The 288,358-nt window shown below is 40.8% G+C and overlaps 2 protein-coding genes across 5 annotated transcripts; both read left to right on the forward strand.

Moving 5' to 3' along the window:
• The first annotated feature begins 23,703 nt into the window (after positions 1-23,703).
• Positions 23,704-191,804, forward strand: arnt2 (aryl-hydrocarbon receptor nuclear translocator 2). 4 transcript variants are annotated; one of them, XM_062029809.1, is made up of 19 exons: positions 23,704-23,982; positions 73,483-73,594; positions 96,459-96,506; positions 103,428-103,641; positions 107,812-108,025; positions 112,816-112,918; positions 120,465-120,530; positions 123,231-123,316; positions 153,567-153,643; positions 154,529-154,663; positions 159,883-159,957; positions 161,424-161,575; positions 174,120-174,192; positions 174,285-174,408; positions 174,632-174,734; positions 177,001-177,139; positions 180,649-180,799; positions 186,584-186,729; positions 186,840-191,804. In XM_062029809.1, the coding sequence occupies exons 1-19, from the start codon at positions 23,952-23,954 to the stop codon at positions 186,936-186,938; spliced, it is 2,148 nt and encodes a 715-aa protein (XP_061885793.1). In that variant the 5' UTR covers positions 23,704-23,951; the 3' UTR covers positions 186,939-191,804. The 4 variants fall into 4 exon arrangements, with proteins under 4 accessions (XP_061885793.1, XP_061885812.1, XP_061885802.1 ...); XM_062029818.1 differs by lacking the exons at positions 23,704-23,982; positions 73,483-73,594 and adding exons at positions 92,813-92,976; positions 93,069-93,225; XM_062029828.1 differs by lacking the exons at positions 23,704-23,982; positions 73,483-73,594 and adding an exon at positions 84,712-85,578.
• Positions 191,805-216,846: 25,042 nt separating this feature from the next.
• On the forward strand, positions 216,847-228,326 carry abhd17c (abhydrolase domain containing 17C, depalmitoylase). The gene is made up of 3 exons (XM_062029849.1): positions 216,847-217,682; positions 222,044-222,223; positions 225,480-228,326. The coding sequence occupies exons 1-3, from the start codon at positions 217,198-217,200 to the stop codon at positions 225,697-225,699; spliced, it is 885 nt and encodes a 294-aa protein (XP_061885833.1). The 5' UTR covers positions 216,847-217,197; the 3' UTR covers positions 225,700-228,326.
• Positions 228,327-288,358: the final 60,032 nt, after the last annotated feature.

The raw sequence follows: 288,358 nt of genomic DNA on the forward strand, positions 1-288,358 counted from the left end.
GAGACACCGAACCAAACCCTGGACCTGTAACCACACGGTTAATGCTGTCCAGCCTGGCGAAGCCTAGCAATGCTGTTGCTAACGACGCCATTGAAGCTAACTTAGCTACGGGACCTCGACAGAGCTATGCTAAAAACATTAGCGCTCCACCTACGCCAGCCCTCATCTGCTCATCACGACCCATGCTCACCTGCGTTCCAGCGATCGACGGCGCGACGAAGGACTTCAGCTGATCATTGGTGCGGTCGGCGGCTAGCGTCGGATAGCGCGTCTGCTATCCAACTCAAAGGCCTCCTGGTTGTGTTGCTGTAGCCAGCCGCTAATACACCGATTCCACCTACAGCTTTCTTCTTTGCTGTCTCCATTGTTCATTAAACAAATTGCAAAAGATTCACCAACACAGATGTCCAGAATACTGTGGAATTTTTCGATGAAAACAGACGCTGTTTGTATTGGGATACAATGGTGTCCCAATACTTCCGTTCAATCCGTGACGTCACGCGCAAACGTCATCATACCGAGACGTTTTCAGCCGGATATTTCCCGGGAAATTTAAAATTGCACTTTATAAGTTAACCCGGCCGTATTGGCATGTGTTGCAATGTTAAAGGCCTACTAAAATGAATTTTTTTTATTTAAACGGGGATAGCAGATCCATTCTATGTGTCATACTTGATCATTTTGCGATATTGCCATATTTTTGCTGAAAGGATTTAGTAGAGAACAACGTTGATAAAGTTCGCAACTTTTGGTCTCTGATAATAAAAAAACCTTGCCCCTACCGGAAGTAGCGTGACGTTGTCAGTTGTTACCCCATTAATTTGAGCGAGGATGAAAGATTCGTGGACGAGGAACGTTAGAGTGACGGACTACAATGCAGTGAAATACTTTTTTTTTTTTCGCTCTGACCGTAAGTTAGGTACAAGCTGGCTCATTGGATTCCACACTCTCTCCTTTTTCTATTGTGGATCACGGATTTGTATTTTAAACCACCTCGGATACTATATCCTCTTGAAAATGAGAGTCGAGAACGCGAAATGGACATTCAGTGCCTTTTATCTCCACGACAATACATCGGCGAAACGCTTTAGCTACAGCTAACGTGATAGCATCGTGCTTTAACTGCATATAGAAACAAAAAAAATAAACCCCTGACTGGAAGGATAGATAGAAAATCAACAATACTATTAAACCGTTGACATGTAAATACACGGTTAATGCTTTCCAGGCTGGCGAAGGTTAACAATGCTGTGCTAACGACGCCATTGAAGCCTACTTAGCAACCGGACCTCACAGAACTATGCTAAAAACATTAGCTCTCCACCTACGCCAGCCAGCCTTCATCTGCTCATCAACACCCGTGCTGACCTGCGTTCCAGCGATCGACGGAAGGACGAAGGACTTCACCCGATGTCTTTGGCGGCCCGGAGACGTAGGAAGTCAAGGTGAGGTCGCCGGCTAGCGCGTCTGCTCTCCAACAAAGTCCTCCGGTTGTGTTGCTGTAGTCCGCTGCTAATACACCGATCCCACCTACAACTTTCTTCTTTGCAGTCTTCATTGTTCATTAAACAAATTGCAAAAGATGTCCAGAATACGGTGGAATTATGAAATGAAAACAGAGCTTTCGTCATTTATGCACTTATTTTATTTTTTATTATTGGATTCATCACTTAAGGTCCTGAGTAGTCGTGAGTTCAATCCCGGCCTCGGGATCTTTCTGTGTGGAGTTTGCATGTCCTCCCCGTGACTGCGTGGGTTCCCTCCGGGTACTCCGGCTTCCTCCGACCTCCAAAGACATGCACCTGGGGATAGGTTGATTGGCAACACTAAATTGGCCCTAGTGTGTGAATGTGAGTGTGAATGTTGTCTGTCTATCTGTGTTGGCCCTGCGATGAGGTGGCGACTTGTCCAGGGTGTACCCCGCCTTCCGCCCGATTGTAGCTGAGATAGGCTCCAGCGCCCCCCGCGACCCCGAAGGGAATAAGCGGTAGAAAATGGATGGATGGATGGATGGATTCATCACTTAGTTAACATTTAATTTATGTAACTGGAGTATTTACATTACTAGTCCGTCCTTCTCACAACATTCCTTAAAATGGCATTTATTTTAAAAAAATTTCACAAAAATGTGCATGTTTTCTATTTTACAAGTATTGGTTCAGGCACTGTTTAAGCATAAGAACTGTTTTTAAAGTACTGATTTGGTATCAATCTATTAAAATGTAAACGGTACCATCCCTAATTGTAAATCAATCAATCAATCAATGTTTATTTATATAGCCCTAAATCACAAGTGTCTCAAAGGGCTGCACAAGCCACAACGACATCCTCGGTACAGAGCCCACATACGGGCAAGGAAAAACTCACCCCAGTGGGACGTCGATGTGAATGACTATGAGAAACCTTGGAGAGGACCGCATATGTGGGTAACCACCCCCCCCTCTAGGGGAGACCGAAAGCAATGGATGTCGAGTGGGTCTGACATAATATTGTGAAAGTCCAGTCCACAGTGGATCCAACACATCAGCGAGAGTCCAGTCCATAGTGGGGCCAGCAGGAAACTGTCCCGAGCGGAGACGGGTCAGCAGCCCAGAGATGTCCCCAACCGATGCACAGGCTAGCGGTCCACCCCGGGTCCCGACTCTGGACAGCCAGCACTTCATCCATGGCCACCGGACCTGTGCAACTCCCCCTCCACAAGGGAGAGGGGAGCAGAGGAGAGAAGAAATGAAACGGCAGATCAACTGGTCTAAAAAAGGGGTCTATTTAAAGGCTAGAGTATACAAATGAGTTTTAAGATGGGACTTAAATGCTTCTACTGAGGTAGCATCTCTAACTGTTACCGGGAGGGCATTCCAGAGTACTGGAGCCCGAATAGAAAACACTCTACAGCTCGCTTTTTTTTGGCTCTGGGAATCACTAATAAGCCGGAGTTCTTTGAACTCAGATTTCTTGTCGGGACATATGGTACAATACAATCAGCAAGATAGGATGGAGCTAGACCGTGTAGTATTTTATACGTAAGTAGTAAAACTTTAAAGTCACATCTTAAGTGCACAGGAAGCCAGTGCAGGTGAGCCTGTATAGGCGTAATATGATCAAACTTTCTTGTTTTTGTCAAAAGTCTAGCAGCCGCATTTTGTACCAACTGTAATCTTTTAATGCTAGACATAGGGAGACCCGAAAATAATACGTTACAGTAATCGAGACGAGACGTAACAAACGCATGAATAATGATCTCAGAGTCGCTAGTGGACAAAATGGAATGAATTTTTGCGATATTACGGAGATGAAAGAAGGCCGTTTTAGTAACACTCTTAATGTGTGACTCAAACGAGAGAGTTGGGTCGAAGATAATACCCAGATTCTTTACCGAGTCGCCTTGTGTAATTGTTTGGTTGTCAAATTTTAAGGTGGTATTATTAAATAGATGTCGGTGTCTAGCAGGACCGATAATCAGCATTTCCGTTTTCTTAGCGTTGAGTTGCAAAAAGTTAGCGGACATCCATTGTTTAATTTCATTAAGACACGCCTCCAGCTGACTACAATCCGGTGTGTTGGTCAGCTTTAGGGGCATGTAGAGTTGAGTGTCATCAGCATAACAGTGAAAGCTAACACCGTATTTGCGTATGATGTCACCTAGCGGCAGCATGTAAATACTAAAGAATGCAGGGCCAAGAACCGAACCCTGGGGAACTCCGCACGTTATCTTGACATAGTCCTGAGGTCACATTGTTATGGGAGACGCACTGCATCCTGTCAGTAAGATAAGAGTTAAACCAAGACAAGGCTAAGTCTGACATACCAACACGTGTTTTGATACGCTCTAATAAAATATTATGATCGACGGTATCGAAAGCGGCGCTAAGATCAAGAAGCAGCAACATAGATGACGCATCAGAATCCATCGTTAGCAATATAACATTAGTCATTTTTGCGAGGGCTGTCTCCGTAGAGTGATTTGCCCTGAAACTGGATTGAAAGGGTTCACAGAGATTGTTAGACACTAAGTGTTCATTTAGCTGCTGTGCAACAATTTTTTCGAGAATTTTCGAAATAAATGGAAGGTGGGAGACCGGTCGGTAGTTTACCATGAGGTCAGGATTGAGGTTAGGTCTTTTGAGCAGAGGATGAATAACCGCTTTTTTGAATGGTAGGGGAACAGTGCCGGAGGAAAGTGATAAGTTTATAATATTTAACACTGATGGACCTAATAATACAAACAGTTCCTTGATAAGTTTCCCAGGAAGTGGGTCAAGTAAACATGTTGTTTGTTTTATCCCACTTACACGCCGTAATAATTCCTCTAATGTTATTTCATCAAAAATAGAGAGACTATTTTGGAGGGCGGTATCCGTCGTATATACAGTCATATTTGTGTTAATAGAACCCAGTTGTAGCTGGGATGCGTTGTCTTTAATCTCCTTTCTAATTACTTCAATTTTCTTATTAAAGAAATTCATAAAGTAATCTGCTGAGTGGGTGGAGCTACTGGGAGGAGTCCCTTGTTGGGTTAGCGATGCTACTGTACTAAACAGAAATTTAGGATCGTTTTTGTTGAGGCGGATGAGATTTGAGTAATATTTAGCTTTAGCTAAGGTAAGCGTGCGTTTATAAGTTATTAAACTATCACTCCATGCTTGATGGAAAACCTCAAGTTTAGTCGCGCGCCATTTGCGTTCCAGCTTTCTACATGATAGTTTATGAGCTCTAATTTCTTCTGTAAACCATCGGGTGCGCCTTTTAGGGGGCCTTTTTTGCTTTAGCGGTGCTATACTATCAATGGTTTCGCGCAGGTCATCGTCAAAGTTGTTAATGAGGTTATCAATAGAGCCGACATAATTTGGGAATGGTGCCATTACCGAAGGCAGTAGGTCAGCAAGAGTCATCGTTGTGGCAGCATTAATGATGCGGCCGCTATAGCAGTTATTATTATTATTAGCTTGTTGACAATGAGTCAAAACTTCAAATTTTATAAGGTAATGATCGGACAGTACTTTAGAATATGGAAGTATCATAATTTTGGCCAATACATGAATCATGTATTGGCCAATCATCAGCATATGTTTTAAGTTGGCTTCTGGTTTATTCTTCATATTTAGAAGTTGTTCTCCTGCTTGTGTTTTGTTCTTCTCAAATGTCAGTGTGTCCGAATAAGAATGATCTTGTGTAGAAAAGGTCTGAAGCATACAGTGGAGTTGAGGTTAAAGAAAGCAAGCAGTCAAAGTTTAACAATCAAGGCAAATTATATCAGTTTTACATTCTGCCAATGTAGCAACAATATCCTTATTACCATAAAATGTTGTATCTGCCTTCCTCATTACCATAATACAATATGTTGTATGTACCTTGAACGTGATTTTCAAAACCCTGTAGATTCTTCACCCTCGACTAGAGGTTTCCATCTCAGTACAATTAAGTCGAGTGTGTGAGACTGAACGTTCATGAAATGAGTCTTGGGGCTGATGAATTTTTCCCAGTGGATAAACGCTGAAAGAAATCGGGCTTTTGGTGTGACCTAATTAACTGTGCAAATGGAAACGAGTTTAGCTGCCACTTTCTACTGCTGTTCAATTATCAAGGTACGGAAGAACGCAATGTATGTATTTTCCGTTATTCTTTATTGTCAACTCACTGAAAAAGCTGAGCTTGAAAAATGCCAGTGAAAGAGGTCATAGTATTATTTTTTTCCTACATTTGAAGGAGCCATATGTAATAATTTCATGTCAAGTCATCATTAAATGGCCCTGATATGTCAAAAGGCATTAATAAATCATGTTCTTTTCGAATACATTTATAGCTGATAACGACATGCTCATTTCAAAATTCGATTTAACGCCCCGAAATATTGTTATTGTTTTCATTTCGATGTCCTGCCCTCCACCGTTTGACCAATTAAAAAGTCTGTGAGTGTGTCACATCGAGGTTGCCAGTTACACACCGCCACCTTCGTCTGGCTACTGCCACTGGTAAAGTTACTAAACATGTCAGACCTTAATAAATCTAAAAGGCATCGTTACGATTCTCAACTTGTTCATGACAAAGCCCGGAGCAAAATGAGGATTTGTATCGGGGATGCCTTTGAAAGATGGAGACGATTGAAGGCGGAGAATATTTTTTCATCTGACGCCAAACTTGCTAATTTCCTCCTTGATAGGTATGTAAGGCATTTACGGTTTCTTATTACTTGTAATAAATGGAAATTAAAATTTTGTATGTAAACTATATTGTCCAATACAGTCTATGACCTTGTCTAACAAAGCTAGTATGTTTGCGCAACGATTGCTTATAGTGTGATGCTCAGCTCCTAGTGTAAAGCTTAGCAATGGGAGCATACACATCGACATATAGCAGACCTGGGCATTGTACGGCCCGCGGGCCGCATCCGGCCCTTTGCGCATCCCTGTCCGGGCCGCGTGAGGCCAATCATAAATTACAAAATAAATTTCAAAAAGTATCTATGTCGAGTGTGCAATACAACGGTGCTGCTTTTGTTTTGAAAAGCGTTATTTGTATTACTTCCGTGTGGACGTATGCGCATGTGCGATTGTGAGTGAATTGAACGGCGCAATCAAAAATTACAAAATAAAGTTTAAAAAACATCTATGTCGTGCGCGCAATACAACTGTGCTGCTTTTATTTTGAAATGTGTTATTTATGCCGTATGTCCGGGGGGAACCTGTGAGTGAAGGTGCATAGAGACAAGTGATGAGACGCTAAAAAAAGAAAAGTTGATGACGAATGGCGTGTTTTCAACAAGACATGGACTGCCAAGTATTTCTTTACATAAATTAATGGTAAAGCCGTGTGCTTAATGCAGCGTTTCTCAAAGTGTGGGGCGCGCCCCACTGGTGGGGAATAGAGACATGACAGGTGGGGCGCGAGGAACGGGAGGAAATTTCACTTTAATTTTTTTTAATTTTTTTTTATTATATTCTTAGATATTTTTTTTTACTATGCTTTCATTTTTTATACACACTGTAAATCACTTTGTGATTCTGTCTGTGAAATCCGCTATATAAATAAATGTAAATTACTTATTTTTCCTGTAGGCTTTACATTTCTAGGTAGAGCGCAAGTTTAACAGACATAGCAACAGTAACTAATGGGGGCGGGGCTAAGCGGAAGCTTTGTGAATGGCGAGTCACTGTGCGAGGATTTGCTGTTTTGCAAATACATAAAAAATAGAGCCACTGCTGATGAGCTGTTCAAGATAATGGGCAGTTTCCTCAAAGAACACAACCTTAAATGGGAAAACTGTGTGGGCTTTTGCTCTGATGGCGCACAGACCATGGCAGGGTCAAGAAACGGGCTGCAGGCTCTAATAAAGAGGGTTGCGCCAAATGCGCATTGGACACACTGTGTGTCATTCACCGGGAAGCACTCGCGTCAAGGCAGCTCAGCCCCAAACTCAATGAGGTTTTAACAGTGGCAGTGTCAAGCCTGCAACCCCGATTTGAAAAGCTGTGCAGTGCAAAACAGACTCATTGCAGCCACTAATGCTGGAGTACTGTAAAACTCATATTCACTCGCCCTGTCTTGCCAAATGCATATACGCCTCCTTTTTTTTTTGCAAAGATTGCAAAGTGGCACTTTTATTTTTATTTATTATTGAATATGATGCAAGTTATTTGATTTATTATTGAACTTGATGCAAGTTATAACACTTTTTTGTATTTATTATTGAACTTGATGCAAGTTATAACACTTTTATTATTGAACTTGATGCAAGTTATTTGATTTATTATTGAACTTGATGCAAGTTATAACACTTTTATTTGATTTATTATTGAACTTGATGCAAGTTATAACACTTTTATTTGATTTATTATTGAACTTGATGCAAGTTATAACACTTTTTTTGATTTATTATTAAACTTGATGCAAGTTCCAGTGGCACGAGAAAAACTTGAGACGACCTTCAGGTGAGTGCAGTTGCAGGGGACTGCCAGAGATCCGGTCTGCTGGAAACCTGCCCATGTGTGTGTCCCCGGAGCACAGATTTTTCATTTGGGGTTTACTCCCGTAGCCATACTGCCTCCCGGTTTTACCCACATGGCTGTGGGGTGCCTTCAGCACATTGCTTTTCTGTCAGGGTGTGCTCCCTTAGCCTTTGGCTAAATAAGCTGACCCACAAGGCAATGGGGCTATTTACCCATAGTTGGGGCAGGGTTGACGGGCGTCAGGGCGTGTTCCACACAATGGTGGGCCTATACGCCACGTCTCTGGGGCCCACTGCTGCTCCGAGATCCCCTTCAGTTTAGTTCGGGGTCTGCAAATACCCTTATCCGTGTGTGGCCACGAGGAGGCACTGAAGGAGTCTTGGTGGTGGAGAGGCTTTGTACCAGCAGGAGGAGACTTACACACTCGGCTCCTCTTTTCACCCCCCGAAGGGGGCTAGCTGGCGGCGGTAGCTGTAAGCAGAGAGTAGAAAGCAGAAAGCAACATGCACTATCTACAGACATCTCTCTACTTCTACTGCACTAGACACGTCACACACACCCTGTGTAGATACATACACACACACACACACACACACACACACACACACACACACACACACACACACACACACACACACACACACACACACACACACACACACACACACACACACACACACACACACACAAACTTCTGCTCAGGCAGATTTATTGTAAATGTCACACACCAACATGACTCCTACAGTACTAAGACCACAGGCCAGTTATTTTCAACAATTAACATTGTGTGCACTATCTCACACACAAAGTCTCAGTTCAACCAAGTCCACAAACAAAAATATAATATTTTTTCTGTTACTATACATGTTGCTTAGTGGGACTTCTGGCATTCCTTGTGACTAGGGATGATACTCGAAACCGGTTTTCCCGGTTGTTTGATAAGAAAAGAACCGAGTCCTCGGACTCGAATCCCTTTTTGAGAACCGGTACCCGTTATTGAGACCACTATAGTAAAGGAAAAGAGTTGATTCTTTATTCGAATCCCGTCCCGACCAGAAATGCTCCGTGGGACATCACAATAAATGACGTCACGTAGCTCAGTCATTAGGCGCAGATAGCGAAAGCAGGAAAACAATGGACGGGAAAAAGCGCTCCAAGGTGTAATAAAGTTCAAAACAAAAGCTATAATCCATCGAATAACTTTACTGAGAGATTTTAGCAGGGTAAAACACATGACGAACACTTTTACGACCAACCGGAAACATAGCAACGCACCTCCTTTACGGCAGCTGTCGCAACGTTCTTAAAACAACCGCAGCACATACATATATATACAACATATCTCCCTTTTTTAACTTTTGTTTTTCTTTCCTTATAAACAAAACAAAATCACACTGTATATGTGTTGTCTGTCTAATTATAAATAATGCAGACGAGGCGTGTTGGCTGAGTTCTTGACGTTTACTTTCACAGCGTGGCAACATGCAACACTTTTCGGGGCTACCGCGCATGCTCGTCACTCCCGTTGCATGCTGGGTAGTGTAGTTGTTATATTCTCTAGCTCATAACATTTTTCCCCCATAAAGAAATAATGTTAACTCAATAAAGTGTATTTCTTTTTTAGCTTTAACTTTTCATTTAGTAGCATTGTAACCACATTTGCAAATAACTTTTCTCTTCATAGAATGTTCTTTCAATAAAGAAATAAAGTGCAAAAATGTCAAAGCATCATAACAAACAGTTATGTCAAATAGCAGCAGAAGTGCACTTTTTGGAGAGCTGTATTATTTTCAGTTTTGTGCCCAAGGGACTGATTTTATTTAACACTATATTATTATTTATACACCTATAGTGATCACAGAGACAGGATGTTTTTGTGTTACTGTATATATTTGTTTCTCTGAAAAATCCCACTTAATATACTTTGGGTAACAACAGTCAATATTTATTTATTTTATTTTATTTTTTTAGGTGGGTAACAGTCAATGTTTATTTATTTATTAGATTTTATTTTTTTATTATATAATAAAAGTGAGCTTTTGTTAAACCAAATATTGTGTGTTTTTTTTCCATATACAACAGCCTATCTGGACTCGATAAGAGAATCGATAAGGAATCGGTTCGATAAGAGGATTCGATAATAGGCTCGAACTCGATAATTCCTTATCAAACATCATCCCTACTTGTGACGCTGAAGATTTTAATCTTTGAAATGCGCTAATGACGCCTGACATATAAGGCAGAATGGCTTGCCATTACGTTCAACAAAAAATATAAACTCTCCCACTCTGTTAAAAATGTTCTGTGTTCTTCTTCATATTTTCGTTTGGCTGTGCTTTTTTTCCCTGCCATTTTGAGAGTGAACTTGTCACAAATTGTTTACTACTGTGATCTCAAGCACATGCACGTTTGATGTCACTCAAACCGGCTTCGGCTTCTTCTTCTTATGTTAGACTGACCATACGTCCTCTTTTCCCCGGACATGTCCTCTTTTGCGGGGCTGTCCGGGCGGGGTTTCTTAAATGCCTCAAATGTCCGGCATTTTGAGTTAGGGTTGCGTGTATTTTCAATGTTCGTTCAGGGTTAAGAACGGGTTAAAAACAAAACAAATTGTGGAGGCGAGCGCACACAGCAGCATTCGTGAGGGAAGGGCAGAGACAGAGAGCGAGAGAGCGAGCGAGTATGCCGAAACGTAAATGCAACTTCACGGATGATTTGCGGAAAAGGTATCCGTGTTTTCGTCCTGGCCGTGACACATGGGAAGCAGAATGCACGGTGCGCAAAGCAGGAAGTTATATGTCTGTGGTAAATAAAGATCTACAAGCCCATATCGACACTGGGCGAGAGCTCGTCTGCTGTGTTTTGTTGAAATATAATTAACTTGTTTTGAGGCATTATTTATGTTTACATTGTATACAAGAGGTTATTTGGAATATTTCTACCTCTGCACTTTTTCTAAAACTGTAAATGTTACAGAATATAAGTGTGACTTATTTTGTTATACTGTCAAGCAGTGTTGGCGTTACCGCACTTTGTGTGTCTTTTTACGCATTGAAATCAGAAAGGACGCACAATTCCAGAAGCCTGCGTGTCACCCGGACGCAGATTTTTTTTTTTTACCTACCGCCCGGTTTGCTTGTTTTGTTTATTGTATCGATTATTGCTTTTCGCCAGTGTTTTCTTTTGTTTATATTTGCCGGGTCAAATTTCCTTCCCCGTTTATTGCGTTTTTATTGGTCATAAATTTTGATTCGCAGAAAGTTTTATCAATGACAAATACTGCCTCAGTTTGCACTCAGACAAGTTTACCGCGAGGGGCTGTCAAAATAAAGACTTCATGGTAAACACTAAGGCACTAATAGAGTTGTTACACCTTTCCTGCTTCCGGTTTCCAGACCGTAGCCGAGGAGCGCGGGGAGACGTTCCTCCATGGCCGATGTACTTCGGGGGTAACACCCTTCACTTTACCCGGCAGTGGGTCTTTACAGCTCCGGACTCGAGGGTGAATGACGAGGCCGGCGGTTTGTTGCAACTTTGTGACTTTATTGGTGTCTTGCATGCAGCCATCCACCAAGCTACTAGCACCTGCACCACTCACTGTTACCGCTCCCTCACCTCTCTCGCCCACCTACTCCCTGACGTCACTCACCTCACATGCTGTCATATCTTAAAGGGCCACACGCACACATACGCTACTCTCATAACAGAGTTAAGAGCCGCACGAAACCAGCCAAAGAGCCGCATGAGGCTCACGAGCCGTGGGTTGGCCAAGTCTGGTCTATGACCTAAACACATTTTTAATGCAGCAGGTACCCTTAGGGTGCTGTTGAAATTATCTGTATTTTTACATTGTATCACCTTTTACCCTTTTTGGTAATATACATAATTAATTCTCAAATTTTGGTCCGCGTACCACTTGTGGTATGCTAAAGAATCACTTGATTAAAGTACAGTTTTGTTTACATTATTTTTTTAAATTTATTTCCTATATTTAAACACAGTGAAACTGTGTGTCATGTTAAAGTGGCCAAAATAATAAATACACTTGTAAAATGGAACTTCTGCCTTGTTTTAAAAGGCCTACTGAAATAATTTTTTTTTTATTTAAACGGGGATAGCAGATCCATTCTATGTGTCATACTTGATCATTTCGCGATATTGCCATATTTTTGCTGAAAGGATTTAGTAGAGAACATCGACGATAAAGTTCGCAACTTTTGGTCGCTGTTAAAAAAAGCCTTGCCTGTACCGGAAGTAGTGTGACGTCGCAGGTTGAAAGGCTCCTCACATTTCCCCATTGTTTACACCAGCAGCGAGAGCGATTTGGACCGAGAAAGCGACGATTACCCCATTAATTTGAGCGAGGATGAAAGATTCGTGGATGAGGAACGTGAGAGTGAAGGACTAGAGTGCAGTGCAGGACGTATCTTTTTTCGCTCTGACCGTAACTTAGGTACAAGGACTCATTGGATTCCACACTTTCTCCTTTTTCTATTGTGGATCACGGATTTGTATTTTAAACCACCTCAGATACTATATCCTCTTGAAAATGAGAGTCGAGAACGCGAAATGGACATTCACAGTGACTTTTATCTCCACGACAATACATCGGCGAAGCACTTTAGCTACGGAGCTAACGTGATAGCATCGGGCTTAACTGCAGATAGAAACAAAAGAAAGAAATTGGGTGGTGGTGGCTGTCTGGGGGTTTTGCGGCTGCTGTTTCTGCTGCCGTTTGTTTGTGGTGTGGGCGCCCGTGGCTGCTGGGTCTGGTGCAGGGGGGTGGCTGATGTTGTGACTGGTGGCAGCGCGCGCTGACAAACTGTGTATATGTATGTATATGTGTGTGTATGTGTATGTATGTATGTATGTATGTATGTATATTTATGTGTATGTGTATATATGTGTATGTATGTGTATGTATACAGTATGTATATATGTGTATGTGTGTGTACGTGTACATGTGCATGTGTATGTGTATGTATATAGATATGTATGTATATTTCTGGGGGTACGTTCTGGGCCTGCCTGTCAGGTGGGGGTCGGCACCTCAGGCTACTGCATCCGGACTGCGTGTCTGGAGCTCCTGGGTCCCACCGTCCATCCCTTCCGGGTGCCCGTCTTGGTTGGGGCCTGCTGGGTCTAGTCCCTGCGTCTACTGTGGTACCTTGGTGCTGCAAGGTTTTCCGAGGTGCTGCGAGTCGGCCAGTTGTTAGGGTAGTGACCTTGTGTGTCAGCATGTCTGTGATCTTCTTTTAATTCTTTAAAAAAAATATATATTTAATTATTTTTATTTTTTTAATATATTTTATTAATACTATTATTTATTTTTTAATTTTTTCCCCCCTACCTCGGGGGGGGGGGGGGTGAATTGGCGGGGCGGTTGCTGGTTGTTCCATCTCCATCATTGGGGTCCCTGCGGGTGAGGTGGGTGGTTCCCGTGGCCCCGTGCTGGGTGGTCCTGTGGTGGCCGACTTGGGTGGGGTGGCCGGGGGGTGGGCTCATGGGGGCCCGGTTGCCGGTGGGGCGGGGGCGGTCCTTCCGTCCGGTTGCGGGGGGTCTCCGGGCTCCTCGGGCGGGGCGTCCCGCCTTTCTGCCCGTGTGGGGTGTGGTCTCTCGCTGGCTTGGGGTCTGGCTGTCCCTTGCTTTTCTCGTGCCTTGTCCTCTGCCGGGTGCGTCTGTCTGCGGCCTGCTGCTGGCCCTTGTGGGCGGCGTGGTGGGACGGGCTCTGGGGTTCCTGTCGCTGTCCGGCTTGGCTGCGTGGGGGCGGGGGTCCCTGGTTACCACACCTACTGTTTGTGGGTTGGGCTCTCGGGGAGGCTGGGGCCGTACTCTGGCTCCCACACACACTGGGAGTCAAATGTATTGTGCATACAAATTCACATATACTCACATACATACATACACACATACATAGGTACCTACGCTCCCACATACATATACAAATACAGTACATATTTACACACTCAAAGTTCGTACATCCATACGCACATTCACTATACAAACATACACATACACATACTGTACATATACATTCACTGTACAAATATACATATACACATACTGTACATATACACTCACTGTACAAACACATATACACATACTGTACATATACATTCACTGTACAAACACACATTCTGTATACACATACTGTACATATACATTCACTGTACTAACACACACATACACATACTATACATATACATTCACTGTACATACACAAATATACACATACTGTACATATACAAGTACATATGCACACATACACTCATGCACATAATCACGTTTCATCAAACATATATTAATGTTGTTGCCCTAGGGTAAACTGGGTATAACACATGGCACACTGACAAAGCTTAACCTATTGATACTATAACAATCTACAAGGTTAATGTAGGTTGCTTCTCTTTCTTCCCCTCCATTTTTCTGCATTCTTTCGTATCTCAAGTTATCATTACTTATATGTATTGTTGCATTTGAACAACTGTATTGTTGATAATAAAGGTAAAGTATTGGTATTGTTCATTATCAATAGCGCTATTTCTATTGGTATTTGTATTGCTCCATTTTTAGTGTAATAATGCTCATTGTCATTTCTGTATTATTTTTTTATTTTCGCTTACTGCTTATTTGCTATTACTTTTACCATCATATTTGTACATGTCGTATTTGCTGATGTTGCTCTATTGTTGTTGTTGTTGTGTTTACTGTTGTTGTTTTTGTCTCTCTATCTAATCCCCTTCTTGTCCCCACAATTCTCTGTCTTCCTTTTTTTCTCTTTCTATCAATCAATCAATCAATGTTTATTTATATAGCCCTAAATCACAAGTGTCTCAAAGGGCTGCACAAGCCACAACGACATCCTCGGTACAGAGCCCACATACGGGCAAGGAAAAACTCACCCCAGTGGGACGTCGGTGAATGACTATGAGAAACCTTGGAGAGGACCGCATATGTGGGTAACCCCCCCCCCCCCCTCTAGGGGAGACCGAAAGCAATGGATGTCGAGTGGGTCTGACATAATATTGTGAAAGTCCAGTCCACAGTAGATCCAGCACATCAGCGAGAGTCCAGTCCATAGTGGGGCCAGCAGGAAACCGTCCCGAGCGGAGACGGGTCAGCAGCGCAGAGATGTCCCCAACCGATGCACAGGCTAGTGGTCCACCCGGGGTCCCGACTCTGGACAGCCAGCACTTCATCCATGGCCACCGGACCTGTGCAACTCCCCCTCCCAAGGGACAGGGGAGAAGAGGAGAGAAGAAAAGAAAAGGCAGATCAACTGGTCTAAAAAGGGGTCTATTTAAAGGCTAGAGTATACAAATGAGTTTTAAGATGGGACTTAAATGCTTCTACTGAGGTAGCACCTCTAACTGTTACCGGGAGGGCATTCCAGAGTACTGGAGCCCGAATAGAAAACGCTCTATAGCCCGCAGACTTTTTTTGGCTCTGGGAATCACTAATAAGCCGGAGTTCTTTGAACGCAGATTTCTTGTCGGGACATATGGTACAATACAATCGGCGAGATAGGCTGGAGCTAAACCGTGTAGTATTTTATACGTAAGTAATAAAACCTTAAAGTCGCATCTTAAGTGCACAGGAAGCCAGTGCAGGTGAGCCAGTATAGGCGTAATATGTTCAAACTTTCTTGTTTTTGTCAAAAGTCTAGCAGCCGCATTTTGTACCAACTGTAATCTTTTAATGCTAGACATAGGGAGACCCGAAAATAATACTTTACAGTAATCGAGACGAGACATTACGAACGCATGAATAATGATCTCAGCGTCGCTAGTGGACAAGATGGAACGAATTTTAGCAATATTACGGAGATGAAAGAAGGCCGTTTTAGTGACATTCTTAATGTGTGACTCAAACGAGAGAGTTGGGTCGAAGATAATGCCCAGATTCTTTACCGAGTCGCCTTGTGTAATTGTTTGGTTGTCAAATGTTAAGGTGGTATTATTAAATAGATGTCGGTGTCTAGCAGGACCGATAATCAGCATTTCCGTTTTCTTAGCGTTGAGTTGCAAAAAAGTTAGCGGACATCCATTGTTTAATTTCATTAAGACACGCCTCCAGCTGACTACAATCCGGCGTGTTGGTCAGCTTTAGGGGCATATAGAGCTGGGTGTCATCAGCATAACAGTGAAAGCTAACACCGTATTTGCGTATGATGTCACCCAGCGGCAGCATGTAAATACTAAAGAGTGCAGGGCCAAGAACCGAACCCTGGGGAACTCCGCACGTTACCTTGACATAGTCCGAGGTCACATTGTTATGGGAGACACACTGCATCCTGTCGGTAAGATAAGAGTTAAACCAAGACAAGGCTAAGTCTGACATACCAATACGTGTTTTGATACGCTCTAATAAAATATTATGATCGACGGTATCGAAAGCGGCGCTAAGATCAAGAAGCAGCAACATAGATGACGCATCAGAATCCATCGTTAGCAATAGATCATTAGTCATTTTTGCGAGGGCTGTCCCAGTAGAGTGATTTGCCCTGAAACCGGATTGAAAAGGTTCACAGAGATTATTAGTCACTAAGTGTTCATTTAGCTGCTGTGCAACAATTTTTTCGAGAATTTTGGAAATAAACGGAAGGTGAGAGACCGGTCGGTAGTTTACCATGTGGTCAGGATCGAGGTTAGGTCTTTTGAGCAGAGGATGAATAACCGCTTTTTTGAATGCTAGGGGAACAGTGCCGGAGGAAAGTGATAAGTTTATAATATTTAACACTGATGGACCTAATAATACAAACAGTTCCTAGATAAGTTTCCCAGGAAGTGGGTCAAGTAAACATGTTGTGTGTTTTATCCCACTTACACGCTGTAATGAATTCCTGTAATGTTATTTCATCAAAAATAGAGAGACTATTTTGGAGGGCGGTATCCGTCGTATATACAGTCGTATTTGTGTTAATAGAACCCAGTTGTAGCTGGGATGCGTTGTCTTTAATCTCCTTTCTAATGAGTTCAATTTTCTTATTAAAGAAATTCATAAAGTCATCTGCCGAGTGGGTGGAGCTACTGGGAGGAGTCCCTTGTTGGGTTAGCGATGCTACTGTACTAAACAGAAATTTAGGATCGTTTTTGTTGAGGCGGATGAGATTTGAGTAGTATTTAGCTTTAGCTAAGGTAAACATGCGTTTATAAGTTATTAAACTATCACTCCATGCATGATGGAAAACCTCAAGTTTAGTCGCGCGCCATTTGCGTTCCAGCTTTCTACATGATAATTTATGAGCTCTAATTTCTTCTGTAAACCATAGGGTGCGCCTTTTAGGGTCCCTTTTTTGCTTTAGCGGTGCTATACTATCAATAATTTCGCGCAGGGCATCGTCAAAGTTGTTAGTGAGGTTATCAATAGAGCCGACATAATTTGGGAATGGTGCCATTACCGAAGGCAGTAGGTCAGTAAGAGTCGTCGTTGTGGCAGCATTAATGTTGCGGCCGCTATAGCAGTTATTATTATTATTAGCTTGTTGACAATGAGTCAAAACTTCAAATTTTATAAGGTAATGATCGGACATTACTTTAGTATATGGAAGTATCATAACTTTGGAGGTGGTGACACCCCTGACAAGCACTAGATCTATTGTATTACTGTTGCGATGCGTGGGTTCATGTATTATTTGTGTAAGACCACAGCTATCAATTATGGTTTGGAGCGCCACGCACTGAGGGTCCGATGGGGTATTCATATGGATATTAAAGTCCCCCATTATGATTATATTGTCGGCGTGCATCACTAGATCAGCAACGAACTCTGAGAATTCACTGATAAAGTCCGAATAGGGCCCAGGGGGGCGGTAGATAACAGCCAGGTCGAGAGGTCGGTGTGACAGACCTCATAGTAAGCACCTCAAACGATTTATATTTATTATTTAGGTTAGGGGTAAGGTTGAAATTTTCATTGTATATTAGTGCGACACCCCCCCCCCCCCTTTTAAGAGGACGGGCAACATGCGCATTCGTATAGTTAGGAGGAGATGCCTCATTGAGCGCAAAAAATTCGTCTGGTTTGAGCCAGGTTTCGCTAAGACCAATGACGTTAAGATTGTTGTCTCTAATGACCTCATTAACTAATAACGCCTTGGGAGACAATGATCTTATGTTTAAAAAGCCCATATTATAGGTATTGGGCTGTTTTTGTTAAGATTATCCGTAGTAGCAATATTAACAATGTTGCGTTTATTATGCGTAGTGCACTTTAAATAGTTTCGACCATATCTAGGAATTGATATGACGGGAATTTTCCGATTGTTTGCTTGGTGCTGCAATAGACTGGACATATCATAATTTGCCACCTCAGTAGAATGCATGTCCACCTCTGACACAGCCACAACAGAAAAAAAATTATGTGAATTGTGTATTATTCTAAGAGAATTGCTATGCGTACATGGATTATCCAGCCTGGCGCTGGCTAGTTCTAGCTTAACTGACTCCTCACCCGGACTAACAGACATTGTAATTGCCTGTGACCGGGCTTGCTCTAGTATAGTCAGTCAAGTGAGACTTAAACAGTAGTCTATGTTTCTAGTCAGGATGATGGCGCCTTCCTGGTTAGGGTGAAGGCCATCTCTCATCAGCAAGCCTGGTTTGCCCCAGAAAGAGGGCCAGTTATCAATAAACGTTAGTTCCTGTTGCCTACAGAAGATAGACAGCCACTTGTTAAGCGAGACTAATCTGCTATATCTCTCATCATTGCCTCTCGCAGGCAGGGGGCCAGAGACAATTACTCGATGCCTGGACATCTTTCTGGCGAGATCACAAGTCCTGGCTATGTTTCTCTTTGTAATCTCTGACTGTCTCATTCTAGTGTCACTGGAGCCAACATGTACAACTATATTCGCATAATTAGTGGTGCGATTAGCCTGTTGTACGTGTTTACTAGGCCTGTTGCGAGTTAGCTCCCTAAGATTAGCTTCAATGTCAGGTGCTCTGGCCCCGGGGATACACTTTATTGTGGCTGGTTTGCTAAGCTTTATGTTTCGGGTGATGGAGTCCCCTATGACTAAGGTGTGGTGCCCGGTAGACTGGGGTGTAGGACTAGCTAAAGAGCTAAATCTATTATGCGTCTCAACCGGTAAACCGTAGCTTGTAGGCCGCTTAGGACTGCTACAAGCTGGGCTAGTTAGCTCGCTACAGCTAACGCTAGCAGATGTGTCCGCAACATCTAAAGTTACGACATTACTCTGCTCTAACTGGCGGACACGGCCCTCTAGCAGAGCCAACCTCTCTGTGAGTATGGTGCAAGACGCGCAGGAAGCCATTACTTACGGTGTTTTCTGTCACCGAGTGAAGTTCCTGCTGTCCTCAGGGAAGTGGTTGCGGTGTGTGAGAGTAGCTTCTTACTTACCTTCTGACCGGCGCTGCCTTTCTCCGCGCTAGCTTAGCAGCTAGCTAGACAGATAGAGCGATACTTAGCCTTTTTCGCAACAGCGAACAGACGGCGAGCAGTCACGCACGGTGAACCGGAATCGGAAGTCCCCTCCTGCTCCGGCCCGGCTGCAGCAAATGATAATATAAATACATTTAATAAAGTCAAATACAAATAAGGCAACAAGAGAAATATCCTACACTTCTCTTTTGTAAAGTAAATCTGAACAGCCGATATGGGCATCTACATCAACTATATGATTTGCCTGAGCTGGACAGGACAAAATAAATAAAAAAATAAAATAAAAGAAACAAAAGAAACAAACCCCTGACTGGAAGGATAGACAGAAACCTCACAGAGCTATGCTAAAAACATTAGCTATCCACCTACGTCAGCCAGCCCTCATCTGCTCATCAACACCCGTGCTCACCTGCGTTCCAGCGATCGACGGAGCGACGAAGGACTTCACCCGATCATCGATGCGGTCGGCGGCTAGCGTCGGATAGCGCGTCTGCTATCCAAGTCAAAGTCCTCCTGGTTGTGTTGCTGCAGCCAGCCGCTAATACACCGATCCCACCTACAGCTTTCTTCTTTGCAGTCTTCATTGTTCATTAAACAAATTGCAAAAGATTCACCAACACAGATGTCCAGAATACTGTGGAATTTTGCGATGAAAACAGAGCTTTTTGAATTGGATACAATGGTGTCCGAATACTTCCGTTTCAACCATTGACGTCACGCGCATACGTCATCATACATAGACGTTTTCAACCGGAAGTTTCGCGGGAAATTTAAAATTGCACTTTATAAGTTAACCCGGCCGTATTGGCATGTGTTGCAATGTTAAGATTTCATCATTGATATATAAACTATCAAACTACGTGGTCGGTAGTAGTGGGTTTCAGTAGGCCTTTAATGAATACATACACTACTGTATTTTAATGTTGGTGATATGGTGGTACTTAGGGAGGTGTTTGAGAACCATTGGTTTAAATCAGGGGTGTCAAACAAAAGATCGGGGGCCACATGGAGAAAAATCTACTCCCAAGTTGGCCGGACTGGTAAAATCACGGCACGATAACTTAAAAATAAAGACAACTTCAGATTGTTTTCTTTGTTTAACAATAGAACAAGCACATTCTGAAATTGTACAAATCATAATGTTATTGGGTTATTTTTCTGAAATCTGAAAATATCCGTCATATGAATTCCTAGATATGGTCGAAACTATTTAAAGTGCACTACGCATAATAAACGCAACATTATTAATATTGCTACTACGGAAAATTTCAACAAAAACTCATCAAAACAGCCCAATACCTATAATATGGGCTTTTTAAACATAAGATAATTGTCTCCCAAAACGTTATTAGTTAATGAGGTCATTAGAGACAACAATCTTAACGTCATTGGTCTTAGCGAAACCTGGCTCAAACCAGACGATTTTTTTTGCGCTAAATGAGGCATCTCCTCCTAACTATACAAATGCACATGTTGCCCGTCCTCTTAAAAGGGGTGGGGGGTCGCACTAATATACAATGAAAACTTTAACCTTACCCCTAACCTAAATAATAAATATAAATCGTTTGAGGTGCTTATTATGAGGTCTGTCACACCGCTGCCTCTCTACCTGGCTGTTATCTACCGCCCCCCAGGGCCCTATTCGGACTTTATCAGTGAATTCTCAGAGTTCGTTGCTGATCTAGTGACGCACGCCGACAATATAATCATAATGGGGGACTTTAATATCCATATGAATACCCCATCGGACCCTCAGTGCGTGGCGCTCCAGACCATAATTGATAGCTGTGGTCTTACACAAATAATACATGAACCCACGCAACCGTAATACGATAGATCTAGTGCTTGTCAGGGGTGTCACCACCTCCACATATACGGTCCTCTCCAAGGTTTCTCATAGTCATTCACATCGACGTCCCACTAGGGTGAGTTTTTCCTTGCCCTTACGTGGGCTCTGTACCGAGGACGTCGTTGTGGCTTGTGCAGCCCTTTGAGACACTTGTGATTTAGGGCTTTATAAATAAACATTGATTGATTGATTGATTGATTGATTTTTACAATTACATGTTGCAGTTAATAGTATATATGCTTTATTTGTCATTATTTATATTTTCTGAATAAATTATGTGATAATGTCATTGGTGTTAATTTTTAATCCATCAAGATAAAAAAATTATATCAAAATAAAATTACAGTATGTTATTTATGTAGATTGATAATTTTCCTCGACTGATGTACTAACAGCATGTAGTTTATTTTGTACATAAGTAGCATCATCTTGTCATGTTCTGTGGTCTGGATTATGTTTTGTTATTTTCTGCTAGTTTTGGACTCCATAGTTCCTGTTTTTGTGCATCCTTGTTTGTTTTAGTTTCCATGACGACTCCACGAGTTCCTGTTTTTGCGCTCCCTTGTTTGGTCACCATGGCAACTCATTAGTTTCACCTGCCTCATTTGTTTGGACTCATGCACCTGTTTTAATCAGGAGAGACTATTTAAGCCTGTGAATTTCAGTTAGTCTGCCTGGCGACATTGATATTCTGCTCATGCTCTGTTGATGTGCTTTTCATGAGCGATTCATACCATAGTTCATGCTTCATGCCATGCCACGTAAGTTTTTGTTTAGTCAAACCACAGTCTAGTGAGACGACGCGCGCAGCTTCCACGCCTGCCACGACGACGACGCACGCAGCTTCCACGCCTGCCACGACGACGACACGCGCAGCTTCCATGCCTGCCACGACGAGGACGCGCGCAGCTTCCACGCCTGCCTGGACGACGACGCGCCCACCTCCTCGTCGGCCAATCCGTGGCCGTTCCCTGGTCGTCCGCCACGCCAAGTGCGCCCACCCCCTCGTCGGCCACGGATGTGGCCGTTCCCTGGTCGTCCGCCACGCCAAGTGCACCCACCTCCTCGTCGACCACGAATGTGGCTGTTCCCGGGTCACCCGCCTCATCAGGTAAAGCGGCGTTCTACGCGTTGCCGCCACCTGACTCTCCCTCGGTGGATTCGGGGACACTTGGTCTGGCGACCCACCGCCAAGTCCCCTTCCCGCCCTCCCATGACTCTTGATCTTGCTTTGTTTTTTGTTTTTTTTGGACATCTGGTATCTGTCCTTAAGGGGGGACCATCTGTCATGTTCTATGGTCTGGATTATGTTTTGTTATTTTCTGCTAGTTTTGGACTCCATAGTTCTTGTTTTTGCGCACCCATGTTTGTTTTAGTTTCCATGACGACTCCACGAGTTCCTGTTTTTGCGCTCCCTTGTTTGGTCACCGTGGCAACTCATTAGTTTCACCTGCCTCATTTGTTTGGACTCACGCACCTGTTTTAATCAGGAGAGACTATTTAAGCCTGTGAATTTCAGTTAGTCTGCCTGGCGACATTGATATTCTGCTCATGCTCTGTTGATGTGCTTTTCATGAGCGATGCATACCATAGTTCATGCTTCATGCCATGCCACGTAAGTTTTTGTTTAGTCAAGCCACAGTCTAGTGAGTTTTTTAGTTTCACGTTTCATGTCACAGTTAGCGAGTTTTTCATGTCCTAAGTTTTTTTGCCTTTGCTTTCACGTGCGTTAGGCACGCTCGCCTTCGGGTTGTTTTTTGTTTTTGTAGTACTTATAGTCAAGAATAAATCTTGTTCCAACCTTCTACCGATGTCCGGTCAAGTCCGTTTGCATCACGGGAAAATAATCCTCTCAGTAATAGCATACATAATAATCCACGTCTTAACACATCTACAAAGATACAAAGAATTGCTATTGCGACATCCAGTGGACACATTTAGAACAGCAGTTCCTTTCATTCAAAAATGCCAGGTTAATTCTTATACTTAGCGGGCCTGATACGGCCCCATAGGCGTACGTTTGACACCCCTGGTTTAAATCTATACTTCTGGCCTCTTAAAGACCAATATTGTACTTTCGAGAGAAAATTCTTAAAAAATCTACCTTGTTCTTGTCTCTTACCTCCATTTTTGAGATTATATTTTGGGTCTGTTTTTGAACAAAACTTGATTACAATATTTCAGTATTAGTTTTAGTACTTTTTGAGCACAATCAACAATACTGTGACGATAAAGACAACCGTGATCATTTTGGGCAATGTAACAGGTGCGTTTAATAATCATTTATTCAGGTCGAACATCTCGTGGTGTGTATTCTTACTTATTGTTTAGTGTCAGACATATTTTATTCTCACATATTGTTTACTGTCAGACATATTGTATTCTTACATATTGTTTAGTGTCAGACACATTTTATTGTCATATTGTTTACTGTCAGACATATTGTATTCTTACATATTGTTTAATGTCAGACATATTTTATTCTCACATATTGTTTACTGTCAGACATATTGTATTCTGATCATATTGTTTAGTGTCAGACATATTGCATTGTGTGAAATGCGCTTTTTTCCGACGTATTCGATCAGTATTCGAGGGATCATCACCAGAGGGCTTTGTGCTTGCTCGCGGATGAGAGGCGGATCTAGCGAGGCTAGCGTGCCAAGCCTGCGGTGTTTGGAGGCAGTGTGGCCGGGCAGTGTACTCCTTCTTCTGCGTCATCTCACCGCTGACACTGCTTCTTCTCGCCGACCATCATGGCGACTCCCGCCGCCGTTAACCCGTCGGGTAAGTTAGCACAGCGTTGTTTGATTTCTTGTATGTTTGACTATGTTGTATTGCGTTTTGTAGTGCACTTTATTGTGTTTTGAGACAATAGTTGAATAATTACCGTGTTACGGAGAGTATGGAGGATGAAGGAGGGTTGAAGCCGCCGCCAGGCCGCCGAAGCCTGGCTGCAGCATCCATCCCTTCCCCCACCAAAACAATCATTTTCTTTAGCTTTCAACAAACACTTCGATGGCTGTCGGTCAGTAGACATGTTAAAGGTGTAATTACGCGTATTTCTTTGTCGTGGCATAGCTTTGTGTTCGTTATAGCAAGCTATGCTCATCCGTCAGTGACACAAAGATTACTTTGCATATTCTACTTGTTAGCATTTATTTGCCTTTGTTGTATTTTCTACTATGCACTAGTACATTCATACCTTTTATAATACACATTTGTAACATACCCGCCTGTTGATTACAAAATGGACGAAGAGATGTTTCATGGTTAAAACCTTTTACATCCCATGGACACTACATAAACCAAACCACTGCTGTTCAAATTGTGGCCACAAGGCCATCATTTGCCCCAACTATATTAACAAATATAAATCAAACCAGACCTGTGTCAAAACATTACCAGGGATTAGTTTCTCAATAAAAATACAATTTAACCCAGGGGTGTTCAAAGTGTGGCCCTGGAGCCTTTGCAGCCTGCAGTTCGAGTTTTGTTGGCCCTCAGCGTATTGTTGAAAAAAAATAATCTTAACAAAACAAATAATGCAAGAAAAAGTAGTAAAAATACATAATGTAGTTGAAAACAGCTTACATTACTAATAATACTAATAATTTGGGGTGTCCCGATATGATATTGATATCAGATATCAATCTGATACAAGCAAAATAACAAGTATTGGATTAGCGCAAGCGAGACATACATAAATGTCCATAATTGAGAACAGCTAAGCACACATTAGCACACTAACTATACCAACGTAATAAGTGTCCCCAATTGAACAATATTGCAGTCTAAAACACATCTGTCAATATAAACCAGTGCCTCTCAAATATTTTCTGTTACGCCCCCCCAAACCCCCTCCCCCCTCAACTTTACTGCTGCCGATATTTTTTTCTATATCTTTATTTAATAAGTTGTAGCTGTATTTATTTCAGTATAAAAGTGTAGAAAGTTTTTTGCTTTGGTCATGAAATGATGATAATTGTGTGCCAGGGCATAGATGCGTATGACAAATTTAATTGAGATGTAGATCATCAGTCGTTTAAAAAACGGCAATTAATGGCAACAAACTTAGAATTTTGCAAGTTAGTTTCAATGTCATTTAATACAGTGGCACTCTAGCATTTCACCTCTGGCTCCGTGATGGCCATAAGCTGTGTGTTCCCCTTTAAAGGCCTACTGAAACCCACTACTACATACCATGCAGTCTGATAGTTTATATATCAATGATGAAATCTTAACATTGCAACACATGCCAATACGGCCAGGTTAACTTATGAAGTGCAATTTTAAATTTTCCGCTAAACTTCCGGTTGGAAACGTCTATGTATGATGACGTATGCGCGTGACGTCACGACGGCAACGGAAGTATTCGTACCCAATGTGTCACCATACAAACTGCTCTGTTTTCATCGAACAATTCCACAGTATTCTGGACATCTGTGTTGGTGAATCTTTTGCAATTTGTTTAATGGACAATGGAGACTGCAAATAAGAAAGTTGTAGGTGCGATCGGTGTATTAGTGGCGGACTACAGCAACACAATCAGGAGGTTGTGTTGTGTTTGAGCTGGATAGCAGACGCACTACCGTGAGTACAGCTTTGGCTTCCAAACATTTGATCGCTTGCCCGTACGTGCGTGTCGCTATGTGCATGTCACGTACGTAACTTTGGGGAAATATAGGTTTCTTGCCGACTGATGGCGGCCGGGATGTCGTCGAAAGCTACAACGCCCGCCGCCGCTCCGTAGTTAGTTTCAATTGTTAAGCTTCGCCAAGCTGGAAATTATTAACCGTGTATTTACATGTTCATGGTTTAATAGTATCGTTGATCTTCTGTCTATCCTTCCAGTCAGGGTTTTTTTAAATTTTGTTTCTATCTGCATTTGAGCCTGATGCTATCACGTTAGCTCCGTAGCTAAGTTAGCTTCAATTGTTAAGCTTCGCCAAGCTGGAAATTATTAACCGTGTATTTACATGTTCATGGTTTAATAGTATTGTTGATCTTCTGTCCATCCTTCCAGTCAGGGTTTTTTTAAATTTTGTTTCTATCTGCATTTGAGCCCGATGCTATCACGTTAGCTCCGTAGCTAAAGTGCGTCAACGATGTACTGTCGTGGAGATAAAAGTCACTGTGAATGTCCATTTTGTGTTCTCGACTCATTTTCAAGAGGATATAGTATCCGAGGTGGTTTAAAATACAAATCCGTGATCCACAATAGAAAAAGGAGAGTGTGTGGAATCCAATGAGACCTTGTACCTAAGTTACGGTCAGAGCGAAAAAAGATACACCCTGCACTGCCTCTCTAGTCCTTCACTCTAACGTTCCTCATCCACGAATCTTTCATCCTCGCTCAAATTAATGGGGTAATCGTCGCTTTCTCGGTCCGAATCTCTCTCGCTCCATTGTAAACAACGGGGAATTGTGAGGAATCCTTACTCCTGTGATGTCACGCTATTTCCGGTATAGGCAAGGCTTTTTTTTATCAGCGACCAAAAGTTGCGAACTTTATCGTCGTTGTTCTATACTAAATCCTTTCAGCAAAAATATGGCAATATCGCGAAATGATCAAGTATGACACATAGAATGGATCTGCTATCCCCGTTTAAATAAAAAAATGTCATTTCAGTAGGCCTTTAAGAAGGCGCTATGTAGGGTGAGTGACGTGTGTAAGTTTTAGGAGAGGGAGCGCTAGCATGTTCAGGAGTGTTAATAGCATGGTGGATGTCCGGTTGGCTTTGTGGAAAACATAAATAAAGCGTTGTAAGAAATCGACGGCCTCGTCATTCCGACGAAAGAGCGGAACTGTAGGGACTCAAGTTGGAGGGTGTTTCTTGGTGCCTGGTGAGGCTGGATCTTTGAAAATCAGTGCACCCGGTTGTAAAGCTGTTATTTTTCTTAGCCTGTTTAAATGGCGTGCAAAACATCTTTCCATCGTCATAAGTGAGCCATTTGCTGAAAAGTGGCTCCTGGAAAAAAAAAAAAAATGTTTGCATCATGGTGACAAATTCCGGAATTTGCCGTCCTTTCTGATTTCAATGCGTAAAAAGACACACAAAGTGCGTTAACGCCAACACTGTTAAAAAATATCTCCAAAAACAAAACAAAAAAAGTCTCCAATCAGAAGAGATTATGCGTACTATGCTGTAACTGGGTTTGAGTGAGCCGATCAAGCGCTCCTTTTCTCCTACGTACAGTGCTGTAAACCTGTCAAAAACTTTTCCTGAGCTCATTGTTTGTAAACAAACCTGGCGTCGATCATGTGCCAATACACTGTTTAAGAGGAAGACTTTTCGTGTGCTATTTGCACCAGATGTTGTCCAAACATTCCACAAGTAGGGAAAAATATTTAGCGTCAACACATCAAACCATATCAGCCATCTGAAACCCCAGCATTTGCTTTGACTGTGTTTTAAAAGCTTATGAAGACACATGTTTTAGAAGCTTCCCCAAAGCCAGCCGCATAGAAAGGCTAGGGGCTTTTTCCTATTGTTATGGATAGGCCTGGGCTTATTATAAGTCAACTAATCAAACAATAGATGAAAATGAACTTGATGATTTTGCCTGCATCGATAAATTAGCATGTTTGTGTGTTTTGTTCATCTCTTGCCTTCAAAAAGGGTGAAATAGGTTTCACTCTGTGCATTGCTCATACTACATGAGCATGTTCATTCAATAGCAGAATTAAATAAACAAAGTGAACTCTTTTGTCAGTCATTCACAATCTTTGTCTCTGTGAGTGAAGGTGGGACTGCTAGCTTTAGACAGCGACAGAGCCTTGCTAGTCTCGACTCGCTTGTAGGAGCACCGCAAGTTAACAAAAATTAAGAGGGAAAAAAAGATGATTGCAATTGTCGTAATATTTCGGCTTCAAAACAAATGAGCAAGATTAGCCAGTCAACATGGACGAATGAGCCATTATGCCAAATTTGTTGGAAAGTGATAACAAAAACACCTGACGCAGGTTTTTCAACTGGTGAAAAAAACTGCCCTTCAAGATGTTCAATATTTATTAAGGGTGTAACGGTACACAAAAATTTCGGTTCGGTACGTACCTCGGTTTAGAGGTCACGGTTCGGTTCATTTTCGGTACAGTAAGAAAACAACAAATGGTTATTTATGGTTATTTATGGTTGGTTATTTATTTACCAAATTTGTAAACAGTGGCTTTATCCTTTTAACATTGGGAACACTATAATAATTCTGCCCATGTTAATCAACATTAAACTGCCTCAAGTTGTTGCTCAGATTAAATAAAATGACAAAACTTTTCTTCTACATATAAAAAGTGCAACATTAAACAGTTTCATGTCAACTCATCATGCTTAATTTATTACAGCATTTGGGAAGCCTGTAGTTGATTTTTATTATGTAAATGTCATATTTTTATCAAAATGTGATGGCAGGGACCCTGCCATTCAAAACTAGGCTGCTACATTACTAATGATTAATTGTAATGTATTAAATGTAACTATAGCTGAAAAAATAGTACAATAGCAATAGGAGAGACTATTCATCCCTGAACACCACAGAGTTAATGTAGGCTTAATGATGCACTTACATTACACACACACACACACCGCAAAATGAGCTAACGTTATGCTAAAAGCTAATTAGCCTTCACCTCAAGCCAGGACTACGAGCGAGCTGAGCTGCAGTTTGTTTCTAGAACGTCAACGGGCTCATAGTGATGTTACTTGTAGTTGACTGGGAGGTGTTTATTTTAATTTGGGGAGAGTCCGCTGCCTGATGCTCACCTGCTAAACACCTATCTGCTAACCCCACCGCAGAAGCACTGACTCCATGCGCTCTGAATAGGCACTGCTGATTGGCTGTTACCGCTCTGAATACGCACTGCTGATTGGCTGTTACCGTTATGGTTGTAACCAATCAGATGGTTGTGTGGGTGGGACAATGCTGGGTGCTGTGTAGGGATGATGTTTGATAAGAAATTGTCGAGTTCGAGCCTATTATCGAATCTTCTTATCGAACCGATTCCTTATCGATTCTCTTATCGAGTCCAGATAGGTTGTTGTATATGGAAAAAAACACACAATATTTGGTTTAAGAAAAGCTCACTTTTATTATATAAGAAAAAAATAAAATCTAATAAATAAATAAATATTGACTGTTGTTACCCAAAGTTATTAAGTGGGATTTTTCAGAAAAACTAATATATACAGTAACACAAAAACAACCTGTCTCTGTGATCACTATAGGTGTATAAATAATAATCTAGTGTTAAATAAAATCAGTCCCTTGGGCACAAAACTTAAAATAATACAGCTCTCCAAAAAGTGCACTTCTGCTGCTATTTGACATAACTGTTTGTTATGATGCTTTGACATTTTTGCACTTTATTTCTTTATTGAAAGAAAATTCTATGAAGAGAAAAGTTGTTTGAAAATGTGGTTACAATGCTAAAAAATTAAAAGTTAAAGCTAAAAAAAGAAATACACTTTATTGAGTTAACATTATTTATTTATAGGGGGAAAAATGTGATGTTATGAGCTAGGCTAGGGAATATAACAACTACACTACCCAGCATGCAACGGGAGTGACGAGCATGCGCGGTAGCCCCGAAAAGTGTTGTTGCATGTCGTCACCCGGCAGCTAAGAATGAGGTTATGAGCACGCTGTGAAAGTAAACGTCAAGAACTCAGCCAACACGCCTCGTCTGCATTATTTATAATTAGACAGACAACACATATACAGTGTGATTTTGTTTTGTTTACAAGGAAAGAGTTAAAGTTAAAAAAGAGAGATATATGTTGTATATATATGTATGTGCTGCGGTTGCTTTAAGTACGTTGCGACAGCTGCCGTAAAGGAGGTGCGTTGCTAGCCTGGCTGCTATGTTTCCGGTTGGTCGTAAAAGTGTTCGTCATGTGTTTGTACCCTGCTCAAATCTCTCAGTAAAGTTATTCATTTGATTATACCTTTTGTTTTGAACTTTATTACACCTTGGAGCGCTTTTCCCGGTACATTGTTTTTCCTGCTTTCCCTATCTGCGCCTTGTGGGCGGTATAGCTCGGTTGGTAGAGCGGCCGTGCCAGCAACTTGAGGGTTCCAGGTTCGATCCCCGCTTCCGCCATCCTAGTTACTGCCGTTGTGTCCTTGGGCAAGGCACTTTACCCACCTGCTCCCAGTGCCACCCACACTGGTTTAAATGTAACTTAGATATTGGGTTTCACTATGTAAAGCGCTTTGAGTCACTAGAGAAAAGCGCTATATAAATATAATTCACTTCACTTCACTTCACTAATGACTAAGCTACGTGACGTCATTTCTTGTGATGTCTCACGGGGCATTTCTGGTCGGGACGGGATTCGTTCCGAGGGATTCGAATAAAGAACCAACTCTTTTTCTTTACTATAGTGGTCTCGATAACGGGTACCGGTTCTCAAAAAGGGATTCGAGTCCGAGGACTCGGTTCTTTTCTTATCGAACAACCGGGAAAACCGGTTTCGAGTATCATCCCTAGTGCTGTGTAGAGTACTGACAGAGACAGAGGCAGAAAGCAGAGCAGCTTGTTAAGACTTTAGCTTAGGCGGCTACTTCATATGTTCGTGTGAAAACTCGTTCGGTAAACCTCCGAACCGAACCGGAACCCCCGTACCGAAACGTTTCAATACAAATACACGTACCGTTACACCCCTAATATTTATTGAAGTGAAATTTTTGCTAACATAGATTGAGAGTCAATTTTACTTAGGATAAAAGTAAAACTTAGGATAATTAAATGTTCTTATTCTTCCAATTACATTGGTAAAAATACCCCCCAAAAATAAATGTATTGCATTTCAAAGCGTTACTTACATTAGTAATATTATATTTCGAATACATTAGTGCTCAAATTGGTCTCAACATAATACTGACAACAATACTGTTTATTAGCAACAATTTTTGGGACTATATATCTAAAAATGTGTTATCAGCACAGGCCTTATAGCTGTGGCGGTTGAAAAGGGCAAAATGTTTGCCAGAAACGACTTGAGGGCTGAAGCGATCTGTGAATTCATCATGGAAATGATGAATACGACGAGAACATTATTCGGTGAGTGATTACAGTGGATTTCCCCAAAATAAGAATACAAATCTCGCATTAGTGGTGGGAATCTTGGAGGACCTCACACCTCGATTACGATTCAGGGGCTACGATTAGATTATAAATCGATTAATTATGCATATTTGATTATTATATAGTATATTATTTTCATTATTAGTATTTTATCAAACATTTATTATTTATTTAATAATTAACAAGTAAGTATCAGGGCTGTACGCTTAGCTTTTTCATTAGTAGCACCAGTGCAACTAATTGAAAAACATTAGTAACAAAGAATCATTTTAGTAGTACAGAAACAGTTTAGGAGCAATATTAAATGTGCTAAATATCACAATATCATTATTAATATTCAAACAACATACACTCAAAGAACATCCCTAAACTACTGTTGCTAAGAGCTAGGTGCATGGCAGTGTACAACGTATTTAGTGTACAGTGCGTCCACTTCTATTAAGATAATTGTATTTATTTAACAAGAAATAATGTAAATGAAACATATGTATTTGACGTTTGATCTTAAAGAGGAACTGCACTTTGTTTTGGAATTTTGCCTATCGTTCACAATCCTTATTGAGAGACAAGAAAACAAAAGTTTAGTTTTTTTCCCGCAGTCAAACGGGTGAAAATCGGCTCGTTCTAGGTGACTAACAATGCAGCTAATGGAAGCAATCAATTCTACCTCAGTTTGGTAACCTGTATAACAGGGCTATTCAACTACATCATGAAGAGGGCCGTAATTTCAAGAGCCCAATTGCTCAGGGGCTGGACATCAAAATGTGGATGTTTCGCAAGTTATATTCCTTTAAGACAGCGTTTACTTAATTACAAAGTAAACAAATCGGCCTTCACACTGTTTATAAATTCATTATTCTGCCCTCGCTGCTCGTTTCTAGCGTGTGCAACTAGACAGATAGTTAACAGCATCAAGAAACAGAAGCTCCCGAAGTTGTGTTGAAGATAAATGTTCCTTCTTTTTAATTATTTGATTTTATTATTATTTTCCTCCAATTGTGTATTTTACATAAATAATGTCCATTGTGTATTTTACATGAAAAAAATACAAGGTTTTGTGTTAATACATTCACACAACTACTTATGTTTACGCATATAGAAATTAAACATCCACATCAAACATTGGACACAATGTATGTGTCTGTGATTCATCGCAACTCAACCTAAGATGTAGCGCCCTCTACTGGTCATATTTAGCACTACATGTATTAAGCAAGCTTTGATCGCCAGGGTTGCTCTCAGACAATAAACAATAAGTCCACTAATACAAAAGACAACAAGAAGTCAGCAATTTTAATACAAAACAACTAAATATCTTTGTGCACAATATCTACTTACAAAGGTTTTTACCAAGTTTTGTTATAAAGCTTACACATGTGGATTTCTGCCATTGTTGCTGCTTGTTTAGGTCAGACAGAAAACAATGACTCGAGCACTTGCTCGGGGGCAGAATATTCATACTTTGTTGATTAGTTGTTGTTAAACGTCCGATTAAAGGTCCGATTTTTGCAATTTATTTTGATTTTTTTCAGTGTTGAATGAGTAGTCTTCTTCTACTCACCACACTGCTGATTCATTGTGACACATGTGCCTCGCTGTTGCCCCATGTGGGGTGGCAGGAGTACTGCATACATGAGCAACCCTAGTTTTAATGGTTTCATCAAGGCTATTTGGGTGATGTTCGGCGGGCCAAATGAAACGCTTTGGCACGCCGGGTATGGCCCACAAGCCTCCAGTTGTATAGGCCTGCTGTATAATAACCAAACTGCAGCGACATTGTTATTGTAAGAGCGAACACTAAGGAACTATTTTTCTAGTGGAGTAACACATCGGCATGCTTCGGTATTAGCCGTAAGCTAGCTACGGCAAGAGATAAGATAGCTTCTGCATCAGCACCCAAATCACGTTTGAGATTGTAATGCACAACACAATGCAATAGGAGACCAATCTTTACTGACTGAAAAACATGAACACCCATATTACAGTAGCTGTAAAGTATTAGCCCACATTTCATGTTTTGTTTATACACAGCTAGCTTGACAGCCTATGTATTTGTAATAACACGCATGACGTGCTGCATGTATCATGACCAATATTATAGTGACTTAATCGATGGAGAGTTGTGCGTTTGTTCCAGCTGGCCGGGGAAGTTTTTTCCGGTTTATTTTGGGTAAGCTGTCCATTTATGTTGAAAAAGCTTGGCCACAAGTTCCACATTTACACCGTCAAAGACACGCCAACTTCACTCTCTCGGCTCCAACGTTTCACCCTTCCTTTGTGCTCACTTCTAGAAGCAGTAGTTCATCCTCCGTATATTCAGCTTCAAAAAGAAAAGGTTGTGACTCTTCATTTGTTCGAAAAAAATAATAATCTTTGTTTGTCTGTTACCAAATCTGCCATGATTAGAAAACACTCGCGTTTGTTTCCGGAAGTAGGAACACACATTCGTTGCTAGAAAACGGAAATAAATGCGCTGAGGAAATCAGTTTTGGCAATCCTTAAAATGACCAAAATAAGGTAAATATTGTTCATATTGTTATGAACATGTGTGTTACTACATTATATATATATATGTTCAGTGTGTATTTAAAACGTTGATGGAGCGTTTTGAAGTTGTTTTGGAGGGATTTCAAAGCTACAAATATATATACAGCCCGGCCAAACTTTTTTTAACCTAATGCGGCCCCTGAGTCAAAAAGTTTGGGGACCCCTGCATTAGTTAATAGTGCGCAAATAATAATCTATATATAGCCATTCATACTGTAACTTCCTGCTGGTAGTTTTCCCCATGGTCCTTGAACACACAGTGTCGGCGGAGAATGAACATATGTTATGTATCTTGAAGTGAAGTCGGAGGCAGCTGTGCGTGCACGGAGGAAATACTTGTTGGAATTGGGCCTGTTGTTATCATAAAATTGGTAATAAAAGCTAAAAATAAAGTCAGACTTTGTTTTCTTCTGGACGCTACAATACACTATATTACTTTATTTTGTTAGCTGTGGCGGCTCATATGAAGCCATACATTAAGGAGAAACCCTAAATGTAGTTAAACCGAACGCTTTTATTTTTATTTTTGAGAAAGTGTCTTGACATGTTTTAATGTTGGATCGACTGTTTGCACTAAAAAAGTCTCCTTTCGACATCCTGCCGACCGTCTTTCATTTCTGTTGGGCTTTAAGTCATCTTACTTACTAAATCAGTCACAGTAAGAATCTAAATGTTATGTTATCACTGCACCTTAATCGTAATCTGAACACACAAGTGAAGCACCACCCACCTCTTTCGACACACGCAGCAGGCGTTTGCTGCAAGGAATTTTTCTCACGGCGAAAAACAGTCCTTTCTTGTCGGGAGAACAACTTGCCATAAGGCAGACGTTCTTTTGTCCATTTCTGCTCGCTTGTGACTCATCAGTAGCAAGTGAACTGCAGCTAATTTTTGGGCCTTTTTAAAAAAATATTAAAATAATATATCATCATAGCAAATTATGCAAATTATTCGACAACATCATGGTGACCACGCCAATAACCACACCCCTAACGACACTCCCACCGCCACGGGTATCTTGGGAGTCTCGTGGAAACCCTGCATATACGGTAAAAGCCAGTAAATTAGAATATTTTGAAAAACTTGATTTATTTCAGTAATTGCATTCAAAAGGTGTAACTTGTACATTATATTTATTCATTGCACACAGACTGATGCATTCAAATGTTTATTTCATTTAATTTTGATGATTTGAAGTGGCAACAAATGAAAATCCAAAATTCCGTGTGTCACAAAATTAGAATATTACTTAAGGCTAATACAAAAAAGGGATTTTTAGAAATGTTGGCCAACTGAAAAGTATGAAAATGAAAAATATGAGCATGTACAATACTCAATACTTGGTTGGAGCTCCTTTTGCCTCAATTACTGCGTTAATGCGGCGTGGCATGGAGTCGATGAGTTTCTGGCACTGCTCAGGTGTTATGAGAGCCCAGGTTGCTCTGATAGTGGCCTTCAACTCTTCTGCGTTTTTGGGTCTGGCATTCTGCATCTTCCTTTTCACAATACCCCACAGATTTTCTATGGGGCTAAGGTCAGGGGAGTTGGCGGGCCAATTTAGAACAGAAATACCATGGTCCGTAAACCAGGCACGGGTAGATTTTGCGCTGTGTGCAGGCGCCAAGTCCTGTTGGAACTTGAAATCTCCATCTCCATAGAGCAAGTCAGCAGCAGGAAGCATGAAGTGCTCTAAAGCTGACTAGTTTGTGGCACCAGGTGTCTTCAAAATTGAACCCTTACACAATATTCTAATTTTGTGACACACGGAATTTTGGATTTTCATTATATCTAGCAAAAATGGTCATTTTCTGCAGTACAAACCAGACCAAAACCAACTTTGTTATATCAACAGCAGCCGCTCGCTCTTTCTCACTTGCGCCAACACAAGCACATATGGCACTTAGCCAGTGATGCGTTTACAGCCACACAAAAAGTCGGACAACTCCAACACCACACATAAAGTGTAATTCCAGGTCGTTTCACTATGATTTACCAATCAAATGTGTGCTTACTCTAGTGTCATTTATTAGGAATCTTAATTTATAAATATTAATCATGAAATGCTGTTAGTATATTAGATAAATACTAATAAAAATATATTTTTTACAAACAGGAAGTTGCAGGAATGTACACATGATCCCCTGCTTACATCTCATTGTGCAACATGTGAATGTTTTAATGGGAACTAAATGCAATGTCTGAAAGGGGTACAAATTATTTCCAAAGCAGGACCTCCACCCAAACAAACAATACAAGTATACAGTTCATGAAAAACAATATTTTTTGTTATTGTCATTGTAAGTGGGCCTAAACATTTATATTAGAAATGGAAATGACTGCTGTCATTTGATTATAATAATAAGAGAATGTTGTCTGTCTATCTGTGTTGGCCCTGCGATGAGGTGGGGACTTGTCCAGGGTGTACCCCGCCTTCCGCCCGAATGCAGCTGAGATAGGCTCCAGCACCCCCCGCAACCCCGAAAGAGACAAGCGGTAGAAAAATGGATGGATGGATGGAGATGTAAGTTGTTATTTAGTCAGGTTTGGGACAGGTGTGCTGCTGGTGTAGCCACAGTGTGCACGTCTGATGTTGCTCACATGGGCTCCACTGAATGCTCAGGGAGTTTTTGCGTTTGCTCACACATGAACAATTAGAGGGAACATTGATTGACAGAGTGTGTACCTTCAGTGCTGAATGATGAGCAGAGTTAATCCTTAAGTGGTGGTAGTGGAGGGAAGGTGTCATTGGAGTCTCTGTCTCTCTTTACTAGCTACGTCGAAGCATGTTGCTTATGTAGCTTGTTTCAGCAGATTTGAATTGCTGTTTTGGGCAGTAGATGGGATCTTTGATCCAAAGCACAATTTACATTTAACTAAAATGTTATTTTCTTTGTGCTCGACAAAAGAAGAGTAGTGAAAATATCTCCATGTTAACAAACTCGACTTTTGGCTCCGCCATGATCAGACATGGCCCCCCCCCTCCCTCCCCACACTCACACACACACACACACAGCGGCGAGAGTGCACGTCTCTGTCTTGTGACACAAGAAGAATCACAACTACGACACTGCAGCGCTCCGATAAAACACTTTATACTACATAAAAAGTAACGTAAAATAACGCAGTAACGCATCATGTAGTAACGGTAACTGAGTTACTGAGTATAAAAAATAACGCGTTAGATTACTAGTTACCGCCGAAACTAACGGCGTTACAGTAACACGTTACTTTGTAACGCGTTAGTCCCAACACTGTCCATAGCTGACTACCAAGACATTTTTTTAAGGATGAGGGCACCAAGTCAGTCCCAGCCGCCCCTAAAGACTCAAGCTCCGCCCCCAATTACTCAAGCTTGGCCCCTAAAGTAACAAGCTCCGCCCACTTCAGAGACCTTTCCCTTGTCTCCACAACAACCCTCTGTTAGGTTTTTGCATGGACATTGTGGGGAACCTACAAAGGAGGAACATACAACCCACCTCCTAACCCCCCCCCTTCCCACCCTTGGCGTCTGTTCCTGCAATCTCGGGAAGCGTCTGGTATCCGCTTCCTGAGGGGGGGCTAGGAGTGGCACGCACGAGCTCTTCCTTTTGCTAAGGGGATGCCTGCCTCTTCACCAGCAGGGGTGTCATCGGCTCAAGCTCTGGCTTCACTTCCAGCTCCAGCGCAGCAATCTAGACCCTCAGAGAAGTACGCCGCGACGTGGATGGACGACTGGTACCAGAAGGTGCTGAGGAGTAGTGAAAATATCTCCATGTTAACAAACTCGACTTTTGGCTCCGCCATGATCAGACATGGCCCCCCCCTCCCTCCCCACACTCACACACACACACACACAGCGGCGAGAGTGCACGTCTCTGTCTTGTGACACAAGAAGAATCACAACTACGACACTGCAGCGCTCCGATAAAACACTTTATACTACATAAAAAGTAACGTAAAATAACGCAGTAACGCATCATGTAGTAACGGTAACTGAGTTACTGAGTATAAAAAATAACGCGTTAGATTACTAGTTACCGCCGAAACTAACGGCGTTACAGTAACACGTTACTTTGTAACGCGTTAGTCCCAACACTGTCCATAGCTGACTACCAAGACATTTTTTTAAGGATGAGGGCACCAAGTCAGTCCCAGCCGCCCCTAAAGACTCAAGCTCCGCCCCCAATTACTCAAGCTTGGCCCCTAAAGTAACAAGCTCCGCCCACTTCAGAGACCTTTCCCTTGTCTCCACAACAACCCTCTGTTAGGTTTTTGCATGGACATTGTGGGGAACCTACAAAGGAGGAACATACAACCCACCTCCTAACCCCCCCCCTTCCCACCCTTGGCGTCTGTTCCTGCAATCTCGGGAAGCGTCTGGTATCCGCTTCCTGAGGGGGGGCTAGGAGTGGCACGCACGAGCTCTTCCTTTTGCTAAGGGGATGCCTGCCTCTTCACCAGCAGGGGTGTCATCGGCTCAAGCTCTGGCTTCACTTCCAGCTCCAGCGCAGCAATCTAGACCCTCAGAGAAGTACGCCGCGACGTGGATGGACGACTGGTACCAGAAGGTGCTGAGGAGTAGTGAAAATATCTCCATGTTAACAAACTCGACTTTTGGCTCCGCCATGATCAGACATGGCCCCCCCCTCCCTCCCCACACTCACACACACACACACACAGCGGCGAGAGTGCACGTCTCTGTCTTGTGACACAAGAAGAATCACAACTACGACACTGCAGCGCTCCGATAAAACACTTTATACTACATAAAAAGTAACGTAAAATAACGCAGTAACGCATCATGTAGTAACGGTAACTGAGTTACTGAGTATAAAAAATAACGCGTTAGATTACTAGTTACCGCCGAAACTAACGGCGTTACAGTAACACGTTACTTTGTAACGCGTTAGTCCCAACACTGTCCATAGCTGACTACCAAGACATTTTTTTAAGGATGAGGGCACCAAGTCAGTCCCAGCCGCCCCTAAAGACTCAAGCTCCGCCCCCAATTACTCAAGCTTGGCCCCTAAAGTAACAAGCTCCGCCCACTTCAGAGACCTTTCCCTTGTCTCCACAACAACCCTCTGTTAGGTTTTTGCATGGACATTGTGGGGAACCTACAAAGGAGGAACATACAACCCACCTCCTAACCCCCCCCCTTCCCACCCTTGGCGTCTGTTCCTGCAATCTCGGGAAGCGTCTGGTATCCGCTTCCTGAGGGGGGGCTAGGAGTGGCACGCACGAGCTCTTCCTTTTGCTAAGGGGATGCCTGCCTCTTCACCAGCAGGGGTGTCATCGGCTCAAGCTCTGGCTTCACTTCCAGCTCCAGCGCAGCAATCTAGACCCTCAGAGAAGTACGCCGCGACGTGGATGGACGACTGGTACCAGAAGGTGCTGAGGGCGCTGGAGATGGAGGAACAGTCTTGTTCGGTAGTGGGCCTGCAGATGCCACCAGCAACCCCAGGGGGCCTGCAGAACCCACCAGCAACCCCAGTGGACCTACAGACTCTGCCTGCTGCTCCAGCTCTGGACACGCCGACAGCCCAGCCGCCTGCTGCTCCAGCTCTGGATTCGTCTTCAGCGGGTCCTTCCACGAGGCCACCTTCTTCGTCTTCATTGAGTCCTACCACGACGCCGCCATCTTTGTCTTCAGCGGGTCCTCCCACGACGCCGCCGTCTTCATTTTCAGCGGGTTCTCCCTCGACGTCGCCATCTTCGTCTTCAGCGGGTCTTCCCACAACGCCACCATCTTCGTCTCCAGCCGTTTTTTTGTTTTGTGGTCTGTCAAAACACAAAACGTTAACTCTGCTCCAAAAATTCAGATCTTGATCCTAATCGGTAGAAATGACGATGACACCCTGAAGTGCCCTACTCGTAGTGGGTTGAGCCTAGCGGCGAAAACTGTCCCATACCTTCACCGATAAAACTGTAATTTCTACACTTTAGGTGATCCGAGACGGATACTAAACTGATGGATGATGATAAATTGCCAAATTTTTTTTTTTGCAAATGACAGGATGTGGGCGTGGCATGGTGCCAAACTTTGATCTGATGGTTCACCACAAAACATGAAACGTTAAAAACTCGGTTCTACACGTTAAGATCTAGTTCAATTCAGTTCAGATCCTAACTGCTACAAATGATGATGACAGTCGGAAGTGGCTTTATTTCAATCCATCCATTTTCTGCCGCTTGTCCCTCTCGGGGTCGTGGGGGTTGCTGGAGGCTATCCCAGTTGCATTCGGGCAATAGGCGGGGTACACCCTGGACAAGTCGCCACCTCTTCGCAGGGCCAACACAGATAGGCAACATTCACACTCACATTCACACACTAGGGCCAATTTAGTGTTGCCAATCAACCTATCCTCAGGTGCATGTCTTTGGAGGTGGGAGGAAGCCGGAGTACCCACGCAGTCACGGGGAGAACATGCAAACTCCACACGGAATTTAGTTTTGGTTTATTTTATTTTGGTTTATTTTGTTATACTTCATTTTATTAGGGCCCGAGCAGAGGAGCAATCCCTGCAGAAGGGATGCAGAGCACTGCAAAAGCCGTATTGAAATTGTTGTCTTTTCTTTTCTACATTTGGACGCCTCTTTGAAGGCCTTAGCATGAACGAAAAGTCCCCATATTTTGCAGAGACGTCAGGTATGGTGACAAATTTTATATTTAGGGATCCCGAAAGTTTTGGAAGCAGGTTAGGGTATCGGGATGGACGTGACCACAAGCGTCATACATGCTGGCCGACTCGCATAAATCTCGCGGTGCAGTGGGGGCGAGGGCTTGCAGCTTTAATTGATATTGATGCTTTCTTTGGAAAAGTGCAATTTTAATGTTATGTTCATTTTTAAGAAGCAATAATAAAGTTAATTAGAAAAACTCTTATTTAAACTATTTCCCCTAAAAATAGCATTAAGGCGAAGTGTGTTTTATTCGATTACTCGATTAATCGGACAAATGAATAGATTACTCGATTACTAAAATAGATTACTTGATTACTAAAATAATCGATAGCTGCAGCTCTAATTGAATTGTTACACCCCAAGTTCACGCTGACACGAACAAAATAGATACATGTCATGTATAGGCAAACAAATCTGAATTGACCTGCAGTGTGAACACAGCCTTAGAGTGGCCATTTGAAAACAGGTCAACCGTATCCTCCCTCATGGTCTTTGTTACGTAATTGTGGATGCAAATAAAACAGCAATATAAAATAAAAGGGTGGTTGTTTGTATGCTAGCTGTGTATAATTGTTGCGATGCGTTGTGAACAAGATTATTGCATTGCCCCGTCACATAATAGAAGGGAAATAAAAGAAAAGTCTCCTCTATGTCAAATATGAAAGTTAGAAATTATATGGCATAGACCTGGGTAGTGAAGATGATCCATGTTGTGTTATGATGTCATTTCCAATTCAGATGCGTCTAGTGAAAGCTACATGCAGCTTTCTATCAGGTGGTGACACCCACTTAGAACTAAGTAACAGTTAATGCTGCTGCTACTGTTGCTGATGTCGCCACAGCAGGATAAAGTTAGCCTGCTGATCCAAGGTCAGCTGTGCATAGAAGCATAGTGAGGTGCAGTGACTTCAGACCAGGAACGCTTTGTCACTGCAGGATTATCTCCATCTGGCCATCACCCAGATCTAATTGGTGTAAGAGCATGTGACACGTGACATGACAAATTATCTAATGAACGTTGCATGCTTCGCTGGGACAAAGAAAAGTCAAGAATAAAAAAATGACAAATATATACATATATATGTACTGTATATTTCAAATAAGGTTTAGGGCCGATCGTAACTCCACACCGGCGCTCCAGCTAAGTGTTGCTGTACTGCAGGCCTGTGCTATTATTTTGACTGTAGGGCCACATTGGTAAAAAAAAAATGTGTCTGAGGGCTGGTGTGTGTTTGTGTATAATTTATGTGTTTATATATAGGGCTGTCAAATTATAATTTTGTTTAAATGAAATTATTCACATTTTAAAACTTGGATTAATCATTTTAATCACAGGTTATTATATAATTCAAATTTGCCTAAGAAAAGACTCCAGTTTTTGTACACAAACGCAATTTTATTGTCAGAGTGTCATCCAGGGAGGTTTTGAAAAGTTTTACTTAAATGCATGTCATTTATTTGCACAAAACCTGGTAATAGTTTTATTTGAAGATTTTTCAGGCTGTACTTTGGAGTGAAATTTTCATTTTTTTACTGACATACGCATTGGTCTGATCACTGACCCTATAACGGTTAAAAGGGAACTGCACTTTTTTTTTTTTTTGCCTATCTTTCACAATCATTATGAAAGACATGATGATGGATGTATTTTTTTTCATGCATTCTAACTTGTAAAATAAACCTAAATTAAAGTCTGCTTACAGTGGAGCCTATGTGAGGTCCTCTATTCAGTCTATAAAACCCAATAAAACAAACATCCAAAAACGTTCAACAATACTCGATTTACATTACATTACAATATTAACCAAGTATTAGTGATATTGCTATTATAAGTGATAACGCAGACAAGCTAATTATAGCGGTGCCGTGATCACGAGTTTGTGTGCCAATGTTGACATAATCGACTGATGAACTGCTTCCTCGTTTCCTTGCTCGTCAAACTTTATTCTAGATCATTAATCATGCCTCTCACCTAGATAGTAGAAGAACGAGGACGATTACCGACAAGTGGGTGCATTTTGACAGCCAATTTAGAGCCGAAAATGGTGAGAACGACACGAAAAGACGCTTGGTCCTATCCCTTAGCAAGGATTATAAGTAATTGTTCATCTAAATGGGAATATAACTATATTCTATCAGTCAACTTCCTAATGACAGCAGACCATATATAGTAAGTGATGCTTTTAAAATGTTTGTTGTCTGGAATTGGATTGGATGTACAATGTGTGTATGAAGCATATATATATATATATATATATATATATATATATATATATATATATATATATATATATATATATATATATATATATATATATATATATATATATATATATATATATATATATGTATATATATATATATATATATATATATATATATATATATATATATATATATATATATATATATATATATATATATATATATATATATATATATATATATATATATGTATGTATGTATGTATGTATGTATATATATGTATGTATGTGTATCTCAATCAATCAATCAAAGTTTACTTATATAGCCCTAAACAGTGTTTCCCCCAGAAAATGTATTTGTTAGTTAAGGTGGTGTCTCTCCAGGGTACAGGCGGACGGACGGGGTGGGTGGGTGTAAGGAACAGTGTAACTCGGCCTGTCGCCATCACCATCACGTCTCCACCTCATCGCTGCCACCACAGCCTGGGGGGGGCAATAGACTACAGACTGTGGTGAAGTAGTTGTGTGAAGACGCCTACAGTTTTTAGTTGTGTTTTCCGCTCCATTTGCTGAATGTCGATATATATATATATATATATATCGATATTTTTTCCTTTAAGTAAAAACAAAACACAAATCAGTCCTACTTACCTGAGATACTAAGTGTAGAGGCAGGGATTTGTTTCTCACTTGTTACCTGGGATAGTGGGTGTGGCTACGTGTGTGTGTGTGTGTGGGGGGGGGGGGAACTGAATGATTGCTAAATGAATAACACCTGCACCTGCCTGTGAATCCTTTTGTCTTGTATAGAGAGAGAATGAGGTAGGGTGCCGTTACTTCTGTTGACCACAACAGGCTATCTTTTTCCATCATAGTCTGGTCCATATAGTCCTGCAAATCCATCTGCATGTAATGTATTGTTTTTTACTCAAGGGGAAAATAAATCACCCTCAAAACTGCGGTAATAACTTCATGTTGCATCCTTGGACCCAGTGTGTCAGACAGAGCCCTGCTTTCTACTCTCATTGACTACTTTGTTTCTGATAGTCACACAACACTAAGTATGTCATTATTATGACTTAGTAAGTCAATATTTTGACTTAGTAATTTACTAAGTCAAAATAATGACAAAATAATGACTTACTAAGTCAAAATAATGACAAAATAATGACTTACTAAGTCAAATTAATAAGCGTTTGCAATAAGCGTTTGAAAAAAAGAGTTAAAAGTGGGGCCATATGCTGACATATGCTCAACTCATCATGCTTAATTTATTACAGCATTTGGGAAGCCTGTAGTTGATTTGTGTTATGTAAATGTTATATTTTTATTAATATGTGATAGCAGGGACCCTGCCATTCAAAACTAGGCAGCTACATTACTAATGATTAATGTAACTATAGCTGAAAAAATAGTACAATAGCAATAGGAGCGACTATTCATCCCTGAACACCATCGAGTTCATGTAGGCTTTATGATGCAGTTACATTATTATATCAACTATCAGAGACAGCTTCAGGAAACTCTTCATTTAACATATTGTCCTTTTTTTCTGCTTCAACACAGAAAAAGGTAAAGTGAAACTGTAGGTCAATAATGCTTGTCTTTCTCTCAGACAGACAGGACTTTGCTGTCCGTAACACACACGCACGCACGCACGCACGCGCGCACGCACGCAAGCACACACACTGCACAGTAAGCTAACGTTACGCTAAAAGCTAATTAGCCTTCACCTCAAGGACTGCGAGTAAGCTGAGCTGCCGCTTATGTTTCTAGAACGTCAAAGGGCGCATAGTGATGTTACTAGTAGTTGACTGTGAGGTGTTTATTATAATTTGGTGGGAGTCCGCTGCCTTATGCTTACCTGCTAAACTCGGCTGACCATATTCTGAAATCCCCATCAAGTCATAAAAATAGGGTCCCACTGTAAATTTTTGGGGTCCCACTTTTTAGTAAGCGTTTTGAAAACAAATGATAAATGGATGCATTATCCTGTTATATCTCACATTCTATATTGTATTTTGGAAAAAGGTTGTCATAAACGTTACTTCATTCATTAAAAAAAATAATAAAAAAAGAAAACACATTTTAAAAAGTATGTTTTTGGAGTGGAGGTGTCTGGTCGGGTGCTGGTTAGCTTGAAACTGCTAGCCTGTCTCCATCCTGGAACGATGTGGATACAGCAGGAGAACTCACAAAGTCTAAAACAAGTCATTTACTGGAGCATTGGCACAGGATGAAGTTAAAAAGGTTGACTTTACACTCACCTTAGTGTTTACCATCAAGTCTTTCTTTTGACAGCCCCTCGCGCTAAACTTGTCCCAGTGCAAACTGAGGCAGTATTTGTCATTGATAAGACTTTCGGCGAATCAAAATTTACGACCAATAAAAACGCAATAAACGGTGACGGAAATTTGACCCGGCAAATATAAACAAAACAAAACACTGGCGGAAAGCGATAATCGAGACAATAATAAAACAAGCAAACCGGGCGGTAGAGTAAAAAAAAAAAAAAATCCACGTCCTTTCTCATTTCAATGCTTAAAAAGACACAAAAAGTGTGTTAACGCCAACACTGGTTGACAGTATAAAAGAAGAAGTCACACTTATATTCTGTAACATTCACAGTTTTGGAAAAAGTGCAGAGGTAGAAGAATTTAAAATAACCTCTGTATATAATGTAAACATAAATAATGCCTCAAAACAGGTTAATTACATTTCAACAAAAAACAGCAGCTGTGCTTTGTAGTGTCGATATGGGCTTGTAGATCTTTATTTGCCACAGATATATACGTTCCTGCTTTGCACACAGTGCATTCTGCTTCCCATGTGTCACGGCCAGGACAAAAACACGGACACCTTTTCCGCAAATCATCCGTGAAGTTGCATTTACGTTTCGGCATCTCTCTCTTGTGTCCTGTCTGTCTCTCCACATCTCTCTCTTGTGTCGTGTCTGTCTCTCGACTCTCTCGCTCTCTGTCTCTGCCCCTCCCTCACGAATGCTGCTGCGTGCGCTCGCCTCCACAGATTTTGTTTTCAACCCGTTCTTAACCCTGAACGAACATTGAAAATACACGCAACCCTAACTCAAAATGCCGGACATTTGAGGCATTTAAGAAACCCCGCCCGGACAGCCCCGCAAAAGAGGACATGTCCGGGGAAAAGAGGACGTATGGTCAGTCTAGCTCAGGGGTCACCAACATGGTGCCCGCGGGCACCAGGTAGCCCGTAAGGACCAGATGAGTAGCCCCCTGGCCTGTTCTAAAAATAGCTCAAATAGCAGCACTTACCAGTGAGCTGCCTCTATTTTTTAAATTGTATTTATTTACTAGCAAGCTGGTCTCGCTTTGCCCGACATTTTTAATTCTAAGAGAGACAAAACTTAAATAGAATTTAATAATCCAAGAAAATATTTTAAAGACTTGGTCTTCACTTGTTTGAATAAACTCATACATTTTTTTACTTTGCTTCTTATAACTTTCAGAAAGACAATTTTAGAGAAAAAATATAACCTTAAAAATGATTTTAGGAATTTTAAACACATATACCTTTTTACCTTTTAAATTCCTTCCTCTTCTTTCCTGACAATTTAAATCAATGTTCAAGTACATTTTTTTTTTATTGTAAAGAATAATAAATACATTTTAATTTAATTCTTCATTTTAGCTTCTGTTTTTTCGACGAAGAATATTTGTGAAATATTTATTCACACTTATTATGATTAAAATTGAAAAAAATTATTCTGGCAAATCTAGAAAATCTGTAAAATCAAATTTAAATCTTATTTCAAAGTCTTTTGAATTTCTTTTAAAAATTTTGTTCTGGAAAATGTAGAAGAAATAATGATTTGTCTTTGTTAGAAATATAGCTTGGTCCAATTTGTTATATATTCTAACAAAGTGCAGATTGGATTTTAACCTATTTAAAACATGTCATCAAAATTCTAAAATTAATTTTTATCAGGAAAAATCACTAATGAGGTTCCATAAATTATTTTTTTTATTTTTTCAAAAAGATTCGAATTAGCTAGTTTTTTATTTTCTTTTTTTCGGTTGAATTTTGAATTTTAAAGAGTTGAAATTGAAGATAAACTATGTTTCAAAATTTAATTGTCATTTTTTTTGTGTTTTCTCCTCTTTTATAAAAATCTTAGTGGCTAGCTAGTTAAAATGGGATATTGTGATTTCACAAGAAGTGATCATTTGAAAATGGTCAATTTGAAAAATGTGCACTTAGGGAAAATATAAAAATAAAGTGTTGCATATTGATATTTATCTGTTTCTATATATATTTATTGTGAGAAATCATTAAGATGATCAGTGTTTCCACAAAGATAAATATAATTAATTATTAATAATAACAGAGTTAAAGGTAAATTGAGCAAATTGGCTATTTCTGGCAATTTATTTAAGTGTGTATCAAACTGGTAGCCCTACGCATTAATCAGTACCCAAGAAGTAGCTCTCTGTTTCAAAAAGGTTGGTGACCCCTGGTCTAGCTAAACACCTTTCTGCTCACCACACTGCAGGAGCACTGACTCCATGCGCTCTGAATACGCACTGTTGATTGGCTGTTACATGCGCTCTGAATATGCACTACTGATTGGCTGTTACCGCTCTGCGTGTAATCAATCAGATGATTCTGTGGGTGGGACAATGCTGGGTGCTGCAGAGATGTACTGACAGAGGCAGAGGCAGAACTAAGCGGAGCAGCTTTTTAAGGCTTTAGTTTAGGCGGTGGCTCTTTGTTGTTAACAACAAAGCGCTGCGGGAAACCCTGTTAAATCACGAGTGTCTCAAAGGGCTGCACAAGCCACAACGACATCCTCGGCTCAGATCCCACATCAGGGCAAGAACAAAACTCAACCCAATGGGATGACAATGAGAAACCTTGGAGGGGACCGCAGATGTGGGGACCCCCCCTGGGCGACCGGTGCAATGGACGTCGAGTGGATCTAGCATAATATTGTGAGAGTCTAGTCCATAGTGGATCTAACATAGTAGTGAGAGTCCAGTCCATAGTGGAGACAGGTCAGCAGCGCAGAGACGTCCCCAACTGATGCACAGATTAGTGGTCCACCCTGGGTCCTGACTTTGGACAGCTAGCGGCCTCATCTGTGGTCACCGAATCTGTGCCCCCCCTCTCCACTAAAGAGAGGGGAGCAGAGCAGAAAAGAAACGGGAGATCAACTGGTCTAAAAGGGGGTTCTATTTAAAGGCTAGAGTATACAAATTAGTTTTAAGATGGGAGTTAAATGCTTCTACTGAGGTAGCATCTCTAACTGTTACCGGGAGGGCATTCCAGAGTACCCGAGCCCAAATAGAAAACGCTCTATAGCCTGCAGACTTTTTTTGGGTTCTGGGAATCACTTATAAGCCGGAGTTTTTTGAACGCAGATTTCTTACCGGGACATATGGTACAATACAATCAGCAAGATAGGATGGAGCTAGACCGTGTAGTATTTTATACGTAAGTAGTAAAACCTTAAAGGCCTACTGAAACCCACTACTACTGACCACGCAGTCTGATAGTTTATATATCAATGATGAAATCTTAACATTGCAACACATGCCAATATGGCCGGGTTAAAGTGCAATTTTAAATTTCCCGGGGAACTTCCGGTTGAAAACGTCTATGTATGATGACGTTTGCGCGTGATGTCAATTGTTGAAACGGAAGTATTCGGACACATTGGATCCCAATACAAACAGCTCTGTTTTCATCGCACAATTCCACAGTATTCTGGACATCTGTGTTGGTGAATCTTTTGCAATTTGTTTAATGAACAATGGGGACTGCAAAGAAGAAAGCTGTAGGTGGGATCGGTGTATTAGCGGCTGGCTGCAGCAACACAACCAGGAGGACTTTGAGTTGGATAGCAGACGCGCTATCCGACGCTAGCCGCTGACCGCATCGATGATCGTCCTTTGTCGCGCCGTTGATCGCTGGAAAGCAGGTGAGCACGGGTGTTGATGAGCAGATGAGGGCGGCGTAGGTGGAGCGCTAATGTTTTTATCATAGCTCTGACGAGGTCCCGTAGCTAAGTTAGCTTCAATGGCGTCGTTAGCAACAGCATTGCTAGGCTTTGCCAGGCGGCACAGCATTAACCGTGTGGTTACAGGTCCAGTGTTTGGTTGGGTGTCTCCTGATAGTAGTATTGTTAATCTGCTGTCTATCCTTCCAGTCAGGGGCTTATTTCTTTTGTTTCTATCTGCATTTAAGCACGACGGTATCACGTTAGCTCCGTAGCTAAAGTGCTTCACCGATGTATTGTCGTGGAGATAAAAGTCACTGTGAATGTCCATTTCTCGTTCTCGACTCTCATTTTCAAGAGGATATAGTATCCGATGTGGTTTAAAATACAAATCCGTGATCCACAATAGAAAAAGGATAAAGTGTGGAATCCAATGAGCCCTTTTACCTAAGTTACGGTCAGAGCGAAAAAAAATACGTCCTGCACTGCACTCTAGTTCTTCACGCTCACGTTCCTCATCCACAAATCTTTCATCCTCGCTCAAATTAATGGGGTAATCGTCGCTTTCTCGGTCCGAATCGCTCTCGCTGCTGGTGTAAACAATGGAGAAATGTGAGGAGCCCTTCAACCTGCGACGTCACGCTACTTCCGGTACAGGCAAGGCTTTTTTTTATCAGCGACCAAAAGTTGCGAACTTTATCGTCGATGTTTTCTACTAAATCCTTTCAGCAAAAATACGGCAATATCGCGAAATGTTTAAGTATGACACATAGAATGGATCTGCTATCCCCGTTTAAATAAAAAAAATTCATTTCAGTAGGCCTTTAAAGTCACATCTTAAGTGCACAGGAAGCCAGTGCGGTTGAGGTGTAATATGATCAAACTTTCTTGTTCTTGTCAAAAGTCTAGCAGCTGCATTTTGTACCAACTGTAATCTTTTAATGCTAGACATAGGGCGACCCGAAAATAATACGTTACATTAATCGAGACAAGACGTAACGAACGCATGAACAATGATCTCAGCGTCGCTAGTGGACAAAATGGAACGGATTTTAGCAATATTACAGAGATGAATGAAGGCCGTTTTAGTAGACTGACCATATGTCCTCTTTTCCCCGGACATGTCCTCGTTTGCCAGGCTGTCCGGGCGGAGTTTGTTAAATGCCTCAAATGTCCGGCATTTTGAGTTAGGGTTGCGTGTATTTTCAATGTACGTTCAGGGTTAAGAAGGGGTTAAAAACAAAACAAATTGTGAAGGTGTGCGCACGCAGCAACGTTCGTGAGGGAGGGGCAGAGACAGAGAGAGCGAGGGAGTGGAGAGACAGACAAGACACCCGGTTTGCTTGTTTTTTTTTTATTGTATCGATTATCGCTTTCCGCCAGTGTTTTGTTTTGTTTATATTTGCCGGGTCAAATTTCCGTCCCCGTTTATTGCGTTTTTATTTTGATTCGCCAAAAGTTTTATCAATGACAAATACTGCCTCAGTTTGCACTCGGACAAGTTTACCGCGAGGGGCTGTCAAAATAAAGACTTCATGGTAAACACTAAGGTGAGTGTAAAGTCAACATTTTTAACTCTAGTAAATGAGTTATTTTAGTCTTTGTGAGTCCATGGAAACTTCACTTTTATCTCCCGCTGGATCCACATCATTCCAGGATGGAGACAGGTTAGCTGTTAGCTTCAAGCTAACCAACACCCGAGCAGACTCCTCCACCCCAAAAACATACTTTGCAGGTCAAAAAACGGGGCAATTGTTTGCCTTTTGAAGTGTTAATGTGGGAGGGGTGTTCAAAAGGAGTCTCTTGGAGAAGTGGCTGACAAGTTAGCATCGCTGACAGTTACGTCATCACAATCATTGTTTACTGAAGCAGAGATGGTGACTGTGCGTTATGATAAACGCGCATGCGTCGCCAGGCTCTGCTTTTTATCGATAGACTTATCAGATTACATTTTTTATTATCTATAGCAGGGGTGTCAAAAGTGTGCCCCTGAGGCCATTCGCGGCCCGCAGCTAATGTTTTAAAGGCCCACGGCACATTCTAAAAATACTATTAAAATAAACAAAAACATAACAAAAGTGAAATAAAAAAGCTTAAAGGTGAAATGTAATTTAGAAAAAGTTGCAATGTTGACTAATAAAACAAAGCTGTTTTTTTCTTTCAAATTGTCATAGCTCAAAACATAATATTGAATCAAAATCAATGTTATTATGAATTATTGACCTATCCAAGGTTCCGATTACATCACATCAAATATTCCACTTTGAAAAATATTTTTGGTGGAAGATTTTGCATATTTTGTGTGTTTGCCATTAAAAACATAGTTTTGTTCGACAAAAAAGGGCGGAAAACAAACAAAGAAAAAAACAACATAAAAAAAACTAAAACATTTTGAAATGAGGGATAGATCTGAAGTTGATGTAGACTCCAGAGATTTAAGCGTTAAATATAAAATGTATGTATGCCCTGGCACACCATTATCACAATTTCATGACCCAAGCAAAACACTTTTTACACTTTTATACGGAAATAAATACACCTACAACTTATTAATTCAAAACATAGAAAAAACTACCAGCAGCGGTAAAGTTTAGATCCATGAAGGAAAGAAGAAAGTGAATGAATGTTTATAACTGAATACATTTACATATGTATACCAATTTATTTTATTTTTTTATTATTTTTTTTAATGAATGAAGTAACGTTTATGACAACCTTTTTCCAAAACACAATATAGAATGTGAGATATAACAGGATAAAGTTTTTTTTTTTTTTCAAAACGCTTACAAAAAAGTGGGACCCCAAAAATTTACTGTGGGACCCCATTGTTATGACTTGATGGGGTCCCTGGGACCCCATTTTTAAAATTCCTAGCGCCAACACTGCTGTCAACAGAGGAGAAAAAATGTTTTATTTAAATAAATATATTATTTATAAAGCAAGTTCGAGTATCATTGGCAAATTTTCACCTAGTCCCGGCCTTGGCGTGCTGCCCGCCTTGGCACACATATACAGTATGTGTCCTCTTTTTGGGATTTCAGAATATGGTCAGCTTAGTTTTAGTAACACTCTTAATGTGTAACTCAAACTGTCAGTAAGGTAGTAGTTAAACCAAGACAAGGCTAAGTCAGTTGAGGACTTGAGTGAGCTCATAGACAGAAATCCCAATTCCATGTTTCTTAAAAGTGTAACAAAAGAAGAAATAATCAAAATTGTAAAAAATTGTAAATACAAGACTTCAACTGACTGTCATGGAATAGATATGGTAACGATAAAAAAGGTTATAGAAGACATTTCAGAACCTCTGACATATATCACCAATGTATCATTTTTAACCGGAAAATTCCCAGACAAAATGAAAATTGCAAAAGTCGTACCAATCTATAAGAATGGAGACGTACACCAGTTTACTAACTACAGACCAGTTTCATTACTTCCACAATTCTCCAAAATCATGGAAAAATTATTCAATAGTCGATTAGATTTATTTATTAACAAAAGTGGGACGCTCGTGGAGAACCAATATGGATTTCGAGCAAATATCTCAACATCAATACCATTAATTAAAATAACAGAGGAAATTACCAATGCAATAGATGGTAAAGAATGTGCGGCAGCAGTATTCATGGACTTAACAAAAGCATTTGATACAATTAATCATGATATTTTAATACAAAAATTAGAACGATATGGCATCAGAGGTTTGGTATTGAACTGGGTAAGAAGCTATTTAACCAACAGGAAGCAATATGTGAAGATGGGTGAAAATATGTCAACACGGCTAGATATATCCTGTGGTGTGCCGCAGGGATCAATACTGGGACCAAAATTGTTTAATCTTTATATAAACGACATTTGTAAAGTTACAAAGGACTTAAAGTTAGTTTTATTTGCAGATGATACAACTGCTTTCTGTTCAGGAGAGAACACACAGAAGATAATACAAATAATAACAGAAGAAATGAACAAATTAAAAAGATGGTTTGACAAAAACAGACTATCTTTGAATCTCAGTAAAACTAAAATAATCCTATTTGGTAATAGTAGGAAAGAGCATCATACGCAAATACAAATAGACGGAGTAGACATTGAAAGGGTAAAAGAAACCAGATTTTTGGGAGTATTAATAGATGATAAAATGAACTGGAAATCTCATATACAAAACATACAACATAAGGTAGCAAAAAACATTTCAATAATGAATTAAACAAAACACGTCCTGGGCCAAAAATCACTTCATATTCTCTACTGCTCACTAGTGTTACCATATCTGACTTATTGTGCAGAAATATGGGGAACTAACTACAAATGTGCTCTACATTCGTTAACCATGTTACAAAAAAGATCAGTTAGAATAATACATAATGTTGGATATAGAGAACATACAAACCCTTTATTTATTAAGTCAAAAATATTAAAGTTTGGTGATTTGGTAAAATTGCAAACAGCTAAAATGATGTACAAAGCAATCTATAACCTGCTACCAAAGAATGTACAACATTTCTTCTCAACTAAAGAGGAGAAATATAACCTTAGAGGAAAAAATAATTTAAAACATTTATATGCACGTACAACACTTAAAACTTTTAGCATAACAGTATGTGGAATTAAATTATGGAATGGATTAAGTAAAGAAGTTAAAATTTGTACTGACATGATCCAGTTTAAGAGGTTGTTTAAATTACTAGTGCTAACAAAGTACAAAGAAGAAGAATTATGAGAAAAACTTCCAACCTTATTGAAAATATTCTTCATCTCAGTATGTTAATAATGACTGAATTAATTAATTACATATTACAAACTGTTGTATATACTAATTCATAGATGTTATTTTATTATATAAAAAGGTCAGTAAATGATTTTATATAATTGTAAATGCTTTGAAGTGGGAAAGGGGTAGGATTAAATAAGCTTTGCTTCTTCCTACTCCTTTTCGGGCATGATGTAAATGAAATGATATGAAATTGTGTGATGTATTATGATGTAAATGTGTTCATGTTCGAAATAAACTAAAAGAAAGAAAGAAAAGAAAGAAAAGTCTGACATACCAATACGTGTTTTGATACGCTGTAATAAAATAGTATGATCAACGGTATCGAAATATATATATATTTATATATATATATATATATATATATATATATATATATATATATATATATATATATATATATATATATATATATATAAAACAAAACTATATATACATGTTTGTGTGTGTATAAATGTATATATTATTAGATTTGTATTATCAGTATTAATATTATTAGTTCTGTCAACTTATATATAATATAAATATAAAATATATATTTGTTTTGATATTTATATATATATATATATATATATATATATATATATATATATATATATATATATATATATATATATATATATGCGTTTGTGTGTGTTATAAATATATGTTATTAGTTTTATATTATCAGTATTAGTAGTATTAATGCTGTGAAATGATTATTTACTTTTGAATTTGGATTAATCATGATTAATCACAGTAAATACATTTAAAACAGAGCCCATTATTTGGACACAAATGCAATTTTATTCTCAGAATGGCATACAGGAACATTTGTTGAATATTCTACTTAAATGCATTTCATACATTTGCTTAAAACAGCGTAACAATTTTATTTTAAATCCCATCTGGGTTTTATTTGGAAGTGAATTTTGTTAGCAAACAACAGTCTGTGAATAATGGTCGGATGCCCGACCATTACTTTTTTATTTCAGCCTGGCTGGTTATTGCAACACACAGCATTTTCAGCATTTTAACCCGCTGTCGTTTGCTCCAAGCACGAGAAATAAGATCTTCTGACTGACTCGTGATTGGAAAGAGCGCAAAGTTCTCAGTCATATTGCTACTTTAAAATGATTTGCGTATTTATAAGGGCACGGGGCCTGGGCATGACAAGCCAAGCAACCTCCTGCGGCCGATATAGAGTTGTTGCCATGTAACAGAAATGTGCTTGAAAAAAAAAGGGAAAACACTTTATTGCATCTAAAATTTTACTTGTGTACGCCTGTGTTTAACAGTTTATATTTAGTAGGAAAGCCATGCAACTGTTATTACATGGCCTCTGGCCTTGTGTCCCCGAAGCTGGTAAGGAAGAGTCAGGTGGCGGCGGAAAGTGGAACGCTACTGCAGCTGGCGAAGAGGAGGACCTACGGCTAGGCCTTGGTCGATATTCGAAGAGTCAATTAACTGACGGAAAATACAAATTAAGTCGGTAAGTTTTCCAGCATCGATTAATCGCCATGTAGATGCATGTTTACGGACTTCAACAGCATTCATGCTTTTCGGCGGTTTCAGCAGCTGCGCGTGTTTGTGCCATAGTGGAATGAAAAGAAGGGGTGAATTTTATAGTTATCATTCAGTGTCTCTTTGTGTGGCGAGTCGGGGGCGCGAGCCTGCTAAAATCACACTGTGCAACAATTTAGCATGTAGCAAACATGGACAAAATGATCATATAACCAAATGCCGCCGCACTATTGTGGGGAATATTTCAGATAAAACCTTTGCAACAAGATGAGACTATCAACACATAGGAGCCGGTTTGCCGAATTTGTTCAAATACAACAAACCTGCACGCCCACTTGAAACACAATCATCCGACAGTCTACACTCACTGAGGCATTTGGTGAAGGTCAGTGCAAAATGGTGTGCGTCCCGCAGAAAGTGTGGTTAAGTACATCGTCAAAGACATGCTGTATATCATCAATATAGTGTCTAGCAAAATGTATTATCAGTCCAGGCTTACCCGGGGCCTCATGTAAAGAGAGTTGCGTGGCTTTCCTAATAAAAATGGACGTACGTTAAAAGCTAGAGAACGGCATACACAAGTAAAAATTCAGATGTATTAAACTGTTTGCATGCACAAATCCAAACACGCTTCTTTGTTACGTCGCAATCAACTTGAAATCGGCCACAGACGTGTGCGTGGCTTGGCATGCCCACACAACACTCCCTTTTAAATATGCAAATTATATTGGAAGTAGCCATGTGCTTGAGCTCGGCATGGTCTGACCAATCACAAGTCAGTAGGAGATGCTTCTTTCTCATGCTTGGAGAAAACCACAGAGCGATTGTCCGCCTGTCATTTCCGTGTCTCCGAGAAATCTGAACGCAGGCTGAAATAAAAAAGTAAATGGTTGTGTCAGGAAGAAAGTGAAGATAAAGATAGATGTGAGTGACCAAAACTGACTTGATGAAATTAGTGTTGCACCCCTTTTGAAAAGACAGTCGCTGAAATGATTTGTAAACTTTAGAAGAGGTGGGTAACTGATTACCCCCAATCTAAGGTAATTTTTGTAACTCACAACAAAATGTTTTTAGAGAGTAGCCCGCTCACAAAATCAGAAGAAATGTGTTCATAAATGTTAATATTTACTAGTGAAAGTAATTAATGCTTTACATTAAAAAAAAAACTAACTTCAAATATCTGGCTTATGCAGCTAAGAGACGTTATATTAGAACAGAGTGTGCGCGCGTGTGAGTGCCTTTAAAAAGTGGTGTCTGTTGCCAAATGACGTGTGACGTCAGTGCCCAGACCGAGCGTCATTAGCTCAGTTGTGTCTGTTAGCTTAGCAGTGACAGTTTGTCTGCACTTACAGAAGCAATGTTGAAAGTTTTCACTGGATTGTGTTACTTCTGGTTAATAAATAGATTTAATGTGCTTCCATGGCTGTCATGTCTTCTGGTCCACAAAAGGGGCTATTGTTTGGATTGCAAGCTGATGGTTGTCACTTCAATCATTGATTAGTTCCATTGTAGATAGTAGTAGCGTGTATGTGTGCACGTGTTTGTTGTCTGCTGTGTGTGATGTTGCCTCTTTCTATTTAATATCAAGGTATTTTTTGTGTTATTGCTGGTTGTTGCTTTATTTAGTAAAATAATATTTTCTGCATTGGACTTGCTGTGCTTCTGACACTGTTACGTTTTCATAAAACCACATCAAAAGTAGCATGCCATGTTAACATCAGAACACTGATCATCATACATACCTAGTGTAAATGGTTCCACCACAATACACTGCTTTTTAGCCAGAGTTTGTTTGTTGTTGCGTTCTTGTTCGCCTTATAAAGTAGTTGTATTTCCCGGGACACACTCACCGCAGGCTTCAAGTTCAGATGCAGGAACACATTTGTTGTGCTGCTGCTTTTTTAAACACCTTGCTGTGTACAGTCATTTGTTTCATGCTTGTAACCGCAAAACCAAAGTACTGACAACACTTTTATTTTCATTGGAATAAACGTCTTATTCTCGTCAGCGTTAGCATTAGCCATATTTTGCTAGTCCGCTAAGGAAGTGGGAGGACGACGGAAGGTCCTGAGGGCAACAAGGATGCCGGAGAAAAAGGAGAAACATTTTTTATTTATTATTTTTTAAACCGTCTGCAACAAGAAACTCGAATATATTGATATATCGTGCGATATGTACGTGCGACAGCTATGGACTTGCAGTGAGGCAGCGCACATTTCCACGTCAACATCAGTCTTGATACGCCTTGATACGTACGGCAGGTTTTTGTGCGTACGCAGGCTTGTTACATGAGGGCCTTGGAGCGCATACTAAACACTCCAATAATTTTAGGTTTCAGCCCCCCTAAAATAGGCCTAGCGATGCCAATGTGTCTCACTACATCAAGCATTCACAAGCATAAAAATAAATCCATCATTAACTAATAATCATGCATAACAGCTTTAGAACGCTTGTCAACATGTGACACATCTTAATGACAACCATCTCCAATGACCAGTCGACTCTAACCGCAGGAAAATCTTAGCTGCTTCTTCTTAAATAAGGTAAAGGACCAAGACAACACAAAGAACGATTGAACATTCTTCTCTTAAGTTTGTCATTATTCAACCTCTTGCGACTGAGCAGCAGCTATGTGACGTAAACGTAAGGGCGGGGACAACAGATGTAACCAAGAAGTGTCCCGTGGGTTAGACCGTCCCAATTCATATCGTTCCAGCCGCAGCTGGAGAACTCTCGCCAGGACCCACACTTTGTCGACCGCATGGGCTGGGTCCTTGGAAGGATGCACCCCACCCCCTCCCCCCCGAATTGAGACACAGCTACAGTGTTTTGTGCCTGTTCTTGCCAGGATGAATACACTCCTTAGGCGATGCCAGTGGAGAGCCTAGTGACACTTAACTTATGAAAGAAGAAATGATCGCTCATTGCATGGCCCTTACTCATGTGTTTATTTGTTTAAAATGTGTGATTCTATGTTTCCTTGTAATAAAAGATAGCAAGGGAAAATGATAGATAAAACATTACCTGTGTTACTTAGGCTAAATATAACCCTCTTGTATGCTCTATCTATTGCACTAGGTGAGGGCTATTCAACCGAATTGTTATTGGGGGCAACACATACAAAAAGTTAAGGACCGTGGGGTCCGGACTTCTTTCTTCACTATTCATATTTTGTATTTTCCAGAGAACCAGTATCCTCTGCAATGAACATTTGATCGTTGGCTAATTATTTTGTCAGTTAAAATAATTGCCCTGTCTATGCAACTGCTGTCATTGATGACCTATTGCAAAAAAGTTAGTCAAAGATTATCTTATCTAGTTTATGACAGAGCATTAGTGTTTTTAAGAATCTGCCACAATATTGGAAAGCCATACCCACATGAACACTGATACATATCCGTCCACACAAGTGTAGTTTCAAAACACATTTACCCGCTCTCATAAACATTTTGTCCAATCAGAAGCCTGGAAAAGCAGCCACAGCTGAATTGATGGCATTACACCACTGTTAGTATGATAATGTTTATTGTTACGTACTAGATGCACAATGTAATGTACATTATCTTTCAAATCATCCCACTGTTACACAGAACTAAGTAAACATGATTAACCTCTTTTTAAGTGCCTAAACCATGCATTCGCGCATGTGCTGCCATCTGTTCATCAATGTAGCGTGAAAGTCGCAGTATGTTTACATACGTACAAACATACAATACGTCCTCTTAGTGTTTTTAAAGCCAGCAAGCTAGTGTTGTTTATTATTGTATTGTGGAAATAACAGCGCACAACCGTGACATCATCAGATGAGTACAAGTCATAAGTCTCCCTTTGAAGCCTTCCACATGTTGTCCACTGCTGTCTTCACGCTGGCCAGCATTTTTAAAATTGTGCATTTTTAAGAGACAACAGTATGCGTTTGCGTGTGGACAACAGGCCAAAATGCATAGAAAAGTATGAGTTTTTAAAGTATCGATGTTAGTGTGGACATGGCTTCCTCTAAGTTTTGTTAACTGCACTGGCTGGTCCAGCGTCATTCGTCAGCCGCCTGGGTTGCGGGTTGCCAGTAAATAGCCCTGCACTAGGCAGAATCCATCCATCTATTTTCTACCGCTTGTCCCTAGGCAGAATGAGTTATTTTATTATTGATAGTAGAGCTGCAGCTATCGAATATTTTAGTAATCGAGTATTCTATCGAATATTCAAATAGAATAGAATAGAATATATCTTTATTGTCATTGTACATTGTACAACGAAATTGCAAGCAAACTAATTTAGTGCAAATTCATAACATAAAAACATAAGAACATAGATAAATAGATACAAATACATAAAATACATAAAAATACCAAGCACACAGCTCACATGCACAGTCATTATTGTCGTCTTGTGTTCAGCGACAGTATTGCTCTCGGGTAAAAAGTATTCTTAAAGACCTACTGAAACCCACTACTACCGACCACGCAGTCTGATAGTTTATACATCAATGATGAAATCTTAACATTGCAACACATGCCAATACGGCCGGGTTAACTTATAAAGTGACATTTAAAACTTCCCGGGAAATATCCGGCTGAAACGTCGCGGTATGATGACGTATGCGTGTGACGAAGTCAGTATAACGGAAGTTATGGTATCCCATAGAATCCTATACAAAAAGCTCTGTTTTCATTTCATAATTCCACAGTATTCTGGACATCTTTTGCAATTTGTGTAATGAACAATGAAGGCTGCAAAGAAGACAGTTGTAGGTGGGATCGGTGTATTAGCAGCGGACTACAGCAACACAACCAGGAGGACTTTGTTGGAGCGCTAGCCGCGCTAGCCGCGCTAGCCGCGCTAGCCGCGCTAGCCGCCGACCTCACCTTGACTTCCTACGTCTCCGGGCCGCCAAACGCATCGGGTGAAGTCCTTCGTCCTTCTGCCGATCGCTGGAACGCAGGTGAGCACGGGTGTTGATGAGTAGATGAGGGCTGGCTGGCGTAGGTGGAGAGCTAATGTTTTTAGCATAGCTCTGTGAGGTCCCGTTGGTAAGTTGCTAAGTTAGCTTCAATGGCGTCGTTAGCACAGCATTGTTAACCTTCGGCAGCCTGGAAAGCATTAACCGTGTATTTACATGTCCACAGTTTAATAGTATTGTTGATTTTCTATCTATCCTTCCAGTCAGGGGTTTATTTTTTTGTTTCTATATGCAGTTAAAGCACGATGCTATCACGTTAGCTCGTAGCTAAAGCATTTCGCCGATGTATTGTCGTGGAGATAAAAGGCATTGAATGTCCATTTCGCGTTCTTCAAGAGGATATAGTATCTGAGGTGGTTTAAAATACAAATCCGTGATCCACAATAAAAAAAGGAGAGTGTGGAATCCAATGAGCCAGCTTGTACCTAACTTACGGTCAGAGCGAAAAAAGATATGTCCATCACTGTCTCTCAAGTCCTTCACTGTAACGTTCCTCATCTACGAATCTTTCATCCTCGCTCAAATTAATGGGGTAATCATCACTTTCTCGGTCCGAATCTCTCTCGCTCCATTGTAAACAATGGGGAATTGTGAGGAATACTAGCTTCTGTGACGTCACGCTACTTCCGGTACAGGCAAGGCTTTTTTTTTATCAGCGAGCAAAAGTTGCGAACTTTATCGTCGATTTTCTCTACTAAATCCTTTCAGCAAAAATATGGCAATATCGCGAAATGATCAAGTATGACACATAGAATGGATCTGCTATCCCCGTTTAAATAAAAAAAAATCATTTCAGTAGGCCTTTAAGTCTCTTTGTCCGGCATTTTATTGTCCTGTATCTCCTTCCCGAGGGCAGCAGTTCAAAAAGTTTATGTCCAGGGTGAGATGGGTCCCTTATGATGTTTTGGGCCTTTTTGAGGCACCTGGCACTGTACAGTTCATCTAGGGAGGGGAGAGAGCAGCCAGTGATCTTCATGGCAGTTTTTATGACCCTCTAAAGTGCATTTTTCTCTGCCGCCGTGCAGCTGGCATACCATACACACATGCAGTATGTCAGCACACTCTCTATTGAGCAGCGATAGAAGGACACAAGCAGTTTTTGTGACTGGTTGATCTTTTTGAGGAGTCTCAGAAAGTAAAGTCTCTGCTGTGCCTTTTTGATGGTACCTGAGGTGTTCATACTCCACGACAGGTCTTCCTCGATCTGGATCCCCAGGAACCTGAAGTTAGAGACCCTTTCCACATAGTCTCCATTGATGTACAGTGGTTGGATGTTTATTGTTTTTTTCTTCCGGAAATCCATGATCAGCTCCTTCGTCTTGGTGGTGTTAAGGACCAGGTTGTTTTCCCTGCACCACCCAGTCAGCCGCTCCACTTCATTTCTGTAGGCAGACTCATCCTTCCCAGAAATGAGTCCCACTACTGTGGTGTCATCTGCAAACTTAATAGTGGTATTGCTGGCATGAGCAGGGGTGTAGTCATGAGTGTAGAGGGTGTAGAGTAGGGGGCTTAGCACGCAGCCCTGGGGGGAGCCGGTGCTGATGCTGATGGATGTTGAGAGGTGGGAGCCTACTCTCACCCTCTGAGAGCGATTTGTCAGGAAGTCCAGGATCCAGTGGCAGATGGAGGAAGACAGTCCCAGCCCCGTCAGTTTGGGCACCAGTCTGTGGGGGAGGATAGTATTGAATGCAGAGCTGAAATCAACAAAAAGTAGCCTTGCATAGCTCCCCTGCTGCTCTAGGTGGCTCAGAGCAGTGTGGAGGGCTGTTGTGATAGCATCCTCTGTAGATCTGTTGGCCCTGTACGCAAACTGGTGAGAGTCCAATGCAGGTGGCAGATTTGGGGTGATGTGCCCCCGAACCAGAGTCTCAAAGCACTTCATAACGATTGGTGTAAATGCCACTGGACGGTAATCATTCAGGCTGTTTCTGCAGATTTTTTAGGCAGTGGGACAATAACAGAGTCCTTTAGACAGGGTGGGACGATGTACTGGGACAAGGACTGGTTGAAAATCCTGCTAAAAACAACAGCCAGCTGGTCTGCACAGGTCTTTAGTACACGTCCAGGTACGCTATTCGGTCCAGCAGCTTTCCTTGGGTTCACTCTCCTTAGTGTGCGCTGCACCTCATGTTCCTCCAACATGAGGACGTTGTCACGGGTTGAGGGTTGTGATGTGACTGCATGTGGTTGCTCCACCTCGAAGCGAGCGAAGAAGATGTTCAGTTCCTCCGCCAGCGAGGCGTCTCCGTCAGCCACAGCGAGGTTGTTGGATTTGTAGCCGGTGATGTGCTTCACCCCCTGCCACACCTGCCTTGTGTTGTTGCTGCTGAGGTGTCCCTCTATTTTCTTCCGATATGCTGTCTTGGCCTCTATGATGCCTCTCCTCAGGCTGGCTCTGGCAGCACTGTACTGTGCCCCATCACCACACCTGAAGGCCTTGTTCCTCTCCTTCAGCAGGGTCCTGACCTCACCAGTCATCCAGGGCTTTTGGTTTGGATAGACCCGGATGCGCTTCTCGGTCATAGCAATATCCGTGCAGAACTTGATATAGCTCAGCACAGATAAAGTGTAGTCCTCCAGGTCCTGCTGTTCAAAGATGCCCCAGTTTGTTCTTTCAAAGCAATCCTGGAGCTGCTGAGAGGCGCCCTCAGGCCAGATTTTAACAGTTTTAGTTGTCGGGGGAACACTTTTCCTGAGGGGGGTGTATGCTGGGATTAACAACACTGACAGGTGGTCGGACTGGCCCAAGTTTGGTAGTGACTTAGCCCTGTAGCTACTCTTGATATTAGAGTATGCCTTGTCCTTGTTTTTCCCCTAGTTGCACATTTAATGTGCTGATGGAATTTAGGGAGCACAGTTTTCAATTCTGCATGATTAAAGTCCCCAGCAATGATGTGCAGGGTACGCGCTTTGCTGACTGCTAATGGAGTCATGTAACACCCTGAGGGCCGTACTAGCATTAGTTGCCGGTGGTATGTAAACAGCCGTTAGCATGACAACATTAAACTCCCGTGGAAGGTAGATGGGTCTGCATTTCACAGTAACATACTCCAAATCAGATGAGCAGCGACTGGTAACAGTCTTGGTGTTGGTGTTGGTGCACCAGCTGTTGTTGACGTAGATGCACAGCCCCCCTCCTCTGCTCTTACCGGAGTCCTTGGTTCTGTCATGCCGATGTGTTGTGCGACCCGCTAGCTCGATAGCTGTGTCCGGGATGAGCGGGTGAAGCCACGTCTCCGTGATGAGCAGAATGCAGCTGTCCCCGACCATCTTATTTGTCGCAATCTGCAGCTTCAGCTCGTCCAGCTTGTTGGCGAGGGATCTTGCATTCGATAAAAAAATGCTGGGAAGTGATGGTTTGAATGGCAGCTTGCGGAGCCTAGCTAGCGTGCCAGCTCTGCAGCCCCGCTTTTGCTTCCTGTCCCATCCGCCTCCTTCTCCTGGGAAATGTAATCCACGGAGAGCCCGGTGTCCTGGCTATGTTCGCCGGTATCTCGTGTAAGCGGAGAAACTCAGCTGTGACGTCTTTCTCACTCCGTAGTCCCAATTTAAGAAGTTCGGGTCGACTGTATATGTTAGTCGCCTGGCATAATGTGGACAGACACACACACCATTAGGGATGATGTTTGATAAGAAATTATCGAGTTCAAGCCCATTATCGAATCCTCTTATCGAACCGATTCCTTATCGATTCTCTTATCGAATTCAGATAGGTTGTTGTATATGGAAAAAACCACACAATATTTGGTTTAACAAAAGCTCACTTTTATTATATAAGAAAAAAATAAAATCTAATAAATAAATAAATATTGACTGTTACCCCCCTAAAAAATAAAATAAAATAAATAAATATTGACTGTTGTTACTGAAAGTATATTAAGTGGGATTTTTCAGAAAAACAAATATATACAGTAACACAAAAACAACCTGTCTCTGTGAACACTATAGGTGTATAAATAATAATATAGTGTTATATAAAATCAGTCCCTTGGGCACATAACTGAAAATAATAAAGCTCTCCAAAAAGTGCACTTCTGCTGCTATTGGAACATACTAACTACAGCTATTGGAACATACTAACTACACACACTATGACACTAAGAACGCAACAGTCATCAATCAACAAATCTTCTTCAAAAAAATTAGCATGTCGGCTTTTTCTGGATCAAGTCTGACCCTCTCTTCGCTAATCGTGTCACCAGCAGTCGAAAAAACACGTTCACTTGGCGTGGAACTAGCTTGGACACACAGATATGTTTGAGCAAGATCATATAGGAGGGGCAGTGTCTCTCTAAACAAACCACCAAATGGCAGTGTTGGCCTGCATGTTGGTGTGAGGAAGGCCTCTGTACACCTGTATTTCCTGGTCTACTCTGTCTGGGATGCTCCTCTGTTTCATTGGCTGCAGTTCACTATCGTCCTCCGCTGGAAACAGGTCATCCAAGCAGGGAGTCCTCTTCTTCTTCACAGCAGGTGAACTCTGGCTGTCATCATCTGAAAAAGGATAAGTGGATAACTTTAACATTATCTTAATTCACATCTTCATTTCAATAATGAATAAAGCAAAATACGTCTTGGGTCAAAAATCACTTCACATTCTCTACTGCTCGCTAGTATTACCATATCTAAGTTATTGTGCAGAAATGTGGGGAAATAACTACAAATGTGTGCTACATTCGTTAACCGTGTTACAAAAAAGATCAATTAGACTAATACATAATGTTGGATATAGAGAACATACAAACACTTTATTTATTGAGTCAAAAATATTAAAGTTTGATGATTTCGTAAAATTGCAAACAGCTAAAATTATGTACAAAGCAAAATATAACCTGCTACCAAAGAATGTACAACAATTCTTCTCAACTGAAGAGGAGAAATATAACCTTAGAGGAAAATGTAATTTAAAACATTTGTATACACGTACAACACTTAAAACCTTTAGCATATCTGTATGTGGAATTAAATGATGGAATGGATTAAGTAATGATGTTAAACATTGTACTGATATGATCCAGTTCAAGAGGTTGTTCAAATGAATAGTGCTTACAAAATGCAAAGAAGAAGAATTATGAGAAATACTTTCAACCTTATTGAAAATAAGATATTTTTCATCTCAGTATATTAATAATGACTGAATTAATTAATGACATATTACAAAACTGTTGTATATACTAATTCCCAGATATTTTTTTATAAAAAGGTCAGTAAATGATGTATATATTTGTAAACGCTATGAAGTGGGATAGGGGTAGGATTAAATAAGCTTTACTTCTTCCTACTCCTGTAAAGTGAAATTATATGAAACTGTGATGTATTATACTGTAAGTGTGTTCATGTTCCAAATAAACTAAAGAAATAAAGAAAGCACTAGTTTATTAGACAGACTTGCAAACTCTGTAGTGGTGTAGGCTACAAGATACCGTTAACATTATCAGACACATACAAAAAGGCTAACGTTAACGTTACCGTTAGCCACTGACTATGCTTAGGTAAAGTTAGTCTAGCTAACATTACTGCAGTCCTGGTTGACATAAGAGGTAACGTTACTACAAGTGAGCAGATATGGAAATTAACCGGCAACAGTTAACGTTAGTTACTCACCGGCGTCACCGCCACTGTAACTGGGACTGGGGCAGCTGGCAGAAGAAGAGGGGCGTTCTTCGTTGTCTCTGTCGCTGCTTCTCCACGTGTCGAAGACGCGACACGGTTCTCAAACTTTCAGGTTATGCGCAGCCTGAACATGTTTCAACATGCTTGTTGTGCTTCCCCCCTTACACGAGAGCGAAGCCTGGCAATAATTGCATATTGCCGTTTCCTCGTTGTATTTTTTTGTGAAATGAAGCCATGCCTTGGAGCGCTTTTTCCGGTCCATTGTTTTTCCTGCTTTCCTTATCTGCGCCTAATGACTGAGCTACGTGACGCCATTTCTTGTGATGTCCCACGGGGCATTTCTTGTGGGACGGGATTCGTTCCCAGGGATTGGAATAAAGAACCAACTCTTTTTCTTTACTATAGTGGCCTCAAAAAGGGATTTGAGTCCATGGAATCGGTTCTTTTCTTATCAAACAACCGGGAAAACCGGTTTCGAACATCATTCCTACACACCATACAAGCAAAAATAACAAAAAGTTGCACCAAAAAAGAGAGCTCTGAACCGCTGCGTCTATGCGCGCCGCCATCTTGGATAATCTGATCGATTAATCGAGTAATCGAATAAATCATATTTTTGCTTAATTTGATCTATTTTATTTTTTTTGTCCTGTCCAGCTTCTCAGGCAAATAATATTGTTGATGTAGATGCCCATATCGGCTGTACAAATTTACTGTACAAAAGAGAAGTGTGGCACACTTCTCTTGTTGCCTTATTTGTATTTTGACTTTATTAAATTGATTTATATTATTATTTGGTGCAGCCGGGCCGTAGCAATATTTTTGCTTAATTAAGGTTTAATCATACATGTTAAGATGTGCCCTCAATTATTGCATTTAGCCTAATTGTATTTTATTTCCTAAACGCTTGTTTTCATTATTGAAGGCTGACACGCACAGCTGAAATGCATCCGTGGTTGATTGTGCCAATTTGTGTATGCTAATAAAAACAGGTGCACTCACAGCCCTATGTGCTGTGTGGTGTGACCGCATAAACTAAGTTCTTGTCTCTCGTGCGTTTTTGATGATTTTTATAGGGTGCCGTTTAAATGTTGGTTTCTCGACGCAAATCCGCTGAGCTGTTTTCAACCTGCCAACAATACATAAACAATATAAAAAGACAAACCACTTAATAATGACGGCAACAGTTTTACATTTTAAGAATTCAATACAGTTCATTGCATTCTTTGTGTCACATTGAGTTGTTAATAAACCCCAAGATGCAGAGATGGCGGCCGGCATTGTGCGGAAAAACATTATTTAATGTTCAAAAGTAAAAATAAAGAAAAGACACAAACCAGGAACGCCAAACTGGAAAACAGGATTCAGCAAACAGGAACTAGGAACAAAAAGACAGAAAGCAGTCCACAGCATGCAGGAACAGAGACAAGTAACAGGTAGGAGCTACAAGTATTCATGACAATAATCCAGCACTGACTAGAGGGGAAGGCAGGTTCAAATAGCATCTGGCTGATTGACACCAGGTGTGGCCCGGTGCCAATCAGCCACAGCTGAGGGGAAAAAGCACTCAGGGATACAAGCAGGAAATGAAGACAAAATAAAAGCACTGACAGGAAACTAAGACAAACGCAACCAAACTGTCAGGGGCAACCCTGACAGTAGCCCCCCTTCCCACCGGAGAGGATGGCGCCGTCTGCTTCAGACCCACCGGAGAGGATGGCGCCGTCTGTTTCAGACCCACCGGAGAGGATGGCGCCGTCTGTTTCAGACCCACCGGAGATGATGGCGCCGTCTGTTTCAGGCCCACTTGTGTGAGGATAGCCCCCCCCCTCAAGGGACGGATCCCAGACGTCCCCAGATAGGCCCACAGACGACAGGGGTGGGTGGGAGAGGGCTTGAAAAGCAGCCGAACTTCTCTTCAATTTAGCCATCATTGTCAGAATCCTGTCAAGCCTCTCTGCCATGGAAATCTCCGCGGGGTTCGTATTAGGTTGGATTATTCTGTCATGTTGAGTTGTTGACGAACCCCAAGATGCAGAGATGGCGGCAGGCATTGTGCGGAAAAACATTATTTAATGTTCAAAAGTAAAAATAAAGAAAAGACACAAACCAGGAACGCCAAACTGGAAAACGGGAAACAGGATCCAGCAAACAGGAACTAGGAACAAAAAGACAGAAAGCAGTCCATAGCATACAGGAACAGAGACAAGTAACAGGTAGGAGCTACAAGTATTCATGACAATAATCCAGCACTGACAGGAGGGGAAGGCAGGTTCAAATAGCATCTGGCTGATTGACACTAGGTGTGGCCCGGTGCCAATCAGCCACAGCTGAGGGGAAAAAGCACTCAGGGATACAAGCAGGAAATGAAGACAAAATAAAAGCACTGACAGGAAACTAAGACAAACGCAACCAAACTGTCAGGGGCAACCCTGACACTTTGCATGCAAAATAGTAATCAATGTTTCATTTTGCCATCATAACATGTTTGAGATGAAAACACATGTATATAAAATTATTTCAAAATTAGAATTCTCTGAGAAAGTTAAAATAAAACTATATTCTTAGTATCAAAAATAAAACAATAAGAACAGTTTTTATTATATCAAACATAAAAAGTGGATTAGGTGCTGTGTCGCTACCAAGCAAAAACCGCGCATGCTCAGAAAAGTAGCGTCTGATTTACCGCCCGTTCGAGCACCCACTGGCAGAATGCTATAGAGACTATAGTGGGTGCAAGTGCAAGCTATCCAAGTAGCATGTGATTGCATGACTTGAATAACCCGAATACATTTGCATGACTAATTTCCCATGGTTACTAATGAAAGGCTAATTGAACACGACAGCTCTGCCTTTTGGCGGCATTTGATGACATCGCGGGAGTGAGAGAACACAACTTGGTTATCATAATGAATAACATTTATTTTACTAACACAACTTTTGCGTTTACATTTGATAATAAATGACTTACCTCGCCTCCGGATGCCCCTCAAATCGGATGCTTTCTCGACAGGTGCTGCAGCATCAAACTTGTGCTATTGTGGTATGCGAGCTCCACATTGCATTGTTTGCATACTACTGCGTTTTCCTTCGATTTTAGTGTAAAGTGTTCCCACACCTTAGACAACTTTTGTCGCTTCTTAATTCCCTCGTTTTGCAATGGCCCTGCTTTCTGCGGATCTTTGCCATTGCGAGTTATGTCGGCGAAAAGGTTTTCTAAACTCAAGCGTATTTAAAAGAGCGGTGTCGTGCAGTGCAGGGGGCGTATGATCTGTGACGTGAGCTTTGACTACTGTTTACTAAACGAAGCAACATGCCGTAAAAAAAACTTGACGACGCCTCGAATCAGCGATAGTTCCCCAAATATATTTTGTAATCAAGTTACTCGAGGAATCGTTTCAGCTATAATTGATAGGTGATAGATGGAGGGGAAACAGTAAGGGAACTATTTTATATTTGTGGATGAGTGAATGGAACTAATCAGAGTAAGAGACAAGGATGGATATTTGGCATATTGAACAATTCTACTCATATTTGCCAATGTCCCACAGCACTGTAGCACTAGTGGTCTTGTTGCTTGCCTGCAGTACTGAATGAATATGAGCTCACAAAAGGCTCTGTTTAGTAATGTGTGCATTTCTCAGTTAATCATGTATACAATACTGCTGTACTGTGATGCTTCATGCAAGTGTGTGTACTGTGTACTGTCGGCCTGTGTAAATTAGTTAATAGAGTGTTTTACCAAAGACAACCTAATTTGTGAAATTACAATTTCGGGGCCATGAATTATTACAAAATGTGTCAGTAATGGCAGTAGTGGAAAGCTGTGCGGACTTTGCTCGCATTTTCACTCTTTTCATGTATTTACTTGGATGGTACTTTTTTAAATAATTAAACATTTTTTGTGTTGCAGTTTGTGTTGTACATATCATGTACCGTAATTTCCGGACTATAAGCCGCACCTGACTATAAGCCGCACCAGCTAAATTTAGGGGAAAATACAGATGGCTCCATATATAAGCCGCACCCGACTATAAGCCGCAGGGTTTTGATGTGTAATTACCGTAGTATATAGGGGTTCCTGCTACCACGGAGGGGATTGTCGGGACAGAGATGACTGTTTGGGAACGCAAAGCGTCCCATTTATTAACAATAAATCTTTCAATCATTCAATCAAACTTTCACATCTTTGACATGGCGAACAGCATTCGTGCAGAGTACAAATAATACAACGGTGCAAAGTAATACAAAGTGCTCGCCTGTACGTTATCAAAATAACCAGCCTACCGGTATATGAAAAGTCAGTCTTTAATCATTGTGTCATCGTCTTCCTCCTGCGTACTAAAACCACCGAAATCCTCTTCGTCGGTGTCGGAGAAGAACAGGCCGTAAATAAGCCGCACCCTTGTATAAGCCGCAGGGACCAAAACGAGGGGAAAAAGTAGCGGCTTATAGTCCGGAAATTACGGTACATCTTCTTGATTTGCCCCACATTACTTTGACAACCCAAACCACCAACACACAATTGATGAGTTAGCTTTTTTCTTAACAATAGACTCGTCTTCGGAGGATAACTCCAAGTCACCGCCGACATTTATTTCGCTCCCCTCGGATGCGTGTTTAGCTCCAAGTTTGGTCATGCTGTTTACTTCTGCTGTACCATACATACACTCGGAAATGGAGTAAAAAAAGGCCGACTCGGTTTGGTTACTGTCACAGACATTTTCACCATGTTTGATCGCGGTAGTATGCTGACAACTAATCGCTCACGATTGTAAATTTTCCCAGACCTCCATCACTTCCTTTTGTAGACCTGTCCGTGTATGGAGGTTCACATCTACTTTATCACTCGGTTCTAAGAGAGCACAGCCTGTAGGTCCAATGTGCACAATTTAATATCTTAGTGACTTAGGCCATGTTCTTATACAGTGGCTCTCCCATTGTCTCCCACTCGGCTGCCTTTTGTTGCAATGGACTCTTGACAAACTTTGCAGTGTGCAGTCACTTATTCCACATCTGTTTTTGTAAACCCAAACCAGTTCCAAACCACTGACAATACTATTCCTATCTTGGGAGCCATCGTCTTTCTCTCTGTAGTGATAGCCATGTTGTTCCTGTGTATGCATAAGGGCTGCAACGGTTATTTGACTACATTGATTATATTTGTTTAGAAAAATAGTTTGATTTAGATTTTTTTGGTTTGATTAATAATTTAATGAGATTAACTTGTATACAACTTCCTGCGGTTGGCAGTCAATCACCTGACTACTTGTGACATCATCACCAAGAATGAAAAGACATACACCGACAGTGAAGTGTGTAGCTGACACGTGTCCTCGTGAAAGTCATGCCCGAATATTATTTTCCACCATCTTTGCCTCCTCCTTTTGTTGGTGGACATTGTGTGCATTCATGATGATTTAAGTTGCCGTGTGATTGCTATACTGTAATGTAGCGACCAGGAAATGTTATACGGTACTTGTAAAGCAGCTAAACGTTCAGGTTTATATGGTTTAGCATTCCTGTAATTGTCATAACTGTACAAATGTTAAACAAGCCTTGTTATCTGTTGCACAATCAACCTAGCGTATATTCTTTATCTTCATTTGGTCAGTGCTTATGATCACCCTCACTACAAGATGATATAATGAAGTAGTAGTTAATTACACACTTAAAATTGCCGTGTTTAACGGTTAGAGCAGGGGTGGGCAATTAATTTTTACCGGGGGCCGCATGAGCTACCCGAGCACTGCTGGAGGGCCACATCGACAATATTTCAATTAAATTTTGCTCAATATTATTTTTGATATATACCGTAAGATAAATAATAATAATAATAATAATAATAATAGTAATACTTCAACATAGTGTGTGTAACAGCATTCCATGACTAATATATATCAATTAACATTAATAATAAATGACAGTAAAATAAGCACACGTATGACTGAGGAGTCATAGTGTAACTTTGTGTGGTGTTTGAGTTGTCTGACTTTTTGTGTGGCCTTAAACGCACCAGTGGTTTAGTGCTATGCGTGTTGGTGACAGATGACAAGTTGGTTTTGGCCTGGTTTGTACGGCAGAAAATGACTAGTTTTTCGAGATATAATTGTTTTACTCATGTTTTTGGTGTGGTTATGTCCGAATATAAACAGTTTTGTTCAATAAAGTGATCGATATAATTCCTGTCCTCGAAGCATCTCGATAGACGTTACAATAATTGAACGGTGTTCAATTGAACGGTGTTGACGAACACCATTAGGGCCGCTTGTTGTCACTGTCACTCAAAGTTGCATTGCAAAATTCCATAGAATAAATATGTTTATTTTGTTTATAATTCAGATGGGATTTGATTTGGTGCGCGGCATATACTTGCTGCGCACAGCAGACGCTTGAGCAGTGCGCAAATGCGCAGGCACGCACCTTAGGTGAGGGGACGTTGCTTTGCAGTTCATGTGTTGTTGAAAACACGGCATTCCTCATCAACTTTTCTCTTTTTGGCGTCTCGGGTGTAAACCGTGCATCACTTGTCGCTGCATGTGCACCTTCACTCGCAGGTTACACACGGACACACGCCCATAAATAATACTTTTCAAAATAAAAGCAGCACAGTTGTATTGCGCGCAGCACATAGATGTTTTTTCAACTTTATTTTGTAATTGCAGTTGTTCACATTCACTCACAATCACGCATACGTCCACACGGAAGTAATACAAATAACGATTTTCAAAACAAAAGCAGCACCGTTGTATTGCACACTCGACATAGATACTTTTTTAAATGTATTTTGTAATTTATAATTGGCCTCACGCGGGCCGGACAGGGACGCACAAAGGGCCGGATGCCCAGGTCTGGGTTAGAGGGTGCTGTGTTAGAGGGTGCTGTGACTATAATCAGCAACACACACACACACACACACACACACACACACACACACACACACACACACACACATTTGGATAATAAAATACATGTTAATTTGCACTATTTGGTTAGAATAAATACAGTTTGGAAAGACAAGTTGGACATTTTCTTCATTAGATTATTTTCCAAGGCCTTCTGACAGAGGCAAGGAATATCGGGCTGTAGCACAACAGATATTGCTCACCGTGTCCTCAACATAACTAATAAAAAAATATAAAATCCAGATTACATGGAGTGCCCCAGACTTTAAAATGTCGACAAAGCACAGCCGCTGCAATAGAGCGCACATGAGAGCAGTGGTGTAAGGCTGCCGTTATCACACGTTAAAATTGCAATTTCAGTGTTGATGATGATGTGCATTTATTAGAAAAAAAGAATGAAGGTTATTGCAAGCAGAAACATTGTTGATTATTTCAACTATTTTCCTGAGAATACACATTGATGCTATAAAGTGTATTAGATCCGATTATTCGATAGATTACATGATTACTAAAATATTTGATAGATGCAGCTGTGGAAATCTTTTAAGCAAATGATGGTGAGGGACAAAGGTACAGAAGTGCCAGAGGGGAAAAGGTGTGCTGTAGAAAGCAGAGAAAATATCTCAGATTTTTTTATTACTTAAATCGTTCGCAACAAAATACTAAAATTATTTCATAAAATCGGTATTTCGCCCATGCCTACTGCGGACACAGAGCTAAAGAACGGTGTTGATTGCGAGGTACAGTGACCTGTTCCCTTGCTCCGCCCCAGTCACCAGACCAAGCAAATAGGAACTGACCAAAATAAATAAATGTTTGTTGTTTTTTATCACCATACATTTTCTATGATTGACCATTTTGGCCATCTTAAGTATTATTTGTACTGAAGTATGACATATAACTAACCAAAATAATCTGTTTATAGAACAAGAACATTTGACTTATTCTGTATTAGTATTTAGCTATAATTGAAAAACAATTTACCGGTAAAGTGTAGGTTAAGGGATGAATGACAAATGTTTGTGTTAACTTTTATCTTGTATGGTGTTTGTGTGTTGACCTCCAGAAATGGGCAATGAGCTGCCTGGGACTGTAGCAATGCCTGGGGCAGTTGGGTCCGGCCCGGTAAGAATGGGAGGTGCTGTGCCAGGCCGAGGAGGCAAGAGAAGATCAGGAGGGTGAGTGCCTCTTGTCACGAAATAACACTTCGCCATCCTCAGATCCTGTTTAAAGCAATGTATGAGCAAACTGACTGTGTAAGGACTTCCGTCAGCTTTATTGTCTAAAAACCAAACAAAAACTTTATTTTTAGTTGATGGTTCTTTGTTAAATAAGGTTTTTAAAATATAATTAGTACTTAAGTGGAGATGGTATTATATGATATTTTTCAATTCTAGCACTTACGCAGTTTTTTTGTGCAATAGAGACTGAAAAATGGTACAGTGGTTGGCCCCCAACCCGATTCTTACGAGTTCCATCCCCTGTGACCATGTCAAAGTATCCTTGAGCAAGATACTGATTTGAACCCCTAGTTGCTCCTAATGCTGTATCATCAATAGTTTAATGTGATAATAGTGTTAAAGCGCTTTCAGTACCTTGAAGGTGGGACGAGCTACACAAGTATAATCCATTTACCATGAATAATGGTTGTGAAAATATACTTGCCAGATGTGACAGGACATATTTGGGCTTTTATCACAAAAGATGAACTATGAACCTGTATATGTGCTTTCATTCCTTTTCTCAGGACTATTTATTACCACTGCCAGGAGGTTGTAGTACAATCACTGATTATGTTTGTTCATTAATTATTAACAAATGTATTAACTTAACTCAAACAGTTATGAACGGATATGGATGAAACTTTCATAAAATGTCACAAAAGGGGTACTGAATAATTGATTAGATTTTAACTTACGTACTTTCCGGGTTCTCCAGCGCACCAGTATTTAAGCCGCACCCACCAAATGTTATAAGAAATAAATAGACCATAAGCTGCAGATACAAACCAGTATGAAAGATTTTTTTAATTTTGATTTACATCCCTCAATTGTTTTCCAAAAGGTGCCAGGCGGCAGTAAAACGGTTAATCAAACAAAACAGAAGTCATTGTCATGGACCCACAAGCTGCGAAAGCTCACTCTCCAATCAGCTAAACAGACTCAATAACCCCTCGGTGATGTTTTGGTGGATTGCCATTGTAAATTAATCATACTAGCTCGTAAACTTGTTAGCATATACGCTAATGCTAACGACGCTAGCTTGATTACATTACATAGCACGTACAAATATACATGAAAACATTGACAGACATCACACATAGAACGGTTTCGTAAGTATAAATTGAGTTATATTGTAAAATTTACAAACTGTTGTGATCCGCTGCGGGGATCGTGTTCTGTTTGGGTTTTCGGGTCACTTGTGTCTTTCTGTTAGTCTTGGTCTCCTTCTAGTTCCTGTTTATGCACCTCTGAGTTTGTTACCATAGCAACTGATTACTTTCACCTGCCGCGTGTGTTCCCGACACGCACCTGTTTGTCATCACTGACATTATTATTTAAAGCCTGCCTTCCCAGTCAGTCGGTCTTGCTTCGTAGTTTGTTTCCTTACAACAGATGACGACTTTTGTTCCTGCTCTGAAACCTTCTCGCTCCCACGCTAAAGGCTCTGTTTACCTTCTAGCTCCCACGCTAGCTCCTTTTGTTTCTTCCTTAGGTGCTATGAGCACGTTTTTGTTTGTTCAGTATTATTTATTTCTTAAATAAATCATTCTTTACCTGCAAGCTGTGTCCGAAGCCCGATCTGCATCCCTGGGAGAACGAACATTCGCATCACTATGCGACCCGGTCGTCACGGTACGAAGCAAGCTCGACTGACTGGGAAGGCAGGCTTTAAATAATAATGTCAGTGATGACAAACGGGTGCGTGTCGGGAACACACGCGGCAGGTGAAAGTAATCAGTTGCTATGGTAACAAACTGAGAGGTGCATAAACAGGAACTAGAAGGAGACCAAGACTAACAGAAAGACACAAGTGACCCGAAAACCCAAACAGAACACGATCCGCGCAGCGGATCACAACACAAACGTTGCATGGAGTAATAAATTAATAATTATTTCGAGCAGAAACACTATGGACTGTTTTACTTCTGGTTAAAGGCATTAAAACAGGAAGTACATTTTCAACCTACAACACCTGCAGTGTGCAAACTCGTCCTAAAGATGGCGCCATAGCACAAACAATGACACATCTTTTCAGTAGGGATTGTTCCGATGCCTTTATCGGGTTAAGTGCAGATACAGCACTTTTTTGAGGTATTGGTATCGGCGAATGCTTGTAAATCATCTCAGATACCATAAAAATAGGTATTTTTTTAAAAGAATCTCGGGTCTACGACCTAAATAGAGCGCACACAAGCCTAGAGGTCCGCTAGCATGCTAATGTTGCTGCACGGAAATGACTTCTTCTTTGTCTGTTTTTCACCGGAAACGGAAGACCAAAGTAGCCAGCGCAACCAAAGCAAGCATGTCAGCGGTGTGGCAATATTACACACTCAAGCAGCCAACAAATCGCACGGCAACATGCAAACTTTGCAATATCTCTGTTTTGAGGGATGGGAAACATGTAGGATGTTTCAATACAAGCAACTTAATGAAGCACTTGAAATCCCACCATGCGGTTAAAGCTAACGAGGCTGGACAAAAACAACAAACCCTGACAGATTTATTCCAACGGAAAGAAAAGTTTTTGCGAGAATCCCAACGTGCTGTCGACATTTGCGGTAAACTAATCAAATACATTGTATTGGATGATCAGCCACCCAGAATGTAGGGTTTCGACCCTTAATGGAGTATATGAAGCTGCGTTACTGCTTGCCTTTGTCGTAAATACATGACTGAAACAGCCCTTCCGGACCTGTGTAAGACTTTTACACAAAATTATTAGGCGCTGACTTTGTCAGCTTCACGACATATATTTGGAGCGTTGATGTCACGTCTTTATCAATGATTAGCTTAACAGCACTTGGGTCAGCCAGAAGGCTTAATCTTTCAGTCGTTTAGATGCTGTTTTGCATCCCAGTAAATTCCGTGGGTCGCACACTGCCCTGTCTATTGCTGCGAAACTCGCCATTATGCTTGACAAATGAAATATAGTTGTGCCTGGACGTAATTTGAGGAACTGTTTACCTTTGAATGTTGAACTTTAGTTATTTGCCCTACTTTTGATACTGATACTTTACTGTCAAATTGATCAGTGTTACAGAAATAAAAGTAATATCATTTGTACTTTTTTGTTTTCGTAAGATTTCAAATTAGCTGTAAAAATGTGTCACCTTGCAATGGAATCGGTACTCGGTGTGCAGAAATTTCCTTAATTCATGGGAGTAATAGTATCAGACAGGTACTTGGTATCGGCAGCTCCCTCAATCCAAAATATCTTCCGTGCCTTGTCCTCTGCCAGGCACGTCTGTCTATGGCCTGCGTGGGCCCGGTGGTCCATTGTTCCCTTGGCAACGCATCTGCTGTTTTGGGTTGGGCTCTCTGGGTAGCTGGGGCCATACTTTGGCTCCCGCACACACTGGGGAAACAAATATATTGTACATACAAATGCACATACATGCTCACATACACACTGTTATACACACACACATACGTATATTAATTCATTAATACATACATACGCGCACACATTGGCACTTACCCACATTCATAGGTACCTACTCTCCCACATACATACACAAATACAGTACATACATACACACTCACGGTACATACATCCACATGCATATTCACTGTACAAACATACATATACACATACTGTACATATAGAAGCACAAATGCATACATACAGTCATGCATATAATCACGTTTCATCAAACATATATTAACGTTGTTCCCATAAGGGAAACTGGGTAACACACGGTACACTGACAAAGCTTAACCTATAGTTACTATAATAATCTACAAGGTTAATATAGTGCGCATGCATCGATCTAGACGGCCGCTGCTGCAGTTCGCTCCGTCCTTGTCTTTTGTCTTTGTTCGTTTTGTACTTTTTTATACTTTTACATTTAGTCTACATTTACTTTTTATCAAGTCGTGCCCTTCTAAAAATGCAGTTTAGAAGTGTTTTGTTCGTCCTACTGACGGTGGGGACGCTACTAAAGAGCTCAAACGGACAACAAGAGGGGAGAGCCTCTTTCATCTACACCAGGGAACAGTTGTTAGCGGCACCAGTTATTAGCATCCAGCTAACGGACCCGGCGCTAACTAACCAGATCCCGGAGGAGCTAAAAAGGACTTATTGAGGTGTTCGTGGCTGTCGAGGGAGAGGGAGACGCTCGAGACAGAAGAGGGCTGAAGGGAGGAGGTAGGGAGAAGATATAAACTATATCTTCCTTCCGTCGTCATGGGTAACGTGCGGTCTCTAGCAAATAAAATGGATGAGTTGTCGGTGCTTGCCGCTAGTCAGAAAGAATATCGTGAATGTAGCCTAATGTGTTTTACTGAGACGTGGCTGCATGACGATGTTCCGGATAGTAACGTCTCTATAAACGGGTTTCAAACGGTGCGCGCTGACCGGGACCGAACCAATGGCAAGCAGAAAGGAGGGGGGCTTGCTTTGTTTATTAATAAGAAATATTGTCATCCCGGTCATATCACAATAAAAGCACGCCACTGTGACCCGAATATAGAGATGTAGGACTCAGACCATATTATTTGCCCAGGGAGATTCCGCATGTTATCATGATGGCAGTATATATCCCCCCCTCTGCTAACGCTGCAGCTGCTAGTGACGTCATCCACAGCTCGATAGCCAGACTCCAAACCAAGCACCCGAAATCACTACCCAACTTCACTCAGTATGTCAGCTGCCAAACCAGAGGAAATAAGATCTTGACCTGATGTACGCAAACATCAAGGATGCGTATAGCTCCATACCGCTGAGCTGGGCCGGTCAGACCACAACCTTGTTTACCTCAACCCCTGTTATGTGCCTCTGATCAAAAGACAGCCTGTGACCAAAAAAACAGTGAGAAGGTGGTCAGAACGGGTCCAAGAGACACAACAGGGCTGTTTTGAGGTAACTGACTGGCAGGTGCTCATGGAGCCTCATGGAGAGGACATTGACGGGCTCACAGAGTGCATCACAGACTATATCAACTTCTGTGTTGACTCAAATGTCCCATCAAGGACGGTCACCTGCTACCCAAACAACAAGCCATGGGTGACCAAGGACATCAAAGCCCTATTGAATGAGAAGAAGAAGGCATTCAATGCTGGTAACAGGGAGGATGTGAAAAGAGTTCAGGGGCTGCTGAAGACCAAACTCAGGGAGGCCAAGGAGAACTGCAGGAGGAAGCTGGAAGGGAAGCTGAAGGACAACAACATGAAGGCGGTTTGGAGAGGTATGTAGACCATCACCGGCCTCAAACCGTCGGGGGGTAGGGGGGTGGACGGAGACAAAGAGAGGGCCAATGAACTAAACCAGTTCTTTAACAGGTTTGACACAGTGGCTCTGACAAGCTCCTGCCCCCCTCCCCCAAGACATGCCAGCCGGCCCCCTAACAACTTCAGCGAACCAATCCATCCCCCCCTCCCGTCCTCACAGCCCCCCAACTCCAATGACTACCTCCCCCCACTTAACACCTCACCCTCAGCTTGATGACCACCCCTCCCCCAACAACCTGAGACCCCCCCAGTGTGTCTGTCTGCAGAACAGGTGAATGCACAGCTAAATAAGCTACAAACAGGCAAGGCCGCGGGTCCTGACGGTGTGAGCCCCAGGGTGCTCAAAGCCTGCGCCCCACAGCTGTGTGGTGTGCTACAGCACATCTTCAACATGAGCCTTAGGCTGCAGAAAGTCCCCACACTGTGGAAAACCTCATGCGTGGTCACTATCCCCAAGTGCACGCGACCCAGCACGTCGAAGGACTACAGGCCGGTGGCTCTAACCTCCCATATCATGAAGACCATGGAGAGGTTGGTCCTGGAACAACTCCGCCCTACAGTCAAGCCCCACCTGGACCCACTCCAATTCGCCTACCAGCCCCGACTGGGAGTGGAGGACGCAGTCATCTACCTGCTGAACCGAGCCCACACCCACCTAGACAAGCCTGCGAGCAGTGTGAGGGTCATGTTTTTTGACTTCTCCTGTGCTTTTAATACCATACGGCCTGGACTACTGGGTGTGAAGTTGGAGACGATGCAGGTGGAGGCCCCCTTGGTGTCCTGGATTGTTGATTACCTGACTGACAGACCACAGTAAGTGCGACTGCAGGACTGTGTGTCTGACAGGCTGGTCAGCAACACTGGGGCCCCGCAGGGCACAGTCCTCTCCCCCTTCCTCTTCACCATCTACACCACCGATTTACATTATCACTCAGAGTCCTGCCACCTTCAGAAGTTTTCTGATGACTCTGCGATAGTGGGGTGTATTGAGGATGGTGATGATGAGGAATACAGGGCACTGGTGGAGAACTTTGTCACATGGTGTGGAAAGAACAACCTCCAGCTTAATGTGACGAAGACCAAGGAGCTGGTTGTGGACCTGGGAAGGAGGAGGAGTACTCCGGCGACCCCTGTTTCCATCAGGGGGGTCGATGTGGACATGGTTGAGGATTATAAATACCTTGGTGTACACATGGACAACAAGCTGAATGGGTCAAAACACGCTGAGGCACTCTACAAGAAGGGACAGAGCCCGCTCGCCTCTACTTTCTCAGGAGACTAGGATCCTTCAACGTCTGCACAAAGATGTTGAAGATGTTCTACGAGTCGGTGGTGGCGGGCGCCTTCTTGTACGCCGTGGCCTGCTGGGGCAGCGGGCTGAGAGCGAGGGACGCAAACAGACTGGACAAGTTGGTAGAGAAGGCCAGTAACGTGGTGGGAGTGGAGCTAGACTCTCTGGCGTTGGTGTCAGAGAGGAGAAGTCTAGCAAAACTCCTAGCCATTATGGACAACACCTCCCACTCACTACACTCAGAGAGAATGAGCACGTTCAGTGGAAGGCTCAGACTCCCAAAATGCAACACGGAACGACACAGGAGGTCCTTCATACCGACAGCCATCAGACTGTATAATGCATATGTTCCTTGACTGCACTTAAATGTAGAGTATATGTAGAATATATTTATGTTATTTATATATATATTATATATTATAAAAATTATATTATATTATATTATTTATTTATATTTATTATTGTCTATTGTGAGCGAACTGTGGTGCTGAATTTCCCCCAGGGATCAATAAAGTACTTTCTTTTCTATGTTGTTCTATTCTAATACGGTTCGCTTCTCTTTCTTCACCTCCATTTATCTGTTTCTTTTGTATTTCAAGTTATCATTATTTATTGTTGCAGTTATTGTTGCATTTGAAACAATTGTATTGTTGATAATAGAGGTAATTATAATTATTATTTATTAATAGTGCTATTTCTATTGGTATTTGTATTGCTCCAATTGTAATGTAATAATATTCATTGTAATTTCTGTGTTAATAATATTTACTTCAGTAACTGCTTTTTTGCTATCACTTTTTGTATCATATTTGTACATATCATATTTGCTGATGCTGTTTTGTTTTTTATTGTTATTGTTGTGTTTTTTGTTGTTGTTGTTGTCTCTCTGTCCTATCACCCTCTTCTCCCCGCAATTTCCCCCTCTGTCTTCCTTTTTTTCTCTTTCTATCCCCTCCTGCTACGGTCCGGCTGTGCCAAACAAAGATATACCTCCATTTAATAAAGTCAGATACAAATAATGTAACAAGAGAAGTATCCCACACTTCCATCCATCAACAAGAGAAGTATCCCACACTTCCATCCATCCATTCATTTTCTACCGCTTTCGGGGTCACGGAGTATCCCACACTTCTCTTTTGTAAATCTGTACAGCAAATATGGGCATCTACATCAACAGTATGATGTACCTGGGAAGCTGGACAAGACAAAAAAAAACAAAGAAAAAAACAACAATAACAAAAAAAGTATCGGGTCAGAATGAAAAAAAAAACTTTTCAGTGTTTGTTGAAAACTATTTGTTGACTACAAAACATTATGGCCGTTAGCGAAGAAAAATTCATAAATTAGCCGCACCCTTTTTTAAGCTGCAGGTTTCAAGGCGTTGGAAAAAAGTAGCGGCTTATAGTCCTTAAAATACAGTACATGTGTATGTTAGGAAATGTCAGAAATGAGATAAAGAAAAGTGATTACATTTTGGGGGTGAACGGGCTCACTATCTGGATTTAGGACTTATTTGCTATTGGGAGTTAAGGTCAGGCAGAGGTCTGCGATCTCCGGGTGTTTTTTAGTATTACATGTGTCAGTTGTTTAGTTTTACTGCATGCTTTCAGTGTCGTAACAGAATATTATGAAAGACCAACTCAGAAAATGTGATTTAAATTTTACAGTTTCTAATGAACACGACAGCATGTTCACGAATAAAGAAATATGGTTTTACAATTAAAACCATGAAATGTAATACATTGTACGTCAAAGAGTAATTAACTTTGGGCCAGTATTGCCTACTACTTAATGAGATTCAGATGATTTCCTCCTTCTTGAATCAGCTGTGTATCCACCTCCTCCACATGTTTGCAATCAAACAAAAACACGGAAAAAAATGCAGCAAACAAGATGAATCACAAAAAACAACTGTAGGAAACCCCCAAATGTCGGGAAAAGGTTTGCTTCTTCGTCTGTCTTCATCACACAGGGTTATTCGTTCCAAAGCCTAGTCATCTGGGAGCTGCCATGATGCAGTCCCTTGGGTTACGGCAATGAGATGTATATCAATGCAAAGCACATAACCTGTTGTTTCACAAACAAATGATTTCAAAAAGCGCAAATGTTTTAAGATTTGAAAATCATTGCAAATCCTGTCACCAACAAAAGCTTCTGCATTCAGAAGTCCAGCTATGCATTTTCTACCGCTTGTCCCTCTTGGGGTCGCGGGGGGTGCTGGAGCCTATCCCAGCTGCATTCAGGCGGAAGGCGGGGTACACCCTGGACAAGTTAGCGCAGAAGTGCGTGCATATAATACAATCTGCATGTGCGTATCTGAGGTGTGCCTACATTTAACCAACCACGGAAGACACCACGCAATTTAAACTAATCAGAAACAACGTACAGCTGAGGTTCATGAAAGAGTGACACCCAGATTCGCCTTACGTTGTTTTTGATTGGTTTGAATTGTCTAGTGTCTTCCGTGGTTGGTTAAATGTAGACACAGTGGATTGATGGCTTGGTCTGGGATTGGTTATTTTGATCAATCTATCAAAGTTACTCGAACTACGGCAAGCTGCCAAAACCAAAGTGTATTATTATGAAAAAAGCAGAGTAGTGAATGGGGAATTTAAAGCGTGAGAAATGTTAAGTGCGGCGTGTCTCGTGAGAAAGGGTTAAATTGCGTGACTGTCACGTGCAAAGCCTGGAGCTTTGCAGCTATGAGCAAGTGTTAAAAGTGTGGTCCATCATTGTTGATTCAACTGAGAATAACGTGATTAGTGGCTGCAAGGCCACTAATCACGTAAGTATAAGGAAAAGCAAGGGGGTGTTACAGACAGACACAATTTAAACCAATCACAAACAACGTAAGGCGGGTCTTGGCGTCTTTCTTTCACACACCTCAGGTGTACGTTGTTTCTGATTGGTTTAAATTTTGTGGTGTCTTCCGTGGTTGGTTAAATGTAGGTACACCTCAAATACGCACACACAGATTGTATTATACGTACGCACTTTTGAATGCGCGCACAAGTTGTATTCCACGCTCAGGAATCTAGTTGCGCTCGCTCAAATTGTTGACAGCAGAAGTGTCGCAAAAGAGTTCCTGCTTCTCGCAGATCATAGATATGCACACGCAGATTGTATTACACGCAATCACTTCTCAATGCGCGCGCAAAAGTTGTATTAGACGCTAATGGATCTGGATGTGCTCGCTCAAATATTACACGGCAGAAGTGTCGCAAAGGTCACGTGTAAGTAGACAGCCTATAGAGGGTTAGTTTTGATTAGGGACAGACAGACAACTTAAAACGTGGATCTAAAACACACGTACACGGATCTAAAACACACATGCTCGAATCTAAATACACACACTCGGATTGATATACAGACACACAAATTAGTACACACACGCAAATTGGATTACACACGCACAGATGGAGATACATGTTTGCAAATCATTTTGCTATAATAATACTTCCATAGAGGGAATGCTCTGCAACAATGTGTATTCACTCACAGGGCTGCACTGATAAAACGATGTTAATATATATTGTGATAGACACATAATACATATAAATAAAAATATGCTTTTTTTATTTGATGTACTGCATACTGTGTATATATATATTTTTTTGGTACACAAAAAAATGGAAAGAATGATGCATGGTTGGTTGCATGAACAAGGGCACTAGTGGTCGCGAGTAAACAGGAAGTGAGTGGTCAGTCAGCAATGGGATGGACTCGCTAAACATCTTGCTGTCTCGGAGTTGATCCTCTGCATGGAGTGGGAAGAGAAAGTAAAAATTAGTGCAGTAGAGAGCAATTAAATTGTGGATATAACAGGAAAAGTCACTTTGCATTTTTTGGGAGTTTTTCAAATAGATTGTAGTTCTTCGTCCCACTCATCTTTTCTTTTCAACCCTTGTCCCTTCCCTATTCGGATCACTGAAGCAACAAGTAGGAAATAAATTGCAGGACTGTATGAATAAAATAATTAACAAAATATATCGAACGTGCTACTTTAAAATAATAACTCGGTCCAATAACATTTTATTAATAGTTACTGCATAACATAAATTAATTTCTATACTTAAATAAGATTAACAGACCAAATTAAATGTTACACAGCATTAAGTTCCCAGCAGTAAACCTGCTAAAAAAGTTCTCAGGTTTCTTGACGTTTACATTTTCACACTTTGCACTATTTTGTTACACTTTATTAAGAATTTCTTACATATCCATTATTTTTGCACCTTAATTTAAAGAGGCTATTGTTAAGTGTTTATTGTGATTTTAGAGTTCAGTTTACATTGTTTGAGTGTTTTCTATGGTTGTGCTGACATTTAATTTATTTTCTGCCGTATAATCAGAGAAAGGTTTAATTTGAAACAAAATTGTCAATATTAAATATATTTTTCTCCTGGTCCATGTTTTTCATAGGTCATAATAATATCAATAATTATTGATAAGGTCACATTTTCAGTAGACCCATAATAAATTCATAAAAGAACCAAACTTCATGAATGTTTTTTGTGACAAACAAGTATGTGCTCCAATCACTCACAAAAAAATAAGAGTTGTAGAAATTATTAGAAACTCGAGACAGCCATGACATTATGTTCTTTACAAGTCAGGGTTTCCCGCAGTGTTTTGTTGTTAAGGCTGCCGCCTTAACAACAAAGAGCCACCGCCTAAACTAACGTCTTAACAAGATCTCCAGCCACACGTGCGCATTTCAAAAACGATCTCTGTCCCCAAGCAAACGCATACACTGAGTGTCATACACATGCCAACATACTGGGGGCGCTGTATGCTAGGACTTAAGACCATTTTTAGCCAATCAGAAACATCCAAAACGTCATTTCCGGAGGCGGCATATAGCAAAAATGGCGGGTCACGGCAAGACATAATTATGTATGTGGACTGACAGAGAAGTAGAGCTACTTTTAAGCATTGTTTTGGAGTTTAAAGTTAACAAAACTCAACAAAGTGTTGACTGGGAAACTTGCCAGTCCAAGTCTGGTGACATTCTTACCCTATTTTGGAACGGTACGGACTTGGAGGGACATCTGAGGAATTTCCTCATCGGAAAGAGGACACCACAAAAAAAACTATCGGCACTAAACTGAAAGAGATTCGTGGAAAGTACAGACAATCAGTTGACGCAGGTGGAAGAATTGGTTATGATAGAGTTGTTTTGCTGTACTTCGAACTATGCGAGCAGATCTGGGGTGGTTCTCCATCAACTACATCCATTTAATTTGGAATAGAAACATCAGATATTGACACAAGCTCTCACAGGAGTTGGGATTCTCCATTCACCCTTGACAGCCTGGTCACAGACAAAGATATGCCGAATGATGTACAAGAGCAGCAAGATTCCAATGGGAGCAATCCACAATCTTCTGTGGTGAAAGAGAGAAGAGCTCTACTTCAGGTATGTGGGCGCTAACTTCATTGCTAGGAAGTAATATTGTTAAAAGGCAGATACTGTAGATGTTTATATCTGGGGCATCAAAACATTTTATATTAACTGCACTGCAATTACAAATGCTCTCAGATGACCACTTTCAACAATGTGGAATCATATTTTGCCCATTTGTTTTAATATTATCATTGTTTGACAACAGTGTGACAAAAATACTTGCTTTGGAATCAAAAGTCAAGATGGCAAGCATATATTAAAGTTCAGCTGTTTTGGATGTATTTAAATAGGGTTGTATTAAAAATGCTTTGAGTAGTTTCTTGTAATAAATAATATTAAGTTAAGTAACACTGCAGTTGCATTAAATATATATTTTTTCTGTCAAAATTGAAATACCTCGAAGTGCTTTATTGACACACATTGTTTCCCGACGATGTTGAGGGCCGTTTGACATGTTGTAAATAACATGTCACTATCTTACACCTGTGCTAAAGTGGGTTTATCCCAAATAATGTATTCATGATTATTGAATGTAATTTTGTAAAAATCCTTATAAAAATGTTTTTTTTTTAACTAGGCAAAACTCAACAGCCACAAGCACTACATACTAAAACGAAAACTTCCAATCGAGACAAAGTTGCTGAACGCAGTAGAAGAAGACGTCCAGATAAAGAAGAGACTTCTGGACATAATGGAGACATCAGAGAAGCGATCGTCTGACAATTTAGACAAACTAACATTAAATTACTAAGTCAAAATATTGACTTACTAAGTCATAATAATGACATACTTAGTATCTCAGGTAACTAGGACTGTTTTGTGTTTTGTTTATACTTTAAAGAAAAAATATCGAGATATCGTATATCGCCATTCTGCAAATGGAGCGGAAAACACAACCGATAATTGTAGGCTTCTTTATTTCTTTAATATTTTTATTTATTATAATATATTGTTATTTGGTTATTTTTTAATAAACAATGTGTTCAATGTAATCAGAGTCTGTAGTTTATTGCCCCCCCAGGCTGTGGTGGCAGCGATGAGGTGGAGACGTGATGGCGACAGGCCGAGTTACACTGTTCCTTCCACCCACCCACCCCCTTCGCGTCCTGCTGCCTATCCCGGGCAACACCCCCTCCCACCACCTTAACTAACACATTTTCTTGGGGAAACACTGCAAGTGTATGTAAACTTTTGACTAAGACTGTATGCAATGCTCTGGAGCTCTTTGAAGCAAATAGGCAAAGCTTCTACAATAACTTTGTCATGGCTGACTCCATATATTTAAAAAGCAAGCCGGGTGTATTATAGGAGTCGTTATGCTTAGCCTCTTAAGTTTTGTGTTGAATCGTTCAATGTGTGCTTAAAATGTGCAGTAAACTGTAAAAGCTTATGTAGCGGTCTGCGTTGTGTTTGAGATCTTCCCATACTGTCACCCCACCGTGCGGGGCGTAAAACCCATAACTGTCCGATTGAGAGCAACGTGTGCTGGCCACTAGGCTAAAAGCCCAAGCTGCACCCTATTTGAAGCTGTCAGGGGATTAAGTTTACCAACGTACATCTGGCGCAACAACTCTTACTGGCCCCTGTTACACTTAGAGCTGACGCTGGTAAAATAATTTTGCCAAACTAGTCACGTGACTCTTCAAAATAGCTTTTACAAACAGGAACATATTCCTTTTACTAAAGAGAAACCACAGTCAGTTTTTTATGTGCTTTTTTCTCCAAATAGTGCTTATAGTGCATAGAGGAAGTTTTTTGAGACCATAAGCAGATTTGACATGTAAAAGGCATTTTCTCATCATGCCTTAACATAGTGAAGCCATTAATAAAAGACTGAGATAAAACCAAAGGAGTGCTTTAAAACTTGTTGTGTGTTTGTACACGTACAGATCAGTACTTATAGTAGTAGTATAATCCTGAGGGGCCGAAGCAACTCATTAAACCGAGGTCAACATAAACATGAAAAAACAATCTAAACGTAGATCCTGGCAAAATGGAAAAATAAACATGACATCTGGGCATCAGGGACTTTTCCTGCCAAAGCTGTTTTTGTTTTATTTTCAGTTAAGTGCATGTGTAATGCAGTTTCCGAGATAACCATACACTGTCATTATCATTCTCTCAGTGCGCTGTAGCATAAAGCTGTCTGGTAGATCATGCATACAAACGTGGTTGTGTCGGGGGTGCCTCAAACTGAGGGAGTGGAAAGTTAGCTATGGCTGCCCCATAGTTACAACACAATCTTTCACAATAGAAAGACTCCAAAATAATCCACAAAGTCAACATTAAAGGTGTCATTTATTCAATGAATGTATCCGCTCCGCCACACGTGATACATAGAACAGATGATAAATTGTAAATCTGAACATGATGAGACAGAAATGACATGCTGTCATATGAATAAGAATACTTTTCAGTTTGTTTAATAAAATAACTGTCATGACGCGGAGTCGAACCCGCGTTTCCTCTGCAGCTGGAGCTGCAGGCACCTCTGCTAACACCTCTGCTAACCTCTCTGGTGGCAGCATGCTCAGACACGCCTCTGCTCGCGCTGAGCACAACACACCCACACAGCAACAAGCCTGCAAACAATCACTTATCAGCACAGCTGGACTTGACGAGGGGGAGCGGCATAAAGACCAGCGGACCCGAGGAACCTTTGCCATAATGACGCTAATCTTCCCAGTAAGCATCACGTCTGGCATTCCCTCCCCTGTGCTTTGCTATTTGCTCTCTCTCCGTGTCTCCCTTGTTCATGTCCCTTGTGTCTTCCGCAGTGACTGACTTCCTCGATCCACGACCTCCCTGCTCGGACCCAGACCACGCTGCCTCGCTCCTGCCCTCGACCTCTTGCCTGTTCACGAACTGCCTCTTTGCCTTGCCCCTCTGGACTCGACGAAAGATACAACAAACACTCACAGACAACAACCCCTGGTAACATTTACACTATTAATATTACACATAGTCTACACTCATTCACTTTAAGTAGCATACACACGCCACGTAATCATCAAAGGTTTGAATAAACCTTGTGAACCGCAGTTGTGCCCTGGTTGTCGCCTCCTTCCCTTCTCTGTACATAACTACGTTCTGGCCACAAAATGTCGGAACCAGGCGACAACGGCAAGCCCCAGGCCCGGCCATCCAGAACTTCTGACCTGGCTATCCTTAGCTCCGTCGTGAGCGAGCATCAGGTTCGTTTTTCTGCCCTTGAGGACAGTCTGGATAGAGCGTTTTCCCGACTGTATACTAGGCTGGACAGCCTATGCCCTGGGGCCAGTCCCGGGCCCGTGATACCCCCACATGCGTCCCAAGTCCGGAGACCTGAACACTGCAGTCTGGAACAGGAACCCAGGATTGCCAGTCCGAGGCCCTTTGAGGGAGACTTTAAGCTATGTGGGGGTTTTCTGGTACAATGTGACCTCATTTTTTGTCATCAGCCCTCCCGCTATTCCACCGATGGCGCCAAGATTGCATTCATTTTTGCTTTACTTTCCGGACCGGCACTTAAGTGGGCTACGGCCGCCGTCGACAGGACCGTGGGTCTCAACTCTGACTACTGTGCTTTCCGTGCTGAATTTCGGGCCGTCTTCGATCACCCCAAGGATGGGGGGATGCGGCCGGACGTCTGCACTCCATCTCGCAGGGCTCACGCTCCGTGGCAGCCTACACCCTGGAATTCCGGACCCTGGCGGCAGACAGCGGTTGGGAGGACCGGGCGCTCCAAAGCGCGTTCCGTCGCGGCCTCTCTGAGGAGATTAAGGACGGTCTGCTGAGAGACAGACCTACTTCCTGCAAAGACCTCATCAAGTTGGCCCTCCAATTTGATCTAAGACTTTGTGAACGTGCAGGTGAGCGAGGCCAGAGAGCAGCTTCTAGAAACCAACCTTTTCCCTCTTTCAAGGCGGAGGGAATCCTGGTGAGCCATACTTTATTTCCCCGTAAGGAAGAAAACCCAGACATTCTGCTACCCGCTACTCTGGCCTGGGACAAGAGGAGCGTACAAGTGGAGGCATTTGTGGACTCTGGAGCAGACGAGTCTTTTGGACTACGAGTTCGCCCGGCAGATGGGCATTCCCCTGATCTCCCTGGACAAGACACTGCCTGCACAAGCCCTGGATGGACGGCCGTTGGGCCCCATCAAGTACCGCACGGAGCCCCTCTCAATGACCATTTCCGGTAACCACAGGGAGACCATCAGCCTTTGGGTGCTGGAAGCTCCAGTAGCCCCACTGGTTCTTGGAAGATCTTGGCTTCGTCTCCACAACCCCCATATCTCTTGGACTTCCGGAAAAATCCTGGCTTGGAGCACACCCTGCATGGCTAACTGTCTCAGGTCAGCGTCCCTTCCGGTCCACCACTCCACTACCACGACTCCCCCGGCCGATTTATGCCTGGTCCCTGCTTACTACCATGACTTAGCCGAGGTCTTCAGCAAGGTACGTGCACAGGGACTACCCCCTCATAGACCCTATGACTGTACCATTGAGTTACTCCCTGACGCTACTCTGCCTTCTAGCCGCCTTTACAATCTGTCTCTTCCAGAGAAGGAGGCTATGAGGGAATACATTACGGAGGGCCTTGCCTCGGGCATCATTACCCCGTCCAAGTCTCCATTGGCCGCAGGATTCTTTTTCGTGGCCAAAAAGGACGGGTCCCTTCGGCCCTGCATACCGTCACCTAAACAACATCACCATCAAGAACAAGTACCCTCTTCCGCTACTCAACTCTTCTTTTGAGTCCTTGGCACCTGCTACCGTCTTCACCAAACTGGATCTCCGTAACGCCTATCACCTGGTACGGATCAGAGAGGGGGACGAGTGGAAAACGGCCTTCAACACCCATATGGGGCATTATGAGTACCGGGTAATGCCTTTTGGTCTTACCAACGCACCTGCAGTTTTCCAAACACTTGTCAACGACATCCTCCGGGACATGTTGGACCAATTTGTGGTATATACCTGGACGACATTCTGATTTTCTCCCGTAACCTCTCTGACCACCAGCAACATGTCCGGCGTGTCCTGCAACGTCTCCTGAAGAATCGTCTATTCGTGAAGGCAGAGAAATGCAGCTTCCAATCCTCTTCAGTGGAGTTCCTGGGATTTGTGGTCGAAAAGGGGCACATAAGACCCAACCCGAAGAAGGTTAAGGCCGTAGTAGAGTGGCCTCAACCTACTACTAGGACGGAACTTCGGAGGTTCCTCGGCTTCGCCGGCTTCTACCGGCGATTCATTCGGGACTTCAGTAGGGTTGCTGCACCGCTCCACTCCCTCACGTCAACTAACGTGCCCTTTGTGTGGACACTTTTGGCTAGAAAGGCCTTTGAGGACTTAGAGCGTTTCGTTTCAGCCCCCATTCTCGTCCACCCCGACTTAGACACTGCTTTCCTGGTGGAGGTGGACGCCTCAGACTCTGGGATTGGTGCTATTCTCTCACAACGGTTCAGAAGTGACAATTTGATTCACCCTGTGGCTTTTTTCTCTAGGCGCCTGACCCAGGCCGAGCTAAACTACGACGCTTGGAATAGGGAATTATTGGCGGTCCACGAGGCCCTGGTTGAATGGAGACATTGGCTGGAAGGAGCTAGACACCAGTTCCAGATCCTGACCGATCACAGCAACCTTCTGCACATCCGAGCTGCCAAAAGACTCAACAATCGCCAGGCAAGGTGGCAGCAGTTTTTCTCCCGCTTCAATTACGTGCTCTCTTTCAGGCCTGGGTCTAAGAACACTAAGGCTGACGCACTATCCCGGTTATTCGTGAAAGAGACCACCTGTCCGTCAGTGGCGGAGCCCATCCTCCCTCCCACTCGCATTGTTGGAATGGTGACTTGGAAGGTGGAGGACCTGGTCAAGTCTGCGCTGCGCGCCAATCCAGGACCGGGAGGTGGACCACCCAACAAGCTTTATGTCCACCGGGAGCTACGATCCAGGGTCCTGGATTGGGGGCACTCCAGTCTGTTCTCTTGCCATCCAGGCTTTCAACGATCCCTATCGCTGCTGCGAAGACGTTTTTGGTGGCCATCCAGGGCCAAGGATACATGTGAGTTCATCGCTGCTTGTCCTACTTGTGCCCGTAGTAAGACGTCACACAGGCCTCCTGCTGGTCTCCTTCACCCTCTCTCCATTCCTGCCCGTCCCTGGTCACACAGCCTCCAGAGCTAACACCACCATTCTTACTATTGTTGACCGTTTCTCCAAGGCAGCCCACTTCATTCCTCTGCGCAAGTTACCTTCTGCCTCAGAGACGTCTGATCTTCTCACACTACACGTCGTCAAGCAACAAGGTATCCCGGTGGACATCGTCTCTGACCGAGGGCCTCAGTTTACGTCACAAATATGGAGAGCCTTCTGCAAGGGAATCGGGGCCTCGGTCAGCCTCACATCAGGATACCATCCCCAGAGCAACGGGCAGGCTGAGAGGGCAAACCAAAGCTTGGAGACCATGCTACGCTGTGTCGCCAGTCGTCAACCCACGTCCTGGAGCAAGTTTTTGCCTTGGGTGGAATTTTCCTACAACTCCTTGAAGAGCTCCGCTACCGGTATGTCCCCATTTGAGTGCTCGTTGGGCTATCAACCCCCCTTGTTTCCCCAACAGGAACTGGAAATCGCTGTGCCCTCGACTAGGGCTCATATTAGGCGGTGTCAGAGGGTGTGGAGAGCCGCTCATGCGGCCTTAGAGAGGGCCTCCGAGAGGATGTGCCGCAACGCCAACCGTCATCGCATTCCGGCCCCGTCCTATCGGCCAGGACAACAAGTTATGCTACTCACAAAGGACCTCAGCCTCCAGGTACCATCTAGAAAATTGGCACCACGTTACGTTGGTCCTTTTGCCATCTTGTCCATCATAAACCCTGTATCTGTCAAATTGGCTCTTCCACCCTCCCAGATTAAACCGGTAGCGGAGAGCGCTCTGTCCCCTCCTGCCCCTGCCCCCCCACCCTCGAGGTTCTTGGCGAACAGAGATCAGGTTTGGACGTTCAAGGAAATCCTCAGGGTCCGTCGACAAGGTAGGGGGCTCGTTTATCTGGTCGACTGGGAGGGATATGGGCCAGAAGACAGATCTTGGGTTCCTGCCTCCTATCTTGCCGATCCCTCTCTTCTGGAGGATTTCTACCGTGCCAATCCTGATGCTCCCCGGCACTCGTCGGGGGCCTCGCATAAGGGGGGGGGGGTACTGTCATGACGCGGAGTCGAACCCGCGTTTCCTCTGCAGCTGGAGCTGCAGGCACCTCTGCTAACCCCTCTGCTGGCAGCATGCTCAGACACGCCTCTGCTCGCGCTGAGCACAACACAGCAACAAGCCTGCAAACAATCACTTATCAGCACAGCTGGACTTGACGAGGGGGAGCGGCATAAAGACCAGCGGACCCGAGGAACCTTTGCCAGAATGACGCTAATCTTCCCAGTAAGCATCACGTCTGGCATTCCCTCCCCTGTGCTTTGCTATTTGCTCTCTCTCCGTGTCTCCCTTGTTCATGTCCCTTGTGTCTTCCGCAGTGACTGACTTCCTCGATCCACGACCTCCCTGCTCGGACCCAGACCACGCTGCCTCGCTCCTGCCCTCGACCTCTTGCCTGTTCACGAACTGCCTCTTTGCCTTGCCCCTCTGGACTCGACGAAAGATACAACAAACACTCACAGACAACAACCCCTGGTAACATTTACACTATTAATATTACACATAGTCTACACTCATTCACTTTAAGTAGCATACACACGCCACGTAATCATCCAAGGTTTGAATAAACCTTGTGAACCGCAGTTGTGCCCTGGTTGTCGCCTCCTTCCCTTCTCTGTACATAACAATAACAATGTATAGTCATGTTCTATATGAAAATAAATATTTAATTTTGTTGTGCTCTCTGAGGCAACTATTTGTATAAATACATGTACAGTTATACCCCTAACATCCTAACAGCTATTGTGGAACATAGTAGGGGAGTAATGATACTGTATATGTATTCAGATTTTTGGTTAGGAGCATTTGGTACGGTACAGAGGTGTTGCGATTTCTCACACCGTAATCATTAAGTGTGGGACAGGAAGTGTTTATTGTATTGCGTGTCTCCTTGGTGAATTGTAGATCTTTGGTTAGTAGGGGTTAAGGCTAATGATAGTTCCAAGGAGAATCTTGACCTTGAATAGCCTCTTCCACACTTAGCCTTCTTAGTGAAATATGTAAAAGGCAAACAGATACGATGAAAGTAGTGTGCTATTGTTACAAGCTGGAATTATTAATACTGGAAATATTAAACTTTGCTAAAAGTAGAAAAATAATTAACACTCTTTAAACGCTTACTGTTACAAACAATGAGGATGGTTAACCATGACAATCCCTGGCACATATGTTTTAATACAATACCTTAAACAAATGGAAGATTCCTGGACTGGTGGGATACTATGTGGGGGTCTGTTGGCCTGCATTTCCTGATAGATTTCTTGTCCAGACTCGTTAATGTCATTAACACAAAATAATTCATAGGTTTGAATGTGTATTGTCATTTCATCGATACCGATGTTCATTGGTGCTCTTATAGGTACTATACATAATTTGGTGTAAATAAATACGTGAAAAGATGTTAAAAGATAATTTCTTATTTCAATTTTATTACCACAAGAGGGGCTAACACCAGCAACATCAGTTAACATCCAACAACAGGTAAGTCTTTTCTCAACATCTGTCTTTTAAAGGGGAACTGCAATTTTCGTTCACAATCATTTTGAGAGACAAGAAAACAAAAGTTTTTTTTTTTCTTTTGCATTCTAACATGTAAAAATCGTATCGTTCTAGGTGGCTAGCAATGCAGCTAATAGGAGCAACAAATTCTACCTGTAAATTATTTTAATAATGTATTCAAAAACCGTCAGTACTTCATTTACGTTCTGTAACCTCTATAATAATCAAACTGTAACGACATTGTTATTGTAAGAGCAAACACTGGGGAACTCTTTTCTATCGTAGTAACACATCGCCATGCTACATTATTAGCCGTAAGGATAACTACGGCGAGAGATAAGCTAGCTTCTCCTTCAGCACGAAACGCGTTTGAGTTTGTAATGCACAACACAATGCGATAGAACACCAATTTGTACTGACTGTAACACATAAACAATTATATTACAGTATCTGTAAAGTATTAGCCCACACTTAATTTTTTGTTGCGAAACAACTGAGATAGCCAGAGAGTGTATGTACAGTAGTTGTAATGACACGCATAGCGTGCTGCGTGTATCTTGATTAATATTAAAGTGACTCACTCGATGGACAGTTATTCATTTGGTCCAGCTGTCCCGGACGTTTCCTGTTGATTTTGGGTAAGCACGCCATTTATGTCAAAAATAGCATGGCTTTCATATTCCACATTTGCAGCTTCGAGTCGATTTCACCTGACTCTATCGGTTTCTGTCTGCGCCAACGTTTCACCCTGTTCTTCATGCTCGCTACTATAAGCAGTAGTCCGTCCTCCATATATTTAGCTTCAACTAGGTAAGGTTTTGAATCCTCATTTGTCCAAAAGTTTCTCAGAAGTTTAAATCGTTAAAAAATAACAGAGACAGATATAATTTGCCCTCATTTGGCAATGGGTAATGAGGATTCCTGTATTATGTTGTCTTGTTGTCTTATTTTGTTTCCTTGTACTTCTGAGTCTTGTTTGCAAGTATGTATTCAATTCAGTTTGTCCCAGGAGTGTTCCCGTAGTCAGAACTAGTATATTGAGCCTTGCAAAGAGTTTTCTTGTAAGTATTGTACTTATTACACATCATATGTTTGATTGTAAAGTGCACCTTAGTAGTGTATTTGATTGTCCTATTTGGAGGTGTTCAAATCGCCCTATGAGCACTGAGCACACATCTTTAAACACTTAGGGCCTGATCTACTAAAGGTTTGCGTGTATTAAAACAAGTGCAAACTTGATAGCACACGCAGAGCGGATCTACTAAACTTGTGGGCAGAGTATTGCGTCTCAAAACAGAGAGTGCAATCCATTTAGCTTGTCTGTCTTCATAAATATGCAGAATATATAACAATCGTCAGAACGGCCACAATACTGGTAGGGGGTAAGCTGAATAAGAAATACCGATAGCCATATTTGTTTGCAGGAATCTCAACAGTCCTCCTGTACTGATCAAGTCGGAATAGATACCAAAAAAAACGGTTCTCGGTATATATCACTAATTATGTGACGTTCTGCAACACAAGCATTTACTCACAGTGGCGGAAACTACAGAATGCAAGAACAACTCAGTCCAAAACCCGAGCCTTCTCGCTCAGACGTACTAAACACAGTCTCCACTTGCTGCCTCAGCTCATCAACTCACAAGTTGATGAATGTTGTCACAGACATCTTAATGATGTCAAATGAACGTTGGTGCTCAAGCAACAACACGGAACATTTTGTGTATGTTGACAGTCAGCAATGAAAATAGGTGTCTCCATCTTCCAACCTTTTATATATCTCTGATTTCATTGTTTGATAAATTGTGTGTGCCTCCTAAACACTAGGGGGTGATGGTGGTCATTTAGCTTGTTTAGCTGTGTGAGGAAAATAATACTAAATGCTAATTATTCATGATTAACCAATTATATGTCAATGACGATGTGTAAATAGTAAATCGACTTTCCATTCTTACTTGACTATATAAAGTTTGATCAATCAGACCATTGTACCTCTTGTGTTCCTCTCACTCATAAAAACATGTTTCTTGGTAATATTTCTATAAAAGTCATTTATATTTTTTAAGTTATTTACCGCAGTTATTTTTGTTGTTGTTACCTATCACTGTCTAACCAAATACACATTTATTATGTTCACTTTATTTTCATTCTATTCAAATACAGAAATTATGTTTTGATGTTAACATATGTTTCTTGTGGTTGCTTCTCAGAATGGACTTTGATGACGAGGACGGAGAGGGACCAAGCAAATTTTCAAGGTGCCAAAAATGAAAACCAAAGATTTGACACTTCCTGTTTAAGGGTATCTGTGGGTACTGTTGGATCATGGCTACAAAGTAGCTGCTCAGCTGCATATATCATTACTACCATTAGGCCTGGGCAGATGTCACATTTTGTTTGACGATATATTGACATACAAATTATTGCCGATAAACAATATATTTGCCATAATTTTTTTGAGACCAGTCATGTAATGATAATACATAATAATAACGCATTTATTTCCTTTGAAACTTGTATTTCTCATATATTTTAACATTGTAATTGGAATGTAAGCTTTTAATTATCCGAGTTAAGTAAACTAAAGAAATAATAAAATATACTTTGTTTGCAAAATTTTGCAATTTAATTAAAATCACAACAAAAAGTATTAAAATATGTTAAGAAGGTAGTGAAAAAGTACAGAACCAAAAAGATAAATAAAAAGGCTAAATAAAGTATTGACGAATAAAGTAGCACTTCAATATTTAATTTGTAGGCAGAAGTAGCGCATATTACATTACTTAACTGACAATCAAGTTAGGACCTTTTTAAACAAAATTGCAGAGTGACAATATAAACACTACACTATAAGCAGATGTATTAACAGGTCATGCAAAAAAAAAATTAAGTCTGGCACAATCCAACCGAGGAAATCAACATGACACGACAACATGACAAGTATAATTTGCAGCGTTTTTAGAAATGCTAGTTTTTCAACAGTATTAATTGGCAGCAAATCTTTAGCGATGTATTTAACAACATTTTCTGTGAACGCTCACTATTTTTGCCGTTTTGTTTACACTGACCTGGCTTGTTCACCGAACGCTTCAGTAAGTGTGGATTGTCAAGTGGGTGAGCAGGTTTGTTGTATTTGCGCACATTCGGCAAAGTGACTCCTCGGTGTTGATACGCTCATTTTGTTCCAAAGGTTTAAACTGAAATATTCCCACACAAGTGCAGTGGCATTTGGTTTTGTGATCATTTTGTCCATGCTACCTGCTACATGCTAACTAGTTGCACTGTGTGATGCTAGCGGGCCGGAGTCCCCCCCTCGCCGCACAAAGACTCAAAAACACTTAATGAGGACAAGATAATTCCCCCCCTTTTCTTTTCGTTAGGGCAGAAACACGCGTAGCTGCTGAACACGACGAAAAGTGTGAATGCTCTTGAAGCATGCACATGGCGATTTATCGACACCGGAAAACTTGCCGACTTAATTTTCATTCATCGTTGGTTAATTGACTTATCGAATATATATTTGTAGGTATACGTTGTTGTCAACGTGTACCTATAAAGTTTTGTCAATCACATCTGGGTTTTCTTTTATTTTTAGTGAATTAATATCAGCATTTTTAAGTCTTTGTTTGCCTGTAAAAAAAAACTACAGATACCCTGAAGTTTGGAAAATGACTTATGATCACTTCATAAATCACTTTTATTTGATTTCATTAAGAACACAGACAACCTTTTTCATTTTTGCTTCAAACAGACATCTTTGCAGCATCTTTCTGTTAGGCTTTTATAGTTTTTATTTGATTGTTATCCTATAAATCTACAGGATGTCAGTGCTGAAGTATTTGAACTCTGTGGTAGTTCCCCTTAAAGCTACTTTCAAACCTGTGTTAGCAACCAACCAGCTGCATGAAGAGCAGTTCTGGCCCCACCAGACAGGAGGAGTATCTTCTCTGTGAAGTAGCCTGCATTTGCATGAGACAATTGGTATGTTATGTTTGTTGCTTGTTTCAATATCGCAATAACTTTTTGATTACTTACTGGGGTGGGACATTAGCTGCTAGCTGGCTAGCATGGACGCTACATTGCATTGAGGACAACTTTTGTTATCTTGTCGCTGTCAAATCTAGCGGGACACAGCTAGAATGTGCCATCAACATGCATTATTCTGATATGGCGATAGTATTAAAATCTCTATCTTAGGCCAAATTTATACAGCCTATATTGTCTATATCACATAACCCTAGTGACCACATGTCTATTATGGCCACTTTTGCTGTTTCCCTTGATTGGTGGCCTCAGACAGTTTCGACTGCATGTCCACACCAGCAGGGATATTTTATCCATATTTTTTGTCGACACACAAACACAAGTTTTTGTCCTTGAAACACAGCTTTTGTAAAACTCTGGTCAGCGTAAAGATTTTTAAAGAAGTGCTGCTTCAGCATTTACCTATAGACAGGTATAACACGACATTATGTAATGCATGTAAACCTTATTTAACAACAGGACATCACTGAAGTGCAATGCAACTGTGTCGTGCGTGTGGTGGAGTTGTGGGGTTATGTCATAATAAATGTGCAATATACAATACCATACCAACTTAATTTTGTTATCTCTTGATTTTTAAACCTTATTTAAACATGACTTCCCTTATGTCTCTCTGTTGGAACAAGCAAGCATAACCCGCCTTCTTCTGAGTTACACTAGATTAGCTATACCTGTATGCCCCACTATTACACACACACACACACACACACACACACACACACACACACACACACACACACACATAAAAGTACGGTAAATATTTCATGTTGTTTGGAAAAGCGTATACCAGTAATTTCACCCACTGCTTCAACAGAAATTGAAAAAAACATCTATTTCTAAGTTCTTTCCTTCTTGAATATTTAGTTTGAATTTTTTTTTTTTTTTTGTGTAGTACTTTTTTGCTGGATGCTGGATGCTTTTTCTTGTCCACACAAACTAAGCTATTTTCAGAAGTGCCTGTCCAATGTTAAAACAATCTCCATTCCATGCGATACATTTAGACTTTCATTTGTGTTGTTTTAATCCACTATTGTTAACATATGCTAGCCATTGGTGTTCTTGTATTTTTTGCTTTAAAAAACTGTAATCTTGAGCGGGTGACATACAACTCCTTGAACAACACAACATTAAGTGATTGACTTACGGGTGTTGGTTTCACTTTGCACACAAGTGTGTGAGTGCGATTAAAAAAACAATGTATCCTGTCCATTGTACTGTATATCTAAACTATGAAAATACAGTTGTACATTGGGATATGAGTTAAAATAGTTATTTGACACAGTTCTTACCGTTTGAAGCTTGTATTGCAACACGTCGTCGATTCTTCAATTTAATAAAATAAATGTAATCATTGTTTTGTCCCCCAAAACAGCACCATTTTTGACATGCAACATGCCTTTTTGTAAGAAAAATCTTTACATAGGAATTATTGTACGAAAGACCGTCCTTGACAATAACATTCTTCCTTTCCATGGTTGGAAAAACAAAAGATATGTTGATCAATAGCTATTAGCTAGTCCTATAGTTTAACAATTAGCGTGCAAATGCCCGTACCTTTTTTTTGGACTACAGTTTCAGTTTATCGTTTAAATTGTGGATAAAAACAATTTTTTTTTGACAAAACACAAACTTACAAGGTTTTTAGCACATTTTATATCTGAGGACATGAATCAGAGCTGACACATCAATAAAAAGTGTGATTAAAAAATATTCAAACATACAAATTTGTTTTTTCTTTTGATAAACCCATTAGGTAAATTTAATCTCCTAGTCTGGATAGTTCAGTCACACAGTATTACCTGCAAGTATGTACTGTGGGCAGAATTCATTCAGGTAACAATGTGAGCTGCAGTGGTTAGATGTTTTTTCTCGCGAGGAGCGTTCCATAGAATTGAATCAAGCCAGTGTTTCTTTAAATTGTTGTATTTCAACTTCCCTGTTCGGGCTGTCCATGATTTTTTATTTATTTCTTCTGTATGTGATGTGAAAACATGGGTTGAATCCAAACGATGCTTGGACGTTACATCGCATGGAGGGCTTTTTTCTACCTGCATAAGCATATACATGCTGCAAAATTAAATATAAAAGCGAAAAACCGCAGTCCATAAGGGCCGATTGTCCCGTGCAGGACAGACTGAACGTTCTGGTATTTTACCGTGTATCGTTACATCCGTATTAGAAATACAAATTAACTTTTAATGTTGCTTCTTTTTGTGTTGTTTTTTTTAAAGTCGCAAGCAAATAGGGGCAGCCTGTAGGTCATTTTAGAACAAGGGATGGGAGGCATAGCAGCACCTGCTTCTTGTGAGAAAAGCGATAGGTTCTGTTGTTTCACAGTTTCCAAAGATCTTCACAAGATTTATTATTAGTTGCTTTTTTTTCGAAAATATTATTCGGAGGAGTCTGAATACATGCTCAATACAGTGACAAAGTTGCTAATTTGACAACAATAACTCATCCTGCTAAATCCTCTTGTTTTCATGCAGACCAGGTGTGTTATATTATATTTATGAGCGAACGCTAACACATAGTCACAGATCTACCTGTGTTTCTAGCGGTCCAAATTTATTTATGACGGGCTGCCACAAATGTATGCGAAACACTTTTATTTAGTTAAAAAACCTACATATAGACATGTGCTATATGAAAGGGTTTATTAGGGTTAATTGGGTTTTGTTATCCTCTGGTGCTGAATAAAAAAGATAATGTAACTTGATCTTTTCAAGTCAACTTTTAATATGATGGTAGGATACACTGCCCTCCCTGATGGTTTTATTACCTTTAAGATGCAATTAAGTTGAGTTGAGGTTGAGTTGTGGTTGATAAGAACAACACAATTCTGGAAAAAAGAATCATGCTGTAAGAAAAACAGCACTTACACCTGTTAACATAATTTAGCTTGCTTTGTTGCACCCATTGCACCATCATCTTTGTTTAAACTACTGCTAATTCCACCAATTATATTCTCATATCACTTTTTTCTCCCATGCACAAAAACACCTCAAAGCTTTTTTTTAATGTAAATGTGTATCGATTGCACACACTGAAAGTCATGTGATTATTTTTTTTCTGTTTTTTATAGGTATGATGATGATCAGATACCTGGTAGGGATAAGGAGCGATATGCCAGGTAGGCCAAGCCTGCTGAAGCCAAAAAGGATAGTCGGGATGTACACCATGCACTTTAAACCCGACCTCAAGTCAAACCAAACACCCAACAAATCATGAGAACTTCATGCTCGTGGAATTGCATGAAGACAACCTGATCTTGTTCTTATTGGTTTGAAAAAAGGTTCTTCAATAAAATAAAGTGATGACATTACAATAAACACGAGGCAATGAAACAAAGCAACGTATATGAAGATTAACAAGAGGAAGAAAACTAACAACAAACCAACACACCAGGAAGAATTAATGTGCAGCTGCTGACCATGCAGAACATGTAATGTGCAACAAACAGGTGATCCTATACATATAAGGAATCACTTTTACACTCATGTAACTAAGACACATGTTAAGCCAGAGTCTGGAAAAATATATTTACTCAGTAGTTTTTTTTAGTTTTTCCTTGGGTTTAGATCAGGAGATGTCGTGGTTTTGTGAAGCCCTTTGAGTCACTCTTGATTAAGGGCTATATAAATAAAATGTGGTTGATTGACTGATTGATTGATTGAAATAAAGTGGTACCTCGGCTTACTAGTTTAATTGGTTTTGTGACGGAGCTCAAGACCCAAAATACTCGTATCTCATATCAATGTTCTCCATTGAATTGAATTGGAACTCAATTAATCCGATCTGGGCCCCCCAAAACACCAAACTTTTATCATGTAACACCTGCATACACCCCTCTCAGAAGGACCATCTTTCTGACTAAGATCATCACCACTCCTCTATGCAGCAGTCGGTGACGTCTCGGCAGTCTGACCTGTCTACATACAAGAGGATCCCCCTGCTCACCTCCCTATTGACTGGACTCTCACATTATTACCCGTATCCACTTGGCATCCATTGCACTGGTCACCCGGGAAAGGGGGAACATCTGCGGTCCCTTCCAAGGTTTTTCATTGTTCTCATTGGGTTGAGTTTTTTTCTTGCCCTGATGTGGGATCAGAGCCGAGGATGTCGTTGTGGTTTGTGCAGCCCTTTTAGGCATTTGTGATCAAGGGCTATATAAATCAACTTTGATTGATTGATTGATCCCCACATGGCCTGAAGATACACTTCTCTCGCTAAAGATACTGTTTTGTTGAATAGACTAAATTTAAACATCAGTACTTGGCTGTACACACAGAGGCGGTGCTATCCTTCATCAAGTTCTGCATGGGGAATGTTACAGTGGATTAACGCATCTGGATTTCCCCCAACCAGAAGCCCTGGATGACCAACCAGGTCAGGATGCTTCTCAATGATGGCAAAGCCATCTTCAGGGGAGGCAACAAAGACCTTTATGGTGCTGCTAGAGCCAAGCTGAAAGGAGGGATTAAAAAAGTCAAATTTGATTACAAGAACAAAATATAGGGTTAACTCTGCAACAACATCCCACAGCAGGTGTGGAATGGCATTCAGGTGATCACCAACTTTTGGGGCCAGAATATTAAGGCTAAGAACTGGAGCATCTCACTTGCGGAGGAACTGAAAACTTTCGTACGTTCTGATAACACTCAACAGGGATGTGTGCTGAGCCCCCACCTCTACAACTTCTACACCTCCGATTGCAGACCACCCCACAACAGCAACACCATAGTAAAGTTTGCAGATGATACAGCAGTGGGGGGTTGATCTCAGTAGGAGATGAGTCGGCCTATAGAAACGAGGTCCTACGGCTGTCTGCGTGGTGCACAGCAAACAACTTGGCTCTGAACACCGCAAAGACAAAAGCGATCATCCTTGACAACAATACTTTCTACACTTGCTATACTACGTTCAACCACTTTCCGACTTGTGATCAAATGCTTATTTAGCACATTCTAATACACATTGTATAATTAACATATTAACTGGCAAACATCAATTTAAAGTATGTTGAAGACATTGGAGGGAACTTTTCATCTTCTTGGTTTATTTTTTTCCCCAAACATTTGAAAGCAGAGTCAAGCCTTTGTCTCCTTTTTATAACAGTTTTTTGTCTATTTTAGAGAAAACCACAGTGAGATTGAACGACGCCGACGCAATAAAATGACACAGTACATCACGGAGCTGTCAGACATGGTCCCTACCTGCAGTGCACTGGCCCGTAAACCTGACAAGTTAACCATTCTGCGCATGGCAGTCTCTCACATGAAATCAATGCGGGGCACTGGAAACACGTCTACTGATGGAGCTTATAAGCCCTCCTTTCTCACTGAACAGGTACCTTACTACACACTTAAATATGTGCAATTAGTTTTTTCTTTACTGTGCGTATGTATATGATGTTATGTTGGTGTTTTTTCATGTTAAGGTTATACAAGCTTATTTAGCTTGTTAAACTGAGTGGATTCCATTGAGTTATTGAATATGAATCGAACATAGTTTTAATATTTGAATTAGTCACTTTAATCATGATAAGTGGGGAGTTAAGAACCCCTGCTTTCTACTATACACACTGCATTTGCCTTGACTACATCTGTGCATGGGATATTCTAATCGGTGCCATTTGCTTGTAGTAACACTCTCAAAATAAACTGTAAATCTATACTAGTCAATACTGGTCAAAACATGTCTTGGCCCATCTCAGTTCAGTATCAGTTCAGTTTATTAAATACAACCCCAGTTGGCCAAAGTGCTGGACAGACATAAGAAACCATTTGAAACAAAAAAAGGGACACAGTGTCACATTTACATGGTAACACAGAAGGATGAATACTAGGGATGTCCAATAATGGCTTTTTGCCGTTATCCGATATTCCGATATTGTCCAACTCTTTATTTACCGATACCGATATCAACCGATACCGATATATACAGTCATGGAATTAACACATTATTATGCCTAATTTGGACAACCAGGTATGGTGAAGATAAGGTCCTTTTTTTAAAAATTAATAAAATAAAATAAGATAAATAAATTAAAAACATTTTCTTGAATAAAAAAGAAAGTAAAACAAAATAAAAACAGTTACATAGAAACTAGTAATTAATGAAAATGAGTCAAATTAACTGTTAAAGGTTAGTACTATTAGTGGACCAGCAGCACGCACAATCATGTGTGCTTACGGACTGTATCCCTTACAGACTGTATTGATATATATTGATATATAATGTAGCAACCAGAATATTAATAACAGAAAGAAACAACCCTTTTGTGTGAATGAGTGTAAATGGGGGAGAGAGGTTTTTTGGGTTGGTGCACTAATTGTAAGCGTATCTTGTGTTTTTTATGTTGATTTAATTAAAAAAAACAAAAAAAAAACAGATACCGATATTTTCCGATATTACATTTTAAAGCATTTATTGGCCGATAATATCGGACATCTCTAATGAATACAATACAATAGTTAAAATATACCTTAAAAGAAGTGCAGAATAAACACCTAAAATACTAAAATGTAATAAATAAATAAAACAAGAAATAAAAACAACCAAGATATCCAGCCTAACTGGATTTGAACGCCAGGGAGTAAAAATATGTTTTTAACCTACTGTATATTTAAATAGGCTCAGATACTGGGAGGATCTAATGGATAGTGGAAGGTTGTTCCACAGCCTGGGCCCTGCAACTAAGAAGGCTCTATCTCCTATGGTTTTGAGTCTGGTTTTTGGGACAGCCAGGAGGAGCTTGTCTGAAGACCTCAGGGTCCTGCTAGAAGAATAAGGCTGCAGCAGCTCAATAAGATAGGGTGGGGCTACTTGGTGCAAGCATTCAAAACAATAAGTACAATTTTAAAATGAACTCTATAAGTAACTGGGAGGCCAGTTCAGGTGTAATGTGCTCACGTCGTTTGGTTTTGGTTAAAAGACGAGCAGCTGAATTCTGTAAGTGCTGCAGCCGCTGGAGAGAGCCCTGATCCAGACCTAAGTACAACAAATTACAGTAATCCAGGCATAACGACACAAATGCATAGATGGCTCTTTCAAAGTCAGTCTGTGGAAGACACTGTTTTATTTTTTCAAGGAGTCTTAGCTGAAAGAAGCTAGATTTAATGACGGAGCAAATTTGTCTGTTTAGTTTAAACAAGCTGTCAAAAGTAACTCCGAGGACCAATAGCACTGTCATTACCTTGCAGCGGGTTTGTTTGACCAAATACGACGATTTTTGTTTTCTTTTTGGTTAAGTATAAAGAATTGGCCCCCAGCCATTCTTGTACATCATGCAAACAGTTATGCAGAGTAGTCATGACAACCTGGTTATTGCTTACTGTTACAGGAAAATATATTTGAATATCACCTGCGAAACAGTGAAAAGAGACATTGTGCTTTTTAAAAACGGCACCCAGTGGAAGCATGTATAAAGAAAAGAGGACAGGTGCCAAAATTGAACCTTGGGTAAACATACTTAAGGGCATACTCAGAGGAGGAGTATTGGCCTAGGTTTATAGAAAAACTCCTGCTGGTCAAAAATGACTGGAACCATTTTAGAGCTGTATCCCACAAAAGACTCAAGGCGAGTTAATATAATGCTGTGATTTACCGTATCAAAAGCAGCAGTCAAATCCAAAAGCACAAAAACTGCAGATTGACCTGAGTCCACAGCTAAAACCAGGCCATCAAAAACTCTCTCTTTTTGTACAAGGTTCCGAAGCTGAAGATGAGTCCTATGAGTAACATGACTGAAAGTAAAATAAATGTGTTTTTTGCATAAAGTTGGCTATACTCAACATTGAATGAGTATACCAAATTATACTGCTTCATCCAAAAATCAACATTTTAAAAATAAATAATTAAAAAATAATAATGTAGGTAACAGGACTATGCTGTGATTCTAACCCCCAGTCATAGTTGGAATATATACAGAAAGCATAAATTAGTGAATTTACTTTTGTTCTTCCCATGGCCTGCAGGTGATGTAAATGATGCAACTTCCTATGGACCATGTGACCATTTGAATATTCCACTTTCGAGTGACATTGACACACTAGGGCCAATTTTGTGTTGCCAATCAATCTATCCCCAGGTCCACCTAAACATGAAATTACATACTGTCACCTTAACACAGGCTTTGCTGCCTGTGGAGTTGTTGTTGTTTTTTTTTAACTTAAATTAATATGCTTTAATCACCGTTGTTACAGGTTGCTCAACACAATTAAGGGAGTCTTTAATTTTAAAATGTTATCAAATTCCTTTCTGGTCACATTGATTTGCTTTGATGAAATAAAAAAACAACCTTTTGGGGTCTTTTTTGCCTTTTACTGTATTTATATGTGAAGCACCTGCACTCTCCTCCATGAAAACGTACTTTGTAAGATCACCTTTGTTATGTCTAAAAGTTCAGTTCAGACAAGTATTTGATCTTGGATATACGTATAATCCTCCATATTGGTAGCCACATTCATTCATTCATTCAGCAGTGTCATGACCCATTGCAGCATGTCATGTCTTTGTTTGTGTGTTTAGTATTATTCTTCCCTGCGTTTGATGTTTAGTTATTGTGACAGAGTGGATAGCTTGGTACTCATCACTGGTCTCAATAGATCTAATTCACGTCATTATGTTATTGGTTTGCGAGCATTTATAGGAGTACTGGTTTCATTTTGTATCAGTTAAATGTATTAAGTTAACTGTTGCAAGATACTTACATGTAGGGGCAGCTTATCTTCCGAAGTGTTTGGGGCGGAGCCTGCAGGTATTTCCTGGTTTTGTGAGGTTGACCAAAACAAACCCCAACACAAATGCTGATAAGACACTATAGCAACAAGCAATTGCTAGCTCATGATTGCACCCACTTCTTACAGTGTGATAAGTCAGAGTACTACAGGAGGCACTCTAATACACTGCCTACAGCTGTATTTATAACCTGATTATCAAGAATAATGATGTCACACTTAAATTGAAAAAAACAGCCTTTAGATTCTACAGTGTACCAACTAGAAATTCCAGGTGTTAAAAATGTCTCTGCAAATAATACTTTGGCGACATTGTGACAAGCAAACCAGCCAGTAAGCCATGCCCTCACCCTAAAGGCAAGAATGAAAAGTGGCACAAGACCACTTTAAAATTTAAATCAGCAATGTACTGAAGCTGCAATGATTGAAGCGCAATGAGACAACTGTATTAAATATGCAATCAGATTAATTTGCAAGGCACTTTGCTTGGTAAACATGTAATTAATTGGAAATATTAACGTAGCCTCCTAAGACCCGAACTCTTGGATGGCATGCATTTTTATTAAGTATAAAAACTAAAAAAAGTTAAATGTTGCTGTCTGATCTTTTGGATGTGTTTTTAGCCATCTTGAAAATAATATGTGATGTTGTATACTCTTCCTCCACCTATAATTGGCAGTATATGTCTTTGTAAGTGGAAAGCAGGGTCATGTAGAGAAAAATGTTGCTCCAATTCTGTGGAATGGCTCACATTTATTTGCTTTGTCTTTTGGTATAGGAATTGAAGCATTTGATCCTGGAGGCTGCGGATGGTTTCCTGTTTGTTGTGGCTGCAGAGACGGGACGCGTAATCTATGTTTCTGACTCGGTGACACCCGTGCTGAACCATCCCCAGGCTGAGTGGTTTGGTAGTACCCTCTATGAACAGGTCCACCCAGATGATGTGGACAAGCTAAGGGAACAGCTCAGTACTTCTGAAAACTCCATGACAGGTAGATAAACAATTGTTCAAATTAACTTATTTAAAAAAACAATATTCCCACAAATTATAGATTTTCCTGGATTATTTTCTAGTTTTATGTTTTTTAATTATTTGAGATCTCAAGATGAGCCCAAAAATGAATCTCTTCAATTTGATGAATTGATGAATTTTGTTTTCTTTGATTTTTTGACTCAGGAGATCTGGGTTTGAATATATTTTGTGGCATTTGCATGTTCTCCTTGGAGGTGTAAATGTTCTATTATACTTTTATACTCGTGATGCTGAAATTATGTATGTTTAAATATACTTGACATGATGCTAAGACTCACAGGGCTTGATCTACAAAGAAGTTGTGTATTAAACATGTGCAAATTGATAGCACGCAAAACTGATCTACTAAAATTGTGTGCCGAGGATTCCGTCTGTTTAATGAACACAATAGCAAGCACAATCTATGTCTTCATGTAAATGAAGATTATGTGCATATTATCAAAACCCCCATAATATTGGAGGAGGAGATGCAAATGTAATCATTTAGTGCCCACAATGTGATAAATCAAGCCTGAAACTGTTTTGTGGCTATTGTTTTTGCGTCTACATTTAGCACTTTTACAGGTACGTGCAAACTAGCGCAGTTTTGCATTAGTGGTTGCGGCCGTTGAGGCAAAAAGGAAGACTTAAATCAAAGTGTGGCCAAAGCGATCAACGGCGGTGTAAAAGTTATCAGCACATGCACACACATGCTCTCATGAGAGAGCACATTGAATTGTGTTCAATAATAAAAAATATACAGAACTTTTGTCTTTAAATCATAACTACAGGTTACTGAAACTTTCTTTATACAGCTGTATTGTTTTATATATTGTAGTGATTTAGTTATTACATTTATTTATATGCTTTATCTAATTACCGGTACATGATTAGCCCAACGTGGCCCATGAGTCAAAAATGTTGCCCATCCCTGATTTAGCATGTGTTATTTGGAATCTTAGTAGATCAAATTTGCCTGTGCTATCACATTTAACAAACATTTTAATGTTTGCAAACCTTTGGTAGATATGACCCTTATAGCCGTAAAAAGCTTTGAGAGTAATATTGAGTCTGTGTGCTCACTAGAGGGCATCGTTGTGTTATTTATTTTCTTTAACAAGGAATCTTCTCTGGGAGAGATAGAGCATCCCACTTTCTGTGTCAGTCGTTTGATCTGACAGCAAACTCAAAAATCAAAGAAACAAAATCACTATAACAGAATCATACAGAACTATACTTATTAATAACTTAGGAACTAATATATACATTTGACCTCTACCATCATATTAGGGGCCACCCCTCCAAAAAGGTCAAGTTCATTTTATTGAATAGTTTTTTTGGTTAAATACCAAATCGCGATAGAAGTTAAGTTAAGATACAATTCATAGAAAACATTTCTATACATTGTTCTTTTATGAAACAAAGTAAACTCTTATTTAATTGACAAACTATTTCTACATTTCTTATACAATAGAATTGCATAATTACCAGCACGCTTACACAAAAAGATTTGTAGCAGGTGTAAAGTCACATGCAAAGGCACTATGACCAGTACTGTACATGTAATACTGTCAATACAGTAAGTCTGATTTTTCAATGTCTTAAAAGCAACATAAACTGTCGGTAATGTCTGTTATATGTAGACTAGGGTTGTCCCGATACTAATATCTTGGTACCGGTAACAGTACCAAACTGTATTTCAATACTTTTCAAAATAAAGGGAACCACAAAAAAAAAATCATTATTGGCTTAATTTTAACAGAAACTATTATGATACATTACGTATTTGTTTCTTATTGCACTCAAAGAACAAATTTACATATTTTATTTTACATATAGCCTGCCATAATCTAGTATTAGGTTAGAATAGAATAGAAAGCGTTATTGACATTGTATGAAATGCTTTATGATTTATGGTAGCCACTCTTGTTCTGTGCTTTAAGACAAATACAAAAAATAGTAAATATTATAAACACTACTATGGCTAAAACTACATAGATAAAACACAAACACAAATTCTAGGAATTTGTTTCAAAATTCAGTCATTTCACTTGTATTTGTTTATGCTACGTGGATGGTTTTGAATGTGCTAATAATTGGCAACAAGCCAACCAGCTGTATGTGTGTCTACATATGTGCACAGGGAGAAGCTAGTTAACTACATTATCTGTCGCTCTTTAAACACCTTGTGCAGGCACAAATGCTTGTTATTTAAATGTTTACCTAAGTTTGAAGAAAAGGTAGTAATACTGTCTTGTCACCTTTGACAAGGCATGTTTTGAAGCACCTCTTGCAGTGTGTAAAGCTTCATCTTTATCGTTAGTTTTGAAGCCCAAGTACCTCCATATTGTGCTTCACGCACCATTTTTATTAACCAGTAGAATCGCTGTTTTTTGCAATTATTCCTCTCTACACTGTTTCTGCTTGTATGCGCTCTGTGTGTGCGTGTTGACACACTCAACATGCACCTCGGCTCAGCATGTCACCACCGCACGGCAGTATTTGGTTGAAAAAAGGTACCAATATTTTTCAAAGGCAGTATAGGCAGTAATTAATGATTACTGAAGGACTTTATTAGTACCAATATACTGTACAACCCTTGTATAGACACAAAAAAATATCACCACTGTCATACAAAACATGCATTAAGTTTATACTTGCAAAGGTACAAATTCCTTTTACGATCTGGAGGAGATCAGTGCTGTCCCAAACACAATGATACTTGATACACTCTGCCTTTATGTATATATCATGCCATGTATCATACAAATACATTTAACGTGGGCACAAGCAGACAAGGTGATGACATACGGTTTAATGCAGGGTAAATTAGGTAGAAAAGTACAACAGTGTACTGGAAGAAACTGGAGGAAGACAAGAACAAGATACAATAAGAATGGGATACATAGTTTTTGGCATGGTAACTAAAAGCGTGAAAGATGATTAAGAGGAACAATTTTGTTCCTGCTGTTGCCGCCGTGCTAAGGAACACCACTAATTGGGAATCAGCAGCAGGTGGGTCTCGTTGCTCAAACTTGCATAAGCACAAACAGAAACAAGTAGAGGAAAACAATACTAAATAAAAGACATGGCGGAAAAGCGGAACCGGACAGTTTATGAGTGGAGATTCAGGTTTTTCCCCACCATGCCAATATACATGTGACAGTGTATATGTAGCTTGGGCATGGTCAATGTGATATCATCATCTAATTTGCATACGTGTTGATGATGCATATATATACATTTTTGAATGCTAAATATAGTTTGCATACATTTAAAAACAAATCTGTCATTAGTAATTAATACTAATATATTTTTGTTATATTATATATACCGTAATTTCCGGACTATAAGCCGCTACTTTTTCCCCTCGTTTTGGTCCCTGCGGCTTATACAAGGGTGCGGCTTATTTACGGCCTGTTCTTCTCCGACACCGACGAAGAGGATTTCGGTGGTTTTAGTACGCAGGAGGAAGACGATGACACAATGATTAAAGACTGACTTTTCATATACCGGTAGGCTGGTTATTTTGATAACGTACAGGCGAGCACTTTGTATTACTTTGCACCGTTGTATTATTTGTACTCTGCACGAATGCTGTTCGCCATGTCAAAGATGTGAAAGTTAGATTGAATGATTGAAAGATTTATTGTTAATAAATGGGACGCTTTGCGTTCCCAAACAGTCATCTCTGTCCCGACAATCCCCTCCGTGGTAGCAGGAACCCCTATATACTATGGTAATTACACATCAAAACCCTGCGGCTTATAGTCGGGTGCGGCTTATATATGGAGCAATCTGTATTTTCCCCTAAATTTAGCTGGTGCGGCTTATAGTCAGGTGCGGCTTATAGTCCGGAAATTACGGTAGTTTTGCTCTATTTTCATCATTGTTATTACTGTACAATGTAAAACAGGCTATATACCAGTGGCAGCTGCTGGTCTTTTAAGTAGGGGAGACTATTTTTTTACTCTATTATTGCTAGGCTATTTTTGTACTCTTTAAACATTAGTGCTTCTCCAATAACAGATAACAGATGTATTCATATATCATCATGCAGAAGCCCTACGCCCTCCTTTCAATCACTCTTATTTATTTGCTCATTGTCCGCGGGCGGGAGAAAGTCAAGCATTTGTCCAATGATTGTCTAGTTTGGTTGCAGCACTGTGACGTTATGACATCAATGAAAAAAAGTCGCACCAGCTGTCGCCAACATAGCTGAATTTAAACAAAAGTTGAACGCAACCTAACGCGTTTAGTAAATTTACTGCAAACGCAAAAGAACATATTTGACCACTTTTTTATATTTGAGGGGAAACTGAACTTCCCTTGCAGTCTTTAGCAATCGCCACAGGTGTATTCCTGGCATATTAGACTGCTGTATACCTGGCATGTTAGAACAAGGCGGATAAGAGAAGTCAGCAAGTCAGATCCGTAACTTCAGGACAAGGATTTGCTCTAAGGGTTGGGTGGATCTTGCTGGAGTGCTAAGTTGGGCTGTGCGCGCGTCGTGTTTAGAGGAGCCGCAGGGGGCGCCTAGTCTTACCGCCGAGGATCCAGACACCAACGTGCGTCTTGCGCCATGCCACGAACAGATACATATAGGGGAAACCCTGAGATATCTTTAGCTGAATACCTATCTCTATTTATCCATCATCCCATTCTGTCATATTAGTGTGTGTACACTGTAGAAAGTAACACACATTAGGAACAACCACTCGTGTGTCTGTGTACTTGTGTTTTTAAATAAAGAACTGTTTGTGTTAATAGGGCGGATTCTCGACCTAAAGACAGGAACCGTGAAAAAGGAGGGGCAGCAGTCCTCCATGAGAATGTGCATGGGCTCCCGGCGCTCCTTCATTTGTCGCATGAGGTTTGTGTTTAACATCTTTGACAAGATAGCATACATGAGTAGAAAATCCACTCAGTCATACTTATTTTTGGGGACTTTTGTTTTTCATTTTGGAACAAGAACGGTACATTTGTTTGAGAAAAGAAACATTTTTAACTGAATATTAAAAATATTATTTTTAAACATTAAAAAGAAATACTCGAAGTCGCAGAATTTCTGCCTAAGATTGTAACAAACGTACCCAGGTTCTCCGGGTGTCGCTGTTACTAACACTAATCAAGGAGTCACGGGTAGGACCTGATATTCAGCTGGGAACGTGTTAAACAATAAATAATCAAAAGACATGCAGTATGACCATTAGTCACAACACCATCAGGCTTATTTTTAATACTACACAAATTAATCCCGCATAACAAATATCTCCCCCCTCCTGTCCATGTAAATCACCAATACAATACCAACACCTGCACAACACACTCAACCCCACTGCCTTAAGTGCAGTTTACCACGCAAAGTTTATACAGAAAAGATATTACCCAAAGTCCCCAAAGATACGTACGCGACATGCACGAGCGGCATGCACATGCGGGCAAGCGATAAAACATTGGAAGCCGCAGCGTACTTACGGTACCGCTCATTCAACTCAAGTCCTCTTGGTAATTGTGTCTTTTAGTCCCAGTTCTCCACAGGCCAATGGTAAATCTACAAAAAAAGTCAAAAGTGAGGATATAATCCAAGTAGTGGCTCCGCAACAAAATGATCTGGCTAACAGGTGGTCCAGGTGGCATCTGACGTCAGTTTCCGCTTCCGCCCCATGCGATAGCACCTGATGCCTTTTATATTCCCACATTACATTTATTTACATTTTTGATATTACCATTATTATTGGATATGCCTGTAACAGTTCATAACGATTCATAAATGAATAATTATAATATGTATATATACTTTTATTCCCAGCTGAGCACAAGCTAATTGTGATTCCCTCATGTTTCCAACTCTGCTTAATACAAATATACTCAAAACTGTGTTACGGCCATCTGTCTATGGCGGCAACTCGCCGATAGCAGTTATAAACCTTGTCGATGGCGACCACATGTTTAATGCAGCCAGCAGCTACTTATTTTGTATCCCAGAATATTTTTCTGGAATGAAGCATGATATTGATAGATTGAGTGATACTCCTAAATTTCAGCTTGTGAATTTTCGTTGCGGCACGCAAGTTTTCTCCATGCAATACTCTTCAGCTGACTTCACCAACAAGCAGGGGCGTCACTAGCTTTTAAGGACAGGGGGGGCTTAGCCCCCAGGAGATGTACAGGATGCAAGCGAACGTAGCGCACAAGCACAAAACTTCACAAACGGCTAACAAAGACTTAGAAATTATTCATTATTATTATTATTATTTAAAAAAAATGCACGGGACGAAATGAAATGCTCCCCGGGACGATGGCTTTTAACCATTTTTTTATTTTTTATTTGTATGTATTTATTCATTTTACATTTTATATTAAATGTCTTGGTTTTTCCTCCCTCTGAAAATTCTATGAAATGTTTAACAAGCCATGCTATAATAATACAACAGCTATTAATGTAACAATACAATAAAACAAATATATTTGATTATGTTTTTTTCATTATTTTAACAATAGGCTAATGTATATTACTTTATATAGATTCTAACTCAGAAACTAAATTATTTACAATTGCAGACACAAGGTTTCGTGCAGCTTCACTCATTGTAAAGGAAGACGAAAGTCCACGCAGGAGAAAAATGACTACAAAGATGGTGTCTGGGTTTTTGTTATATATATATATATATATATATACATATTAAGTCTTTCATACATATATACATATATATATATATATATATATATATATATATATATATATATATATATATATATATATATATATATATATATATATATATATATATATATATATATATATATATATATATGAAAGACTTAAAGGTATACTAGAGGATGTTGTGGATCATGTTGACTATTGGTCCTCCTAATTGTCAATCATTCTGGTGATGTTACGTAAGGACATATATATATATATATATATATATATATATATATATATATATATATATATATATATATATATATATATATATATATATATATATATATATATATATATATATATATATGAAATAAAACAAATGGCCATTATTTATTTATTTATTTATTACAATGCCAAAATAGGCCTAACAACGCCAATGGTTGTAATTCTGTAGCACTTTGAGATTTGGAATCAAATGTAAAGTAGATTACAAATACCATCTATTATTTAAATGTTATATATATATATATATATATATATATATATATATATATATATATATATATATATATATATATGTCCTTACGTAACATCACCAGAATGATTGACAATTAGGAGGACCAATAGTCAACATGATCCACCCAGAAATAAATTTAAAAAATGGGACGGCGTGGCGAAGTTGGTAGAGTGGCCCTGCCAGCAATCGGAGGGTTGCTGGGTACTGGGGTTCAATCCCCACCTTCTACCATCTTAGTCACGTCCGTTGTGTCCTTGAGCAAGACACTTCACCCTTGCTCCTGAGGGTGCTGGTTAGCGCCTTGCATGGCAGCACCCGCCATCAGTGTGTGAATGTGTGTGTGAAAGGGTGAATGTGGAAATACTGTCAAAGCGCTTTGAGTACCTTGAAGGTAGAAAAGCGCTATACAAGTATAACCCATTTATCATTTATTATCGATAAGCCATTTAAAAAAAAAAAAAGTTTAATATTTATTTATATGTATCATTATTCTCCTACTCACCTTTCCAGTAGAGGCCTCTCCCCTCTCACTTTCTGTGCTCCTCTACCCTGACTCCTACAGGTCAATAGGGGTTGTGGAGTGATTATTATTATCATCTACTGATGATAGTCATACGTGAATGAGCTCAGCTCCTGTTCTCCTCCATGTGTAAAGTGAGAAACACAGCTGATGCTCCAGAAGGAAGTAACCCCAAAGATAGAAAATGGTAAAAAAAGAGTGAACATTTAACTTTATAAATAACCAGGACCTTCATGATGCATTTCAGGCTAACTAGCTAACTAAGTAGCAGCATTGTTTTAGAGCGGGAATGTAACTTTTGCCTGCAAAACAACAAATGTACAACGTGCACAGAAGTTGTCTATAGTTTATAGTTTTTTTCCATATACAACAACCTATCTGGACTCGATAAGAGAATCGATAAGGAATCGGTTCGATAAGAGGATTCGATAATAGGCTCGAACTCGATAATTTCTTATCAAACATCATCCCTATCGGTGTCTAGCAGGACCGATAATCAGCATTTCTGTTTTCTTAGCGTTGAGTTGCAAAAATTTAGCGGACATCCATTGTTTAATTTCATTAAGACACGCCTCCAGCTGACTACAATCCGGCGTGTTGGTCAGCTTTAGGGGCATGTAGAGTTGGGTGTCATCAGCATAACAGTGAAAGCTAACATCGTATATGCGTATGATGTCACCTAGCGGCAGCATGTAGATGCTGAAGAGTGCCAAGAACCGAACCCTGGGGAACTCCGCACGTTACCTTAACATCCTCCGAGGTCACATTGTTATGGAAGACGCACTGCATCCTGTCAGTAAGATAGGAGTTAAACCAAGACAAGGCTAAGTCTGACATACCAATAAGTGTTTTGATGCGCACTAATAAAATATTATGATCGACGGTATTGAAAGCAGCACTAAGATCAAGAAGCAGCAACATAGATGATGCATCAGCATCCATCGTTAGCAATAGATCATTAGTCATTTTTGCGACGGTTGTCTCCGTAGAGTGATTTGCCCTGAAACCGGATTGAAAGGGTTCACAGAGATTGTTAGACGCTAAGTGTTCATTTAGCTGCTGTGCAACAATTTTTTCGAGGATTTTCGAAATAAACGGAAGGTGGGACCGGTAGTTTAAGGGCCGGTAGTTTACCATGAGGTCAAGATCGAGGTTAGGTCTTTTAAGCAGAGGATGAACGCTTTTTTGAATGCTAGGGGAACAGTGCCAGAGGAAAGTGATACGTTTATAATATTTAGCACTGATGGTCCTAATATTACAAACAGTTCCTTGATAAGTTTCCCAGGAAGTGGGAAGTGTCTATCGTGCCATTTCTATTTTTATCGTTTCAAGCGATAGGCTATATTTTATGCCATCAGATGATTGATAGTATCAACAACAATAATTGCACATTCAGTAAGTGTATTTGGTGTCAAACGGGAGAGAAAACAATATTTTCTTATAAAGAAAAGGATGCATTGACATGTAGGCTCGCATTTCTGCGTGTTTTGTTGCTATTGTTGTTTGCTATACCAAATGTACGTTTGTATTTGTTTATTTCACTTGCAAATAAAGGGAGAAAAAAGATAAGTTATGTATGTTGTTAAATTTTTCATAGAACTGAAAGCGTACCATAGCTATATCGTGGTATATCGTTATCGTGATATAAAATGATCCATATCGTGATATACATTTTTTTCCATATCGCCCAGCACTACAATTGACTTACAGCAGCTTTAAAGGCCTACTGAAACCCACTACTACCGACCACGCAGTCTGATAGTTTATATATCAATGATGAAATCTTAACATTGCAACACATGCCAATACGGCCGGGTTAACTTATAAAGTGACATTTTAAATTTCCCGGGAAATATCCGGCTGAAACGTCGCGGTATGATGACGTATGCGCGTGTCGTAGTCAGTTAAACGGAAGTTATGGTACCCCGTAGAATCCTATACAAAAAGCTCTGTGTTCATTTCATAATTCCACAGTATTCTGGACATCTTTTGCAATTTGTTTAATGAACAATGAAGGCTGCAAAGAAGAAAGTTGTAGGTGGGATCGGTGTATTAGCAGCGGACTACAGCAACACAACCAGGAGGACTTTGTTGGAGAGCAGACGTGCTAGCCGGCGACCTCACCTTGACTTCCTACGTCTCCGGGCCGCCAAACGCATCGGGTGAAGTCCTACGTCCTTCCGTCGATCGCTGGAACGCAGGTGAGCACGGGTGTTGATTAGCAGATGAAGGCTGGCTGGCGTAGGTGGAGAGCTAATGTTTTTAGCATAGCTCTGTGAGGTCCGGTTGCTAAGTAGGCTTCAATGGCGTCGTTAGCACAGCATTGTTAACCTTCGCCAGCCTGGAAAGCATTAACCGTGTATTTACATGTCCACGGTTTAATAGTATTGTTGATTTTCTATCTATCCTTCCAGTCAGGGGTTTATTTTTTTTGTTTCTATATGCAGTTAAAGCATGATGCTATCACGTTAGCTTGTAGCTAAAGCGTTTCGCCGATGTATTGTCGTGGAGATAAAAGGCACTGAATGTCCATTTCGCGTTCTCGACTCTCATTTTCAAGAGGATATAGTATCCGAGGTGGTTTAAAATACAAATCCGTGATCCACAATAGAAAAAGGAGAGAGTGTGGAATCCAATGAGCCAGCTTGTACTTAAGTTACGGTCAGAGCGAAAAAAAATATGTATTTCACTGCATTCTAGTCCGTCACTCTAACGTACCTTGTCCACGAATCTTTCATCCTCGCTCAAATTAATGGGGTAATGGTCCAAATAGCTCTAGCTGCGTTGAAAACAATAGGAAAATATGAGGGAGTGAACAACTGACAACGTCACGCTACTTCCGGTAGGGGCAAGGTTTTTTTTTATCAGAGACCAAAAGTTGCAAACTTTATCGACGTTGTTCTATACTAAATCCTTTCAGCAAAAATATGGCAATATCGCAAAATGATCAAGTATGACACATAGAATGGATCTGCTATTCCCGTTTAAATTAAAAAAAATTAATTTCAGTAGGCCTTTAATCTATTCTGCTTTTACGAACCTCCTTTCCTGTAAAATACCTCTCCTTCCATCCAGATGTTGCTACCAAACTATGTCAAAACAGGTTTGCATGAACACAAACATTTTATAAACAGAAGCGTATGGTGTTTTGTAGTTCAGTTAGTGTCTGGAATCATCAGAGGCCACTTTGTTTTGTCTTATATCTGTCATAACGTTTTGCAGGTTGCATGACATCGGCAGTGTGTTAAGTTGTCAGGAATTCATTGGATTGGCATGTTTCTCTTCTGTTTCTATTCCCGGCTCTCCATAATTCAAACAGCATGCCGCCGAGATTGTCTGCGACTGACTGCAAGTAAACAGTGGAACACTTCTGGAACACATACAGAAACATGGCTGAGAAGATCACACATTGATCTGCAAACAGCATTTCAGGGAAACCATTATTGAACCCAGACCGGCTTATGTAGTGCTGTGCCAGAAGTCTGTTATTTTTAGTGATAGACCAGGAAGCTCAATTTAGCCTGTTGGAACATTTTAACTCTCAAAACTCTACATATCCTCAGCATCATACACAGTGCAGAGCAAAATGCTTTAAAATTAGTAGTCACACGTGACAATAAGAGGTGTAACATTACTGCTGTATAGAGTATTTGTAATCAAATTTTTCTGTACAAAACTTTAAGCTTGCTACATATTGAGTGAGGGACAGCAAGTGTTAATGGGGTCACTCTTCTCAGGAAACAAATACAGTCCAGCTTTTGGCTAGCAGCATTCATGGCTAGTGACAGAGCCAGCAGCATGAAAAAAACTCTTCTGTGGTTAAAGCCTTTTTGTTTTGGAACAGAACAAAGCCAAGTGGACACGATGAAAACAATGTGCCACCATAGTTCATTAGAGACGGAGAACGGGACTACAAACCAGAACTATGAATACTCTACTTAACCAATAATATATTTTTCTAAAATACTCATGCATACTTTTCAAACTCTTCAAACTCCTGTTGGAGGACAGATTCTCGACCTAAAGACAGAAACTGTTTATTTGGCTTACATTACCTGTTTTTTGGTTTGATTTTATGTTACGAACAACAAAACTCGAGTTGCGGGGCACAAATGGCCCCCCTGGCCACGCTTTGGACACCCCTGAATTAGATAATCCAGAAAACACAGAATTCTTAAGGGGAGAATCAAAATAGAATTGGAATCGGAAAAATGTTATCATTTTACTAGATAAAAGTAATTATATTTTGGTAAAGAGTAAAAATTTTACAAGGACAAAGTTGTAATTTTTACATAATGAATATGGTAATATTATGTTAAGTTGTAATTTTACAATATTTTATTGACATACCAGAACTTATTTGTCATGTTTAATGTTTGTAATTATTATAGCTGTTTACACAAAAGCTAAGAAGATTAGTCTTTAGCATTTTGTTTCCTTATTACCATATACCCAAAATGAACTCAACAATGATGATGGCGTACCGTTACACACCTAATGACAGTTCAAACTTATTTTTCATTTAAAGCCTGAACACACACATTGTGCATTTGCATATGGGCACTGTACATCTAACTATTAAGGAGCAATTACATTAATATGTGTTAGTGTGGATATTGTATTGTATAGTCCCAAAAGTGCAAGGGGAAACATTTGCTACAGTGTACGATAAGCTCAGCTGGTGGTGAAAAGTCTTGCTGATGTGTAACAGAGTTGTTCTTTGTGTGCAGGTGCGGAAGTGCTCCTCTGGATCACATCTCACTAAACCGTCTGTCCAATATGAGGAAGAGATACAGGTAATAGTCAAGATTGTTTTCCCAAATAATGTCTGATACAAGAACATCCTTGTTTTGATCTAAACTTTACCTAAAGACATGTTGTTTTGCTCTGTACTTAATATGAAACATACATACATTTAGGTTCTGACGTTAACACCCGTGGCTGTGAATTCATTTTGGGCTTTTAAATAATTTATTCAAAACCATCGTTTTTGCAGGGTGGACTTATACAATGTACAACCTCAAGGATTTTTAAAAACAAGTTGCACAAGTTTGAATTTGTTGATAATGTCCTCTAAAACAGGCTCTGCTCCAGTACATACTGAAGTCACCTACAGTAAATATTCTAAGAAGTGGTTCTGAAAGTTTTAAAAGTTATTTTAAATTGAAAAAGACAAGCCTTATTTCATCTTGTTTGTAGGACTGTATACCAAGTATTGATATTTTTTGGTACCAGTGCCTAATTGTGTCGGTACATGACGACCGTTAAGGTTCTGGACAAATGATATGGCTATCAGTCTTTTTAATCCAGCTAACCGTAATTATAACACCGCTGTTGAAAGCAGACCAATGCACTTAAGGTAACGAAGCTATGCATAATAAGGAACACGGACAAGTGCAACCTGATAATCTGCTGGAAATAATCAAAAATAAGGACAAACAAGGTGTTTTTAGCCACAATATTGTCTTAATTTAATACATATAAATGAATCCCGTACAATATACAATTGTAGTCAAAAGTTTACATACACTTGTAAAGAACATAATGTCATGGCTGTCTTGAGTTTCCAATCATTTCTACAACTCTTATTTTTTGTGATAGAGTGATTGGAGCACATACTTGTTTGTCACAAAAAACATTCATGAAGTTTGGTTCTTTTATGAATTTATTATGGGTCTACTGAAAATGTGACCAAATCTGCTGGGTCAAAAGTATACATACAGCAATGTTAATATTTGGTTACATGTCCCTTGGCAAGTTTCAGTGCAATAAGATGCTTTTGGTAGCCATCCACAAGCTTCTGGCAAGCTTCTGGTTGAATTTTTGACCACTCCTCTTGACAAAATTGGTGCAGTTCAGCTAAATGTGTTGGTTTTCTGACATGGACTTGTTTCTTCATTGTCCACATGTTCTCAATGGGGTTTAAGTCAAGACTTTGGGAAGGCCATTCTGAAACCTTAATTCTGGCCTGATATAGCCATTCCTTTACCACTTTTGACCTGTGTTTGGGGTCATTGTCCTGTTGGAACACCCAACTGCACCCAAGACCCAACCTCTGGGCTGATGATTTTAGGTTGTCCTGAAGAATTTGGAGGTAATCCTCCTTTTTCATTGTCCGATTTACTCTCTGTAAAGCACCAGTTCCATTGGCAGCAAAACAGGCCCAGAGCATATTACTACCACCACCATGTTTGACGGTATGGATGGTGTTCCTGGGATTAAAGGCCTCACCTTTTCTCCTCCTAACATATTGCTGGGTATTGTGGCCAAACAGCTAAATTTTTGTTTCATCTGACCACAGAACTTTCCTCCAGAAGGTCTTATCTTTGTCCATGTGATCAGCAGCAAACTTTAGACGAGCCTTCAGGTGTCGTTTCTAGAGCAAGGCCTTCCTTCTTGCATGGTAGCCTCTCAGTCCATGGCGATGCAAAACACGCTTGACTGTAGAAACTGACACCTGTGTTCCAGCAGCTTCCTGCTTGTTGGTGGTTTTCGGTTGACTCTTGATCATCCTGACCGATTTTCTCTTAGCAGCAGGTGATAGCTTGTGTTTTCTTCCTGATTGTGGCAGTAACAAAACTGTGCCATGCACAGCCACTCTCCCAACTGCGCCACGCCGTCCCAAAGAACCAAACTTTATGAATGTTTTTTGTGACAAACAAGTATGTACTCCAATCACTCTATCACAAAAAAATAAGAGTTGTAGAAATTATTGGAAACAACTACACTCAACCATATAACACACAATATAAATTAACCCGCAGAAGTTTAAAACAATAATCCCTCCTCAAAAGTCGATTAGCAAGGCAATGAAGTGAAAGACTTAAGAGTTCAGTGTCAGTTTGAAGTGGATCCCACAAATGAATGAAGGATGCGTAAAGCTGTGGGTACTCAGACTTTTGTGATTTTGGACTGAATTGCAAACTGGATAACATCTTGAAAGGTTTAAAAAAAAAATGTGCTCGCTTAAACACAAACATTCTAATCTGCATTGTTTCCCCTGGCTCCAAATTCCTTCCCTGTCTTTCTTGTTGTTGTTTTTTACATTTGTTGGACTGAGTGGCTGTGTTATCGTGATAACACTCTGCAAGAGCACCAAGGTCACAGAATAAAGCCACTCTGCCGGCTTTCACACACACACACACACACACACACACACACACACACACACACACACACACACACACACACACACACACACACACACACACACACACACACACACACACACACATACACACACACACACAGAAGACATCGCGTCACCCCTTGGTAATAATATGAAGTTCCATTCATCCACCCATCCAATGTTTGAACGTACAATAACCAAGATGGTACAGTATATTAAAACCAGGGCAAATTTATGGCGAAAATTTAATCGAAAAGTGCATGATACGAAAAGCTCGGTGCATGAAAACCTCTCTACTTTATAATTCCAGAGGTGTGATGTGTTGTAGTGTCAGTGCTCAATGTTAGTGTTTGTGTTTTATTGACAGAAACGGCCTTGGACCGTCGAAGGAAGGAGAGGCTCAGTACTCTGTGGTTCATTGCACTGGCTATATCAAAGCATGGCCCCCTGCAGGTAAACAAATACTTGTGAACACACACTTATGTCCATGCTGCAGTCTGTGCTCCGTTTTGGCTCATGTTCACCACAAACCCTAAGAGATTGAGATTCCCTTTAATGAAAAGCAGGCTATGCACAGCTCATTGATCAGCATGCAGATTGAAGCAAAGATTCGTAACAACCTGGTCCCTAAATTCAATTGGGAGTGTGTGAGCTTATTTTAGTATATTTTCAAAGTATAGTCCTAATAGGTTGTGCTCTGAAGAAGTAAAAAACAACAATCCAATCTCATTGTTTTCATGTAGACCCCCTTGCTGGTACATTTATGAGATGACATAATCAATATTTGCTTTAATATGTACTGTAGCTCTTGGGCACAGGGTAAGATTTTCAGCTTTTGCTTACAAATGAGGCCACATGCTGCCTCCTCACATATTTTTTTCTAAAATAGGCTATGTTCTTATTACGACAAGTTTGTATACTGTTCGGATTTTATACTGATACAAATACCAACATTATTTTCCGATACCTCTATTTATCGGTACTCGTGTCGGTCATTCCATCCATTTTCTACCGCTTGACTAAATGTAATTTGGAGTAAATAACGATGTTCAAAGATGAGTTTTTATGACAGTTTTTATTAACACAAGGGAAGCTAACACCAGCAACATCATGTACATGATTTCACTGCATGAAAACACCTGCCATTTAAGCTTTAGGCTAGTATGTTAAGTCTCAGCTCACTCAGTCAACTCTTTAATTATTCCTCAATGTATTTATTTATATTTGTCATTACCAGCTCTATCACAAAACTTTTTTAATGTTTATGAGCGGAGGGTCTGGGATTTTGTCTGGGACGGCAAGCCAGAAAAGATCAAAAGAAACGTTTTGTACAATGAATATGAATATGGGGGTCTGAAACTTCTTAACCTTCAAGCTATGTGTCTGTTTTTAAAAGCATCAATTGTTCCAAAGATGTATCTAAACACTGAGTGGTACATAAGTGTCCTGTTGGACAAAAAACATGTACTGTATCATAAGAAATGATATCCGTTTTTACAAGTGATGCCCTCGCATTTTCCTAATGTAGAGAGTCTGCTGGGAAACATTGAGGGGTTCATAAAGGAAACTCATGGTGGTGTTTTCAATTTTATGTGCCAGAAAAAAAGAGATGACATTTTGCAGCAGATAATATGGATGAACTCTAATATTGTAATAGATGGAAAGCCTTTCTTTTGGAAAAATATGTTTGAAAGAGGAATCATTTTTGTCAATGAGAATGGTAAGATTATGGAGTATGATGAATTTAGAACTATGTATGGTGATGCTTGTTCAAGCTTTTCATTTAATCAACTAACTGGAGTCATTGGGAAAAGATGGAAACAAATAATTTATTATTGAACTACTAAATTATTAGTTTGTAAACCTCCAATTAGAAATTCTAGTTGGCAAAAAGGAACTAAACTAAATATAAAAATATAAAAATTTTATTTAATAAAGAAATCTCTGAAGGCTGCCCCATATAACACATATGGGAAATGGGAACACTTTTTTGACTGCCCGTTGCCGTGGGATGCAATATTCAAATTAATCTACAAAACTACTATCGATGTGCAAAATCATTATTTTCAAATTAAAATTATTTATAACTTGTTACCCCACAGGAAAAAATTTAAAACTATGGAATATGACAGAGTCAGATGATTGCCAATTTTGTTGTCAGGATTCTGAATCCACCCTGCATTTGTTTTGGTATTGTCATATTGTGTCTTCGTTTTGGGTGGAAGTTGAAAAAATGTGTTTAAGGATTGGTTTGTTTATGAAGCTTGATGTGGTTTCTGTTATTTTAGGAGAGTTTATTGACAGTCATGATTTAGTCCATTTAATTATAGTACTCGGTAATAGGTTTATTTTTATGGCCAAAAACAGATATTCACTTAGTATTACTTTCTTTAAAACATCAATTCAGTATTTTTTAACTTTAGAAAGTCATATGGTTGAAATCGATAATGATGCCAAAAACAGAAAAAAAGATGGGAAGTCCTCAGATGCTTATTTTGAAAATGTAATTTTGTTTACAGATTATATGCAATCTGTTGTAGTGTTCCCTAATTTGAGTATACAAATATGAAGGTGTGTGTTGCTGAGTCCGACCTGGACATAATCTGGACTGTACATAAATGTTTATTTTGAAAATGTAAATTTGTTTATAGATTATATGCAATCTGTTGTTGTGTTTCCTAATTTTGAGTGTACGTGAATGAAGGTGTGTGTTGCTGAGCCCGACCTGGACATAATCTGGACTGGACCTGGTTTTTAGGACCCTTTAAACAATCTAATTTTATTGACAACCTGATCTGGTGAAGATAATGTCTTTTATTAAAAAATAAATAAAAATAAAAATAAATGAAAAACATTTTCTTGAACAAAAAAGAAACTAAAATAAAATAAAAACTGTTGCGTAGAAACTTGTAATTAATGAAAATGATTAAAATTAACTGTTTATGGTTAGTACTATTAGTGGACCAGCAGCACACACAATCACAATCATGTGTGCTTCACGGACTGTATCCCTTGCAGACTGTATTGATATCAGAATCAGAATCAGAATCCGAATAGTTTTATTGCCATTGTTTGAGAACGGGTTCACAAACTAGGAATTTTTCTTGGTGCAAACGTGCGACATAAAACACATATAACACATATTTGGTAATAAAAAGAGCTGTAACTGAGCTATCAGATAGACTTAGAAGGAATTCAAGGACTTCAAGGAGCTGCTCTTAGGAGTTATTGTTCATTTGCCTGATGGCCGAGGGGAAAAAACTGTTCAGGTGGCGGGAGGTGTGGGTCTGGATGGAGCGTAGTCTCCTGCCTGAGGGGAGAGGGGAGAATAGTGTGTGTCCAGGGTGAGAAGAGTCAGCTGTGATCCGACCCACACGCCTCCTGGTCCTGGAGGAGAACAAGTCCTGGAGGGATGGGAGCTTGCAGCCAATCACCTTCTCAGCAGCACGTACGATGCGCTGCAGTCTATTCTTATCCTGGACTGTGGCGCCGGGGAACCACACTGTGATGGAGGAGGTCAGGATGGACTCTATGATGGCTGAGTAAAACTGCACCAGCATCTCGGTCGGCACCTTAAGTTTCCTCAGCTGCCGCAGGAAGTACATCCTCTGCTGGGCCTTCTTGATGAGGGAGCTGATGGTCAGCTCCCACTTGAGGTCCTGGGTGATGGTGGTGCCCAAGAAATGGAAGGAGTCCACAATGGGGACAGGGGTGGGAGAGTCAATCAGGGTGAGGGGGTATGGTGGGGCTGTGACTTTCCTGAAGTCCATGATCATCTCCACTGTTTTCTGGGCGTTCAGCTCCAGGTTGTTGAGGCTGCACCAGGACGTCAGCCGGTCCACCTCTCTCTTGTAGGCGGACTCATCGCCATTCGAGATGAGCCCGATGAGGGTGGTGTCATCCGCAAACTTGAGCAGTTTTACGGATTGGTGACTGGAGGTGCAGCAGTTTGTATACAGGTAGAAGAGCCAGGGGGAGAGTACACAGCCCTGAGGAGTACCAGTGTTTGTGGTTCGACTGTCTGAGACAATCTTCCCCAGCCGTACGTGCTGTCTTCGGTCTGTCAGGAAGTCATTAATCCAACTGCAGAGGGAGTCAGGCACGCTGAGCTGGTAGAGCTTGTCTCGTAGCAGTCCAGGGAGGATGGTGTTGAAGGCAGAGCTGAAGTCCACAAACAGGATCCTAGCGTAGGTTCCTGGGGAGTCCAGATGCTCCAGGATGAAGTGGAGGGCCAGATTCACTGCATCATCCACAGACCTGTTGGCTCTGTAGGCGAACTGCAGTGGGTCCAGGAAGGGGGCGGTGATGTCCTTGAGGTGGGGCAGGACCAAGCGCTCAAAGGACTTCATGACCACAGACGTCAGCGCGACCGGCCTGTAGTCATTTAGTCCTGTGATCCGTGCTTTCTTGGGGACAGGGACAATGGTAGAGGTCTTAAAGCAGGACGGCACGCGGCATAGCTCCAGAGAGGTGTTAAAAATGTCAGTGAAGACAGGAGCCAGCTGGTCCACACAGTGTCTGAGAGTGGAGGGGGAGACACCATCCGGCCCGGGGGCCTTCCGCGTATTCAGCTTCAAGAACTGCCGGCGTACATCCTCTTCTTTGATGGAGAGGGTCTTTACAGTCTTATGATGTTTTTGGAGTCCTGTGATGTCATTGGAGTCATTTAACTCCTTTAATGAAGTGCTGGCATTGGTGGGGAGGGTGATGGTGGTGGGAGCATGGCTTTGATGAGCTGAAGGCCGTTCATGACGACAGTAATGTGTGTTGAGGCCCTGAGCGAGAGTCCGGTCATTCAGGGCCTGGGGGGTTTTGGGCTTATAGTTCGTAAGGGCCCTTAGACCTCTCCAAACTGCCGCAGAATCATTGGAGCGGAACTGTTCCTGTAGACGGTTAGAGTACACAGATTTAGTTTTCTCCACTTCCCTGGTGAAGTGGTACTTCGCGTCTCTGTATGTACTTCTCCACGCAGCCTCCTTCTTCTTGCGCAGCTGTCGGAGCTTGGGTGTGAACCAGGGCTTGTCGTTATAACAAACCCTGGTGCGCGTTGGAATGATGCACGCCTCATTGAACTGTATTTATGAGATCACAGTGTCCGTGTACTCGTCCAGATTGTTCGTGGCCGCTCCAAATGCCTCCCAGTCTGTCGTTTCCCAACAAGCACGCAACTCGTCCACAGACTCGGCGGTGAAACACTTAATGTTCCTCATAACAGGTTTAGCCAGTTTCAGTCTCTGTCTGTATGAAGGGATTAAGTGCACCATCACGTGATCTGATAGTCCAAGAGCAGCGCGCGGGACTGCATGAAAAGCCTTGCTCAATGTAGTGTAGCAGTGATCCAGCGTGTTCTCCTCTCTGGTCGGGCATTTAATAAACTGTCTATACTTTGGTAATTCCTGGCTCAAATTTCCCTTGTTAAAGTCACCAAGCACGATAACAAGAGAGTCAGGAAAAGACCGTTCCACATGTAAGATCTGTCTTGCGAGCGCGCGCTGAGTATCACGCACGTCCGCGCCGGGCGGGATGTAAACAGCCACGAGAATTAATGAAACAATCTCACGCGGTGAGTAAAAGGGCTTACAGTGGATGAAGAAATATTCCAGAGAAGAAGAACAGTGTCTGGAAATCACTGTCACGTCTGTACACCAGCTGTTGTTGATAAAGAAGCAGAGTCCACCGCCTCTTTTTTTGCCAGAGAGCGCCGCGTCTCGGTCCGCGCGGAGAAGATGAAAGCCCTCCAGTTGAAGCGCGCTGTCCGGGACACTTGCGCTCAGCCAAGTCTCCGTGAAACACAACACACAGGATGAGGAGAAGTCCTTGTTCCTTCTCATCAGCAACGCTAGCTCGTCCATCTTGTTGGCAAGTGAGCGGACGTTGGAGAGAAAGATGCCTGGTAGAGGCGTGCGTAATCCCTGTCCGCGAAGACGGACAAGTGCGCCTGCTCTCTTTCCTCTTCGATGCGGTTTCCCTCTTTTGATCACAGAATGGATCAAATCCGCAGCTGACGCTAAAATGACTGGTAACAAGTCCATAGGGATGATGGATCTGATGTTCAGTAGCTCTTCACGGGTGTAAGAGCACCCGGAAACACAATGTATGTACAAAAACAAACAAAACAGAGCACACGAGAGCACCGAGGCAGCCTTCATCGGCGCCATGATGATGACGTATATATTGTAGCAACCAGAATACAAACAACAGAAAGAAACAACCTTTTTGTTTGAATTAGTGTGAATGAGTGAGAAAGGGTGAGGGAGGGTTTTTGGGTTGCTGCACCAATTGTAAGTGTATCTTGTGTTTTTTTTTAATGTTGATTTAATTAAACAAATAAAATAAAATAAAAAGTCCCAGCTCACATCCTCTGAACTTAATTTGACTCTTGGCTATAAGCTATGTGCCTCTTGTATGTATTGTCTTTTATTTTGGTCATTTCAGCTCATTTAGCTATGTTGAATAGTAGTTGAAGCAAGAGCATACTTGCCAACCTTGAGACCTCCAATATCGGGAGGTGGTCGGGGGGGTTTGGGGCGTGGCTAAGAGCGTGGTTAAGAGGAGAGTATATTTACAGCTAGAATTCACCAAATCAAGTATTTCATATATATATATATAATATATATATGTATGAAATACTTGACTTTCAGTGAATTCTAGCTATATATTTTTTTTTATTTATTATTTTTTTTAATTATACATATAAATAAAAGACATCCTTCAATTTCAGTGTTCTGCAGGCTATCCAGTAGGTGGCAGTATTGTCCTGTTTAAGAGTGTCACAACATTGCTGTTTACGGCAGACGAACTGCTTTACGGTAGACTAAATGTGACTGCTGTTGTTGTGTGTTGTTACCGCACTGGGAGGACGTTAATGAAACTGCCTAACAATAAACCCACATAAGAAACCAAGAACTCTCTCTCCTTGTTGTGCACTCTACTCTCTAAAAGCCGTAGATGTTATGACGTCATTGGGCAGACAAGCTGCTGGGAAAGCGGACGTGAGAACAGCTGTCCCCACTCAGGTCCGCATTGAGCTGGAGGGGGTGTGGCCTCCAGCTCCGGCTGAATACCGGGAGTTTGTCGGGAGAAAATCTCTGCCGGGAGGTTGTCGGGAGAGGCGCTGAATACCGGGCGGGATTCTCCCGCTAAAAACGGGAGGGTTGGCAAGTATGAGCAAGAGAATGCTACATGCTAACAACATGGAGCTATTAGCTGTGATTAGCAGAAGCTCTAAATCTCACAGACAGTTATAACTTTCCATTGCTATTTGGTGCTGCTGGTAATGTTTTAATGTGTGTAAGTGACATCTGCTTTGGTTCTTGTAGTTTTGTTTATCATCAGAGACATAGAAAAGATCATATATTGCGGTGGATTGCTTTGATTGTTCAGTACTGTAGTGTCTATGAAGGTTCTCATTCATCCTGCAAAACCAGGAGGGTTTGGAGTATAAATATCTAAGTCTATGAGCATGAACTGATGAAGCCTATTCGGATGAGTGGCGAAACGTCTTCCAAGACAAACCAAGCAGTCTAGTTGCGATTGATTGAATGCCCTGAAACGTCATAAGGAATTTAACTGCTGGTTTACCTGTCAATGTCGTTATGTAATGACTAAATAGTTGTATACGGATATTTAATTCTTACATCACTAAACAAAGGAGGCAAATTTTTATGTCTAGAAGACTTAACAGTCTTTCTGTACTGATCCAATTAGGAACATGTACCAAAAAATACCAGTTTTCATGTCACTGTTTAAAGTTAGCTCTGAACCTCGACAGCTGTTCAAATGGAAGAAAGCAATGACTTTCCTTGAGTGCAGAGGTTAGACTGCAGCCTTTATTTTGAAGAGTCCCAATCTTCTGGACAAATTTGGAAACTGCCATTTAATCAATAAAAAACAGATTGTGACATGTATGTTTTGACAGCCCACTTGCAGTTCATGACGAATCTGGGGTTTTAAGTCACCCCTTTTTGTGTGCTTCGGTGTGTTGTATACATCACTGAAAAGCTTAGTTTGTTGAAATTGGACTGATATTCCCCATTCTAAGATACAGTTGCAGGCTCGGTAAACGCTAATGTTAGACCAGTTGCATACATACACTAGAATAAAACTCAACTTTGAGCCCCGTACAATTGCCAATGAAATTCTGTGTGTATAAAAGTACCAACCCCCTTTCTAACATACATAACTCAGATCAATTGCATCCAATCTTAATGATGTTTTATAGCCAACTAAATTGTAAAAAAAAAAAAAAAAAAAAAGATTTCTTTGATGAGTGGATTTTTGTCAGAAAAGCATTTGTCAGTCACTACGTTCAATGCACTAAATTAGTCTGATTTCTCAAATAGTTAGTTTTTATGTTGTGGAGGTCTTGCTCCTCCGGGTTCTCTGGACCGCCAATGATGGACATGACAGCCGTGTTCATCTTTGTGAACAATGATTTATTTTTCAATGAATTGTGCTTTTCAGCCATGTTAAAGTCTCTCGCTCGTTCTCTACCATCAACCACCTCCTCTCCTTCCCGACTGCTGCCTTTAACAGAGCGACAGGTGATCAGACAAACACTTACAGCTGTGTCATCTACGCACCTGTCACTAATCTCGAAGCCGATCCTGACACACCCCGCTTCGCTGCAGGGCCGCAGGCCACGCCCCCCCACATACCTCCACCGCCAGACTCGGGCCGGGACGCCGTCCGCCCGCGCCCGCTCGTGAGGGAGCGGGAAAGGAAGTCAGCCACGGCCATCTGTGAATCACTCTGAAGTAGGGTTGCAAAGCTAGATACCAACGGGTGATCCGCGCGTTGGCATCTTTCATGCGATGGAGCCACTGGAGGGGTTTGTGGTCCGAGCAGAGGCTGAATGAGCGCCCTAGGAGGTAGTATCGGAGGGCCCCGACCGCCCACCTGATGGCGAGGCACTCCCTCTCCACTGTGCTGTACCTGGCCTCCCTTTCAGATAGCTTCCGGCTGATGTAGAGGATGGGTCTGTCGACACCCTCTACCTGCTGGGACAAAACCGCACCCAGTCCTCTGCCCGACGCGTCAGCCTGCAGACAAAATGGGAGAGAAAAATCAGGCATGTCCATGACCGGCTCCTTGCAGACGGCCTTCTTAACCTTCTCAAACGCCTGCTGGCACTGCTCCGTCCACTGGACCAGATCTGGAGCACCCTTTCGGGTGAGGTCAGTTATTGGGCTGGTCAGGTCCGCAAACCGGGGGATAAACCTCCGGTAGTAACCCGCCAGACCCAAAAACTGCCTCACCTCTTTTTTCGTCTTGGGGGTTGGGCAGGCCGCAATTGCCGCTGTTTTATCTACCTGCGGCCGCACCTGCCCTCCTCCCAAGTGGTATCCCAGATACTGTACTTCCCTACAGCCAAATGCACACTTCGCCAGGTTGGCGGTGAGCCCTGCCTGTCTCAGGGACTCGAGCAGTGCCCCCACCCGCCGCATGTGTTCTTCCCAGCCGCTACTCTGGATGATGACGTCATCCAGGTAGGCAGCCGCGTATGCAGCGTGGGGTCGCAGTACCCGGTCCATGAGGAGCTGGAACGTGGCGGGCGCACCGAACAAGCCAAACGGAAGTGTCACAAACTGGTACAAACCTTCCGGAGTGGAAAGGGCCGTTTTTTCCTTGGACTCTGGTGACAAGGGAAGCTGCCAGTAGCCCTTGGTTAAATCCAGTGTCGTGAAAAAACGAGCAGTGCCCAGCCGATCCAGGAGCTCGTCGACCCGAGGCATTGGGTATGCGTCAAAACGTGATATTTCGTTCACCTTGCGGTAATCCACACAGAACTGCACAGACCCATCCTTCTTGCCTACCAGAAAAATGGGGCTGCACCACACACTGTGGGATTCTTCTATTACCCCCAATTCCAGCATGGATTTTAATTCCTCCCGAACTACTTTGCGTTTTTGTGTTCGGGGAGCCTATAGGGCCAAGAGCGCATCGTAACGCCTGGGCTGGTCTCAATATGATGTTGGATGAGGTTTGTGCGCCCGGGCCGAGGGGAGAACACATCAGAGAAGCGCTGCTGCAGCTTAACCACATCCGCTCTCTGCGCTAACGTGAGCTGATCGTCACAGGGGAGGGGAAAGGGCAGACCAGAGCGCGGGACCTCTGGCCCGAACTCCTCCTACTCCTCAACACAGTCACCATGGAAACAGGCTCCGCCTCCTTCCATGCTTTCAGGAGGTTTATATGATAAATTTGGGTGGCTCCGCCCCGGTCCGAGCACCGGACCTCGTAGTCCACATCACCCACTTGCCGTGTGACCTCAAAGGGTCCTTGCCACCGGATGTTGAGCTGGATGTTGGAAGTAACACAAGCACTTTTTCTCCCGGTGAAAATTTTCTTAGCCAAGGCCCCCTGTTATACGTGCACTGCTGACGTTCCTGGGCACGGAACAAATTCTCGCGTGACAAGTGCCCCACCGTGTGGAGTTTTGCTCGAATGTCCATGACGTATTGAATTTTGTTTTTGCTGGAGCTTGGACCCTCCTCCCAGCTTTCCTTAATTACGGCCAAAACTCCACGCGGCTTCCAGCCATATAATAATTCAAAAGGCGCAAAGCCTGTGGAGGCCTGAGGTACCTCCCGCATTGCAATAAGTAGGGGATCCAGCCATTTATCCCAATTTGGTTTGTCCTTGTGCGTAAACTTACGGATCATGGTTTTCAACGTCTTATTTAGCCGCTCACCCAGGCCGTCTGTTTGTGGGTAGTATACGCTTTAATTCCCAATAATCCGTACAGTTCTTTTATCGTGCGTGACATAAAGGACATTCCCTGGTCAGTCAGAATCTCTTTCGGGATTCCAACTCGGGAGATGACCTGAAACAAGGCCTGCGCTACACTCTTTGCAGAGATGGAGCGCAGTGGCACTGCTTCGGGATAGCGCGTTGCGTAATCCACCAGGACTAGCACAAAGCGATATCCCCGTGTGCTCGGGTGCAATGGTCCGATGAGGTCCATACCCAATCTTTCGAAGGGGACCTCCATGAGCGCAAGGGCGCCTTTGGGGTGGCCGCCGGGTTCACTAGCTGACAGTCCGGGCAGGCAGCACACCAGCGGCGCACGTCTGCCCGGATGCCCGGCCAATAGAATCAGACCATGACCCGATTGAGTGTTTTATTACACCCCATGTGGCCAGCCATGGGACTGTAGTGCGCAGCCTGGAAAACCATTTCCCGGCGGCGTTTCGGGACCAACAACTGGGTGATTTCCTCTCCTGTTTGAGTGTCACGGCTCACTCGGTATAATCTATCTCTAATAACTGAGAAGTGAGGGAATACCCACGCTGTTCCCAGGCGCACCAGCTGACCGTCGATGTAATCCACCTGGCCGCAAGCAAAGTTTCATCACGGGACTGCTCGAGGGGAAAATCCTCCGTAGGGTGCCATTGGGCGACCGGGGGGTCCGGAGGGGCCTCCCGCGAAACCCCCGCCAGTTATCGCTCGGCAGTGACGGAGGGACCCGCGTCGCCACTGACAACTGCGCGGATATGCCCCTTTCCTACGCACCCCCACGTATTGTGTCAGTAAACGGTTAAACCCCGGCCAATCTATGCCCAAAATTACGGGGTGCGAGAGGTGCGTACTTACAGCTACCTCGACCCTATGCTTTTGTCCCTCATACCAAATTTCTACTGGCACCATAGAGTACTCGTGCACATCCCCATGAACAACCTGATTTTTAGCCGTGTTGCCAGCCTCAAAGCCCCGGGTTGAACCAGGTTCTGGTGGATCATGGTCTGCCAGCAGCCCGAATCCACCATCGCCTGGTATGTACTCCCTTGTATCGTTACCTTGATACCGTACGTCTCACCCGGGCCGGGGGAGGGCACTAAAGGGCCGACCACCCGGGTCACTCGCCCCACCTCCACCTGCTGAGGTCCCTGACGCGCGTGACCGGGCCGCCCACGCCTCCAGCACGCCTGCCCAAGCGTTTGAGGGGCCGTCTGCGCGGGAGATGTTCTGAAGGCAGCAGCCGGGACCTGCAGAGAAAGAGCAGAAGAATGGTCACGCAGGTCATGATGCTGTGGAATGTGCTCTACTCTCCCCTCCTCCTGTCGCGCGCTCGGTCCATGCGCCTTGGGTGCCGGTTGCGCCGCTCTGTCCGCACATTGTGGGTGCCGGTTGCGCCGCTCTGTCCGCACATTGTGGGTGTCGGTTGCGCGCTTTGTCCGCGCGTTGTGGGTGTCGGTTGCGCGCTTTGTCCATGCGTTGTGGGTGTCGATTTGCGCTTTGTCCTCGCGTTATGGGTGTCGGTTGCGCTTTGTCCGCGCGTTGTGGATGTCGGTTGCGCCTCAGGGTGGGCGGCCAGGTGGTCCTCGGCAAGGGTCACCACCACTGCCATGCCCCGGGGCCGGTGGTACAAGATCCAGTCGGCCGTCTGCTTCGGGATCGCGTCCAGGAACTGCTCCCGGATGATGTGATCCAGCGCATCGCCGCGTCCTGGAGCCGCTGGCCAAAGGTGAATGGCCGGTCCTCCTCCCCCAGATGCATGGACCGGAATCAGCGCTGGTACTCTTAGCAGTGCCTCCCGTCCGGTCCAGCACCGCCTTCCTCAGGTCCGCGAAGCGCATTCTGGAGGTCGCCGGCAGGCTGAGCGCCGCATGCTGCGCTTCCCCGTCAGGAGCGGCAAGAGCCGACCCCCCCACTCTTCCTCCGGCCACGCACAAGCTCTCGCCGTGGCCGCAAAAATGTCCAAAAGTCATGTGGGTCCTCTTCCTCCCCCATGCGGTGTATGGTGACGGCCGTCGGTGTTGGCCGTGCCCCGCCCATTTGGTCCGCCAACGCCCGTAGGACCTGGCACTGTTGGCGGCTGCTTTCTGCCACCTCTGCGAGCACGCCTGCGAGAGCCGTCACGGGGTCGTCTTCCCCCGCCTCCAGTGGTCCAGCCAGATTGGGCGCCAAATTGTGGAGGTCTTGCTCCTCCTGGTTCTCTGAACCGCCAATGACAGACATGACAGCCGTGTTCATCGTTGTGAACAATGATTTATTTTTCAATGAGTTGTGCTTTTCAGCCATGTTAAAGTCTCTCGCTCGTTCTCCACCATCAACCACCTCCTCTCCTTCCCGACTGCTGCCTTTAACAGAGCGACAGGTGATCAGACAAACACTCACAGCTGTGTCATCTACGCACCTGTCATTAATCTCGAAGCCAATCCCGCTTCGCTGCAGGTCCGCAGGCCACGCCCCCCCACATATGTATTTCCACACCTACATGTGAAGTCCAAGTTTCCATGCACACTCTCTAATGTGACTATTGGTCATACGGTGCATGCCTCCCGTACACTGGGGGGCGCTTATTTCCTTTTAGCGCAGATAAATGTATTGCTTTTCCAGTTGACTTATGACATCACAACAAAACAGAATATCTTTACCGCTAAAGCCCAGTTCCTGTTGTGCTTGATGTCCACTATAATATTGCCACAGATGACAATTATTACATCTCTAATGGCTATGCTGATGATGCTACATAGCAGACTGCATCAACAAATAATCTTAGATTGTGCTATGAATAATGTCTCGGGTTGCTGGATTAGAGGATGCTGGTAAGAAGCAGACTGGTGGGAGAGATTTAGAGTGGTTTTTCGAAAAAAAATTTTGGACAGAGAGTGGAAAGAAAACTTTGGAATGTCTCAAAGTTTATTCAATAAGCTCTGTAGATTAATGGAAGGAGTTTTGAATTCAAAAGAAAAGACTGTTCGTGCCCGCTTAAGATGGAGGTTGCGAACTTCAACTTGCTATTTGTTGTGTACAGAGATATTGCTAACCAGTTTGGAGTACACAGATGCAGCGTGAAAAGGTTTGTTTCCGTTTTTTTTCTTTGCCCTATAATATTCCTTCTTCATTATCTTTTGTCTCACTCGTCGGGAGTCCAAAAGAAACCGCCAAAGTACATTTCCTTCGCTACCTTTTAAAATAAATCTTGGTTTCTTTATTTCTCCCATCGATGCACTTCAAAATGTTACGTTCTTTTACAAAACCCAAAACCAGTGAAGTTGGCACGTTGTGTAGTTCGTAAATAAAAACAGAATACAATGATTTGCAAATCCTTTTCAACTTATATTCAATTGAATAGACTGCAAAGAAAAGATATTTAATGTTCGAACTGAGAAACACATTTTTTTTTTCAAATAATCATTCATTTAGAATTTAATGGAAGCAACACATTGCAAAAAAGTTGGCACAGGGACATTTTTACCACTGTGTTACTTGGCCTTTCCTTTTAACAAAACTCATTAAACGTTTGGGAACTGAGGAGACCAATTTTTTAGGCTTTTCAGGTGGAATTCTTTGCCATTCTTGCTTGATGTACAGCGAAAGTTGTTCAACAGTCCGGGGTCTCCGTTGTCGTATTATAGGCTTTATATTGCACCACACATTTTCAATGGGAAACAGGTCTGGACTACAGGCAGGCCAGTCTAGTACCTGCACTCTTTTACTATGAAGCCATGCTGTTGTAACACGTGGCTTGGCATTGTCTTTCTGAAATAAGCGTCCATGATAACGTTGCTTGTATGGCAACATATGTTGCTCCAAAACCTGTATGTACCTTTCAGCATTAATGGTGCCTTCTCAGATGTGTAAGTTACTCATGCCTTGGGCACTAATAGTCCCTCTGGCTCTTTGTTCCGGACGACACAGTGTCCACAGTTTCCGAAAACAATTTGAAATGTGGACTCGTCAGACCACAGAACACTTTTCCACTTTGCATCAGTCCATCTTAGATGAGCTCGGGTCCAGCGAAGCCGGCGGCGTTTCTGGATGTTGTTGATGAATGGCTTTTACTTCGTGGAGTAGAGTTTTAACTTGCATTTACAGATGTAGCGACGAACTGTAGTTACTGACAGTGGTTTTCTGAAGTGTTCCTGAGCCCATGTGGTGATAGCCTTTACACACTGATGTCAGTTTTTGATGCAGTACCGCCTGAGGGATCAAAGGTCTGTAATATCATCGCTTACGTGCAGTGATTTCTCCAGATTCTCTGAACCTTGTGATGATATTACGGAGCGTAGATGGTGAAATCTCTAAATTCCTTACAATAGCTCGTTGAGAAATGTTGTTCTTCAACTGTTCTACAATTTCTCCTCTTATTTGTTCACAAAGTTGTGACCCTCGCCCCGTCCCTGTTTGTGAATGACTAAGCATTTCATGAAAGCTGCTTTTATACCCAATTATGGCACCCATCTGTTCCTATTTAGCCTGGTCACCTGTGGGATGTTCCAAATAAGTGTTTGATGAGCATTCCTCAACTTTATCAGTCTTTTTTGCCACTTGTGCCAGCTTTTATGAAACATGTTGCAGGCATCAAATTCCAAATGAGCTAATATTTGCAAAAAATAACAACGTTTTCCAGTTCGAACCTTAAGTATCTTGTCTTTGCAGTCTATTCAATTGAATATCGATTGAAAAGGATTTGCAAATCATTGTATTCTGTTTTTATTTACCATCTACACAGCATGCCAACTTCACTGGTTTTGGGTTTTGTAATTTGTGACGTAAATAAATAGTCTCCTCTTCATTCCAATTTTTGCCTTTGTTTTTATTGAACGGAATCTGCTTTTGGGTTATATCCCACGCATTGAGACTGGCACATGCGGGATACAAAGGGTCCCCTGTGGCGGCACACACCCACTCAAGAGATCTGGTTTTCAATCCAGGTGTGTTAGTCTGACTTTTCAAAAACTGAACACAATCAGATTAAGCTGTTTCCATTGGTTCGCAAATGCCTTTTTAGAGCTAAACTATTTGAGAAATTGGAATAATTTAGTGCATGGACATGTAAGTGTCAGTAGCACATGGCTGATGGGGTGCTATTTTGTTGAATCCCGCAGCGCAAGTCAGATGATCCATGGAGGAAATACAAAAAAGAGCAAGTGAAAGGCACCTAACAGCAGGCTAGTGCAGAGTACGTAGCGGCAGCAAGACAATACAGCATAACAGAAAACTTTGACACTTTACAACAGGAGTCTCAAACTTGTGGCCCGCGGACCAATTGTGGCCCCTGGAGACGATATTTTGAGAGTTTTATAAAATTGACACTTTACAGTGTTGTGTGCGGAGCTGAACAAACCTACCAATCACGGTGGGATATATGGCTCTTGGGGGCGGGACATCGACTGGGCACGATGCAAGCAGAGAAACATTTCTCATTGAATAAATGTTACAGCAGCGTGCCTGGCTGGCTGCCTCGTTTTTAGGCACATGTGGACATTCGTCCCAGTACGATTCCAAAATAAGTTTTTAAAGTTGCTACCCAGCGGGACATTATACGTATATGTTGTCACTTACTGTGGAGGATCCCAAAAAGTGCAGAGGACAAGAGCGGTGAGTGCGATAAGTCCTTTATTGTCCACACTGTCAATGATTAAAAAAACAAAAACTATGGTGCCATTAGAACAAAAACGCACCAGGAGAAAAGATTCAGGCACAAAATCACAAAACACGATGAGCAGGCAAACGGACAGGAAGGCGCATAGTGTCCGTCGGCAATAACTGTCCCCAATAACCTGGACCAATTATAGGCTCACACTGTTGTTTGTGGGTCATTATTTTTTATTTGCATCGCGCTGTTTGCATTGTATTTGCATCGCCTCACACGATGAACTCTACATATATTTCTGATTTAATTTTTATTTTATTACTACATTTACAACAACATTAGTACTTTGTCATTTCTTTTTCTTTTTCAAGTAACAGCATGGCGGATAACACTCCAGGAGCAGTCGCCTTTTTGCACTTGCTATCTCAGTACTTTGTACCATCGACAAATGCCATGGTGTCATCATGAAAGACATGAACATTGAGCACAAAAACAAAGGAGACTGCTACCTGGCGATTATCCTCCGCCGTGCTGCTGAACAGGAAAAAGCAGAAATGACGCACATTGCGGACTCTGTGCATCGAGACGTTCTCCGTACATTGGTTAAACACAACCGTGGCACCAAGTGGGATTAAAATATATTCCACATCGCCAAACATGTATTTACTTATTTTCTTATTAATACTTGAATTATTATTATTGAATTTTTAATTTTTAATTTTTAATTTTGTGTTAAATAAATAAATAAAAAGACATTTGAGAAGATTGGAATTTTTTCAACAAAGCTTTTCTTGGGGAATACCTGATGCGGGCCAGTCCCACCTAGACTCTGCCTCTAGCAGCCCTCAGGTAAATTGAGTCTGAGACCCCTGATTTACTATAATCCAGCGCTGGCAAGGAGCAACAGGTGAACCTAAATGGACTTTATTAACCAGTAGAAAAAAGGTGCGCTCGCAGGAAACTTACCAGAAAATGAAGGTGCAGCAAAACAAGGAGTCCAACAGGAAGTACAACTAAAACAAGAGTACCAGGACATGAAATGATACCAAACACAGGAAAATAAAGAACAAAATCCAAACGGTCACGTGGGATCATGACAACAGGCACAGAAAATGCAAGTTACCTCACTTTTTTTTTTCTTTCATTACATGTTCTTAAGATTAGATACTTAAATAATATCTTGATAATATTACAATTTCTCATTTATTGTCCAGGCTGTTCCCCGCCTTCCGCCAGAATGCAGCTGAGATAGGCTCCAGCACCCCCCAATACCCCAAAAGGGACAAGCGGTAGAAAATGAATGGTTGGATAATATTTAAAAAATGTACACACATTCATAGATTTATTGACAAATTTGTTATCAGAATGAAAATATCTCTTCTTGTTACATTGTATTTTTTTGCTCGATTTTCAAATTTTTTCTACGTATTTTATTACTACAATGTAACACAGGCTGCACTTTCTACAGACCTGGTTTATGTTTTTATATTATTCTGCCCTCCCTGAATTTAAGTAAGCAGTCCTTCAAATTAGAGATGACAACTTGAGGTTGTCTATTGATTGTTTCCACAATGAAATTACTGTACTATAAGCACTAAGTATGTACTTTTTTGGTACACGTTCCTAATTGGGTCGGTATAGGAAGACCCTTAAGATTTTGAAAAAATTATTTGACTATCTGTATTTTTCATCCAGCAAACCGTTACGTAATTATGACACATCTGTTGACAGCACACGTATTCACTTAATTTGCCGCGGCTATGCATGATATGGGATACGGACAAGTACAACCTGATAATCAGTTGGAAATAATAAAAAACAAGGAAACAAAATGTGTTGTTTTTTGCCACAATACAAGATTAATTTAATATAATTAAATTAATCCTTAGCAATGAATGTTCCCACCCAACACTTGAGCGCACCCCTCCCTCTAACGTAACAATGAGGACGAAACACCAACACCAAACCTTGAACCACACAAAATAAAGCCAAGTAACGCCACCCAAAAACTTGTAACAAAACTTGTAAAGTCACACATGATTAGCAAGTTATGGCAATGCTAAAGAGTTCAGTGTCACTTTGAAATGGAACCAATTGCTTTACTCACGGGCCACGGCTACTGTGCATCCTCCTGGCATTAAGTGTCAAGCATACGGCAGTGCATTAATTTCACAGAGGCATCACATTCAACAACAACAACTACTAATCATGGCAGGCTTCATGGATACAACTGCTATGGGACAAATGATGATGCAGAACCTTGTATTTTTGAGCCTGAATATACAGAGGATGAGCTACAAGTTTTAGAAGCTGAGTGATAAGCAGATCCAGCAAGTAGCACTGTTGTGAAGTGCTAAACAAGAAATACAAACTACGAACATAATAAAACAATCACTTACTGTACAATATCTGCTCTCACTGGTATTTCAACTGATTATGTGTTTATAGCTTCCAGTTTAGATAAATTATTAAAGGCCTACTGAAATGAATTTTTTTTATTTAAACGGGGATAGCAGATCTATTCTATGTGTCATACTTGATCATTTCGCGATATTGCCATATTTTTGCTGAAAGGATTTAGTATAGAACAACGACGATAAAGATCGCAACTTTTGGTATCTGATAAAAAAAGGCTTGCCCCTACCGGAAGTAGCGTGACGTAGTCAATTGAACATATACGCAAAGTTCCCTATTGTTTACAATGATGGCCGCATGAAGTGAGAGAGATTCGGACCGAGAAAGCGACGATTTCCCCATTAATTTGAGCGAGGATGAAATATTTTTAAATGAGGAAAGTGCAAGTGAAGGACTAGTGGGGAGTGGAAGATGCTGTGAGAGCCGGGGGTGACCTGATATTCAGCTGGAAATGACTACAACAGTAAATAAACACAAGACATATATATACTCTACTAGCCACAACACAACCAGGCTTATATTTAATATGCCACAAATTAATCCCGCATAAAAACTCCTAGCTAGCTCCTAGCTACTAGCCCGAGCTAGTTATAGCTCGAGCGGGTAATATGGACGGGATCCTGTATATATAACCCGCCAATACAATTCAAACACCTGCACAACACACACACTCACTCAGCCCAAACAACCGTTCACCTAACCCAAGGTTCATAAAGCTTATATATTTAATCAAAGTTACGTACATGACACGCACGTACTGGCAAGCAATCAAATGTTTGGAAGCGCGCGGGTGGGACCTGATATTCAGCTGGGAATGACTACAACAGTAAATAAACACAAGACATATATATACTCTATTAGCCACAACACAACCAGGCTTATATTTAATATGCCACAAATTAATCCCGCATAAAAACACCTAGGTGTTTGTTATGCTAGCTCCTAGCTCCTAGCTACTAGCTACTAGCTCGAGCTAGTTATAGCTCGAGCGGGTAATATGGACGGGATCCCGTATATATAACCCGCCAATACAATTCAAACACCTGCATAACACACACACTCACTCAGCCCAAACAACCGTTCACCTAACCCAAGGTTCATAAAGCTTATATATTTAATCAAAGTTACGTACATGACACGCACGTACGGGCAAGCAATCAAATGTTTGGAAGCGCGCGGGTGGGACCTGATATTCAGCTGGGAATGACTACAACAATAAATAAACACAAGACATATATATACTCTATTAGCCACAACACAACCAGGCTTATATTTAATATGCCACGAATTAATCCTAATGCTAGCTCCTAGCTCCTAGTTACTAGCTCGAGCTAGTTATAGCAAGCGATCAAATGTTTGGAAGCGCAGCTGTGTACTCACATTATCGCAACTGTATCCAAATCAAAGTCCTCCTGGTAAGAGTCTCTGTTGTCCGAGTTCTTCCATCTTGACTGCATCTTTCGGGAATGTAAACAAAGAAGCGCCGGCTGTGTACGTGTTGTTGCTGACTTCCCTCGCAAAATAGACACTTCGCACCGACAACTTTCTTCTTTGCTTGCTCAGCTTCTTTCTCCATAATGCAATGAACAAATTGCAACAGATTCACCAACACAGATGTCCAGAATACTGTGGAATAATGAGATGAAAACAGAGCTATTTCGTATTGACTTCAATGGTGTCCGAATACTTCCGTTTCAATGATTGACGTCACGCGCATACGTCAACCCTCAGAGGCGTTTCGAACCGGAAGTTTAGCGGGAAATTTAAAATTGCACTTTATAAGTTAACCCGGCCGTATTGGCATGTGTTGCAATGTTAAGATTTCATCATTGATATATAAACTATCAGACTGCGTGGTCGGTAGTAGTGGCTTTCAGTAGGCCTTTAATCATAATCCTCATGCAGGTTAAAAAAAGAAAATAAATAAGCAAGACGCTTTTTGGCCATTTTCGGGTCTAAGTTGAATGTTAAAGTCGACCAACTTCTCGGTTTATGGCCACAACCTTCTACTATACAACTGAAAGGCATGAATTATAATATATAATTAATGAGTTGTGAATGATTGGCTAAATTCACAAAAAGTCCAGTTCCTCTTTAAATACACGCCCATCCAACATTGAATGTATTGTATTTGTTCAATTCAGAGTACATTTTTACTACACTAAAACTTTATTTTTACATAAGGAATACCTTCAACATGAACAATATTAAATATATGTATTATTACACATTTTTCACATCAGTTAGTAGTGTTTTATAAACATATCACTAATGCGTTAATAATATAGTGCACATCTAAGACCCTTACTTACATAGGTGTACACACAGTCTTCACTTTATTTATTTTCTTATAAGGATAAATAAACTTGTTTCATTGTTTTGTTTATAGGAAGAAAATAGAATACCCTCGGAATATTTGAAATATGTGGATTATACTTGTGTTGTGTAATCAAACGGCATCCATCAAACTGATTTAAACCCTCTGAACTTTTGAATGTCTCTAGATTAAGTCAAGCTGAGCTCACATACCACATGTGTGTTCAGAAGATGGACACATATTCCTTACGCCAACAATATTGCCTTGGAATGTCCTGGGCACATTACTGCTGGCAAATAGTTGTCATCTGCACACGCAGTCATAAAGTTTATGTGATGCCGCAAACAATGTTGCACATATTGAAGAATGTTCGTGAAAAAAGAGATGATGATTCATGGGTCCATTTGGAGACGATCTGATGAAGGCAAATTGATGTAAAATATATTTTGTTTACTAGTAAGAAGACAATATAATAAAACGGCTCCCACGCATCTGAACATAATTACCCTAGCACTTAAATGTCTTAAATGCTATACCACCTACATTGAAAGAGTTTTAGGCCATCAGTTCAAAAAACATTGTATTATACGTTTTTTACAGCATTTAATCGTATACTGTACATGGAACCACAAAATTACACCTCTACAAAAATGTTTAGATTGGTGGCATGCGGACCAAATAATATTCTTGTTTTGGTAAGCATCTGGATAAAAGGGGGATAAGACAGGTAATGTAATATTTCTAGGGGTGTTACAGTACATGCATTTGTTTTGAGTTTTCTATAAAGTACAGAGCTGTACTGATTTCCCAATTCGTACACATTAAAAAAGTGAGGGACAGGAAGTGTTTATGGTGTCACACGTCTACTTGGTAAACGCTAACAAGGATGAGGAGACTCCCTACAGTGGGACAATTTTGCTTCAAAATACACCCTTATGCGACTTTAGATAAGACCAAGGCAATTTGCATACATTGCAGCGACTAAATGTCTTATTCAAGCACAAGTTTGAAATAACATCGAAAAGCAAAATACATTTTTGTGGCAGTCACCAGCAAGAACGCATGGATTAGTCTTTCAAAGTTTGCTTTGGACAATATTTCTCTGATTTTGGCAATGTTTTTAAGTGGTGAAAAGCTGCTGATGTTATTTACTAAATGTAGTTTTTAAGTTCAAGTCTGAGTCCATTATTACCACTAGATTTTTAACATAATTATTAGGTTTTAGGGAGAAGGTATCAAGGAGACTAATCATAGTTGTATATTGTTTCTGCGGGCCAAAGACAATGATTTCGGTTTTGTCTGAGTTTGAATAAAGAAAATTGTTTTGCATCCACATACTGCTCTGTTCGATGCAGTGACAAAGTAAATCTACAGGCCGACATTCACCTGCCGTCAGTGACACATAGATATGTCATCTGCATAGTTGTGGTAGGGCACATTGTAGCTGCGTATTAGCTGGCCTAGTGGCAGCATGTACAAGTTGAACAATAGGGGTCCCAAAATTGAGCCCTGAGGAACCCGACAGGCCATAGCCATTTGGTCAGAGACACAATTACCAATTTTCAACAAAGTATGTCCTCTGATCCAGTTACTGTAAGAGCAGAACCGGATATTTACACACAGATTTTTAACCTCTCTAATAAAATAGTATGGTCAACGAAAGGCAGTTCCGAGGTACAGCAGAATCAAGACTTGAGAATTGTCCTGCGCCTGTGTTCAGAAAGATATCATCTGTTACCTTGATCAGCGCTGTTTAAATGCTGTGGTCGGGCCTAAAATCTAATTTGAAAGATTCAAAAACTTTGTTATACAAGAGAAAGTAACTAAGCTGTTGGTTTACAACTTCTTCCAGGACTTTGCTCAAAAATAGCAAGTTTGATATAGGCCGATAGTTGTTTAGTACTGTGGCATCTAGACTACTCTTCTTTAAAGGCCTACTGAAATGAGATTTTCTTATTTAAACGGGGATAGCAGGTCCATTCTATGTGTCATACTTGATCATTTTGCGATATTGCCATATTTTTGCTGAAAGGATTTAGTAGAGAACATCGACGATAAAGTTCGCAACTTTTGGTCGCTGATAAAAAAGCCTTGCCTGTACCGTAGGTAGCGTGACGTCACAGGTTGTGGAGCTCCTCACATCTGCACATTGTTTACAATCATGGCCACCAGCAGCGAGAGCGATTCGGACCGAGAAAGCGACAATTACCCCATTAATTTGAGCGAGGATGAAAGATTCGTGGATGAGGAAAGTGAGAGTGAAGGACTAGAGGGCAGTGGAAGCGATTCAGATAGGGAAGATGCTGTGAGAGGCGGGTGGGACCTGATATTCAGCTGGGAATGACTAAAACAGTAAATAAACACAAGACATATATATACTCTATTAGCCACAACACAACCAGGCTTATATTTAATATGCCACAAATTAATCCCGCATAACAAACACCTCCCCCCTCCCGTCCATATAACCCGCCAATACAAATCAAACACCCACACAACACTCAATCCCACAGCCCAAAGTACCGTTCACCTCCCCAAAGTTCATACAGCACATATATTTCCCCAAAGTCACGTACGTGACATGCACATGGCGGCACGCACGTACGGGCAAGCGATCAAATGTTTGGAAGCCGCAGCTGCGTAGTCACGGTAGCGTGTATCCAACTCAAAGTCCTCCTGGTAAGAGTCTCTGTTGTCCCAGTTCTCTACGTGTTTGTGTTGCTGCAGCCGGCCGCTAATACACCGCTTCCCACCTACAGCTTTCTTCTTTGCTGTCTTCATTGTTCATTAAACAAATTGCAAAAGATTCACCGACACAGATGTCCAGGATACTGTGGAATTTTGCGATGAAAACAGACGACTGGCCACAATGGTGTCCCAAAATGTCCGCTACAATCCGTGACGTCACGCGCAAACGTCATCATAGCGAGACGTTTTCAGCAGGATATTTCGCGGGAAATTTAAAATTGCACTTTACTAATCTAACCCGGCCGTATTGGCATGTGTTGCAATGTTAAGATTTCATCATTGATATATAAACTATCAGACTGCGTGGTCGGTAGTAGTGGGTTTCAGTAGGCCTTTAAGAGGGTGTGACGCGACCTCTGTATCGGGTTCTTCTGGGACCACAGGAAAGGGAACAACACTCTGCTGCAGCGGGTTACAATCGTTTTAATTATATTGCACACACGTGTCCGGTGGCTTTTCAGCTCCTCCTTGGTCCTCGTCTCTGCTTTTCAGCACCGCTCTCGTGGTGTCGCTCTCGTGCTCTCCAGCCCCCCCCCCCCCCCCCCCCCCCCCCCCTCATGGTCTCCGACACTGCTAATAAAGGAACAGGTGATTAGATAACTCGTTCCAGCTGAGATATCCACTCACCTGTCTGCCGCTTCATGGCCGGCCCCTGCACACACCCCGCCCGCAGGGAACACGTGCACCACGCCCCTCTCCACATGCCTCCACCGTTAGACTCAGGCCGGGCAGCCGTCCGGCCGTGCCCACTCCCCCCCACACCCCCCCATAGCGGGGCGAGAGAGGAAGTCCGCCAAGGCCGTCTGCGCACCCGGCCTGTGGACCACCCGGAAGTTGTAGGGCTGTAATGCCAGATAACACCGGGTGATCCGCGCGTTGGCGTCCTTCATGCGGTGGAGCCACTGGAGCGGTTTGTGGTCCGAGCAGAGACTGAAGGCACGCCCCAACAGGTAGTAGCGGAGGGCCCCGACCGCCCACCGGCTGGCAAGGCACTCCCTCTCCACCGTGCTGTACCTTGCCTCCCGGTCCGAGAGTTTCCGGCTGATGTACAGCACGGGGCGGTCGACGTCCCCCACCCGCTGCGACAGCACCGCCCCTAGCCCCCGGCCCGACGCGTCCGCCTGCAGACAGAAAGGGATGTCAAAGTTAGGCATGTGCAGCACCGGCTCCTCGCAGAGTGCTGTTTTTACCTGCTCCGTCCACTGGACCAGTTCTGGAGCACCCTTTCGGGTGAGGTCAGTCAGTGGGCCGGTCAAGTCCGCAAACCGGGGAATGAACCGGCGGTAGTAGCCCGCCAGTCCCAAAAACTGCCTCACCTCTTTTTTTGTCTTGGGGGGTGGACAGGCCGCGATTGCCGCTGTTTTGTCTACCTGGGGCCGCACCTACCCCCCTCCAAGGGGTACCCCAGATACTGTACCTCCCTCCGGCCAACTGCGCACTTCGCCGGGTTGGCGGTGAGCCCCGCCCGCCTCAGGGACTCGAGCACCGCCCCCACCCGCCGCATGTGTTCTTCCCAGCTGCCACTCTGGATGATGACATCATCCAGGTATGCAGCCGCGTATGCAGCCGCGGTCCATGAGACGCTGGAACGTGGCAGGCGTACCGAACAAGCCAAACGGAAGTGTCACAAATTGGTACAAACCTTCCGGAGTGGAGAAGGCCGTTTTTTCTCGGGACTCTGGTGACAAGGGAATCTGCCAGTAGCCCTGGTCAAATCCAGTGTCGTGAAAAAACAAGCAGTGCCCAGCCGATCTAGGAGCTCGTCGACCCGAGGCATTGGGTACGCGTCAAAACGTGATATTTCATTCACCCTGCGGTAATCCACACAGAACCGCACAGTCCCATCCTTCTTCCCAACCAGAACAACGGGACTGCACCACGCGCTGTGGGATTCTTCTATTACACCCAACTCAAGCATGGTTTTTAATTCCTCCCGAACCACTTTGCGCTTGTGTTCGGGAAGCCGATATGGCCGAGACCGCACCGTAACCCCCGGGCTGGTCTCAATATGATGTCGGATGAGATCCGTGCGACCGGGCCGCGAGGAGAACACATCCGAGTAGCGCCGCTGTAACTCAGCAACCTCCGCTCTCTGCGCCAATGTGAGCTGGTCATCACAGGACAACCGAGGGGCCGGGCCAGAGCGCGGGATCTCCGGCCCCAACTCCTCCTCCTCCCTCACCACTGTCACCATGGAAAGAGGCGGTTCAGATGATAGATCTGAGTGTCTCCGCGTCGGTCCGAACGCCGAACCTCGTAATCGACATCACCTACTTGCCGTGTGACCTCAAAGGGCCCCTGCCACTTTGCAAGTAATTTGGAGCTTGAGGTTGGAAGCAATACAAGTACCTTTTCTCCCGGTGTGAATTTGCGTAGTTGGGTCCCCCTGTTATACGTGCGCCGCTGACGCTCTTGGGCACAGAGCAAATTCTCACGTGACAAGTGCCCCACCTTGTGGAGTTTTGCTCGCATGTCCATGACGTACTGAATTTCTTTTTTGCTGGAGCTTGGACCCTCCTCCCAGCTTTCTTTAATGACGTCCAGCACTCCGCGAGGCCTCCGGCCGTACAATAACTCGAACGGTGCAAAACCAACTGAGGCCTGAGGTACCTCCCGCATCGCAAACATTAGGGGGTCCAACCATTTATCCCAATTCTGTTTGTCCTCGTGCATAAATTTACGGATCATGGTTTTCAGCGTTTTATTTAATCTCTCCACCAGCCCATCCGTTTGCGGATGGTACACGCTGGTGCGGATCGCTTTAATTCCCAGTAACCCGTAAAGTTCCTTTATCGTGCGTGACATAAAGGACGTGCCCTGGTCAGTCAGAATCTCTTTCGGGATTCCAACTCGGGAGATGACCTGAAACAGCGCTTGCGCAACACTCTTGGCCGAGATAGAGCGCAAGGGCACTGCTTCGGGATAACGCGTTGCGTAATCCACCAGGACTAACACAAAGCGGTATCCCCGTGTGCTCGGGTGAAATGGTCCGATGAGGTCCATCCCAATTCTCTCGAACGGGACCTCCATGATTTGGTAATGGGCGCAATGGCGCCTTTGGGGTGGCCGCTGGGTTCACCAGCTGGCAGTCCGGGCAAGCAGTGCACCAACGGCGCACATCTGCAAGGAGGCCCGGCCAATAGAAACGGACCATGACCCGATTAAGTGTTTTATCATACCCTAAGTGGCCAGACATGGGATTAAAATGCGCCGCCTGGAAAACCATTTCCCGGCGGCGTTTCGGCACCAACAACTGGGTGCGTTCCTCCCCGGTTTGAGTGTCACGGCTCACTCGGTATAATCTATCCCGAATAATTGAAAAATGGGGGAATACCCGCGCTTTCCCCGGGCGCACCAGCTGACCGTCAATGTAATCCACCTGGTCCCAGGCCTCGTGCAAGGTTTCATCACGGGACTGCTCGAGGGGAAAGTCTTCAGTAGGTTGCCACCGGGGTGCCGAGGGGGCCTCCCGTGAAGCCCCCACCGGTTCCCGCTCGGCAGTACCCGATGAAGCCGCGTTGCCGCTGAGAACCGCGCGGATAGCCCCCTCGCCGACTGCCCGTGAACGCACCCCCATACATTGTGTCACCAAATGGTTAAATCCAGGCCAATTTGTCCTTAAAATTACGGGGTGCGTAAGGTGCGCGCTTACGGCAACCTTGACTTTATGCTTTTGTCCCTCATATAAAATTTGCACTGGCACAGTAGGGTACTCGTGCACATCCCCATGAATACACCTAATTTTCACCCGTGTCGCCCGCTTCAACGCCCCGGGTCGAACCAGGTTTTGGTGGACCATGGACTGTTTTCAGCCCGAATCCACCATTGCCCGATATGTACCCCCTTGTACCCTTACACAGTACGTCTCCCCTAGATCGGGGGAGTGTGCTGGAGGCCCGACAACCCGCATCACCTGCCCCACCTCCATCATGGAGCACTCCCGGCGCACGTGCCCGGGCTGTCCGCACCTCCAGCACACCGGCCCTGGTGTTTGAGGTGCCATCTGCGAGGGAAGCCCTCTCCCCGCAGCGCCGGTATCCTGGAATGCACAAATTGTAGAGTTATTATCACCCCGTGCCCCCCCCCCCCCCCCCCCCTTGTCGTGTGTCTCTGGGTGCGTGTGGGTGCGTGTTCTTTTTTTATGTCCATGTGGGGAACCTGTTCGCTGGCTCCGGGTGGCTCAGGCTGGCATGGTCGTCGCTGCGGAGGTTCCCCTTCCAACCCCCCCCATCGCGGGGCGAGTTGCCGCCGGGGTCTTGGGGTGGGCCTCTCGGCCTTCTTGGTTGCCATCTCCCGCTGGACCGCCAGGTGTTCTTCCGCCAGTTTCACAGCAGCTTTGACGTCTGTGGGGCTGTGGTAGCGTACCCACGCGGATGTCCTGGCCGGGATGGCCTCCACGAATCGCTCCAGCACGATTGCCTCCAGCATTTTTGGATCCAGCCCGTTGGGCTGGAGCCAACGGGTTGCTGCGTCTCGTAGCTGGAACGCCAGCACGAAGGGCCGGTCCCCTAGCCCCAACATCATGGCCCGGAACTTCCGGCGATGGACTTCGGGGCTGCTGCCGACCCGGTCCAGTATTGCGCAGCGCAAATTTGCATACTGCATGCGGGTGGTCGCCGGGAGACTCACCGCCGCCCGCTGCGCCTCCCCCACCAGGAGCGGCAGCAGCTTCGCGCCCCATTCCTCCTCCGGCCACCTGCACGATGTTGCCGTGGCCTCGAAGACATCGAGGAATGTCTGGGGGTCCTCCCCCTCCACCATGCGCTTCATGGAGGACATTCCTCCCGCCGCCTCTGCTCTGTCCATCAGTGCCTGCAGCACCTGTGTCTGCTGCCGGCTTGCCGTTGACACCTCGGCCAGTACTTGGCCCAGCGCCTCCAGCGGGGATGTTGTCGACAACTCTGTGGTCCGCCTTGTTGGGTGCCACTGTGACGCGACCTCTGTATCGGGTTCTTCTGGGACCACAGGAAAGGGAACAACACTCTGCTGCAGCGGGTTACAATCGTTTTAATTATGTTGCACACACGTGTCCGGTGGCTTTTCAGCTCCTCCTTGGTCCTCGTCTCTGCTTTTCAGCACCGCTCTCGTGGTGTCGCTCTCGTGCTCTCCAGCCCACACCCCCCCCTCATGGTCTCCGACGCTGCTAATAAAGGAACAGGTGATTAGATAACTTGTTCCAGCTGAGATATCCACTCACCTGTCTGCCGCTTCATGGCCGGCCCCTGCACACACCCCGCCCGCAGGGAACGTGTGCACCACGCCCCTCTCCACAGAGGGGCTTAATGACAGCAGTTTTTAAGGCCTTTGGAAATGTTCCAGTCTGAATTAAAATGTTAACTCCATGAGAAAATTGTGGTAACAAACTGCTCAGCAGAGAATTTAGAAATCTAGTGGGTAACTCATCAAGGCAGCATGTTGATGGACTCAGACTTTGGATGATCTTTTCAACTGTTTAGTCAGTGACAGGAGTAAGATGTGCCAGCTCTAGATGACTAACTGGCTACAGAGTAGCTATTTGTTTTCCAGGAATTATTGCATTTTTAATGTCTTGAACTTTATCATGAAAGAATATTTCAAACTCATTGCATTTACATGTAGAAATGAGTTCTAAGGGAAGTGAAACTAGGGGTTTGTTAATCGGTTTACTGTAGCAAACAGGGTACAATAGTTAAATTTGACTTTCCTACACAAAGTCTGGTTGAACACGTTCAACTTTTATTTGTAAATCACATTATGAGCTTGGAGCTTTGACTTGCGCCATTTCAGTCTGGCTCTGCGGCACTCCCTTTTCTGTGCTCAGACCATATCTTTGTTTCTCTATGGCACCTTTTGCCTACTTTTAACCTTTCTAACCTTGACAGGATCAATGGTATCCAAAACATTTACCACACCTAATGTTCAACAGATCATCAACATTAGCATATGGGGTGTTTTCAAACCTAATTATTTACACAAACTGTGTACTTACTGTCATTTATGAGTGTTCCTCGAACAACTGCAGACCCAACTGGTGGTTTGGGTCTAACAGACAAGTCGAACAAAACACAAAAATTATCTGATAAAGCAGCATCGACAACACTCATGTTTGAAATAGCCAGATCCTTAGTAATGATTAAATCAAGAATGTGGCCTCCGCTCTGGGTGGGCCGTTTACATGCTGTGTAAGACCAAACCTTTTTAGGGACATCACTAAGATATCTACAAACGTAGCATGCCTGTCATTAGTTACATCTACATACACATTCAAGTCCACTGTAATGACCAAACACTCAAAATCAATGTACATACCTGAAAGTAATTCTATAAAATCATTAATAAATGAATGAGTTTTGTGGTGGTTTGTAAATAGTGATATAAAGTATGGAAAATCGTTTTATCTCCATTTTAATGACATACTCAAATGATGAAAAAAAAAACATAAAATTGTTTGACAGCACTACTTTTTACACATAAGCTAAGCGGTTTTATGTTTTTCACTTTGTTCCCTTGCTGTAAAAATCAACTGAAGCGTAACTTTAAAACCGAGCTACCGACACACCATATTTTTTTTTTTAATAAAACACATAAAGCAGAGTGAAAAGGCTATTACAAATTATACATCAACAAATTTGTGTAGTCTAAAAATAAATGTTTTTTGAAATGTTGTAGAAGTAACATTTGGACAGTGTGCTTGAATATACCAGTTGAACATCAGCGTATTTTCAATGTTGAAAATGCATATGAAAATTTGCATTTATGTATGAACTATGAAATGATTGTTTTTCCACAGTCTGATACTAGCATGGAGGTGTAAAGTTAAACATGTAACTAATACATTATTTCAGAAGAATATTGGTTGTTTCAAATTTTAAATGTTTGTAATGATGGCTTATTTCACGCCAGACTGTCTCTTCCTTCAGGTATGACAGTTCCAGATGAAGACACAGAATCAGGGCAGACTGGGAAGTACTGCCTCGTGGCAATTGGAAGACTGCAGGTGCGTGCAGCTATTTGTATCATTCCTCTCAGAAAATTTACTTATCATTTTAGTGAGTTTTCATGTTTTTTTAGTCCAGAATTTATCATTAAAGAAGCAAATGTAGTATACTTTACAGTGCATGAGGAAACTATTCACAGCGCTTTACTTTGTCCACATTTTGTTATGTTACAGCCTTATTCCAAAATTGAATAAATAAAATGTTGCACTTCAAATTCTACAGACATGCCCCATAATGACAATGTGAAACACTTTTGGTTATTTTTAATTTGCAAATAAATTAAAACTAAACAAATAATTTTTACATACTGTATGTATTCACAGCCTTTCCTCAATACTTTGTTGATGCTCTTTTGGCAACAATTACAGCCTCAAGTGTTTTTGAATACGATACCACAAGCTTGGCACACCTATCTTTGGGCAGTTTCACCCATTCCTCTTTGCAGCACCTCTCAAGCTCCATCAAGTTGGATGGGAAGCGTTGGTTTTCATAGAAGACGTCTCTGTACATTGCTACATTCATATGCATGCCATGCCAGTGAGCATGTGCAAAAACAACTTCATATTCAGACATTTATGTCTTTAGAACATAAAAAATATAAAATCATAATACTGGGCTTGTAGGTACAGTATATGACAGCGGTCCCAAGCACCTTTTTAATACATCAATTATACAATAAAAATTAGGTTTTCCATGTCTCAAACATGTTAGAATGTTAATGAAGTTTTGTTAATATTGTGTGCTTGGAAACGTGGTGACTGATTATTACTTACGCAGGTTCAAATGGATGGATTCTAAATACCATTGTATGACAAGTCTTCTTCAGATTAATGTTTGAAAAAGGTTGTGATAAATACTAATGCAAATGCTCTAACCTTCATCAGGTGACAAGCTCTCCAGTCTCCATGGACATGAATGGTCTCTCTGTACCCACTGAGTTCTTGTCGCGCCACAATTCAGATGGTGTTGTCACATTTGTCGACCCACGATGCATAAACGTCATTGGCTATCAGCCTCAGGTAGGATGGAAAAGTTATGCAAATGTTCATGGTTTTAGGATAAGCCTCAAATGATTACATTTTGTAGCTGATCCGGATTATTTCTACTACGTTACCTTACGTATACATTTATGTGCTCGTCTGTATGCAAGCAGCGCTGCAGAAACACAGATAGTGGAGACATGCAAGACTGTTTACTCTGTTTCTTTCATTCTGCTATACATAGCTCAAAAAGTTATTCACACATTTTGAATAAACATTCAGAAAATGTCAGAAATGTGATCGCTTGTGTAACGATGGAGTCTCGGAAAGCAGAGTGGCAGCAGGCATGCAGCAAAAAGTCTTACTGAAGCGGTCATATAAAAAAGGCTATGTAAAAGTCTCATGTAAATGTTTCTTCACTGTAAGCATGTTGATATGGTATGGCTTGCATTGTACAATCAACATATGTTATTTAAGTCAGTTGTGTTTCTAAATCAATTCTATTTTCCATTTTTCTGACCTTCACTAGTGCCATATAATTTCAAGTGACATTCTCAACAAGTTAACTGGTCAACTTCTCATGATTCTCAGACGTTCATTGTCGTGATCAATTTCAAATAGAATTTAATGGGCTGTCTAAAGTCAAGCATTATTACAGTTATATTTGTTGCAGATGTTATGCACTGTTCTTCACAAAAAAATAAATACATTCGCAAATTCTGCAGCTAAAATTTAAAAAAAAAAACCTAAGCCGTTTTCAGAAACACATTCTTAATCCTCTTCATCTTACTTTGCAATACAAATGCAGGGTATGATACCTATTTTGGATTTCTTGTTGAATCAGATCTTTTTATGCAGTCGGTTATATTACAAAAAAAGAAAAAATTGTGATGGAACGTCTCCGTGAAGTGATAAAACAAGGGCTTTAGGGTTGTTCGGTATACCGGTACTAATAATGTACCGCAATACTAATTGATTGAAATCGGTAATATACTGCCTTTGAAAAGTACTGATACCGTTCTTTCATCTGAGTGCCGCTGTGTGGTAGTGACTACAGAGCCGAGGCGCATGATGTTGAGTGTGTCAAAATGCACACACAGAGTGCATACAAGCAATAACATCTTGGAGAGGAGGAATGGCAAAAAAAACCTGCAATTTTACTGGTTAATAAAGAGGGTGCGTGAAGTGCAATATGGAGGTATTTAGACTTAAAAACTAACGGTAAGGTGACGCTTTAAACAAGGAAGCTCGCTCGGTGCTTCAAATGCTGCTTTAAAACACGCCTCGTCAAATGTGACGATTAGTATTACCACCTTTGCTTCAAACTTAGGCAAACATTTAAAAAATAAGCATTCAGATCTGCACAAGGAGTTTAAAGAGTGACAGGTAATAATGTAGTTGTTAAACCTGTCCTGCTGTTCTGCTCCGGTGCAGACCGTAGTAGAGGAGCCTGGGGTAGCCCGGGGGAGCCCTTCCCCCCAGGGTCGATGTTTTCGTCGGGGGTAACACACTTCACTTTACCCGTCAATCGATCTGCTCAGGTCCGCTTTCAGGTCAGAATGACGAGGCCACCGATTTGTGACAATCTGGTTGCTTTATTGTTAGTTTTGCATGACACAACCAGACCCGTTCATCACTCTACTGCGCAGTGCAGCGCTACCGCTCTTTCTCTTTACTCGCCCACTCACTTACTGACGTCACTCAGACAACACATTGCCATTCTCTTAAACACGCATACACTACATTTATAAGTTAACCTCTGCTGTGTACATGTAGATACGTAGACACGTACACAGCTGCTTGGATTGATGCCAAATATTAGTGGAGTTAAAACTGCCCAATTAGCAGTCAACTAATGCAAGTGAAATGACTACATTTTGTTACACATTGCTACAATTTATGTTTTATCTTTAACACATGTGTGTTTTACCTGCTACATGGCTTATCTGTGTACATGTATCCATAGTTTTGTAATAATTGTATTTTTCTTAAAGCACAGACCAGAAGTGGCAACCATAAATCATGAAGCATTTAATATAATGTAAATAAAGCTTTTTATTATATTCTAACCTAATCATTGATTATGGCAGACTATATGTAATATGGAAAATTGTAAATTGTTCTTTCAGTGCAACAAGAAAAACACAATATGTTTAATGCCCTTTAATTTATATTGTAACCTTCTAAAATTGTTCTGTGTGCAATAGGAAACTTGTAGGATGTTCTGTTAAAATTAAGCCAATATTGACATTTTTTGTAGTTCCCTTTATTTTGAAAAGTATCAATATACATTTTGGTACCAGTACCAAATTATTGGTATCGGGACAACCCTAGGGCAGCACGGTGGAACAGGGGTTAGTGCATGTGCCTCACAATACGAAGGTCCTGAGTAGTCCTGGGTTCGACCCTGCGCTCAGGATATTTCTGTGTGGAGTTTGCATGTTCTCCCCGTGACTGCGTGGGTTCCCTCCGGGTACTACGGCTTCCTCTCACCTCCAAAGACATGCACCTGGGGATAGGTTGATTGGTAACACTAAAATTGACCCTAGTGTGTGAATGTGAGTGTGAATGTTGTCTGTCTAACTGTGTTGGCCCTGTGATGAGGTGGCGACTTGTTCAGGGTGTACCTTGCCTTCCGCCCAAATGCAGCTGAGATAGGCTCCAGCACCCCCCGCGACCCCAAAAGGGACAAGCAGTAGAAAATGGATGGGACAACCCTAACGTGCATAAAACATGACATCACGCACGCTGCACTGTGTTTACGGAAGTAATCATGTATCCGATTCATGTAGGTCTTAGTCCAAGCGCAGTTGTGGCAATTTTAAGGATTTTGTCAACATTTTCTTAACCAAATTATTTCCCTTAGGAGATTAAAGGCATACTGCACTTTTTGGGGAATTTTGCCTGTCGTTCACAATCATTATGAAAGACAACACGACGGTTGTATTTTTTTTAATGCATTCTAAATATTAAATAAATATAATCAAAAGTCCACTTACAATGGAGCCTATGGGAGCCGCTCTATACTGCCTATAAAAAACCCGTAATAAAACATTCTGCTTTGATGTTCATATATTCCCATTTAAAAGAAGAATGACTCATAATCCTCACAAAGAAAACAGGGGTGGAACCAAGCGTCTTTTCGTGTCGTTCTCGCCATCCCCTTGTCGGAATACGTCCTCGTCCCTCTACTATCCAAGTGAGAGGCGTGAGTTATGATCTACAATAAAGTATGACACGCAAAGGAAACGAGGAAGTAGCTTACTACTCGATAATGACAACATGGGCACGCGAGCTTGGGATCATGGTGCCGCTATAAATAGTTTGTCTGTGTTAGCGCTTATAATAACAATATCACAAATACTTGGTGAATATTCAAGTCACAAAATGTAAATTGAGTTTTTTAATTGGGTTTTATGGGCGAAATAGAGCTCCACTGTAAGCAGACTTTTATTTATGTTTATTTACGAGTAAGAATGCATTTAAAAAATAAAATATATATATATATATATATTAGGGGTGTGGGAAAAAATCGATTCGAATTCGAATCACGATTCTCACGTTGTGCGATTCAGAATGGATTCTCATTTTTAAAAAATCGATTTTTTTTAAATGTATTTATTTTTGTATTATTTTTTTTTAATTATTTTATTTTTTAATCAATCAATCCAACAAAACAATACACAGCAATACCATAACAATGCAATCCAATTCCAAAACCAAACCTGACCCCGCAACACTCAGAACTGCAATAAACAGAGCAATTGAGAGGAGACACAAACACGACACAGAACAAACCAAAAGTAGTGAAACAAAAATTAATATTATCAACAACAGTATCAATATTAGTTACAATTTCAACATAGCAGTGATTAAAAATCCCTCATTGACATTATGATTAGACATTTATAAAAAATTTTTTTTTTAAAAGAACAGTGTCACAGTGGCTTACACTTGCATCGCATCTCATAAGCTTGACAACACACCGTGTCCAATATTTTCACAAAGATAAAATAAGTCATATTTTTGGTTCATTTAATAGTTAAAACAAATGTACATTATTGCAATCAGTTGATAAAACATTGTCCTTTACAATTATAAAAGCTTTTTACAAAAATCTACTACTCTGCTTGCATGTCAGCAGACTGGGGTAGATCCTGCTGAAATCCTATGTATTGAATGAATAGAGAATCGTTTTGAATCGGGAAAAACGTGTTTAATTGAAAAAAAAAAATAGATTTTGAATCGAATCATGACCTCAAGAATCGATTTTGAATCGAATCGTGACCCCAAGAATCGATATTGAATCGAATCGTGGGACACCCAAAGATTCACAACCCTAATATATATATACTGTATATATATATATATATGTATATATATATATATATATATATATATATACATATATATATATATATATATATATATATATATATATATATATATATATATATATATATATATATATATATATATATATATATGCGTGTATATATATATATATATATATGCGTGTATATATATATATATATATATATATATATATATATATATATATATATATATATATATCCGTCGTCAGGAAAGTGTAGTTCCCCTTTGAGAAGGAAGAGGGCAAGAATTTGGGCTCTTGCACTTTGTGGGGCAGTTGCTCCCATGACTATTCAAGGAGCGTGCAGGTGAGAAGTCGTTAAAATGCAGTACACCATCGGTACCCCAATGTTGCCAAAGTTGAGAGTGTGCAATGAATAACACTTACCAATCTCAATAGTTGCTATTTTGGCTATGTAGTGGAAAGGAGGGACTAACTTGATCATAGTGGAAATTTGCAGTGATGGAAAGAGAAGAATAAGCAAGTAAACACCATCATTTTCGGTTTGTGTGCAACAACTGTACTGACTTTGAGACAGCACAATACGGTCAATATTTACACAGTCTGTAACTATGCACGTATTACATATTATATATTTGAGATGTAGCCTAATTTTAGTGGTGTCGTCTACTACCTGAATTTCTTTGGCTCAGTTTAGACATTTTCACTTTGCTGAATCTTCATGTGGGTACCAATGCACCATGGTGTTGTTGCACCGAAATACGACAGGGCATGTGTAATAAGCACTCCCTCTTAAGACAAACCATAGCCTTTCTGCTTTGAATAGGAGTTGGATTACTTCACCTGATAACTTAACGTCAATCTCTTCTTACTTAATTTTGAATTTGTAATGTATTAAATGTACAATTGTGTTGTTCCAAAGGACCTGTTGGGGAAAGATATTCTGGAGTTTTGTCATCCTGAGGACCAGAGTCACCTTAGAGAAAGTTTTCAACAGGTAATTTATGTATAACTCCTGGCAAAACATTTGGAATCATCAGACTATGTTCATTTAGTTGTTAATTTAGTAGAAAAAAATCAGATAAGGCATGACACAAAACTATGGTAATTTAAAATGGCATCTTTCTGGCTTTAAGAAACCCTAAAATAAATAAAGAAAATAAATTGTGGTAGTCAGTAATACAATTAGCATATGCAATTTATGTTAACACAGAAGAATGGTCTTTCTTCTTTCAAATGAAGATGACATCAAGATAGTGCAAAGAAGTATTGAGAATAATCGATCTATAAACTTAAACTAGTGCAATAAGGAGTCAAATACTGTCATTTACGCAATGGCGATAAATTGGGCAAATTAGAAACAATGAGGGTGAAATATAGTTATGGGGAAATTGGACTACAATTGTATTATGTTTAAAAACACACATTAAACACTCTAATCACGCAACAACTAATCAATCAAAGTTTATTTATATTTTATGTGTTTATATAGCCCTTAATCACAGCATTAACACTGGGAAAAATATATGAACCAATAAAAAGTATATGAAAGGTCCCAATTGGGTCCTCGTAAGGTTAAATCATCAACATCGACTCAATTTCTGGAACTCCTCTCTTCACATGTGGGTTCAATGGGTTATGGTCTTAGAACTTGGGAGTTGGCAGAGGATAATTATGTTATGTCTGTCTTGGCTTAGTATGACATTTTCTTTGTCACACGCAGCTCATCTGGGTAAAGTCTAGATGAGTTCAAGGGTGCAATTCCTTATGTGAAAAGGGCTTATGCGGAGTGAATTGATGGCCCGAACTCCATCTGTATTTTATTTCAAAGTACTTTTAGGTTAGATTGAATTCTTCAGTGATTTATTTTATTGACAGTGCAAAGCAATAACATGCTGGCTAGAGACAGTCACCCAGTCACACTCACATTTACATGGATGGACAATTAAACATCTTTCTACCATGATTTATACTTCTGCTGAGGAATGAAGCTTTACCTGAAAAGAACCATGCAACACGAGAACAAGATATACATAGTTGGTCAAATAAGTATTTCACTCCCTGCTGATTTTGTAAGTGTGGCCCCTTCGCAAAATATGAACATTCCATTGTTTTTATGTAAAGCTTTGTTTTAACAGTGAGACAGAATGTTTAAAAAATACATCCAGAATGTATAACATCAAATATAGTGTATACATTTGTATTTGATTGAGTGAAATAAGTATTTAATTCCTTACTATTAAGCAAGCATTCTAGCCCCAAAGAGCGCTTATGTGTCCATGAAAAACATAACTGACCTCAGGGACAAGATTGTAGACCTGCACCTCTTAAACACGTTGCTGAGGTTGAACAAAATGGCTGTTTTCTTTCACATGAGCATGCTGCCCACTGTGTACGTGAATGAAATTGTGCATTCAGGATGCAAAATATCCATATTGATATGTGGCTTTCGGTATTCTTCAGGTGGTGAAGTTAAAGGGTCAAGTTCTGTCCGTGATGTACCGTTTCCGCATGAAAAATAGGGAGTGGATGCTGATCCGAACCAGCAGTTTTACCTTCCAGAACCCCTACTCTGATGAGATTGAATATATTATCTGCACCAACACAAATGTCAAGTAAGTTACTCACATCATCAAGTGTCAATTAATGGTCCCATTAGAACCGTATGCATTTGTTGTGAGACAAGCAAATGTTTGTACTGTCTGTGAATATTCTCATTTATCTAGATCAAAGTAGTCTCAGAACATTGCATTGATTGCAAGTAGACTATTCAGATTGTCTTTGAAGATATTTCACCTCCATGCCCACAGATTTATATAGGACAGCTCTAGTCTAAGGGCCTGATGTAGGATCCAACGTATTTATCTTCTGCAAGAAGGGACATTTGTATTTAGTCCCAGCGCCTCTATGGGGCTTGGTGACGACATCGCAGCCTTTCTTCTTTCACGTTGGGTGCCAGATGTAGAGGTCGTTCCCTACCCGTTCCCCTGATATTATGTCAGGAGTCAGTCGTGCCGTTTCACCAAGCCTTTTAATCACCATGTGTTACAAGTTTATCATTTTCAGTACAATCTTTTCAGACGTGTCTCTCTCTCTCCTCTCCTCCTCCGCTGGCCGCTCACTGTTAAAGACAACAGATGATCAGATTAACACGTACCACCTTCGAAATCTAATCACCTGCCAGCTGCGTCTTTGTAGTCGACTGCGCTCCGCCCTCAACACCGTCGACTGAGGCGGTGACCTTTTGCTCCTGCAGTGCGCTAATCACAACCTCCCCCCACATACCTCCACCGCCAGACTTAGGCCGGGACATCATCCGGCCGCGCCAACTCTCCCCCACCGGGGGGTGAACCTCCGGTAGTAGCCCACCAACCCTAAAAACTGCCTCACCTTCTTTTTCGTCTTAGGGGTCGGGCAGGCCGCAACTGCTGCGGTTTTTTCTACCTGAGGCCGCACCTGACCTTCCCCCAAGTGGTACCCCAGATACTGTACCTCCCTCCGGCCAACCGCGCACTTCGCCGGGTTGGCGGTGAGCCCCGCCCGCCTCAGGGACTCGAGCACCGCCCCCACCCTCTGCACATGCTCCGCCCAGCTGTTCCCCTGGACGATGACATCATCCAAATAGGCGGCAGCATATGCAGCGTGGGGCCGCAGCACCCGGTCCATGAGTCTCTGAAATGTAGCGGGCGCACCGAACAAGCCGAACGGAAGGGTCACGAATTGGTATAAACCTTCCGGAGTGGAGAATGACGTTTTTCCTTAGACTCTGGAGACAAGGGAATCTGCCAGTAGCCCTTAGTCAAATCCAGTGTCGTAAAAAACCGAGCAGTGCCCAACCGGTCCAGGAGCTCGTCGACCCGGGGCATTGGATAGGCGTCAAAACGTGACACATCATTTACCTTGCGGTAGTCCACACAGAACCGCACAGACCCATCTTTCTTCCCCACCAGAACTATGGGGCTGCACCACGCACTGTGTGACTCTTCTATCACTCCCAATTCCAGCATGGCTTTTAATTCTTCCCGAACTACTTTGCGCTTGTGTTCGGGCAGCCTATAGGGCCGAGACCTCACCGTCACGCCTGGGCTGGTCTCTATGTGATGCTGGGTGAGAGTCGTGCGGCCTGGCAGGGGGGAGAACACGTCAGCAAAATGCTGCTGCAATTTGGCCACGTCTGCTTTCTGTGACGGCGTCAGATGATTATCACAGCGGAGAGGAAAGGGCCAGGGGGAGGGGGAACCTCCGGCCCCAGCTCCTCGCCCTCCGCTATCGCCGTCACCATGGAGACAGGCTCCGCTTCCCTCCAACCTTTTAGTAGGTTGAGGTGGTATATTTGTGTTGCCCCACCCCGGTCAGACCGCCTGACCTCGTAATCCACGTCACCTACTCGTCGTGTGACCACAAAGGGTCCCTGCCACCTGGCGAGTAATTTGGAGCTGGATGTTGGGAGTAATACAAGTACTTTCTCTCCCGGTGAAAATTGTCTGAGTTTCGTCCCCTTGTTATACAGGCGCTGCTGACGTTCTTGGGCTTGGAGCAAATTCTCACGTGACAAGTGCCCCAAAGTGTGGAGTTTTGCTCTCAAGTCCATGACGTACTGAATTTCATTTTTACTGGGGCTTGGACCTTCCTCCCAGCTTTCTTTAACTAGGTCCAGTACCCCGCACGGCTTCCTGCCGAACAACAGTTCAAATGGAGAAAATCCTGTTGAGGCCTGAGGAACCTCCCGCACTGCAAATAACAGGGGATCCAACCATTTATGCCAATTTGGTTTGTCCTCGTGTACGAACTTCCGGATCATGGATTTCAAGGTTCTATTCAACCGCTCTACCAGCCCATCCGTCTGCGGGTGGTAAACGCTGGTCCGAATAGATTTGATCCCCAATAATCCGTACAGCTCCTTTAACGTGCGTGACATAAAGGACGTGCCCTGGTCAGTTAGAATCTCTTTCGGGATTCCAACTCGGGAGATAACTTGAAATAGTGCCTGCGCGACACTCTTTGCAGAAATGGAGCGCAGCGGCACTGCTTCGGGATAGCGCGTTGTATAATCCACCAGGACTAGTGCAAAGCGATATCCCTGGGTGCTCGGGTGAAATGGTCCGACGAGGTCCATGCCAATTCGCTCAAACGGGACCTCTATGAGTGGTAATGGCCGCAAAGGTGCTCTAGGGGTGGCTGCGGGGTTGACTAGTTGACAGTCCGGGCAGGCCGCGCACCAGCGGCGCACGTCTGCCCGAATGCCTGGCCAATAGAACCGGACCATTATCCGATTAAGTGTTTTATCATAACCCATGTGACCAGCCATCGGGTTAAAATGCGCCGCCTGGAAAATCATTTCCCGACGGCTTTTTGGCACCAACAATTGGGTGATTTCCTCCCCTGTCTGAGTGTCACGACTCACTCTGTATAATCTATCCCTAATCAATGCAAAGTGAGGGAAATCCTGCGCTATACCCGGGCGAACCCGCTGCCCATCAATTGAAATCACTTGGTCTCAGGTCGCGCGCAGAGTGTCATCTCGAGACTCCTCGAGTGGAAAATCATCCATGGGGCGCCATTGGGGAACCGGGGAAACCTCCTGCAAAGCCCCCGCCGGCTTCCCTTCCCCCTCCCCCCGGCAGCGTCGGATAATCTCGCGTCGCCGATGAGAACAACGCGGACATTCCCTTTTCCTACCGGTCGTGAACGCACCCCTGCGCACTGCTTTATTAACCCGTTAAAGCCCAATTTGTTCCCAAGATTAAGGGGTGCGCCAGGCGCGAATTTACAGCCACCTTAACACTATGTTTTTCCCCTTTAAAAAAAATGTCCACCGGCACGATAGGGTACTCGTGAATATCCCCATGCACACATTTAACCCGCACCCGTGTAGCTTTTCTCAACGCCCCGGGTCGAACCAGGTTTTGGTGAATCATGGACTGCTCGCAGCCCGAATCCACCATCGCCCGGTGTATACTCCCTTGTATCCTTACCGGTACATAGTATGTCTCTCCTGGCCCGGGGGAGGGTGCTGGAGGGTCGCCAACCCGGATCACCTGCCCCGCTTCCATCGCTGGACACTCCCGCTGCAGGTGTCCTAGCCGCCCACACCTCCAGCACACCTGCCCCGGCATTCGAGGCGCCGTTTGCGGGGGAAACGCAGTGTCCGCAGCGGCCTGGCCCTGAGGAGGAGAAAGCAGACTTGGGTTGTGTCGTGGCCGTGACCACGGCTGGGCTCCTTCTGCTGGCAGCGCCCGCATCCTGCGCGGCGCCGGGACTGGCCGCTCCGCTCCTCCTGCAGCCTTCTCCTCCTTCCCCTTCTCCCGGTGTACGGCCAGGTGGTCCTCCGCCAAGGCTACCACCGCTGCTACGCCTTGTGGCCGATGGTAGCGGACCCACGCTCCAGGAATTGTTCCAGGATGATCTGCTCGATCACCTCCTCTATTCCTCCGGGTTGTAGCCATCTGGTCACCGCGTCTCTCAGCTGTTGGCCCAGGGCAAAAGGCCGCTCCTCTTGTCCGAGTCTCATGGTCCGGAACCGGCGTCTGTGGTCCATTTTGGACCCTCCTGTCCGGTCCAACACCGCCCTCCTCATGTCCCGGTAGCTCACGCGGGACGCTGGTGGCAGGCTGAGCGCCGCTCGCTGCGCCTCTCCCACCAGCAACGGTAGCAGCCGCACCGCCCACTCTTCCTCCGGCCATGCGCATGCCTTCGCTGTCGCCTCAAACATGTCCATGAAACTTTGCGCGTCTTCTGTCTCTGCCATCCTGTGCCTCCCCACCGTCGTCAATGTCGGCCTTGCTGCTGGGGTTGTTCCCGCTCCGGACCTTTCCGTGAGCGCTCGCAGGATCTGGCTCTGCTGTGCAATTTGGGCCTGCATCGCCTCATTCTGCTGGTGGTTCGCCGTCGACACCTCCGCCAAGAGCTGTCCCAGCGCCTCTATGGGGCTTGGTGACGACATCGCAGCCTTTCTTCTTTCACGTTGGGTGCCAGATGTAGAGGTCGTTCCCTACCCGTTCCCCTGATATTACGTCAGGAGTCTGTCGTGCCGTTTCACCAAGCCTTTTAATCACCATGTGTTACAAGTTTATCATTTTCAGTACAATCTTTTCAGACGTGTCTCTCTCTCTCCTCTCCTCCTCCGCTGGCCGCTCACTGTTAAAGACAACAGATGATCAGATTAACACGTACCACCTGCGAAATCTAATCACCTGCCAGCTGCGTCTCGCCGTCCCGCACATGCCCCGCCCCTAGTCGACGGCGCTCCGCCCTCAACACCATCGACTGAGGCGGTGACCTTTTGCTCCTGCAGTGCGCTAATCACAACCTCCCCCCACAACTCTTATTAGCATTACATATACTGTATATAAATCAAGTACCTACTGTACTGTTTACTTGTAGAAATACCCTTTTTGGAGCAAATATCTACCCATATAATTTATATGTGTATATATAATATAATATACATATAGTTTCTCGTGCGCACGAGATACATATCTAAAAAAAAAAATTCCACCATGTCCCTTTAGGGGCTCCATACTTTTCCCTGATTCAATAAACACGTAAAAAACTGTGATACTGTTACGGTAAATCAAACGTTAGTGCAATCACAATATAGTAACACTCGAAATAGTGCAGAGCAATAATAATATATCAATAACTCAACGTTGCTCAAACGTTAATGTCACACAACACAACACACAAAATAAACATGTAAAGCTCACTTTATGAAGTTATTCCTCATCCACGAATTCTTCGAATTCTTCTTCTTCAGTGTCCGAATTAAACAGTTGGGCGGATACGGCATCCAACATGCGAAGTCGTCATTAATCGAGTCAGTGTCGCTACTGCTCTATTTCCGTGTTCTACTGGGTGACTGATCGTCTTAAGTTTAAACTCTGCATCGTAAACGTGTCTCTTAATAGGAGCCATTTTGGGGTCTTTACATAAACAAACAAATGGAAATCAAAACGGCACGCCTCGCGCAGTAATATATCCCAGCATGCACCGCGCGCTTCTTCTTCTTCTACGCGGGTGGCTGCGGGGGAAAATGAAGTTGGCGGCTGCTTACCGTAGAAGAAGAAGCGCTTCTTTTTCTACGGGGGAAAAAGAAGTTGGCGGCTGTTTACCGTAGTTGCGAGACCTAAACTTTATGAAAATGAAGTTTAGGTTTGTTGTGGCTCAATATTGGTCCATATATAAGGCGCACCGGATTACAAGGCGCACTGTCAGCTTTTGAGAAAATTGGAGGTTTTTAGGTGCGCCTTATAGTGCGGAAAATACGGTACTTAGTAATCACTCTTTATTTTTTTATAAGAGCAGATCCTTTCACATGTTCAAAGATACCATCTGTGTGCTTCATGATGGTAGCTACGTTTAAGCAACTTGGACCAAACATGCAACCAATGTCAACACTTTTTCAACATTTAACGATGTCTACTTTCACTTTCCACAACACACTGCTATCAGAAGAGTCTGCCTCATGCTTAAGAGACATCATGAAGGGAAGAAAATCAACGAAAGTGCCGTTGTCTTTCCTCTGTGTAGCGATGCATATTCTTCCGCACCTAACTAGTTCTCGTAGTCTTTTTTTACAGTATTAATCATTTTTGGAGTATAGACCAAACACCGTAAAACTAGGACAGTAATCTGATGTTTCAGTACAAAACCGTTATTATAAGGAACATTGGAGTGGCTACTGCTTGACAAAATAATATCAATCCCTCAATTACTTGTGTTTTGTTTCTGTTTAAATGCATGATAATGTGGCACATTTCTTATGACACAAGACAAAATGCCATGCATACAAAAAAACGCTGTGTCCGAAGATTTCCAAAAGGTCAGTTTTTAAGGACAATAAATATCTGTGTTGATATTGTAGATGTTATTATAGATATCATTCAACTATTATTCCATTGCTTTGATTACTGCCAGAATTGTGGAAAAATTAAATTTAAATGAGCAAATAAAAAGTTGGAAAGATTGTGAAGATGGCGCCACCTGGATCCAAGAGTGAGGTTTTTTTTCTCGATTGGCCATGGTGTCACTGTGGCTTCACATCTGTCACATTCTTATGAACGTAATCTTCCAGGAATGACAGAAATGACTTGTACAGCATCTGGTATGATTTTAGACATGGTAATGAAGTGATGAGGTAATGGGCGCTCGGTGATCACTAACTGGAACTTCTTGAGCTCGAACTCAGACGTCATGCTCTGAAGTTCTTTGCTGGCTTATATTACACCAGGATGCCCCAACAAAATGAAACGCGCAACATCATCAGTTAGAGGGAATGGTTATATACTATGGGCCTGATTTAAAGATCCAAATACCACGGGCTAAACATCAAGTGCAAAAAATAAAATAGCGTGTACTATGAGTGGGTATGTTGCGTGTGATCGACTAACACTGCATGTGCAATTGAAAAGTGGTCCAGACCGCCTTATTTAAATGAGGATGTTGCATGCATACAGGGCTTTTACAAATGAGATCATCATTTTCTGCACATTTATGTTATCATGCTTGTACCTGTGTGCGATGTCTTGAACATCAATAATCCGTAACACCTTTTCTGAATCGCAATCCTGAAAACAGAAATATATGCACACTGACAGTTAATTTGCGTCACCGGTGCATCTAGAATGACTCAAACACAAGAAAATGCACAATGAAAGACGTATTTTAATGTAGGAGATATCCATCCATTTTCTACCGCGTATTCCCTTCGGGGTTGCGGGGGGCGCTGTAGGAGATATATTAGAGTAAAATACTGTAGTTCCTAAATAAAATAAAAAACGTCAGCAGACACCAAAACGCATCAATTGAATACATTTTAATCAGCCCAATAAGTCATCCAGCAGCAATAAAATTATAAAAGAAAATTGCTGGATAGACGATATGTCTAATATTTTTTTATTTCGAACCGTACAAAATGTTGACACACACACTTAGGACAAGGATTCTCGTCTGTACATCGTCTGTCTGTGTAGCGCAAACACTGATCCTGCAGCCGTATTTGGAACTGTAAGTTTGCACGTCCTTCTGACACGTGTTAAAGAAAACACTAAATAGTGCTCGCAAAATGGTGATGAGTGTTGATAAATCACATTGCGAGTGCTAAATTATTAGATGTTAATTTTCTCCTCCCATAGGTGTTTTGATGATGAACATACATTTTACAAATTAATGAAGACAGAGACGCACAATGGATTGCACACCTTATTCTGCTCACTTAACAGACGCAATCTAATTTGCACACGTTTAGTAGATCAAGGTTTGTGTGTGCTATCAGGTTTGCATGTGTTTTAGTACACACAAACCTTTAGTAAATAAGGCGCTATGTGATGCTATACATTCTGCATACAAGATGCTTTATTTGTCATTGCAGTAAAAAATAAGCAAGATTTGTGAGTTTGAATGTTGTCTATCTGTGTTGGCCCTGCAATGAGGTGGCAACTTATCCAGGGTGTACTCCGCATTCTGCCCGAATGCAGCTGGGATAGGCTCCAGCACCCCCCGCGTCCCGGAAAGGAACAAGCGATAGAAAAGGGATGGATGGATGTTTAGAATCAAACTGTCCAAAAATCCCTGGAAGCTGATGGGTTGCCAAAATTACATACACATATAGCAGGGGTCGGCAACCCAAAATGTTGAATGAGCCATAAATAGACCCACAAAACAAACTGTCTGGAGATGCAGAAATATAAAAGCATAATATAAGCCATATAATGAAGATAACACATGCTGTAAGTGTCTATGTTAGCCTATACTATCAAAATGACTATGAAAGCTACAAATACATGAGCATTCATGATTAAATGTTTATTTTCCCTGCAGCGCATCCTGGAGAGAATGATGCACTACGTGACTACTCTGCTGTACGTTGGTGCTTTAGGTTTAACTTTCATTACAATATTAAAGGCCTACTGAAACCCACTACTACTGACCACGCAGTCAGATAGTTTATATATCAATGATGAAATCTTAACATTGCAACACATGCCAATATGGCCGGGTTAACTTATAAAGTGCAATTTTAAATTTCCCGCTAAACTTCCGGTTGAAAACGTCTATATATGATGACGTATGCGCGTGACGTCAATCGTTGAACCGGAAGTATTGGTACCCCATTTATTCCAATACAAAAAAGCTCTGTTTTCATCTCAAAATTATACAGTATTCTAGACATCTGTGTTGGTGAATCTTTTGCAATTTGTTTAATGAACAATGAAGACTGCAAAGAAGAAAGTTGTAGGTGGGATCGGTGTATTAGCAGCTGGCTGTAGCAACACAACCAGGAGGACTTACTTGGATAGCAGACGCGCTAGCCGACACTAGCCGCCAACCGCACGTATGATCGGGTGAAGTCCTTCGTCCTTCCGTCGATCGCTGGAACGCAGGTGAGCACAGGTGTTGATGAGCAGATGAGGGCTGGCGTAGGTGGAGCGCTAATGTTTTTATCATAGCTCTGTGAGGTCCCGTTGCTAAGTTAGCTTCAATGGCGTCGTTAGCAACAGCATTGTTAAGCTTTGCCAGGCTGGGAATTATTAACCGGGTAGTTACATGTACATGGTTTAATAGTATTGTTGATCTTCTGTCTATCCTTCCAGTCAGGGATTTATTTATTTTGTTTCTATCTGCATTTGAGCCCGATGATATCACGTTAGCTCAGTAGCTAAAGAGCTTCGTCGATGTATTGTCGTGAAGATAAAAGTCACTGTAAATGTCCATTTCGCGTTCTCGACTCTCATTTTCAAGAGGATATAGTATCCGAGGTGGTTTAAAATACAAATCCGTGATCCACAATAGAAAAAGGAGAAAGTGTGGAATCCAATGAACCTAAGTTACGGTCAGAGTGAAAAAATATATGTCCTGCACTGCCTCTCTAGTCCTTCACTCTCACTTTCCTCATACACAAATCTTTCATCCTCGCTCAAATTAATGGGGTAATCGTCGCTTTCTCGGTCCGAATCTCTCTCGCTGCATTGTAAACAATAGGGAAATGTGAGGAGTCCTTCCTCCGGTGACGTCACGCTACTTCCGGTATAGGCAAGGCTTTTTTTATCAGCGACCAAAAGTTGCGACCTTTATCGTCGTTGTTCTGTACTAAATCCTTTCATCAAAAATATGGCAATATCGCGAAATGATCAAGTATGACACATAGAATGGATCTGCTATCCCCGTTTAAATAAATAAAAATCATTTCAGTAAGCCTTTAATGTATTATGTTTAATTGCAATGATGAAATTATTGAAATACAAAATCAGATTTTTTATGTAATTTTTATTTCGAGGATTTGAAGAAAAAAAAATTGATAGTGCATAATATGTCTCCAATAATTTCAGACTTCCCCATGGAAATAAAATGCAGTCCTCTTCAATTCTCAATAATACAATACAATATTCTCTTTTCCAAGAGTGCAATAAAACACAGTCTGCAGTTAAAAGGCAGCCTGCAATTATAGAAATAAAACAGCAGCCTTTTGAAAAGGTAAAGTATATCAAATTAAATAATATAGTTTAAGTTAGATTTCTGTGCATTATCCTCTTCTATGTAGTTTTCTGCAATTGCCAAGTAAGTAAGTGCAAGAGTAAATGCAGCAGCATCCTCTTTTCTTGACACGCACAATACAACGCAGCCGATCGGACCTGAGCAACAAAACACAATAATATCCCTATGTGTCATTCCAAATATATATTGAAAAAATTCAATAATCACTTTATAAAAACAGCCACTTTGTTACTAAATATGTGCCTATGACAGGATTGTATTCTTACCCATTTAATGTGACTTCTGTTTTTGGACATCACTGGATAGCTTCTCAACAGTAAGATGTAACTTTAATCTTCACGCAGGACTAGTAGCTCTTATCTGTGAGGAGGGTGCCGTAATTGGATTTGATGTAGTTTGAGTTTAAACTTTAAAATTCTTAAGAATATCTGCTTGCGCATATATTTGTTTTGTCTCCAACAGCCACCTACCTGGCACCATGCTGAGCTGAAAGGAACGTGTGTCGCAAGCTGACACAAATCTTTGTTGAAAGAAATGCTGAAATTTAATTTTTATTCAACACATTTTTACAGCGTTGGAAAATATTAAGAATGTTTGTGTTATGTTTGTCCTCCTACAGAAACCATATTAAAACAAAACAACCTTTTTCCCCCATCTTTTTCCATTTATATACATTTTTGAAAAAGCTCTAGGGAGCCACTAGGAAAGCGCTAAAGAGCCACATTCTTCAGCCGCGGGTAGCTGACCACCATCCGATGGCAATAACAAAGTGCAAGTAAAGCAAATTTAAGAAACTAATAGATAAACTCATATTATCCAGGGTCAGTCCAAGAAGATGTTTGAGAAAAGGGAGTTAAAAAAAACAAAACACTGGGAGGATGTTATTCTTATTATATAATGAAATATAGTATGTGTAAATATTGGCATTAGAAATGGCAGCAAATATTCTTGCATTTTTTTAAGTATAATTTTCAACTGTAACCGTAAAAAGCAGCTGTTTTCCTGATTTAAAAAAGTTGAGGGATTCATTAATTATGGCCTGGAATTAATTGATCTGATCAACCTATTTTAACCTCACCAAAGAACATTTTGAGAAATGCCTTCTACTTGTAGTGTTTTCATTTTAATACATTACATTACTGTTACATATCCAAAGATTTACATATAACCAAAAACAAGTGGCTTTATAAAGTAATTTATCAAATACTGTCAAAGCGCTTTGAGTACCTTGAAGGTAGAAAAGCGCTGTACAAGTATAACCCATTTATCATTTATTTATAATGTCAATAGGCTTGAACAGATGCAGCCTTAGCCATTTTCTAAAATAAAACACCAGGTCCATATACAATGCTGAAGTTCACACATCAAAAAACAATAAGAATACTTTTCTGAGCAATACCATGTTTTGAACGTTCAACGAACGTGTTGCTTTTGGTCTGCTTCAGATAGTATAAAATAAATAATACATTCCAATCAATCAAAGTGTTGTAAGTTAGAACATCAAAAATATAATTCAGGAGCATTGTTTATCATCATAAAATGAAATAATGAATAAAATACATCAAACAACCCCTTTAGGTAGGCTACAGAGGACATTGCAGTTGTGCTGACTTCATGCTTCCTTATTCTTAGTAAGAGAGGCCAAGTACTCTGTGCTCGGGCTGACAGCTTTTCATACTCTCCAAAATGCTGTTCTCTTTCAGTTTAATTTGGTGAAGAGCTAATGCTTTGGCTTGCTAAATAGCTGAAAGACCTCTCATATCTCAAAATGTTTTGAAAGTTTAGGTACTCATAAGTTGATGGAGCACTGTATATATTTAAAGATATATGAGATAGGCTTCAGCACCCCCCGCGACCCCTAAAGGGACAAGCGGTAGAAAATGGATGGATGGATGGATGGATATTAATTCTGAGACTTTTGGAGAGAATGGGGCATGGAGTGTTTCATTTGCATCTAAAGGGACTGTTTGCATACTGTACTATAAATCTGAATGGAGCAAAATTACACTAAAGGAGTGTGTTAAATGTTGATTAAAATCAGCATAGTTACCCTTTAAACATAAATAACATCTTCCTATTTTTAAATATTTTTAGTCGTTTTTGCAAAATTTAAAAAATAAGTCGCATCTTTTGAATTTTCAATACAAAAAATTTGAAAGATTTGGTCAAGGGATTAATCACCTTATTGCTCTCTTAATTTCATTGGGAAATAAATATAGTGAAGAACAAAAATAATACAAAGTCTAATCCCACCACCTTTGAACATCTGTTACGTACATCAATCAATCAATCAATCAATGTTTATTTATATAGCCCTAAATCACAAGTGTCTCAAAGGGCTGTACAAGCCACAACGACATCCTCGGTACAGAGCCCACATACGGGCAAGGAAAACTCACCCCAGTGGGACGTCAATGTGAATGACTATGAGAAACCTTGGAGAGGACCGCATATGTGGGTAACCCTCCCCCTCTAGGGGAGACATGGGAGAAAGCATTTGACTGATCCTCTGTGTCCTGATTTTACTCTGCCAAAGTGATGAACAGTACATACATTTTGGCAGTGAGAACAAATGTGAGGTGACAAGGTAAATGTGATAATGAGGATGATGCCAATAAATTGACCACCTCTTTGTTGATGATGCATATTTTGTGTTGTTCCTTGCAGACAGCTTCAGCAGCAGCAGGCAGAATTAGAGGTTCACCAGAGAGATGGACTGACTGCCTACGATCTTTCCCAGGTAAACTCAGTTATGACATTACATGAGAAATGCCTGAAAGTGAGACATATAGTACTTGATCTGCTTTGTGACTGAGCTCGTTCAAACCGCAGGTTCCCGTGCCCAATGTGAGCAGTGGTGTGCTTGAGGCAGGGAAGAACATTGAAAAGCCAGAAGCTCTTTTCTCTCAGGAGAGAGACCCACGCTTTGCTGAGATGTACACCAACATCTCTGGCTGTATGTTGAATTTTGATATCTTGTTCATGAATCATAATAGGTCTTCTTCCTTTTAACGGATATATAATGATCATTCATTTGTCCAACTTATTCAGAGTATTTGCATGGTTTTTAGGTCAATTTAAATAAGCTAAATGCTGATTTTAGTTTAATTTCCTCCCTTTGTTTGTCTTTTTCCTGTTACAAACTATAATTTGACTTTGTTTTATGTGTTTGCGCATAGCGGGAGACAAGAAGATGATGGTTCCTTCCTCTACAGCAGGAGGACAGCAGCTCTACTCTCAGAGCTCTCCATTCCAGCAGGGACACACTGGCAAGAGCTTTAGGTACTTTAACCATTCCAGCAGGGACACACTAGCAAGAGCTTCAGGTACTTAAAGCTATAAGAAGCATATCATCAACACTTTAAAAGTCTTCCAAGGTGTCCTATACAGCTTTTTTCTTGACTTGAAATCAAGTGCCCAATTGACATATGGGGTTTTGGCCAAAACGGCCTGATTTCGCAGCAGCTCTTTCACAAAGTTGTGGCAGAAGTTTTGAAGCTTATTTTTTCGGTAACATTCTATAAGTTTAGGATGTATACATTTGTTATCAATGTTGTCAGTGTTCTTTGTAACCTTTTGGGGCGGTAGTGGTCGGCCGGTATAACGGCACTGCCAGCAACTTAAGGGTTCCAGGTTTGATCCCTGCTTCCGCCATACGAGTCACTGCAATTGTGTCCTTGGGCAAGTCATTTTAACTACCTGCTCCCAGTGCCACCCACACTGATTTAAATGTAGCTTTAAAGATATAGATAATGGGTTTCACTATGTAAAGCGCTTTTAGTCTCTAGAGAAAAGCGTATAAAAAGAGTTCACTTCACTACATAATTCGCTTAACCGCAGAAAACACAGGATTTCAACCGATCTAACAAAAATATGTTTCATTTGCATATTAAATTCAAGTCCAGTTGTCATATTTGAACATACACAGTAATTTAGCAGTCCCACAATACCTCACAGGCCTTTTTCAGATACATGTTTGTCCCAAAACTTGTGGTGGAAGTTGTTTAGGTGTTTGAGATAAAATTTCAGGAAAAAGTAAAAGTTTGAATACATTTTCCCTCTGACATTTCTTGAAGAATGAGTAATTAAAAACAGCATTTTTCCAATATGGGGAAGGCTTTGGTATGGTATTTTATATATATATATTTTTTTTGTCATAAAAAAATTCAATCATGTGTGCTTACGGACTATATCCCTGCAGACTGTATTGATCTATATTGATATATAATGTAGGAACCAAAAATAACAGAAAGAAACAACCCTTTTGTGCGAATGAGGATGAGGATGGGGGAGGGAGGTTTTTTGGGTTGGTGCACTAATTGTATGTGTATCTTGTGTTTTTTATGTTGATGTTATTTAAAAAAATAATAATAATAATTAAAAAAAATTATTTCTTGTGCGGCCCGGTACCGATCGATCCACGGACCGGTACCGGGACCACTGTTCTAAATGACAAAAAAACACTAGCACGAGGTAGCTAACAATGCAAGTAATAGGGATTCTACTATTTAACCTATAAAATGTTTTCTTTGTTTTACTTCGGCCCAAAATAGAACAAGCACATTCTGAAAATGTACATATCACAAATAATCCTCATGACAAAACACTTCAAGTTAGTAGAAAATTCTGAGGAAAAAATTGGTGCCGTTTCAAAAATACTATGAAGAACACGATGAACTTCGACTTAATCTCAGTGTATCTACAAGCAGTTAAACGTTTAAGTCACAGCCCATCTATGATTGAACAAACAACTAAATAAAGCATAAATAAAAACTATTCTATGTATCAAGTACCTCATTTGTCATTTCCACATATTAATCATGTGCTAACTCAACAAATCATACAAACTGAGGTAGAAACTATTCAAGAGGGTTGAGTGATGCCTTCTAGGCATCACTTTGTATTGATAGAAAATAAAAGTTGTGCAATGTGTGAACAATTTCAACAAACCAAAAATAAAAACTTAAAAGACTGACAGTATTGCAGTAAATCGCACACTGTTCACTTTTTTTAAACTTGCAGACCAGACAAGAATTTTCACAGAACGATATCAATGTGCAGTGTCTCATGCACCATTTTAAGTGGGTCAAGGGGGAGGAGTCGCAGCCCCACTTTAGCATGTACCTCTTGTTTGGTATACTTGCTCGCCCTGGTATATACTATTTGCTTGCCTAACAGAATTGCTATTGCAACATCCAGTGGCCACATTTAGAAGAGCAGTTTTTTTAATTTAAAAATGCAGCTCAATTTAACACTTAGCAAACTTGTCTTGCGGGCCGCGTTAAACCTTTTTGCGTGCCTGAACCGGCCTGCGGGCCGTTTGTTTGACATCCCTGATTTAGAATGTGTGTCTACATTGTAGTCTTGAAATTATATGTTTCTGCCATTATTGTCCAAACCACAATGACAATAGTATGTTCAAGACAAGATAGTGTTAGGAAGCCATGGAGTTTTGTTTGCATTGAGTTAGTGAAGACTTTCCAAATGGAACACTTTTGGAACGCCTGATCCTCACTTAAGAACATGTCTCCTCTCTATGTCCACACAGTTCCTCTGTGATCCATGTCCCAGGTGTAAACGACATTCAACCATCAAGTTCATCCAATCAGAACCTTGCTCAAATCTCGAGACAACTTAACCCAGGACAAGTGTCTTGGTCAGGCAACCGACCCCCTTTCTCTGGTCAGGTAAGACAATCAAACACACAAACTGTGCTGTTGATTTTCTGTTTTACACAAGAATCCAATCAACTTAAATACACAACACAATAAAGACGTATTGGAGTAAATATCCCCAATTTTAAACTTTTTTTTTTTTATTTGACTGCAAAAACCCCATAGGCCAATATATAAGACAAATACTCTCACCTATTATGCAGGAATGCTGATTTTTACCTTAAGAGGTTTAAAATTTGGAACAATACACTACAATGGATTATAAATGAATCAATCAATAGACAAATCAGCATGCGATTAAAGTGTAAACTTTCAACTTCATTTTAGAGCTGTGTTTTGAGTGTGCCCAAACACACAGTGAAAATAAAACCACCATTTTATCCCAGCCCATGGACATAATTAAATGATTAGTCAGATAAATAAATGTATATTTTCCTTCTTTGATTTGCATAATTAGTATATTTTCATTTACTGCTAATTATTTTCATCCAGGTGTTAAAATGGTTGTTTTATTTTCAGTGTGTGTTTGGGCACACTCTAAGCCAGACCTGGGCATTGTGCGGCCCGCGGGCCGCATCCGGCCCTTTGTACGTCCCTGTCCGGCCCGCGTGAGGCCAATTATAAATTACAAAATAAATTTTAAAAAGCATCTATTTCGAGTGTGCAATACAACGGTGCTGCTTTTGTTTTGAAAAGCGTTATTTGTATTACTTCCGTGTGGACGTATGCTCGTGCGCGCAGCGGCAATCTCAAATTACAAAATAAATTTAAAAAAACATCTTTGTCGTGCGTGCAATACAACTGTGCTGCTTTTATTTTGAAAAGTGTTATATGTGCGTATGTCCTGTGAGGGAAGGCGCACAGCGACAAGTGATGCCCGCTAAAAAGAGAAAAGTTGATGACGAATGGCGTGTTTTCAACAAGACAAGTAAAGGTAAAGCTGTGTGCTTATTTGTGGTACACACGTTGCTGTGTTTAAAGAATATAGTGTAACGACCTGCTGAAGTAGATGTTGTCTTCTTGAGTTGCGTAAATGAGGAGTGAGGAGACGTGCGTGTGGAAGGAACGAGATATGTTGAGCTGTGTTAGTATAGCTTGCTCAATAAAAGTTTAAAAAGAGCGTCAGACTTGATGTGCACTTCTTCTGGACGCTACAATTGGTGGCAGAAGTAAAACTTTGCGCATACTGCACTGCTTGTGTGCTACGTCATCGGGAGGTACGTGCCACGTGAGGAGCTCGCCGCAAAGAGAGAGAGAGACAGAGAGAGAGAGAGAGAGAGAGTTTACAGGTGCAGCCACGCTGCTTGCCACGGGGGGAATTCCGCCCTCAATGTTCACTCCCAGGTTTGATGGCAAGGCGAACTGGGAGGCATTTCATCCCACTTCTGACATCAATTGTAGCGTCCAGAAGAAGTGCACACCAAGTCTGATGCACTTTTTAAACTTTTATTGAGCAAGCTATACTAACACAGCTCAACTTATCTCGTTCTTTCCAAAAGGAAAACCAATCCTCACTCCTCATTTCCGCAACAGCAACGCTTCCTCCTTCTTCGCCAATCACCTTACAGGCGTGCTACGTTCACAACGTTTTCTTATCTGGTTAAATAAAGGTTTTACAACAAAGAGGATGCAGGATAAAGTGACAGAAATTGAAATTTTTGTATTGTAATATACATCAGGAAGTGTTGTGTAAGAAAGTGTTAAAAATAAAACCATCAAAAGCCATCTGCTTTTGTATAAAGATAAGTTAGGTTAAATGAAAATATTATTATTATTATTATCTATCTTACGGTATATCAAAAATAATTTGAGCAAAATTTAATTGAAATATTGTCAGTGTGGCCCTCCAGCAGTGCTCGGGTTGCTCATGCGGCCCCCGGTAAAAATTAATTGCCCACCCCTGCTCTAAGCAATACTACCCCTATGCGCAAAAGTAATTCTTACATCACTAAATAAAGTATGATTAACAATATTTTGATAGAATGAAATCGATGCCAATATACTTCCTGTGATTTGCCACTGTTTATTGTTGTTGGCTACTTACCACTGACTAAACAAACACTTAATTTTACTCGGTTTTAATTCCATTGTGTATACAAAAGAGTTTTGGTGTCAAAATATGGCTGGTTGGTTATAGATTTTTCTCTCCCAGGATGTGCTCACATCATCTTAAGAATTAAAAAAGTCTTCTTAGAAAACATTCTTACACCTATTAAACATGTAGGTTTTTACTTTATCATATACATTAAATATATCAACTTTTTTCAGCTTCTGTATGTATGCTTTTTGGTGTTTATGTATTATTTAATGATTAATTAATTATTATTAATTAATTATACCATTATTATTGTTTATTAATCCAAGTGTCCTAGTCCCTACCGTACAGCATCTTTTTCAACCTATGCAGCACAATGTGCCAGCGTTGTTGTTGTTTTTGATTCTGTGCAGTATAAATATGTGATGTATCATATTGAAACAGTATACATGTTCGAAATGAAAAATTATTTAAAAAAAACAACTTAAAGCCTTGTTAAGCTGTTTCCTGACGCAAATGAATATCGACTTCAAATATCAGTTATCAGCTCTCTTGACTACTAATATCGTTATTGATCCTGAAAAAAACATATCTGTCAATCTCTAGTTTACGCACCACGTTGTATGGACGAATTTGTTTTGAAGTAATTCCTCATCTTCTGCTTAGTACTTGTTATAGAGTTCTGGAAAGCTTGATGTGAAAGCATAGTTTCGGAGTTAATTCAAGTTTCCAGCAAATAAATCAAATGACAGCAGTGAGATAATTTAGAGGAAAAAAATAAGTTTGCTGTTTTCACCATCGCTAAACAGATGTTTAAATCTGACATCATGTTCAAGTTAAGAGTCCGACCAACTCTGTGGTACCACTTTGGCTTCGACTGAAAATGCAATATAAATCTATCTAAACAGGAGGGGGCATATGTGAGGGCAAATAAACATGAGCTAACAGATTGTTCACTTTTATTAGAAGGCAGACAGAGTGAGGTTAAAGCAGAGCTCACATTGTGCTAAAAGAGATGCTCTTTCCTTGTCCTGATGCTACAGATGCTGAATAGAGTTCAACTTGTCTGCAGACTTTTGTCATTCTCTTTCAACAATTACTTTTGCATAGTTGTGCTGCAGACAACATCAGTAAAAACACATTTTATATATTTTGCCGAACTAATAAAAAACAAATGCAAAGTGTTTTAATGATTTCATATTGTATATTTCATCAACTGATCATCAAATTTGCTTTAAAAAGTCCAGAACACGTGAATTAAAGTGTTCGTCGTAACATGTATAGCTTCACATGCTATACTGTGATCGCTTAACAATTACATTTGGGCGAATACGTGTGTGTGTGGTGCGTGCGTGTGTGTGTGTGTGTGTTAATTGAATTGCACTGATCATTTAAACCTGCATGCATGTACGCAGCATAGCCGACTTAATTACATTTACTGCTCTTGCAGTTGTATGTTGAATATCTAGCTGTCTTTGCTCCACAGTCCAGTAAGGCCCAGTCCAGTCCGTTTGGTATCGGTACGGGCCATAGCTACCAGACCGATGCAGCCTCGTACAGTCCACTCTCATCCCCAGCCACCTCCTCTCCAAGCGGCAACGCCTACTCAGGACTGACAAACCGCAGCACAGCTTTTGGTGAGTCCTACATGTCACCTTGAAAGATGAGATTTCACATTTATTATTATTTATAATAATACTTATTATTTATTTATTTTTGTTGAAGGTTGTCATTATCTGTTTCGTTGTAGTTGTTGTTGTTGTTGTTGTGTTTTACTTTTGTTGCTATACCTGTATGTAAGAAATAACGCCTCTGAAGTGGCAGCTGGTTGCATCAGCTTTGTGCTCTTTTAGTCTCTTTTATGTCCTTGTGTTCTTTGATGTTTCCCTCTTGTTTTTATGTGTGTCCACCTATTTTTAGTGGAAGTTTTGTATCGGCACTGCAACCACATAAATTTCCCCATTGTGAGATAAACAAAGTCTATCCTATCCTATTACTGTAGAACAAGTTAACATTAAAGTACAATAAAAAAAATAGTGCCAAGTTGTACGCTTGAACTGCTTTTAAAACAAAGTAGCTTCATTTGGATTGCCCCAGTCTTCCATCCATCCATTTTCTACCGCTTGTCCCTTTCGGAGTCGCGGGGGGTGCTTGAGCCTATCTCAGCCATTCGGTCTTGTTCCTGTTAATTTTCTCAAAGCTTTAAAGGCCTACTGAAATGAATTTTTTTTATTTAAACGGGGATAGCAGATCTATTCTATGTGTCATACTTGATCATTTCGCGATATTGCCATATTTTTGCTGAAAGGATTTAGTATATAACAACGACGATAAAGATTGCAACTTTTGGTATCTGATAAAAAAAAGGCTTGCCCCTACCGGAAGTAGCGTGACGTAGTCAGTTGAACATATACGCAAAGTTCCCTATTGTTTACAATGATGGCCGCATGAAGTGAGAGAGATTCGGACCGAGAAAGCGACAATTTCCCCATTAATTTGAGCGAGGATGAAAGATTTGTGGATGAGTAAAGTGCAAGTGAAGGACTAGTGGGGAGTTGAAGCTATTCAGATAGGGAAGATGCTGTGAGAGCCGGGGGTGACCTGATATTCAGCTGGGAATGACTACAACAGTAAATAAACACACGACATACAGTATATATACTCTATTAGGCACAACACAACCAGGCTTATATTTAATATGCCACAAATTAATCCTGCATAACACCTGCGTGTTTGTTATGCTAGCTCCTAGCTCCTCTGCTAGCTCCTAGCTCCATAGAACACGCCAATACAATTCAAACACCTGATCAACACACACAATCACTCAGCCCAAAAGACCGTTCACCTAACCCAAGGTTCATAAAGCTTATATATTTTTAAAAAGTTACGTACGTGACGCGCACGTACGGTACGGTACGTGTTATGCTAGCTCCTAGCTCCTATGCTAGCTCCTAGCTCCATGGAACACGCCAATACAATTCAAACACCTGATCAACACACACAATCACTCAGCCCAAAAGACCGTTCACCTAACCCAAGGTTCATAAAGCTTATATATTTAAAAAAAGTTACGTACATACGCAAAAAAAAGTTGCGCACATACGGTCAAGTGATCAAATGTTTAGAAGCCAAAGCTGCATACTCACAGTAGCACGTCTGCGTCTTTGTCATCCAAATCAAAGTAATCCTGGTAAGAGTCTGTGTTGTCCCAGTTCTCTACAGGCGTCTGTGTATCGAAGTCAAATGTCCTCCTGGTTAGAGTCTCTGTTATCCGAGTTCTTCCATCTTGACTGCATCTTTCGGGAATGTAAACAAAGAAGCGCCGGCTGTGTACTGTTGTGGCTGACTACGTTCAAAAAATACGTCCATTTCGCACCAACAACTTTCTTCTTTGCTTGCCCAGCTTCCTTCTCCATAATGCAATGAACATGATTGAAACAGATTCACGAACACAGATGTCCAGAATACTGTGGAATTATGAAATGAAAACAGAGCTTTTTCGTATTGGCTTCAATGTGGAAGGCATACCCGTGTTCCCCGGTCTACGTCACGCGCATACGTCATCCTCAGAGGCGTTTCGAACCGGAAGTTTAGCTGCAAATTTAAAATGTCACTTTATAAGTTAACCCGGCCGTATTGGCATGTGTTATAATGTTAAGATTTCATCATTGATATATAAACTATCAGACTGCGTGGTCGGTAGTAGTGGGTTTCAGTAGGCCTTTAACATTTGTTACTAGAAAATTATGTTTTGTTTAAGTTAGTAGGGCTGCATGATTGATACATTTTTAAATCGTAATCGAATTATTCTATTATGTCGATGGAAATACAAATGAACATAGTTATATTTATGTTTTTTTCTATCATGTCTGGTGCCTCAATGCTATATTGTAGAACAAGGCTATTCAAATAAATTGTTCTAAGTGGCACTTTTCCAAAAAGCTAAGGATTGGGGGCAGACTTCTCCCTTCACTGTTACTCTTATTTTGAGAACCAGCATTCTTTGTAGTCGACATTTGTTTTGTTTTGTTTGAATGTTTACTTGTTTTGCAAAATACAAGTGCCAATAAAAAGTTACTGTTAAATTTTTACACCGGTCCAAGTTCTTCTCGACAACAAACCTCTTGTGTTTTTGTTTATATTTAATTTTCTGCTAAAATAAATTGGGGGTCTGGTCTGGGGTCATTCTCGGCCCTGCCAGTTCAATAGACCTGCTGTCGAGAGTGCTGTGCAGTGTCGTCCAACTAAGCGCATGGGAGAATAGGTTGCTAACTCTATACCCAATTAACTGACAAACCTGGGAAATCACATAAGCTCCTACTGGAGGTAATAACATAAGCACCCCAACAACTACCTCATAGTTTTACCCAAAAAATCATAATCAAAAATCAAGGGTAATATGGGGACTGTATTTTTTTTAATTGTGAAGCCCTACTTTATATCAAAGTATTAAGCTTGAAATAATTCCTAATGCATATAGTACAAATGACAGAATTGTAATCTTGTAAAAAAAAAATGATATATGGATTAGAAAATGTTTGAGAACCCCTGTCTTACACATTACGTCTGAGATCAAAGGTCTTGGTACATGTTTATTTCTGTGTGGCAATGCTGTAAATCACCAGATTACCGACTGGGTACTCAGTTGATATTATGCAGACGTTACAGAACTCACTGAAATAAATCAATCAATAAATCAGTCAGATTTTCTTATAAAGTCCTTATTCACAAGTGTCTCAAATGGCTTCATCACAAAGTCAGTGGCACATAGGTAAATGTACAAACTCCCAGAATAATCAAGAACTGGAGGTAGAAACCAATAGTAATACAGGCCAGTACAATTCTGTGTCCTCCCGATGCAGTTTATGTGCTTACAAATGCGACTGATTGTCAAGCGACTGCAGGTGTGCCTCGTTGTTCTGTCTCACACCGAAAGTCAAGATCTGGAAGGAAACACGAAGAACAAGGGAATAAATCCTAAAATAAGAAAAGAGAACACAAAATATTGTACATAATAATTTGAGTTAAATGAACAACTAAGCAGTAGATTGACTGACTCACTGTTGCAGAACCACATGACCATAGTGGCTGGAAATGGAATTCTATTAGAGCTGCTCACACCTCCTGCTGTTTGTCGTCCATATGGTGAGGGCAACAAAGCATTCCCGTGTTTGATGGCCTTTTAATGGACATACACATTATCCAAATAGATTGTCTCTGCCCTGCCACCCTCTCTACTTGCTCTCCTTCCTCTCGCTCCTTGTACACAAAGATGCTCAGTGTCAACTTGAGTTTATTTGTGTCTCACACTAACATGTGCTGTGTAGTAACTTAACGCACTCGCTCCTCCCGTCGGTACATTTGACAAACGTTTATGAAGAACGCGTTAAAGAATCCAGAATAATCCGAAATAAAGAGGCGTCACTTAATGAATGTCATCATTGAATCTAATCTCACATTATCTATTAATATAACAATTCCATACATGTACCCACCCCCAGGAGGGGTGTCCCCACATCTGCGGCCCCCCTTCCAAGGTTATTATTTTTACGGATGTGGGTTCAGATCAAATTGTGATTGATTTATGATTGATAATTCCTATACATGTGATACAAATATGCTAAATTGTAAAGCATGTAGAGACCGAAATGACATGCTGCCATGTAAATATCCAAAATAAGAATAATATTATTTAGTGTGTTAGATAACAGAACAAGGTTTTATTGTGCCAAATCAAATGTGCCCTTAAATTTTTGGTAAAGATTTATTTGAAAAATAAAATTAACTTGAACTTGTTGTGCCGTAGAGGCATCCCCATTGCCCCCGAATGTAATTATAAACACTGAATCTGGTTTAAGGCATGCCATTTATTTTCTTTCTGTGGTTGTTATGCTCCCTTGTTGACTCTCTTCAACATCTTGTTTGTGTCTGTGTGAAGACCAGATGAACATTTTTTGTATTATTTTGAAACAGAAACAAATGTCTCGGAGCTTCTGCTTCAGTTTAATGTTCTCAGTAGATTGTCAATATGGTTGAGCAGGAATGTGCGTGTAAGGATTTAATTGTAGTTTGCTCGCTTGTTTATGCATACATTTTTAGCCCGAGTCACTCATAGTGCAGAATGACCTATTTTTTAATAATGTGTTCATTTTGGCAACATAAATACTTCAGGTGCTAGTCTTGATTTAAATATTCTTTGACCCCGCCACTTATTTTCATAACAATAATACTGCCATTAAGACTGCCTCCTATTTATGTAACTAGATATGTTATATGTCATTGAAAAACTTATTTTGCTGAGATTTGACTAATATAAATCATTCCAATTCCAAATGTTGGATTAGTCTAAAAAGTAAACATTAATGAAACTTAACTGACAAGCCTCACACTATTTGAAAAGCTGAAAAGAAGTCGGGCAAATACGAACCTGTTGCGTTGACAAAGAGCAAATGAATATACTCCAGTAAAATAGGGCACACTACAGTGTTTCCCATAAACTGCCAAGATACCTGTGGCGGTGGGGGCGTGGCTATGGGCGTGGTCACCATGACATCATCGATAATTTACATAATTTACTACAATGATAAGATTTTCTCTAAAAAGGCTAAAAAAATGTATACTTACTAATTAATAATAACAGTTTTGTTTTAAACGTACATCCATCCATCCATCCATCCATCCATCCATCCATTTTACAATATAATTACAACACTTTATGTACATATTTATATACAGATTTGAACAATGAGTTATTCACTGAAATATATTTATTAATTGTGGTTCTTACAAAAAATATATCTTATAAAATATAAAAGCTAAAATGTCTCTTAAAGCTCTGCCCCTTTAATTAGTGCATACTAAATAATTTAACTTTAGCCTACCACTACAACCATATTATTTACCAGCAACATAAAGTGAAACAGAGGCAGAGGTGTCCTGCCACAGTCAGTAACAAATAAACAGAAAACAGTAGTGGTCAAATGCAAATAAGGCAACAAGAGAAGTATCCTACACTTCTCTTTTGTAAAGTAAATCTGAACAGCCTATATGGGCATCTACATCAAAACCAATACGATACCCGATATCTCTTTTTTGTGTATTTAAAAACTCCCCTGGACGCATACACATTTATTAGTATAACAAGAAAGAAAGTAAAGGTGTTGTACATGAAAAAGTAATATCAGACATGCACCTGAGGATAGGTTGATTGGCAACACTAAATTGGCCAGTGTGTGAATGTGAGTGTGAGTGTGAATGTTGTCTATCTGTGTTGGCCCTGTGATGAGGTGGCGACTTTGTCCAGGGTGTACCCCGCCTTTTGCCCGAGTGCAGTTAGGATAGGCGCCAGACCTGAGAGGGACAAGCGGTAGGAAATGGATGGATGGAAGATCATACCTACTTGAACTTTTGTTCACTTTCAGACGTGTCAGCAGAGAGCAGCCAGACTGGAGCTCAGTTTCAGGGTCGACCCAGTGAAGTCTGGTCACAGTGGCAGAACCAACACCACTCCCAACAGGCTGGGGAGCAGCACACACACCCTAATCCCACCCAGACTGAAGTCTTCCAGGTTACACATACACACAAGCACACAACCTGCGAGTCCAGAACATGTTATGGATGTTATTCATTGTGTGTGGTTCTGTGTGTGTTTGTATGTGCATGTGATTGTATGTACAGGACATGTTACCTATGGCTGGAGATCCCACCCAAGGAACTGCCAACTACAACATTGAGGACTTTGCTGACCTCGGCATGTTCCCACCCTTCTCTGAGTAAAAGTCACTCTTCGTCCTCACCGGAGGAAGCGAACTTATGTTGGCATCAATCTATTGTGTGGCGTTTTCATTGGATTGACGGCTTGAACCCATAAAGCATGCACACAAATATTCAGTGCACACTTTTGGAGCGTCTGCAGTACATCAACATACCTCATCACTGAATGACGAGTCAGATGGAAGCTACCTCAGTCAACGTGCAACACTTTGTCCACTAATCCATGCACACTGGATGTGTCTCAAATGGAGAACTTGCATCAGTTCACTTCAATAAGTATACTGTGTAGAGTACACTCTGTATACTAAACTAATCTCTAATTTACTGTCATTGTGCACTTCCCGGAAATTATGATCACAATATTTACAGTCATCTTCTTCTTTCCTTTTCAACCGTGAATTGCAACCACTCAAGTTAGTTCCTCCCCTTCCGCTATGTAGTCAAAAAGGCGACTATTGAGGGTGGTATGTGTCCTTCCCTGCACACTCACCAATTTGAGTATTTTGAGTACAACATCCGGGTACTGACAGTGTACTGCATTCTATTATACGTCTTTGTGTGAAGGCACTTATGTACTGACAAGATTAAATGTAAGTACAAAGGTGTAACACACTTTTATACTCAAAAGACTAAGTATAAGTAAGCAAGTGTAACACTATGTACTCAAAAGACTTAAATGTACCGGTAAGTACACAGGTGTTGGTGTAACATGGTTACCTACTGAAAAGACTAAGCGTAAGTAGTAAGTACACAAGTGTAAGACTGTTATGTACACAAAAAACTAAGTGTACATGTACAAATGTAACACTCTTATGTACTCAAAAGACTAAGCGTACGTACGCAAGTGTAGCACACTTATGTACTCAAAAGACTGAGATAATCCACAAACGCTAAGTGTAACTCTGCAAGTGTAACAAAAGACTAAATGTAAGTATGCAAATGCAACACACATATGTACTAAAAAGACTTAAGTGTAAATTTGCAAATGTAACACACTCATATAATCAATATACTAAGGGCCTGATCCATGCAAACGTGCAAATTTGATAGTACCAAAATAAGCTGATATACTATGCTTGTGTGCAAAGGATTGCATCTGTTAATTGAACAAATAAAGGAGCGCAATCCATATAGCGTGTTTGTTTTCATGAATATGCAGAATATGTGCTGATTATCCCACAATACTGGGAGGAGAAGAATATAAAATATAATCATCACCGCAATGAGATTTATCAAAACTACAACTGTTCTGCGGACGCTATATTCATATTTATTTAGCAAACTGGCATCGTGGCACACATGGCTGTGAGAAAAGAGGGAATCGCGCTGCAAATACAGCTGGACAGCCCGAGAATCCTTTGTATGATGTGTATTTGTCAACACATTTGGACTGTCAGAAAATAAATATTAGAAATACCTTCTATTCAGCAATATAATTTTTATAATTTTAACCTAAGGAGCTGCTTAAAACTAATCCAATTGATGCATGTTGGTGTCTGCTGGCATTTGTTTTAGTTCTGTTCATTTTTTCACCAAGGATATCTATACTATTATATCAGTGATGGTAAATGTGATTATTTTTACTGACTGGTACCTGTGGGTCAGGTGACAAAGTGAATCAATTCACTTGTTTCACTCCTCACAAAACGCATGCGCAAAAGCTTGCACATGGTTAATGCACGCTAAGGCTCGCCCCCACTCGATTCACTCAGCACGGAGCGCATGTGTAGAGCGTTGCACAGGATTAGCGCCGTCAACTGTGTACCGTCACAGGGCGCATGCGTAGGGACTCACACATATGTAACAAGTCATCCCATTTAATGACAGCCGCAAAAGTTAATGCTGCACAACTTTAGCGGTAACAGCATTGATTCAACAATTGTGAAACCAATTAAATATAAGTTCACTTAAACTTGATAAACTGCAGCCTTTATTCACAAATGTCACACAGTATATCCACAGTCGCAACAATTAACAACGTTATAGTTTTTGCCAACCACTCTTGTCTCTCTCTCTGCCTGCAGGCTTTCTTACGCAACTACTAATAATATTATTGCAATTTGAATGAGACCAAAATATCGCCATTGTGGAATAAGTAAAAGTCTATCATATGTGACGGCAGAAGTGGTGCAACAGCACCTGTTTCTGGTTAAAAAGTAGTATATGCAAAAGGAAATTCTTACAACTGTTTAAGCTTTTTGAGCGCTATTCCGGTAACCAAAGTGGACGCACCATTATTGAATGTGCACTACGTGTTATAGGACACTGCAATAAGGACATCTATTTTCAATTTGCTTAAAAAAAACTCAGTAAAAAAGAAAACAAACAATAGTGCAACATTACAATAATATTTAACAGTGCAAAATTAAATTAAATACCTAACCATAACATAGAGGACAACAGGCTAGCATGGACACAAATTCAGTTTTCAATTATTCCTTCCTGACTCGTTGGCGTTAATGGCCCCGCCACCAATGACCAGTGATTGAGTGTCAGTGAGTCATCCTTCATGATTGTTCAGTGACGAACAATGATTCAGTGGCACCCATCGTTCACTTTGTAGTTCTTTCACTCAGTATCTGTGATTCAGTGAGTCGTTGTCAAGCACCCGAGCTGTAACACAGGGAGTGATTCAGAGAGTTGATCTGAGGCAAGAAACATATTTGTTGCTGTTTCTATGGAGCTAAAGCATTTATAAAAGCACAGTTAGACTAACAGGGGCATATATATTTACATATTACATGGTTTATTCTCTCGAGTCACTGACCGAGTTAATGGCGAAGACAACATGTGAGTGCTGATTCAGTAAAAAAAACTTGCAGGTTTTGAACGATTTGTTCATGACTCGCACATCACTGTATTATAATATATCCCATATATGAAAAAACTATATGCATTGTCTTGCGTTAGGATCATTTCAGACGCATGAATGCACTGCAGTGTTTCGATGGTCCACCGCCTACCTAAAAATAGTTTTGGTTGTTTATGGATTGCGATTCTATATTGCAGAAAATGTGTTACACATTATAGTTGTGTGCTGTTTGTTCAACAATGTACACAGATTGGAGTGCATAATAACATAAATGTAGAGGGAAATGAATGTAATGCTGGTAGTACATGCAAAAATCTCATTTAAATAGGGCGGTCTGTGCTGCTTTTGCACTTGTTATCAATTGTTCACGCTGTCTTACAATTACCCGCAACACGCCCACGAATTGTACTCGCAATTTTATAGTTTGCAGACGTTGTTTAGAGCGTGTTATTTGGATCTTTGTACGTTTGTAGATCAGGCCCAGTGTGTAAGTACCCAAGTGTAAAATACTAAGTGTAACACCCTTACGTACTCAAAAGATTTACGTTTAAGTACACAAATGCACCAGTTGAGACACATCCATTGCCTTAGACTTGAGACTAGCTCAGTTTTAACAGAGGATGTTAGTAAACTCATCTTACATCCACACTTTTATCTCCTCAAATGGAAAACACTATTTTTACATGGCCGTGTAAAACTAGTACACTATGAAAACACTCATTTCTATTACCAAACATTTGCCGTCTCTTCTCAGCACAAACATGACAATAGTTGTAATGACCCTTTTTTTAAACATTTATTTTCCTATGAATGCTGTATTTTTCCATGACATGCTAGAATTGTTTTGTCTTATTGCAGGATTGTGGCCCACAACTCATTTTTGAATTATTCCTCAGCATATAAAATATAAATACTGCTTTACAATACTAAACATATCAAACCATTAAAATGCATCATGTTGTTACAAAACAAAATACAATGATGACTTTCTGGTATAATTGATTTCAAATTGAAAACAATATCCAAATGATTTAAACAAATTAAAAAAAGGAAAAACATTTATGTTCGTTAACTATAAAATATATATTAATTCGGAATTGTATTAAAATTGAATATTGAAAAACCTTGACTTTCAGCTCTGAAAAAAATATTATTTGTAAGATCATCAGGAATAACAGTTTCAAACTGAAATCTACAAATTTTTGGAATATTTTAATTTGTAAAAATAACGTAAATAATTATAATGGAAATTGTTAATTATAACTGTAGTTTAATAGATATGTTTCATTTTAAAAGTTTAAATGTTTAGTATGTTTGTTTGTTTTTTGAAGGAAGGACACCTCTCATCTGGGTAATATTAAGTAGAGAATCATATTGTAATGATGATGACTTTACTAATATTAAAAATCATCATGTCAACTGACTTGAATGAAAAAGCATCTTTCTAAACCAGTTGTGTAAATCGTGAATAAGATCAATCTCCTCTGCTCGCTGCTTTTTATCTGATCTCTGTGCCAGTCTTGTCCTGAAAACCGTCAGCGCTAATTTGAAAACAGAAAGAAAGCTGCAGGATAAAGTGTAATGGCAGCGTTGAACAAGTTCACCTCCATCTGCCTCATGCAGCACTAAGCTGCTCCTCATCATCACCTCATCAACCTTACTGCATAGACAAGGATTGTGTAGAAATTCAACATATAGAAGGAAAGGGTTAGCGTAAAGTGTACTTGATGATTGCTAACCATCCTGCTTTTCAAAGGGAAAACTACGATACTGGCTTAAGTCTTGTATTTGCTCTTGTACATCTACTTCATTTACTACATTTTCATAACTGTAGGGTACCAGCTTTTACACACAAACACACACATCAGTGTTTGCGCTTAAGATCTCAGATTTTTGTAAATAAATGTGATTTTCATGTGTTATGAATTGTGTTATGTGTAATAATATTGTGTGCAATGTGAGTAAATAACTGTTGGTATTTAGTTAGTTGTTAAATCTACTTTGACTGAATTGTGTTCTTTTTGTGTAACATGTGAATGGTGACAATAAATTCTTATTGGTCATGTGTGTCCACTTAACACGTGTAGCCACTTGATCCCAAGAAAACACATTACTGATACAGAAAGAACACACATATATTTTGAAATCAACATAAAAAATAAGAATCACATCATGGTGTCGATCTAAAACTTACACTGCCCTACTCAGTCAGAGTCAAGAACTAAAGGATGAAATTAGTAAATTGCTCAACCAAAAATAAAAAAAAGTTTTTCCATTTTTAAAAGGTATGATGTAAGAAGAACATAATAGAAGTTAACATTAATAATGGAACTACAAGCTTCACTTAGGCACTGAAGGGCCCAAGTTGATTTCTTAAAATTTCCCCCCACCATTTTTTTCACAAATTAAAATGTCTGTAAATATACATTATTATGGTGGCCTGGAAGTGCAAAACATCATAAAACAAATTATATTTACATAAAACAAATGAACAAAAGACAAAAAAGTTTCTATTTCAGGAAAAAAAAAGTCAAACAACTTAGAATTTCACAAACCAAAATAACAAAAGACAAAACAATTTACAAATTCAGACAATACAATAACAAATTAAAGCTGTGAGCAGCGTTGAATGGGCCGTTGCACTGCAGGGTTCACGCAAGTCGGCCGGCACGCATGACGCTTGTGACCCGTGACGGACCATCACAAATTTCAGCACAATCCCAGCAAGTAGAAGGAAGCTATGACAGTTATAATTGTTCACCACAATGGGGCGATTATTGCGGTGCAGTAGGCATGCAGTTGCGTCCCACCCAACACCCCAACCCACCATCAGAAATGCCAGGAAGATCAGAACATGTGTAAGAAATGTATTAGTTTTTCACCACAAGGGATCGTTAAAGGCATCACAGTAGTCATGCAGTTGCGTCCCACCCAACACCCTGACCCGCCATCAAACATTTCAGGAAGATAGGAGCATATGGAAGGAAGTTATGACAGTTATATGTTTTCATCACAAGGGGGCAATAATGGCGACGCAGGAGTCATACAGTTGGGTTCCATCCAACACCCCAACCCACCGTCAAAAAATTCAGGAAGATCGGAGCATGTCTAAGGAAGTTATTACTGTTACAATTTTTCACCACAAGGGGGCGATATTGGTGCCACATTAGCCATTCAGTTAGGTGCCACCCAACACCCCAAACCACCATCAAAAATTGCATGTCTAAGGAAGTTATTACTGTTATAGTATATTCTAGTATATAGTAGTCATGCAGGTTCGTTCCACCCAACCCAACATCAAACATTTTAGGAAGATCAGAGCATGTGGAAGGAAGTTATAACTTGTAGTTTTCCACCGCAAAGCAACAATATTGGCACCATTACAATGATGCAATCGCATCATACTCAATACCGTGATTCACCATCAAAAATTTCAGGAAGATCGGATTATGTGTAATGAAGGTATGACTGTTATATTTTTACTCCATAAGTAATGCAGTTGCATCCCACCCAATATTTTGACCCACGATCAAATATTTCAGGAAGTTATTACTGTCATAGTTTTCCACCACAGGGGGGCAATATTGTGCCGCAGTAGTCATCCAGTTAAGTCCCACCCAATTCCCAAACCAACCATCAAAAATTTCAGAAAAATCAGAGCATCTCAAAGGAGGTTATAACTTTTATAATTTTTCACCACAAGGTGGCGATAATGGCACCACAGTAAAGATGCAGTTGCATCCCACTTAACACCCGCATGTGGAAGAAAGTTATGACAGTTATAATTTGCCACTGCAAGGGGGCAACATTGGTGCCACTGTAGTGATGCAGGATGTCAGGAGGATCGGAGCATGTGTAAGGAAGTTAAGACAGTTGTATTTTTTCCCCCACAAGGGGGCGATAATGGCGGCGCAGTTTTTATGCAGCTAAGTGCCACCTAACACCACAACCCACCATCATAAATTTCAGAAATGTCGGAGGAAGTTATGACAGGTATATTTTTCCACCACAAAGTGGCAATATTGGCACCACTGCTGTGATACATTTGTATCCCACCCATCAAAAAATGTGGGACGATCGGAGCATATGGAAGGAAGTTATGACGGTTATAATTTTTCCACCACAATGTGGCGATGGTAGTGTCAAAACGAACGTCTTGGCATGATCATGATCAAAGCTACATGTACGAGGTCATCTAAAGTGCAGTAATGTCAGTTTGATCGTAATGACGTGGGGCAAATTTCGCCGTCAGGCTCCACCCACTTTGAATGGCTATGAACAGGTACTGATCCAATGGGCACTTCAGGGCGTCATCAACAGCATTTTTACCAAAAATGATCAAGATCTGAACTTGTGGAGCCTGCAAAATACGGGGACTTTTCGTGCATATTAAGGGCCTCAAAAAGACGTACAGTATAGAAAAAAAAGCAGCAATTTCAATCGGGCCCTTCGGTGCTCTGCATTGCCCCTGTGGGGCTTGCTCTGCTGCTCGGGCCCTAGAAAGCAAATTAACTTTTGAAAAGTTTCAGAAACCGGAAAGGGAATATTCCAAATCATTGATTGACAGCTAGGTCATTTTGTCCCTTTTTGCACAGATGTTAGTTTTTCATTCTGCTTAACTTAAATGCTTCATCCATCCATCCATCCATTTTCTACCGCTTATTCCGTTCGGGGTGGCGGGGGGCACTGGAGCCTATCTCAGCTACAATCGGGCGGAAGGCGGGGTACACCCTGGACAAGTCGCCACCTCATCGCAGTTAAATGCTTCAATTCGGGGCAAATTATTCAATAAACAAATAAATATACTGCCAAGATTTGGACACCCGGTATATTGAATGACAATAACATGAAATAGTAACATACAAAAGGGTAGGTCTGTAAAAACTTGATGCCAACTGCTCTCTTTATTAATGCGCATTAGTAAGGTGTAGCGCTACACTTTATATTTATACTAACATTCCTGGAAATAAACCTGCAAATATGTTTATACAACAGCTCAACACAAAAAGGACACAAACATTCTCTCTCACACATGCATACCACTTCTGACATAGGCTCACTTAAAAAGCTTTTCTGCAATCAGCAAAGTGCCTCTCCTCAGTCTTCATATCAGTCAAAGCCTGCAACTCCTCTGAGAAGCCCCTTGTCCTCCCCCATGTTCATCGCTCTCAAAATGAACATTGTTGCCCCCCGTTTAGTGGTTGCTGCATGTGTTGCTGGTAGTTGTTCATTGTGGGCCGCCTCCTTCAAAGGGGAGTGAAGGGTTCTCTGCATCAACAAGCAGCAAGCAAGTGCTTAACTTACTCCGGTGATAACTCAACTTGCAGCAACAGTAGATAGAAACAACTTCTTGCAAGAAGAGCCACCCACCTGAACCTTGCCATTCAATATTTCAAGATGGCGCCGCTGCAGTGGCAGCTGGTTGCAGAAGCTCTCTGTTGTGTTATGTCCTTCTTTAGGTTTTGCAATGTTTCCCTCTTGTTTTCATGTGTTTTGGCCTTTTGGTTCAAGCCAAGTTGGGACTGTGCAACGAGGGTGCATTTCGTAGCATTTTTTTGTTACTTTTAATTAGAGATGTCCGATAATGGCTTTTGTACTGATATTCCGATATTAATTACCAATACCGATACCAACCGATACCGATATATACAGTCGTGGAATTAACACATTATTATGCCTAATTTTGTTGTGATGCCCTGCATGATGCATTAAACAATGTAACAAGGCTTTCCAAAATAAATAAACTCAAGTTATGGAAAAAAATGCCAACATGGCACTGCCATATTTATTATTGAAGTCACAAAGTGCATTATTTTTTTTAACATGCCTCAAAACAGCAGCTAGGAATTTGGGACATGCTCTCCCTGAGAGAGCATGAGGAGGTTGAGGTGGGGGGTTGGGGAGTAGCGGGGGGTGTATATTGTAGCGTCCCAGAAGAGTTAGTGCTGCAAGGGGTTCTGGGTATTTGTTCGGTTGTGTTTATGTTGTGTTACGGTGCGGATGTTCTCCCGAAATGTGTTTGTCATTCTTGTTTGGTGTGGGTTCACAGTGTGGCGCATATTTGTAACAGTGTTAAAGGCCTACTGAAATGATTTTTTTTATTTAAACGGGATAGCAGATCCATTCTATGTGTCATACTTGATCATTTTGCGATATTGCCATATTTTTGCTGAGAGGATTTAGTAGAGAACATCGACGATAAAGTTTGCAACTTTTGGTCGCTGATAAAAAAAAAGCCTTGCCTGTACCGGAAGTAGCATGATGTCACAGGTTGAAAGGCTCCTCACATTTCCCCATGTTTACACCAGCAGCGAGAGAGATTCGGACCAAGAAAGCGACGATTACCCCATTAATTTGAGCGAGGATGAAAGATTCGTGGATGAGGAACGTGAGAGTGAAGGACTAGAGTGCAGTGCAGGACGTATCTTTTTTCGCTCTGACCGTAACTTAGGTACAAGGGTTCATTGGATTCCACACTTTCTCCTTTTTCTATTGTGGATCACGGATTTGTATTTTAAACCACCTCGGATACTATATCCTCTTGAAAATGAGAGTCGAGAACGCGAAATGGACATTCACAGTGACTTTTATCCCCACGACAATACATCGGCGAAGCACTTTAGCTACGGAGCTAAGGTGATAGCATCGGGCTTAACTGCATATAGAAACAAAAGAAATAAACCCCTGACTGGAAGGATGGACAGAAAATCAACAATACTATTAAACCATGGACCTGTAACTACACAGTTAATGCTTTCCAGCCTGGCGAAGCTTAACAATGCTGTTGCTAATGACGCCATTGAAGCTAACTTAGCTACGGGACCTTACAGAGCTATGCTAAAAACATTAGCTATCCACCTACGCCAGCCCTCATCTGTTCATCAACACCCGTGCTCACCTGCGTTCCAGCGATCGACGGCGCGACGAAAGACTTCACCCGATCATCGATGCGGTCGGTGGCTAGCGTCGGATAGCGCGTCTGCTATCCAACTCAAAGTCCTCCTGGTTGTGTTGCTGCAGCCAGCCGCTAATACACCGATCCCACCTACAGCTTTCTTCTTTGCAGTCTTCATTGTTCATTAAACAAATTGCAAAAGATTCACCAACACAAATGTCCAGAATACTGTGGAATTTTGCGATGAAAACAGCTGTTTGTATTGGATACAATGTGTCCGAATACTTCCGTTTCAACCATTGACGTCACGCACATACGTCATCATACATAGACGTTTTCAACCGGAAGTTCCCCGTGAAATTTAAAATTGCACTTTATAAGTTAACCCGGCCGTATTGGCATGTGTTGCAATGTTAAGATTTCATCATTGATATATAAACTATCAGACTGCATGGTCGGTAGTAGTGGGTTTCAGTAGGCCTTTAAAGTTGTTTATACGGCTACCCTCAGTGTGACCTGTATGGCTGTTGACCAAGTATGCATTGCATTCACTTGTGTGTGTGAAAAGCCGTAGATATTTTGTGACTGGGCCGGCACGCAAAGGACGTGCCTTTAAGGTTTATTGGCGCTCTGTACTTCTCCCTAAGTCTGTGTACGCAGCAGGGTTTTAAAAAGTCCTAAATTCTACTTTTTGAAACCGATACCGATAATTATGAAACCGATACCGATCATTTCCGATATCTCATTTTAAAGCATTTATCGGCCGATAATATCAGCAGTCCGATATTATCGAACATCCCTACTTTTAATACGTTTGTGGACTTTTTGAATCTACCTTTTTGCCACGACACGGTTGTTTGCGTCAGAGTCCAGTTTCTGGCTATATTTATTTTTCACAATTGCTTGTAATGTTAAGCATATTTGTTTTGAATTAATCATGGACTAGAGCAACAAAAATATGCAGTTAAGTTATTGTTTGGCTCTGGATTCCAATAATAAATGTTGTCAGACACTCGTTTTTATATAGTTGTTAGAGTGTCCGCCCTGAGATCGGTAGGTCGTGAGTCATACCAAAGACTATAAAAATGGGAGCCATTACCTCCCTGCTTGACACTCAGCATCAAGGGTTGGAATTGGGGATTAAATCAACAAAAATGATTCCCGGGCGCAGCCAACGCTGCTACTCACTGCTCCCCTCACCTCCCAGATGGTGGAACAAGGGGATGGGTCAAATGCAGAGGTTAATTTCACCACACCTAGTGTGTGTGTGACAATCTTTGGTACTTTTTACTTTTTTTTTTTATATATTTGCATCAACACAAAGACATATACTTACAGAGGCTCTCCAGGTTGCAGTCAACACACGTCACCAACACACGCTGGATGGTGTAAAGGCAAGAACCTTAAAATCGGTGAGTTCTCACAGCAAATCAAGAGGACATTGGCAAAGTGAGCGTGTATCTCCTGCCAGTGTCCATTAACCTTATCTGCGTCTTTATTGGTGCTCTTCAGACTTTTCATTTCAGCAGAGTGTTAACCATCAACTCTTCTCAAAAAGTCCTGGCCTTGCTCAAATGCCTCATTGCACCTCTTTAGTTTGTTAAACGACAGGATATCACAGTCTACCCTGCAGGTTACTCAAAGGTTTGAACATCCACTTAACCTTTGTTCAGGGTCAGGTTAACTCGTTCAATCAAAGGTTCATTTCATATATAATTGTAAGCATACTATCTTCTATACTACCCGTTATTGTACATAAATATTCAATAAACATCATCAATATAAAAGCAACAGTGGCGTGCGGTGAGGTTAATGTCTGGTGAGGCACGACTGCATCATCACAGTCAGATTTACAAACATGATCGGTAGGTTGGAGTTCAAATCCCAGCCGAGTCATACCAAAGACTATAAAAAAATGGGACCCATAACCTCCCTGCTTGGCACTCAGCAACAAAGGGTTGGAGTTGGGGGTTAAATCACCAAAATGATTCCCGGGCGCGGCGCCGCTGCTGCCCACTGCTCCCCAAGGGGATGGGACAAATGCAGAGGACAAATTTCACCACATCTAGTGTGTGTGTGACAATCATTGGTACTTTAATCTTTAATCTTAATATGAACCTGCAGTGCAGGTGTACCTAATGTTGTGTCCCTGTGGCTCCTGCAGCGCGAGCATTGTTGTTTTTGCACTTTTTGGCTTCTTGTTAAGTGACTTTTTTTGGGTGGATTCGGTCTTGCACGTGGAGGGTTTGGGTGTGGGCTTTGGTTGGTGTGGCGCTCCCGTCGGGCGGTGCATTCTGCGGCGGAGGTGCTTGGCACCAGGAGGCGGGGTTATGAGACGAGCCTCTCACAGTGTGTCTTCGCAGCAGTTTTATGAATGCTCAGCACTAAAAATATGTTACACACATACAGTTGTTGACAAAATACACTGTACATTATATACCTCAGCTAACTAAACTATGGAAATGTATAATATAATTCATATAGCAATACAGTCTCACTGCACAGCAGGCCAGCAGTTAGCCGAGTCATTGTGCACAATCCATGTTGAGGTAGTGTTGTGTCGTTCGCGAACGATTCGTTCGAAAGAACGAATCTTTTGAGTGAACGTACTAAACCGAATCACTTCATGAACTGATTCGTTCCTTTCTCAGTTCAGTTGAGCTCCGCCGCGACCATGCCGGTATGAGTGGAACAGGCGCATTCTGTGACTCACTGAACCCTCGACGTCGGCGAACGACGCAGCCAATGAGAGGGCGGGGGGAGGGACTGAGCGAACGATTCGTTCACCGCGGATTAACGAAATGAATCACTCAGTGAACGACAACGCTCTCGCTCTATGCTCTGCGGGGGCGGGGGGTAAAGTGTAGGGCAGGCTGTTTTGAGAAGATTTAAAATAAAAATAATAACTAATGTATGTACACATACATAGGCTATTATTTACACAGTTATTGTAACAAAAATAAATTTCTCCTTGGGGATCAATTCTGATTCATATTATTATTATTATTATTATTATTATTATTATTATTATTATTATTATTATTATTATTATCCATTCTACTGCAACTGTTGTTGTTGATGTTGTTTAGTAGCTATCATCATCATTATAATAATGCTGATTTGCAAATAAACTGTACTGCTGCTGCAGAAGTGATTCGGTTCACGTACTGAACTGCGGCCACAGTGTGTCGCTGTGTCAGTCACTGATTCTAGTGATTCGTACAGTCAAAAGAACTGCAGAAGTGATTCGGTTCACGTACTGAACTGCGGCCACAGTGTGGCGCTGTGTCAGTCACTGATTCTAGTGATTCAGTACAGTCAAAAGAACTGCCGATCCCATGAAAACAAGCCACATGAAAACAAACACACGTCCCCATTATCTCAACACATAAAGTTATGAGAGTAGACTACTAGTCTACTAGCAGTCTACTGGCGGGGGGTAAAGTGTAGGGCAGGCTGTTTTGAGAAGATCCATCCATCCATCCATCCATCCATTTTCTACCGCTTATTCCCTTCGGGGTCGCGGGGGGTGCTGGAGCCTATCTCAAGATTTAAAATAAAAACAATAACTAATGTATGTACACATACATAGGCTATTATTTACACAGTTATTGTAACAAAAATACATTTCTCCTTGGGGATCAATTCTGATTCATATTATTATTATTATTATTATTATTATTATTATTATTATTATTATTATTATTATTATTATTATCCATTCTACTGCAACTGTTGTTGTTGATGTTGTTTAGTAGCTATCATCATCATTATAATAATGCTGATTTGCAAATAAACTGTACTGCTGCTGCAGAAGTGATTCGGTTCACGTACTGAACTGCGGCCACAGTGTGACGCTGTGTCAGTCACTGATTCTAGTGATTCGTACAGTCAAAAGAACTGCAGAAGTGATTCGGTTCACGTACTGAACTGCGGCCACAGTGTGGCGCTGTGTCAGTCACTGATTCTAGTGATTCAGTACAGTCAAAAGAACTGCCGATCCCATGAAAACAAGCCACATGAAAACAAACACACGTCCCCATTATCTCAACACATAAAGTTATGAGAGTAGACTACTAGTCTACTAGCAGTCTACTGGCGGGGGGTAAAGTGTAGGGCAGGCTGTTTTGAGAAGATCCATCCATCCATCCATCCATCCATTTTCTACCGCTTATTCCCTTCGGGGTCGCGGGGGGTGCTGGAGCCTATCTCAAGATTTAAAATAAAAACAATAACTAATGTATGTACACATACATAGGCTATTATTTACACAGTTATTGTAACAAAAATACATTTCTCCTTGGGGATCAATTCTGATTCATATTATTATTATTATTATTATTATTATTATTATTATTATTATTATTATCCCTTCTACTGCAACTGTTGTTGTTGTTAGATTAACGCGAGTCCCTACGCAGTGCGTGGGGACTCGCGTTCACCCTATTTGCTGCTTTTCCCGCGAATGTCTGCACTGTACTCTACTACGTACTGTACTAAGAGGCGCCCCCTTAGTGTTGTGTCGTTCGCGAACGTGATTCAGGGAGGGGCGGTAGTGTTGTGTGGGCGCCTATTTGCTGCTTCTCCCGCGAATGTCTGCACTGTACTGTACTACGCATGCACCCCCCCACCCCCCCACCCCTCCTATTTTTTAAATTCTTTTTTTGGGGGGGGGGGATTCCGTGAACAAATTTTTTGAACGAATCATTTTAAGGAACTGATTCTAGTGATCCAGTACAGTCAAAAGAACTGCCGATCCCATCACTATGTTGAGGCACAACTGAGTGACGTGCCTCAACTGGCTGCTGATCACCGCACCGTCTCTTCTCAGTATTTGAACGGCAAATGAGAAAATAAAAATAAAAATAATATAAAACTGGTGAAGTTAAATGGAAAATAACTTTAGTATAATCACTGGATACATATAACAATTTAATTAATTTTTTTTTCTTTTTACTTTTTTTTTCTTTCCATGATGGCAGGTGAGGCCCCGCCTCCCCTGCCTCTAGTGACTGCACGCCACTGATAAGCAACATTAAAATACCTTTGAGTTTGAATATTTAATAGACAATCCCAAAAAGCCATCTGAATTGTAAGTAACAATCAAAATAATTGTCTGACGTTACTGAAACTAATAACTGTCATGTGAGAGCATGACAGTGAGAGTTGGATGCGATCGCTCATCGCAGGTTATTAATGATAATAAACACAATTTATATACAAATAAGAACAAATAATCAGTATGATCCAAAAGTCAAACCCACAACACACTTCTTCAATCTTAACCTAATTAGTGTGTGTTCAATTAATATGATCGCTCCTTTCATGTATGACAAATGACAGCTTGCACCTCCCACAATAGACATCATAGAAACACCAAGAAAGACTGGAATGTGTCAGGCTTGTCACTGACAGTTTGGTTATGTTTTAGTTTTTCCTCCATTTGATTTGACTTCTTTATTTTGGTTCCTTTTCCTGCACGTCTCCCTGAGCTCTTGTTTCCCTCACCTGTACCTGATTGGCAGTCTGGCACACCTGGTGGCAATTGCCAATCAGGCCACTATTTATACCTGCCTCGCCTTCCAGTCAGTGTTGGAGTATTGTAGGCTGTATGTTGTGGACTGTTTGCTGTGAGCTGTTCCTGTTTGCTGGTTCCTCGTATTTTGTTTCCGTGTTCCTGGTTCCTGTTTTCTGGCATTTCGTTTGGACATTAAATCATGTTTTCCTGCACCAAGCCTGCCATCTTTGCATCTTGGGGTTCGTCACCACCACTACCTGACAGAATGAACATATTCCGGATCAATCGACCACCGGTACTTTCTGAGTACAGCAACACATCTTGGACAAACTGAATTGAAAGCATACTTGCCGATTTGGTGGCGTGAAGTTTTTTTCCGATCATGTATACAATTTCAACATAATAATACATCAAATATTTCACACATTTCTTTCATTTCTTTTAACGGCATGTCAGAAAAGGAGTAGGAAAAAGCTAAGCTATGATGAGATTCAGAAGTGTAAGAAACCAATTCAACAAATTAATATTCATAAACACACAAAAGTACAATTGGTACCTGTATATTAGGGCTGTGAATCTTTGGGTGTCCCACGATTCGATTCAATATCGATTCTTGGGGTCACGATTCGATTCAAAATCGATTTTTTTTCAATTCAACACGATTCTCGATTCAAAAACGATGTTTTTCCCAATTCAAAACGATTCACTATTCATTCAACACATAGGATTTCAGCAGGATCTACCCCAGTCTGCTGACATGCAAGCAGAGTAGTAGATTTTTGTAAAAAGCTTTTATAATTGTAAAGGACAATGTTTTATCAACTGATTGCAATAATGTAAATTTGTTTTAACTATTAAATGAACCAAAAATATGACTTATTTTATCTTTGTGAAAATATTGGACACAGTGTGTTGTCAAGCTTATGAGATGCGATGCAAGTGTAAGCCACTGTGTCACTATTGTTCTTTTTTTTTTTTTTACAAATGTCTAACGATAATGTCAATGAGGGATTTTTAATCACTGCTATGTTGAAATTGTAACTAATATTGATACTGTTGTTGATAATATTCATTTTTGTTTCACTACTTTTGTTTTTTTCTGTGTCGTGTTTGTGTCTCCTCTCAATTGCTCTGTTTATTGCAGTTCTGAGTGTTGCTGGGTCGGGTTTGGTTTTGGAATTGGATTGCATTGTTATGGTTTTGCTGTGTATTCTTTTGTTGGATTGATTAATTAAAAAAAACAAAACAATAATAATAATAATTTAAAAATAATAATAATTTTTAAAAAAACAACGATTTTTTAAAAATGAGAATCGATTCTGAATCGCACAACGTGAGAATCGCGATTCGAATACGAATCGATTTTTTCCCACACCCCTACTGTATATATTCCCAGGTAGCGGACATAAGTTCAAATTTAAGAAGACGGTACTGCTGGTGCTAACAAGCTGGCAAACAGAAAACTGGCATAAAGAGCTCTGTCAAGCAACAAACGGCTCCAACTAGAACACAGGTGTCAAACTCAAGGCCCGGGGGCCGGATCTGGCCCGCCACATCATTTTGAATGGCCCGTGAAAGTCTGGAAACAATATGCATCAATAAAGTAGTTTATCTTTCTTTCTTTTTTTATTTTGACAGGAATAAAAGACATGTAGTGCATGCAATTATATATCTTTTAAACTTTATCTATCTAATAATGCAACAGATCACACATTCGAAACACTTTTGGAGTAAAAACATACGTAGATATCTACTTAGCCTTATGATTTCAAAGCAAGTTATCCATCAAATTGTACACTGTAAACATGACAATACGTTTTTTTTAAACTTCAGACTTTAAAAATCCTACCGTAAGAAAAAAACTGGTACCATTTTTACATTTACAGTAATACACTGTGAAAACCGCAACCATATTTTTTATGCAAAAAATCGAACAAAAAACTGTCAGCCCAATCACCAGAATTTTACAGTGAAATAGAGCGTGACCATTTTACTGTAAACTTTATGGTAAAATTCTGCCATTTTTTGACCGCAAAATTGACCGATTATTTTTTTCTTACGGTGTAGGTAAAATATACATTTACTAATCAAATGCATAGGTAATCGTGTGACAATATCACGCGGCTAATCCTTATACATGTATGTTTCTTTTATTGATGTTGCAAGCGGCCGGCCATCTGAGGGCAGCCAAAACTGGAACGTGGCCCTCAATGACAACAAGTTTGACACCCCTGAACTGAAAGAACATCTAATATGTTAAACGTATCAACACTGAGCACGTCAGAGTGACCCACACACACACACACACACACACAGGAAGTGCACGTACTTGACTTGTCTTTGAGAATCTCCAGGGAAACAAAAAGCAAAGACGTCTGGTGTTTTCTCCAAAGCTGTCTATTGGAGACGACGTGGATTCTTTGCAGGGCCAAGAAGAAACCTTCATTGTTGTCTTGGGGAATAAAAACTGAAAGAAGAGATGAAGATTGTTTGTCTTCTCGCTGTGACTCAACATGAACACGACTCTTCCAACAACCAGTTTGTTTTGTGAAAGTGAATAAAAAGTCAGTAAAAACATAAAAACTAGTAAAACAGTTGTTGTTGGCAACGTTCGCTGACACCAGGATAGAAGAGCAGTTTGAGGTCACAGCCGTTGTAAGGTAGGGAAGCTACGTCTCAGACATGGTGGTCTGCAGTACATGTGCGCCACAGAGGACAGTCCTGGCGCAGACTTCATGAACACGCAGTCGTCTGCAGAACTTCTCATGTCGGCGTGATATTAAGAAGGCTATTATTGTGCTTTTGCATTTACTTTGTTACATCTAAATCAGGGGTGTCAAACTTACGGCCCGCAAACAGGTTTTATCCGGCACGCGGGATGAGTTTGCTAGGTATAAAAATGAGCCAACATTTTTGAATGAAAAAAAACTGTGATTCTAAATGTGTCCACTAGATGTTGCAATAGCAATTCTTTGTATTTTTGTAGATGATGCTACATATGTACAAAAAAATACACCACATGATGGAAAATCGAGGAAAATGAGCAAACTACATAAATAACATACTGTAGTTTGAATTTGATATAATTATTTATCTTGATAGATTGATAATTAACACCAATGAGTTGATTGATGAACATTATCACATAATTTATTCAAAAAGTATAAATAACAACAAATAAAGATAGAATACCATTAACCGCAACGTAAAAGTGTAAAATATCCTCAACAACATTATGATTTGTACATTTTCAGAATGTGCTTGTTCTATTTTTAAACAAAGAAAACAATCTGAAGCGGTCTTTATTTTTAAGTTATCCTGCCGTAATTTTACCAGTCCGTCCCACTCGTCCCACATTCTCCATGTGGCCCCCGATTTAAAATGAGTTTGACACCCCTGATCTAAATACAGTAAAGGGCCTCTCTCAATTCTGCGAACTTTGGCACTTCCTTCATAGCTCTGGACCTAAAAAAAATGTCACAAGATAGGATTCCCCCCAAAAAAGACTCAGTAGTAAGTTTAAGCTTGTTTTCTGATGGCAGACATTGATTTTCAGCCACATTTTAGGCTGCCCACATGTATTGTAGGACCACCAGACTGGAGGCCATTTCCATATACTCTAATATTGCATACTACATGTTTTGGTTGCATCTTCATCTCAAATCATGTTATTTTTCTCACAGAACTTATAGAAATTAGCAAAACACCCTCAATGGGAGAAAGACTGAGTTAGAACCTGCAAAAAAGTGGAGAAAGAAGAGCAGACCCGATGTTGTGCCAGATTTGAGTCGCCGACAGAGTCTGCACCCCATGCCGCAGGAGCACCCAACAACATAAAATGTGGATTGCAATTTGCCAAACCATGCCCAAAACGTCAATGATGCACGGCAATGCAACCTGCAGCATCTCAACAAAAATAAATGCTTTTGATATTCTCTACATCAAATCCCTTAATCATAGTGCCAGGTCCCATTTTGGGGTCGCGAGTTCCCTGTAGAGGGCCGCCAAAAAATATGTTTCTCAGCTGTGGTCCATATGGGCCACAGTGGTACTCAGTTGTAAATTGTAATACACTTTTCCACCACTTGTGGCAGTACTAACAATCTCAAAAAAACTGAAGAAGTCTGTACTGTACTCTATAGTCATGGAGTAGTTTAAAGGCCTACTGAAACCCACTACTACCGACCACGCAGTCTGATAGTTTATATATCAATGATGGAATCTTAACATTGCAACACATGCCAATACGGCCGGGTTAACTTATAAAGTGCAATTTTAAAATTCCCGCCACACTTCCGGTTGAAAAACTCCTTTGGATATGATTTATGCACGTGACGTCACAGAATCCACGGAAGTGGTTGGACCCCGTCGAACCCGATACAGAAACCTCTTGTTTTCTTCGACAAAATTCCACAGTATTCTGGACATCTGTGTTGGTGAATCTTTTGCAATTTGTTTAATGAACAATGGAGGCTGCAAAGAAGAACGTTGTAGGTGGGATCGATCTGTGTATTAGCGGCTAAGTACAATACTTACAGCAACACAACAAGGACTACTTACTACGCCTAGCCGATGCTTGCCGCCAAACCCACGAATGAAGTCCTTCGTCGCGCCGTCGATCGCTGGAATGCAGGTGAGGACGGCTGTTGATGGGAAGATGAGGGCTGGCTGGCGTAGGTGGAGCGCTAATGTTTTTATCATAGTTCTGTGAGGTTTCAGGCACAACACCGGTTGCTAAGTTGCTAAATTAGCCTTAGCGTCATTAGCAACAGCATTGTTAAGCCTTAACAGGCTGAGAATTTTTAACCGTGTAGTTACATGTACATGGTTTAATAGTATTGTTGATCTTCTGTCTATCCTTCCAGTCAGGGATTTATTTATTTTGTTTCTATCTTCATTTGAGAACGATGCTATCACGTTAGCTCAGTAGCTAAGTGTGTCACCGATGTATTGTCGTGGAGATAAAAGTCACTTTAAATGTCCATTTCGCGTGCTCAACTCTCATTTTCAAGAGGATATAGTATCCGAGGTGGTTTAAAATACAAATCCGTGATCCACAATAGAAAAAGGAGAGGGTGTGGAATCCAATGAGCCAGCTTGTACCTAAGTTACGGTCAGAGCGAAAAAAGATTTGTCCATCAGTGCCTCTCTAGTCATTCACTGTAACGTTCCTCATCTACGAATCTTTCATCCTCGCTCAAATTAATGTGGTAATCGTCGCTTTGTCGCTCCGAATCTCTCTCTCCATTGTAAACAACGGGGAATTGTGAGGAATATTACCTCCTGTGACGTCACGCTACTTCCGGTACAGTCAAGGCTTTTTTTATCAGCGAGCAAAAGTTGCGAACTTTATCGTCGATTTTCTCTACTAAATCCTTTCAGCAAAAATATGGCAATATCGCGGAATGATCAAGTATGACACATAGAATGGATCTGCTATTCCCGTTTAAATAAAACAAATTCATTTCAGTAGGCCTTTAAGCGCAAAAATAATGACTAATGTGTTGAAGCTGTATTTTCATTTGCACTTTAATTTTATTGACAGTTTATTTAACAAACATATTTAATATAAAGTTAGTTAATTTGTTTTAGTACAACATAATTGTATGTACACTTATTTTTTGTTATTCATGAGTCCCTTCTTATGCATTATATTTGGTTAGTACTTATCTTTCTGATTAGCCTGACCTAAGCCTAAAATGTATGTGTTAAATAAATAATAATCATTGTGATGAACACATGGTTTCATATCTTTTGACAGGGTTGTAAACTGTAAGTAGGTTAGAGATAATTATTGAATAGGATTAAAATCAAGGGTAAGATTACTAATTCAGTGTTAATATTTCAGCATGCTCCGGGCCCCTCTGTAGTGGAAATGTTGGGCCCCGAGATCAAAAATGTTAAGAACCCCTGCTTGTGTACGTGTTGTACAACTTTTTGAATCTTCTTGCCACCGTGGTTGCCCGAGGGCTTTGTTCGTTCCCTCCTCGGCTTGGAGCACACCTACCATTGACTACATTATGGAGCAGCTTAATAGTATTCATGTCAAGTGTGGCTCCACACCTCTGAGTGCATGTGCACTCCTGCAACAGGGGACAAACATTTCACAATGGACACACAAAGAAAGAGAAAAAAAGAAGGTAAACTGCTGGTTTTCTTTTCTGCATCCTCTTCAACTGATGTTTTCCTGATGGAGTTCTACTACAGATGCTTGAGGAAATGCTCAAAGAGCATAAGGAAACACCGGCTGTGGTGTCTTTACTGTATATTATATATAAGCTCATAATGTTAACCATATCTGTTTTTAGGTAATAAATGATGGGCTCCACAGGGGTCATTCACTTCAAGAAGAGAATGACCCTGATGGAGCCCATTAAGATCCAGGGCGGGAGGTGGCAGTAGTGGGGCAGTACAAGTACCTGGGAGTCCACTTGAACAGCAGACTGGACTGGAAGGACAACAGCAAAGCTGCATACAAGAAGGGAATGAGCAGAGTCTTTTTCCTGAGGAAGCTTAGATCCTTTAATGTGTGCAGCAAACTGTTGGAGATCTTTTATCAGTCTGTTGTGGCCAGAGCACTGTACTTTGCAGTGGTTTGTTGGGGAGCAGCACCAGCAAAAGGGACTCAAACCGGATTGATAAATTGATCCGGAAAGCCGGCCAAACTATTGGCACGCAGTTGGAGGCGTTTGTGTCTGTGAGGGATAGGAGGACACTGGAGAAACTGCTCGCCATCATGGACAATCCTGTCCACCCACTCCACCTGACAATTGAGGGACAGCGGAGCTCATACTCCAACAGGCTCCTTCAGCTTCGTTCCCACAGTGTTCCACTCAAGAACTCCTTCATTCCGCACTCCATCCAGCTGTATAATCACTCGCCATACAGCAATAGATGACATCTGCCTATTTGCTGACCGCTTCTTTGCAAGCTACATCTCTTTGTTTATAATGTATATTTTCTGCTGGATCTACTCTCTATTCTATGCTGCAGCTGTTACATATACTGTAATATTTTACATGGTAATTGTTATATATTGTATTTATTATATAAAAATATAATATAACATACTGTATATATAATATGTAAATATTACATATATGTTATATTTTATATTGCTACTACGGTACATTTGTTGTCTACTTTATACCTGCATTATCCTTTCCATTCTTACACTCTCCATCCTTTGTAACTGACCTACTGTGTGGAACAATTTCCCTTGTGGATCATTAAAGTTCGTCTAAGTCTAAGTCTAAGTAGTTTTCTACGTCTGATAATGGACCAGGGCGACAAAAACATGTACCGGTAGTTAATTGATGAAGTAACACCAAGAGGGGGCGCGATATCTACCCATCCATCCATCCATTTTCTACCGCTTGTCCCTTTCGGGGTCGCGGGGGGCGCTGGAGCCCATCTCAGCTGCATTTGGGCGGAAGGCGGCGTGCACCCTGGACAAGTCGCCAGCAATATCTATCCATTGTCCAAAAACTGATTGATATTATGAGGAAATGACAGTTTTATGTTTTGTATTTTGTTTCCTTGCTGTAGCTAAAATTAACCCGTACCGAGGAATCAAACTGTGAGAATGTCAAACCGTCACATCCCTAGTCATAGGCGCCGATCCCGTGGGTGCTTCGGGGCCCGAGCACCTACGGACAATGCCGAGCACCCACGTGGGATTGATGGCAACTTTCATTCTTTAACGTATGTTTTGAAAAATCAATCTTGTTGTATTAATTTTGTAGCGTGTTTAGTCCGTTTTACATAATAAATAAGTCACAGATCAAATAGTACATAATTAACAAAGTCTAATCAAGGCTCCATTGTGCCCAATAATGAATTGATGACACAATCATCCTGGCTTTGGTCACATTGCACATGAGCGAAAGAAGGGCATACTTACGGCGTGGCGAAGTTGGTAGAGTGGCCGTGCCAGCAATCAGAGGGTTGCTGGTTACTGGGGTTCAATCCCCACCTTCTACCATCCTAGTCACGTTTGTTGTGTCCTTGGGCAAGACACTTCACCCTTGCTCCTGATGGGTGCTGGTTAGCGCCTTGCATGGCAGCTCCCGCCATCAGTGTGTGAATGTGTGTGTGAATGGGTGAATGTGGAAATACTGTCAAAGCGCTTTGAGTACCTTGAAGGTAGAAAAACGCTATACAATTATAACACATTTATCATTTATTTATTTATTTACTTAACAGCCATACATGTCACACTAAGGATGGCAGTATGAACAATGCCAACACTGTCATAAACATGTGCCATATAGTGAAACCACACTAAACAACAATGACAAACACATTTGGAAGAATATTTGCGCCGCAACACAACATAAACACTACAGAACAAATTCCCAGAATTCTCTGCAGCACCAACTTTTCTGGGACGCTTCAATATAAACAAACGCCATTGGTGGATCTACACCTAACATCCACTGTAATGATACCACGTTCAATAGCGCAGTGATTTTCAACCAGTGTGCGTGAGAGATCGTCAGGTGTGCCGTGGGAAATTATGTAATATCTCCTAATTAACCATTGTCGGGTGTCTGTGCTGTAATAAAGTACGGCAGATAATGCAATACTCTTCTATTTCAGTAGATGGCAGCAGAGGCGATAAATACCTGTAAAGACAATCGCGTTAGCGCTGCGCGACACATGACAGTGACAGTTTGGGATCGCAACAAGAGGAGGCGAGCAAGTGACAGTGATGGAGAAGTTTTTGAGAAGGGAAAATGCAAATGCCGAACAGGGTCCTGGACAAAATTCTGACCCAGATGAAGGCCCCAGTATGAGTGGTCGACAAAATAAAAAAGACAAGACGGTGAGCTCGAGGCAATACAGCGAAAGCTATCTTTCATTTGGATTTACTTTCACCGGGGATGCGACAGCACCGACTCCGCAGTGCTTGGTGTGTGGTGAGAAGCTATCCAATAGCGCCATGGTGCCAAGCAAGCTGAAACACCATCTCCAAACGAAACACCCTTCCGTTCAAAACAAGCCGATGGACTATTTTGTACGTCTCCGTACAAACAATGAAAAACAGGCAACTTTTCTGAGAAAAACCACAAAGGTAAATGAGAGAGCCCTCAAAGCTAGCTACCTTGTTGCTGAACTCGTAGCTAAATCAAAAAAGTCCCTCACTGTGGCAGAAACATTAACACTGCCAGCTTGTAAAGCCTTTGTAAATGAGATGCTTGGCCCTGACACGGCCAAAGAGATCGCTAAAGTGCCTCTCTCAGATAACACAATTGCCAGACGTATTGATGACATGTCTGCAGACATCGGAACTGTTGTTTTGGAAAAGATGCGCATCTGTAAGAAATTTGCCTTGCAACTTGATGAGTCGACGGATATTAGTGGACATTGTCAGCACTTGGCCAACGTGCATTTTGTGGATGAAGAAGCCATTAAAGAAAACTTCTTATTTTGCAAGGCACTGCCAGAAAAATCAACAGGAGAGGAAATATTTCGGGTCATGTCTGAATATTTTGACAAAAGCGGACTTACGTGGGAAAACTGCACAGGTGTCTGCACTGATGGAGCCGCAGCCATGTTCAAAGGCTTCGTAAGTAGGGTCAAAGAAAGAAACTTGGATGTTATTGTTACGCACTTTTTTTGCACCGTGAGGCACTCGTTGCAAAGACCTTACCAGCAGATCTAGCTCCTGTGTTGGATGATGTTGTGCGCATAGTGAACATTGTGAAGACGCGACCTTTGAAATGTCGCTTATTTGCGTCTTTGTGTGAGGAAATGGGAGCGGAACATAAAGTCTTATTGCTCCACACGGAGGTCCGGTGGCTGTCGCGCGGCAAAGTGCTTGCTCGTGTGTATGAGTTGCGAGAGGAACTTAAAGTATTTCTGACAAACGAGAGGTCAGATTACTCAAAGCTGCTTGCAAGTAATGAGTGGTGTGCAAAGCTGGCATACCTGGCTGATATATTTCATCATCTGAATGAACTGAACACACGGATGCAAGGCCGAAATGAAAACCTGCTTACAAGCACTGATAAAAATGAATGGATTCCGTTTAAAGGTGCAGAGAAACTGCATGATGGCAACACTCCTGCAATGTGCGAAGGGATTGGCACACATTTGAAAACTCTTGAGGAGAAGTTGTTATTTTATTTCTCTTCGGCCTTCACGGAATGCCTTGACTGGGTTAGGGACACATACAGCTCAGCATCCATTGCTGGAAAGGACTTGACTTTAGAAGAGCAAAAGGGACTCATTGAACTGAAACAAGATCGTGGTTTAAAGCTAAACTTTTCTGATCTTCCTTTGGACAGTTTTTGGTTATCTGTTGCCAAGGAGTTCCCCATTCTGGCCAACAGAGCCATTTTGACATTGCTCCCGTTTTCAACCACATATCTATGTGAGCTGAGCTTCTCAAGCTTGACTCTGATAAAAACTAAAAACAGAGAGAGACTTAGAGCTGTTGAGGAGGAGCTTTGTGTGTGTCTTTCTACCATTCCTGCCAGGATATCTATCCATTTTGTGTTCATCGAAATAGGCCCAGGTTTCACACTAGGTGAGTATAAATACTTTTAGGAACTATATTCATCGGCGGTCACTCGAACGAGTATGACGATCCTCCTGGTAGGGGTGTATCCCTTTATGGAGGATGCCTGTGCGTGACTTTGCTTTACGTGGGGAGACAGGTGCACAGACAGTCACCACACGATCCTTGACAGAATCGGGTCAGGGTCCAGTGGCATGGAGTCCAAGACGACTGGGGACCCTTTTCTGCTGCAGCCTTCTTCCGCCATCGCAGCCGTTGTGGTAGTTCTTAAATCTACCGTCTTCCGCCTGTTTCGCCGTTGAGGTCTTCACCGTATCCTTGGCTAGGGGGCAGTCAGGTACTAGGCCTTGCCAAGGGCCACCTGGGGTAACAGTAGTAAAGGGGTTAACCTCCTAGTGCCCCAAAACCCCATAGAGGAGCCTCCACTGCCGGATGCACTTTAATGTCATGCCCAGGACTGGAAACTATATGTTTAACTATATGTACAATATACTGTGTTACGGTGTCATTTTGTGTCATTCTGGTTGGTGGTGTGCCGCAGGATTTTGTAAATGTAAAAAGTGTGTCGCGGCTCAAAAAAGGTTGAAAATCACTGCAATAGCGTATCTAGTCGATACTACTATGATTACATCGATATTTTTTAACATCACAAAATCTTCTTTCGTTTTTTTATTTATTTATATTATGTTTATAAACTCAGGAAATACGTCCCTGGACATATGAGGACTTTGAATATGACCAATGTATGATCCTGTAACTATAGGTATCGGATTGATACCCAAATTTATGGTATCATCCAAAACTAATGGAAAGTATCAAACAACAGAAAAATAGGTGATTATTACATTTTAACAGAAGTGTAGATAGAACATGTTAAAAGAGAAAGTAAGCAGCTATTAACAGTAAATGCACAAGTAGATTAATTCATTTTCTACCACTTGTCCTTAATAATGTTGACAAAATAATATAATGATAAATGACACAATATGTTAGTGCATATGTCAGCAGCTAAATTAGGAGCATTTGTTTGTTTACTTACTAATAAAAGACAAGTTGTCTTGTATGCTCACTATTTTATTTAAGGACAAAATTGCAATAAGAAACATGTTTAATGTACCGTAAGATTTTTTTTATTAAAATAAAGCCAATAATGACATTTTTTGTGGAGGCCTTTATTTAGAAAAGTACTGTAAAGTACCAAAAAGTACTGAAATACTTTTGGTACCTGTACCAAAATATTGGTATCGGGACAACACTAATACACACACACCGAGCACCCACTGGCAGAAATGTAGATCGGCGCCTAGTTCCTAATGAATAGTATTTATTATTTATGTACAGTTATGTGCAGTTGCAAAGTTGTAAATATGTACATAAATGTAGAACAAAGGCTTTTTTTGTGTTGCAATACTGTCCACTTGGCTGTTGTAAAACTGGAATTTAATTAAGGTCATTAAATGGAAACATGTCACGCTATATGACACAAAGATATTAAGAAAGTCCATGTTAGTCTGCTAGTAATAACCTCCCTCTGGGAAAATATGTGAAGAGAATGTTTTCAGAGATTAAATGTGTCTATTGATGCTTCCCAGGCGTGGATTCCTTGCATAGTTCATCTGCTAATACTGCTGAGTATCAGCGGCTGACTTCAATGACTGCAGCTTATTACACATATTTTTAAGCAATTGTATTTTTATATATATATATATATATATATATATATATATATATATATATATATATATATATATATATATATATATATATATATATATATATATATATATATATATATATATATATATATATATATATATATATATATATATATATATATAACATGTTTTTGACAGAATTCTGACTGTACAATTGAGTCTACATTAGTGTTAAAATGTATAAATATTGTCTTCACACAACTCATCTTTCGCTGTTGAATTCATTCTTAAGAATCATGAATATTTTGCTGTCACAGATCATTTTTTTATATTGAAATTTTAAAAAACATTGCTACACAATCAGTGTTTGGATCAGCTCTAGATCTCATGGTCTGTTTTTCCTTCATGACTTTTATTTTGTGTTTGTTCCTACTGGTGTATTGAATATTTTTGGTAATAGCAGCTAGGTAGATGTACTGTATATATATGTTACAGAAGGGCATGCCTACAGCCAAAAATACAGTAGCTATATGTAACCATGATTGCCTACGTTTACATCCAGGGGGGCTCTGAATGCAAATGGTCCTAAAATGTGAAGGAATAGAACAAACACGGCAACGCCGGAAGACCTATTAGGAAATATGCAGGTGAAACTAAAACCATTTGAATATCGTGCAAACGTTTGTTCATGTCAATGGAAAACTAATATGTGATATAGACGCATTATATGCAAAGTAAGATTGTCAAGACTTTTTTTGTTATAATTTTGATGATCATGGCTTAGTGTTTTTGAAAACCCAAAATGTTCTGAGACTTTCAAATTGGGGATTTCTTAAGCTTTAAGCCATAATTATCATAATTATATCAAAAGAAGAGTTGAAATATATTGAGTTGCATGTAATTAGCCTATGTCATATACAATATTAGTATCATCTGGTAAATATAATTGCTGAAATAAACAAACCTCTGCAATATTCCAATTTTTTTTAGTTTCATCTGTATATACAGGTATATCAACGTGATTGCCATAGTGAATGTGGCGGATCTGCCCTGTAAACTGGTTTAGTTTCAGGATGGTTCAGTCCTCCTTCCATTTCCAGCATCCGCTATGTTCTTGATGCTTTCTTTTCTATTACAATAATACAACAATAGCTACCTCTCTTTGTTTATAATGTATATTTTCTGCTGGATCTACTCTCTATTTTATGCTGCAGCTGTTACATGTACTGTAATATTGTACATAGTAATTATTATATATTGTATATATTATATAAAAATATAATATGATATATCGGTATATATCATATACTGTATAGATAATATGTAAAAATTATATATATGTTATATTTTATATTGCTACTACGGTACATTTTTATTCTATTTTATACCTGCATTATTTCTCTCAAATGTCCAATATTGTCAAAATTGTAATCATCTAATATCATTGTGTTTGTGCACACATTTTTTCTGTCAGGACAGCATGATTATTGCACAGGATGGTCATCGTAAGGCCACAGATGTTGCATGTGTGGGTGTGTAGTGGAGTGTGCAATAGGCCTGCTGACTGCAGAAATGTACACCATACTCTGTAGCCTGCAGAGTTGTTGCCCGTGAATTGAATGTTAATTTCTCCTCCATAAGGGGGTCACGCCCAAAGTGCAATTGAAGCTTGCAAGGCAAGAAAAGTATGCACTATTTCACTATACTCATACTGTATTAATAGGGAGTATTGAAATATGAAAGTTAGTTGCTAAGTGTATGGATGTTAGCAATATGCATTAAAGTATGAATTTATATTTTACTATGCTATTGTTATCAGAATTACATTTTGATTAATAAAATTAATATTAGTCACATAGTTCTCAATGTAGTTTATAGGAACATTGAGTGCACTGAAATACTTTGTGTGAGAACTTCAAGTTCAAGTACACTGTTTATTTGTTCATCATTTCCCTATTATGACTGATGCATGATTTAGTTTTTTCATACGAAGATCCTGGGTTCAATCCTGGGTCTTTCTGTGTGGAGTTTGCATGTTCTCCCCGTGACTGCGTGGGTTCCCTCCGGGTACTCCTGCTTCCTCCCACCTCCAAAGACATGCACCTGGGGATAGGTTGATTGGCAACACTAAATTGGCTCTAGTGTGTGAATGTGAGTGTGAATGTTGTCTGTCTATCTGTGTTGACCCTGCGATGAGGTGGCAACTTGTCCAGGGTGTACCCCGCCTTCCGCCCGAATGCAGCTGGGATAGCCTCCAGCACCCCCCGCGACCCCAAAAGGGACAAGCGGTAGAATAATGGATGGATGGATGGAAACACTATGGTGAACAATGACCACACAGAACCACCAAACATAACAAGACAAAAACACATTATTATTAATAATAAGTCGATTGAATAAAACCTAATGAAATCCTCATTTGTAATGTTGTTGTAGACATAATTATTTATTCGATTTGACATAAAACTATCTTAATTGCGGCGATACGTCACATGCAAAACAGGATATCCGGTTAAACCGGAAGTATACATTTGGCTTTCCCGGTTGGACAAAGATCTCTTCTTTCACTCTAATTTAAATTTCTATCAACCAGGCACAATTGAAAAATAACCTATATTATGTTAGCGCAAATACTGTACTCCTCTTTTCGTTTTAGCTATAAAATGGTATTTATTTTTGCTTCACCATGGTGATACTTTATTATTGGAAAAGAGAGGTTTGTTTATAAGCGCTCCGCTGGCTAGCGAGCTTGTTAGCACGGAAGCCAAGAAGGCAGCCACCTGTCAGCAAGCTACCTATTAGCTTTGTTAATGGCCACAAACTAGATCCTCACACCAAAACACCGCTATTCACCTAAATGCCCGAGCACGGACCAAGGATGAATGGGTTTTCTCTGAGTGAACTATGTTGGCTATTCTGTTGTCCGCCTTGTCCCAGTCGCATCGCGGCCAAACTGGCCTTCCTCCCCCCAGAGCCGACGTACTCCGTGCAAACGGATGCAAACGGCGCTACGAGCTTACATTTAACCGAGCGAGCGGACTGGCAGTACTCCCAGCGGGAACTGGACGTGGTGGAGGTGTTTAGCACCAGGAGCAGCAGGGGCAACCGGGTGGGCTGCGTGTTTGTGCGCAGTGCTCCGAACAGCCGCTACACGCTCCTCTTCTCCCACGGAAACGCCGTCGATTTGGGACAGATGTGCAGTTTTTACATCGGCTTGGGCTCCAGGATCAACTGTAACGTCTTTTCCTACGACTACTCGGGCTATGGAGTCAGCAGTGGAAAACCCTCCGAGAGCAACCTGTATGCCGACATCGAGGCGGCCTGGCAGGTCTTGACCAACAAGTGAGTTACAAGGGATATGACTGGTGCTAATTCGGCTCTACACGTTTAATAACATGTCAGTAGACCTTGTGTAACAGTCAAGTGTTCTGGTACAAGATAGTCAACAGCGATACAAAACAACCCAAAAACAAACACTACAGTCAAAATAATATTTTGGTATCAGTCCAATACCAAGTAAATGCAGGGCCAGTGTTACTGATACCTCTTCATTTTGACACCGTTGAATGTGTGTGGAGGCGTGGCTAGGGGCGCGGTCAATATTACATCATTATATATGACGTCATGATCATTTGGATTTGCAATGATGCATATATTTTCTTTAAAAAGGATAAACAAATGTTTTATCCATCCATTTTCTACCGCTTGTCCCTTACGGGGTCGCAGGGGGTGCTGGCATACTTGCCAACCCTCCCGATTTTCCCGGGAGACTCACGAATTTCAGTGCCTCTCCCGAAAATCTCCCGGGGCAACCATTCTCCCGAATTTCTCCCGATTTCCACCCGGACAACAATATTGGGGGCGTGCCTTTAAAGGCACTGCATTTAGCGTCCTCTCTCACCCGAAAAGGAGACTCTTATATATGTCTCCGTTATCCATAGGTTTATCTATAACCCATAAAGTAGGCAGGCACGGAGCTATTTCTCAGCGTGTGTTTATTCCAGCCGGCACGTTAATACACTGACACACAACATCCGGATTCACATCATGCATTGCTTCAAAACTACGGCAAGTAGTAATGTCCAAAAACATAACAGAGACGAAGCAGAAGAACGAAGAAGAGACATGATGATATATATGTACTGTATACATATATATATATATTAGGGGTGTGGGAAAAAATCGATTTGAATTCGAATCGCGATTCTCACGTTGTGCGATTCAGAATCGATTCTCATTTTTAAAAAATCGTTTTTTAAAATTTTTTATTATTTAAAAATGTATTCATTTTTTTTTTTTTTTTTAATTAATCAATTCAACAAAACAATACACAGCAATACCATAACAATGCAATCCAATTCCAAAACCAAACCCGACCCAGCAACACTCAGAACTGCAATAAACAGAGCAATTGAGAGGAGACACAAACACGACACAGAACAAACCAAAAGTAGTGAAACAAAAATATATATTATCAACAAAAGTATCAATATTAGTTACAATTTCAACATAGCAGTGATTAAAAATCCCTCATTGACATTATCATTAGACATTTATAAAAAATAAAAAAGAACAATAGTGTCACAGTGGCTTACACTTGCATCGCATCCCATAAGCTTGACAACACACCGTGTCCACTATTTTCACATAGATAAAATAAGTCATATTTTTGGTTCATTCAATAGTTAAAACAAATTTACATTATAGCAATCAGTTGATAAAACATGTCCTTTACAATTATAAAAGCTTTTTACAAAAATCTACTACTCTGCTTGCATGTCAGCAGACTGGGGTAGATCCTGCTGAAATCCTGTGTACTGAATGAATAAAGAATTGTTTTGAATCGGGGAAAAATCGTTTTTGAATCGAGAATCGTGTTGAATCGAAAAAAAAAATTGATTTTGAATCGAATCGTGACCCCAAGAATCGATATTGAATCGAATCGTGGGACACCCAAAGATTCACAGCCCTAATATATATATATATATATATATATATATATATATATATATATATTTTTTATATATATATTTTTTATATATGTATATATATATATATATATATATATATATATATATATATATATATATATATATATATATATATATATATATATATATATATATATATATATATACATACATATACACTACCGTTCAAAAGTTTGGAGTCACTCAAACAATTTTGTGGAATAGCCTTCATTTCTAAGAACAAGAATAGACTGTCGAGTTTCAGATGAAAGTTCTCTTTTTCTGGCCATTTTGAGCGTTTAATTGGCCCCACAAATGTGATGCTCCAGAAACTCAATCTGCTCAAAGGAAGGTCAGTTTTGTAGCTTCTGTAACGAGCTAAACTGTTTTCAGATGTGTGAACATGATTGCACAAGGGTTTTCTAATCATCAATTAGCCTTCTGAGCCAATGAGCAAACACATTGTACCATTAGAACACTGGAGTGATAGTTGCTGGAAATGGGCCTCTATACACCTATGTAGATATTTTGCACCAAAAACCAGACATTCGCAGCTAGAATAGTCATTTACCACATTAGCAATGTATAGAGTGTATTTCTTTAAAGTTAAGACTAGTTTAAAGTTATCTTCATTGAAAAGTACAGTGCTTTTCCTTCAAAAATAAGGACATTTCAATGTGACCCCAAACTTTTGAACGGTAGTGTATTTATATATATATATATATATATATATATATATATATATATATATATATATATATATATATATATATATATATATATATATATATATATATATATATAAAGAAATACTTGAAAATATATACACCCGTCATTATTGCGGTATTTTTAGTAGAAAGTAGTAAGAAGAAAATAGAATGTGCATTTGAAAGCAACACAAGCATTATAAACAAAGTAAAATTTCGCAGGGGGTGCTTAAGACTATCTCAGCTGGAAATATTAACATAAATAAATACAAAATAAATGTGAAAACTGCAAGATGGCACCTTATGGACATAAGACATAACTGCACTTTTTGTTCATATAGATACAAATATTTTTTTTTGATGTTTTCTGATTTTTTTCCTTACTTTTTAAAGAAACCATCAAATACAGAAAAGACAGGGGTAATTGAAAACAAGTTTTACTTTTATTTGATCCAAAATAGTTGTTTGAAACGGCACAGCATACACTGCAAACTTTAAATTTGTATGTTATTTTTAGACCAGTAATAAATTGTACTTTTTATGCAATAATTTTCAAATAGCTAAATTAAGAGCTTCCTACGGTAAGCAATACTTTTGTTTGAATAAAAACTTCTCTAAACAAAAATGTAGGATTGTACATTGTATGCAAATAAATAAATAAGTAAAACATGGAGATAACTATATAATTCTAGTAAGTGGATAAACACGGGCTTTTTCCCTGAAGTATCTTGGGCTCCTTGTTAGTGTGTGTGCTGATGTTATAGACAAATACAACTATATTGATGATTAAATGCGTTATAATTCCACAAGTTTTGCAGCACCACTGTCCAGTTTGAATGTGCAGAGCGACTGCTTAAGTGATCGCTCTGTGCATAGTTCTCTTTTTTTTAAAAATCAAACTGTACATGGTACCTTAGGTGGAGGATTTTGCCATAGTAAGTTGCTTCTAAGGTGGAGTTTTTTGTTGTTGCGGTCAGGTTGGACTTGTAAAGAGTTGCATTTCCCCCACTTGGCAAGATGCTGTATCAGATGCTGGATTAAGTTTCTTGTGCTCCTGCCTTTCTTAAATAAATTTTGCAGCGTGCAGTGATTTGTTTCACGCCTGTTGCCGCATTTTTAAAGCACTGACAACACTTTATTTTCTTTGCAGCAAACGTCTTGTTCTCATTAGCTTTTGCATTAGTCATGTTTTGCAAAGCTTGTGGATCTTCGCTAATGAAATGAGGGGGCGGGTGAGGGATACGGAAGCTCATAGGGGCAAAAAAATATGCTGGAGCAACAGGAGAAAAAATATAGATGTTTTAATTTTTTAAATCATCTGCAACAAAAAACTCTAATTTATCGATAAAATCGATCTATCGCCCAGGCCTAGGTGTGGGTTAGGTTTTACCTCAACCCTCATTTAAAGCCTGAGGGGCGAATGCGTTCATACTGCACTACCGACCTGATAAATCCAAAAGAGAAAGAGATTATACGATATTATCTGTTCATAGATGCTACCAACTGGTTGTTTGAGCACACTACAGCTAGTCCTGGATTGTCTCACTCATTAATGCTTCAGTCACTCACATGATTCTCACAGGAATGAGGCAAAAATACATCCCTACTCTAGTTAGTGGCAGCACTACCAAAATAAGAGACTTTAACCACAAAAGAGGGTTTTCAAGCTATGGCTTCTCCTTGGCACTATCAGTAGCCATGACTCCCGCCAGTCAAAAACCTGGTCTGCATTTGTTAAATATTATGTGTGTGACGCTATAAAAGCCTTGTAAACAAACACCATATGTTTGTACTGTTACTTCAACTAATTCATATTATTTGTACATTGTTTGACCTCTATACTTAATCTTGTTCCATTATTAATTTATGGAGTTATATTTACTTTTGTGTTTAAATGTTATTTATTCTTAATCCTTTGTCGACGTGATGGTCCTGCATTTTGATTGGTACATATTTGAATTTGGCTAATGTATATGTGAAAATTATGGAACTATACGTTTCATAAAAATTTTTTTTTTGCACACAGATACAGAGTACCACCTGAGAACATCATCCTGTATGGTCAGAGCATTGGCACTGTGCCCACCATTGATTTGGCTTCCCGTCATGAATGTGCAGCCGTCATCCTGCACTCTCCACTCATGTCGGGACTGCGAGTGGCTTTCCCTGCCACACGTAAAACCTACTGTTTTGATGCTTTCCCCAGGTGATTATTACACGCACACAATAATCACAATAAATGTAAACACTGCATTTAGTGTTGTGTACCACAGATTGGCAATGTATTAGTGGGCATGATGGGGAATGATGTCATAGTATTAGGGCTATCAATTTGGAATTTGGATTAACCGTGATTATTCACAGGTGATTACTGAAATTAATTTAAGAAAAGAGCCCAATATTTGCACACAAATTAAATTTTATTGTCAGAATGTCATCTAGGAACGTTTTTAAATGTTTTAAAAACTTGGCAACAGTTGTATCTAAAGTTAATTCAAGCTGTATTTTGGAGCGATATTTGCCACCGAGCACACAAGTTAAAGTATGCTTACTCATTTGCATTAATCTGATTACTGACCATATAGCGGTTAAAGTAAAAAAGCTCTTACAGTCAAAATAATTTGCATGATTAATATCAGTGTGTACATATATAATGCAATATTTTTTTGTGATTAATTACTTGAGGTAACACGTTAATATGGACAGCCTTACAAAGTTAATTTGCATAATTGGCTATGTCTAGGGATGTCACGGTATGAAACATTTTTTATCACGGTTTTTGTGAACAAAATTATCATGGTTATTACTATTGCGGTATTTTTAAATGCTCAAAATGTTCAAAAACTACTTTTACTAAAATCTTTTAACCAAGTTTGATTGAAAAAAACAAAACACAAACAACAAATAAAAAATGTATGTATCTCAAGTAGAAAATAGAATGTGCATTTGAAAGCAACACAAGCATTATAAAAAAAGTAATAAAACAGAAACAAAATATTAACATCCATCCATCCATCCATTTTCTACCGCTTGTCCCTCTCGGGATCGCGGGGGCTGCTGAAGACTATCTCAGCTGGGATTATTAACATAAATAAATACAAAATAAATGTGAAAACTGTGCAAGATGGCACCTTATGGACATAAGACATAACTGCACTTGTTATTCATATAGATAAATATAGTGTTAATATATGAGATTTAGTCTTGCATAAATAGCTGCACGGTTATGGCCAAAATAATGACTATTTATTATCAATATTGAAATCACAATTAATTAAGTTTATTAAAAAAAACGATGTTGGGGTGTGGTGTGAACTCAATGCCATCATAAACGTTATCCATATTTTTGAATACAAATATTTGTGTTTTTGTTCATTAATAGTATCATTGATTTTTCTCATTACATGATGCCTTTATCTCTATTTCTACATTTTCATAGAGAGATGTATTTTTTAAGTTATGTACATGAACATGTACTAAATGTATGTACATGTGCATGCTGTATCGGAACAGATCCATTGAGCAGAAATTTGTCTTAGAGGAATTAACCATACACCATAAAATATTATATTAACAAAATGCTGTGTCACATGGATGTTTTTTTTAAATAATAACTTTGTGAAATGAAAAAAAACCCCACAAGTAATGCATACATTATGTAAAAAATGTTGCAGAGAAAAGTCCATGGAGTCGCCGTGGTGTTAGAGCTAGTGCGCATGCGCCAACGTTGCGGCGATTCCGTTTCCAGGAAGTAAGCAATGTTGCCTAAAATGCATTAATAAATGCGGTTTTTTCGGCAATTAAAAATTAAACGGTACTACTAAACCGCAGTGAAATTCCAGACGGTTATCATTATACCGTTTACCGTTACATCCCTAGCTATGACACATGCATTCTTTTTCAGAAAGGTAAAACATGTTATACATATATTTAGACACATATCTGTGTTATTGGTTATTAGCAAAAAAATGTTTTTCTTCTATGGCTCCGTTTACAATGCACATATATACAGTATATATATATTGTATATTGTTAATATATCAGATAGTATTATTATATGTGATCAATGTATTATGTTTATATATTGATATTAATAATATGTCTGCAAGGCTCCTATTGACGTATACTGTAATGTGTCATTTTTGTTTTTTGGACGTTAGTGCGCATAGCATATATGGAAGACTAGATGCATGAGAACTGCAGTAGCCTGCTAAGTTAAAAAAAAAAAAAAAAAAAAGGTCACCCTTGGCGAGCAGGCATCCTTGATTTAATTCTCGTGCCTTTTAAAACCACAGAATGTTCAGACACTTTGGCCCCAGTCGCCATAAACTCAGAAATGTTTGTTGTCGCTGCTCATTCATATCTATGGCTAACAGACGTCTTGCGGTACTGTGTGGATATTATTGTCTCTCCTAATTTATTAATTTACTTGCTAATTTCCTCCTTTTAGCTGGCTACCGTCTGCTGTAACACAGGCCCAACTAGCCTTCCATTGACAACAAAGCATTTTTTATTTTCTTGCACCACCACTTCACATTCAAGCTTTCTTAGCACCGCAGCTAGCATAGCTTGTCCTCTGCTCATCCCTCCTCTGTGTGTCCGCACTAACCCAACTAAAACATAACGTTAAAAAGAATGTTAGCTAATGGTTCTCCCAGGGTTAGTTTGAACCAAACCTGCAACGGGGTCGCGGGGGGTGCTGGAGCCTATCTCAGCTGCACATGGACGGAAGGCGGGGTACACCCTGGACAAGTCGCCACCTCATTGCAGTAAACACACAACATTCACACTCACATTCATTTATTCATGAGGACCAATTTTATAACATACGTAAATAATTGATGATTGGACATTTGCCCATGTTCTAATCTTGCTGCATCAGCGAATTAATAATTTTCCCACCTCTACTGCCCTCCTTGAATGTTGGAATTAAATTTGGCAGGGTAAAAACATAAAACCCGTTCTTCTGTATAGCTATAGTTTCCACAATGAAGTTACTTTAAAACGAAACAAAGAAAGTACATTAATATACGCATGAAGTGCACATCCTGTACATGTATGCATCATGTTAAGTCGACAATGCAGCTTGGTATAAACTAAAAAAAAAAGCAATACAGGATAAAGGTTGGCTCCTAGCTTGATGCTAACATACAATAGCTGAAGCTAATGCTAACCTAAATTTAGCATTGCATTTGTTTCAAACTTGTACAAACATTTACCAAATAAAAACATTGACATAAACTTTCTCTACAACTTTCAAAAATTGATTTGCAATTAAATTACATGTTAATGTGAATTAGATTTTTATGTTTGCTCTTTTAGTACTCTTCGAAGTAAGCAGTCTTGTCACATGAGCACCTCCCCATAAAAACCCTTTGAAAAAAGTGTGGATGTGTTGTGCTTTCCAAAAAGAGTCCTGTTTTGGTCTGCACTTCCACTACTTGTGTTTTTTGTCTCTCCAGTATTGACAAGGTGTCCAAGGTGACATCTCCAGTGCTGGTGATCCATGGCACAGAGGATGAAGTGATTGACTTCTCACACGGCTTAGCCATGTACGAGCGCTGCCCCCGTGCTGTGGAGCCCCTCTGGGTGGAGGGAGCGGGCCACAATGACATAGAACTCTATGCACAGTACCTGGAGAGGCTGAAACGCTTCATTTCCTTTGAGCTTCCCACATCCTGAGTGGGATCAGCGGTGCCAGGCCAGGGTTCAAGTCAACAGCCTTCTCTTTACCTGCCTTCAATTTCACGTCTTAGCACGGACAAAGATGCAGTCAGCAGATCTCTGAACTTGGAGACACTTGGGGGCGGTAATAGAAAGATGTCCTGGAAGAGGAGGTCAAGGTTCAAACCAGGCCAGGTCAGGCGTCGTGCTCAGACGTGCAATGTCAGCAAAACCTTGCTGGTGCTTGTACATGTGGACCCAATTTGAGGAGCAGCCCGTGTCTTCACGGCAGCTGCTTCTCAATCCAAAGTCATTCCTCAAGTTCCTTCCCTTTGTCCTCATGCTGCTCATCTGTTTTATGTCTTCTTGTCATCTGCTTCTTCTTCTCGGCAGCGGCAGACATGGTTTATTTTTATATTCTTTTTTACTCACACGAGAACAATCCATTTGTTTCAATTTTGTACTATTCAGGGTTAATCACACTAACTCACTTGAACTGTGCATCTACTTTCAGGTGTTCATTTCCTCTACGTCAGTGCAGTTTTATCTTTGAACATTCCCAGATTGTTTTTGTTTTTTGAGAAGATTCCATCAAAGTGATCCCACCTCATATCACAACTTTACAGCTGGGATTTGTGTAGCACTAACTGCTCGTCTTTGTTCCCATGAGACTGTTATTAGCTTTGAAGTGTGGAAGCGTACCTCAACTAAACCAGCAATTTCAGGGCTAATCATTGGTCAACTAGTGCGCTCTTGGCAGCACAAAAAAATGTATTCTTTAGTGGGAATAACACCAGCACATGTATTGCTTGTCCTGCTGAAAAGACCAGGGTACTTGCTTGCTTGCTTTGAGGTCTGTGTCGTTTATCCATCACTTTACGATCCAAATCAAGCCTTCCTCTCAGAAGGCTTCCAGAAACCTTGTCGACCAGAGAGTGACTCCAGAAGTTCTGTTTTCACTAACCAATAGGCGTGTAACGGTACGCCATCGTCACGGTTCAATACACACCTCACTTCTAAGGTCCTGTTTCATTTTGTGTACAGTAAGGGAACAAAGTACAAGACTTACAAAATGCTTGCAGCTCATTTTCCAATTGATGAGATCTTGTCATAGTAGTAACAGCTTCATCCTTTGCAATTGCGACTTCAATTTTTTTGGTAAAATGTAAATGTTTTCCACAAAATATTATGACTTTATGTTTCTAAAATTATGTTTTTTTGGTAAAAAATTGAGCTTTTTTTCTTGTAAAATTATTACATTTCCCATGGTATAATGTAAATGATTTTTTTCTGTACTATTCCGATTTTTAATCTTGTAAAATTCCAAGTTAAAAATATGCAATAGTTAAGAATTAAGACTAGGCTAGGACTTCACAATATATGTGTTAAGATACAGTATTGCAATACAACAATATATTGCAATACCCCACATAGGTAACTGATCAATTTAAAATGTAGTTTAAAATAGGTGTTGTATAAATGTACAATAGATGACAGAATAGTATTGAGACAAAAACAATTTAAATCAAATGACCCATTAATTTCAATTGTACAAAAAGTATGTCAAGATTCTTGCCATTTTGATGTCAAAAACATCCTCTACATCTTAACTGTCCACTTCTTGTGCTGCCTTTCTCGCCACTAAGCCCCACAGCTAAGTAACAGTACAGCAACACGGTCATCTTTGAGTTAAAATCATCCCAAAACCCGACTTTAAAAACATTTTCTTTACATCATTAGAAAAACTATCGCGATATATTGCCATATCAATATTTGTCGCACTCTATTTAGAATTTATCCTTGAATTTAAGCGCAAGGATGCAAGTGTTCCCTGGTAGGAGGCTTTAATGACAGAAGAGGGTTTTCAAGCTCTGCATTCTCCTTGGCAGTACCATCAGCCCTGACTCCTGCTGGCCAAAGGCTGCACTGCATGATATTTGTTGACTGAAAAGACGTGGGACACCATAGACACTTCCTGTCCCTCACTCGTAGGTTCTGTACCGTCACACTGCTGGTGACGGCTGGAAAAATATCTTTTTAAGGCACTCAAACTTTGCTGCAAGTCTGTGCGCCACATCCCAGCCCCTTTCCATGTACACCTTTTTGTCAGGCTGGAAGTCCAAAAATGTGAATTTCACACTAAGGAGGAGCTAAATGATAAGGACATGAAAATATTATTTAATGTCCTGGCGGCTTTTTATGTCTCCTTGCAAATGTAAAACACGATGACGTTGAATCAAGAAGTCAAAGTGAAAATGAAGTATGTTAAAATGTGAAGTTTGATGCAATGCAGCCTGTGAATTAGTGAACATGTTTTCATGATGTTAGTCTTATGTTGTAGGTGGTGAACCAGACATGAACTTTACTCCTTTCTAGGATGTGATGGCACCTCATTAGTCTTAATTGTTGTTTTGGTTCTGATTTGAAAGGTTGCTAGATTGGCATGTAGCGGTTGAAGCCACACTTGATCTTTACTGTCCTGACACTGGAAACACTGTTATGCAAACATGAAGAAGTGCAACTAGACAAATGTGATTTTAGTGACGTGTTCAAAAAATGCAATATGCCTTAACCAGATGCTACTGTCATTGTTGTTGTAAGAAAAGCAACACAATGGATGTTTTAATACGTAATAAAGACATTATCGAGATAAATCAAGTGTCATTCTTTTATAGAACTACACATACACAACATGGGCATCAATGTCTTCTACTTTTTGGACTTTTTATGCTTTACTTGAACCAATCCTTTTTTCAGGGTGAAATTATTGTACTGTTGCGCTTGTAACGCGAAAACAAGACAACTTGAAGTATCTTTTGACACACAAAAATGTGTGCGCCGTTTATTCCATCAACGAGACTGAATGACTGCTTACATCAAAGAGACTCAAAAAGGCGGTCACAACAAACCGCTACCTTTGGGTAAATCTCCTGACGGTCACTTGAAGGAGCCGCGCCAAATTACTCACTCTTAACTGCATACTGTATATGAATGCTAAACAAGAACAACATTGTTATGTGCACAATAGAACAATGACAGTGAATAATGACGACAAAGTCAAGTAAACAGGTGTGGTGAATTATGTCCTTAAATCAACCACTACACACGTCCCCCCTAAACAGTCAATGGACAGGGGGACAGACGGGCCGATCAGACCGGGTGCGCCAGACTGGTACTAACGCCGGGGAGTCTGCATTGGGGACCGGCAGGGTATCTGCACTGTCGAAGGTCCCGGGGGCCTGCGAAGAAGGATGCAAAACATTATCGTGGGGCCCAGGTAGAGCGGGCTGACGACCCCGGTGCGGGGGTACTGCCGTGGTAACCGGCTGACTAAGATCCAAGTGGGCCGCTTTAAGCTGGTCCACCGTGATTCTTTCAGACCGACCCCTGATATCCAACAGGAAATGCTTGTCTCTGCTCTCCAGGACGCGAAATGGCCCATCGTAAGGAGGTTGAAGGGGGCCGCGGTGGGTGTCGTTGCGAACAAAAACAAATGCCGCTCTTCATAAAGAAGCGGGAACATGAGACGGCGTAAGGCTGTGTTGGGAAGTGGGGTTGGGGGAAAAACCCTTGGCGGCATCGAGGAGAGCAGCTCGCTGCTCACCGGCGGACCAAGGTGCCGTAGTGCTAGGAATAAAGTTACCTGGCAATCGCAAAGGCTGGCCATGCGCCAACTCTGCCGAGGAAGACTGCAGGTCTTCCTTGGAGACAGTCCGAAACCCCAGAATCACCCAAGGGAGTTTGTCTACCAAAGCGCTGTCTTTTAGGGGCGGCCTGAGCGTTACCTCATGGATCGGTGAAACCGCTCACACATACCATCGGCCTGTGGGTGATACGCCGTCGTGTGCTGGAGTTTCACCCCCAAGCTCTCTGCCACAACAGCCCAGAGCTCAGAAGTGAACTGGGAGCCCCGGTCGGATGATATGTCTGACGGGGTACCGAAACGGGCAACCCACATCCCAATGAACGCGCGCACCACCTCTGCAGAGGTGGCTGACGTCAGAGGTACTGCCTCCGGCCAGCGGGTAGTCCTGTCGACCATTGTGAGGAGCAGGGATGTGCACATGATGATAGAGGGGCAGGGGCTCAAAGTCAGAAAAGGGCAGGAATTATTTTTTTTTTGGTCCTTTACACAATATGGAAATTAATGTAAAATTAAATTTGCTAATAGGAAGCTATCAACTTAGCTGTGTGTCCTTTGTAGGTAAAAGTGATTGCTATATTTTGTGTCAACAAATTATTGTCATAATGAGTTAATTCACATTATCATAGGCTTGGAAGACATGAAAAGCAACAAAACACTGGTTTATTATTAGGCTATTTATTGTTAAAGATAAGCACTTTAATATTGAACATTGAACAGTGCAACATGAACTTTGAAAAAAAAATACAAAAATGAATACCCAAATGAAAAAAACTTCAATGTGAAAATCTGTCCTTGTTCCCTTAACTTGATGAAAACACCATCAAGTTGTAACTTATGGTCTTTCTCACTTAATGCTCAGACTAAATAACTGAAACGCAATACAGGGCCAAAAATATGGACCAGGGGCCAGTAGAGGGCTGTAGGATGGAGGCCACCCTTTCCCAAATATGCTCCTCAATGTAAATTCAGGGCTTCCATGAAATGCTGTGAAATCAGTGCACAATCAGTAGCCAAACCTTCTGGGGGCCTTAAAGCAGCAACCTTCTGGGGGCCATGTCCCTGTAGATGTTGATCACATCATTGTGATTTATGACTACGTCTTTTTCAATGGAGAGGAGAAGGAGATCAGACAGCCTCTCTTCTGTGCATAGGCCTTTGAGTGAATTTTTGACCAGCTTCAGTTTAGAAAAAGACCTCTCTACTGTGGCAGTGGACACTGGAATCGTGGCATATGTTTTCATCATTTCTTCCAGTGCTGGAAAGATGTCATGTCCACTGTTGTCCCTTAGTGTTCTTAAGATCCCCTTCAGTGTGAGAGTGTCATGGAATGATGCATAGAAAACTCTGAGCTCTGTCTTCAGCTTCTCTTCTTCTCCTCCATAGAATTCGCACAGCGTGCGAACAGCTTCAGTAGAGTCAATGACATATTTACCTACCCAGTTGCTGGCCTTTGTCAAACTGTGGAGTGCACTGAGTACTTTGAAGGACTGTGTCTTCCCATCTCCCTTAAATCTCCTATGTAGTTCCTGAGAAAGAACATCAAGGAATGGATAGTACATCTTCACTCTGTAGTACTTTTCCACTGATTTGAAGGAGTGGCTCTCTGTGGCTGCAGTAGAACTGTGTTTATACTTTGCAGGAACCTTCCTCTGCCTTTTCTGTCCCGGGGGGACTGTGGGAATGCTGATTTTAGAAGCCTCTGCCTTTTCTATGGCATTCTTGAACAGTTTGGAAAACTGTTCTTCTGTTCTCAGATTGGACAAGGTATCCATCACTCCCCCAACAACACTATATGCCGTGGACAGGTCAATACTCTGGTTCAGGAGTGCATCAGAGGCAAGTGCAGTGACATCAAAAACTGGTGTGGCTATTGCAAGGCACAGTAAGAACTCAAAGTCGATGGCATTAAGGTACATTCTTGCATCACCAGCAGCAGTATCTGGAGGCTCTTGGACTGTTAGATCAGTGAGGGTCTTCACTACAGCATCCATCACCTTGTTGAGGGCCTTCAGGGCTTTCTCCCTACATGCCCAGCGTGTGTCAGAGAGTTTCTGTAGTTGAATGACACACTCTCCAGGTTGCAGGTCCTGTTGGCATTTTACTAATGCTGTGTGTCTTTTTGAAGAGGCAGTGAAGAACACATAGAGCTTCTCTACAAGGTTGAAAAAGGTGATAAAGTGCAGGCTTGATTTTGCACTTTCAACCAAGACTAGATTCAGGTAGTGGGCGTGGCAATGGACATATAGAGCCTTGGCATTGTGTTGCAGTATTCTTGTTTGCAGTCCTTTGTACTGACCACTCATATTGGCAGCGCCATCGTAGCCTTTACCACGCATGTTTTCAATCTGTAGGTCATTCATTTGTAACAGGTCCAGAACTGTTCTTTCCATATCCTCACTTGTTGTGGTTGACACATTACAAACCTGGAGGAAGCGCTCCTTGACATCCATTTCAGACACATAACGTACAACAAAGGAGACCTGCTCACAGTGAGATACATCAGTGGTTTCATCTACAAGTATGAAATAGATTTTTGCTTCCTCCATTTCTTTTCTTATCTCTGTTCTTGTGAATGTGGCCAGTTATGAGATCATTTTGTGTTCTGTTTGAGAGTAATGAAACCCAACTCTTCTTCTTACCAACTTTCTTCTCCTTTACACTATCTAAATGTAGCTGGAGAACACTATCGTATTGGCTGAACATTTTCACAAGTTCAAGGAAGTTGCCCTGGTTTGAGCTTGCAGAAGACTCATCATCACCCCTGAGAGCCTTTCCCTGTCGTGCGAGATATAAAATTATGTCAATCAATCTGGTCAAAATTTCCCTGTTTCTTTGTTTCTCTCGCTCTCTCATCGCCTTGCCTTGAATGTCTGATACATCAAGAGCTGCTTGTAATGCACTCTTTTTGAAAGTGTTCCTTTGCACCATGCTTGTTAAGTGGGCCTCTGAGTTTGCATGCTCTTGCATTTTTTCAAGCCATTTTCTCCAGTTTTTTAACCCAGCCACTCTCCAAGCAGACTTGCTGTACTTTTCTTCATTAAGAAAAAGACGACAGCTGAAGCAGAACATACCATCCTTGTCTGGTGAGTATTCCAACCACGGCCTAGTGTTATACCAGTTTCTTTGAAATGATCGTCCATCTGCATTTTTGGGACATCTAAGTACAGGTTGACATGGTCCTCTATCAACACACATGTTGACATAGCTGGCATTACATTTTAGATCAAAAGCTTGTTGGTGGGCAGGATCTGTAGGATACTTTAACAGTGCAATATTTGATAAGACCTCTTCTCCTACATCACTTGTAGCTCCTTCAACTTCCCCCTCATCTATGGCTTCCTCTGCAGTAGTATCATCTGCCTCCCTTCCTGTGGATTCTTCCTCCCCAACATTTACCGGGATTTCTATGGCTTCCTCTGTATCAGGAGTTGCATCTAAAGCCTCTTTTCTCTCAGGTGTTGCTTCTACACTCTCCTCCTCCTCTCTCTCAGGTGTTGCTTCTAAGGTCTCTGCCTCTCTCTCAGGTGTGACACTTTCTGAGGTCTGTGGTCTTTCTTGAATTCTGGTGCTAGTACTTGGTTTTAGCCATGCATTAAGAGGTCTGCTACCCTTAACTGCTTCCTGGCGCTCCTTCTCCTTCCTTTTCTGTATCCTTTCTTTTTTGGCATTGTGCTGCAGGCATCATCAACATGAATCAAGTTTAAATACAGATGGTAATATTCCTAACGGATAACCTACATCTTATATCCCCAGAATGCTGAAATTATTATTATTATTATTAATAATAATAATAATAATTATTATTATTATTATCATTATCATTATTATTATTATTATTATTGTTATTATTATCATTATTATCATTATTATTTTGTTAACCCACACAGTAATAGCAAAGTCACAATAAACTTTATATTTTAACCTCTACTGTGAGAGAAATGTGATCTGCCGTAAACACAGTGCATTTTATTTTGAAAATTAACCCGGTGTTTTATTTTGTATTTTGTACACTACTTCCTGTCCCGCACGATCCGCTCTGCTCTGTGCGGAATTGATGTGCCGTGCTCAATTGATGCGCCGTGCTCCGACGTCCGGCAAAAACAGAAGCTGACACATTGAATAATAGAATAATACAGCGTTTTTCTGAAATATTACCCATATTAGATGCTGAATAAGTGGACGGCGACTAGACCATAACTCACAGGTTCAAGTTGCTCCACTGTCACGTCTCCTCAGGGGCGCAGTAACTTGGCTCTCTCTCCTCTCACTTACTCACTCACTCGCCCTCTCTCTCTCTCTCTGGCGGAAGCAGCAGGCTCAAACAACCCGGTATTACAAGAAAACGTGGAGTTTTTGTACTGCTGTTTTTTTTTTGTTTTTTTTTTTCACATCCCTGACAGGAATTTATTAATGTTGTTTAAAGGAAAAAAAACAAAAAAACAAAAACACACACACAGGCAGAGGGCACTTTTTAATACGAGGCAAAAAAGGGCAGGGGCTCAAGCACCCATAGGGCCCTATGTGTGCACATGCCTGGTGAGGAGGTATGTGCATCTGTGTGAATATGGGAGAGGCCCAAGTCCACGTTGACATGGTCAAAACGGCGCTCCGGAACCGTAAACGGTGCCAGTGGAGCCCGTGTGTGGCAGTGCATTTTTGAGCGCTGGCATGCCATGCATGTGGCAGCCCAGTCCCTAACGTCCTTTTTCAGTCCACGCCAGATGATATTTGGCAGCTACCGGCCACTGGGAAGGTTTCCTCCCAGGGTGGGAAAGGCCGTGGATCAAGTCGAACACCCGCCGCCTCCAAATGGCGGGCACAAGACTCCGTGGCCGACCCGTAGCGACGTCACAAAGGAGCGTAACTCCCGTGTCCTCAAATGGAACCTCAGACAATCGTAGCCTTCTGGCTGCAGCCTTCAGAACTCGGATGTCTGGGTCGTCGGCTTGGTCAACTGCCACCTCTGCAGAATCGAGCCCCACATGGACAGCGCCCGTGATGGCTCAGGAGAGGCAGTCAGCAACGACATTGCTTTTACCAGCAAGGTGCTGGATGTCCGTTGTAAACTCGGAGACGTAGGAGAGGTGCCTCTGTTGCCGGGCCGACCACGGTTCGGCCGTCTTGGCCATCGCGAAAGGGAGGGGTTTGTGGTCCACAAAAGCTGTGAAAGGCCGTCCTTCAAGCAGCAAACGGAAATGACGTATGGCCAGATAGACCATGGGGAGAAAGAAAGTGAGCGTGAAGGACAGTGCCGAGAAGTGGATGATATTCATTATATTTAAGATAGAAAGAATTAAAAACATGACCAAATGTGCAGCCAACTTGGTGAAGCAATCAGATGGTGCCACAGCTGGTCTGCACCATACTGAAAGATGTTGAAATAATATCTAACCACCATAAATAAAAAAATATTTATTTTTTATTTTTTATTAAATGATAAATGATAAATGGGTTATACTTGTATAGCGCTTTTCTACCTTCAAGGTACTCAAAGCGCTTTGACAGTATTTCCACATTTACCCATTCACACACACATTCACACACTGATGGCGGGAGCTGCCATGCAAGGCGCTAACCAGCAGCCACCAGAGGCAATGGGTGAAGTGTCTTGCCCAAGGACACAACGGACGTGACTAGGAAGGTAGAAGGTGGGAAATCAACATAAAAAACACAATATACACATTATATATCAATATAGATCAATCAGTCTGCAGGGATACAGTCTGGAAGCACACATGACTGTATTTCTTCATGACAAAAAAAAAATAATACCATAACCCCCACCCACCCCACCCGCACCCCGGTCAATTTTCAAGCGTTGACCGGTCCGCAGCTACAAAAAGGTTGGGGATCACTGATCCAAATGGCAGACATTTATCCATTGATATATGGAGAAGCTGCTGATGGTGTGATGGACAGCTGGAAGGAGGTATTGTAAAAGTCCACTCTCCAAGGTAAATGTTGTACGTTATTCCATAAAACTGCTGTAGTTGTACATTCTATTGTATTGCTTTTCATACTATATTTCTTAGTTAGTTTGTTTTTCTGAATATAGCTTGGGAGGAAGGAAAACGAGGTAAGTGAATAAAAGGAAATATAATTCCAAAAAAGACAATAAAATGAGAGATTTGATTAAGTAAATATATGTATAAATCAAAATTCAATTCAAAATGACAATCCCAAAGCGTAATTATTTAAAATGAATTCTGTTCAACTGTGTGGAATATACTGGTGTCATCTGGCATCAAATCCAGGTCACTAAGCAGGAGAGAATAGACGTCCACGTGATCTTCTTGCATCTTGCCAAGGCCTTCAGCTCAGTCCCTTCTCACCTCTTTAGAACAACATTGGACGTGTAGGACTGTAACGAGGCCAGCAGCTCTAACAACTTTTGCCAAGAACTATTTCCAGGTCGTCCACTTCTGCCTCACAACACCAAAGTTCACCACAACATGGCAACAACTGAGAGTAGGAATGGTGGCCCAACTTCCTTCACTTTGGGCCTTTTTTTTTTTTTTATACAAACAATTGAGAAATAATAATAATCAAAATAAGTACAAAAACAGTACAAAACAGCACCAGGGTGTTGTAAACTCAATAAAGTAACTAAAATAGAATGCAATATATACATATATATATATATATATATATGCATATATATATATATACATATATGTATGTATGTATATATATAAAACAAAGCGCAAAGCCATGGGCTCACACATGTTCAGTAAATAATTTAAATTTGGAACACAGCATCATCGTTTTCACAGCTTTTTGGTTGTTAGAGGTAGAGAGTGTTTTAACGTAGAGTTCTAATTCTTTTTTAAAGGCCTAAAAAAAAAAAATTGGGTATTGAGAAACTTACATTTATGAATATAAAACTTAGCCAATACTATAATGAGGTTGGAAAGGTAAAATTCCTTTTCAAATGTTTTTTCATACAGTGTAAATCCAAATAGCACATCTTTAAAACAAAGCACAAATTTGTCATGAATATTGTCCAGGATTAAGCAACAGATGCCCTGCCATAGTGATGGAGTGCTTTCACAAGTCCAAAATAGATGGTAAACAGTCTCTGGATGCATGTTACATAAGGTGCAGGTAACATTAATGTCCTTCTTGTATCTAACCATCACAGTCTTTACAGGGTAATAACCATGAATGAATTTAAAAGATATCTCTTTGACTTTGTTGGTAAGTAAATACCTGTGAGGAAGGGACCACGTTTTGACCCAGCAGATGTCATTCACAACATTATTCCAGAGCGCAATTACATAGGAGATAGACACACAATCATTTTGGAATAAGCTGCAGATTTTTCTGTTATTTTTCTGATGAAAGCAAAGTTTCCCCACAGGAGTGTCAAGCGGATCATTCACAATTTTTACAGCAGAAAGAGGAGATGAGTAAGCCCTGTACAACATAACAACACCTGTTGGAATGGCATCACATACAATGGCAAATTGTTTGGGAGTCACAGGAACATTAAAATGGTTGAGAAATTATTGGTAATTAAAGAGTTGACCTTCCTTATTGAAAAGCTGACTCACTAAAATAATATCATTCTTGAACTAATTGTTGAGGAAAAGAGATTTCCTTTTGTAACATATGTCTTTATTGTTCCAAATGAAATATTTCGTAGGTGAGAAATTGTGCTTGTATATAAGAGACCATGCCAGAAGGGCTTGTTTGTGGAAGTTTGAAAGAGCAACAGGAATCATATCAATGCTGTAGTTACACAATAGCAAAAATTGTAGGCCTCCAAGGTTAGAAAATACATGATGAGAAATGAAGTACCAAATTGAGGTAGGGTCTTTCAAATAGTGTCTTATCCAATTAATCTTGAAGGTGTTGTTTAGTGTAGTGAAATCCAGAAAGTTTAGACCACCCTGATTGTAATTGTTCATTATAACAGATTTCTCAATATAATGAATTTTGTTTTTCCAAATAATGTTGGCGGAAAGTGACTAATATTGGGCCTGTATGATGACCTCACACAGCCTCGTTAGTATGAGACCTCCCTTCAGGACCAAGACCAGGGGCCGTACTTATCAAGCTTCTTAGAGTGCCATTTTACACTTAAGTCCTGAGAATTTGCGAAATTTAGTCCTACTCTCAAACTTAAGAATAAAAGCTATTTATCAACGTTCTTAAGTCTAAGAATCACTCCTACTCTCCACGATATTTAAGAGACCTTCAGAGGTGTCCTAAGTGGTTAGGAGTTGCCAGCAGGGGATGGCACTGAGGCGAGAGAGACGTGCGCGAACGTTCAGGGAACGGAACAATGTTTGTTTTTTTTTTGTTTTGTTTTTTATGACGAGCAGCTGATCAAACGGTATCGTTTAGACAGAGCGGATATTATTTTTGTCACAGATTTAATACTTTTCGATTCCTTGTTGATTTCTGCATGTGGCTGCAGTGGGCTAGTATATATAGAGCCACCCACACCAGTTTCAAATTAGTTGCCTAATTAATGAATTGGAAAGAAAATGTTATGACAGTAGCGTATGTGTGTGGCCGTGAGGTGAGTGACGTCAGTGAGTGTGTGGGCGGTAGAAGAGAGGGAGCGGTAGCGTGACAGTAAAAAGTGAAGCTAAATGGGGAATGCATTTATCATGAACATATATATAACATGACATATTTCTCATTTCAATGAGTAATACTTATCCTATGTGGTGTATGCCTCATTTGACTTCAGTGTTTATTATGGGTCCATGAAGAACTGGGGCCGTATTTATCAAGCTTCTTAGAATTACTCCTAAGAAGTCTGCTAAGAGTTGACTTAAGAGTAAAGAAATTCTTCGCTGAAAGCTGCACATAAAAGTTAGTTATCAAGCGTCTTTCTCACACTTTCAGCGAAGTGTAGGACTGAATCTTAAGAGTCACACTCAGAGCTGAATTACGACATTACTATGTGCCGTAAACCGAATTTTAGGTGACGTCATTTCTGTGTCCATAGAAATGACCAATCACGGAAGGGAATCCCTTGTCTAAGAATAAAGAAATATCTTAGAAATATTTAAGTGGACAATGGGAGTGTATATTTTGACAATAAACTACAAAATAATACAAAACAAACAAACAATATTGGCAATGAATCAAAAATAAATGTTTCCTTTTTGTTGCACCTTTCCTGCTTCCTGCTCCCAGACCGTAGTCGAAGAGCGCAGGGGAGACACTTCTCCAGGGCCGATGTATGCTCGGGGCAACACTCTTCACTTTATCCGGCAGTGGGTCTCCACAGCGGACGACTTTAGGGTGAATGATGAGTCCGGCGATTAGTTGCAAATCTTGCTTTATTGATTGCTTGCACACAGCCAATCCAACACAAAACAAACTAGTCCCCGTCCGCACTCACGCTACCGCTCCCTCTCTTCTCTCGACCACACACTCCCTGACGTCACCCACCTCACATGCTGTCACCTATTAAAGGGCCACACACACACACATACGCTACTCTCATAACATTTTCTTTCCAATTCATTAATTAGGCAACTAATTTGAAACTGGTGTGGGTGGCTCTATATATACTAGCCCACTGCAGCCACATGCAGAAATCAACATAGAATCGAAAATTATTAAATCTGTGACAAAAATAATACCCGCTCTGTCTAAACGATACCGTTTGATCAGCTGCTCGTCATCAAATAAAGCCAGGACATCCTTCGGCTCTCTGAACGTTCGCGCACGTCTCTCTTGCCTCAGTGCCATCCCCTGCTGGCAACTCCTAACCACTTAGGACACCTCTGAAGGTCTCTTAAATATCGTGGAGAGTAGGAGTGATTCTTAGACTTAAGAAAGTTGATAAATAGCTTTTATTCTTAAGTTTGAGAGTAGGACTAAATTTCGCAAATTCTCAGGACTTAAGTGTAAAATGGCACTCTAAGAATGCTTGATAAATACGGCCCCTGATGCTTTTCTGTACCTGGCTTCTGCCATTTAGTGGAAGACTATTTAATTGTTTCAATAACTGTTAAGTACACTAATCGCATATAAATAAAATTTGATTAGTTTTTCTTGTAAATAAATAATAATTTAGGACCAAATGCGTCAAATGTGAACATGTCCTGCTTTCGAAGGCCTGATGATCTCTCAGAGCACATCAATGCCCTTCCTGTAGTCAGAACATACTCGCCAACCCTCCCGAATTTTCCGGGAGACTCCCGAATTTCAGTGCCTCTCCTGAATTCCAGCCGGACAACAGGCACGCCACCCCCCAGGTTTGTGCGGACCTGAGTGAGGACAGCCTGTCGTCACGTCTGCTTGGCCGACCAAAAAGTAATATATAGCTAGAATTCACTGAAAGTCAAGTATTTATTTTATTTATATATATATATATATATATATATATATATATATATATATATATATATATATATATATATATATATATATATATATATATATATATATATATATATATATATATATATATATATATATATATATATATAAATACTTGAATTTCAGTGAATTCTAGCTATAAATATACTCTTCCCCCCTTAACCCCGCCCCCAGCCCCGCCCACCCCGACCACCTCAACACCCCCCCCAAATCTCCCGAATTTGTAGGTCTCAAGGTTGTCAAGTATGAGTTAGAAGTCAACATGCCGTCCACAATCCTGTTGAAATCAACGTTGCTTCTTCCTACTCCTTTTTGGACATGTTGAATTGTGTTACTGTAATTTAAGGCATTCTGGCTCAGATGGTAGCGCAGCCGTCCAGAAACTGGCTTTTTCCCCCTAGTCACTGCCATTGTGTCCTTTGGCAAGACACTTCACCGACCTTTGAGTCTCTCCAGAAAAAGCGCTATTGATATAATTCACTTTTACTTAATCATGTGCTGTACTGTACTGTAATTATTCTATTGTTAGATTTGCAAATAGCAAAACAATATGCACAAGTCAAACTATAACCTGCTACCCAAGAATGTGCAACAATTCTTCACAATAAAAGAGAAGTATAATTTTAGAGAAAAATCGAAATTAAAACGTTTGCACGTCCAACACTTAAAACCTTGAAGGTATAAGTATGTGGAATTAAACTGTGGAATAGTTTAAGCCAGTGATTTCACAAACTGTGGTAATCTAGTGGTACGCCAAATAATCACTATAAATAAATATAAATATTCAAACATAATGTTACTGTTTAAACTCTGTATAATGTTACGGCGGCCAAAAATATTAAATATACTTCTTAAATAAAAGCTCTGCCTTGTTTTTATTGATTATTTAGGCCTACAACGCTACTGTATTTTAATGTCGGTCATTATGGTGGTACTTGGAGAGCCAAGTGTTTTATGAGGTGATACCACTGGATTAAGCAAATAAGTCAAACAATGTACTAATACACTTCAGTTTAAGAAAATACACGTGTTCACAAAGTACAAGGAGGTAGAATTATGACGGACGTCTTGAACTGGTTGAAAATAAGATAATATTCAACTCAGTAAGTCAATCGTAACTGGCTTAACTATTTATGAAGAGAACTGTTGCATTGAGAATGCATTAAAGTAAACAGTGTTCACAATAAGAAGAGGCAAACATATGTGTTAGTAATTGCTATAAAGCTGAAAAGGGTTTGGATTAAATATGCTTTGCTTCTTCCTACACCTTTATGGACATGTTGAAAAGAAAAAGGTAAATGTGTAAAATATACAATGAATAATGTTGTAACTGTACACATGTTTGAAATAGAATTCAACCAACCAACCAAGGTGGCAGTTGTTGTCTACTGACACTGCCATGAAAGTGTATATTTACACCCATAATACTGTATACTGACACTGCCATGATACTGCATATTTACAACCATAATACTGTATACTGACACTGCCATGGAAGTGTATATTTACACCCATAATACTGTATACTGACACTGCCATGATACTGCATATTTACACCCATAATACTGCATACTGACACTGCCATGATACTGCATATTTACAACCATAATACTGTATACTGACACTGCCATGAAAGTGTATATTTACACCCATAATACTGTATACTGACACTGCCATGATACTGTATATTTACACCCATAATACTGTATACTGACACTGCCATGATACTGTATATTTACACCCATAATACTGTATACTGACACTGCCATGATACTGTATATTTACACCCATAATACTGTATACTGACACTGCCATGATACTGTATATTTAGACCCATAATACTGTATACTGACACTGCCATGATACTGCATATTTACACCCATAATACTGTATACTGACACTGCCATGATACTGTATATTTACACCCAAAATACTGTACACTGACACTGCCATGATACTGCATATTTACACCCATGTTACTGTATATTGACACTGCCATGATACTGCATATTTACACCCATAATACTGTATACTGACACTGCCATGATACTGTATATTTACACCCATAATACTGTATACTGACACTGCCATGATGCTGCATATTTACACCCATAATACTGTATACTGACAATGCCATGATACTGTATATTTACACCCATTATACTGTATACTGACACTGCCATTATACTGCATATTTACACCCATAATACTGTATACTGACACTGCCATGATACTGCATATTTACAACCATAATACTGTATACTGACACTGCCATGATAGTGCATATTTACAACCATAATACTGTAAACTGAAACTGCCATGATACTGCATATTTACAACCATAATACTGTATACTGACACTGCTGATACTGTATATTTACACCCATAATACTGGATACTGACACTGCCATTATACTGTATATTTACACCCATAATACTGTATACTGACACTGCCATGATACTGCATATTTACACCCATAATACTGTATACTGACACTGCCATGATACTGCATATTTACACCCATAATACTGTATACTGACACTGCCATGATACTGCATATTTACACACAAAATACTGTATACTGACACTGCCATGATACGGCATATTTACACCCATAATACTGTATACTGACACTGCCATGATACTGCATATATACACCCATAATACTGTATACTGACACTGCCATGATACTGCATATTTACACCCATAATACTGTATACTGACACTGCCATGATACTGCATATTTACACCCATGTTACTGTATACTGACATTGCCATGATACTGCATATTTACACCCATAATACTGTATACTGACACTGCCATGATACTGCATATTTACACCCATGTTACTGTATACTGACATTGCCATGATACTGCATATTTACACCCATAATACTGTATACTGACACTGCCATGATACTGCATATTTACACCCATAATACTGTATACTGACACTGCCATGATACTGCATATTTACACCCATAATACTGTATACTGACACTGCCATGATACTGTATATTTACACCCATAATACTGTATACCGACACTGCCATGATACTGCATATTTACACCCATATTACTGTATACTGACACTGCCATGATACTGCATATTTACACCCATGATACTGTATACTGACACTGCCATGATACTGCATATTTACACCCATAATACTGTATACTGACACTGCCATGATACTGCATATTTACACCCATAATACTGTATACTGACACTGCCATGATACTGTATATTTACACCCATAATACTGTATACTGACACTGCCATGATACTGCAAATTTACACCCATGTTACTGTATACTGACACTGCCATGATACTGTATATTTACACCCATAATACTGTATACTGACACTGCCATGATACTGCATATTTACACCCCTGTTACTGTATACTGACACTGCCATGATACTGCATATTTACACCCATAATACTGTATACTGACACTGCCATCATACAGCATATTTACAACCATAATACTGTATACTGACACTGCCATGATACTGTATATTTACACCCATAATACTGTATACTGACACTGCCATGATACTGCATATTTACACCCATAATACTGTATACTGACACTGCCATGATATTGCATATTTACACCCATAATACTGTATACTGACACTGCCATGATACTGTATATTTACACCCATAATACTCTATACTGACACTGCCATGATACTGCATATTTACACCCATAATACTGTATACTGACACTGCCATGATACTGTATATTTACACCCATAATACTGTATACTGACACTGCCATGATACTGCATATTTACACACAAAATACTGTATACTGACACTGCCATGATACTGCATATTTACACCCATAATACTGTATACTGACACTGCCATGATACTGCATATTTACACCCATAATACTGTATACTGACACTGCCATGATACTGTATATTTACACCCATAACACTGTATACTGGCACTGCCATGATACTGTATATTTACAACCATAATACTGTATACTGACACTGCCATGATACTGCATATTTACACCCATAATACTGTATACTGACACTGCCATGATACTGCATATTTACACCCATAATACTGTATACTGGCACTGCCATGATACTGTATATTTACACCTATAATACTGTATACCAGTGGTTCTCAAACTTTTTTTGTCATCCCCCACTTTGGACTAGGGGGAGTTTTCAAGCCCCACCTGCCCCCATCGCCCCAACAGAACGCTAATGCCAAGCTTAACATTTTCAAATTTATTGAACATCAAGTAACATCAAGTTGTATATATTCAAAGTCAATAACATAAAATAACATCAAGTTCAATAATAAATAAAATAAATATGCAGCTGTGGTATAACTTGCATCAAGTTCAATAATAAATAAAGTAACGTGCATCAAGTTCAATAATAAATAAAACAAAAGTGTTATAACTTGCATCAAGTTCAATAATAAATCAAAAAAAGTGTTATAACTTGCATCAAGTTCAATAATAAATCAAAAAAAGTGTTATAACTTGCATCAAGTTCAATAATAAATCAAAAAAAGTGTTATAACTTGCATCAAGTTCAAAAATAAATCAAAAAAAGTGTTATAACTTGCATCAAGTTCAATAATAAATCAAAAAAAGTGTTATAACTTGCATCAAGTTCAATAATAAATCAAAAAAAGTGTTATAACTTGCATCAAGTTCAATAATAAATCAAAAAAAGTGTTATAGCTTGCATCAAGTTCAATAATAAATCAAATAACTTGCATCAAGTTCAATAATAAATAAAATAAAAGTGCCACTTTGCAATCTTTGCAAAAAAAAAAGGAGGAGCTATGCATTTGGCAAGACAGGGCAAGTGAACATGAGTTTTACAGTACTCCAGCATTAGTGGCTGCAATGAGCCTGTTTTGCACTGCACAGCTTTTCAAATCGGGGTTGCAGGCTTGACACTGCCACTGTTAAAACCTCATTGAGTTCGGGGCTGAGCTGCCTTGACACGAGTGCTTCCCGATGAATGACACGGTGTGTCCAATGCGCATTTGGCGCAACCCTCTTTATTAGAGCCTGCAGCCCGTTTCTTGACCCTGCCATGGTCTGTGCGCCATCAGAGCAAAAGCCCACACAGTTTTCCCATTTAAGGTCGTGTTCTTTGAGGAAACTGTCCATTATCTTGAACAGCTCATCAGCAGTGGCTCTATTTTTTATATATTTGCAAAACAGCAAATCCTCGCACTGTGACTCGCCATTCACAAAGCTTCCCCTTAGCCCCGCCCCCATTAGTTACTGTTTCTATGTCTGTCAAACTTTCACTCCTACCTAGAAATGTAAAGCCTACAGGATAAATAAGTAATTTACATTTACTTATATAGCGGATATCACAGACAGAATCACAAAGTGATTTACAGTGTGTATAGAAAATGAAAGCATAGTAAAAAAAAAATCTAAGAATATAATACAAAATAAAAAAATTAAAGTGAAATTTCCTCCCGTTCCGAGTCGCGCCCCACCTGTCATGTCTCTATTCCCCACCAGTGGGGCGCGCCCCACACTTTGAGAAACGCTGCTGTATACTGAAACTGCCATGTAACTGCATATTTACACCCATAATACTGTATACTGACACTGCCATGTAACTGCATATTTACACCCATAATACTGTATACTGACACTGCCATGATACTGCATATTTACACCCATAATACTGTATACTGACACTGCCATGATACTGCATATTTACACCCATAATACTGTATACTGACACTGCCATGATACTGCATATTTACACCCATAATACTGTATACTGACACTGCCATGATACTGCATATTTACACCCATAATACTGTATACTGACACTGCCATGATACTGCATATTTACACCCATAGTACTGTATACTGACACTGCCATGATACTGTATATTTACACCCATAATACTGTATACTGACACTGCCATGATACTGCATATTTACACCCATGTTACTGTATACTGACACTGCCATGATACTGCATATTTACACCCATAATACTGTATACTGACACTGCCATAATACTGCATATTTACACCCATGTTACTGTATACTGACACTGCCATGATACTGCATATTTACAACCATAATACTGTATACTGACATTGCCATGATACTGCATATTTACAACCATAATACTGTATACTGACACTGCCATGATTCTGCATATTTACACCCATAATACTGTATACTGACACTGCCATGATACTGCATATCTACACCCATAATACTGTATACTGACACTGCCATGATACTGCATATTTACACCCATAATTCTGTATACTGACACTGCCATTATACTGCATATTTACACCCATAATACTGTATACTGACACTGCCATGATACTGCATATTTACACCCATAATTCTGTATACTGACACTGCCATGATACTGTATCTTTACACCCATAATACTGTATACTGACACTGCCATGATACTGTATATTTACACCCATAATACTGTATACTGACACTGCCATGATACTGTATATTTACACCCATAATACTGTATACTGACACTGCCATGATACTGCATATTTACACCCATAATACTGTATACTGACACTGCCATGATACTGCATATTTATACCCATAATACTGTATACTGACACTGCCATGATACTGCATATTTACACCCATAATACTGTACACTGACACTGCCATGATACTGCATATTTACACCCATAATACTGTATACTGACACTGCCATGATACTGCATATTTACACCCATAATACTGTATACTGACGCTGCCATGATACTGCATATTTACACCCATAATACTGTATACTGACACTGCCATGATACTGCATATTTACACCCATGTTACTGTGTACTGACACTGCCATGATACTGCATATTTACAACCATAATACTGTATACTGACATTGCCATGATACTGCATATTTACTACCATAATACTGTATACTGACACTGCCATGATACTGCATATTTACACCCATAATACTGTATACTGACACTGCCATGATACTGCATATTTACACCCATATGACTGTATACTGACACTGCCATGATACTGCATATTTACACCCATAATTCTGTGTACTGACACTGCCATGATACTGTATCTTTACACCCATAATACTGTATACTGACACTGCCATGATACTGTATATTTACACCCATAATACTGTATACTGACACTGCCATGATACTGTATATTTACACCCATAATACTGTAAACTGACACTGCCATGATACTGTATATTTACACCCATAATACTGTAAACTGACACTGCCATGATACTGTATATTTACACCCATAATACTGTATACTGACACTGCCATGATACTGCATATTTACACCCATAATACTGTATACTGACACTGCCATGATACTGCATATTTACACCCATAATACTGTATACTGACTCTGCCATGATACTGCATATTTACACCCATAATACTGTATACTGACGCTGCCATGATACTGCATATTTACACCCATAATACTGTATACTGACACTGCCATGATACTGCATATTTACACCCATGTTACTGTGTACTGACACTGCCATGATACTGCATATTTACAACCATAATACTGTATACTGACATTGCCATGATACTGTATATTTACAACCATAATACTGTATACTGACATTGCCATGATACTGCATATTTACACCCATAATACTGTATACTGACACTGCCATGATACTGCATATTTACACCCATATGACTGTATACTGACACTGCCATGATACTGCATATTTACACCCATAATTCTGTATACTGACACTGCCATGATACTGTATCTTTACACCCATAATACTGTATACTGACACTGCCATGATACTGTATATTTACACCCATAATACTGTATACTGACACTGCCATGATACTGTATATTTACACCCATAATACTGTATACTGACACTTCCATGATACTGCATATTTACACCCATAATACTGTATAATGACACTGCCATGATACTGCATATTTACACCCATAATACTGTATACTGACTCTGCCATGATACTGCATATTTACACCCATAGTACTGTATACTGACACTGCCATTATACTGCATATTTACAACCATAATACTGTATACTGACACTGCCATGATACTGTATATTTACACCCATAATACTGTATACTGACACTTCCATGATACTGCATATTTACACCCATAATACTGTATAATGACACTGCCATGATACTGCATATTTACACCCATAATACTGTATACTGACACTGCCATGATACTGCATATTTACACCCATATGACTGTATACTGACACTGCCATGATACTGCATATTTACACCCATAATTCTGTATACTGACACTGCCATGATACTGTATCTTTACACCCATAATACTGTATACTGACACTGCCATGATACTGTATATTTACACCCATAATACTGTATACTGACACTGCCATGATACTGTATATTTACACCCATAATACTGTATACTGACACTGCCATGATACTGTATATTTACACCCAAATACTGTATACTGACACTGCCATGATACTGTATATTTACACCCATAATACTGTATACTGACACTGCCATGATACTGTATATTTACACCCATAATACTGTATACTGACACTGCCATGATACTGTATATTTACACCCATAATACTGTATACTGACACTTCCATGATACTGCATATTTACACCCATAATACTGTATAATGACACTGCCATGATACTGCATATTTACACCCATAATACTGTATACTGACTCTGCCATGATACTGCATATTTACACCCATAGTACTCTATAGTGACACTGCCATTATACTGCATATTTACAACCATAATACTGTATACTGACACTGACATGATACTGCATATTTACACCCATAATACTGTATACTGACACTGCCATGATACTGCATATTTACAGCCATAATACTGTATACTGACTCTGCCATGATACTGCATATTTACACCCATAGTACTGTATACTGACACTGCCATTATACTGCATATTTACAACCATAATACTGTATACTGACACTGCCATGATACTGCATATTTACACCCATATGACTGTATACTGACACTGCCATGATACTGCATATTTACACCCATAATTCTGTATACTGACACTGCCATGATACTGTATCTTTACACCCATAATACTGTATACTGACACTGCCATGATACTGTATATTTACACCCATAATACTGTATACTGACACTGCCATGATACTGTATATTTACACCCAAATACTGTATACTGACACTGCCATGATACTGTATATTTACACCCATAATACTGTATACTGACACTGCCATGATACTGTATATTTACACCCATAATACTGTATACTGACACTTCCATGATACTGCATATTTACACCCATAATACTGTATAATGACACTGCCATGATACTGCATATTTACACCCATAATACTGTATACTGACTCTGCCATGATACTGCATATTTACACCCATAGTACTCTATAGTGACACTGCCATTATACTGCATATTTACAACCATAATACTGTATACTGACACTGCCATGATACTGCATATTTACAGCCATAATACTGTATACTGACTCTGCCATGATACTGCATATTTACACCCATAGTACTGTATACTGACACTGCCATTATACTGCATATTTACAACCATAATACTGTATACTGACCCTGCCATGATACTGCATATTTACACCCATATGACTGTATACTGACACTGCCATGATACTGCATATTTACACCCATAATTCTGTATACTGACACTGCCATGATACTGTATCTTTACACCCATAATACTGTATACTGACACTGCCATGATACTGTATATTTACACCCATAATACTGTATACTGACACTGCCATGATACTGTATATTTACACCCAAATACTGTATACTGACACTGCCATTATACTGTATATTTACACCCATAATACTGTATACTGACACTGCCATGATACTGTATATTTACACCCATAATACTGTATACTGACACTTCCATGATACTGCATATTTACACCCATAATACTGTATAATGACACTGCCATGATACTGCATATTTACACCCATAATACTGTATACTGACTCTGCCATGATACTGCATATTTACACCCATAGTACTGTATACTGACACTGCCATTATACTGCATATTTACAACCATAATACTGTATACTGACACTGCCATGATACTGTATATTTACACCCATAATACTGTATACTGACACTGCCATGATACTGCATATTTACACCCATAATACTGTATACTGACACTGCCATGATACTGCATATTTACACCCATAATACTGTATACTGACGCTGCCATGATACTGCATATTTACACCCATAATACTGTTTACTGACACTGCCATGATATTGTTCATTTAGACCCATAATACTGTATACTGACACTGCCATGATACTGCATATTTACACCCATAATACTGTATACTGACACTGCCATGATACTGCATATTTACACCCATAATACTGTATACTGACACTGCCATGATACTGCATATTTACACCCATAACACTGTATACAGACACTGCCATGATACTGTATATTTACCCGCAGAGCACATCATGTAAATGCAGCCAATGACATTTGCATTTGACCATTCTACTTCCTGTAACCGGGACGAGAACTTCATGACCTCGGTCCAACCCACAGTCAGATGATTTTGTCTGTCTTCCACTTCTGCACTGCAACATTCCATAAGAGATGTTTTCAGTCTGATCCCCCACAAGCGTTTTGCTAAAACTGTAATCCAAACCACAAAAGTATTGCATTTACACTTTAGTGTATTTGAATTTCAAATGCACTTCATGGCTAAAATATACAAAACAACATGTAAGAATGCCAAAACCCAAAAAGTAACAGAGCTGCAAACAGATTCAAAAAATAAATAGAATAATTCAGAGTATCTAAATGAGCAGATATTACTGTGTGAAGCCAGAAAAACAACAATAGAAAATCAATAGAACAATAAAACAACCCAGGAAGACGCTGGAGAAACAAAAACATAAATGAAAGTAACGAAAAAGACTGACGGCGTGTCGCAGTGGTCATGTGCTCACACTGGATTCAAACCGGCAAACACACATTCCCTCTGAGTTAAATCAGGCAGCGCTAGTCAATGAGCGGCAGGCCCTCGACTCTTAAATCGTTGTCCAGTGCAGCTTTTAGGGCTATGGCAGGGGTCGGCAACCCAAAATGTTGAAAGAGCCATATTGGACCAAAAATACAAAAACAAATGTGTCTGGAGCCGCAAAAAATTAAAAGCCATATTACATACAGATAGTGTGTCATGGGATATAAATTGAATTAAGAGGACTTAAAGGAAACTAAATGACCTCAAATATAGCTACAAATGAGGCATAATGATGCAATATGTACATATCGCTAGCCTAAATAGCATGTTAGCATCGATTAGCTTGGAGTCATGCAGTGACCAAATATGTCTGATTAGCACTCCACACAAGTCAATAACATCAACAAAACTCACCTTTGTGCCTTCATGCACAACGTTAAAAGTTTGGTGGACAAAATGAGACAGAAAAAGAAGTGGCATAAAACACGTCCTAGGAAGTCGGAGAAAGTTATACATGTAAACAAACTAAGGTGAGTTCAAGGACCGCCAAAATTAGTAGGACAAAACGGCGCTCGCCAAATACTCGAATCAGTGAAGCATGTTTAATATAAACAGTGTGCTTTATAACAATTAGGGAAGTTTGTGTCATGTTTGTCCTCCTACAGAAACCATACTAAAACAAAACTTTTTTTTTTTTCCCCCTCATCTTTTTCCATTTTTCATACATTTTGGAAAAAGCTCCAGAGAGCCACTAGGGCGGCGCTAAAGAGCCGCATGCGGCTCTAGAGCCGCGGGTTGCCGACCCCCGGGCTATGGGAAGCAATATTTACCCAACGTACTATCACACAACCACACAAGCTGGCATCCATGCAAAACAACCAGGAACAAGACTTACCGTAGCATTGAAGCTATGTAACCTATTAAGTATAAGGTAGCAACCCTGAAAAAATAATCTGCCAACTCCTTTGTGTGGATGCAAGGTTTATGAATCATATTTTTGCTGACTGCATGCGTCCACCGTCCTCCTTGCTCCGCCCCTACTCACTACCATAGACCCAGAGGCCTGCAAAAATCCCACGTATGTGTTAGGGTCTTGGTTAAGGGAGGGTGACCGCAGGATGCAGAGACGGGAGACAAGATGGAATTACAAAAATGAAAACATTTATTAGACAAAAAGGGATAACTAAGGACGATGGGGCAAAAGCGTACACCATGTAACCTGGACAAAATAGGTTTCTCAGAGGTCGGCAGGAGAAAAGGCCAGGGCGCACTGAGCGGGGCAAGAGTCCAAACAAAAGAATCCCTTTTACCTCAGGGGGGCTAGGAAATAAACACAGAAGAGGTTAGGGTATTCAGGACTAAGTAGCGACAACGTACCAGGTCTGGTGATGAAAGCAGGTGCATGCACGAGCGGAGTTCAGGACACAATAACCAGCAAGGTCAAGCTGTAGGTGATGAGCCTAAATACTGGCGGGCTAATTGCGAGCAGGTGTGCCTCAAGGTCCACCCCTCGCCGAGGACGAATCACTAAAAACACAGGTGTGGACAAAAAAGAAGGCAGGAACACACTAAAACACAACAGTATCAAGAAGAACCCACCGGCGTCTTCCTGCTGCAGCCGCCGTGCTCAGGACAGAAACACTTTGCCAAGCGCTGCAGCTGTGCCTCATTGCTCCGCCTCTTGCCTGAAGTCCGGGCATCTGGGAAAGACATGCAAGACAGACAGGAACGCCAGTGGAAACAGAAGACAATAATACAATCCCTGGCAAAAATTATGGAACGACTAGACTTGGAGGATATTCTTCCAGTTGTATACCTATGAAGGTTGTCATTCATCCAGGTCCTTGTCATCTCAGGGCGATCAAGCGTTCACAACTGGACTGCTTGGTTTGTCTTGGAAGACGTTTCGCCGCTCATCCGAGTAGGCTTCATCAGTTCATGCTCATAGACTTAGATTGGTCAGATCAAACTAGATCTGCCAAACCAAGCAGTCCAGTTGCGAACGATTGAACGCCCTGAGAAGTTCTTCCAGTTGTTTCACTTTGTAGAACAAAACAGATAAAAAGCCATTTCAAATGGCAACTTTCTAGATTTAAGAAACACTAAAATAAATGAAGAATATAAATGTTGGTAGTCAGTAACAGTTTCATTTTTAGATCAAGCAGAGTGAATGAATGATGGATTCACTCTGTAAATGTACATTTCCAAAGGTAACACCTGCATCAGATTAAATCTGTTCATTAGTCCGCAGTTAAAAAGGAGTGTTCACATCCTGCAGAGCTGTTGCAGCAGGTGGATTGACATGAATCATGGCTCCAACACAAGTGATGCCAATTGAAACAAAGGAGAGGATTATCAAACTTCTTCAAGAAGGTTAATTATCACGCAATGTTGCAAAAGATGTTGATTGGTCACAGTCAGCTGTGTCTAAAACGTGGACCAAGTACAAACAAGATGGGAAGGTCGTAGACGGCAAAAGCATGCCAGACAAAGGAAAACATCAAATCGTCAACACCAGTGGCAGTTTTACAAGGCGGCCTCGGGTGGCTCGTACCTCTGTAGACATTCTGCACGGGTAAAAGAAGCGGCACACTGCTGCTCATAGATGTAATGCTGCTCCTGCACACTTGGTGCTGCTCGCTCAATGAGTTGAAGGTAAGTCAAAAAAACATTTCTTATTCATTACTTTCTATAATGTATTGTTCTTGCACATAACAATGCTGTTGTTCCTCACATTGATAATGGCATAACGTGTGTAAATGTCTGGTCTGTGTTTACAAACGTAATCGTATAAAAAAACAACAAAGATGTTTTTTTCCTTCTGATTGTCATCATGAAAGGAGGGAAGGACATAGCATCCTTTCTTGCCTCAGTCGACCACAAAGTGAGGGAAACAGCAGGAAACTTATTTAAAAAAGGAGAGCTGAGAAGGTGGTGGAGGTTCAAGAGACGACGTGTGATGAAAGTGAGGACTCTGACACTGAGAGGGAAATTCCAGAGGGAGACAAAGATGAGGAATGTTGAATTACTTACATAAATATATCATGGTTATGGTTGGCTATGGTTGAAGTTTATTTCAAACATGTATGCAGTCACAACATGATAAATCATACAATTTGCATATAATTCTCATTTCTCTTTACAACATGTCCGAAAAGGAGAAGGAAGAAGGAAAGCTTATTTAATCCTACCCCTTTTCCACTTCATTGCAATTACTGACACATGCGACCCCTTCCTGTTCTCATTTTGTAACACATCAATTCTCTCAATAGTTATAATTCCCATAACGAGATGAATAATATCTCATTATCAAAAAGGTTTGAGACGTTTATCAAAATGTTTCTTTCTTGTACTCTGTAAACACTTTTAGTTTGAACATGTTTCTTAAACTGGATCCTATTAGTACATTGTTAGACTTTGGTTATTCCATTCCATAATTTAATTCCACATACTGAAGACACACTAAAAGTCTTAAAGTGTTGTACATGCATACAAATGTTTTAAATTACATTTTTCTCTAAGATTATATTTCTCCTCTTTTTTTGAGAAGAATTGTTGTATATTGTTGGGTCGCAGGTTATATAGTTTGCTTTGTACATAATTTTAGTCATTGAATTTCAATATTTTCGATTCAATAAAGTGTTCGTATGTTCTCTAGAACCAACATTATGTATTATTCTAACTGACCTACTTTCTAACACGGTTAATGAATGAAGTGTACATTTGTAGTTATTTCCCCATATTTCTGACAATAACTATGGTAACACTAGCGAGTCGTGATGTGCGGATCGATACTAAAATATCGATACCGTCAATACCAGATCTTTATGCTCTAATATTGACCCTCAAATCAAAAATATTGATGCTTTTGATACTTTAGTTCAGGGGTGTCCAAACTTTTCCACCAAGGGCCGGAAAAGTCCAAGTATGCAGTGGCCATATTTTTTTATATATGTACAAAAAAATGCTAAACACAGATATTGTGTCAGCTATTAATTATAGGTGACCAAATATATTATTTGATTATTAGAACATTTCAGCTTTTTCTCATTACATACCGATTGTTCTTTTTCCTTACATTTTTACTATTGTTTTTTCCTATGTAAGAATAGAATACAGATAATAACAATACGATTGTTTACCTGCATAACCTAATGTGTCAAAAATGTTGCCTGTATGAAAATATTAATGTTCATGCTTATTATGGTTGTTGTATTTTTTCCAATTAATTAATAAGTTAGTATTATTTGATTTTTCAATTGACTAACTTTGTTAATATTTTAGGTGTATTTAATTTTTTAAATGTTTAGATATTCAAAAGAAAAGAAAGAAAACAGAAGATGAACCATTTGATATAATCTTCTTTCATGGCTTAAATGGTTTGTTTGCAACTTGATTAAAGTTACATTAAAAAAAACAAAACAATAATAATTATATATATATATATACATATATATATATATATATATATATATATATATATATATATATATATATATATATATATATATATATATATATATATATATATATATATATATATATATATATATATATATATATATATATATATATATTCATTTTTTATTTTTTACAAGAACATTACTGGTCTGCTTATGTTACCAGTAAAATGTCTATTTTTCACAATTACAATTGCTGGTTGGCCGGAGGAAATAGTTTGGTGTTTATGCTTGTCACCACTGTGTCACACATACACGCAAGGCAGAGCGTGCACACACAAAAACAGTCCCAGAGAAGCAGCCAACAATTTTCAATTGTTGGGCCGTGAGCGTACCCTAGAGGGCCACCAAAAACTATCAGTTTCTCAAAGTCATAGAGATGTTTCCAAGCGCAAACATTATGACTAAAGTTGTGAGCTGCATTTTCAAATACAAAACCCAAAACCAGTGAAGTTAGCACATTTTATAAATTGTAAATAAAACAGAATACAATGATTTACAAATCCTTGTCAACCTATATTCAATTGAATAGACTGCAAAGACAAGATACTTAACGTTCGAACTGGTAAACTTTGTTATTTTTTGCAAATATTAGCTCATTTGGAATTTGATACATGCAACATGGCACAAGTGGCAAAAAAGACTGAGAAAGTTGAGGAATGCTCATCAAACACTTATTTGGAACATCCCACAGGTGAACAGGCTAATTGGGAACAGGTGGGTGCCATGATTGGGTATAAAAGCAGCTTCCATGAAATGCTCAGTCATTCACAAACAAGGATGGGGCGAGGGTCACCACTTTGTGAACAAATCCATCCATCCATCCATTTTCTACCGCTTATTCCCTTTGGGGTCGCGGGGGGCGCTGGAGCCTATGCGTGAGCAAATTGTCGAAAAGTTTAAGAACAACATTTCTCAACAAGCTATTGCAAGGAATTTAGGAATTTCACCATCTAAGGTCTGTAATATCATCAAATGGTTCAGAGAATCTGGAGAAATCACTGCACGTAAGCGGCAAGACCGAAAACCAACATTGAATGCCCAGGCGGTATTGCATCAAAAAGCGACATCAGTGTGTAAAGGATATCGCCACATGGGCTAAAGAACACTTCAAAAAACCACTGTCAGTAGCTACAGTTCGTCGCTACATCTGTAAGTGCAAGTTAAAACTGTACTACGCAAAGCGAAAGCCATTTATCAACAACACCCAGAAACGTCACTGGCTTCGCTGGGCCCGAGGTCATCTAAGATGGACTGATGCAAAGTGGAAAAGTGGTCTGTGGTCTGACAAGTCCACATTTCAAATTGTTTTTGGAAACTGTGGACGTCGTGTCCTCCGGACAAAAAAGCAGAAAAGAACCATCCGGACTGTTGTAGACACAAAGTTCAAAAGCCAGCATCTGTGATGGTATGGGGGTGTATTAGTGCCCAAGGCATGGGTAACTTACACATCCATGGACGCCCCTGCTTATTTCAGCAAGACAATGCCTAGCCACATTCTGTACGTGTTACAACAGCGTGGCTTCATAGCAAAAGAGTGCGGGTACTAGCCTGGCCTGCCTGTAGTCCAGACCTGTCTCCCATCGAAAATGTTTGGCGCATTATGAAGTGTAAAATACCACAACAGAGATGTTGAACAACTTAAGCTATACATCAAGCAAGAATGGGGAAGAATTCCACCTGAAAATCTTCAAAAATTGGTCTCCTCAGTTCCCAAACATTAACTGAGTGTTGTTAAAAGGAAAGGCCATGTAACACAGTGGTAAAAATGCTCCTTTGCCAACTTTTTTGCAATGTGTTGCTGCCATTAAATTCTAAGTTAATGATTATTTGCAAAAAAAAAAAGGTTTCTCAGTTCGAATGTAAAAATATCTTGTCTTTGCAGTCTATTCAATTGAATATAGGTTGAAAAGGATATGCAAATCATTGTATTCTGTTTTTATTTACGAACTACACGTGCCAACTTCCCTGGTTTTGGGTTTTGTATTTTTGAAATTTTATTGGGTGTGTATTTACGAAATGTATATACATTATTATTATTATTATTATTATTATTATTATTTACTATTCAATTGGTTAGAAGTTATTTATTTTAGCTTTGCTAAAATGTTAATGTAATTTTCATCAGTTTTTACGAGTCCTCTCTTTTGCAGTATATTTGATTGGTATCTATTTTTGTAATCGGCTTGACCTAAACCTTGTTAATGATATTTGTGATTAAATCATTGTTAAAACTCTTCGGGTAAAACTTGACTATATATGGAGATATTCGCTGACGCCACCAATTGGAAACACGTCAGAAATTATGCAAATTCTAAACAGCTTGTCTGGAGAAAGAATCAAGGAAGGCAAGATTGTTTTATACATATCTCTTTATGGTTTGTATTCAAATTTTCGAGACTTATGCAGATCCCAAGTACACAAAACAGGTACCAATAGGTAAGAAAAGTTGGTTTATCAAATGAGATCTCGTTTAAAATAAGATAAAGTTTATATACTTGAAATGTCATTTGCTGCCAAATGATTGATGTGCCCCTTTTTTTAGGCACTGGCCCCTCATTGGCCCCCCAAGTAAAATTTGTCTGGAACTGTCCCCGGTCAACACAGAAAATTTAAAGCAATATGTCTTGAAAACTGAAAATGCATACCAAAACAAATGAAGAACAAATGGGCGGAAACCGAAATCACTGTCTGTGACTGAAGGAAATGGGATTTAAATACCAAAAAGCTAAACAAAAGCCATCAGTCACACCTAAAGAGAAAAAATAAGGTTACAATGGGCTAAGGAAACACAATAATTTTTTACGATGATAATGCATCTTGCCAAACAGAAAAAACTGAAGACTTACCATGAAAAAAGTTGCACCAGAAACTGAAATTGTTTAGCAAGGTGGTACTTTGACAAGTTCCTGCAGGTCCATGTCCATCGGTTTCAGCTTCTCGCTGTGGGGTTTGTATCAATGGCTTTTTGTTTGGTGTGGGTGGTGTGGCTCGGTTGTTGGGCAATGTTGTGTTTGTGCAGGTTTGGATTAGGGAGTGGAGTTTCTTAGTGGGGGAAGGCGTTGATGTCTCTTGCATGCATGTTGGCATTTGGGCTGGCTAGCGGACTGGCGCTGGTTGGTCTCCATGGTTTTGTCGGCGTGGGGTTGTCTTTCGCGGTTTTTCGGTCGTTGGGTGTTTAGCAGCGGTTTTCATTGCCTCTGTTTGTGGTGCAAACGCCCGGGGCTGCTTAGTCAGGTGCGCTGGGGTGGTCGCTATTTTGGTCCGTGGCAGCACATGGCGGTTGTCGGGGCTGTCAGACTTTGTCGTAGTGTTGGTTGGCTGGTCGGGTGTCGGCCCATGCCTACCCTTACACTCTCTGGTGCCATCCTTCTAGCCTGATGTAGCGCCATGTCATTTGGGTGCAGGCTTGTCAGGGTTGTCCCTGGGCACGCGGCCAGACCTGTGGTAGGGGAAATGGATGGGCCGATTTTCAGTGGACGGTGGGTTCTGAGACTGGATAGCTGCACTGACGGTTTATGTATGTGTTTGTTTATATATGTGTACGTGTGTGTGTGTGTCTATAATTCATTTTTATATATTATTTTTATTCATTTATTTTTGGGCGTTGGGGACTGGCGTCAGAGGCTGCTTTCCCCGCAGAAGTCGGCATCCTGGGCTGCCTCTGCCTGGCTGCGTATCTGTGGCCCCTGGGTCCCACCGCCCAGCCCTTTCTGGATGTCGTGCTTGGTGGGGTCCAGCTGTGTCCACTTTTTTCTCTTCTTCCCTGAGGGGGAGGCCCCACTGGGGGCTGGATGTAAATGGTAAATGGGTTATACTTGTACAGCGCTTTTCTACCTTCAAGGTACTCAAAGCGCTTTCACACTATTTCCACATTCACCTATTCACACACCCATTCACACACTGATGGCGGGAGCTGCCATGCAAGGCCCAAACCACGACCTATCAGGAGCAAAGGTGAAGTGTCTTGCTCAAGGACACAAGGGATGTGACGAGGTTGGTAGAAGGTGGGGATCGAACCAGGAACCCTCAGGTTGCTGGCACGGCCACTCTCCCACCCGCGCCACGCCATCCCCGCCATCTCCATCGTTGGGGTCCCTGAAGGAGTGGAACGGGTGGATCCATTTGCCCCGTGCAGGTAGGTCCTGCTGCAGCCAACTTGAGTGGGGTGGCTCCTGGCTGGCCCCGCCGTGCTCTACTGGGGGGAGGGGCTGGTTGCTTGTGGGGCTTGGCGGTCTTCCCGTCTGGCTGCGGAGAGTCTCTGGGCCCCTCAGGGAAAGGCGTCCCGTCCTTCTGTCTGCATGGAGTGTGGTCTCCTGCTTCTCCTATGCCTTGGCGAGTCTGTCTATGGCAGGGGTGGGCAATTAATTTTTACCGGGGGCCGCATGAGCAACCCGAGCACTGCTGGAGGGCCACATCGACAATATTTCAATTAAATTTTGTTTAATATTATTTTTGATATACTATAAGATAAATAATAACAATAGTAATAATAATAATAATGATAATAATAATTAATAATAATAATAATAATAATAATAATTTAATTTAACCTAACTTAACTTTATACAAAAGCAGATTGCTTTTGATGGTTTTATTTTTAACACTGTCTTACACAACACTTCCTGATGTATAACACAATGCAAAAATGTCAATTTCTGCACAGGGTTAATTTAAAGTTTATCCCGCATCCTCTTTAAAAGTCCAACATTTTTCCCTGTTAGATTTGGACAACCATCTGTTGTTAAAAATCGTTTATAATCATATTTATTTTATATTGGTTTTCATATTGGTTTTATATGTAATTATTTTTTGTTTTTATTCAGTCATTGGTGGAGCTACGGATAATATTTGAATATTGTTTTTAATATTGTTGTGCAGCACTTTGGAAACATTTTGTTGTTTAAATGTGCTGTATAAATAAAGTGTATTGGATTGGATTGTCACACCTGCCAGCTTGTCCCGTTTCAGTCCTAACATGTCCAAACACGCATTTACCTATGTGAACAAGTCGTTACCTGTGGTTGTCTCTTTAATTGACTGCATGGCTGCCAGCTACTCCGTGATTTGAAAGTCTGTAGTTATCCCACGTAAGAAGAAGAGCAGCTGGACGGTGTCACGTACATTGCAGCTCTCATCCAAAGCCAGCGAAAAACAGTCAAAGTCTTCGGGCATTATCAGCGCAACAGAGTCCAATAAGCACTCCTTAACAAACTCTCCGTCAGAAAACGCCTTACTTTTTCTGGCGATTTTGTGAGAAATGACGAAACTTGTCCTGACTGCTGCATCTCTGGGGGTGTGAAATTTGGCAAAAAGTCCTTGTTGGGTTTGCAGTTTTACCATCAACTCATCAGCCTCCCTTGCGCGCTCTTCATCAGACAGATTCCGGTATTTTTTGCTTCGTCGTGTAGTGGCGATTCAAATGATATTCTTTAAACATACCACAAATTAAGCAAACAGCTTTACCTTCAATTTCTGTGTCCATGTCTTGTTGGAAACACGGCATTCGTCATCAAATTTTCTCTTTTTAGCGTCTCATCACTTGTCGCTGTGCACCTTCACTCATAGGTTACACCCGGACATACGCACATAAATAACACTTTTCAAAATAAAAGCAGCACAGTTGTATTGCATGCACGACATAGATGTTTTTTAAACTTTATTTATTAATTTGTGATTGCCACTGTTCACATTCACTCACACACGCGCATACGTCCACACGGAAGTAATACAAATAACGCTTTTCAAAACAAAAGCAGCACCGTTGTATGGCACCCTCGACATAGATACTTTTTAAAATGTATTTTGTAATTTATGATTGGCCTCACGCGGGCCGGACAGGGACGCACAAAGGGCCGGATGTGGCCCGCAGGCCGCAGAATGCCCAGGTCCGGTCTATGGCCTACAGTTGACCTGTCCGGCGGCACAATGGGCTTGGTCTTGGGGGTCCTGTAGCTGGCTAGCCTGCCTGTGTGGGGCCAGTGGTCATTTGTTCCCTGGGTATCGCACCTGCTGTTTTGGGTTTGCCTTTCTGGGTGGCTGGGGCAGTACTTTGGCTCACGCACATACTTGGAGAGAAATATATTGTGCATGCAAACATACATACATACGCACATACACACCTATATTCATACATACATACCGACATAGATACGTACATAGGTACATACGCACACACATACATACTTACACACACACGCACATTCACTGTACAAACATACATATGCACATACTGTACATACACAAACACATATGCATACATACACTCATGCATATAATCATGTTTCATCAAACATATATTAACGTTGTCCCCCACACCCCTCCATGGGGTAAACTGGGTTGAAACATGAAACACTGATAGAGCTTAAAGGCCTACTGAAACCCACTACTACCGACCACGCAGTCTGATAGTTTATATATCAATGATGAAATCTTAACATTGCAACACATGCCAATACGGCCGGGTTAACTTATAAAGTGCAATTTTAAATTTCCTGCTAAACTTCCGGTTGAAAACGTCTATGTATAATGACGTATGCGCATGACGTCAATCGTTGAAACGGAAGTATTCGGACACATTGTATCCAATACAAAAAGCTCAGTTTTCATCGCAAAATTCCACAGTATTCTGGACATATGTGTTGATTAATCTTTTGCAATTTGTTTAATGAACAATAAAGACTGCAAAGAAGAAAGCTTTAGGTGGGATCGGTGTTTTAGTGGCTGGCTACAGCAACACAACCAGGAGGACTTTGACTTGGATAGCAGACGCGCTATCCGACGCTCTTTTGTTTCTATCTGCTGTTAAGCCCGATGCTATCACGTTAGCTCCGTTGCTAAAGTGCTTCGCTGATGTATTGTCGTGGAGATAAAAGTCACTGTGAATGTCCATTTCGCGTTCTCAACTCTCATTTTCAAGAGGATATAGTATCCGAGGTGGTTTAAAATACAAATCTGTGATCCACAATAGAAAAAGGAGAGAGTGTGGAATCCAATGAGCCAGCATGTACCTAAGTTACGGTCAGAGCGAAAAAAGATGCGTCCTGCACTGCACTCTAGTCCTTCACTCTCACGTCCCTCATCCACGAATCTTTCATACTGGCTCAAATTAATGGGGTAATCGTCGCTTTCTCGGTCCGAATCGCTCTCGCTGCTGGTGTAAACAATGGGGAAATGTGAGGAGCCTTTCAACCTTTGACGTCACGCTACTTCCGGTACAGGCAAGGCTTTTTTTATCAGCGACCAAAAGTTGCGAACTTTATCGTCGATGTTCTCTACTAAATCCTTTCAGCAAAAAAATGGCAATATCGCGAAATGATCAAGTATGACACAGAATGGATCTGCTATCCCCGTTTAAATAAAAAAAATTCATTTCAGTAGGCCTTTAACCTATTTTTACCATAACAATCTATTAGGTTAATATGGTCCGCTCCTCCCCGCCCCGCCGTCCTTCCTTTGTCTGCTTTCTTTTGTAATTCAAGATATCATTACATATATGTATTGTTGCATTTGAAACAATTGCATTGTTGATAATAGAGGTAATTGTTGTTATTATTCATAATCAATAGTGCTATTTCTATTGGTATTTGTATTGCTCCATTTGTAGGGTAATAATGTTCATTGTCATTTCTGTTTTATTAATATTAATTATATTTATTTGCTATAATTTTTGGTATCCTTATTGTACACATATCGTATTTGCTGATGTTGTTCTGTTGTTGTTGTTTTGTTGTTGTTGTAGTTGTTTTTGTTTCTTTGTCTTATCCCCCTTTTGTCCCCGCAATTTCCCCCTCTGTTTTCCTTTTTTTTTCTTTCCATACCCCCATGCTCCGGTCCCGCTGCACCAAACATTAAATAAATCAATTTCATAAAGTCACTTGTCCAGGGTGTACCCCGCCTTCCGCCCGAGTGCAGCTGAGATAGGCTCCAGCACCCCCCGTGATCCCGATAGGGACAAGCGGTAGGAAATGGATGGACGGATGGCATTTAATAAAGTCAAATACAAGTAAGAAAAAACACGTCTCTTTTGTAAAGCGGATCTGTACAGCAAATATGGGCATCTATATCAACAATATGATGTGCCTGAGTAGCTGGACAGGACATGTAAAGGATCCGCCAGGGCAGTTGCTGGATGTTCCATCTCCATCGTTAAGATCCCTGCAGGTGGGGTGGGTGGTTCCCGTGGCCTCGTGCTGGGCGGCTCTGCAGTGGCCAACTTGGGTGAGGCGACCTGGGGCGGGAGGTTGGTGGTGGAGTGGGGCAGTCTTCCTGCCTTTGTGCCCGTGTGCGGTGTGGTCTCTCGTTGGCTTGGGGGTGGCTGTCCCCTGCTTCTCCCGTGCCTTGTCCTCTGCTCGGCGCGTCTGTCTATGGCCTGCTGCTGACCCTGCCGGGCGGCACAGTGGCTGGCCAGCCTGGCTACGTGGGGCCGGTGGTCCTTTGTTCCCTGGGCACCGCACCTGCTGTTTTGGGTTGGGCTCTCTGGGTGGTGGAGGCCGCACTCACTGGGAGACAAATATATTGTATATACATATGTGATGGATTGTCCGAAGCTTAAGCAGGCTACAAAAGTAGTTTAGTACAACAAATTCATTTACCCATTATCAGAAGTGCAGGTTGAAATGAGTTGTCCGTGCAAGCAGACACAAGGTACTCCGGAGCACACAAGACACACACCAGCCAAAATCACTCTCGAGTCCCGGTCTTCTGCCATTTTTTATATGTCTCCTGTGCATCACTGTTTTTATCTCGTGCGTCATGATTGTTTTTGTAACTCCCCAATCATACCCAAACAACCAAAACATTCTGTAGACAGGTTGGCACGACTTAATATTCACTTTTGTCCCACACCCGGGGACACAGAATAGAAGAGAAATCAAATGATCATACATTCTTGACAGACATGAAATATAGGTCAAAGGTCAGAAATTCTACTACATACCCTCCTTCCAGGGTCCTAAGACCCTGGACCAAAACAATTTCTGACGTAGATCACTAACTTAAATCTCTACCACAGATAGAGGCAAAAACCTCAATGTTTTTATACGAGGCAAAAATTCCGTCTACGACCCTCCTTCAGAGCGATCGCTGTTACCAGCCTGCAGTAAAACCATCTCACAGAACACAATTAGTGGCCTACCCTTTGATTTAGTAAAGGAATAACAAATACTTTGATCATGAACATAATTAGATGAATGTATATAGACTTATGACTGTAAGACATTTGCAAAAATATTTTTCCCGGCATTTGCAATGAATGTAGTTACCAATATTGTTAATTACCAATTGATTTTGAACACACAACTGAATTTCGTATGAGTCCATGTTCGATTAGTGCTCGTATAGATGGCTCGGTGGTGCCTCAGGCTGTTGGCCTGCCGACACCTCGTTGGGCTTTTGGCTGCCTTGGTGAAGAAAGAGATCCACTCAAACAGTCTGTCTCTGTCTCTTCTTGGGGTGTGGTTCAGTCCATTGGGCAGACTGTTTAATGGCATGTGCGCGCTGGCCGCTTTGGGGAAAATTGAGGTAAAATTGGGGCTTTGGTGAAGGCTGGGGCAGAGTATGGGGCGTTTGGGCTTTGGTCCAGGCCCTCAGCTTGCTTCAAGGCCTCCTCGCTGCTTCGGCACTCCCGACACCTCCTTCCACAGCTGCTGGAGTCCCGACGGACACATATTGGCTGGCAACCTTAGTCGTTCTCGTCATCGCTGGCAAGGTGTTGTCTCTCCTCTCGGTTCCTTCCAGTCAGGTATCGGTGTGTATGTATGTGTGTGAGTATATGTGAATTTGCATGTACAATACATTTGACTCCCAGTGTGTGCGGGAGCCAGAGTACGGCCCCAGCCACCCCGAGAGCCAATCCCACAAACAGTAAGTGCGGTGCCCAGGGAACCAGGGGCCACCGCCCCCACGCAGCCAAGCCGGACAGCGACAGGAACCCCAGAGCCTGGCCCACCGCACCGCCCACAAGGGCCAGCAGCAGGCCGCAGACAGACGCACCCGGCAGAGGACAAGGCACGAGAAAAGCAGGGGGAAGCCAGACCCCAAGCCAGCGAGAGACCACACCCCACACGGACAGAAAGGCGGGACGCCCCGCCCGAGGGGCCCGGAGACCCCCCGCAACCGGACGGGAAGACTGCCCCCGCCCCACCGGCAACCGGGCCCCCACGAGCCCCCCACCCCCCCCACCCCCGGAGAGCGCGGCAAGGCCAGCCCACGGCCACCCCACCCAAGCCGGCCGCCACAGGACCACCCAGCACGGGGCCACGGGAACCACCCACCCCACCCGCAGGGACCCCAACGATGGAGATGGAACAACCAGCAACCGCACCGCCGAGTCCCCCCCCTGAGGTAGGGGAAATAAATAAATAAAATAAATAAATACATAATAATAATAATATTAATAAAATATATTAAAAAATAAGAATAAATAAATAATTAAATCTATTTATAAAAGAATTAAAAGAAGATCACAGACATGCTGACACACAAGGTCGCTACCCCAACAACTGGCCGACTCGCAGCACCTCGGAATACCCTGCAGCACCAAGCTACCACAGTAGACGCAGGGACCAGACCCAGCAGGCCCCAACCAAGACGGGCACCCGGAAGGGATGGACGGTGGGACCCAGGAGCTCCAGACACGCAGTCCGGATGCAGTAGCCTGAGGCGCCGACCCCCACCCAACAGGCAGGCCCAGAACATACCCCCAGAAATATACATACATATATATATACATACACATAAACATACACATGTACACATACACACACATACACATGCATACACATACACATACTGTATATATACATACATACATACATACATACATACATACATACATACATACATACATACATACATACATACATACACACACACACATACACATACTAATACACAGTTTGTCAGCCCCGACAACCACCACGCGCGCGCGCTGCCACCAGTCACAACATCAGCCACCCCCCTGCACCAGACCCAGCAGCCACGGGCACCCACACCACAAACAAACGGCAGCAGAAACAGCAGCCACAACACCCCCAGACAGCCAGCACCACCCAATCAAATCAAAGCGATCAAAAAAAAACCCGCGACCGGCAACCACACGCCAACAGGATCACAGAGACCAGCCAGCGCCAGCCCGCCAGCAAGCCCAAAAGCCAACACGCAAACAAGAGACACCAACACCCCCCCCCCCCCCCACCAAAAGACCCCACCACCCCAACCCAAAACCGCACAAACACACCACCGCCCAAACAACCGAGACACAGCATCCAGACCAGACACGGGCGCCGCGCCGCCACCACATCAAGTCGCCAACAGAGACCCCACAGCGCAAGGTCGGGCCACACGGGCACGGACCCCACCCAACAGGAAGCGAGACCCGCGCGACGCCACACACAAATAAATAATAAGATTAAACAAAAATAATAATAATAATTTTTAAAAAATAATAATAATAATAATAATAAAATAAAATACAAATTAAATTAAATCAAAAATAACAAATACAAATAAATAAATAAAATAAAATAAAGTAAGTAAATAATAAAAATTATTAAAAAATTAAAAAAAAAAAAAAAAAAAAAATATATATATATATATAAAAAAATATATATAATAATAATAATAAATTAATAAAAGCCTGGCAGGCCACCAGAAGGCAGTCCCCGGAATCTGCGCCGGCCGACGAGGCAATGAGGGGTGCGCCGAACCCCAACCCCCCCACATGCATGTGTACAAGGCCCCCAGAGTGTCTACTGTGTAGTTAAAATTAGGAGGTCAGCCATTATAGCCGACCTCCAGTCCCTATTGATGCGTGTACTGTAGCGTGAGTGAGATATGTATGCTTGTGGGAACTAATAATGCGATTAAAATTGGGGGACATCAAGGTCTTGGTGGGTCCCAACCAAGCCGAGCCCTCCAAATCCTAAGTGTCTAATATGCAGCTAAGATTGAGGGATGGACGAGCAGGGGACAAGACAGGAGGACTGGAGCCCCATAGGAGGCATCCTCAACCCCCCGCCATGCCTCCCCGCAGGACAATCCCCCAAAGTCCTATATTTGTGTGACTGTGTGTACTATAAGCAGCCCTTCCCACACGTCCAGGCCCTCCCGCCCACCACCCACCAGGCACCCCATCCGGCAAAAAGCCATAAGGGCCCAGCCCCGCGCCCACAGCCGGCATGCCATGGCATCTCTGCAGGCCTGGTGCCGCGATCAGCAATGCACACCGGGGCAGCGACACACACACATGTACCTACATACATACACACAGATTCCACCATACATACATACAAACGTACACACACACACACACACACACACACACACACACACACACACACACACACACACACACACACACACACACACACACACACACACACACACACACACAGACACGCACCCATATATACACATATATAATTTGACAGAATAAATAAAATGTATTAAATAGATAATTAAAAAATATATATAAGTATATATATAAATAAAATGAATAAATAAATAAGGGCGGAGTAAAACACAGGAGGGAGACCCCCACAGGGCAGTCGGGCAGCACCGCCGGGGCCCCAACAAGGGAGGCAAGCAGCCCCCCCAACCCGGCACAAGGCGGGCCCGCACAGCCGCAGCGTAGGGCGACCCCGGGCAGACCCCGCCCCGCGCCCCAGGGGAAGGAGGAAGCCCACGGACACCCGAAGCCAGAGGGGCACGAGCCGACCCCCGCCCGACAGCGGCAAGGCCCCGGCCCCACAGGCGCAACCCCCCGCCCAACCACCCACGAGAGGGGCATCCCCCCGCCCAACTCAAGGCGGCCGCCCCCAACAGCCCCACCTGCACCCCAACCCCCGCCCAGGCACCCCCATCCACCCCCAGCCCCCAGACCACTCACGGATCGGCCCGCCAGGCCGGCACCAGGGTACACACCCCGGGCCCACCCGACCCCGCGGCACACGGCCCCCCCGCACCCACGACCCCCCACCCACGGAGCAAGACCCCCGGGACAGAGCCCCAGCCCCGGCCCCCATGGGAGTCAGGTCAGGAAATCAATTAGCGGTGCCCAAAGAGATCTGAATTCTGTCAGTTGTTGTTTTGATTCAGCAGACATTCTTTCCATAACTACATAATCTAATAAAATGTTTTTGTAAAGGTTTATACATAAATTATTTTTTGATTTCCAATTCATGAGAATAGTTTTCTTGGCGATGCCTATTGCATTTATAAGGAGGTATGTTTTGTTTATATCAAAGTCAGTTGCGGAGAGATCACCCAACACGCAGAGTGCGGGGGAGATGGGAATAGGAATCTCTAACGCTAATGATAGGTTCTCGCACACTCCAAGCCAAAAGTTACTCACGGGAGCACAGGACCACATTGAGTGTAAGTAGTTATCTACCTTATTATCTGAGCAGTGTACACAAATGTTAGAGTCAGCTAAACCCATTTTATACATTCTTAGACCGGTGTAATGTATTCTGTAAAGTATTTTGAGCTGAATCAGTCGTAAATTTGGATTCTTAATCAAACGAGAAGTATTGAGGCATATTTGTTTCCAGAATTCTGGGTCAAGGCTTGTGGATACGTCTGAGTGCCATTTGGAAGTTGGGATACTTATTGTGTTATCTATTTTTGATAAGAGAGCATATAATTTGGATAAAGCTTTGGGGGCAGATCTTTTAACGTTTAACGTCCGCACTGTTTTTATTTTTATTGTCTGCATTTTAATTTTTCTTTTCTTTTCTTTCATTTCACTTTGTTGTCTGTGAAGCACTTTGAGTCTGCCCTTTGCATGAAAAGCGCCACACAAACAAAGCTGCCCCGCCTTGCCTTGCCTTTCTCCGTCTGGTTATCCAACCTAGTCACAACAAACACACAAGGCCATGCTCTAAACGCCAGGCCTAATCACACTTCTCCTCTTTTTAACACTTTATATATCGGCTCTTATTCTAATTATTAATGTAGGCTGTTATTTGTAATTATTATTCAACACTATTCACACCAAACAGTTGTAAAGTTATAGTTATTCGCATTATACTCTCAAAATCTATAGCTAACTGAAAGCTGTTGAGATTTGGTTTGCCTCCTTCATCTCAGTGGCCTAGTGGTTAGAGTGTCCGCCCTGAGATCGGTAGGTTGTGAGTTCAAAACCCCGGCCGAGTCATACTAAAGACTATAAAAAATTTGGGAGCCATTACCTCCCTGCTTGGCACTCAGCATCAAGGGTTGGAATTGGGGGTTAAATCACCAAAAATGATTCCCGGGCGTGGCACCGCTGCTGCCCACTGCTCCCCTCACCTCCCAGGGGGTGACCAAGGGCATGGGTCAAATGCAGAGGACAAATTTCACCACACCTAGTGTGTGTGTGACAATCATTGGTACTTTAACTTTAACTTTAACTTTATTCTGTCATGCCATTATCCTCTTTTAGCTCAACACCCAGAAATATGGTGTACTGCAATGTCTAAATAAAAATAAATTACTCCAAATTAAAAATGTCAGACTACACTTTAAAGTTACCCGACTTAAACTTACTTTTATTAAATTAATTTCCAAACTTACCTCCACCACAGCAGACATCTTCCTCAATCCTATCCCAATACTCCCATAAATTAGAAAGGTGTGTCACAATAGTGGTTAAGTAGTTGTTTCGAGTAATAGATCTCAATATGGGGAAATTAATAAGACTAAATTTGCCCTAGTGTTTGAATGTTGTCTGTCTATCTATCTGTGTTGGCCCTGTGATGAGGTGGCGACCTGTCCAGGGTGCAAAGTCAAATTGTGAAACAAAAATTAAAGTTGAATCAAGTGGAAATTGACAGAGTATATGAACTACATTCTTGAGAATAATAATTGATCATTAATATGTTGGAAGTCGCATATTGAACATATTAAAGAAAAATATCCAAATCCATTGCTATTCGGTATAAAGTAAAACACATGCTGAATAAGAAATGTCTGCATATGTTGTGTCATTCTTTTTTTTTTTTTTCCATATGTAACATTGTTTTGAAGTTTGGGGAAATGTTTATAGAAGAAATATAGACCCAATACTTAACCTTAAAAGGCTAATTTCAATAATACACAAAGCATGCTACTATGATCATACCAATCCAATTTTTTTTTTTTAGGTTATAATGTGTTAAATGTTCAGATAATTTAATTTTAAAACAATGGCAATTATGTTTCAGAGTAAAGAACAACAGCCTTCCAGTTTGTATTCTTATCTTATTTACATTATGAGGAGAAAACTATCATTTACGGGGGATATTGATTTTTGAAATAGGTCAAGTAAAATAAAAATACAAATACAAATGTATTTCAGTTCTAGGAGTTAAATGATGGACCATCCTCAGTGATGAGCTGAACACATGTAGTTTTTTGTTATGGTTTAAGAGACCCTTGAAAAGTAAAGTTTTTTGAACATTATAAAATATAGAAACAAATACTTTCATCTTTTAACGTTGATGTTCCAGGTAATCTAATGTTCAGTGAATGTATAGGATAGGCCAATATAAGCTTTGGCTTCCGCCTATTCCTTTTTCGGTCATCCTTTTTCTTTTATTTTCTTTCTGTGTGTAAATTTGTATGAATGTTAATTTGTCTAATCTGTACTGTTAAACTGCTCACACAAACTGGTTGATTATATGACCAAAATAAACTTATTTCATTTATTCATTCATTATCTATTGCACTCATAGTTTTATTCCATTTTGCATGTAATTATTCCTATTGATTTCTTCCCATTTCACTCAAACAACTAAACAAACAAATAAACAAACTTGCAGCTAACCACAATCAACAGCATACCATTTACGAATACCTTCATTTGTCACTTTCTCCTCTTTTCTTCACTTTCGTTTTCCTTTACAAACAACATCCTGTATCTGTCTCTTCCTTACACTTCACACAATATTTCTATTTTTTGTTCTCCTAGAAACCATTCACGTAACGTAAGGTTATAAACATCCTTTTCCCATATTTTCTCAAACCATCCTCTTCACCCTCAATCTTCCTTCATCTGCTCTCTCTTCCTCTCTCTCTCCCTCTCTCACAATACAACCACAATAATCCAAAATAATCAGTCTTATAAAATACAACAGGGTCAGCAGCAATCTAAAACCATTCATGTCATGCATCATTATTTATCTCTTAACAATTTTTCCTCCTTCATAACCTGCATTTTAGAATTTTAGTTTTGGATATGATTTAGGGCAGTGGTTTTTAACCTTTTTTCCCAGTAAAATAAAGAAATAAAATACAGCATAATGTCACCAATTTCTGATTTATTAAATTGTATAACAGTGCAACATATTGCTCATTTGTTGTGGTCTTACTTGAACTATTTGGACAACAAAAAAAGATATAAGAATAACTAAAACGTTTTTAAAAATTAAACAAGTGATTAAATTATACTAAAGATTTCTATACATATAATCTATCATCAACCTTCTTTGGGTATTGTAATAGTGATTCATCTGGACTCGTGAACTTAATTCTAAATATTTATTTTGTTGAAGTATTATTCTATAATTATATTTATAAAGGATTTTGAATTGTCGCTATTTTTAGAATATTTAAAATCTCAGGTACCCCCCTTTTTGTCCGAGCGGAAACACCATACCCTCCTTTGAGAACTACTGATTTAGACTATAAAACATTCTTTGTCCCACACATCATTAGACTGTACAACTCCTCTTTGGGGGGGCTAGGATGACAGGGAATGCAAAACAATAACAGTACAATACTTTTTCATAACACGGTCGCTAATGCCTAGTTTCTCTTGTTATATTCTTATTTTACTGTTCTCTTTTTTTTCTCCTCGTAATATTTTTCTATTTTGTTTCCATTTATACCCTTATTAGTTACTGTTTACTTTTTACTTCTTCTTACTGAGGGAACTCTCCTGAAGGAATCAATAACGTGTTATCTGTCTATCTATCTATCTATTGTTAACCCGAGCACAATTCATGACGTCATGCTCATCTTGCAGACAGTTATTTCCATTTAGTTTTATTCTTTACATGTAATTCTACATGCACCTTCATTTATCACTTTGAAATTTTGCTTTCTTTTGTTATTAATTTCAATTTTTGTTTTGCTGTTAACTTACGTTCTCATTCTTTGTCTGTCTTCTGATTAGAATTTGTTTAACGCTTCTCTACGTTTTGTTTTGACTATGGCGCTGAGTGTTGGCGACTCTTATCTGTACTTCTCCCTCGCGATTTAGACTCCATGACTCACACAGGTTGACAATATATATTAATACTAGTTGCACAGAAAAAGTTAAAAATGTTTTAGAATTTAAATTTAAATTTTACTTCATCGTGATTATTCTTGAAATAATTAAAATGTCAATATAATTAAATAATAAATTTACCTTTATTAAATATAATTCAATTTTATTGAATTTACTTATTTCACTTTATTTAATGTGTTTGCTATATCATTATTAATTCAAAGCTACAATGTATTCTAATCTATGATGTGCGTGCGTGTGTGTTTGTCTCAACTTCCACACAGGAACTGGATGGATCAGATAAGCCACAAGGCTGTTCAATACAGTATATTACACACATAATTAATGACTAATGAATTTACAAAGCTTCAATGTCCCAGTCCAAATGTATGTATTGATATTTAAATGTTTATTTATTCGTATACTGTATATTTTATTTTTCCTATTACCAAAACCAACCGTCAGCACTTTCTTCAGATTGAGACCAGCTGTCCACTCTATTTATATATACATATATTTTTTATTTTTTAATTTTTTAATTTTTTAACCTAGCTCAATGCTAAACTAAACCAATGCTAACCTATCTCAATGCTATGCTAACAGTGTCACTCACACAGCCACGTCACACGCACACATCCCTTATCTTACAATGTCTCCCAGCAGGGCCTCCTTTTTTATTTTCTTACTGAGTCACACGCACACACATATTTCACCAAAGAGCGAGAGCCTTCTTGCAAACTATAGTGTCACACAGTTACAATCACCAGCACAGTTAAAAATAAATGCAACAGTCAACTATTTTCTCTCATCCAGAAGCACAGCTGTATCATATCAGAACCTTAGTAATAAGAAACAACAATTATCATTCACTCTTAGATGGACAAATAGCCAAGGGGGGGAATTCTGGACTTCCCTGCTTAGGCTGCTGCCCCCGCGATCCAACCTCCGAGAGCGGAATAAGATAATTAAATGGATAGATCATTCACTCATATGTTTTCTGTACATAAACTTTGTCTACATTCTCACAAGGACACACATTTTGGACAATTTCACAGCTTTTGCAGATAGCGGGGCTGTGAGAAAAAGCGTGAAGGGAAGTTGCGTGAGGGAGGGGGAATACCGAGAGGTATAATGTTTGCCTTTCAGAAGAGGGGAATTAAAACAGATAAGAAACCAGGTGCTACACAAAAGTTATCAAATTACGCACATACTTCTCAACATTCATTATATATATATATACACATATTTATAACCATTAACCCCAAAAACCGTGGTCCGGACCAATATACCAGTATAAACAACTTTGCACGCGTGCTTTTGTGGAATCGGCCGTCTCATAACACAAACGCAGGTCATTCTTACTCATATAACGGCGATTAACCCGTTTAGCGGAGCAAACCCTGCTTTTCCTTCCTGACCAACACGGATAACCGGCCTAAGGCGCTGTAGAATCACTTGGAATCACCCAACAATCCTACAGTACACCGTGTCTGGTCAGTCCATATAGTTTCACCAAGGCTTTACCATATGGAGCCCTTAACTCTATCCATCTATACTGCAGCAAATTTCCAAATTCGTGACAACTTGGCTCAGTTGATTTCCTTTACCGGAGTCACTGAACGATCACCTTATATCAGGCTTTTTACCCGGCTGCAGCTTCCACATAGACAGATACGTAGGACCTTCATAGACGTCATAAATTTGTGTGGGCCAAATGTCACACCAGTTAGCAAACCTTGCCTTAAATGTTGCTGTGTCCAACTCCGGCTAACCTAATGTACTTGCAGAAAAAAGCATCCTCTGCCAACAACGACAGAGGATGAAGAGTTTAAAAGAAATTTTTCATCTCACATAGTCTATGCTTTCAACACTCCAAACCACCAAAATTCTAATAACAATCCCCTTATAGCTAAAAACAAGAAATCACAAGTTTTCAACAAACACACAGACAAATAATCACATATAAAACAATTCAATCCAACCATAATTTACCCCATTCCAGGTTGTTTTTGGAGAACCTGACTAAACCTATCTTTTATCAAAAACAGGTTCAGCAATTAGTCTTATCGATCACGCTCTCTCCAGGCAGAAAATGTTTACACTTTAAAGCAAACTGCTTACCTTGTGATGCGCGCGTGCAACACATTGTCTGCCTGGAAAAGAGAGCGGGAGCGGCTGTCGACCTGTAGCTTCTGGGCCATCCTGTTCGTGACGCCAATTTGTGTGGTGGATTGTCCGAAGCTTAAGCAGGCAACAAAAGTAGTTTAGTACAACAAATTTATTTACCCATTATCAGAAGTGCAGGTTGAATTGAGTTGTCCGTGCAAGCAGACACAAGGTACTCCGGAGCACACAAGACACACACCAGCCAAAATCACTCTCGAGTCCCGGTCTTCTGCCATTTTTTATATGTCTCTTGTGCGTCACTGTTTTTATCTCGTGCGTCATGATTGTTTTTGTAACATCCTTGGACTCCCCAATCATACCCAAACAACCAAAACATTCTGTAGACAGGTTGGCACGACTTAATATTCACTTTTGTCCCACATCCGGGGACACAGAATAGAAGAGAAATCAAATGAGCATACATTCTTGACAGACATGAAATATAGGTCAAAGGTCAGAAATTCTACTACACGTACACACATTATTACTCACCTACACACAATTATTCATACATATACACACACATACGTACATTCATTCATTCATACATAGATACGCGCACACATTGGAACTTTCCCACATACATAGGTACCTACGCTCCCACATACATACACAAATACAGTACATACATACACACTCACGGTACATACTGTACATCCACACGCACATTCACTGTACAAACATACATATACACATACACATACTGTACATTGTGGAGCATCACAATACCCCCGAACAGGTGAGACTAGGCAGAGGGCCAGCCATCACAATGAAAGCATGCACCAGGCGGTCAAACTATGCCAACCTCTAAGTGTGGTCATTGAAGGCAAGTACATCCCTAATTTTATTCTCAATCAGGCTGATGTTTGGCCACCTGCCCTAAGGGAGCTGTGTCAGGTTGGCAATCACTGTGTTTGATTAAATAGCACCTCAGTGTATGACTCATTGTGTGGCTGGCTCCCTGCTGGGAAAGGTCTGCTCCCATCGGGCGGTAAGTGTGTTGCTCCACTGAAATGTAGTTTGTAAATTAGTCTGCTAAACATGTAATATGTTGGATTCATTGAATGCTGTGATTTATTGAACTTTGTACAGATCAGTACTGGTGGGTTGATGAGGCGTCATGAAGCGTTTCGACACATTGCAAAATTGTATTGATACTGTGGCGATACTGTGTCACTAAATACTGACATCTGCTGGACATTAAAAATCCCTACAGGCAACCTATGGACCGACTCAACTGACACTGATTTTATGACCTAGTATATACAATAATATAAACCAAGTCATTGTATTTCATTTAGGATTATTTCATATCTTCATTTAAATAAAAATATATTTTATCTTTTTAAGGTACAGTCAATAAATAATGTGAACATGTATCATCATGGAAATCTAAGAGAATGTGTTGTGAATGAGGATGCTTGTGGACTGGGATTTTATTTATTTATTTTTTTACACATTTTTATTAAAAAAAAAACAGTTTTTCCAACGTATTAAATTTTAGATGATTTCTCTTCTTAGTTATTATTTCTCCGGCTGTAGAAAAGACCCGCTCACAAGGCACAGAGGAGGCGTCAGTGCGACACAGTTCGCGTATCAGTCACGTGACAGAGACAGCTCATGATCGGTCACGTGACTTTCTAAAAGCGGTACGCGCACCGACACAGGGTTTTGCTCTATGAGCTCGACGCATGCGCCGATGCATCGGTGTTGCCGGACCCATCACTACTGATGAGAGATTTCTCTGCTCTATGTTCCAGGCAATTTAGGAGACCTGATCAAGGCATGAAAAATGCGATAATTTGTTTATTTAAATGGAAGCCCCAACCGGGAGGAATTTAAGTTAACCTGCATTCAGAAAAGTGACTGAATAAAGCAACGCTGCTGCGTTTGAACCTTAACAAAACTGTCTCTGGGAGGTTGGTTTGGGCCTGTACATCACACCATATACAAGCACATATGCATACATACCGTTATGCATATAATCATGTTTCATCAAACATATATTAACGTTGTTCCCCTAAGGGACACTGGGTAAAACACGGCTCACTGACAAAGCTTAACCTATTTTACTATAACAATGTACAAGGTTAATACGGTTCGCTTCTCTTTCTACCCCTCCATTTACCTGCTTTATTTTGTAATTTAAGTTATCATTACATATATGTATTGTTGAATTTGAAACAATTGCATTGTTGATTATAGAGGTTGTTATTGTTATTATTCATTATCAATAGTACTATTGGTATTTGTATTGCTCCATTTGTAGTGCAATAATGTTCATTGTCATTTCTGTGTTATTAATATTTACTTCATTGACTGCTTCTCTGCTATCACTTTTGTTTTCATACTTGTACGTATCGTATTTGCTGATGGTGTTCTGTTGTTGTTGTGGTTGTTATTGTTGTTGTTGTCTGTCTGTCTTATCCCCCTCTTGTCCCTGCAATTTTCCCCCGTCTTTTTTTTTTTTCCTATCCCCTCTTGCTCCATCCCGGCTGCCCCAAACATTAATATCAATTAATTGAATAATGTCAAACACAAATAAGGCAACAAGAGAAGTATCTCACACTTTTCTTTTGTAAAGTAAATCTGTACAGCAGATATGGGCATCTACATCAACAATATGATGTACCTGTGTAGCTGGACAGGACATGTAAAAAATGTATAAATAAAAGTTCCTGCAGGAACTTTCGAGGGTTGGGCTGTGCGGTTGAACGCTGATTGGTTGAACACATTTGGGGTGTTCCTAAAATTCTGTATTGGAAAATGTATCCGCCATTACAACATGCGAGGACAACTTGTTTATTTCTTAATTTTACAACAAACTTGACAATGGAGAGAAATAACTTTCAACTTGCAGGAACTTTTGTGTGGCACCTGTGTGCTGAAGAACCCTGATCACTTGTAGTGTTTTTACTCTGCCGAGGTCTTTAAACTCTATCTATGCAGTTCATTGCTGTTTATTCATTGTTACAAACGTAATTTTGGTATGCCAGGCTACTCTGCTCTTTCAAAGGTATTTACAGAGAAATATCCAGTTTTCAGCCAGCTTTGATGCGGCGGCCTGAGCTGCTTAGAGGGACTCGACATCCTTGTTGTTTGAGGATAAATATGAAACAGAGGAGAAAACAAGTTGAATGACGGTAAATCACATGAAATATTCACTATTTGCTTTGTTACATGCTGAAAAAGTAGTCAGGGACTCTCCATTTGTGTAGTTATTAGCCTCAATCCGAGTGACCGAATGCTAATGCTAGCAGGTGAGATAAACGCTGACATTTATTATTTCATTTATTGTTATTGACAGCTAAAATGGACCATATGGAATTGCTTGACCCTCATTAATTCATAATTTACTGAAGGGATGACTTTTTGACCGTTGGACAATGTCGACTAAAGTCAAGCTGACTTTTCATGTAAAATTCATAACACTTTGTTTTAAAATCATATTGTTTTATATCTTATTGCTTTGTCTTTTATTTACTCACACTTTAGTAACATAAATATGACCAATTATTGTCTGTTTATTTACATGGTATCAATGTAGAAATATGTACCACTCATCCATATTCATCAACCTGATTTGTATAAACTACCTGAACTGTGAAATGCAGTGGAAACACAAACCACACAGTTTTACAGGAACCTATAGTTCCAGGAACTAAAGGTTCCAGGAGCCTAAAATTTCTAAACATTTGGTGGAAAGGGGCCTTTTGTCATGGCCTGCAAATTGTCCAGATCTCGATCCAATTGAAAATCTGTAGTGGAAATTGAAGAAAATGGTCCATGACAAGATTCCGACCGGCAAAGCTGATCTGAAAAATCAATCACAGAAAGTTGGAGCAAGACGGATGAAGAGTACTTGTCACTTGTTGAGTCCATGCCTCAGAGACTACAATGTGTTATAAAAGCCAGAGGTGGTGCACTCTAAAAATGGGACCCATTACCTTACCTGCTTGGCACTTAGCATCAAGGGTTGGAATTGGGGGTTAAATCACCAAAATGATTCCCGTGAGCGGCCACTGCTGCTGCTCACTGCTCCCCTCACCTCCCAGGGGGTGAAACAAGGGGATGGGTCAAACACAGAGAGTAATTTCACCACACCTAGTGTGTGTGTGTGACTATCAGTGGTACTTAACAAGTAGTGTGTTGTAATGTTTTTTTTATTTTTTTTTCATAGTTACATTATATTTTTTCTCAGAATTTAGTGATTCCATAGTTGTTTCACTGTGCTTGAACTAAAAATGAAACCGTTACTATCACAATCTATATTCTTGATTTATTTTAATGTTTCCTAAAGCCAGACAGTTGCCATTTGAAATGACTAGTTTTATGTCATGTCTGGAATGTGATTTTTTCCGACAAAATTAAACAAATGATTGAACATTCTCTAAGACTGGTCATACGATCATTTTGGTGAAATTTGTCCTCTGCATTTGACCCATCCCCTTGTTCACCCCTGGGAGGTGAAGGGAGCAGTGAGCAGCAGCGGTGGCCGCGCCCAGGAATAATTTTTGGTGATTTAACCCCCAATTCCAACCCTTGATACTGAGTACCAAGCAGGGAGGTAATAGGTCCCATTTTTTATAGTCTTTGGTGAGACTCGGCTGGGGTTTGAACTCACAACCTACCGATCTCAGGGCGGACACTAACCACTCGGCCAATGAGTAGGTACTTGTTATTCCTTATGTTCCAAGGCCACCCAGAAAAAAACAAATAATGCCCATTTTTGATTGGATATGCTTCTCACTGATATTAAACAATTCAGTTGTACACATAAAGAAACCATTATGGTGTACAGTATTGTGCATACACAACATCACATCTTGTCAAAGCATCTTCCTGCCGGGAAGTGTTGGATGAATTAATTTGAGGGACAGTGCCCTCTGCTGGATTCATAGAGTACTTGCTGCTAAGTTACCATGGAAACAACATTTTACAAATCAAAGCAGATCAAAGAAATCTGGGACGAGCAAATGCCGAATCAAGCATGTTGTTGTCATGAGGTCAGAACAAACGCATTACTTCTGACACTTAAACGACAAAATCTTGTGTTTATGTTACATGTTTTTGCATCATATTCTGATGAAAGGGTTTATGTACTTTATCATCATCAAACAACTCGGCGCACCAAAGTGTGTCTTCGTTGAACTTTTTCACATACTTGACTGTGGAGGTTGCCCTCCCGTGGGTCCTCCAGACTACCAAGCATTGCCATGAGAGCCCAGTTCAGGGTTACAAGATAGTTTTATTTTTCAGAGTGTCTGCAGGTTGCTTTCCAGCCAGTGTTCTTCTTCCTGTGACAGGCACGCTCTCGCTCTCATGGCAGCTCCAACAACCTCTCTCCTCCCGGCTGCTGCTTATACAGAGCGACGGGTGATTAGACAACAAGGCCCACCTGGGCCATCTACGCACCTGTCGCTGACTTCGAGGCCGGTCCTGGCACACCCCGTTCCGCTGCAGGCCCGCAGGCCACGCCCCCCTCCACATTCACTTTTTACTTTCTTTTTTTTTGACACACTGCCATCAGAAGAGTACGTTTCCCTCACTTGAAAGACATCATGAAGGGAAAAAAGTTCATTTCATTTTTTCATTTATTTATTTATTTCAGGCAATAACATAAAAAAGTACAAAGTTGACAACACATAATAATATAAATTAATATAGTGCAAAAGGTAATGTACCATTATAGTACGTAATGCATGATTGTCCAGTTTTGCCTGAAAGGGAGTGGGAAGAAGATACTTTATTTAATCCCACCCCCAGTTCTCCATTCAGTGATTATTCACATGAGTTTCACTCTTACTTTGTTCAAGGATTATAATACAGATGTTGTATCATAGTGGCATTACCACAGGTAACAATAATTATTACACTGTAACAATTATTTGTATGAACAATGTAGGAATAATGAATATACCAACAATGGTAATAGACAACATAGCAATAATGGTAATAGACAACATAGCAATAATGGTAAGGAAACATTGAATACATGTTAACACTTTGAGACAGAGTACAGCAGCAGGTCAAATTAAAGACCCTCATCTCTATATTTGAACCAGACGTCCTGTTTGTATAATAGTTTAAATCGATTAATAGTTTGGCATTGCTTGTGTTGTAAGTCCAGTTTGTTCCATAGTTTTACTCCGCATACAGACACACAAAAATGTTTACGAGTGGTTTGAGCTCTCGGCAATAAGAAATATCCAAAGCCTCTCAAGTTATGAGCCTGCACTCGTCTTATAAAACAACTTTGTAGATTAGGCGGCAATAATTTGTTAAATGCTTTATATAAGATTATTAATGTATTATATTTAACAGGGTCATCAAATTTGAGCAACTTTGATTGCAAAAACAGATTATGAGTATGTTCTAAATAACCAACGTTGTGAATGATCCGCACTGCTCTTTTCTGAAATATGATCAGAGGATGAATTGTGTTGTGGTAAGTATTCCCCCATACTTCAACACAGTATGTAAGGTATGGGAGTACCAAGATGCAGTATAGAGTACGGAGTGCATTTTCATTGAGGTATAGTTTTGCTTTGTTTATAATTGAGAGGATTTAGGAGATTTTTGTTTTAATGTGTCTGACATGAGGTTTCCATGATAGTTTACTATCAATTATTACTCCCAAAAACGTATTCTCATTTACGATTTCAATTTGGGTACCATCAATACTTATTTTCTGTTCAGACATTATGTTGCGAATTCCAAACATCACTATCTTAGTTTTATTTATATTCAAAGATAATTTTTTTGTGTCCATCCATTTTTTTTACTTTGTTTAGTTCTGTGTTTACTGTATTTATGAGCTCATTATAGTCATCACTACTGTAGAATATATTTGTGTCGTCTGCAAATAGTATACGTTTCAGTACTTTGGATGTATTAAACATATCATTAATATATACATTAAACAGTTTTGGCCCCAACACGGACCCTTGGGGGACACTATAAGCAATGCCAAGAGTATCAGATAAAAATTGACCCATTTTAACAAACTGTACCCTCCCTGTTAAATAACTTTTTAACTAGTCACCAGCCAGCCCCCTAATTCCATATCGTATCTAGTAGAATTGAATGATTAATTGTATCAAAGGCTTTCTTTAGATCAATAAAAATACCAACTGCATATCTTTTATGCTCCAGTGCATTAGTAATTTCTTCAATGGCTTCAGTTATCGCCATTGAGGTTGTTCGTTTGGACCTAAAGCCATACTGACCGTCATTGATTATATGATGCTTCTCAAGAAAAGATTCAAGTCGAGAGTTAAATAGTTTCTCTAAGATTTTTGAGAACTGAGGCAAAAGAGAGATTGGTCTGTAATTGGTGAAAGCGTGTTTGCTGTCACTTTTGAAGAGCGGAGTTACCTTAGGGATTTTCATTTGACTTGGAAAGCAGCCAGTCTGGAATGATAGGTTACACATATAAGTTAAAGGTTTTACAATATTCAGTATAACTTTTTGAACCATAATCATGTTGATATCATGGCAGTCAGTGGAGCACTTACTTTTACACTTCCGCACAATGTTTGTCACTTCCTGCTCATTTGTAGCTGAGAGGAAGAATGACGAAGAATTCTGTTCAATAGTTGATTTTGTAACTCCACTGTCTGGGATATCAACAGCCAACTTAGGACCAACATTTACAAAAAAACTATTGAACTTATTCACTACGTTACTCATATTATAATCTTCACCGTTTTCATCAATAAAGTAATCAGGATATGTCAATTTTGAATATCCTTGTTGGATTAGACTATTCAAAACATCCCAAGTTCCTTTTATATTGTTTTTGTTTTCATATAGTTTTTTTTCATAATATAACCGTTTGCTTGTTCTTGTAATATCAGTTAATTAATTTTTGTACTTCTTGTATCGTTGTTCGACTTCTTTTGTTTTTATTTTGATAAAAAGTTTGTAGAGATTGTTTTTCTTTTTACAGGCATTAATTATCGCTTTTGTGATCCAAGGGCTATTTTTTTTTTTTTCCTTTTTATAAAATATTCTTTCACGGGGCAATGTTTATTATACAGGGAAGTAAAGATGTCTAAAAAATTACAATAAGCAATATCCATATTTGGTTCTCTGTATACTGAAATCCAATCCTGAACTGCTAAACTATTGTTTAGGGCACAGATTGTTTTCTCAGTTGTTATTCGTTTAGAGATTTTTGCCATAGTGTCTTTGGTTTTCTTGAGATGACAGTCATATAAAGTAAAAACAGGTAAATGGTCAGTGATATCACATGTAAATAGGCCACTGGTGACTTGATTTCCCAAAATGTTAGTAAAAATGTTGTCGATGATTGTGGCACTATGTGTTGTTATTCTGCTTGGTTTGGTTATGGTTGGATATAGAGGCAAGCTGTACATTGTGTCAATGAAGTCATCAACATGTTTTTGCTTGGTTGAGTTTAACAAATCAATGTTAAAATCACCACAGATAAATATGGTTTTATGGTTCACAGAGGAAAATAGTTTACCCATCCACTCATTGAAAGTTTCTGTGCTTGAACCAGGTGCCCGGTATACACAGCTCATGAAGATATTTGTCTTTTTGTCATTTAGGATTTCCACTGTTAAACATTCAAATAAACCATCGACTGCTATGGTCATGTTTGTTAAAACTTTAAATGTAACAGATTTATGAATGTACAATGCGACCCCTCCTCCTATTTTATTTATTCTGTTTATGTATCTTAATTAATAGTCATACAGACTAAAATCAATAACTTTATCATTGTTGAACCAGGTTTCAGTAATTGCAATAATGGTAAATGGATGACTAAATTCTTTCAAGTAATCCTTGATAGCCTCAAAGTTAGTGTACATGCTTCGACTATTGAAATGTATTATTGACAGACTATCTTCTTATTGTACACTGTTTTCATATTGTTCACAGGTAAAATAATTACAGTTTTTTACAATCGCAGAGAAAAAATTATTATCAGGGTCTATCTCCATATCAGTCTTTGTTGTGTCGTGCTCTTGATACTCACACATGTCCAGTTCTTTTTGTTGATGTTGTAGGATCGTCTGTAACATGTCCATATCAATACTTGGTGTGGTCTGTATTCTTGGTGTGGGTAACATTGAGATAAAGTAAAGGTCACAAAGCTACATTGATACCAAGTACTGCATCAATATCAATACTTATCAAGATCTTCTATGTTCCTTATCACCAAGACTTTTGCTTCCTCCGGCGTCCAATTTAATTTGATGAAGATCTTACAGTTCGTTACCCAGGTTTGTTGGATCTTGCTTTGCCTTTTAAGTTGTCGTGCGATCCTTGCGATGTCAGCATTTTTCCTGGTCAAATGTTCATTTATGAAAACATCTGTACCTTTGAGTTTGCGTCCTTGCCTTAATAGTGCGATTTTCTTTTTCCTGTTTGCGAATCTCATGATGACAGCTGGTGGTCTCTTGTTCCTCATGGGCAGTGGGTGACAAGCCTGGATGTGCTCCAGGTCCATCTCTATTCCCTGCTCTGGAGATAGGAAGCCACCTGCTGCTCCACCAACTGTATCTCCTGCACATTTAAAATGACAAGGTGTGACATCAATTAATCAATGAAAGTTTATTTGTACATGGCACTTAATCACAAGGGCCCCAAAGAGCTTCACAAACCACAACAACCCCACATTAGGGCAAGGAAAAACTCCAAAAGCCCGAAATTGGAAAAAACAAGAAGGATCCGCAGATGTGGATGTACAACGCACACACAGCTTTGTTCTTGTTTTCCTTTTGTACATTACAGTCAAATCTCGGTTTTCGCATGCCTCACTTTATGTATGATTTGGTTTTATAATATGTAATATTGTTGTAGTTTTCATCTCAGTTATTTTACGGACAAGCACTTTGCGTAACAAATTAATCAGTTTACCCGCGTTGCATTTCACGGAATGGAGTGTCCAAACAAAGAATTCTACGCGTTGGTGACTCAGTCACTGTACTTTGCTAAATAATCCACCATGGGGCCAAAGACAGTTGGGAAGGATTCAAAGTATACAAATGGCGTCCTCCCACGTCATCTTGGCTTCAGTTAAAAGTAAACGTGATGGTAAATGCTCATTTATACATTTCATTCATCATTTATATATATGTCAGATTATTTTCTCTATGTAAAATCATAATTGTTACCTATAAAATGTGTTTTGTGATTGTGATCAGATTAATTGGATTTACTGTACATTATTTCTTAAAGGGAAAAAAAATGCCTTGGTTTTCGCACTATTCGGTTTTTGTCTGACCTTTTAGAACATGTTATTAATGAAAACTGTTTTTGTATGAGTTAATATTAGGTCTGATACAGCAGGGGTCCAAATCAGCCTCTAAACCAGCAATCTGAAAAAGTAGTTTACACATTTTACAGAATTTACTACAGCAGTACTTCATCATACAATTTGTGGGGTTTGGAGCTGAGCAAACATTTGGATTAGGAGCCTCTCTACCACTGATTGGTGTAGCAAATGTCACAGTGAACTCCAAAAGATCCGACCAAGAAATCTGGTCTTACTCGCTAACATTAGCCTAAAGCAGTGGTTCTCAATTTTTTTTCACCAATTACTACCTCCGAAAAACTTGGCTCTCCAAATACCACCATAATGAGTGACATTAAAACACAGTAGCATAGTAGCCCCAAGTACTCATTAAAAACAAGGCCTAGGTTTTTAGTATATTTAATATCTTTGGGTGAATTACATTTATATAGTGCTTTTTCTCAAGTGACTCAAAGCGCTTTACATTGTGAAACCCAATATCTAAATTACATTTAAACCTGTGTGGGTGGCACTGGGAGCAGGTGGGTAAAGTGTCTTGCCCAAAGACACAACGGCAGTGACTAGGATGGCAGAAGCGCTGATCGAACCTGCAACCCTCAAGTTGCTGGCACGGCCGCTCTACCAACCGAGTCTGAAGGAAAGCGCTGAGAGGAAGAAGCAGATGATATTCTTTAAATTAAAGAAAGGAATCATCAAAAAACATGACACGCGTGTAGCTCGCTAACTTGGAGAAGCAGGTGGAGTGTAGCACTGCTAGTCTGCAACATACTGAAGCAGAATGAGTCTAACGCCAGCCAAGGATTCTAAAATATTATCTAAATTCATCCATGAAAACATGGAGAAGCTGCTGATGGTGTGTTTGACAGAGAAGCAGCTGGCAGGAGTTAGCGTAGAAGTCTGCTCCTCAAGGTAAATGCTGTGCGTTACTATTACATTACTTCAAAAAAGTACTGTAGTTGTCAGTACCACATTCTATCTCTTTTGTTTTAATACAATATTTCTTATCTAAAGTTTAAAATCATGCTACATATCAAAAGAGTGCAGTTTTGGGGAGCCTAGCACTGATTGAATTGATTTCAATTCCTTTCAATGACTGATACCCCATCCATCAATTTTCTACCGCTTGTCCATATTGGGGTTGCGGGGGGTACTGGAGCCTATCTCAGCTGCATTCGGGCGGAAGGCGGGTACACCCTGCACAATTCACCACCTCATGGCAGGGCCAACACAGATAGACAGCCTACTCAGTGGCCTAGTGGTTAGAGTGTCCGCCCTGAGATCGGTAGATCGTGAGTTCATACCAAAGACTTTAAAAATGGGACCCATTACCTCCCTGCTTGGCACTCAGCTTTAAGGGTTGGAATTGGCGGTTAAATCACCAAAAATGATTCCCGGGCGTGGCCACCGCTGCTGTTCACTGCTCCCCTCACCTCCCAGGTGATGAACAAGGGGATGGATCAAATGCAGAGGACACATTTCACCACACTTATGTGTGTGTGTGACTATCATTGTACTTTAACTATAACTTTTTAACAACATTCACACTCACATTCACACACTAGGGCCAATTTAGTGTTGTCAATCAGCCTACCCCAGGTGCATGTTTTTGGAGGTGGGAGAAAGCCGTAGTACCTGGAGGGAACCCACGCAGCCATGGGGAGAACATGCAAACTCCACACAGAAAGACCCCGAGGCTGGGGAATCGAGGCGCTTGCACTAACCCCCATAGGACGGGTGGTAAGTCTGACGCTACTTTTCTGAGCATGCGCGGTTTTTGCTTGGCGGTGAGGAAGAATTTGCCATCAATCCCACGTGGGTGCTCGGCATTACCCACTGGTGCTTGGGCCCCGAAGCACCCACGGGATCAGCGCCTATCTAACCCCTGTTCCACCGTGCTGCCCTCCACGACTGATACTGTTTAGCAATATTAGTTTTTCCATATATGAGCTGCGTCACAATAAACTGCTATTCGGAGGTGCTGTAGTGTGTTGATACCATATTAGTGGGAATGTTGATTCTTCTTCCAGCTGTGGTTGAATCTGTGTTGTGGTGTTGCACTGAGCTAGCCTGCACTTGATTACATTCTAATTGGAATTGTTTGAGTCGGGCCAACAATTTGACAAACGTCGTCTCCATCCATTCATTTTCTACTGCTTGTCCCTTTCGGAGTCGCGGGGGGTGCTGGAGCCTATGTCAGCTGCATTCGGGCAAGTCGCCACCTCATCAGATAGACCAGACCTGGGCAAATTAAGGCCGGGGGCCAGATGCAGCCCGCTAAGCTTTTCAATCTGGCTCGTCGGACATTCCCAAATAATTTTTTCAGATCTTTAAGATGGAAAGTGTAGCTGCCATTATGATGTGCAGGTGATGTTTTCTAATGACCGTAAGTCTTGAACTATACAAAGTATTTAATGGTTGGAATCTGCGCTTTTGCATGATATACTAGTTACTATGGTAATCTAATTAGTTACTATGGTAATCTACAGTAAATCACAGCAGCTCAGGATGAGGCATCAAGCAGTGTGGGTGGGGAGTGTTTCCACAGAGTGTTACCAGAGTGTCACCCAGAAAATGCGGGTGTCAGGGACAGACGCGGAAGGAGATTTTTACAACAAAGTTCTAAAGCTTAGTGATATATCAGATGTCTCAGATTGTAGGTGGCATTTTTTTTTACGCTTTGTGTTCATATTTCGCTGTTTGTTGCATTTTTGTTGCGTTTCGCTTGATTGTAAAATATTTCCATATTCAGTGTTTTATCGTTCATAGTTAATATTGTAAATCCCACATTCTTTATTTTCATGTACTGTACATTCTGGGTGTCTCATTCAGTAAAACATTTTTAAATTCCATTCCGTTTAAGGCGGTCTGTCATAACGTTTTTAGCATTCAATCAGACATTATTGTGAGGTTTTGTATTAGTGTTCCTAATATGCAAAATACGTTAAGAGTATCGCAACTGGCTCACCTTTACAGGTACTCGCCCCTGCACCATCTGTGAGGCTGTGGCCTCGCTCTCTTCATCTCTCCTTCCATCAAGGCACCGGCGGGACTCTGCATGCCAGGGTCATCATCCTCCCTGAGCCAATACTAAGCTTGACCAAAAACAGATATACCGGCCTCCAGACACATATTTTTGTCAAAATTTGGCCCCTCGAGTCAAAATAACTGCCCAGGCCTGAGATAGGACAAACAACATTCCCACTCACATTCACACACTAGGGCCAATTTAGTGTTGCCAATCAACCTATCCCCAGGTGCATGTCTTTGGAGGTGGGAAGAAGCCGGAGTGCCCGGAGGGAACCCACACAGTCACGGGGAGAACATGCAAACTCCACACAGAAAGATCCGAGCACAGGATTGAACCCAGGACCTTCGTATTGTGAGGCAGACGCACTAACCCCTGATCCACCATGCTGCCCACAAACGTCGTCTATTGTCTGGCTATGTCATG

This window comes from Entelurus aequoreus, linkage group LG02 (genome assembly GCF_033978785.1).
Source record: "Entelurus aequoreus isolate RoL-2023_Sb linkage group LG02, RoL_Eaeq_v1.1, whole genome shotgun sequence".
In the NCBI taxonomy this organism is placed as follows: domain Eukaryota; kingdom Metazoa; phylum Chordata; class Actinopteri; order Syngnathiformes; family Syngnathidae; genus Entelurus; species Entelurus aequoreus.

Bases quoted from the DNA above. Each gene is read 5' to 3' on its own strand.
- arnt2 (XM_062029809.1), top strand. From the start codon at position 23,952: ATGGCGACTCCCGCCGCCGTTAACCCGTCGG. The intron at 112,919-120,464 runs GTTTGTGTTTAA...CTTTGTGTGCAG, and splicing joins TCCTTCATTTGTCGCATGAG to GTGCGGAAGTGCTCCTCTGG. The intron at 177,140-180,648 runs GTAAGACAATCA...TTTGCTCCACAG, and splicing joins GACCCCCTTTCTCTGGTCAG to TCCAGTAAGGCCCAGTCCAG.
- abhd17c (XM_062029849.1), top strand. From the start codon at position 217,198: ATGCCCGAGCACGGACCAAGGATGAATGGGTTTTCTCTGAGTGAACTA. The intron at 217,683-222,043 runs GTGAGTTACAAG...TTTTGCACACAG, and splicing joins TGGCAGGTCTTGACCAACAA to ATACAGAGTACCACCTGAGA. The intron at 222,224-225,479 runs GTGATTATTACA...TTGTCTCTCCAG, and splicing joins TGTTTTGATGCTTTCCCCAG to TATTGACAAGGTGTCCAAGG.